Source organism: Bos indicus x Bos taurus, chromosome 2 (genome assembly GCF_003369695.1).
Source record: "Bos indicus x Bos taurus breed Angus x Brahman F1 hybrid chromosome 2, Bos_hybrid_MaternalHap_v2.0, whole genome shotgun sequence".
Classification (NCBI taxonomy): Eukaryota; Metazoa; Chordata; class Mammalia; order Artiodactyla; family Bovidae; genus Bos; species Bos indicus x Bos taurus.
This window is the reverse complement of record NC_040077.1, coordinates 89,842,345-90,087,114: the sequence shown is the minus strand read 5'-3', so window position 1 is coordinate 90,087,114 and position 244,770 is coordinate 89,842,345. Positions and strand designations below refer to the sequence as shown.

Sequence of the window (244,770 nt, the reverse complement as noted above, 5' to 3'; positions counted from 1 at the left end):
AAAAAGACCCTGATGCTGGGAAAGATTGAGGGCAGGAGGAGAAGGGGACAACAGAGGATAAGATGGTTGGATGGCATCACTGACTCAATGGACATGAGTTTGAGCAAACTCCAGGAGATAGTGAAGGACAGGGAAGTCTGGTGTGCTCCAGCCCATGGGGTCATAAAGAGTTGGACAAGACTTAGTAACTGAACAACAAAAACACCCAGGAGTACAACCACTGGGTTGTATGGTAGTTTTATGTTTAGTTTGTTAAGAAATTGCCAAACTCTTTTTCTAGGGTGACCATACCATTCTACACATTCCCATGACATTTTGTGTGTGTGTGTGTGTATGAAGAATCCAAATCAATTTTTTAAAATATCCCACCTATATTGTTATTTAATTTTTTCTCCTGAAAGTATCATCCACTTTGTATCTCCTGAATTTCCTATAGCCCAGAAGTTAGGGCTAGAGGTTTGGTTAGATTTAGGTTAGATTTTTGTTGCATCACATGAACCCTAAGGAAGTTGGAGTGTGCTGATGGACAGCAAGTCTCTTTGAACAGTCATTAAACACGACCCAAAATGACAGCAAACATGTCAAGGATGTTGAGCTATTGTGTGGTGAGCCCTGAAGAGTGAAAAGTGAGGATCAGGTTTTTACCTCCAAGAACTCTATTTTTTGAAATTAACAACTAATTCTAATAGTGTGAGCCCACTAATAGGAATTTGCCAAGTAGAAGCTTGGAGACAGCAGTTAATTCTGCTTTGGGGGTATGTGTATGGGGTTATAAAACTTAACTAAAGGCTAAACTCTGAGGTGACCGTTGAATAAAAGAAAACCTGATTCCATATAGAATAGACATAAGAAATGATCCTGAGGTGCTATAGAGCATTTTGGAGTCCCTTGTTTTCTGTATTAAAGAATTTTTTGTGGCCGATTAAAGAAACTCTGAACATTTCTGATTTCGTGTGTTTTAAAAGGTAAGCTGCATGAACACTGGGGCAGTGGGAAGGGTGGATAATGGTAGGCCAGGGACCCCTGCAGTAAAGCACTGCAGTCGTCTATGTGAGATACCCTAAATGAGGAGCCATAAAGAGGAACAGTCGGGTTCAAATATTTAGGATATGAATTAAAAACTGTCAAGTTTTAAGATTTTGTGGATATGACATTGCTACACGAAATGTGTTTGGAACATAGATGTCTGAGAAGGAAGATGAATGTTAATGTGTTGGGTTATGAATCTATGGGACAGTCGAGTAAAAGTATCCAAGTAGACTGTTAAAAATATAGCATCTGGAACTCAGGGGATAGTATTTGGAGGTGTATGGAGAAGAGAGAAGGTTTATGAGGGATTAAGGGGCAGGCTTGTTTAACTTATATGCAGAGTACATCATGAGAAACGCTGGACTGGAAGAAACAAGCTGGAATCAAGATTGCTGGGAGAAATAGCAATAACCTCAGATATGCAGATAACACCACCCTTATGGCAGAAAGTGAAGAGAAACTAAAAAGCCTCTTGATGAAAGTGAAAGAGGAGAGTGAAAAAGTTGGCTTAAAGCTCAACATTCAGAAAACGAAGATCATGGCATCTGGTCCCATCACTTCATGGGAAATAGGTGGGGAAACAGTGGAAACAGTGTCAGACTTTACTTTTTTGGGCTCCAAAATCAGTGTAGATGGTGACTGCAGCCATGATATTAAAAGACGCTTACTCCTTGGAAGGAAAGTTATGTCCAACCTAGATAGCATATTGAAAAGCAGAGACATTACTTTGCCAACAAAGGTCCGTCTAGTCAAGGCTATGGTTTTTCCTGTGGTCATGAATGGATGTAAGAGTTGGACTGTGAAGAAGGCTGAGTGCCGAAGAATTGATGGTTTTGAACTGTGGTGTTGGAGAAGACTCTTGAGAGTCCCTTGGACTGCAAGGAGATCCAACCAGTCCATTCTGAAGGAGATCAGCCCTGGGATTTCTTTGGAGGGAATGATGCTGAAGCTGAAACTCCAGTACTTTGCCCACCTCATTCGAAGAGTTGACTCATTGGAAAAGACTGTGATGCTGGGAGGGATTGGGGTCAGGAGGAGAAGGGGACGACAGAGGATAAGACGGCTGGATGGCATCACTGACTCGATGGACGTGAGTCTGAGTGAACTCCAGGAGTTGGTGATGGACAGGGAGGCCTGGCGTGCTGCGATTCTGGGGTCGCGAAGAGTCAGACACGACTGAGCGACTGAACTGAACTGAACTGAACTAAAAGGGCAGGCAGGAAACGAACTAAATTCAATCACCGTGCTGAGGAGCTTTGCTGTCAGCCAGCAAGCTCAGACTTCCTTCAAAGGGAGGCTGAAACGGCCTAAGCAAGGGCTTGCAGTTGAAACTAGCACAGCCCCTGTTCCAGCCTGGGGCAGAGGCCGGCCTGAATGCGCAGGTCACGTGGCGTGGGTGCGTGCACAGGAAAAGCGCGGGAAAGGTGGGGGAGAGGGCTGCGCCTGCGCAGTAGCAGGCAGTCGGTTAGTGCGCAGACCTGCCCAGCCGAGGATGGAGGGATGGAGCCGCCCCAAGACATGGAGAAGGTTTCCAACGCAGAAGATAATCACAACAGGCGGGTCCATTCCCTGTACACAGCACCGTTATTTCAGAGAAGTTCCCAAACCAACTTGGAAAACATGCAAGCGAGGGGGTCGGAATTCTCTTCTACAGCCTGGAACGTCCAGGGGCGGGACAAGCCCTCTAATCTGTCCAAAGTCGAGTCCAAGGAGGGTCCTGGGTACCGGCTGCTGAATGTAAGTGCGGGGTCTGGTGGGTGGAGTCTGTTCCCTGACCCCATAGAGGGTCAGGCAGGACCAAGGGGTCAGTGTGCCAGTGGAGGGAGGGAAACCAGCCCTCGTTTGGAGAGTGGTAGTACAAAGAAAGCTGAGCGCAGAAGAATTGATACTTTTGAACTGTGGTGTTGGAGAAGACTCTTGAGAGTCCCTTGGACTGCAAAGAGATCCAACCAGTCCGTCCTAAAGGTGATCAGTCCTGGGTGTTCATTGGAGGGGCTGATGTTGAAGCTGAAACTCCAATACTTTGGCCACCTGAATCGGAGAGCTGACTCATTTGAAAAGACGCTGATGCTGGGAAAGATTGAGGGCAGGAGGAGAAGGGGACCACAGAGGATGAGATGGTTAGATGGCACCACTGACACAATGGACATGGGTTTGGGTGGACTCCGGGAGTTGGTGATGGACAGGGAGGCCTGGTGTACTGCAGTTCATGGGATTGCAAAGAGTCGGACATGACTGAGCGACTGAACTGAACTGAACACCTGAGGAAGAGTTTTCTTGTGGGGCACTGACAGTTATTTAACTTGTCAGAGCCCCGTTTAATTACTGCCTACCCTGAAGGGTTGTCTGAAGAACTAAAAGAGGTAATAATATAAAATATTTAATGCAGTGCGAAGTAAAGCGTTAATAGATGTTAGCTGCTAACATCATCATAATCATCACTGGGAATTCATTTGTCTAAAGGGCTCAACTCCAGAAACATCAGTTAGCTCTCTTTTCAATGCCTGAGGTTCTTATACATGGCGTTGGTGTCCTGTTTTTAATTAGGTAAATTTGTATCTGAAGTGTGTGAAACTTGAGTTTAATTTCCATTTAGAGAAGGCGATGGCAACCCACTCCAGTATTCTTGCTTGGAAAATCCCATGGACGGAGGGGCCTGGTAGGCTGCAGTCCATGGGGTCGCTAAGAGTCGAACGCGACTGAGCGACTTCACTTTCATGCATTGGAGAAGGAAATGGCAACCCACTCCAGTGTTCTTGCCTGGAGAATCCCAGGGACGGGGGAACCTGGTGGGCTGCCGTCTATGGGGTTGCACAGAGTCGGACACGACTGAAGCGACTTAGCAGCAGCAGCAGCGGTGGTACTGCCAAAACTTAGAGGAAATGAAAAAGGGGAATCAAACTGAAACTCACATTTTCAAAGTCTGTTAGAGTGTTATTAGGAAATTTTTCATTCTTTGTTGTTCTTAAGTTTTTAAAAAATAGTACAGTATTTATCAGGAAACAATTCATATACATAAAGATATTGTTCTATTAGGAAACAAACAGTACACAAATTTAAGGAATTGAATTTGCCTTCTAGTTCTTGTATATCATTTTTATATTTAGATTCCTAATTTATTTGTAATGTGTGGTATGCAGTCTGGATTTAATTTATTCTTTTCCCAAATAAATGTCCCAACACCATTTCTTTAAAAAAAAAAAAAAGTCTATCTTTGCCCTAGAGTTTCGAGATGCCTCGTTTATGCATAAGATTTAAGCTTCCATATATGTTTTTTTTCTGGACTTCTATTCCATTGGTGTTTATCAATTCAAGTGCCAAGACCTTACAATTTTTTTAAGAAAAGATAAATCCTTTGTTGCAGGAATCTTTAACATGCTGAATGCCTTGTGAATATTCAAGAAGGGAATATGAAATGCAGCGTTTCCCAAGGTCAATCATATTTAGTAGGCATTTCCATATTTTTCATGACTCTACCTTGGGAAAGGTAGTTAAGACCGTACTCTTTTATTTAAAGACTTAAAGTATGTTTTGAAGTCTGGGAGGGCTGGACCCCTTCCTTTTTGTAGTTTTCTTTTCCTGTAACTTCCTGATTATTCTCACTCTTTATAAAAACTTTGTTAACTTGTTTATCTCATAATAAAAGGCTTTTAAAAAACTAAAGATTACATTACATTTGTAAATTAAGTAGAACTGACATCTTTATGATGTTGGTCTGTCCTATCCAGAGATGTTTTTCATTATTCAACTCTACTTTTGTGTCTTTCAGAAGTGTTTTAAAGTTTTCCTCTTAAGAGTTTTGCACACTTCTTGTTAAGATTATTCCTCAGGTGGGGCTTCTTCTGCTTTATATACTTCAATTATTTGTCTATATTAAGGCTATAGATGTCTGTATGTTAATTTCATGTCCTGCTTCCTTATTGAATTTTTTAAATAATTGAGTTAGTAGTATTATTAATTCTCTAGGGTTTAGATGTATTTGAAGATGATCTTGCCTCTATTTGATTTTTCTTGCCTAACTGCTTGGACTAATGCTACCAGTTAGTAACATGTTGAGTCATAGTAGAGACAGTAGACAACCTTGCCTTGTTCCTGATCTTAGTAAATGTTTCCACTATTTCTCCACCAAATAAAATATTTGAAGGTTCAAACTTCAAGTACTGGCTTAATTGCTATTTTTGTGAGTGTTTTAACAGGAAAAGTTGTTGAATTTTATCCGAGGCCATTTATTAATAAATATATATGGAAATAATTGCATAATTTTTCTCCTTATATCATAAGGAGAGATTCATTATTAGTGAGTTTCCTATTATTGAACCAACTTATTACATTCCTAGAATTAATCTCACTTGATTATTGCATATTATTTTCTTTGCGGTATTAGATTGTTTTTATTATTTAGTATCTTTGTATCAATATTTTTGTTATATTCATTTATTGGAGAAGGAAATGGCAACCCAATCCAGTATTCTTGCCTGGAGAATCGCATGAACAGAGGAGTCTGGTGGGCTACAGTCCGTGGGGTCGCATAGAGTTGGACACAAAAAGCCTCTTGATGAAAGTGAAAGAGGAGAGTGAAGAAGTTGGCTTAAAGCTCAACATTCAGAAAATGAAGATCATGGCATCTGGTCCCTTCACTTCATGGGAACTAGATGGGGAAACAGTGGAAACAGTGTCAGACTATTTTTTTGGGCTCCAAAATCAGTGTAGATGGTGATTGCAGCCATGAAATTAAAAGACGCTTACTCCTTGGAAAGAAAATTATGACCAACCTAGATAGCATATTGAAAAGCAGAGACATTACTTTGCCAACAAAGGTCCGTCTAGTCAAGGCTATGGTTTTTCCAGTGGTCATGTATGGATGCAAGAGTTGGACTGTGAAGAAAGCTGAGCACCGAAGAATTGATGCTTTTGAACTGTGGTGTTGGAGAAGACACTTGAGAGTCTCTTGGACTGCAAGGAGATCCAACCAGTCCATCCTAAAGGAGATCAGTCCTGGGTGTTCATTGGAAGGACTGATGCTGAAGCTGAAACTCCAGTACTTTGCCCACCTCATGCGAAGAGTTGACTCATTGGAAAAGACCCTGATGCTGGAGAGATTTGGGGCAGGAGGAGAAGGGGACGACAGAGGATGAGATGGCTGGATGGCATCACTGACTCGATGGACATGAGTTTGGGTGAACTCCGGGAGTTGGTGATGGACAAAGAGGCCTGGCTGCGATTCATGGGGTCACAAAGAGTCGGACACGACTGAGTGACTGAACTGAACTGAACTGAAGTACCTTCGCATTCATCTGTAATTTTCTTTATGGGTTTAGGTATCAATGCTATGCTTGCTTTGTAAAAAGAATAGGAAAGTTTTTGTTAATGGTGCTATGGGATACTTAATTTTTGAATTTGGTAGAATTCCCTGTGAAATCATCTGGGCCCGGTGCTTTTCATTGGTGATAGCTCATTGCTAGCTCTCTCTCTCTCTCTTTTTAAATAGAAAGTGGTCAGTTCAAACTGTTTACCATTAACAGCATCAATTTTGTTGAATTGTATTTCCTTGGGGGATTATACGGAGAAGGCGATGGCAACCCACTCCGGTACTCTTGCCTGGAAAAGCCCATGGACAGAGGAGCCTGGTGGGCTCCAGCCCATGGGGTCGCTAAGAGTCAGACATAACTCAGCGACTTCACTCTCACTTTTCACTTTCATGCATTAGAGAAGGAAATGGCAACCCGCTCTAGTGTTCTTGCCTGGAGAATCTCAGGGACGCGGGAGCCTGGTGGGCTGCCGTCTATGGGGTCGAACAGAGTGGGACATGACTAAAGCGACTTAGCAGCAGCAGCACGAGATATACATTATATTTAGGTTTTAAAATACATTTGGAGGTCTGCAAAGTAGTCTTTTATGGTTTTTCAAAGATCTTATTTCTTATTTGTGTCTTATCCTTGTATATTGATTAAGCTAGCTAGTGGTTTGTATATTTTGTTGGCTCTGTAGATCAATTTGGGCTTCCTAGCAGCTCAGTGGTAAAGAACCTGCCTGCCAATGCAGGAGACGTGGGTTCAATACCTGGATTGGGAAGATCCCTGGAGAAGGAAGTGGCAACCCACTCTAATAGTCTTGCTTGGAACATTCCATGGACAGAGGAGCCTGACAGGCTATAGTCCATAGGGTCTCAAAGAGTCGGACACAACTGAGCACACACACAGTCATAGATCAGTTTGAGAATTGATTTTTTAACAATATTGAATCTTTCCAGTCATAAACATGGAAGTTTTCCATTCATTTAGATCTTTAATTTCACTCAGGAACGTTTTATAGTTTTCAGTGTACTAGTCTTATATTTCTTCTTTTAATTTTACTAAGTATTTTATTATTTTGATGCTATTTCTAATGTAATTGTTTTCTTTTTATTTCCAGATTTTTCATTGCTAGTATATAGAAATGCAGTTGATTTTTATATTTTGTTCTTATAACCTAAGACCTTGCTGAACTCAGTTGTTAATTCCAGTAGTTTCTCTCTTCCTCTTGTTTTTTTGGTGGATTTTTTAGGAATTTCTGTATACAGAACGGTGTCACCTGTAAATAAAAATAGTTTTAGTTCTTTCTCTCAAATGTGGATACTTTTTCTTTCTTTTTCTTGTCTGATTGCCGTGAATAGAACCTGTAGTACGATGTTGATTAAAAATAGAGTGAACATTATTGCCTTACCAATCTTAAAGTGGAAAATATTCAGTCTTTCACCATTGAGTGTGATGTTGGAGAATTTCCCTTCTGTTCCTCGTCTGTTCAGAGTTTTTATTTAGAATACATTTTAGAACTTCCCTGGTGGTCCAATGGTTGAGACTCTGCACTCCCAATGCAGGGGGCCCAGGTTCAATCCCTGGTTGGGAAACTAGTCCTACATGCTACAACTGAGATCAAGTGCAGCCAAATAAATAAGTAAATATTTTTTTAAAAAGAATATATCTTGATTTTGTCAAATACATTTTCTGCATCTAGCTAAATTATGTCATTTTGTCCTTTATTGGACATACTAATATGACTTATTATATTAATTTTATTACATTGATTTTTCAGATTAAAAAAATCCCACTTTGTCATGGTGTATGGTTCTTTTTATTATGTTGTTGGATTTAATTTACTAACATCTTGTGGAAGATTTTTGCCTCTGTGTTTGTAAGGAATAATGATTTATTGTTTTTTCATCTTGTGATGCCTGTCTGGCTTTGGTATTAATATAATACTGACCTCATAGAATAACGTGGGATGTGTACTTTCCTCTTCTTTTTTCTTTTTCCTTGAGTTTGTTAAGGATTGTAAGTATTTGATAGAATTCACCAGTGAAACAGTTTGGGCCTAAGTTGTTTTTGTTTGGTTTGGTAGGAAGAGCTTCAATTAGTAATTTAATTTCTTTAGTTGTTGTAAGTCTTTCCAGATATTCTTATTCAATTTTGATAATATGTGCCTTGATAGACATTTTTCCATTTCATCTAAATTTCTAATTGGTTAACATAAAATTGTTTGAGGTTGTAAGTAGTTACCTTATATGTCAATAAACTTTTGCTGATGCAGTGAAGTTTAGGATTTGTGATGGAGGCCATTATCCTGGATTATCTGATGGGCCCTATGTATAATCACAAATGTCCTTATAAGAGAGAGATAGAGGGATATTTGGACACACTCAGAAGAGAAGGTAATGTGACCAGAGGTAGAGGTTGTAGTGATGTGACCACAAGCTAAGGAATGCTGCCCTGTTGTCAGAAGCTATAAGGCATAAGACTGGATTTTTCCTTAAAATTTTGGCCAAGGGAGACTGATATTAGACTTCTGGCACAACTGTGAAAAAACAAATTTTTGTTGTTTTAGGTCACCAAGTTTGTAGCAATTTGTATAGCAGCTACAAGAACTAATACAATGCTATTTCTTTATAACCCTTTTAATTTTGTAAGATCAGTGGTATACCCCTTTCTTTTTTGGTTTTGGTAATTTGTAACCTCTGTCTTTTATCTTCATCAGTATAGCTAAAGGTTTGGCAGTTTTGGTGATCTTTTCAAGAACCTACCTTTAGTTTCATTGATTTTTTTAAATCTTAATAATTTCTGTTCTAACCTTTATTTTCTTCCTCTTGCTTACTTTGAGTTGAGCTTGCTCTTATTTTTCTAAGTATGTTTAATGCTGATTTTCAGCTGAGCACTGCTTTAGGTGCACTTCATGAGTTTTGTGTTGTGTTTTCATTTTTATTCAGCTCATAATGTATTCTGACTTTTTTTCTTCTTTGGCCCAGAGTTTATTTACAAATGTTTTTAATTTCCGGGATTTGTGTATTTCCCAAATTTCCTTGTGTTCTTATAATTTATTCTGTTGAAGTAGGAGAACATTCTTTGTTTGATTTCAATTTTGCCAAATTTTATTGAAACTGGTTTTATGGGCTAGTTTATGGTACATCTTACAGAATGTCCTATGTGCAGTTAAAGATATGTATTTCGGGGGGTTTTGTTCAATATTTTGTTTGTAAGATTCATTCACGCTGTGTGTATGTGTAGTTATTCATTTTCCTTGCTTTGTAATATTCCATTGTATGAACATAACACATTATATTTATCCATTCCATTGTTAATGAATATTTGGGTTGTTTCTATTTTTTGGCTATGGTGAATAATACAGCTGTAACTGTTCTTGTATATGTCTTTTGATACACGTTTTTACATTCTGTTGAGGATATATCTAAGAATGGAATTTCTGGGTCATTATTATGTATATATTCAACCAAATACCAAATGGTTTTCAAAGAGAATATACCAATTTATATTCCCACTGGCAGTGTGTTAGAGTTCTAGATAATCTCCATCCTTCCATTTCATAGTGCCCGTCTCTTAATGGTTAGGCATCTCAGGGAAGTGTAGTGGTATCTCTTTGTGGTGTTAGCTTTCATTTCCCTGATGACTAATGAGGGTGAGTTCCCTTCCAAATGATTATGAGTGATCTTATAAACTATTTTGTGAAGTGCTTGTTCTCCATTTTTCTGTTGGATTGTCTAACTTTTTCTTACTAGTTTGTATACTTTTGTGTATACATTCTAGTTATAGGCCCTTTGTCAGTTATACTAAACATGTTGCAAAAATCTTCCAGTCAGTGTCTTATCTTTTCACTTTCCTCTGCGTATGTGTGTGTGTGTGTGTGTGTGTATGTGTGTTCTCGGTGGTGTCTGACTCTTTGTGACCCCATGGACTGCAGCTCGGCAGGCTCCTCTGTCTATGGGATTTTGCTGACAGTAACATCTATTTCTGCTTTATTGACTATGCCAAAGCCTTTGACTGTGTGGATTACAATAAACTGTGGAAAATTCTGAAAGAGATGGGAATACCAGACCACCTGACCTGCCTCTTGAGAAATTTGTATGCAGGTCAGGAAGCAACAGTTAGAACTGGACATGGAACAACAGACTGGTTCCAAATAGGAAAAGGAGTACGTCAAGGCTGTATATTGTCACCCTGTACTTCTATGCAGAGTACATCATGAGAAACGCTGGGCTGGAAGAAGCACAAGCTGGAATCAAGATTGCCAGGAGAAATATCAATAACCTCAGATATGCAGATGACACCACCCTTATGGCAGAAAGCAAAGAGGAACTAAAGAGCCTCTTGATGAAAGTGAAAGAGGAGAGTGAAAAAGTTGGCTTAAAACTCAACATTCAGAAAATGAAGATCATGGCATCTGGTCCCATCACTTCATGGCAAATAGATGGGGAAACAGTGTCAGACTTTATTTTTGGGGGTTCCAAAATCAGTGCAGATGGTGACTGCAGCCATGAAATTAAAAGACGCTTACTCCTTGGAAGAAAAGTTACGACCAACCTAGAGAGCATATTGAAAAGCAGAGACATTACTTTGCCAACAAAGGTCCGTCTAGTCAAGGCTATGGTTTTTCCAGTGGTCATGTATGGATGTGAGAGTTGGACTGTGAAGAAAGCTGAGCACTAAAGAATTGATGCTTTTGAACTGTGGTGTTGGAGAAGACTCTTGAGAGTCCCTTGGACTGCAAGGAGATCTAAACAGTCCATTCTGAAGGAGATCAGCCCTGGGATTTCTTTGGAAGGAATGATGCTAAAGCTGCAACTCCAGTACTTTGGCCACCTCATGTGAAGAGTTGACTTATTGGAAAAGACTCTGATGCTGGGAGGGATTGGGGGCAGGAGGAGAAGGGGACGACAGAGGATGAGATGGCTGGATGGCATCGCTGACTCGATGGAGATGAGTCTGAGTGAACTCTGGGAGTTGGTGATGGACAGGGGGGCCTGGCGTGCTGCGATTCATGGGGTTGCAAAGAGTCGGACACGACTGAGCGACTGAACTGAACTGAACTGAATACTGGAGTGGGTTGCCATTTCCTCCTCCAGGGATTGGAATCCGTGCTTCCTGCAACTGCTACATTGAGAGGTGGATTCTTTACCACTGCGCCACCTGGGAAGCCCCTTCACTTTCCTAACGGTGTCATTAATAAACAAAAGTTATTAAATTTAATGTGGTTTACTGTTTCAAACTTTTTCTTTGTGGTTATTGCTCTGTGTTCTGTTTTAGAAATTTACCTATATCATCTTCTAATTGTTTATATCATGAAAACGTCATGAAAATCTTCTTCTGTATCATCTTTTAATCGTTTTTCCTTTCATATTGAGATCTGCAATTCACTGTAACTGATTCTGTGTGTGTACTGTGAGGTATGTGTCAGGTTTTCTGTTCTTTTTTTCTCTTTTTTTCCCTTTTGCTCTTCATTCTTTTCTCTTCTTTCCCTTCTCTCTCTCTTTCTGCTTTTTCTTCTTTCTCTCTCTTTCTTCTGTATGGCAATTTCTACTTACTCATTTGAGAGTGTTTTTTACCTCACTATTCTTTAGTTCCATCTTTGTCACAAGTGAAGTTTGCATAAATGTTTGTTTCCAGACTCTCTAATGAGTTTATTTGGTGCATTTATCTATTGTTATGCTAAGAATTCTGGTGATGAGTCACAGTTGAAAACTATTATGGAATTCTTACCTCCATATCATATTGAAGGCAGTGGGCCTATCAGATGGAGAAGGTGTTCATTCTGAGCAGACTGTGCCGAGATGGGCATACACGTGGGAACTGGCAGCTTCAAACCTCCAGAAAGACAGATTTGGAAAGAGAGACATAGGCATCTAAATGTGACTTCTTAGCAGTATTCTCCAAATTTCTTTGACTGCACAATATTATCAGTAAAAATATGTGAATATCTTTAACCAATGTTTTTAATATTTATTTATACTTTATAAAATGTAATGCAATTTACTTTATAGATTCTACAATATACAAAAATTAAAAATTATAAATAAGCAATATTTCTAAAACTGATTTTTAATTCATTTTGTTTATTACTGGTACAGAACAATAAATATCACTATTTTTGAAAAACATGATTTAATACTTAGTGATGTAGTGGTTTGAAGGTCTGGTTTAAGGCAAATGTATTTCAGTATTAGGTTTTTAATGCTGTATATTTAGAAAAGATACCTTTAAATATTCGAAATTCCCATTGGAAGCAATGCTTTTTCGTTGAGCCTGTTAAATCACAGTACTCATTTTTCATTTCTGTCATGTTATTCAAAGTTTTTAGCTCACATGTTTTGCATAAAATGTTACTTTTCTGATTAATTAGTTCTGGTAAACTCTGGGGAGGGCTTTCATTTTTTTACATTTAAAAGGAAAAGTGGTCTCTTAAGCTGCTGGTGGGCTTCCTTGGTAGCTCAGCTGGTAAAGATCTGGAGAATCCTCATGAACAGAGAAGTCCATGCGGTCGCAAAGAGTCAGACACGATAGAGTGACTAAGCACAGCACACAGCACACAACCTGCTGAAACTCTTCATTTGTGAATTTTTTAAACAAAAGTGTTTCTAAATTTTCAAGTGTGCTCATAACACATTTGCATACACATAAAGTAACATTAGAAGGAAATATTTCCAGTAGTTTTTAAAGTGTTCTCATCTTAACGTGAGTTTATTTCAAAAAGATAGTTATTTTCTTACTCATTAAAATGTCACCACCTTACTCTGAAAGGACAGATTAAGAAGTATATATTTTAAAATATTTGCTAGTTTGTGTACTACTGACAGCCATCGAAGAAAAGTTTAGCAAGTTGAAATATTTCTTTTTGTAAAACCAAAGTGTATGATGCATCTTTATGTTTACTAACTTTTTAAAAGGGCTTTGCCATGAAATTTCTTGTGATCAATGTTTATCTATTTGCAAAGTAGACTAGATATTCTACTCAAGGTAATGTAATTGATTGACCTACTTAACTAGCAAACTCAGTACCCAAACTGTTTTTAAGAATTCCATGCACCTGTAGCTTGTACAATGAATGACAGTATCTGACCAATCGAATAAACTATTGTTTTTCCATGTATAAGATATGTGCAGAGAATGAGTAAAGATAAACTCCTTCTCAGCATTTGTTTTTCTTATAGTGAAACTGTCATTGTTTTTTTAACTTGTCTTCAACACTGGGCTGAACTTCTCAAGGGCAGGAACATTTCAAGCTGAAATCAACACAATGCCAGGCATATAATCCTGCCAGTACACTGCTACTGCTAAGTCGCTTCAGTCGTATCCGACTCTGTGCGACCCCATAGACGGCAGGCCACCAGGCTCCCCCGTCCCTGGGATTCTCCAGGCAAGAACACTGTAGTGGGTTGTCATTTCCTTCTCCAGTGCAGGAAAGTGAAAAGTGAGAGTGAAGTCGCTCAGTCGTGTCCGACTCTTAGTGACCCCATGAACTGCAGCCTACTGGGCTCCTCCATCCATGGGATTTTCCAGGCAAGAGTACTGGAGTGGGGTGCCATTGCTTTCTCCACTCCAGTACACCAATGAATGTTAATTGATGTAAGGATAGTGAGGTTGCCATTAGCACTAGGAGGGGGAGAATGCTAGGAGAAGGTAAACCTGTATGTAGGCTGGTGGGTTTTCAAGGAAAACTCTGGAATAGGGGAGAGTGGTCCAGAAAGGCCGTTGGAGACAAAGTGCAGAGCGATGTAAGTGAATGTAGAGGCTTTTAAATAGAAGTGCCAGGAGGGACTTCTGTTCAAGGTGGTGCCGAAGGCAGCAGAGAAAAAAGGCAAGTGGAATTAACTGGAATTAAAATTCTCCACAGGTTCAGGAGAAATTCTATGTGGTGTCAGAGGCTTTATGAGACTAGTCTTTAGAAGTTTTGTTCAAGGTTCTAAATAGAATTTTGGCAAAGAGTTGTTTTGCTCATGCTGCTGCCATTGAAGAGAGCTCTGCTCATATGAGGAAGGAAAAGTAAAAAAGATAATAAAGTGAGGATTGTTAAGTAAAATGCCAAATTGTTAAGGCTAAATTGAGTATTAGTATTCTAAAGAAGTTTTTCCTAATTATTTTGTAGTCATTAAGATGCATTTTCAAAGTAGACTTCCATAAGAAGATCATTAAAACATTAGAAAGTATGGTGTTCCATATTAAATACACATAGACTGTACACAGATTGATATTTTTGTAACAATACAGTAATTGTCATTCAGTTAGCTTAACTTGTGAATTAATCATATATAAAAAGCACATTAAACCACAGATGCAACAATAACAAAATGATCCAAGATATATATTAAAAAAATGTTTTCAGTACACCTCAAGTATTTGTTTTGTCCTTTAAAATGAAATTTTCAACATAACTAAGGATTTATGCATATTATATGAATTAAACAAGTGATTCTTAAAAGACACATAACAACAAAGCTTTTGGGAAATTTTTCCTTATAGATAAGATCATGTTGATTCAAGTTCAGCACTGGTTGAGAATAAATATAATTCTCCTTTTCAGGTTAGATTTAATAGACCATTTGTTCACTATTCCCCTCACCTTTCCTCTCATTCCCCTTCCCATCCCTTGCTCTTTACTTTAAAAATCTGTATTAAAATGTTTATAATTTTTAAATGCTAACCATTATGTGTAGTGACCGGAGCAGAAGAGACACAGATGTATAGAACAGTCTTTTGGACTCGGGGGGCGGGGGCGGGGGGGGATGATTTGGGAGAATGTCATTGAAACATGTATAATATCATATAAGAAACGAATCGCCAGTCCAGGTTTGATGCAGGATACAGGAAGCTTGGGGCTGGTGCACTGGGATGACCCAGAGGGATGGTATGGGGAGGGAGGTGGGAAGGGGGTTCAGGATTGGGAACATGTGTACACCCGTGGTGGATTCATGTTGATGTATGGCAAAACCAATACAATATTGTAAAGTAATTAGCCTCTAATTAAAATAAATAAATTTAATTAAAAAAATAAAATAAAAACAAAGTTAAATATCAACCCGCAGATACCAATTGATTGAATTATTCTGGATGAAATCACACAACCAAAAACCAAAAGCCATCTATTTATTAGTCCTTTCCAGGGTACCTATTATTCCAAAGGATGTAATTGCAGTCCCTGCAGTGGCTGATAACTGAAGGAATACTGGAATAATTTGCACCAGGATTACTGCTGTTTGTGAGATACAGGATCTAGTCCACATTAGATTGAGATGATCATTTTTTGTTAGCAAGGAGAACTCACTGTTCGTGCTATTATGTACTTCTCTCCTGTCTCACAATTCCATTAATGATTTTACATTTAAATGTACACATTTTGTTTCTCTGCTAACTTAATAAGCTTGGGGTAGAGATGAGTTTTCAAGTCATAGAATATATAATACTAAAATATATAGTATCTGATACTAGACACTCATAAAATACTTGTTGAATTGAAGTGATATTTTATCTAATTATATTCTTCTTTGCCTTCTAAAGTCTCAACTTATTTACATTGTAGATGCTGAGAAAAACTCTTAAAGGGTCTGAAAATAAAGCACCAGAAGTAACACATGAGGCACCGAGTTTGGTGCCATTTGGGGATGTGGTATGTATGACTAAGTCTCAATAAACCCATATAAATTATTTATTTCATATGAAGACAGTTTAATGTTTATTACATGGTATCAAAAACATGAATAGAAAATGGCTGTCTCTGATAACCATATTCATGAATTTTTCATTTTTATGAGTCAGATAAGCATTCTAATAATCACTGAAATTATAGAAAACATTCTGATTCGCAGAAAAACTGTTATCTATACTAGGGATTCCCAAGATGTTATCTTTTAACATAACATCTCACCTAATGTAAAATGTCCTCACCTAATGTAAAATGAAAATGATTCAGAGAGTGACAGCTGTATTGAAGTTAATAAATGAACCATTTTTGGCTTTTAATTCTTGTTTATTTTAGGTTTACTTTGAACAAATCTTGCCTATTTTTCTTCTGTATTTCTGTTTTATATCTGACTAGATATTGCTAATAAAAAATTTCTAATGAGAAAAACTAACAAAGTGAAACTTTAAAAAATACAGTTTGGTGATAGTAAAATGAAAGAAAAATTAACTTTAAAAAATACATTCTCTGTGTTTTTATTTTGATTGTTATAGGTCGGCTGCCTGGCCATTCATATAAGAAACTGCAAACATTTTACGCCTAAGAGTATCCTTTCTTTCGATTTAACGATCATACTATGATCGTATGTCACTGTTTCAGTTATATATTGCTGCCTTACAAAACACTCAAAGACTCAGTAGCTTAAAACATTTACCATTTTACTACCAATCATTATCTGTGCATTCACTAAGTGGTTCTTCTGCTTCACATTTTCACAGCTGGGGCTGTAGTTCAAAAGGGCTGGTATGTCCAAAAGAACTCATTTAAGTGTCTGATGCCTTAATGAGAATGCCTGAAGGACTGGACTTAGCTGAGAGGCTGGACCTTTCTACCCATGTAGTCCCAGGGTCTTGTCTTTCATCATTAATTTTTATTTTAACATATTAAAATACTATCTTGATTACTAAAGTCTCTGGTGTCCACTTAACTTTGTTCCCTGGGTAGTGCCTCTCTCACCTTGTCCTAATCTCAGCCATGGTCATGTCCATTGCATGTTAAAATAGTCACAGGACTAGGCCAGATTCAAGAGCAGAGGAAAATATTAAGTTGACTTTTTGAGGCGGGGAGTGACAAAAGATTTTGAACTATCTGTAATCCACCTCAATTATCATGTAAGTTTAAGAAAAAATATTTATCTTCTTGGATGATAGTACTAGTTTATTTCTATGCATCTCTTAAACATTGTTTAAAGAATTTATTTTTCTCGGTGACTTTAAGTAAGTTGAATGCTTATTATTGGATTATTATGGCATAAAACCAGCCTCATTATGAAGCCTTGATGGTTCTTTTTTATATAAAGTGAATTATTGAAGAGAATTCTATATAACAGAGTTTTAAAGATAAATCATAAAAACAAAACTGTTTTAATTCATGGAGTGCTATGAAAGATAAAAACACTGACCACTATAGTATATGTGAAGTAGATAGTAAAGTGAATTACAAGATAAAGTTAAATTAAAATATATTGAAATTAAAATTAGAATAAAATTAAAAATAAATTATTCTGAATTATTATATTTTTTGAATTTCCACATAATTATTAGAAAAAGTTTTCAAGTATGTGTTGTGAATGTTTGGTTACCTTAAAAATAATATATAGGAAAATTTTCAGAATAATTATAATGAAAATGTGAGGATAAAAACATAAGTAATCTAATGAAGAATCAACCGTCTTTTCCTGATTGTGCCTACCACCAGTGGGCAAAAGTACTATTTTAAAATGCTTTCTTTACTGTTTAATATGCTCTATAACTTCTTTCTTTATTTTATTGAGTCTTAGGTTTTGGCCTGAATTGTTTAATGGGTTAATTTTACAATGTGTTACTGTCAATTACAATAAAATTTGCTTCCTAAATATGTATTTTCAGTCATTTCCCAGCATTACAGTAATTTGTTCATTCGCATCTCTATTAACAATGTGGTGAAATGTACAAAAACTTGTAGCTTGCTATCCCAAAACACTGAAAAGGACATTATGATTACATTTGATGAAGTGAAGTATTTTTCTGTACAGGTAATGTTAAATTTCTATTCTAGAAAAAATAATGTATTCTTTATAATTTGAAATATTCTACACTAATGTGTTTTTTCCTCAGGGGATAGGAAAAAAACAAAAGCAGTGTTCTTTTATTTGGTATTTTACAGTATTTATTTCTATATTATGGGCTATATTGATGTTTTTGCAGCTTACTGTAAAATATATAATTGTGGTCTTCTCTGAGAGCTTGTTGGTGGTGATTCTCAGTGTTATCACACATGCATGCATTCTTCTCTATCTCACTCTTCCCCTCCCATCTGCCCTCTTCCACCTGTCTTAGTCAGGGTTGGCTATTATAGCAAATTACCACAGACTGGATGGCTTAAAAAACAGACGTTTATTTCTTGCTTTTCTGGAAGGTAGGAAGTTCCTTCAGTTGCTCAGTCATGTCCAACTCTTTGTGACCCCATGAATCGAAGCATGCCAGGCCTCCCTGTCCATCACCAACTCCCGGAGTTTACCCAAACTCATGTCCTTCGAGTCGGTGATGCCACCAGCCATCTCATCTTCTGTCGTCCCCTTCTCCTCCTGACCCCAATCCCTCCCAGCATCAGGGTCTTTTCCAATGAGTCAACTCTTTGCATGAGGTGGCCAAAGTATTGGAGTTGCAGCTTTAGCATCAGTCCTTCCAATGAACACCCAGGACTGATCTCCTTTAGGATGGACTGGTTAGATCTCCTTGCAGTCCAAGGGACTCTCAAGAGTCTTCTCCGACACCACAGTTCAAAAGCATCAATTCTTTGGTACTCAGCTTTCTTCACAGTCCAACTCTCACATCCATACATGACCACTGGAAAAACCATAGCCTTGACTAGACGGACCTTTGTTGGCAAAGTAATGTCTCTGCTTTTCAATATGCTATCTAGGTTGGTCATAACTTTCTTTCCAAGGAGTAAGCATCTTTTAATTTCATGGCTGCAGTCACCATCTGCACTGATTTTGGAACCCAAAAAAATAAAGTCTGACACTGTTTCCCCATCTATTTCCCATGAAGTGATGGGACCAGATGCCATGATCTTCCTTTTCTGAATGTTGAGCTTTAAGCCAACTTTTTCACTCTCCTCTTTCACTTTCATCAAGAGGCTTTTGAGTTCCTCTTCACTTTCTGCCATAAGGGTGGTGTCATCTGCATATCTGAGGTTATTGATATTTCTCCTGGCAATCTTGATTCCAGCTTGTGCTTCCTCCAGCCCAGCATTTCTCATGATGTACTCTGCATAGAAGTTAAATAAGCAGGGTGACAATATACAGCCTTGACGTACTCCTTTTCCTATTTGGAACCATTCTGTTGTTCCATGTCCAGTTCTAACTGTTGCTTCCTGACCTGCATACACATTTCTCAAGAGGCAGGTCAGGTGGTCTGGTATTCCCATCTCTTTCAGAATTTTCCACAGTTTATTGTGATCCACACAGTCAAAGGCTTTGGCATAGTCAGTAAAGCAGAAATAGATGTTTTTCTGGAACTCTGTTGCTTTTTCCATGATCCAGTGGATGTTGGAAATTTGATCTCTGGTTCCTCTGCTTTTTCTAAATCCAGCTTGAACATCTGGATGTTCACGGTTCATGTATTGTTTAAGCCTGGCTTGGAGAATTTTGAGCATTACTTTACTAGTGTGTGAGATGAGTGCAATTGTGTGGTAGTTTGAACATTCTTTGGCATTGCCTTTCTTTGGGATTGGAATGAAAACTGACCTTTTCCAGTCCTGTGGCCACTGCTGAGTTTTCCAAATTTGCTGGCATATTGAGTGCAGCACTTTCACAGCATCATCTTTCAGGATTTGAAATAGCTCAACTGAGATTCCATCACCTCCACTAGCTTTGTTCGTAGTGATGCTTTCTAAGGCCCACTTGACTTCACATTCCAGGGTGTCTGGCTCCTTAGAAGGACACTAATCAGAATTTACAAGGGCTCCAATTCTCATGACCTAGTTACCTCCCAAACACCCCATGAACAAATACCATTGCATTGGAGATTTAGGCTACAACATGACTTTTGAGAGGACCCAAACGTTCAGGCCATAGCACACCTTTTTTTTCATCTCTTTTTCCTTTACCTCTCTGCTTTCTTCTTATATAGACTCTCTCATTCCTTTTGCACAGATTAGCTTATTTAGTCTTTATAACAACCCTTTGCTATACTCTTATATATATTCTTATTGTCTTATATATACTCTTTGTTTTGCAGATAAAGAAATAGGTACTGTAAGGTTTAAAGAAATTTCTTAAGGTCATAGAACTAGTAATTGGTGGAGCTGAGAATACAGTCAGTCTGGCTTCAACCGACTTCATTATACCATCTCACACCAGGGCTTGCTCTGCTGAGTTTACTTCTGTTTACAGTTAAACTTCCTAGAATCCTAAATGTATCTCAGAGTTGTCTTTAAAATGAGAGATACTATTTGATTTAGCTTCAGGATTCCTTGATTAGTCCAACTGTTTCCTGATAGTTTTATTACATCTGTTGAATTTTAGTGAAATCCTAAAATATTTTCTCTGTGTCATATATATGTATATATGTGTGTGTGTGTGTGTTTGTGTACATATGTGTGTGTGTATATATATATATTTCAAACTTCATTTTGCCTAAATGTTGAGTATTGAAAATACTTATTTAAACGTGTTTAAAAAAGCATTATTTTCCTAAATGCAATCCATATTATTTCTTTTACTTTGCAAATAATTTTCCTATGCTTTTTTGCCAAGTTTTCAGGAATTTTGTAGATATATGTTCGTTTAAATAAAACCTGCAAATAATACTGGAAAAAATATAAATTAATAGGGTGCTTATTTTCATTAGATAATCAAAATAATTTTCCTATGTTTATTTTAATAGGAGGTATTAGTTTGATTAGTATAAGAAGAGAGTTTTAGTGGAACTCTAATGGAAAGTTTTGGAATTATCTAGTAATATTAACATAGAAAATTGGACAAGCAAACAAAGAAATGTGAACAAAAAAGCAAAACATTAATTCCAGGGAAATTAAAAAAATTATACAGGACTAGAAACATAATCATTGTAAGTGTATTATTAAATCCTAAAAATAGTTACATATACATAATAAAAACACTAAGTATTAGTCTAACAAAAATGTATGAAATATATTGGAGGACTAGTGGGAAAAGAAATGTGAAAGTTGTGGGACGAGGCTACTGACAGCTAATATTTTTCTTCCACAATAAGCAGTCAATAGATTGTATCTAAATGACCCAGTGTTCATAGTAGCATTATTTATAGTGCCAAGATATGGATGCAACCTAAGTGTCCATCAAAAGATAAATGGAAAAAGAAGGTATAATACATATGTATACACAACAGAATACTACTCAGCCATAAAAAGAATGAAATTTTACCATTTGCAGCAAAATGGATGGACTTGGAGGGCATTATGCCAAGTGAAATAAGTCAGAAAGAGAGACAAATTCTGTATTATATCACTTATATGTGGCATCTAAAATATACAACAGATTAGTGAATATAAGAAAAACAAAGATTCACAGATATAGAGAAGACAAAAATAATGGCTACCTGTGGGGAGATGGAAGGAGGAGGAGCAAAACAGGGATGGAAGATTAAGAGGTACCAACTATTAGGTATAAAGTAAGCTACATGGATATATTTTACACATGGAGAAGATAGCAGATATTTTATAGAACTATAAGTGGAGTACAGCCTTTAAAAACCATGAATCACTATGTTGTACACCTGTACTTTATATATTGCACATCTGAGACTTCCTGGAGGTCCAGTGGTTAAAAATACACCTGCCAGTGCAGGATCAAACATGGGTTTGATCCCCGGTCTGAGAAGATCCTACATGCTCATGTAGCAACTGAGCCCATGTACCACAACCGTTGGAGCCCGCACACCTAGAGCCCCTGCTCTGCAGAGAAGCCACCGCAGCAAGAGGCCCTCACACTACAACTAGAGAGTAACCCACACTCTCCTCAACTAGAGAATGCCCTCACGCAGCAGTGAAGACCCAGCCAAAATAAATACGTAAATATGCCCTGCTGTTTGCAGCAACATGGATGCATTTTGAGGGCATTATGCTAAGTGAAATAAGTCAGGGAAAGACAAGCACTGTGTGATCATTTATATGTGCAGTCCAAAAAAATGAGGAAATTCCATGATGGTCCAGTGGTTAGAACCCTGTGCTTTCACTGCCCAGGGTGTGGATTCAATCTCTGATCAGGGAACTAAGATCTTACAAGCTATGTAGCACAGCCAGAAAAAAAAAACGGGAAATGAACTCATAGAGAACTGATTGATGGTTGCTAGAGGTGGGGTTTGGGGGTGAGCAAAATGAATGAAAGTAATCAAAAGGTGCAAACTTCCAGTTATAAGATGAGTAAATCCTTGGGATCTAATGAATAGGATGGTGACTATAGTTAACAGTACGTGTGCTCAGTCACTCAGTTGTGTCCAACTCTTTGCAACCCCATGGCTCTGTAAGTCACCAGTCTCCTCTGTCCATGGTACTTGAAATGGGTGTTTCAAAAAATGGATGCTTCAAAAAATATATTTTATGGGTGTTTTTATTCAGAAATTATGTCTGAAATTCAGACTGAAAATTTATTGTTTCTTTTCATATGTATTTTGTGTTAAGGTTCCCAGACGTCAAGATGATGAGAAGAATAATATTCGCTTAGAACTAATGCAACATGACAATACAAAAAAGTATCTTCTCTTGTTAGGGAGTGTTCAGGTACATCTTTATGAAGTAATTCAGGTATGTATCAAATCATTTTTTCACCTTGGTATCACATTGTCCAGTTGGTGTTTGTTTTCAAGATTTATCTGTACTTAATGGACTTCTTTTGCTTATTTTCTGTCTTAGGTGCTTAGTAAATTCGTGTGCAGTAAACAATATTTCCCTCTGGCTCAAAAAAAAGAGTTAGTTTGTAACAGCATAATGTTTTTTTAATTTTATTTCCTGGAGGGCAATAAGTAAGTGCAGGTTGTTCAGTTGTGTCCAACTCTTTGTGACCCCATGGACTGTAGCCTGCCAGTCTCTTATGTCCTTGGGGATTCTCCAGGCAAAAATACTGGAATGGGTAGCCATTTCTTTCTCCAGGGGATCTTCCCCACCCAGGGATCAAACCTGGGTCTCAGGCATTGCAGGCAAATTCTTTACCATCTGAGCCACCAGGGAAGCCCCGAAGGGTAATGATACAACCTAAAAGACTAAGCATGCTTTTTGTTTGTTTTATTTTGTTTTCTTACATGTCTCAAAACAAGACTCAGACCACAAACTCTCTTAACTGTCAGTTCCAGTTTCAGTTCAGTTCTTTTTTTTCCTAATTTATTTATTTTTTACTGAAGGATAATTACTTTACAGAATTTTTTTGTTTTCTGTCAAACCTCAATATGAATCAGCCATAGGTATACATACATCCCCTTCCTCTTGAACCTCTCTCCCATCTCCCTGCCCATCCCATCCCTCTAGGTTGATACAGAGCCCCTGTTTGAGTTTCCTGAGCCATACAGCAAATTCCTGTGGCTATCTATTTTACATATGGTAATGCAAGTTTCCATCTTACTCTTTTCATACATCTCACCCTCTCCTCCCCTCTCCCCGTAAGTCTATTCTCTATGTTTGTTTCTCCATTCCTGCTCTGTAAGTAAGTTCTTCAGTCCCATTTTTCTAGATTCCATATATATGCATTAGAATACAACACTTATTTTTCTCTTTCTGATTTACTTCACTCTGTATAATAGGTTCTAGGTTCATCCACCTTATTAGGAACTAATGCAAAAGTGTTTCTTTTTAATATTCCATTATGTATATGTACCCCAACTTCTTTATCTATTCATCTGTGGATGGACATCTAGGTTGCTTCCATGTTCTAGCCATTGTAAATAGTGCTGCAGTGAACAGTGGGATACATGTGTCTTTTTCAATTTTGGTTTCCTCAGGGTATATGCCTAGGAGTGGGATTGCTGGGTCATATGGTGGTTTTATTCCTAGTTTTTTAAGGAATCTCCATACCATCTTCCATAGTGGCTGTATCAATTTATATTCCCACCAACAGTGCAAGAGTGTTCCCTTTTCTCCACACCCTCTCCGGCATTTATGGTTTGTAGACTTTATGGTGATGGCCATTCTGACCACTGTGAGGTGATATCTCATTGTAGTTTTGATTTGCATTTCTCTAATAATGAGCAATGTTGAACATCTTTTCATGTGTTTGTTAGCCATCTGTATGTCTTTGGAAAATGTCTGTTTAGATCTTTTTCCCACTTTTTGATTGGGTTGTTTGTTTTTCTGCTATTGAGTTGTATGAGCTGCTTGTATATTTTGGAAATTAATCTTTTGTCAGTTGTTTCATTTGCTATTATTTTCTCCCATTCTGAGGGTTGTTTTTTAAGCTTGCTTATAGTTTCCTTTGCCATGTAAAAGCTTTTAAATTTAATCAGGTCCCACTTGTTTACTTTTGTTTTTATTTCCATTACTCTAGGAGGTGGGTCATAGAGGATCTTGCTTTGATTTATGTCTTCGAGTGTTCTGCCTATGTTTTCCTCTAAGAGTTTTATAGTTTCTGGTCTTACATTTAGATCTTTAATCCATTTTGAGTTCATCTTTGTGTATGGTGTTAAGAAGTAATCTAATTTCATTCTTATACATGTAGCTGTCCAATTTTCCCAGCACCACTTATTGAAGAGGCTGTCTTTGCCCCATTATATATTCTTGCCTCCTTTGTCAAAAATAAGGTATCCATAGGTGCATGGGCTTATTTCTGGGCTTTCTATCTTGTTCCATTGGTCTATATTTTTGTTTTTGTGCCAGTACCATACTGTCTTGTTGACTGTAGCTTTGTAGTATAATCTGAAGTCAGGAACATTGATTCCTCCAGCTCTATTCTTCCTCAAGACTGCTTTGGCTATTTGGGGTCTTTTGTATTTCCCTATGAATTGTGAAATTTTTTGTTCTAGTTCTGTGAAAAATGTCATTGACAATTTGATAGGGATTGCATTGAATTTGTAGATTGCATATGGTAGTATAGTCATTTTCACAATATTGATTCTTCCTACCCAGGAACATGGAGTATCTCTCCATCTGTTTATGTCATCTTTGATTTCTTTCATCAGTGTCTTATAACTCTCTGTGTACAGTTCTTTTGTCTCCTTAAGTAAGTTTATTCCTAGATATTTAATTCTTTTTGTTACAGTGGTAAATGGGATTGATTACTTAATTTCTCTTTCTGATTTTTCATTGTTGGTATATAAAAATGCAAGTGATTTCTGTGTATTGATTTTGTATCTTGCAACTTTGCTAAATTCAGTGATTAGCTCTAGTAATTTTCTGATAGTATCTTTAGGGTTTTCTATGTACAGTATCATGTCATCTGTAAACAGTGACAGATTTACTTCTTCTTTTCTGATCTGGATTCCTTTTATTTCTTTTTCTTCTCTGATTTCTGTAGCTAGGACTTCCAGAACTATGTTGAGTAATAGTGGTGAAAGTGGACACCCTTGTCTTGTTCCTGATCTTAGGGGGAATGCTTTCAGTTTTTCAACATCGAGAATAATGTTTGCTGTAGGCTTATCATATATGGCCTTTACTGTGTTGAGGTAGATTCCTTCTTGTGCCCAGTTTTTGAAGAGTTTTAATCATAAATGGGTGCTGAATTGTGTCAAAGCCTTTTTCTGCATCTATTGAGATTATCATATGGTTTTTATCTTTCAATTTGTTAATATGGTGTCTCCCATTGATTGATTCATGTATATTGAAGAATCCTTGCATCCCTGGAATAAACCCAACTTGATCATGGTATATGGGCTTTTTGATGTGTTGCTGAATTCTATTTGCTAAGATTTTGTTGAGGATTTTTGCATCTATGTTCATCAGTGATATTGGCCTGTAGTTTTCTTTTTTTGTATTGTCTTTCTCTGGTTTTGGTATCAGGATGATGGTGGCCTTGTAGAATGACTTTAGAAGTGTTCCTTTCTCTGCAATTTTTTGAAAGAGTTTTAGAAGAATAGGCAATAGCTGTTCTCTAAATGTTTGATAGAATTCTCCTGTGAAGCCATCTGGTTCTGGGCTTTTGTTTTTTGTGAGATTTTTGATCACAGCTTCAATTTCAGTGCTTGTAATGGGTTATTCATAATTTCTATTTCTTCCTGGTTCACTCTTGGAGGAATGATCTTTTCTAAGAATCTGTCCATTGCTTCCAGGTTATCCATTTTATTGCCATATACTTGTTCACAATCAGTCAGTTCAGTTCAGTTGCTCAGTCGTATCTGACTCTTTGAGACCCCGTGAACTGCAGCATGCCAGACCTCCCTATCCATCACCAACTCCCAGAGTCCACCCCCGCCATGTCCATTGAGTCGGTGTTTGCATCCAGCCATCTCATCCTCTGTCATCCCCTTCTCCCACCTTCAATCTTTCCCAGCATCAGGGTCTTTTCCAATGATTCAGCTCAGATGTCTGAAGTATTAGTTTCAGCTTCAGCATCAGTCCTACCAATGAATATTCAGGACTGATTTCCTTTAGAATGGACTGGTTGTATCTCCTTGCAGTCCAAGGGACTCTCAAAAGTCTTCTCCAATACCACAGTTCAAAAGCATCAGTTCTTTGGCACTCAGCTTTCTTTATAGTTCAACTCTCACATCCATACGTGACCACTGGAAAAACCATAGCCTTGACTAGACGGATTTTTGTTGGCAAAGTATTGTCTCTGCTTTTCAATGTGCTATCTAGGTTGGTTATGACTTTCTTTCCAAGGAGTAAGCGTCTTTTAATTTCATGGCTGCAGTCACCATCTGCAGTGATTTTGGAGCCCAAAAAAATAAAGTCAGCTACCGTTTGCAATGTTTCCCCATCTATTTGCCTTGAAGTGATGGGACCAGATGCCATGATCTTCGTTTTCTGAATGTTGAGCTTTAAGCCAACTTTTTCACTCTCCACTTTCACCTTCATCAAGAGGCTTTTGAGTTCCTCTTCGCTTTCTGCCATAAGGGTGGTGTCATCTGCATATCTGAGGTCATTGATATTTCTCCTGGAAATCTTGATTCCAGCTTGTGCTTTTTCCAGCCCAGCATTTCTCATGATGTACTCTGCCTATAAGTTAAATAAGCAGGGTGACAATATACAGCCTTGACGTACCCCTTTTCCTATTTGGAACCAGTCTGTTGTTCCATGTCCAGTTCTAACTGTTGCTTCCTGACCTGCATATAGGTTTCTCGAGAGGCAGGTCAGGTGGTCTGGTATTCCCATCTCTTTCAGAATTTTCCACAGTTTCTTGTGATCCACACAGTCAAAGGCTTTGGTGTAGTCAATAAAGCAGAAATAGATGTTTTTCTGGAACTCTCTTGCTTTTTCCATGATCCAGTAGCTGTTGGCAATTTGGTCTCTGGTTCCTCTAAGCCTTTTCTAAAACCAGCTTGAATATCTGGAAGTTCATGGTTCACGTATTCCTGAAGCCTGGCTTGGAGAATTTTGAGCATTACTTAGTAGTGAGATGAGTGCAATTGTGCAGTAGTTTGAGCATTCTTTGGCATTGCCTTTCTTTGGGATTGGAATGAAAACTGACCTTTTCCAGTCCTGTGGCCACTGCTGAGTTTTCCAAATTTGCTGGCATATTGAGTGCAGCACTTTCACAGCATCATCTTTCAGGATTTGAAATAGCTCAACTGGAATTCCATCACCTCCACTAGCTTTGTCATAGTGATGCTTCCTAAGGCCCACCTGACTTCACATTCTAGGATGTCTGTCTCTAGGTGAGTGATCACACCATCATGATTATCTGGGTCATGAAGATCTTTTTTGTACAGTTCTTCTGTGCATTCTTGCCACCTCTTCTTAATATCTTCTGCTTCTGTTAGGTCCATACCATTTCTGTCCTTTATTGAGCCCATCTTTGCATGAAACGTTCCCTTGGTATCTCTAATTTTCTTGAAGAGATCTCTAGTCTTTCCCATTCTATTGTTTTCCTCTCTTGCATTGATTGCTGAGGAAGGCTTTCTTACCTCTCCTTGCTATTCTTTGGAACTCTGCATTCAAATGGGCATATCTTTCCTTTTCTCTTTTGCTTTTCACTTCCTTTCTTTTCACAGCTATTTGTAAGGCCTCCTCAGACAGCCATTTTGCTTTTTTGCATTTCTTTTTCTTGGGGATGGTCTTGATTCCTATCTCCTGTACAATGTCACGAACCTCCATCCATAGTTCATCAGGCACTCTATCAGATCTAGTCCCTTAAATCTATTTCTCACTTCCACTGTATAATCATAAGGGATTTGATTTAGGTCATACCCTAATGGTCTAGTGGTTTTCCCTACTTTCTTCAATTTAAGTCTGAATTTGGCAATAAGGAGTTCATGATCTGAGCCACAGTCAGTTCCCAGTCTTGTTTTTGCTGACTGTATAGAGCTTCTCCATCTTTGGCTGCAAAGAATATAATTAATCTGATTTTCGGTGTCAACCATCTGGTGATGTCCATATGTAGAGTCTTCTCTTGTGTTGTTGGAAGAGGGTGTTTGCTATGACTAGTTCGTCTCTTGGCAGAACTCTATTAGCCTTTGCCCTGCTTCATTTTGTACTCAAAGGCCAAATTTTCCTGTTACTTCAGGTGTTTCTTGACTTCCTACTTCTGCATTCCAGTCCCCTGTAATGAAAAGGACATCTTTTTTGGGGGTTAGTTAGAAGAACTTGTAGGTCTTCATAGAACTGTTCAACTTAAGCTTCTTCAGCATTACTGGTCAGGACATAGACTTGGATTACCATGATATTGAATGGTTTGCCTCGGAAACGAACAGAGATCATGCTGTCGTTATTGAGATTGCATCCAAGTACTGCATTTCGGACTCTTGTTGACTATGATGGCTACTCCATTTCTTCTAAGGGATTCCTGCCCACAGTAGTAGATATAATGGTCATCTGAGAATGTCAGTGTTCACTCTTATCATCTCCTGTTTGACCACTTCCAATTTGCCTTGATTCATGGACCTAACATCCCAGGGTCCTATGCAGTATTGCTCTTTACAGCATCGATCCTTGCTTCTATCACCAGTCCCATCCACAACTGGCTGTTTTTGATTTGGCTCCGTCCCTTCATTCTTTCTGGAGTTATTTCTCCACTGATCTCCAGTAGCATATTGGACACCTACCGACCTGGGGAGTTCATCTTTCAGTGTCCTATCTTTTTGCCTTTTTCATACTGTTCATGGGGTTCTCAAGGCAAGAATACTCAAGTGGTTTGCCATTCCCTTCTCCAGTGGACCACATTCTGTCAGACCTCTCCACCATGACCCACCCGTCTTGCGTGGCCCCACAGGGCATGGCTTAGTTTAATTGAGTTAAACAAGGCTGTGGTCCTTTTGATCAGATTGGCTACTTGTCTGTGATTGTGGTTTCAGTCTCTCTGCCCTCTGATGCCCTTTCTCAGTGCCTACCATCTTACTTGGTTTTCTCTTACCTTGGACATGGGGTATCTCTTCACGGCTGCTCCAGCAAAGCACAGCCACTGCTCCTTACTGTTCACAATAGTCTCTTATAATCCTTTGCATTTCTGCATTGTCTGTTGTAACCTCTCCTTTTTCATTTCTGATTTTGTTGATTTGATGTTTCTCTCTTTTTTTCTTGGTGAGTCTGGCTAAGGGTTTGTCAATTTTATCTTCTCAAATAACCAGCTTTTAGTCTTATTATGCTTTACTATTGTTTGAACTCCTTATTGCCATATTCAGACTGAAATTGAAGAAAGTGGAGAAAACCACTAGACCATTCAGGTATGAGCTAAATCAAATCCCTTATGACTATACAGTGGAAGTGAGAAATAGATTTAAGGGACTAGATCTGATAGACAGAGTGCCTGATGAACTATGTATGAGTGTAACATACTGGTTTGTCAAGTCGGTTCTGAGCCTTTAGGCGGAACCGACTTGAAGACAGAGTCTGGGGTAAATACATAGCACGTTAACATAGCTTAGGACAAACATTTCCATAAGAAAAATGCATTGGTTAGCTCAAGGTTTGAGAAAAGTTAAGTTCAGGTGGAACCAGATATCACTATGGCAGCATAGAATTTTAAGAGAAACCTCTTTTTAAATTTGTATAGAGAAGGGGAAAAAACGTAACACTAGTTTGTTTCTTCCTGTCGCTTATGAGAGAGAGAAAAAATGTCTGACACTTGCAGCCTATTTCCTCCGTTTGGAGACTCCTGGCCTTCCTGCCTGTTATCCTCTCAATACCAAAGGTTTCCTTGGGTAAAAAGACCCCAACAGTCCCCAAGAGATGAGAGAAGCACTCAGTTCTGTCATGAGTCAGCCTATCATATAGATCCATGTTTTCCCCTCAAAAGTAGTGTAGGCCTGGCGGTTCCTCCAAGTAGAAGTAGTAGGAGCATTTTTCTTTAAAATATAAATGTAAATATTAACACTTATTTCTGATACAACCTGGAAGTTTTATTTTCTTCCAAACATTCATTATTTTTATATTTTAGCTATTAGATCATATATGCATTAAAAATCATTACCTGATTTTTTTTAAATTTATGAAATGATTTAGATAATTTACAAGTGACACCATGACTATATCAGTAATTCTATATTTAATAATTTTCTTGTTTCTTTTTCTAGAAAGGGTGCTTTACTGGAGAACTCCAAGTGTTGAATAAAAATACAGTAAGAACTTTACTGAAACTTCCAAAGCCTTGTGTGCACATTTCGTGTAACTTTGCTCTGATGTTGTTTTTATTCTTTTGTTACACTTCCAGTCACTGTTTGAGTTAATGTAAACATATTAAAGAGAAAGTATAATATTTGCTCAAAAAAATCTTCATCTCTACTTAAAAAAAAAATGCTGCTATCTTACTGCTAAATGGTGAACACAAAAATTAGAAATCATTGGGTAAGAGAGTAAAATGCCTCTTGTTGCTGCTTTGACTGTATAGCCTCAGGATCCCCACTTGCTGAATTGAGGAAGAATTATTTTCCTCCTTGAGCAGTCTCTAAATTGGTGTTTACAGTTCTTACTGAATTTCTTTTTAAGTACTTAAAAATTATCTTGATTAATTGATCATCTACTCTCAGAGGCTTCTCCTTACAAAAGCCAAATTGAGGACAAGGAATGTTAAAGAAAAAATGAAGAACATTTGAGGTCATAACCTCTGATTCCCTCCTTCATTTCACATATGAGCAAGCTGAGGTTCAGAGAGATGAAATCACTTTTTCTAAATAAAAAATGTATCTTAAAATGAAAGTAGAGATGGGAAAAGTGTGAATAAATACTTAAAACATATATACATGGCTATGAATACATATGTATGTATATAGCTCAGCATAATTGTTAGCAATTTTAAATTGATATTTTTCCTATCTTAATCATATAATATTCCTTAAGTTTTCTTTTAACATTTCCAGAACACCATAGATTGCTACATAGGAATTACTTCTGTAAAATATTTTTAATGAAGAGATTCATGCTTTGGTTTTTCTAATTTAAAGATTTGTGAAGTAAAAATATCACTTGCTGTAACTCTCCATTCAAATATCTTTCTGATCAAATAATAAAATAAATTTGGCACATTTAGTTTATCTGCAGGGTGGAGGTGGAATTTATGTTCTCCTATGGAAACTTTGGTTATGGATTTTCACATCAGGTTAGTTTCCCTCTTTTAAAAATAATTCTATTGCAGCTCTTTAGTCATATAATCCTCCTGAGCCTCTTCCCTTTCCAGTTTGATAATGTTCTTTAAAATAAATCTTTTTAAAAAGAATGATATTTTTCTCTAGTCTAAAGAAAAATGAAACCTCACCATTGTTTGTTTATACATTTTTAAAATGATATTTTATTCAGGATGTCTTTATTTTAAAACTTTTGTGTGTTAGTGTATGTGTACAAATATACTTAAGTGATTGAAAACAAAATTAAATATTCAAGAAATGAGTGTATTTTTATATCTAAAAAAATCATTAAAATGGAGTCATTTATGTTATTCAGATATATTGTGCTCTAATCACATAGAGTCCTTTCTCACCATAATTGTTTCAGTGTCAACTCTTCTTGATTAATCAAGAAAGTAATATGCCCAAAGAAGATATCTTTCTAGCTTAAGCCTACCTCCTTAAATTTACTTTGTATATCCAAAGTTGCAGTGAAGATTTTTATACATTAACATTTATCCTTTTCTTTCATTTTGTCCTTAGGCTGGATTCCTATAGTGGAAATTATTGTCAGTAATGACCTTTTGAAGGAATTGGTCTAGAAAAATCTACCCAATAATCTACCAACATATATTCTTATTAAATATTTGAAAGAACTATTGATATCTCTGGGTATTGTCACAGCTTTGGGGCATTTATAAATCCAGTCTCATTAGTACTTCTGTTGTATAGAAGAAAGGACCCCTATCAGATCAGATCAGATCAGATCAGTCACTCAGTCGTGTCTGACTCTCTGCGACCCCATGAATCGCAGCACGCCAGGCCTCCCTGTCCATCACCAACTCCCGGAGTTCACCGAGACTCACGTCCATCGAGTCAGTGATGCCATCCAGCCATCTCATCTTCTGTCGTCCCCTTCTCCTCCTGCCCCCAATCCCTCCCAGCATCACAGTCTTTTCCAGTGAGTCAACTCTTCGCATGAGGTGGTCAAAGTACTGGAGTTTCCGCTTTAGCATCAGTCCTTCCAAAGAAATCCCAGGGCTGATCTCCTTCAGAATGGACTGGTTGGATCTCCTTGCAGTCCAAGGGACTCTCAAGAGTCTTCTCCAACACCACAGTTCAAAAGCATCAATTCTTTAGTGCTCAGCTTTCTTCACAGTCCAACTCTCACATCCATACATGACCACAGGAAAAACCATAGCCTTGACTAGACGGACCTTTGTTGGCAAAGTAATGTCTCTGCTTTTGAATATGCTATCTAGGTTGGTCATAACTCTCCTTCCAAGGAGCAAGCGTCTTTTAATTTCATGGTTGCAGTCACCATCTGTAGTGATTTTGGAGCCCAGAAAAATAAAGTCTGACACTATTTCCACTGTTTCCCCATCTATTTCCATGAAGTGGTGGGACCGGATGCCATGATCTTCGTTTTCTGAATGTTGAGCTTTAAGCCAACTTTTTCACTCTCCTCTTTCACTTTCATCAAGAGGCTTTTGAGTTCCTCTTCACTTTCTGCCATAAGGGTGGTGTCATCTGCATATCTGAGGTTATTGATATTTCTCCCGGCAATCTTGATTCCAGTTTGTTTTTCTTCCAGTCCAGCGTTTCTCATGATGTACTCTGCATATAAGTTAAATAAGCAGGGTGACAATATACAGCCTTGACGTACTCCTTTTCCTGTTTGGAACCAGTGTGTTCCATGTCCAGTTCTAACTGTTGCTTCCTGACCTGCATACAAATTTCTCAAGAGGCAGATCAGGTGGTCTGGGGACCCCTATACTTACATATACTCTTTAATTTTCAGCTTTTACTACTTTTTATACTCTTGGTTTTTTAAATTAAGAATTTAGAGTCAGTAGATCAGTCTTATTAAATAAGTCTACTGCTGGTTAACTCAGAAATCCCTATAAATGCATTTTAAAATTTTACCTATGGTATATCATAATTTTTTAAATAACATTTTGGATCACAAATATGTAATGATGAAAGCCGTTAGACACGAGCTTTTTTTCTTTTCTCCTTTGATTTTTCTTCTGTTCATTCTGCCTATTTTCTTATCATGAATTGGGCCTTATAGGGATCCTTAATTGTTTAGTCCTTTTGTTACAGTCACAGTTCATGAGCACTAATTTCTGAGGTAGGTGTTGTGTGAATATAACATGTAACAATCCCAGAGATAGATCCTTTTCAAATAAACTGGGCAGGTTTTGCATTTTATTTAGGTGGATTCTACTAAAAACTAGGAACGAAGGCATTATAAGGAAAAGAGTGGGAAGTTTAATAAAAGTTCTACTTGATTTTATGTCTGTGAACTTTCCAGTTACATATTCCCTACTTACCTGTTATGGTAATGCATAATGAGTACTTGCACTGGGGAAATGAAGTTGCATTCAAACCCTGGCTCTTGTGCCTATTGGGTAGCCCTTGAACAAATTACTGATTGTTAGTATTACCTGTGAAATAGAGATACTTATCTACCTCATAGAATTATTGAGAGGATTAAAGAATATTGAAGATGTAAAATTCTTGGCAGATACTTAGTGCTCAAAGTTAATTCTTTCTTTCTCTCTTAATTAATTACATCCTTTTATATGTATGGGCTTCCCTTGTGGCTCAGCTGGTAAGGAATCTGCCTGCAATGCGGGAGACCTGGGTTTGATCCCTGGGTTGGGAACATCCCTTGGAGAAGGGAAAGGCTACCCACTCCAGTATTCTGGCCTGGAGAATTCCATGGACTGTATACTCAGTGCTCAATGTTAATTCTTTCTTCCTCTCTTAATTCATTTCCTCCTCATTTCATTATATAATTATGTGTGTGTATATATATGTATATGTATATGTATATATATATATATATATATATATATATATATATCATATAAGTCCAGGAAATAGTCATATTAGGATGAACTGAAATTGTGACTAAACAGTGTTAATATGTACTTATTATTTTCTTCAGTTAAAACCACTTCAGAAAATTATTAAGCCATCTATGTTTATGGATATTGCACCACCTCCAGAAAGAACAGACCCTGTGACGTAAGTATTAAAGTCTTATTAACAGTCATTTAAAACATGTAATCCATTTGGTGGAACATCTTGATTGTCTTAAGACATGTCCAGAATGAGCTAGTCTCCAAGGTAAAGAAAGCAGTGAATTGTTTTGCCTCAGGTGGAAGATATTTTGAGTTTCTGGATGTAGCCCTGGAGAGAGTAGTTGAGGAGGTCTGGAGATAAGAAAAAGAAGAGAAGGGTTGCCAACTTTGTGGCTAAAGGAGGGAAAGGAGTGGAAGCCTAATGAGGAAGTTGGCCAGTGCGATATTCCTTTTGCAGAAAGAGGTGAGGAACTTTTAAGATCAAGGTGCCTAATAGTTGCATTTTCTGTTCTGCAGTATGGTAGCATTACGCCCATTTTCACACACTCCGTTTGTTACTTTTAAACTTTCAGGAAAAAGCTTATGGTCAAAAAATGCCATTAGTAAGCCAAAAAGTAACTTAAAATATAGTATGTAAATTAGCCTTGAAATTTCAACAGTAAAGAAAGATCAAAGAAAAATGAGCACCTGAGAGAGATATTTAATCTATGGTGCTATGTAAGAATAAGGAATAGAAAATACTTGAAATGGGATTGAGGAAATTAGGTATAGAATAGGAAATTATATTCTGAAGAGCTGATTGTTCTGTCAACACTGAGCATTATCATTAAAAATAAATTTTGTCCATTTGATATTGGTGATTTGTTGAAATGGTAAAGTTTAATGTTTTTCTTATGTTTATTGATTGTTATTTCATACCCATCCATTGATTCAATAGACACTTATTGAATGTTTGCTGTACCCCAGGTTTAATGCAAAGGTAGCATGTAAAAAATAGGGTAATATGAATGAGATGGAGCCCTCCTAGAGATAAACATGAGGTCTGTGGGACACAGCCAGGGAGCTTCCTATACTTTTTAGGGGAGTTAGGAGGAAAGTATGAAGTAAGGATCCACAAAAGAAAAAGCGCTGGATGTAAGACTTGAAAAATGAGTAGTGGTGCACCAGGCTGATTTTGTAAGGGTGAGGAGACACATTCCCTAAAGAGGGCACATGAACAAATGGCGGGAGCCATAAGAGGCTATGTTATGATGGAGAACAGTGAGTGGTTAGTTGTGGGTTGCAAAGTACACAGGAATAAGGAGGGGAGCAGTAGGAGATGAGCTGGAGCAGCAGTCAGGGCAAGACGTAGCAGTCAAGAGGTCAGGCTCTAGAACCGGACTATGTGGGCTCTCCCATGTACTAGCTGTGCAACCTTGAGCAAGTTACTTTGGCTCTTTGTGCTTCATCTATTGAATGGAATAAAAATAACAACTACTCAGTTGAGTTATTGTAATGTTAAATAAGTTGGAACATGGTAGCAAATAACAAAATTCTCAGTTGTTAACTACTTACTGAAGTAATAAATGTTTTATCATCACCATCATCATCATTGTAAGTTTATACTTCTCAAATGTGAGTAAATGTTACTGTTTTGAGTCCTCCCACATGTGGCAGTGCAACACAAAGGCACTGGAAAATATGGTGCATCTTTCTGGAGTATTACTTTGCTCAAAGATTTTGAAAGGGAAATGTTATCTTAAAATTAACATCTATATATTATATAGTAGAATTTAAAAGTCACATAAATTTTCTTTTTTTTTTAAGGTTCTTTTTTTTAAATTTTATTTTATTTTTAAACTTTACAATATTGTATTGGTTTTGCCAAATGTCGAAATGAATCCGCCACAGGTAGAATGATTCCAAGAAATGATGTGGTTTGTGTCTGATTGCATTAAGCTACACTTCCAGATATCTTCACTGTCCTCTACCCACAGGAGTTCTTTATTGGGAAAATTTGGAAATACTTCAGATGTAGAGCCGTTGAAGAATTTTAAGTGAGGGAGTCAATAGGATTGAATATAGACAGAATTAGTTTAGTATTGGAGATCAAGGACTGGAGGAAGCTATTGCAGTAGTCTACTTGAGAGGTACTGACAGTCTGAATGAAGGCAATGGCTAGATGGGTATACAGTTAATTCTGTGTGTCAGCTTGACTGGGCCATGGGGTTCCCAGATATTTGGTCAAACATTATTCTGGATGTTTTTGTAAGAGTGTTTTGAATGAGATTAACATTTAAATCAGTAGACTGAGTAAAGCAGATTGCCCTCATTGGGTAGGCTTCATCCAGTCAGTTGAAAGCCTGAATAGAACAAAGAAATCTGACCTTTCCTTTCTTCGAGTAGGAGAGAATTCCTCCTTCCTAATAATGGCCTTTGACTGAAATGTTGGCTTTTTCCTGCCTTTGGACTTGAATGGAAACATCAGATCTTCCTGGATCTGGAGTCTGAACCTCTCGCTCTCTTTCTCCCCCCACCCTCCCTCCCCCACCCCCTGCCTTCTCCCAGCTTACTTGTTTTGTTTCTCTGAATGCCTCTCACTAATACAGATTCTGATACTGAGAGTGGCTTGAGAGAAACAGAAGATTAAGGATGAGTTTTCTGAATTGGTTCTGAATTTTCTGAAGTTAGCTCTCTAAACTGATTAGATTTAAAGACTCTAGTGACTCCATTTCTAGTGGTAAAGAGACACTGATACTCCTCAGCATGACCTGGCAATAGTGATGTGAAAAATATCACCATTGGATATCCTTAATCAACAATTTATAAGCAAAGATATGAGTGACTATATATTTGATACTTTCAAACATTTTTGTCAAACTAGTGAACATAATGAGTTTGCTCAAGGATTCAAATTACCAGCTGAAGCCTTGTATAAATGACCTGAAATCTTCCATGTGTGTTCTGAAGGAGACCCTGATCTCCTGTAGCCATAATACTAAGATTACTAAGAATCAAAGGCAGAATTTCATCTTGCAGCTGTCTGAATTACAAGGCAAATTGAGCTCCCAGCTTCACAAGGTGTCAACTTTTAAAGTGAGATTATTGATTGGGACTAATTTGGCCACCTCATGCGAAGAGTTGACTCATTGGAAAAGACTCTGATGCTAGGAGGGATTGGGGGCAGGAGGAGAAGGGGACGGCAGAGGATGAGATGGCTAGATGGCATTACTGACTCGATGGACGTGAGTCTGAGTGAACTCTGGGAGTTGGTGATGGACAGGGAGGCTTGGCATGCTACGATTCATTGGGTCGCAAAGAGTCAGACACTACTGACTTGACTGAACTGAAGTGGAACTTTCAAGTTAGAATGGGAAAATAGGAGAAAATCTTGATGAAACTGGGGACACCGAGCCCATAAATTCTGATATACCTCCTTTGCCAGTGACCTCTCTATCCATAGCAAAGTGAAAGTGGGCTTTCTGCCTCCATCTCAGAAGATTAACTCTGTATTGCTTGAGGAAATAGTAACCTCCTCTTCTGAGGCAGTTGCCATGCAAGATGATGTTGATTCTCAAGACTCACCCTCACAACCCCTCTTTGCTTTTAGGCTTATAACTAGATGCAAGTCCCAGCAAGCTCCTAAAGGTGAGGTTCAAAGTGTGACCCTCGAGGAAGTGCATTACACTCTAAAAAGAACTGCCTGAGTTTTCTCATTTATGTATACAAAAATCCAGGGGATGTGTAGGGGTAAGGATATTTAAGGTATTAGATATAATGGTGACAGGACCATTAAGTTGGGTCATATAAAAAATTTGCTGACATGAGCTAACTAAGTAGAGATTCTCTGTTTAATTTGCAGCTTGAGGGGTTACATAGAACTCTTTACAGTGTGTTGGTTACTGAAACATGAACCAAAAGATAACCCACTATGAGTGAATTGAAAAACCAGACCTAGTTTAGTTTAATGTAGAGGAAGGGATTCAGAGGTTTAGGGAGATTATAGTGCTAAAGAAAAGTCAAAAGTGTTCACTTTTCACTTTCATGCGTTGGAGAAGGAAATGGCAACCCATTCCAGTGTTCTTGCCAGGAGAATCCCAGGGATTGGGGAGCCTGGTGGGCTGCCGTCTATGGGGTCGCACAGAGTCAGACACGACTGATGTGACTTAGCAGTATTAGAGAGGATTTGTCATTTAAGACCTACTTATTCTGAGAGACTGCATGCAGAAGGCACACTGATTTTTATGAAGCTGAGAAAAAAGTTTGTGAGGGAATCCCCACCCTTGAAGATCCCTGTGATTGTTCTTCTCCGAGTAGACCTTGCAGTGGGAACTGCAGTCACTGGAATGGAAAACCTAAATGAATTGGGAGGAATTGGATCCTAGAGTCACAAGGTAAGTGTGGGTACTGTGCTGGACAGCAGAGTCGAAGCAGCAAACAGAGTAGTCTGACTCATGCAGAGCCATGGCATTGGATCATGATATTGCTGGAAACCAGAATACAGGAAGTCTACTAAATTATTGCTTGATCTGTATTAGCATTGAAGTTCTAGATCAAGTGAACAAAAGTAACCTAAATCATAAAAGATGATACCGTGAAAATGCCATACCCAATATGCCAGCAAATTTGGAAAACTCTGCAGTGGCCTCAGGACTGGAAAAGGTCAGTTTTCATTCCAATCCCAAAGAAAGGCAATGCCAAAGAATGTTCAAATTGCTGCACAATTGCCCTCATCTCACACACTAGCAAAGTAATGTTCAAAATTCTCTATGCTAGGCTTCAACAATATGTGAACCAAGAACTTCCAGATGTTCAAGGTGGATTTAGAAAAGGCAGAAGAACCAAAGATCAAATTGCCAACATCCATTGGATCATACAAAAAGCAAGAGAATTCCAGAAAAACACCTGCTTCATTTAAAGCCTTTGACTGTGTGGATCACAACAAACTGTGGGAAATTATTCAAGAGATGGGAATACCAGACCACCTTACCTGCCTCCTGACAAACCTGTGTGCAGGCCAAGAAGCAACAGTTAAGAACCAGACATAGAACAACGGACTGGTTCCAAATTGGGAAAAGAGTACGTCAAGCCTGTATATTGTCACCCTGCTTATTTAACTTATATGCAGAGTACGTCATGAGAAATGCCGGGCTGGATAAAGCACAAGCTGGAATCAATATTGCCAGGAGAAATATCAGTAACCTCAGATATGCAGATGACACCACCCTTATGGCAGAAAGTGAAGAGGAACTAAAGAGCTTCTTGATGAAAGTGAAAGAGGAGAGTGAAAAAGCTGGCTTAAAACTCAGCATTCAAAAAATGAAGATCATGGCATCCGGTCCCATCACTTCATGGCAAATAGATGGGGAAACAATGGAGACTGAGAGAATTTATTTTCTTGGGCTCCAAAATCTCTGCAGATGGTGACTGCAGTCATGAAATTAAAAGACGCTTGCTCCTTGGAAGAAAAGCTATGACCAACCTAGACAGCATATTAAAAAGCAGAGACATCACTTTGCCCACAAATGTCCAGCTAGTCAAAGCTATGGTTTTTCAGTAGTCATGTATGAATGTGAGAGTTGGACCATAAAGAAAGCTGAGTGCCGAAGAATTTATGCTTTTGAACTATGGTATTGGAGAAGACTCTTGAGAGTCTCTTGGACTGCAAGGAGATCAATCTAGTCAATCCTAGAGGAAATCAATTCTGAATGTTCATTAGAAGGACTGATGCTGAAGCTGTAGCCCCAGTACTTTGGCCACCTGATGTGAAGAACTGACTCCTTGGAAAAGACCCTGATGCTGGGAAAGGTTGAAGGCAGGAGACGGGGACAACAGAGGACAAGATTGTTGAATGGCATCACTGACTCAATGGACATGAATTTGAGCAAGCTCTGGGAGATGATGAAGGACACGGAGGCTTGGCATGTTGCAGTCCATGGGGTCGCAAAGAGTCAGACACAACTGAGCAGCTGAACAACAACAAAACGTCGCTGTTGTCTGCCACTTAGAAGAGGGGCTTAGGGAGATCAGGTGGTCAAGGAAGTTTTAACTCTGATTCATCTCACAGGGGACCCAGTTGGTCCCCAAATCCATCCTGTAGTTATTTCCTCAGTTCCAGAATGCATAAATCAGAGAAGGCAATGGCACCCCACTCCAGTACTCTTGCCTAGAAAATCCCATGGATGGAGGAGTAGGCTGCAGTCCTTGGGGTCACGAAGAGTTGGACACGACTGAGCAACTTCACTCTCACTTTTCGCTTTCATGCATTGGAGAAGGAAATGGCAAACCCCTCCAGTGTTCTTGCCTGGAGAATCCCAGGGACGGGGGAGCCTGGTGGGCTGCCATCTATGGGGTCGCACAGAGTCAGACACGACTGAAGTGACTTAGCAGCAGCAGCAGCAGCAGAATGCATAAATAGACATATTCAGCAGTTGATGAATACCTCCCTTGACCTGTGGAATGAGGGATGTTACAGTGGGAAAGACCAAATGGTAGTCACTAGAGGTTCCAATGGTAAAACAAAAGTAATACCATATTACTGGAGGGATGGCAGAGATTTGTGCCACCACAGGGATTTGAAAGATGCAGAAGATGCAGAGATGGTGGTTCCCATCACATCCCCGTTCAACTCACTTATCTTGCCTGTGCTGAAACAGATGTATCTTGGAGAATGACAGTAGATGATTGTAAGCTTAACCAGGTGGTGACTCCAAATGCAACTGCTGTACCAGATGTGGTTTTATTGCTTGAGTAAATTAACACGTCTTCAGTACCTGGCCTGCCACTCTTGATTTAGCAAATACTTTTTTTCTCCACGTTTGCTAATAAAGACCATCCATAACAGTTTTCTTTCCACAGGCAAGACCAGTAGTACACCTTCTCTGTCCTACCTCAGAGATATATCTCTTCCCAACTCTATAATTTAGTAAACAGGACTCTTGATTACTTTCTCTTATATAAGATACACACTGTCCCTTCCAGTGATGACATGCTGATTTGACCTAGTGAGCAGCACTACTGTAGACCTATTGGTAAGATATTTGCATGTTAGAAGATGGGAAATGTCTAATAAAATTCGAGGGCTTTCTACCTCAATGTAAGTCTGATAAAATTTGAGGACTTTCTACCTCCCTGGTGGCTCAGATGGTAAAAAAAAATCTGCCTGCAATGCAGGAGACCTGGGTTCAGTCTGTGGGTTGGAAAGATCCCCTGGAGAAGGGTGTGGCTACCCACTCCAGTATTCTTGCCTGGAGAATTCCATGGACAGAGGAGCCTGGTGGGCTACAAGTCCATGGGGTTGCAAAGAGTTGAACATGACTGAGCGACTCTGACACTTTTTTACTACTTACATGAAATTTTAGGGATCCAGACATGTGGCTTGTTAAGATATTCCTGCTGAGGTGAAGGGTAAGTTATTGTGTCTGGGCTCTCCTACAACCAAAAAAGAGACATACCACCTAGTGGGATTCTTGAGTTTTGGAGACAACATATTCCTCTGGGTATGCTGCTCTGGCCAATTTACTCAGGAACCTGGGAAAAAATTTTATGTGTATATGTATATATATATATATATATAATTTTTTATTCTCTCATTTCCTTATCATGTAACATAACGTGTATTCACTTTATATCATAATATTTAAGTATTGTAACCTTATGTCATAGTTATTTAAGTTTCAGGATATTAATCAGAGTAAACATCACCCAAGGACTTTACATACTCTTACAAGGAAGGAGCTAGTGAGATTTTGGCTGTATGTATGAAGGAGAGTTGTATCATGTAAGGTGAATTATGACCTTTTTATTTTCTCATTTGTAAATAAAGCATGCTGTAAGGAGATGTGTATGGGTGCCAAGTTGACAGGGGGATGAACTTATGATGGTTAATTTTTTGTGTCCACTTAACTGGGCCATGACATAAAGATTTGAACCTAGAGATAAGAAGAGAAATCTGGGCTCAAATGCTTTCTACATCTCCTTAGAACTTCAGATCCTTCTCTCCTTTCTCATCTTTGCTACCCATAATCTTATATAGTTGCTGCTGCTGCTGCTAAGTCGCTTCAGTCGTGTCCGACTCTGTGTGACCCCATAGACGGCAGCCCACCAGGCTCCCCCTTCCCTGGGATTCTCCAGGCAAGAACACTGGAGGGGGTTGCCATTTCCTTCTCCAATGCATGAAAGTGAAAAGTGAAAGTGAAGTCGCTCAGTCATGTCTGACTCTTAGCGACCCCATGGACCGCAGCCTACCAGGCTCCTCCGTCCATGGGATTTTCCAGGCAAGAGTACTGGAGTGGGGTGCCATTGCCTTCTCTGAAATCTTAGTAGTAGAAGTACTCAAAAGGCCACTCTCTGAGTATTTCTGACTTCCTCTTTCCTAGCTCTGTTCTCTAGCGGTCCAGTGTGGATATGTGAGCTTACAGTTTAAAAGAGAGAGTGATTCAAAAGTAATAGCTAACATTGATTTTAGAAGTGTACTTTTGTATAATTTTAATATTTAACTTTATTGCCATTTTCCAGAAATGTTATTATACCACAGCCAATAGCATATCCAGCATTCTTATCCCCAGACCTGAATGTTACTGTTGGGGTGCCAGCTACATCCCAGTCCAACCAGCCATCTGTCGTGCAACTTGAAAAACTTCAGCAACAACCCCGGGAAAGGTAAAAAACCAAACCATAACAAAACAAAATTTTCATCTTATTTATGTATTATGTATACATTAATTTTTTCCTTTGAGACAAGGGCTTGCTGTTGGTCTGGAAAACTTCATCATGGTGATATTTCATGTGCCCAGAGGTTATTCCAGAGTTTTGCTTTAGCATATTTAAGAGTTTGTGGTAAACAGTCAATGACATGGGAAGAAAAGGGGTGAGAATTCATTATAAAGGAGAAAGTACAATATTTGCTCTGCCTCTTCACTCAACAATATATTTTATAGGTCTCTTACGGTCTTTTCTATATTTCCTATCTTTTTTTCTCTATGGTTTAGATATTTTCTTCTGACCTATCTTATAATCATTGAATCTTTGTTCTTTATCTGTTGTTAAGCCAACTGAATTCTTCATTTCAGTTATTTCCTTTTCAGTTATGGAATTTTCATAATTTATTTCATAGTGCAACTTTTCTGCCAAAATCCTCAATCTTATCTTTTAGTTCTTTAAACATAATAATTATTGTTATTTCCAAGTTCATCCCTGATAACTTGATTATTTGGATTTCCTAAAAGTCTATTTCTGTCGTTGGTTTATCTACTCATAGTTTTTAGTCATATTTTCTGTTCTCACATGTCTAGTTGTTTTTATCAAGTGCCAAACATTGTATTTGAAAATCTGTAGAACTACTTTGAGGATCTTGGTTATACATTTTTTACAGATAGTATATAAATACATTTGCATCTGGTTGCCAGCTATCCTAGGAACACTAAGCAATCCTAGGTCATCTTAATTCAGTTGAGACTGAAGTGATTTGGGCTTTCATTCCTGTGAACATTAGTCTTTTTATGGTTTACTATAGATAGCTGGTGAGAAGTTGCTATAAAGCACAGAGAGCCCAGCCTGGCACTCTGTGATGACCTAGAGTGGTTGGATAGAGGGAGGGGAGGGAGGCCCAAGAGGGAGCAGATATATGTATAATTATGGCTGATTTGTGTTGTTGTATGGCAGAAATCAACACAGCATTTTAAAGTGATTTTCCTCTAATTAAAAAATATTAATAAAAAAGAATGACACTAATGTGAGGCAACCAGGGTACAATATTTAAGGAGGCATTTATTCTTGAGGAAGAACCCTAAGGGTCCCAACTGAAAACCTGGGTGTTTACCATGGCTTCTCATCCTTAGCAGGGTCTGAACTCTGGTTTTCCCTCGTTCTTACATATTTATCTCAGAGCTCTTAACTCTTCATCACCACAAATACCTTGAAGGAAAATGGCTCCAAATTATGGGCTCAAAGTCTCCAGACTTCTTTTCTGTCTGGAATCGTGGATCTGAAAATCCTTGCTGCCTTTATAACTGACAGATGCTTCCAAACAAAAAATTTTTTAATATTTTGTCCAGTTTTTTCCAGTTGTTCAGTGAGATGGTTTGTCTGAAATAACCTATTCCATCATTGCCAGAAATAGAACTCTTGAATATTTTAAAAATAATGTTTATGTGTATGCATAGTTTACTAGACTTATAAATTAATTCATAAACATTGAGTCGAGTCATCAAGAAACCCCTTTTTCCCCTAGTCATATGTTTTATTCATTTAATAACATTTGTGCATGCATGCTCGATTGCTTCAGTTGTGTCTGACTCTCCAAACCTATGGACTGCAGCCTTCCAAGCTCCTCTGTCCGCGGGATTCTGCAGGCAGAAATACTGGAGTGAGTTGCCAGGGGTTCTTCCCCACTCAGGGATCAAACCTGCATCTCTTACGTCTCCTGCATGTAGGTGGATTCTTTACCACTTGTACCATCTGGGAAGCCCTCAATAAAGTTTATTTATTTATAATTTTTATTGGAATATGGTTGATTTACAATTCTAAATTGTAAACTGATTGTCAACAAAAGTCCATCTAGTCAAGGCTATGGTTTTTCCAGTAGGCATTTATGGATGTGAGAGTTGGACTATAAAGAAAGCTGAGTGCCGAAGAATTGATGCTTTTGAACTGTGGTGTTGGAGAAGACTCTTGAGAGTCCCTCGGACTGCAAGGAGATCCAACCAGTCCCTCCTAAAGGAGATCAGTCCTGGGTGTTGATTGGAAGGGCTGATGTTGAAGCTGAAACTCCAGTACTTTGGCCACCTGATGCGAAGAGCTGACTCATTGGAAAAGACCTTGATGCTGGGAAGGATTGAGGACAGGAGGAGAGGGTGACGACAGAGGATGAGATGGTTGGATGGCATCACCGACTCAATGGACGTGGGTTTGGGTAGACTCCAGCAGTTGGTGATGGACAGGGAGGCCTGGCATGCTGCAGTTCATGGGGTTGCAAAGAGTCGGAACAACTGAGTGACTGAACTAAACTGAACTGATTTACAATGTCTTGTTAGTAAACAAGAAATTTTTGTCTCTTGTTATGGTCTTGGCTGATTTATTTGGTTGTCCATTTTATTCTTTTAGCACTTTGAGTGTATGATTATCACTTTCTTCTGGCCTACAAAGTTTCTGCTAAAAGATTTGTTCATAGTCTTATGGTGGCTTCTTTGTACATAGCAAATTGTTTTTCTCTTGCTGCTTTTAAGATTCTCTCCTTGTCTTTCTTTTTTAGCAACTTAATTTTAATGTGTCTCAGTGTGAGTCTTTTGGATTACTTTTTTTGGAACCATCTGGACTCCCTTGATCTGGTGTCTGTTTCTTTCCTCTGGTTAGGAAAGTTTTCAGTTATTATTTCTTTGAGTAAGCACCTGTCCCTTTCTTTCTCTCTCCTTCTAGTTCCCCTGTAATAAATATATTGGTCTACTTGATGGTGTATCATAAGTTCCTTAAGCTATCTTCTCTCTTTTTCATTCTTTTCTCCTTCTCTGACTGGATGAATTTCATTGCTTTGTCTTCACATTCACTGATCCTTTCTTCTGAATCATCTGGTTTGCTCTTGATCTCTCTGTTGAATTTTTGTTCAGTTATTGTATTCTTCAGCTCTGTGATTTCTGTTTGATCCTTTCTAGTATTTTCTGCCTCTATGTGAAATTCTCACTTTGCTCATGAATTTTTCTTCTGACCTTGATAACATCTTTATGAGCGTTATTTTGATTTCTTTATCAGGCAAGTCACTTATCTCTGTTTCATTTATGTCTGTTTCTAGAGTTTTATGTTGTTCTTTTGTTTGGAACTTATGTTTCTGGAGTTTTATTCTTTTGTTTAGGACTTACTCCTCTTTACTTCATTTTCCTAACTCTCCATGTTGGTTCCTGAACATCGGATAAAACAACCACCTCTGTTAGTTTTGGTATTGTGGTCTCATGTAGGAAATGAACCTCATCAGCCTAGTCCAAGTTCTCGGTTGTCCCTTACACCTTTGTGACTGTCCCAGTCACCTTCTTTGTTTTTAGTGACCCTCCCAAGACTTGAGGGTGTGTCAAGACTTGTCAGTGTCCCAAACGGGAGGACTTCAGTCAGCACCTACATTCAGGCTGATTGGAAGGCTGAACCCCCAGGTAGATGCTGGAAAAGTATGTAGTTAGAACCCTTCCAAGGAGAAACTGGTAAGACTTTTTTTTTCCTGTTCTCTCTATGCTGGATCTGTGTGTATATGCACAGGGTTGGTAGCTCCTGTACCCATTAAGAACTTCTTCTTTGTGTGCTGTAGTCCTGTGGACCAGAAAATGCAAACCCTGTTGACTATGACATCAGGCAATCTGGGGACCTGTACCTCCAATGGCAGCCACAAAATCTGGGTGCCAATTGTGTGTACAAGCTCTTTCCTTGGAGATACTGGTGATCTGGATCAGGCTAGGAGAGAAGGGAGATATGGAGTCTGCTGGCTTCCCTTGTTTCCTGCTGCTGCTGCTGCTAAGTCACTTCAGTCATGTCCGACTCTGTGCGATCCCATAGATGGAACCCAACCAGGCTCCCCCCATCCCTGGGATTCTCCAGGCAAGAGTACTGGAGTGGGTTGCCATTTCTTTCTCCAATGCATGAAAGTGAAAAGTGAAAGTGAAGTCGCTCAGCCGTATCCGACTCTTAGTGACCCCATGGACTGCAGCCTACCAGGCTCTGCCGCCCATGGGATTTTCCAGGCAAGAGTACTGGAGTGGGGTGCCATTGCCTTCTCCTAGAAGCATGCTAAATTAGAGGCCTGACCCTCAAGCAGCAGCTTTTACAGAATTCAAGTAGGCTTTTCTTGGGGAAGGACTGGGAGATGAACAAATTTGCCTAAACTGTGCTGAGCCTTGGGCAAACAGGTATGGCCAGCCCTTAGTGAACCCATTAAGAACTATTTATTTATTTTTTAACCTTGGGTGTCTCCTGGTCACAAGGTAGGTGTGACCTAGCAAGGTGTTTTCAGGGCCTGTCTTTAAAGTGGCAGTCTTGACGTTGGAGCACTAGATGTAGAGTCCAAACTTTTCTGTCCTCAAGTAGATTCCTTCCCAATTGTATGGCATTATGCCAGGGTTAGGTTTATGGTGAAAGTGTGTCTCAGCCTCTCTTACCCATTTTGTTGTGAATTTTCTTTCATTTGTCCAGTGTTTCAGAGTTGCTCAGCTATTTCTAGATTTCTTTCAGCAGGATTTCTATTTCTGGATTTCTTTCCTGTATAGCTGTAGATTAGGTGTATCTTTGGGAGGAGATGAATGAGTTCAGAGGCTTTTTCACCATCTTGGACAGAAATGCACAAATTTCTTCAATTCTTGGCTTAGTAAAACACAACTGGATCATCATAACAGCTTCTCCACTCAGAGTGGCTCCCTGAGGTCCATCTGCTGAACCTCAACTTGTTTGGATTCCAGTGACGTGGATGGCTGTTGCTCTGTCTTCTCTTGAATGGTAGTACCACCCAACCCCCTTCCTTCTAGAAGAATGGGTCCCCCTCTGCTCACTGACTCCCAAATATCTTTATTGTGTATTTCGGCAATCTAAGAATGTTATTTTGCTCTGTATTATCTTCTTCTTATAACTATTGGATTGGCCAAAAAGTTCCTCTGTTTTCTTTTTATGTAAAAATAAGAGGCATATTTTTCATTTTTACCAAGAAGTTTATTGAACAATGTATTCACCATTTTGTTCTACTACCTTCTCCTACTTTTTACACAACTTCATAATTCCATCTTCCCAACTCTTTTATCTTTTTGAGCAAAGAACTGTTCCAAGTGCCTTTTACAGTCTTATAGGGAATTGAAATTTTTTCCATTAAGAGAATTTTGTAAACTGAAATAAATGGACATTCAAAGGTGTGATGTTTGGTGAATACAGAGGATGAACCAGAACTTCTCAGCCAAGCCATGACAGTTTTTTCCTTGTCATCAAAGAAACATGTGGTCTTGCATTATCCTGATGGAAGATTATGTGATTCTATTGACTAATTCTAAATGCTTTCTGTTGAGTGCTGCCATCAGTTGATCTAATTGGAGAGGTACTTATTGAAATTCATCATTTGGTTTTCCAAAAGGAGCTCATAATAGGGGACATCCTTCCAAACCCACCATATACAAAACATCACCTTCTTTGAATGAAGACTGGCCTTTGGTGGTTGGTGATGGTTCATTTTGCTTGCCCCATGATCTTTTTTCTATTCCTTATTATTATGAAGTATTGACTTTTCATTGCCCATCACAGTTTGTTTTAAAAATAGAATGTTTTTGATGTGTTTTAAGTAGGGAATTGTGTGTGGAAATACAGTCTAGGATTTTTTCACTTAACTTATGTGGAATCCAAACGTCAAAATGATGAACATAACCAAACGTATGGATTTTCAGTGCTTGATTTGGATGTTTTGAGTACGTCAGCTACCTCCCACATGATATAATGTTGATTAATTTATGTCTTGATTTGATTACTATTAACTCCAACTGGTCTACCCAACTGTGGAGCATCATGGGCAAGAAATCTCTAACATGAAATATCTCTAACCGCTGTTGACATGTTCAATCAGTCACAGCACCTTCTCCATACACTGCACAAATCTTTGTGTTTCCATTGTGTTTTTACCTTTCTTGAAATAATGAAGCAGAATATGCTGAAAATGTTGCTTCTTTTTTTCTGTCCTCAATAACACAAAAGTTCACCAATTTTGATAATTGTTTAAATGCATACTTATATGGCAACTGTCACAATACAGTCTAACAAAATTGTTTTGAGTGAAGGTAACCACTAAGTTAGAGATACCAAGGGAACATTTCATGCAAAGATGGGCTCGATAAAGGACAGAAATGGTATGGACCTAACAGAAGCAGAAGATATTAAGAAGAGGTGGCAAGAATACACAGAAGAACTGTACAAAAAAGATCTTCATGACCCAGATAATCATGATGGTATGGTCACTGACCCAGAGCCAGATATCCTGGAATGTGAAGTTAAGTGGGCCTTAGAAAGCATCACTATGAACAAAGCTAGTGGAGGTGATGGAATTCCAATTGAGCTATTTCAAATTCTGAAAGATGATGCTGCACTCAATATGCCAGCAAATTTGGAAAACTCAGCAGTGGCCACAGGACTAGAAAAGGTCAGTTTTCATTCCAATCCCAAAGAAATGCAATGCCAAAGAATGCTCAAACTACCACACAATTGCACTCATCTCACACGCTAGTAAAGTAACGCTCAAAATTCTCCAAGCCAGGCTTCAGGAATACGTGAACCGTGAACTTCCAGACGTTCAAGCTGGTTTTAGAAAAGGCAGAGGAACCAGAAACCAAATTGCCAACATCCACTGGATCATGGAAAAAGCAAGAGAGTTCCAGAAAAACATCTATTTCTGCTTTATTGACTACACCAAAGCCTTTGACTGTGTGGATGACAATAAACTGTGGAAAATTCTGAAAGAGATGGGAATACCAGACCACCTGATCTGCCTCTTGAGAAATTTGTATGCAGGTCAGGAAGCAACAGTTAGAACTGGACATGGAACAACAGACTGGTTCCAAATAGGAAAAGGAGTACGTCAAGCCTGTATATTGTCACCCTGCTTATTTGACTTATATGCAGAGCACATCATGAGAAACGCTGGGCTGGAAGAAGCACAAGCTGGAATCAAGATTGCTGGGAGAAATATCAATAATCTCAGATATGCAGATGACACCACCCTTATGGCAGAAAGTGAAGAGGAACTAAAAAGCCTCTTGATGAAGGTGAAAGTGGAGAGTGAAAAAGTTCGCTTAAAACTCAACATTCGGAAAATGAAGATCATGGCATCTGGTCCCATCACTTCATGGGAAATAGATGGGGAAACAGTGGAAATAGTGTCAAACTTTATTTTTCTGGGCTCCAAAATCACTACAGATGGTGACTGCAGCCATGAAATTAAAAGACGCTTACTCCTTTGAAGGAAAGTTATGACCAACCTAGAAAGCATATTGAAAAGCAGAGGCATTACTTTGCCAACAAAGGCTCGTCTCGTCAAGGCTATGGTTTTTCCTGTGGTCATGTATGGATGTGAGAGTTGGACTGTGAAGAAAGCTGAGCACTAAAGAATTGATGGTTTTGAACTGTGGTGTTGGAGAAGACTCTTGAGAGTCCCTTGGACTGCAAGGAGATCCAACCAGTCCATTCTGAAGGAGGTCAGCCCCGGGATTTCTTTGGAAGGAATGATGCTAAAGCTGAAACTCCAGTACTTTGGCCACCTCATTCGAAGAGTTGACTCGTTGGAAAAGACTGATGCTGGGAGGGACTGGGGGCAGGAGAAGGGGACGACAGAGGATGAGATGGCTGGATGGCATCACTGACTCGATGGACATGAGTCTGGGTGAACTCCAGGAGTTGGTGATGGACAGGGAGGCCTGGCATGCTGCAATTCATGGGGTCGCAAAGAGTCGGACACGACTGAGCGACTGAACTGAACCATTAAGTGCTGCTTGAGCCATCTTATGGAAAAAAACGAACAAACCTTTTGGTCAACCCAATACCTCGGCCCTGGTAATTCTCTATTGCTTATCTTATATGAAATTAATTTTCCTGAATTTTTTGTAGAAGACTTGGTTTAGAAAACTCTTCTAGTTTCACAGAGCTCCCACTTCTGAAGTTTTTATTTGGTGTTTAAAAATACAATGGGGCTTCCCTGATGGTTCAGATGGTAAAGAATCTGCCTACATTGCAGGAAACCCAGGTTTCTGCAGGCCCTGTCTCAAAGCAGAGACCAAGCTGGTCAGTTTTGATTATTCTCAGTAGTTAGACTACTCCAGTCCTCTTGGTTCTTATCGTGAATCCTTGGCACTCAGCTATGTACTCACTAATGGAAATGAACAAAACCCTCCCAGTTTCAACTGGCTGTGCTTTCTTGTGACTTATTCTCAGACTGGCTGGCTGTGCTTTCTTGTGACTGCCTGTTGGTTGTTTGGGGATGACTTATTCTCACATTCATTAGATTCCCCGGTTACACCTGTTGCTTTCCGCCATATATTCACTAATACCATGAAGGTCTTATGTGTATGGGGTTAATAGGAAAACCTTGTCACATGATTGTGTTGTAAATGTTGCCAGTAAGTTTTGGGGTATGCTAGCCAGATACTGTGAGTTTTTATGTAGATATTTGGGAAGATTCAAAAACTATACTGTCACTACTTCTATCATCATCTTGGAATTTTCCTTGTTTTACAAAACTTTTATATTCATAATACTTTATTGTGGTATCATTTGGGGGGGTTTATTTAAACAATCATCTATAGGTAATAACGGCTGTTTCTTTGTTCCCAGTCCTTAATCCGTAACTTTGTCTTCTTGTCATTCTGTGCTGGCTAGAAGCTCCAGTTAACGTCTGTTATAAATAGTGGATATCTTTATTTTGTTTAGGATCTTTCATGGCAAAGCTCATAGCATTAGAAAGCCAAACACATTATGTAGTTTTTTTTTGCTGATGTTTTATACCAAATAAATTATTTCCTTCTCTTCCTCGTTTTCTGTGAGTTTTTTTATTTTAATCATAAATGGCCATGGGATTTTGCCAAATTATTTTTCTCTTTCAATCAGCTAAATTGTATGTAAATTATATGTTTTATTGTTAATGTCAAAATAGCCCTATATTCCTGGAATAAAGCCAACTTGTTCATAGTATATTATCTTTTCCTTATACCACTAGATTTTTTTGTACTAAAATTGTATTTTATTTGTAAGATTTGCATCTATATTTGTGAGTGAGATTAAACTAATTTTCCTTTTTTGTAATGTCCTTGTTATGCTTTATTATCAAGATCAGTGTCCTCATGAAATAAATTGAGAAACATTTCCTCTTTTCTATTTAATTCTTGTCAATTATATATTTAGATTATGAAAATATTTTGAAATTTCTTGGATTAGAAACAAAATTCTTCTCTTTTTTATTTTATTACTGAAGATATATATGTACTGAATAATTTAAAAAATATGTATATATTGTTTACATAATGAAACCAATATATATAGAATAATTTCTAAAATATATGTGTATATAACTTAAAAATAATAAGACCATTGGCTAGATATTTACAATATAGGGTTAAGAAATACAACATTACCAATATTATAATGTGTTTTATGTACCCTTATAAGATTACATCCCTCTCCAGGAAACTACTACTCTGAATTTTACTGTAATCATTCTTTTTCCTTTGTGTCCTTAAGCAATATATTGTTGATTTTTTCTTTAAGAACTTTATATAAATGTATCATACTGTATATGTTGTTCTTTGATTCATACCATATATATTCTTCTGTCACTTTTTAAGTCTGTGACTGATTTCTTTCTTTAGGCTGGAAAAAATGAAAAAAGAATATAGACATCTAAGTACATGGGCAGAAAAAGCTAGCTATTTAGAAGGACTTCTTACCCCAGGATTAGAACATAAAGAACCTAAGGTAATTAACATAATACATTGTTTCCTATATAGATTTTTATTTTAAAATTATGATAGCTAAAAATAATGGTCAAAAGCCTGTTCTTTATGTCTGTGTCTCCTTTGCTGCCTTGTACTCACAGATGGAAAGAACAGACTTTGGAATCAGTGGGAGGAGGAGAGGGTGAGATGACTTGATGGAAGAACATTGAGACACATACATTACTATATGTAAAGCAGATAACTAGTGCATGAAGCAGGGCACCCAAAGCCAGTGCTCTGTGACAACGTCGAGGGATAGTGTAGGGAGGGAGGGAGGAAGTGAGTTCAGGATGGCGGGGACACAAGTATACCAAGGCTGATTCATATTGATTTGTGATTTGGCAAAACCATCACAATATTGTAAAGTAATTCTTCTCCAATTAATTCTTCCAATTCTTCTCCTCCTGCCCTCAATCTTTCCCAGCATCAAGATCTTTTCCAATGAGTGGGCTCTTTGCATGAGGTGGCCAAAGTGTTGTAGCTTCAGCTTCAGCATCAATCCTTCCAATGAATATTCAGGGTTGATTTCTTTTAGGATTGACTGATTTGATCTCCTTGCTGAGAGTCTCCAAGGGACTCTCAGGAGTCTTCTCCAACACCACAGTTCAAAAGCATCACTTCTTTGGTACTCAGCTTTCTTTGTGGTCCAGCTCTCACACCCATACATGACTACTGGAAAAAACCATAGCTTTGACTATACAGACCTTGGTTGGCAAAGTAATGTCTCTGCTTTTTTAATATGCTTTTTAATATGCTGTCTAGATGTAGATATAGCTTTTCTTCCAAGGAGCAAATGTCTTTTAATGTCATGGCTGCAGTCACCATCTGCAGTGATTTTGGAGCCCAAGAAAATAAAATCTCTCACTGTTTCCATTGTATCTCCATCCATTTGCCATGAAGTGATGGGACTGGATGCCATGATCTTTGTTTTTTGAATGTTGAGTTTTAAGCCAGCTTTTTCACTCTCCTCTCTCACTTTCATCAACAGGCTCTTTCTTTAGTTCCTTGTCACTTTCTGCCATAAGAGTGGTATCATCTGCATATCTGAGATTATTGATATTTTTCCTGGCAATCTTGATTCCACCTTGTGCTTCATCCAGCCTAGCATTTCACATGATGTACTCTGCATATAAGTTAAATAAGCAGGGTGACAATATACAGCCTTGACGTACTCCTTTTCCTGTTTGGAACCAGTCTGTTCCATGTCCAGTTCTAACTGTTGCTTCCTGACCTGCATACAAATTTCTCAAGAGGCAAGTCAGGTGGTCTGGTATTCCCATCTCTTTAAGAATATTCCACAGTTTGTTGTAATCCACACAGTCACAGGCTTTAGCACAGTCAATGGAGCAGATGTTTTTCTTTAGAATTCTCTTATTTTTTCTATGATCCAGTGTATGTTGGCAATTTGATCTCTGGATCCAGCTTTTACATCTGGAACTTAGTTCACACACTGCTGCAGCCTAGCTTAAAGGATTTTGAGCATAGTTTCTGTACTTTCATATTCTGATAATGTGACATTCAGTAAATATTGATTACTTATAAGGTTTAGTTTTTAACAGCTTTGTTGAGGTATAATTCAGATACTATACCATTCACCCATTTAAGAGTACCATTCAGTGACACTAGGTATATTCATACAGTTGTGCATCCATTGTTGTAATAAATTTGAGAATATTACCATTACCCATAAAAGAAACCCCAAACCTCTTGGCCTATAACCTCCAAACCCTGCATGCCCCACAAGCCCTAAACAATAACTAATCTACTTTATGTCTCTATAGATTTGCTTGTTGTAGATATTTCATACAAATGGAATCATACAATATATGGTCCTTTGTGACTTACTTCTTTCACTTAGTATAGTGTTTTCAAGGTTTATCCCTATTGTAGCATGTATCAGTACTTCATTTCATTGCCAAATATCTCATTGTATGGATATACCTCATTTTTTATCCACTCATTAGTTAATGGACATTCGGTTGTTTTCACTTTTTAGCTATTATGTATAATGCTGCTATGAACAGTCATGTGCAGCTTTTTGTGTAAATGTATGTTTTTAATTCTTTTGTGTATATACTTAGTGCAATTGCTAAATTGTATCATAATTCTGTGTAACTTTTTCAGAAACTGACAAACTTTTCCACAGCAGCTGCATAATTTTACATTTAACCAGCAATGTATGAGGGTCCATGTTTTCTACAAAACTTGTTGTTTTTTTAAAAAAATTTAATTATAGCCATCCTGGTGGGTTTGAAGTAGTATCTCATTGTAGTTTTCATTTGCATTGCTTTATTGACCCATGATGAGGACAACTTTTCATGTGAATACTGGCCATTTATATATCTTCTCTGAATAAATTTTTATTTATATCTTTGGTTATTTTTTTAATTTAGCTATTTGTATTTTTATTGTTGAGTTGTAAGTGTTATTATATATTTTGGATACTAGACCCTTATCAGATAGATAAGTAAGGCTTAATATTTAGAAGTACAATCTAATATATACATTTTGATCTGGCTGTAAAGGATTCATGGGGATTTCAGTGAATAAATAAAATGTTAACTAAAATCACAGCCTTTAAATGGTAATAAAACATATTTAAAAAAACATATTCATGTTTTTCAAAGCCTCTGAGATAATTGGGCAGGATTGTGCTATGATAAGATGAATCAGTTAGCATTTGCTAATACAGAATTTGTATTTTAGGGAAATTGGGAGACTTTTTGGTTAAGGGACTTTGGACTTTGGGTTGTCATTGAAAAGTCAGTATTTTATTAGAGCCAGTGGTCACCCCACCTTATAATTCTTAAAATTTTTTAAAGTCCATATCACTTTGCAGTTGATAGACTATAAATTCCAGTAAACAACTGATCTGTTTCCTGGGGATATCCTCTTACAACCCCTGAAATTAAACATTATGTCATTTGTCTTGTAATCTTTTTCTCTCATGCATTCAGCATTCAGAAACCCTATCAATTCTTGGATCTTCTCTCCCTGGAACATCAGCTCCTAGCCAGGGTGTTAGTACTATTTCTCACAAATTTTGGTTTTCTCACAAACCCGTATTCTTCTTGTCTTCTATAATTTTTTTAAAGTGTTAAAAGAAGTTATGAAGGCAGAGAAAAGTGTTTTAGCTCTTTAAACATTTCTCCAATATGTTTTCTTTTCATTTTTTCCTTCTAGGAAAGTAATATCAATGAGATACCAGAAAGCCAATTGGAAGAGAGACCTACAGATACTGTAACATCAGGTTATATAACTAACTTACTTTTGTATTTATTATTAAGATAATTAAAACAGGGTGGTTATATTACAAAAAGCAAACCAGTAACCTGCTTTAAGTAGATTTCATTTTTTCTTAGGGAATAAAAATACATTTCATTATAGTCTTGGTATATAGTATTTATTTTGTAACACTCCAAAGAAAAGAATTAGACCCAATAAAGAACTATTTTTATTTTTGATACTCCTTTCCTCCTTTAAGGACAAGAAAAAAGTTAAATCTTATCTATAGTCTATGAAAAGGTATGTTGTTAAACATTGTTAACTGTAGACCTATTGATTTCTTTTATGTGGAGGGTGTGTATGTGTGTGTAAGAGAAAGGGAAAAGGGAAAAAGTTGAACAGGAAATAAAGTTAGCATTAAATCTGAGAACTTCATACAAATTATCAGTGCATGTGTGCATGCTAAGTCGCTTCAGTCGTGCCCGACCCTGTGGGACCCCATGGACTGCAGCCCACCAGGCTTCTCTGTCCATGGGATTCTCTAAGCAAGAACACTGGAGTAGATTGCCATTTCCTTCTCTACAAATTATCAGTAACATATTTAATTAATAAAAGATACTGTTCATGCAGCTTTAAGAAAAATCTATTAAAAGATTCACTTAGTAAATTAAAATAGATGCATAATACTCTATCTTCAAAATCTTGGATTCTGCTGATATGGATTAATGATTTATTGTTATAAGTTTTTGCCACAGGTTATTTATCTAATTCTACTTCTCCAGCTACCTCAGCCTTTGGTATATTCATTTCCTAACCTCTGAGGATCAACCAGCCTAGCAGAGCTATTTCATCTCTAATCTGCCCTTTAACTGAAACATTCAAGTTTTAGGTTGTAGCAGAATCACAGCTTCCCTCTTTAATACCACTGTTGAATATTGGAGGTAAACCTTTCTCACTCACTAGTGGTTGCTAGCTTTATTTTTCCTTAATTTTTTTCAATTATCCTAGGAGTTTATTTCAGATCCCATTGGATCCTCTGGTGACTTCTTTCCTTTTGGCATTCCAATAGCTTCCTGTAGTTACAGCTAAGTGATTTACTGATCACTATGTTCCAGGCATGTTACTTGGATTATATAAATCCGTCCTCACAGCAGTCAACTGAGGATGCTATTATTATTTATCCACATTTTCACAGATGAGAAAACTGAGGATCAAGTCAGTGAGAGGTCACATAGCCATTAATTTGAACCTTGTCTGTTTGATCCAAGAGCTCAAGCTTTTAGCCACATTGCTGCACACGTTTGTATACTTGTACCATTCCTATAAGATAAACTGTCTCTAATCTGATTTACTTGTGAGAAAACCAAGGCTCAGAAAAATGATCTGACAGTAGTCATGCAGCTAATAGTGACCTTAATAAATTCTGTTTTTATTAGACTTAGGCATTCCATTTTATCTCTGTATTTAATCCCTTTCCCCTTTTAGACTTTTTTTCTTTGCTAAATACGTATTGTTTATATTTCTAAAGTGAAAGTGTTAGTCACTCAGTCGTGTCCGACTCTTTGTGACCCCATAGACTGTAATCCACCAAGCTCCCCATGTCCATGGAATTCTCTAGGCAAGAATACTGGAGCGGGTTGCCATTTCCTTCTCCAGGGGATCTTCCCAACCCAGGAATTGAATCTGGGTCTCCCGCATTGCAGGTAGACTCTTTACTGACTGAGTCACCAGGGAAGGCCAATATATTTCTTCCCTGGTGGCTCAGATGGTAAAGCATCTGCCTACAATGTGGAGACCCAGGTTCGATCCCTGGGTTGGGAAGATCCTCTGGAGAAGGAAATGACAACCCACTCCAGTACTCTTGCCTGGAAAATCCCATGGACAGAGGAGCGTTGTAGGCTACAGTCCATGGGGTCGCAAAGAGTCGGACACAACTGAGCGACTTCACTTTCACTTTCAGGAAGATTTTGTAAGTGCTTCAGTTAGCCTCTGTTGAGAGGTCTTAGTTTTTTGGTTATATACAGCCTTATTCTAATCTCTTTTTCCAAACCAACCTTATCACTGACCATCTGGGATTTATTTTATTTCCTCTTGATTTTTACCAAGATATACTCAGTTTTCATTCCAATCCCAAAGAAAGGCAATCCAAAAGAATGTTTATACTACCGCACAATTATACTCATTTCACATGGTAGCAAAGTAATGCTCAAAATTCTCCAAGCTAGTCTTCAACAGTATGTGAACCGAGAACTTTCAGATGTTCAAGCTGGATTTAGAAAAGGCAGAAGAACTAGAGATCAAATTGCCAACATCCATTGGATCATAGAAAAACAAGAGAATTTCAGGAAAATATCTACTTCTGCTTCCTTGACTACGCTAAAGCCTTTGACTGTGTGGATCACAACAAACTGTGGAAAATTATTCAAGAGATGGGAATAACAGACCACCTTACCTGCCTCCTGAGAAACCTGTATGCAGGTCAAGAAGCAACAGTTAGTGCAGATGACAGATGTGCAGATGACATCACCCTCATGGCAGAAAGCAAAGAACTAAAGAGCCTCTTGATGAAAGTGAAAGAGGAGAGTGAAAAAGCTGACTTAAAACCGAACATTCAAAAAACAAAGATCATGGCATCTGGTCCCATCACTTCATGGCAAATGGATGGGGAAACAACGGAAAGAATGAGAGACTTTATTTTCTTGGGCTCCAAAATCACTGCAGATGGTGACTGCAGCCATGAAATTAAAAGACGCTTGCTCCTTGGAAGAAAAGCTATAACATACCTAGATAGCATACTAAATAGCAGAGATATTATTTTACTGACAAAGATCCATCTAGTCAAAGCTATGTATTTTCCAGTAGTCACGTATGGATGTGAGAGTTGGACCATAAAAAAGGCTGAGCACCAAAAGAATTGATGCTTTTGAACTGTGGTGTCAGAGAAAAGGCTTCTCCGACTTTGAATTATGGTGTCGTTTCTCAAGGAGATCAAACCAATCAATATTAAAGGATCAGATCAGATCAATCGCTCAGTCGTGTCCGACTCTCTGTGACCCCATGAATCGCAGCACGCCAGGCTCCTTGTCCATCATCAACTCCCGGAGTTCACTCAGACTCACGTCCATTGAGTCAATGATGCCATCCAGCCATCTCATCCTCTGTCGTCCCCTTCTCCTCCTGCCCCCAATCCCTCCCAGCATCACAGTCTTTTCCAATGAGTCAACTCTTCGCATGAGGTGGCCAAAGTACTGGAGTTGCAGCTTAAGCATCATTCCCTCCAAAGAAATCCCAGGGCTGATCTCCTTCAGAATGGACTGGTTGGATCTCCTTGCAGTCCAAGGGACTCTCAAGAGTCTTCTCCAACACCACAGTTCAAAAGCATCAATTCTTCGGCACTCAGCCTTCTTCACAGTCCAAATCTCACATCCATACATGACCACAGGAAAAACCATAGCCTTGACTAGATGAACCTTTGTTGGCAAAGTAATGTCTCTGCTTTTGAATATGCTGTCTAGGTTGGTCATAAGGGAGATGACCAAATACCAGTTGAAGAGTCAATATATGAGAGATGGTGAAGGACTGGGAAGCCTGGCAGGCTGCAGTCCATGGGTTTGCAAATCACTGGACATGACTGAGTGACTGAACAACCAATATTATATGCCTGTTTCAGTGTCTTATATTGATGTATCTGAAGTGTTATCATATTATACTTTTTCACTTTATACTTATTCATTTACTCCTCCATCTTCCTAGAGATTCATCAGCCTGTTTTTATAACTATGTAGTGTCTATGTTTGAATAGCTGCTTTGATTTAAATTGCACTTATTCTTGGTGAGAAAAATTGTAATGATATTTTATTAATGCATAATGTTTATTATTTTATATATAATAAAATACTTCTATAAATTTCTTAACAGGTATCTCTCTTATAAAGGAGGAAGCTGAGACTATTCCAAGTGAGGTAAGGAAACTTGAAAGAGAACCTCTAATAGTTACTGTTTTATAAAGGGGTGAAATATTTGTAAACAGAAAATATTTATAGATGGAAGGAAAAAAGCACTCAAGAAGTTATTTAGGTCTTCATGGTTATTTCTGATAAGCAATATTTGTACAGTTACGTGATTCATTTAAGTTAAATTATACTGTTAAAGGGGAAGTTTCAGCATTAAATTGTAACATTTTAAAGTATATATGACTATAGGGGACAAAAGGTGTTTACGAACCAAAGTGGGGGAAACAAGTTAAAAAAAAATCATGAAGTTCTACATCTCAGATATGGATGCCACAGACCTAACTATATTCTGTACTTTTCCTCTGTAACTATATACTCTCTGTAATATGCAATCTCCATAATAGTTGTCTATATTTTATAATATATTTCACATAATATTATTTACTTTTTAGCTAATTTTACATAAAGTATCAATTCCAAAAGCCAGTGGACCCCTATGGAAATCAATAAAATATAAAAGGTTCTTTTGTACTACTTGACAAATAGGATTTAATGATTTCTATCTATTCTTGGGTCACTGGGTCCCCAAATACTAGTTGAAGAGTCAATATACACTGTTTTCCATAGTCCAAGAAGAGACAAAAAAGGCAATATAGGGAACTTTTCATACACCTAATTTACTTAACAGACTTTTATCCTTTCTTTTATGATACTATTACTTGTAATATTTTACTATTAAAATTTCTTTTATTATATAATTGTGTTTTTATGATACTGTTCTTTGTATTATTTTGCTATTAATATTTCTTTTGTTATGATATATTGGTGATAGTATAGTAACAGTAAAATATCAGACACCTCTATTTTCCTTCTTTGAGATGTTGCTGATTTATAAAATATGAATATATGAGAACTACTGCTTTATAATGCAGTATGATCATTTTTATGGATAATCTCTGTAGTCCATGGCGCAGGCAAGTAGAGAATTTCTCAACTCTTAAGGAATGTAATAATTTACAAATATTGATGGTAACTTTTATGATAAAGGATAGAAGTACAAATGATTTTAAATCCAGTTTAGTTTGTTTTAAAGAATTTAATTGGCAATGATTAATTGGTAGCTGTCTTATTGATATATTTTCTAGTTACTGGATAATGATGATAAGAAAGGCCTAAGTCTACCAACTTTGAACCAGTCAAGTAAAGATGATTCAAGTGTTGTTGCTCCTAAAACTGACATGCCATCAAAGGAAACAGATACTCCATTGTCCACTATTCCTAGGCTGTCAATAACAGAAGAGAACCAAATACCACCTTTAGAGGAACACCAGCAAGAAGCCATGCCAGTGAAAAAAATGAAAAATCTCTTCTTTCTACCAGAAGAAAAATTAAAAGATAGATACCCAAGCCTTTTGAAAACTGACTTACATCCATCAGAGGTAAAGTTGAAAAATATCCATATGAATCCAAGTAGAATAAAAAGGAGGAACTTGGATTTATCTCCAACAGAAATTCAGTGGCAAAGCAAAAGTCTAAGCTTAGCTTGAAAGAAGAACACAAGCTTAGTTTCCCCAGATTCAAAATCAAAAGGTAGCTTTCAAGGCAGGGATGCAAAGAAAGACTTTGAATAAAGGTATCTGCCATCATATTAGAAGTATAAGACTAGGAAAAACAAAAATTCATTAATAAAAATTAAATACAAATAAATTGGAAATGCATTCAGATGTCTCCAAGTAGAAGTGTGTCTAAGTATATTAAATATTCCTACCATACTTAGAATCATCAAGTAAAGGAGAAAAAGCCCCTGAAGGAAAACTGATGTGAGAAACCAGTAATATAAACCAACCTCATCAGTTCAGTTCAGTTCAGTTCAGTTGCTCGGTTGTGTCTGACTCTTTGCGACCCCATGGACTGTATCATGCCAGGCTTCCCTGTCCATCACCAACTCCCGGAGCTTGCTCAGACTCATGTCCATCAAGTCGGTGATGCCATCCAACCATCTCATCCTCTGTCATCCCCTTCTCCTCCTTCCTTCAATCTTTCTCAGAATCAGGGTCTTTTCCAGTAAGTCAGTTCTTCACATCAGGTGGCCAAAGAATTGGAGCTTCAGCTTCAGCATCAGTTCTTCCAATGAATATTCAGGACTGATTTCCTTTAGGATGGACTGGTTGGATCTCCTTGTTGTCCAAGGGAGTCTCAAGAGTCTTCTCTAACACCACAGTTCAAAAGCATCAATTCTTTGGCACTTAGCATTCTTTATGGGTCTGACTTTCACATCCATATGTGACTACTGGAAAATCCATAGCTTTGACTAGACAGACCTTTGTCAGTAAAGTAATGTCTCTGCTTTTTAATATTCTGTCTAAGTTGATCATAGCTTTTCTTCCAAGGAGCAAACATCTTTTAATTTCATGGCTGCAGTCACCATCTGCAGTGATTTTGAAGCCCAGGAAAATAAAGTCTGTCACTGTTTCTATTGTTTTCTCATCCATTTGTCTTGAATTGATGGGACCGGATGCCATGATCTTTGTTTTTTGAATGTTGAGTTTTAAGCCAGCTTTTTCACTCTCCTTTTTCCCTTTCATCAAGAAGCTCTTTAGTTCTTCTTCGCTTTCTCACATGAGGGTGGTGTCATCTGCATATTTGAGGTTATTGCTATTTCTCCCAGCAATCTTGATTCCAGTTTGTGCTTCATCCAGCCTGGCATTTCACATGATGTACTCTGCATAGAAGTTAAATAAGCAGGGTGACAATATACAGCCTTGATGTACTCCTTTCTCAATTTGGAGCCAGTCTGCTGTTCCATGTTCAGTTCTAACTGTTGCTTCTTGACCTGCATACAGATTTCTCAGGAGGCAGGTAAGACAGTCTGGTGTTCCTGTCTCTTTAAGAATTTTCCTGTTTTTAAAATTTTAAATTTATTTATTTTAATTGGAGGCTAATTAATTTACAATACTGTATTGGTTCTGCCACACATCAGCATCAATCCGCCACGGGCATACACATGTTCCCCATCCTGAACCCCCCTCCCACCTTCCTCCCCGTACCATCCCTCCGGGTCATCCCAGTGCACCAACCCCAAGGATCCTGTATCGAACCTGGACTGGCAATTTGTTTCTTATATGATATTATACATGTTTACACTTGTTTACATGTTTACAGTGTAAGTTTTCCTATAGATATTTTCTGAATAACATGTTGATACTCTTGGACTATTAATTTTATCAATGTGAAATCTTATGGTACTTTTCTCTCTTTTTCTTTTGTTTTCTATAAACTTTATTGAGGTATTACTATAATAATTTCCTAATTATGATTTTACTAATTATACCTTATTAATTTCTCTTATTTTCCTAGGGATGCTGTTGTTGTTGTTGTTCAGTCGCGCAGTCACGTCCAACTCTTTGCAGCCTCATGGACTGCAGCATGCCAGGCCTTCCTGTCCCTCACCATCTCCTGGAGTTTGCTCAAGTTCACATTCATTGCATCAGTGATGCCGTCCAGCCATCTCATCCCTTGATACCCTCTTCTCCTTCTGTCCTCAATCTTTCCCAGCATCAGGGACTTTTCCAATGAGTCTGTTTGCCTCAGATGACCAAAATACTGGAGCTTCAGCATCCTTCCAGTGAATATTCAGGGTTGATCTCCCTTAAGATTGACTGGTTTGATCTTGCTGTCCAGGGGACTTTCAGGAGTCTTCTCCAGCACCACAGTCCAAAGGCATCAGTTCTTTGTCATTCTGCCTTCTTTACAGTCCAGCTCTCACAACCGTACATGACCACTGTGAAGACCATAGCCTTCACTAAACAGACCTTTGTCAGCAGAGTAATGTCTCTGCTTTTCAGTACACTGTCTAGGTTTGTCATATCTTTCCTGCCAAGAAGCAGCCGTCTTCTGATTTCATGATTGCAATCACTGTCCACAGTGATTTTGGAGCCCAAGAAGAGGAAATCTGTCACTACTTCCACCCTCCCCCACCCCAATTTGCCATGAAGTAATGGGGCCAGATGCCATGATCTTAGTTTTTTTTTAATATTTAGTCTTAAGCCGGCTCTTTCACTCTCCTCCTTCACCCTAATTAAGAGGTTCTTTAGTTCCTCTTCCTCTTCCTTTGCTGCCAGAGTAGTACTAGTGATTAGAGTGGTATCATCTGCATATCTGAGGTTGTTGTTTCTCCCACCTGTCTTGATTCCAACGTGTAACTCATCCAGCCCGGCATTTCTCATGATGCACTAAACATATAGGTTAAACAAATAGGGTGACAGCAGACAACCCTGTCATAACTCCTTTCCTGATCTTGAGCCACTCAGTTGTTCCATACAGTGTTCTAACTGTTGTTTTCTGACCCGCATACAGTTTTCTCAGGGAGACAGGTAAGATGGTCTGGTATTCCCATCTCTCTAAGGGCTTTGCACAGTTTGTCATGATCCACAAACAGGTAGCTTAAAACAACAGAAATTTATTGTCCCACAGTTACGGAGACTACAAGTTTGAAACAAAGGTGTCAGCAAGGTCTGGCTCTCTCTGAACCCTGTAGGGGAGAATGCTTCCTTGGTGCTTCTAGCTTCTGGTATTGGCCAGTAATCTTTAGTATTCCTTGGCTTATAACCATATACTGCCACTCTGCCTCTGTCATCACATGGTCATCTTCTCCTTGTGTGTGTCTCTCTTTTATGAAGATATCAGAAATGTTCAATTAAGGTTCCAGCCTATTTCGATAGGACCTCATCTTAATTTATTGTATTTGCAATAACTCTATTTTTAAGTAAGGGTACATTCTGAGCTATTGGGACTTTGAACTTTTTTGAGGGACTTTGTGTCTCAAGTCTTTTTTAGAGACAAAGTCAACCCATAACATTTACATACCATGAAATGTACCCAATTTTATATGGACAGTTCAATGAGTTTTGATAATGTGTATTTCACTATATGAAGATCTAGAATATTTTCATCATTACACCATTAAATATGAGAATGTTTTCCTCCAGGTTTACTGAGATTTCATTAACAAACAAAATTGTATATATTTAACATGTATACAGGCTTCCCTGGTGGCTCAGATGGTAAAGAATCTGCCTGCAATGAGGGAGATCTGCGTTTGATCCCTGTGTTGGGAAGATCCCCTGGAAGAGGGCATGGCAACCCACTCCATTATTCTTGCCTGGAGAATCCCCATGGACAGAGGAGGATGGTGGGTTACCGTCCAAGGGGTCCAAAAATTTGGACATGACTAAGCAACTAAGCACAGCACAACGTGGATACAGTGTGATGATTTGATATAAGGATACCTTGTGAAATAATTATCATCATCAGGTTAATTAATATATCCATCACCTTCCAGAGTTACCTGCATGTGTGTGTAGTGAGAAAACTTAAGATTTACTCTTTTGGCAAATGCCAAGTATAAAATGCAATATTACTGTTAATAACTATAGTAACTATGCTGTATGCAGAACTTATGTGCTATACTCTAGAACGTTTTCCATCTTATAACTACTGTCTTGAACCCTTTGACCAGCATTTCCCTATCCCTTAGCCCCTAGCTGCTGGTAACTACCATTCTACTTTCTGTTTCTACCAGTTTGGCCTTTTTTTTTTTTTTTTTTAAGATTTAACTACAAATGAGATCTACAGTATTTTTCTCTATCTGACTTATTTCACTTAACGTAATGCCTTCAGATTTCATCCATGTTGTCACAAGTGGCATTATATCCTTACTTTTCACAGCTGAATAATATTATTTTGAGATAGATACCACATCTTCACCCATTCATCTTTCTATAGACATGTAGGTAGTTTCCATACCTTGGCTATTGTGAATAATGCTGCAATGAACATTAAAGTGCAGATATTTCTTTGATATATTGTTATAAATTCTGGTATATGCCCAGCAGTGGGAATGCTGGATCATATAACTCTACTTTTAATTTCTTGAGGAACATCCATACTGTTTTTCATAGTTGCTAAGTCACTTCAGTCGTGTCCGACTCTGTGCGACCCCATAGATGGCAGCCCACCAGGCTCCGCTGTCCCTGGGATTCTCCAGGCAAGAACACTGGAATGGATTGCCATTTCCTTCTCCAGTGCATGAAACTGAAAAGTGAAAGTGAAGTCACTCAGTCGTGTCCAACTCTGAGCAACCCCATGGACCGCAGCCTACCAGGCTCTTCCGTCCATGGGATTTTCCAGGCAAGAGTACTGGAGTGGGGTGCCATTGCCTTCTCCGGTTTTTCATAGTACTTGTTACCAATTTACATTCTTAGCAACATTGCATAAGGAATCCCTTTTCTTTACCTCCTTGAAAAGTGTCTGAACTCTTGTCTTTTTAATAAGAGACAGTCTAACAGTTATGATTGTGGTTTTCAGTCTGTCTGCCCTCTGATGGAGAAGGATAAGAGGCTTATGGAAGATTCCTGATGGGAGAGACTGACTGAGGGGGAAACTGAGTCTTGTTTTGATGGGCAGGGACATGCTCATTAAATCTTTAATCCAATTTTCTGTTGATGGATGGAGCTGTGTTCCCTCCCTGCTATTTACCTGGGGCCAAACTATGGTGGCCCCACAGTGTGAAAAGATATAAGCATCTGAATGCAGAGTTCCAAAGAATAGCAAGAAGAGATAGGAAAGCCTTCCTCAGCGATCAGTGCAAAGAAATAGAGGAAAACAACAGAATGGGAAAGACTAGGGATCTCTTCAAGAAAATCAGAGATACCAAGGGAATGTTTCATGCAAAGGTGGGCTCGATAAAGGACAGAAATGGTATGGACCTAACAGAAGCAGAAGATATTAAGGAGAGGTGGCAAGAATATACAGAAGAACTGTACAAAAAAGATCTTCATGACCCAGATAATCACCATAGTGTGATCATGCACCTAGAGCCAGACATCCTGGAATGTGAAGTCAAGTGGGCCTTAGAAATCATCACTACGAACAAAGCTAGTGGAGGTGATGGAATTCCAGTTGAGCTACTTCAAATCCTGAAAGATGATGCTGTGAAAGTGCTGCACTCAATATGCCAGCAAGTTTGGAAAACTCAGCAGTGGCCACAGGAATGGAAAAGGTCAGTTTTCATTCCAATCCCAAAGAAAGGCAATGGCAAAGAATGTTCAAACTACTGCACAATTGCACTCATCTCACATGCTAGTAAAGTAATGCTCAAAATTCTCCAAGCCAGGCTTCAGGAATACGTGAACCGTGAACTTCCAGTTGTTCAAGCTGGTTTTAGAAAAGGCAGAGGAACCAGAGATCAAATTGCCAACATCTGCTGGATCATGAAAAAAGAAAGAGAGTTCCAGAAAAACATCCATTTCTGCTTTATTGACTATACCAAAGCCTTTGACTGTGTGCATCACAAGAAACTGTGGAAAATTCTGAAAGAGATGGGAATACCAGACCACCTGACCTGCCTTTTGAGAAACGTATATGCAGGTCAGGAAGCAACAGTTAGAACTGGACATGGAACAACAGACTGGTTCCAAATAGGAAAAGGAGTACGTCAAACCTGTATATTGTCACCCTGCTTATTTAACTTATATGCAGAGTACATCATGAGAAACGCTGGGCTAGAAGAAGCCCAAGCTGGAATCAAGATTGCCGGGAGAAATATCAACAACCTCAGATATGCTTTTGACACCACCCTTATGGTAGAAAGTGAAGAGGAACTAAAAAGCCTCTTGATCAAAGTGAAAGTGGAGAGTGAAAAAGTTGGCTTAAAGCTCAACATTCAGAAAATGAAGATCATGGCATCTGTTCCCATCACTTCATGGGAAATAGATGGGGAAACAGTGGAAACAGTGTCAGACTTTACTTTTTTGGGCTCCAAAATCACTGCAGATGGTGACTGCAGCCATGAAATTAAAAGACGCTTACTCCTTGGAAGGAAAGTTATGACCAACCTAGAGAGCATATTGAAAAGCAGAGACATCACTTTGCCAACAAAGGTCCGTCTAGTCAAGGCTATGGTTTTTCCTGTGGTCATGTATGGATGTGAGAGTTGGACTGTGAAGAAAGCTGAGTGCCGAAGAATTGATGGTTTTGAAGTGTGGTGTTGGAGAAGACTCTTGAGAGTCCCTTGGACTGCAAGGAGATCCAACCAGTCCATTCTGAAGGAGATCAGCCCTGGGATTTTTTTTGGAAGGAATGATGCTGAAGCTGCAACTCCAGTACTTTGGCCACCTCATGCGAAGAGTTGACTCATTGGAAAAGACTGTGATGCTGGGAGGGATTGGGGGCAGGAGGAGAAGGGGACGACAGAAGATGAGATGGCTGGATGGCATCACTGACTCGATGGACGTGAGTCTGAGTGAACTCCGGGAGTTGGTGATGGACAAGGAGGCATGGTGTGCTGCGATTCATGGGGTCGCAAAGAGTCGCACACGATTAAGCAACTGAACTGAACTGAACTGAACTGAAACTATGGTGGAGGTAATGAAGATAATGGCAACCTCCTTCGAAAGAGCCCATGCATGTCCTGCTACACTCAATGCCCCCAACCCTGCAGCAGGCCACTACCAACCCATCCCTCCACTAGAGACTCCTAGACCCTCACAGGCAGTCTGGGTCAGTCTCTAGTGAGGTCACTGCTCCTTTCTCCTGGGTCCTGGTGCACACAAGGTTCTGTTTGTGCCCTTCAAGAGTCTATTTCCCAGTCCTGTGTAAGTTCTGGTAGCTCTATGGTGGGGTTAATGGCGACCTCCTCCAAAAGGGCTTATGCCATACCCAAATCTGCTGCACCCAGATCCTCTGTCCCTGTGGCAGTCCACTGCTGACCCACACCTCCACAGGAGATGCTCAGACATAGTTCTCTCTGTCTCTGTGGGGTCCCTGGATCCTGATGTGCACAAGTCTATATGCAGGTCAGGAAGCAACAGTTAGAACTGGACATGGAACAACAGACTGGTTCCAAATAGGAAAAGGAGTACATCAAGGCTGTATATTGTCACCCTGCTTATTTGACTTATATGGAGAGTATATCATGAGAAACGCTGGGCTGGAGGAAGCACAAGCTGGAATCAAGTTTGCCAGGAGAAATAGCAATAAACTCAGATATGCAGATGACACTACCCTTATGGCAGAAAGCAAAGAACTAAAGAGCCTCTTGATGAAAGTGAAAGAGGAGAGTGAAAAAGTTGGCTTAAAGCTCAACTTTCAGAAAACAAAAATCATGGCATCTGGTCCCATCACTTCATGGCAAATAGATGGGGAAACAGTAGAAACAGTGGCAGACTTTATTTTGGGGGGCTCCAAAAGCACTGCAGACAGTGACTGCAGCTATGACATTAAAAAATGCTTACTCCTTGGAAGGAAAGTTATGACCAACCTAGATAGCATATTAAAAAGCAGAGACATTACTTTGCCAACAAAGGTCCATCTAGTCAAGGCTTTGGTTTTTCCAGTGGTCTAGTATGGATGTGAGAGTTGGACTGTAAAGAAAGCTGAGCGCTGAAGAATTGATACTTTTGAACTGTGGTGTTGGAGAAACTCCTGAGAGTCCCTTGGATTGCAAGGAGATCAAACCAGTCCATCCTAAAGGGAATCAGGCCTGAATAATCATTGGAAGGACTGATGTTGAAGCTGAAACTCCTATACTTTGGCCACCGGATGTGAAGAACTGATTCCTTGGAAAAGACCCTGATGCTGGGAAAGATTGAAGGCATGAGGAGAAGGGGACAACAGAGGATGAGATGGTTGGGTGGCACCACTGACTCAATGGACATGAGTTTGAGTAAACTCTGGGAATTGGTTATGGACAGGGAGGCCTAGCATGCTGCAGTCCATGGCGTCACAGAGAGTTGGACACAACTGAGCGACTGAACTAAACCGAACTGAACAGTTATGAGGTGATCTTGTGGTTTTGATTTGCATTTCCTTGATGATTTGTAATTGGTGAGTAATTGGAGTACTTTTTCATATTGGAGCATGAAATTAGTAATTGGAGCACTCCCCTGTTGACTGTGGATGTTTTCTTTTAAAGAATGTCTATTCAGGTCCTTTGCCCCCTTTTATTTTTTTTTATTAATGTATATTTTATTGAAGTATAGTTGACTAGCAATGTTTCAGATGTACAGCAAGGTGATTCAGTTTTATACACATACACATGTATATATTATATATATGTATATATATTATATATATATTACACACACATATATATTATTTTTCATATTATTTTCCATTATAGCTTATTACAAGATACTGACTATAGTTCCCTGTGATACACAGTAAACCTCTGTTGCTTGTTGCATATCTAATTTTTTAAATTACAAATCTAGCATTCTATTCATACCAAACAAGTGGAATCAAAATGTCATAAATTTTTTAGTTAGACAAAAGTTGATAAGTTTTCTAAAACATATATATATTGTACACACTATATATATATATATATATGCAAAAGCTTTTCTAACACACTTGATAAAGCCTTGATAAAGAACATCAAAAAGAAAAAGAAGAGATGGAGAGTTGGAAAACAAACTAAATGAAATGGGGGCACTGAATATGAAATAGAAAAAGTGAAACAAACTGGATAAAAGTAAAAGATCATCATATAGTCCAGTGGTTTTTAAACATGGCTGCTCATTAGAAACACATCTGGAGCTTTGGAGAGAAAAGGCAATAGCTACTGAATTCTCTTAACTTTTGCTTGTCTGGAAAAATTTTGATTTCTCCCTCAAATCTGAATGAGAGTCCTGCTGGGTAGAGTATTCTTGGTTGTAAGTTTCTTCCTTTTCATCACTTTAAATATATCATGTCATTTCCTTCTGGCTTGAGTTTTCTGTTGAGAAATCAGTTGATAACCTGATGAGAGTTTCCTTGTATGTTGTTGTTTTTCTCTTGTTGCTTTTAATACTTTTATTTGTGTCTTTAATTTTTGTCAGTTTGATTGCTATGTGTCTCCATGTGTTCCTCCTTGAAATTTTCCTGCCTAGAACTCTCTGTGCTTTCTGTACTTGGTTGAGTATGTCCTTTCTCATGTTAGGGAAGTTTTCAGCTATTATCTCTTCAAATATTTTCTCAGGTCCTCTCTTTCTTTTCCTTCTGGGACCCCTATAATGCAAATATTGGTGCATTTAATGTTGTCCCAGAGGTCTCTTGGGCTGTCTTCATTTCTTTTCAATCTTTTTTCTATTTTCTGTTCTACAGCAGTGATTTCCACCTTTCTGTCCTCCAGATCATTTATCCATTCTTCTGCCTCAGTTATTCTGCATTTATTCCTTCTTGTGTATTATTCATCCATGTTTGTTCTTTAGTTCTTCTGGTTCAGTTCAGTTCAGTTCAGTTGCTCAGTTGTGTCCATTTCTTTGCAACCTTGTGAACCGCAGCACACCAGGCCTCCCTGTCCATCACCAACTCCTGGGGTCCACCCAAACCCATGTCCATTGAGTTGGTGATGCCATCCAACCATCACATCCTCTGTCATCCCTTTCTCCTCCTGCCCTCAATCTTTCCCAGCATCAGGGTCTTTTCAAATGAGTCAGCTCTTCGCATCAGGTGGCCAAAGTATTGGAGTTTCAGTTTCAACATCAGTCCTTCCAATGAACACCCAGGACTCATCTCCTTTAGAATGGACTGGTTGGATCTCCTTGCAGTCCAAGGGACTCTCAAGAGTCTTCTCTAACACCACAGTTCAAAAGCAGGTCTGTAGTAAACATTTTTTGCATCTTCTCCATTGTTTTCCTGAGATCCTGGATCATCTTCACTATCATTGTTCTCAGTTCTTTTTCTGGAAGGTTGCCTATTTCTACTTCATTTAGTTGTTTTTTTCTAGGATTTTATCTTTTCCCTTCATCTGAGACATAACTGTCTGCTTTTTCATCCTGAAAAGACCCTCATGCAGGATCAAGATTGAAGGCAGGAGAAAGGGATGACAGAGGATGAGATGGTTGGATGGCATCACTGACTCAATGGACATGAGTTTGAGCAAGCTCCAGGAGATGGTGAAGGACAGGGAAGCCTCGCATGCTGCAGTCCATGGGATCACAAAGAATAGGACATGACTGAGCGACTGAACAACAACAGCAATATCCTGATTAAGTTTTCCGTAATGTGGTTTTTGTTCTAGCCACTGTGGGATTGTGGTTTTTGGCTAAGAGGCTTTTGTAAGCATCCCAATGGGAGGGACTGGTGGTGGGGAAAATTGGGTCTTGCTCTGGTTGGCAGGGCCAATCTTGTTAGTTGTTTGGCCTGGGGCAACCCAGCCATGGGGTTTACTGGCTCTCTGGTAGGGTTAATGGTGACCTCCAAGAGGGCTTACACCAAAGGGGACTTTCCAGGACTGCTCCTGCCAGTGCCACTGTCCCTGGCGTGAGCCCCTGCCAATTCACACCTGTACAGGAGACCTTCCAACACTAGCAGGTTTTGGTTCAGTCTCCTGTGGGGTCACTGGTTCTTTCCTCTGGGTCTTGGTGCACACAACATTTTGTTTGTGCCCTCCAAGGTTGGAGTCTCAGTTTTTCCCCAGTCCTTTGGAAGTCCTGTAATCAAATCCTGCTGGCCTTTAAGTTCAGATTCTCTGGGGATTCCCAGTTCTTTTTGTTGGATCCCCAGCCTGAGAAGCCTGACGTAGGGTTCAGAACTTTTAAAATAGTGAGAGAACTTTTTTGCTATTCTTTAGTTTGTGGGCCACCCACTTGGTGGGTATGGGATTTGATTTTATCATGATTGTGCCCCTCCTACCATCTCATTGTGGCTTCTTCTTTGTCTTTGGATGTGAGATATCTTTTTTTTGGTGGGTTCCAGCATTCTCCTGTCAATGTTCAACAGCCAGTTGCAGTTTTGGTGCTTTCTCAGGAGGAGAGGCACATGTGTCCTTCTGCCCCACCATTTTCCTTTGCTCCTTTTAAAAATCTGGTTATTTGTTTGTTTGCTATTGAGTTGTATAAGTTCTTTATACAGTTTGACTATTAGCCCCTTTAGAGATGTATGGTTTACAAATATTTTCTCCCATTACTAGATTGCCTTTTCATTTGTTGACTGTTTCCCTACTGTGCAGAAGCTTTCAGTTTAACTTAGCCTCACTTGTTTATTTTTTATTTTATTACCTTTGCTTCTGGTGTCATATTTAAAAAAAATATTGCCAAGATCAATTCAAGGAGTTTTTTTCCCTAAGTTTTCTTTTAGGAGTGTTATATTTTCAAATCTTATATTTTAACCTTTAATCCATTTTGAGCTAATTTTTTGTGAGTGATATCAGATAGGTGTTCAGTTTTATCCTTTTGCATGGAGATATCCAGTTTTCCCAACTCCATTTATTGAGGAGACTATACTTTACCCAGTGAGACTTTGTGGCTATCCTATCAAATAGTAGTTGGCCAGATACGTGGCAGTTTATTTCTGGGCTGTCTATTCTGTTTTATTGGTCTGTTTTTATGCCAGTACCATACTGTTTTGCTTACAAAATAGCTTTGTAATACAGTTCAAAATCAGAAATTGTGAGACTTCCAACTTTATTTTTCTTTTTCAAGATTGCTTTGGCTGTTCAGGGTCCTTTGGAGTTCATACATTATTTTAGGACTTTTTTAAAAATGTTTTTCTGAAAAATGTCATTGGAATGTACAGGGATTTAATTGACTCTATAGATCACTTTGGTTAGTTGGACATTTTAGCCATAGTGATTTTTCAATCCATGAACATTAGCTATCTTTCCATTTATTTGTGTCTTTGTCCGTTTCTTTCTATCAGTGTCTTACAGTTTTCAGTGTAAAGGTCTTTCACCTCCTTGATTAAATTTATTCAAAAGTATTTTATTTTTGATACCACAGATTGGTGGGTGCCAGAGGTGCATTTTGGGAGGTGGGTCAAATGGGTAAAGGTGGTCAGAAGTACAAACTTCCCAGTTATAAGACAAATAAGTCCTTGGTTTGTGATGTATACTGTGGTTAACAATACAGTGAGTATATTCGAAAGTTGCAGAGCATAAATCTTAAAAGTTCTCATCACGGGAAAAAAATTATAAATGTATGGTGATGGATGTAAACTAAAATTATGTAATCATTCTATAATATATACATATATAAAACCATTATGTATATTAAAACTAATACAGTGTTGTACACCAGCATGTAGGAAATATTAGAAGTTACAAGCCAGAAGTATGATAATGATGGCTTTTGTATTTACCTACATAGATACCTTTTCCAGAGTTCTTTGTTAATTGAGTCATTGTCTAGTGTCTTTTCCTTTTATCCTGAGAGACTCCGTTATCATTTCCTGTAACAAAGAAATAATAGTGACAAACTCCTCTAACTTTTGTTGATCCAGGAATGTCTTAATTCTTCATTTTTGAAGGATGGTTTTGCTTGTTATGTAATTCTTGGTTGATGATCTTTTTCTCTCCACTCTCTACTGATGTGGTTTGTTGACGAGAAATTAGCTGTTAATTTTGCAGCCAAAAACTGAAGAGTTTTTATACATGATGAGTCACTTTTTTCCTTGCTGCTTTCAAGTTCCCTCTCTGTCTTTTCAAAGTTTTATTGGGTCTTGGTGTATATATGTCTTTGAGTTTATCCTTGAAATGTGTTGAGCTTCTTGGATGTGTAGATTCATGACTTTTACTAAATTTGGGAAATATTTGGCCATTATTTCTTCAAATATTCTCCCTGACTCTCTCTCTCTCTCCTTCCTTGACTCCCATGTTTATGTTGGTACATTTGACTGTGGTTCCCAGGGTCCTTTAGGTTCTGTTCATTTTTTCATTCTTTTTTTCTTCCTTCTCTTCAGGTTCAACAATTTTATTGTCCTATCTTCAATTCAATGATTCCTTCTTCTATCTGCTCAATATGCTGTTGAACTTCTCAAGAGTTTTCCATTTCAGTTATTGTACTTTCGGATCCAGAATTTGTATTTGGTTCCTTTTTATAATTTCTATCTCTTTATTTACATTTTGTTGATATTTTTTTATTGATTTCCTTTAGTTGTTTGCCCATGGTTTCCTTTTGCTCTTTGAGCATATTTAAGAAAGTTCATTTTAAAATCTTTGTCTATTAAGTCCAATATCTGGGCTTCTTCACAGGACATTTATATTAAATTTTTTCCTATGAATGGGCCATAATTTCCTATACTTTAGTATGCTATGTTATTTTTGTTGAAAATTGAGCATTTTAAATATTATAGTGTAACTGGAAATTCTCCTCTGTCTCTAGGGTATTGATGATTGGTTTTTGGCTGCTCTATGTCTTCTTGCTGTGTGTGGGCTTTCTCTAGTTGCAGCGAACAGAGGCTACTTTCTAGTTGCAACATGCAGGCTTCTTATTGCAGTGGCTTCTCTTGTCACAAAGCACATGCTCTATGGCACATGGGCTTCAGTAATTGTGGCACTCAGGCTCAGTAGTTGTGGCACATGAGCTTACTTGCTCCACAGCATGTGGAATCTTCCCAGAGCAGGGATAGAACCCATGTCCCCTGCATTGACAGGCAGACTTTCTCTGCCTGCAACACTGTACCACCAGAGAAGTCCTGTTTTTTTTTTTATTTTTGAGGGCTGTGGTCACATGTTTCTTTAATGACCATTCGAATGATTTTTTTTTCAAAGACTATATTCCTTGTCATTTGTGGTCAGTCATCAAAGTCTTTCTTCCATTATCTCAGCATCCAGTTAATGACCTGACTGATTTCTTAAAACACCAAAATTTAACTGCCCTTTTTTTTCATTAACCAATCCCTGGTTGCTTTAAGTTTTGTATTAAATTATGAAGTTTTAATTAGTTGATCTTTCAACCTTTTGACAGTTTATTATATTTGTTTCAGTGAAGGGACTTATTCTTTGAGCAATCTACCATTTTCTATGATATCACTTTTGCATTCTCTTCTAATATATGCTTTATTTTATGCTAATCCTATGAGTTGACTCATTGGAAAAGACCCTGATGCTGGGAGGGATGGCAGGAGGAGAAGGGGACAGCAGAGGATGAGATGGCTGGATGGCATCACCAACTCGATGCACAGGAGTTTGGGTGAACTCCGGGAGTTGGTGATGGATAGGGAGGCCTGGTCTGCTGCGATTCATGGCATTGCAAAGAGTTGGACATGACTGAGCAACTGAACTGAACTGATTTTTATTTAAGTTACTGTTTTTGTTTCCTGGGGCTTAGGGGAATAAAAAGAGGTCAATAATATACAAAGTACTATCATGTACTTTTTGTGATGTTTGCCATTTCCTGCCTCAATAAACTATTATTACTGTGTTTCAAGTTCTCTCACTACCTCCATTGTACTGGTTAAATTATCAATGAATTATTTTGTTTATTTAAGATAAAGCCAAATGGTAACACTAGATCCCATTTTATTATTATTTATAGCTATCAATAATGCTGAGTTTAAAAATTATATTAATACTTATTTTTTCTATTCACCTTCTCTGGTCTGTTTTTACTTCAGAGTTCACCTTACTGTTGCACAAAGGAAAATTTAAATAGACCTTGTAGTTTAGGTAAGTTATTATTTGTATATATACTTGTAATTTTCAAATATTTAGTGAAATTGAGAACATAAACTCATGTAAAACAATTATTATCAAGAATTTTCATCAAAATATTAACTACACATGATGTTTGTGATTACTGACATGAAAAAACTATGGAATTACAGTATTAGTGGGAAATCAAGCAAAGCAAAATACAAGTGGCTGAAAGATCCTAGATAATATTTATTTTACATGCATTATAATATTGCTAAGCCATTTATTACATTTATCTGTGTTTACAAACATTCTGGCTATGTGTAGATATACCTAATGAAGTTTTTCTAATTCAACGAATTGTTCTGTGATATCATCATGAAGACATACTTGACATATCAGTAAACGCAAAGGTAATAATCAAAATTGCACTCACCTCACACGCTAGTAAAGTAGTGCTTAAAATTCTCCAAGCCAGGCTTCAGCAATACATGAACCATGAACTTCCAGATGTTCAAGCTGGTTTTAGAAAAGGCAGAGGAACCAGAGATCAGATTGCCAACATCTGCTGGATCATCGAAAAAGCAAGAGAGTTCCAGAAAAACATCTATTTCTGCTTTATTGACTATGCCAAAGCCTTTGACTGTGTGCATCACAAGAAACTGTGGAAAACTCTGAAAGAGATGAGTGCATACCAGACTACCTGACCTGCCTCTTGAGAAACCTGTATGCAGGTCAGGAAGCAACAGTTAGAACTGGACATGGAACAACAGACTGGTTCCAAATAGGAAAAGGAGTTTGTCAAGGCTGTATATTGTCACCCTGCTTATTTAACTTATATGCAGAGTACCTCATGAGAAATGCTGGGCTGGAGGAAGCAAAATCTGGAATCAAGATTGCTGGGAGAAATATCAGTAACCTCAGATATGCAGATGACACCACCCTTATGGCAGAAAGTGAAGAAGAACTAAGAAGCCTCTTGATGAAGGTGAAAGTGGAGAGTGAAAAAGTTGGCTTAAAGCTCATTCAGAAAACTAAGATCATAGCATCTGGTCCCATCACTTCATGGCAAATAGATGGGGAAACAGTGGAAACAGTGGCTGACTTTATTTTTCTGGGCTCCAAAATCACTGCAGATGGTGATTGCAGCCGTGAAATTAAAAGACGCTTACTCCTTGGAAGGAAAGTTATGACCAACCTAGACAGCATATTCAAAAGCAGAGACATTACTTTGGCAACAGAGGTCCATCTAGTCAAGGCTATGGTTTTTCCAGTGGTCATGTATGGATGTGAGAGTTGGACTATAAAGAAAGCTGAGCGCTGAAGAATTGATGCTTTTGATCTGTGGTATTGGAGAAAACTCTTGAGAGTCCCTTGGACTGCAAGGAAATCCAACCAGATCCAGATCCAACTAAAGGAGATGAGTCCTGAGTATTCACTGGAAGGACTGATGTTGAAGCTGAAACTGCAATACTTTGGCTACCTGATGTGTAGAGCCAACTCACTGGTTAAGACCCTGATGCTGGGAAAGATTGAGAAGGCAAGAGGAGAAAGGGACAGAGGGTGAGATGGTTGGATGGCATCATCGGCTCGATAGACATGGGTTTGGGTGGACTCTGGAGTTGGTGATGGACAGGGAGGCCTGGCGTGCTGCAGTTCATGGGGTCGCAAAGAGTTGGACATGACTAAATGACTGAACTGAACTGAATAATCAAAATATTTAACAACTAGTACAGCATAAGCATGGAACAACTAGATTAGATAATGTTGTTGGATCAAAGTTCTGGAAGTCCCTTGCTGTGCCATATTGAGGTTCAAGGAAATGGGAAATTCCTATACTTTGGCCACCTGATGTGAAGAACTGACTCATTGAAAAATACTGATACTGGGAAAGATTGAAGGCAAAAGGAGAGAGGGTGGCAGAGAATGAAATGGTTAGATAACATCACTGACTCAATAGACATGAATTTGAGCAAACTCCGGGAGATAGTGGAAAACAGAGGAGCCTGGTGTGCTGCAGTTCATGAGGTCACAAAGAGTCAGACACAACTTGGCAACTGAGCAACAATAACAACAGAAATGTTTTAATATTTAACAATCGGGACAGTTATATGACTGTGTAATAACTGAATATCTATCCAGAGGAGACTGTAGAAATGTAATTAAAATGAAGAGAGAATAAGAATATAGCTCAAACACTTGACAGAAGATGAGCAAGCAAGAACATTTTTTTTGTAACATGAAAGCATCCTTGAGTTGTAGAGAGTGTTCTCCAACTAGGAACTTATGGAGAAATAGAAGATGAAAAATGTATTTAAAAAAAGACAGGGAAAATACCAGATGAAATTGTGATTAAGAAGTATAATTTTAGAAGAAAGTTTCTGAAGTGGAAATTTGACTTACCTCAGTAGTTGATGTGGTGAAATGAAAATTATTACAAATTAATGTTTTAGCCATATATTTTGTATTTATCCATATGAATACATATGTATATGTATATATGTTCTACACAATAATAACAATTCTAAGAACATATATTGTGGTACAGGAAACTATTTGACAACATAGTATGTCAGTGTCTGGAATACTTTAAATGTCAGGAAAATTTTATAGTACACTTAAATTATTATTTATCCTAGAAGAAAAAGTGACCATTTGGAATAATATTCAGGAGTAATAAAACATCCTGGAAGATTAGGATATTTGGAAACCCATAATGTGATTCCTCCAGAACTTTCTTTCTAATATCCTTTGGAATATTCTAATCATAAAATAACTTTTGGAGTAAATCTGATATAACAGCAAAGCAAGCTCCTTATTTTATTATTAATACTTCCAACTATTTCTTCAAAGGGAGAATTATATAATTAACCTAATTTTTCTATGGATACATTATATAAAATAAAATGCTATAGTAAAGAGTTTATTTAGTAAGTTTCACGTAGCACTCTTGCTAATAAATTCCTTGCATGATCATTACCTTTAAGCAAATTAGAGACATATACTAGCCCAGTTCCTTTGCGGCTGCTTTCATTGATACCCTCTGGCTACTGATATGTATGTACATATATTTAAGCATACTACCACAATTCACTGAAGAACGTGATTGTTCCACTCCATGCTTTTATGAGCTCTTTATGTTTATTATGTAAGAATCTTCTCTAGTGTCATGAATTGAGGAAATACAGACCTATTCATGAAACGTATCTAGAATGTAGGGTGTGTCTCCACACAGCTTTGCAGAATTGGGTATGTATAGCAAATGTATGATGGAAGATCACCCAAATGACTGCCAGAGGATAGGCTAAAATGAGGCTCCAAGAAGGATTAGTAAAAGTGTTCTCTTAAACATTGTCAAGCACATATGGGGAGAAGATGATGGCACTTTTCCACTCCAGTACTCTCCTGGAAAATGCCATGGATGGAGGAGCCTGGTAGGCTGCAGTCCATGGGGTCGCTAAGAGTCAGACACGACTGAGCGACTTCACTTTCACTTTTCACTTTTCAATTTCATGCATTAGAGAAGGAAATGGCAACCCACTCCAGTGTTCTTGCCTGGAGTATCCCAGGGACGGGGGAGCCTGGTGGGCTGCCATCTATAGGGTCGCACAGAGTTGGACACAACTGAAGCGACTTAGCAGTAGCAGCAGCAGCAAGCACATATGTGATAAGGTGCATGACAGCCACAAAATATTCAGAATCACCTGGAGTACAGTGATTTTTTTTTTAATTTTTACTTCATTTTTTGAACTGGCATTAAGAGCCAGAAAAGTAGAAGTATTCAATATATTGACTACAATGTGATTAAAAGACAGTCTTTTATGTACATAAAGTACAGTGCAAGTACAGTGCATATTGACATTTAACTTTAATAACTTAATGTATGCATTTTAACAATACTATTCAAATTAGTAGAGTTACTAATGACAAACCTAAGGGTGCAGTGTGTCAGGGGTTAGAATAGAATGAGTAATGGTCAGTTTTCATTATAGTCCCAAAGAAGGGCAGTGCTAGAGAATGTTCAAACCGCTGTACAATTGTGCTCATTTTACATGTTAGTAAGGTTATGCTCAAAATCCTTCAAGCTAGGCTTCAGGAGTACATGAACTGAGAAATTCCAGGTGTATAAATGGGATTTTAAAAAGGCAGAGGAACCAGAGATCAAATTGCCAATGTCTGCTGGATCATAGAGAAAGCAAGGGAATTCCGGAGAAACTACTTCTGCTTCATTGACTACACTAAAGCCTTTGACTCTGTAAATCACAACAAACTGGAAAATTCTTAAAGAGATGGGAATACCAGACCAGCTTACCTGTCTCCTGAGAAATCTGTATGCGGGGTCAAAAAGCAACAGTTAGAACCGGACATAGAACAACTGACTGGTTCAAAACTGGGAAAGGAGTACAACAAGGCTGTATATTGTCACCCTGTTTATTTAACTTATAAGCAGAGTACATTGTCTGAAATGCCAGACTGTATGAATCTCAACCTGGAATCAAGATTGTTGGGAGAAATATCAGCAACCTCAGATATGCAGATGATATATCACTCTAATGGCAGAAAGAGAAGAGGAACTAAAGAGCCTCTTGAGGGTGAAAGAGGAGAGTGAAAAAGCTGGCTTGAAACTCAACATTCATAAAATGAAGATCATGGCATCCAGTCCCATCACTTTCTGGCAAATAGAAGGGGAGAAAGTGGAAACAGTGACAGATTTTATTTTCTTGGGCTCCAAAATCATTGCAGAAGGTGACTGCAGCCATGAAATGAAAAGATGCTTGCTCCTTGGAAGGAAAGCTGTGACAATCTTAGATAGTATATTAAAAAGCAGAGACATCACTTTGCTGACAGAGGTGCATCTAGTCAAAACTATGGTTTTTCCTGTAGTCATGTAAGGATATGAGAGTTGGACCATAAAGAAGGCTGAGCACCGAAGAACTGATGCTTTTGAATTGTGGTGCTGAAGAAGACCCTCAACAGTCCTTTGGATTGCAGGGAGATCAAACCAGTCAATCCTAAAGGACATTACCGTTATTGGAAGGACTGATGCTGAAGCTCCAATACTTGGGCCACCTGATGCAAAGAACTGACTCATTGGAAAAGACCCTGATGCTGGGAAAGACTGAAGGCAAAAGAAGTGGGCAGCAGAGGATGAGATGGTTAGATAGCATCACCAACTAAATGGACATGGCTCTGAACAAACTCTGAGAGACAGTAAAAGATGGGGAAGTCTGATGCGGGGCAGTCTGTGTGGTTTCAAAGAGTCGGACACCACTTAGCAACTGAACAACAACAATGATGGTAAAATTAACAGCAAAACTTACATTCATTTGTGCTTATTATGTCCCAGACACAGTGCTAGATGCTTTAGCCTTTAAATGACACAACCCTGTGAGAGAGGATCGTCACCCTTTGACAGATGAGGAAACTGAGAAAGAGTGAAGCAGGATAACATGTCCAAATTTAGGTGGTTGGTTAGTTGCAGAGGCTGAGTCTAGGCAATCCGGCTTAGAGCCTGTTCCCTTAACTGTTGTACTACACAGTCACTAGAGACGTGTCTGAATAACATGTTTATCAAATGCCACAAGTGCTGACTTAATTATATTATTTTTTTCATTCTTTTTCAGATGAGTTAATGCAAGATAAAGCCTGTGGACAGAAAAATACAAATAGAAAAGGAAAATCCGTAAGCATATTGATATATCCTTTAAAACTCATTGTTAACATTTTATATTATTTTGAATTAATTAATATTTACTGTATATCCTGTCATCAAAAGGCATATACTTATATAGTATAATATATATATTCGAAAACTTAGGAATTTTTGCCTAGCTGAAAAATTTGTGACATTTTGATTCCACTTGTTTGACTTAGTCTGAATAGAATGCTAGATTTCTAATTTATGTTCACTCAAAATTTTTATATAGTTTCATGTATTTTGGCATCTGATATTACTACTAAAAGACTAGAAAGTTTATTACCTTAGTGCTTTTCTTTTAAAAAAAATTTTGAGGCTTGAAATTTCAATCCAATTCTGAGCATGGCATTGAAACATGTAAAATATCATGTATGAAACTAGATGCCAGTCCAGGTTCAATGCACGATACTGGATGCTTGGGGCTAGTGCACTGGGATGACCCAGAGGGATGGTATGGGGAGGGAGGAGGGAGGAGGGTTCAGGATGGGGAACACATGTATACCTGTGGCGGATTCATTTTGATATTTGGCAAAACTAATACAATTATGTAAAGTTTAAAAATAAAATAAAAAAAAAAAAGAAATACTATGTTGTGTAAAAAACAAAACAAAACAGGAAATTAACATGTGATACAGTACTATTAATGGGCTTCACTGGTGGTTCAGCAGTAAAGAATCTGCCTGCAATGCAGGAGACACAGGAGACCAGGTTCTATCCCTGGGTTGGAAAGATCCCCTGGAGGAGGGCATGGTAACCCAGTCCAATTTTTTTGCCTGGAGATTCCCATGGAAAGAGGAGCCTGGCAGGCTACAGCTCATAGGGTTGCAAAGAGTCAGACACGTCTGAAGCAACTGAACACACACACACACAGTATTATTAAATAAAGTACAGATTATGTTCAAATCTCACAAAATGTTATGCTACTGTCCATTATTTGTTTTCATACTTTATTCAGGACTCCACATTGTATTTAGTTGCACTGAGCAGCTTCAGCTCTGTGCAACAAAACCTGGTAAATTCTCTTTTCATCTTTATTCTGTTAAGATATTTTCCTATTTTCCTTTTTATGGCTTCTTAGATACATCCATCATTTAAAAGTGGACATTTAATTTTCAAATATATGGGGTTTTTAAAGTATCTTTGATATTAATTTCTAATTTTAATGTTAATTCCTCATTTATATGCTTTCTTCTCTGCAATCAACTTCTGTGGTCTTTTAGTCTTCTAAATTTATTGAGGCTTTCATTGGCTAAGTAAAGGTCTTTCTTGGTAAATGTCACATTGCTCTTGAAAATATATGTGTTATTTTCAAATATCTTTTGATATTGATTTCTAACATAATTCCACCGTGTTAAGAGAACATGATTTCTAACATAATTCCACTGTGATAAGAGAACAGACTCTGTATGATTTCAATATCTTTAAACTATGAAATTTTTGCACCTTATTTTATGTCCTTGGATATATTCCAGTGTCTCCTAATTTTTAGTCTATGGTAACTTGAACAGAATATGTATCCTATTTTATGAAAATTGTATACATCTTAATTATGTTTAAAAAATAAAATAAATACCTCTAAATAGAGGATTATTAGGCAGAGAAATGGAAAAGTATATAATACCATGGTAACCATAGGATTAACTAGATAAAAGGCTCACTAAATTAATCAAGATACTAACACAATCATCTCAGGAAGAATTGAGTACAGACAATAGAAAAAGTGTTCATTTATATGAATAGTTGCATTTAATTCATTATATTAAAAGTTCCTTCCACCTAAATAACCTAAAGGTTACTTATATCTCATGGAAAGACTTTAGCATTCTATTAGTAAAATATTTTCATTAAAGCTGTCTATTGGTGAAAATCATTCAAATAAAAAAAGAAAGCATATACTTTATCACTATGAATTTATTACCTTGTCATAAGTAAAGTTACTTATATTATTTGTCATGGTTTTATTATAAACTTATAAATTATTATAAAGCAATATAAATAAATATAACATTAATTTTAACAAGTTATACTATTTAATTCTGCCTCTCCCAAATTGTTTTAATAGGCAACTCACAGTAGCACCAGGAGAGCATAGACCATCTCTGCCCAGCTACCTACATAGTTTCAGTTCACTTCAGTTCAGTTCCGTCGCTCAGTCATGTCAAACTCTTTGCGACTCCATGAATTGCAGCACGCCAGGCCTCCCTGTCCATCACCAACTCCCGGAGTTCACTCAGACTCACGTCTGTTGAGTTGGTGATGCCATTCAGCCATCTCATCCTCTGTCATCCCCTTCTCCTCCTGCCCCCAATCCCTCTCAGCATCACAGTCTTTTCCAATAAGTCAACTCTTCGCATGAGGTGGCCAGAGTACTAGAGTTTCAGCTTTAGCATCTTTCCTTCCAAAGAAATCCCAGGGCTGATCTCCTTCAGAATGGACTGGTTGGATCTCCTTGCAGTCCAAGGGACTCTCAAGAGTCTTCTCCAACACCACAGTTCAAAAGCATCAATTCTTCGGTGCTCAGTGTTCTTCACAGTCCAACTCTCACATCCATACATGACCATTGGAAAAACCATAGCCTTGACTAGACGGACCTTTGTTGGCAAAGTAATGTCTCTGCTTTTGAATATGCTGTCTAGGTTGGTCGTAACTTTCCTTCCAAGGAGTAAGCGTCTTTTAATTTCATGGCTGCAGTCACCATCTGCAGTGATTTTGGAGCCCCAAAAAATAAAGTCTGACACTGTTTTCACTGTTCCCCATCTATTTCCCATGAAGTGATGGGACCAGATGCCATGCTCTTCGTTTTCTGAATGTTGAGTTTTAAGCCAACTTTTTCACTGTCCATTTTCACTTTCATCAAGAGGCTTTTTAGTTCCTCTTCACTTTCTACCATAAGGGTGGTGTCATCTGCCTATCTGAGGTTATTGATATTTCTCCCGGCAATCTTGATTCCAGCTTGTGCTTCTTCCAGTCCAGCGTTTCTCATGATGTACTCTGCATAGAAGTTAAATAAGCAGGGTGACAATATACAGCCTTGACGTACTCCTTTTCCTATTTGGAACCAGTCTATTTGTTCCATGTCCAGTTCTAACTGTTGCTTCCTGACCTGCATACAGGTTTCTCAAGAGGCAGGTCAGGTGGTCTGGTATTCCCATCTCTTTCAGAATTTTCCACAGTTTCTTGTGATCCACACAGTCAAAGGCTTTGGCATAGTCAATAAAGCAGAAATAGATGTTTTTCTGGACAGGTGTAGATCCAGATTAATTTCTATTATATATTTCTTCCAGTAGGAAAGGACAAGAGAAACAAGCTCTACTTTACAAAAGTGTCTTAAAATCTATTAATGATATAATCTTATTTAATTTAATTATTTTATAAATGTACTACCCAAAATCAGAATTTTTTAGGGATCTGCATAAAACTTAACCCTTTATAACTGTGGTTCAACTCCTCTCCCTAATTAAATGTTTATAACTGACATCTTAATACTCATTGGCCCAATTCTTCTAGCTGTGGCATTTGTCATATTAATTGAAGAAAAAGTTTTAGGTCTCACATAACTTCAAAAAGGACCAAACATTATTGGACCATATGGTGTAATATATCCCGTTGCCAATGCAATCAAACTGTTCGTTAAAGAACCACTATGACCAGCTATTTAATACATCATCTATCTCCATGTTTATTATTGTACCATCTTAACTCTAACCTTAGCCTTAGCCATATGAATCCCTCTACCTATACGTTATCCTCTCATCAACAAAAATCTAGGGGTATTCTTACTAGCTGTGTCAAGCCTAGCCATCTATTCTATTCTGTGAGGTGGATGAGCTTATTATTCAAAATATGCTCTAATTGGATCCCTAGGAGCAGTAGCACAAACAGTTTCATGTGAAGTAACACTAGAAATTATCCTCTTATCAGTCCTTTTAGTAAATAGATTTTACCCTCTCAACTTGCATCACAACACAAAAACATCTATGATTAATTTTTACATCATGACCTCTAGCCATAATATAATTTATTTCAGAATAAATTGTATTTATTCTGCAGAAACTAATTGATTCCCTTTGGTCTAACAGAAGAAGAATTAGAACTTTTATCTGCCTTTAACATAGAATATGTAGCAGGCTCATTTATTATATTTTTCCTATCAGAATATGCCAACATCCATCATAATAAACATTTCACAACAGTCCTATTTCTAGGAGCATTCTATGATCCCGTACACCAGAACTATAAACAATGAATTTTATTATCAAAACACTACTATTAACACCCACGATTCTCAACACCCAACTCATACATGTACTTTGAAAAAATTTTCTATAACTAACACTAACCTTGTGTATATGAGACGTTTCACTACTGAACATAACATCAAACATCCCTCTACAAACATAAGAAATATGTCTGATAAAAGAGTCACTTTGACAGAGTAAATAATAGAAGTTTAAATTATTTTATTTCTAGAATTATAGGAATTGAACCTAACCTTAAGAATTCAAAATTCTTCATACCACTACATTTCACTATATTTTATAGTAAAGTCAACTGAATAAGCTATTGGACCCATACCTTGAAAATGTTGGTTTATATCCTTCCTTTACCAATAAATCCCATTATCTTTATCATTATCTTAATAACCATTATTTCAGGGACTGTAATTGTAATAACTAGTTCATACTGAGTACTTATTTGAACTGGATTCGAAATATATTAGCTATCATCCCTATTCTAATAAAAAACTTTAACCCATGAGCCATAGAAGTATCAACTCAATATTTCTTAACACAGGCCATCAGATCAATATTATTTATAAATAGCCTACCATATTCTGGTCAATGAACCACTGTAAACATTTTTAATCCAACATCATCAATAATCATAACAATAGCTCTAGTTATAAATTAGGACTATCTCCCTTCCACTTCTGAGTACTTAAAGTCACACAGGACATTTCACTAACAGCAGGCTTAATTCTAGTAATAAAACCAAAACTTGCACCGTTATCCACATTATACCAAATTACACCATCCATTAACCTAAACTTACTACTGATCATATCCACACTATCAATCATAATTGAAAGACGAAGTAGACTGAATAAAACCCAACTACAAAGTATCATAGCTTATTCATCACTCACTCACATAGGATGAATAACAGCTATCATATAATCTGACTCTAACAATCCTAAACCTACTAATTTACATTATAGTAACACTCACTATATTCACATTACTCATTCACAGCTCAGCCACCACTGCATTCATTATCACACACATGAAACAAAATACCCATCATTACAAGTCTTATCCTCACCATTCTATTACCAGTAGAAGGCATCCTGCCACTATCAGAATTCATATCCCAATGAGTAATTATTCAAGAAATAACAAAAATAAGCACTTTATGTTACCTACACTATTAGCCACCGTAGCACTTCTTAACCTGCATTTCTACATACAACTTACATATTCTACATCACTAACCATATTTCCATCAGTCAATAACATAAAAGTAAAATGACCATTTGAATATATAAAACAAACAACTTTTCTACCAATAATAGCTGTAATATCTATATTACTTTTACCCCTTACACCAGTCCTTTCAGTACTGGAATAGGAATTTAGGTTAATACAGACCAAGAGCCTTCAAAGCTATGCTGCTGCTGCTGCTGCTAAGTCGCTTCAGTCGTGTCTGACTGTGTGTGACCCCATAGACAGAAGCCCACCAGGCTCCCCCATCCCTGGGATTCTCCAGGCAAGAACACTGGAGTGGGTTGCCATTTCCTTCTCCAATGCATGAAAGTGAAAAGTGAAAGTGAAGTGCTCAGTCGTGTCTGACTCTTAGCGACCCCATGGACTGCAGCCTACCAGGCTCCTCCATCCATGGGATTTTCCAGGCAAGAGTTCTGGAGTGGGGTGCCATTGCACGTATAATTTCCTTAATTCCTGTGCAATAAGAATTGCAAAGCTCTATCCTACATCAATTGAATGCAAATCAAACACTTTAGTTAAGCTAAATCCTCATGAGATTAGTGGGATTATGTACCCACAAAATTGTAGTAAACAGCTAAATACTCTTGGGGTTTCCTTGGTGGCTCAGTTGCAAAGAATCTGCCTGCTAATGTAGGAGACGTGGGTTTGATCCCTGGGTTGGGAAGATCCCCTGGAATAGGAAATGGCAACCTGTTCCAGTATTCTTGCCTGAAAAATTCTGTGAACAGAGGGGCCTGGCAGGCTATAGTCCATGGGGTTATAAAAGAGTTGGCCACAAGTTAGCAACTAAACAACAATAAAATACTCTAATCAACTGGCTTCTGTCTACTTCTGCCACTGGGGAGAAAAAAGGCAGGAAAAGCTCCAGCAGAATTGAGGCTGTTTCTTTGAATTTGCAGTTCAGTATGTTTAATTCGCCACAGGACTTCACAATGAGAGGACTCAACCTCTGTCTTTAAATTTCCATCTAATGCTTACTCAGCCGTTTTTGCCTGTGTTCATAAACCACTGATTATTCTCAACCAATCATAAAGAAATCGGCTACCTGTATTTATTATTTGGTGCCTGGGCTGGAACAGTGGGTACTGCCAAAACCTACTAATTAGTGCTGAATTAAGTCAACCTAGAGCATTACTTGGGGATGATCAGATTTGCAATGTAATTTTAACAGCCCACGCATTTGTAATAATTTTCTTCATTATATATGATATACTTCATAGGTATCTCCTGGAGAAGGAAATGGCAACCCACTCCAGTATTCTTGCATGGAGAATTCCATAGACAGAGGAGCCTGGTGGGCTACAGTCTATGGGGTTGCAAAGAGTTGGACACGACTAAGCGACTAACACACACACACACGCACACACACACTTCATAGGTATATCATCTATACCTGTGACAATAGGAGGCTTTGGAAACTGGTTAGTTCCACTGATAATTGGATCACCCAATATAGCCTTCCCTCATATGAACACCATATGCTTCTGACTACTTCCACCCTCTTTCTTACTCTTGTTTGCAGCTGGTGCAGGTACAGGCTGACCTGTATACCCATCTCTAGTCGAACACCTTGCTCACGCAGGAGTTTCAATTGATCTTACCTTTTTCTTCCTTTATATTTAGCAGGTGTTTCCTACAATTCCAGGTGCTATTAATTTTATTACCACAATTATGAACATAAAAGCACTCACTATACCTCAATACCAAACATTATTATTTGTGTGATCTCTCCTAATTATAGCTGTATACTATTATTATCATTGCCAACACTAGCACTGGAATTATCATACTATAAACAGACCAAAATCTAAAAACAACCTTTTCTGACCCTGCAGAAGGAAGAGACCTCATTCTTTATCAATATCTGTTCTGATTTTTTGGTCACCCTGAAGTTTATATTCTTATCTTACCTGGATTTGGAATAATCTCACATATTGTAACTTATTATTGAGGAAAACAGAGCCTTTGAGGCATAGTATATGGTATATGGGCATATTATGAGCTATGATATCTCTTAGGGTTTATCGTATGAGCCAGTCATATGTTTATTGTTGTTGTTGTATGCTCAGTCTTGTCCGACTCTTTGCAACCCCATGGACTGCAGCATGCCAGGCTTCCGTGTCCTTCACCATCTCTCAGAGCTTGCTCAAACTATGTCCATTGTGTCAGTGATGCCATCCAACCATCTTCTCCTCTGTCCTCCCCTTCTCCTGCTTTCAATGTTTTCTAGCATCAGGGTCTTTTCTAACAAGTCGGCTCTTCACATTAGGTGGCCAGAGTAATTGGAGCTGCAGCTTCAGTATCAGTTCTTACAAAGAATATTCCAAGGGACTCTCAAGAGTCATATGTTTATAGTAGGCATAGATGTTGATACATGTGCATATTTTACATCAGCTACTATAATTATTGTTATTCCTGTAGGAGTACGAGTATTTAGTATTCCAACTAAATAGGAGTGAAGTCACTCAGTTGTATCCGATTCTTTGTGACCCCATGGACTGTAGCCTACCAGGCTCCTCCATCCATGGGATTCTCCAGGCAAGAATACTGGAGTGGGTTGCCATTTCCTTCTCCAGGAGATCTTTCTGACCCAGGGATTGAACCTGGGTCTCCCACATTGTAGGCAGACGCTTTATAGTCTGAACTACCAGGGAAGTCTGCAAGTATTTAGCTGACTGGCAACTCTTCACAGGGGTAATATGAGATGATCCCCTGCTATATTATAAGCCTCAGGCTTTACTCTCCTTTTTATAATAGGTAGTTTAATAGGAATTGCTTTAGCCAACTCGTCCCTAGAAACCACTCTTCATGATACATATTAGGTAGTTGCACATTTCCGTTGTGTCCTATCAATAGAAGTGGTATTCACCATTATAGGAGGCTTCAGACATTGATTCCCACACACTTAACTCAGCATGAGCAAAAATTCATTTTGTAATTATATTTGTAGGCATAAATATAACTTTTTTCCCATAACACTTCCTTGGTCTATCTGGAATATCACAACAATATTCCTACTATCCCGATATATACACAACATGAAATACTATTTCATCAATAGGCTCATTCATTTCACTAACAGCAGTGATACTTAGAATTTTTATAATCTGAGAAGCATTTGTATAAAAATGAGAGAGCTAACTACTGCAAACTTAGAATGATTACATAGATGTCTACCATATCACACATTTGAGGAACCCACTTATATTAGTTTAAAATAACTAAGAAAGGAAGGAACAAGCCCTCTTTTACTGGTTTCAAGCCAACACCATTATGTCTTTCTCAATAAATGTGATATTAGTAAAATATACATAACTTTGTCAAAGTTGTAGGTGAAATCGTATATACCTCTATGGCATATCCTTTCCAACGAGACTTTCAAGATGCAGTGTCACCTGTTATAGAGGAACTTCTGCACTTCCATGATCACATGTTAATAATCATATTTTTAATTAGCTCCTTAGTCCTATGTATTATTTCACTCATGTTAACAACTAAGCTAATACATACAGGCACAATAAATACACAAGAAGTGGAAAAAGTTTGAACAATCTTAGCGGCCATCATCCTAATTTTAATTCCCTTGCCATCACTATGAATTCTTTATATGATAGATAAAATAAATAATCCCTCTATGACTATAAAAACTATAGGACACCAATGATATTGAAGTTACGAATACACAGACTGTGAAGACTTTCATATATGATTCATACATCAGATCTAAAACCAGGAGAGCTGCAATTATTAGAAATAGATAACCAAGTAGTACTATCCATAGAGATAACAATCTAAATATTAATTTCCTCCAAAGATGTTTTGCACTGTTGAGCTGTTCCTTCTTTCAGCCTAAAAACAGATGCTACTCCAGGATGTGTAAAACAAGCAACCTTAGATTATGAACAATGCTCTAAAATTTGTGGATCAAATCACAGTGTCATGACTGTTGTCCTTGAATTAGTTCCACTGAGATACTTTGAGAAATGATCTTCATCAATATTATAAATTCATTAAAAAACTAATTTACCTTTTAAGTTAAAGACTGGGTGTTAACTCTCTCCTTAATGATATGCCACAACTAGACACATCATCATGGTTTATTTCTATTTTTTTATTTCTTTTTTTTAATTTATTTATTTTAATTGGAGGCTACTTACTTTACAATATTGTAGTGGTTTTGCCATACATCTATTTTATAAAAAATTCTAGTCCTAATCATTATATTCCAACTAAAATTTTAAAAATATACTTCAAACCCAGAAATAAAAATATACTAAAATGCAAAAACAACTCACCCTTGAGAAGCAAAATGAATGAAAATTTATTTGTCTCTTTCATTAACCCAACAATAATAACTTCTTATTGTTGTATTAATCATTATATTCTCAAGTATTTTATTCCCCACAGCTAACTGACTAATCAACACTGCATGGTTTTATTCAACAATGATTAGTCCAACTTACATTGAAACAAATAATAGCTATTCACAACCACAAAGAACAGACCTGAACACTAATATGTATATCATTAGTATATGTATATATACATATGTAATATGTATTACATATAACACTAATATATGTATATGTATAATATGTATAACACTAATATGTATATCAGTTATCCTTATATTTATTGTTTATTGGATCAACAGATATATTAGGACTCATATCACATTCATTTACACACGCTATACAACTGTCAATAAGTTTAGATATAGCAGTCCCTCTGTGAGCAGGAAATGTAACTACTGATTTCTGCCATAAAACCAAAATTTTATGGCAGAATTTTGGCAGATTTTATGGCAAAACCCAAAAACTTCTGCCATTTTTTACTGCAAGGAACACCAGTTCCTCTTTTATTCAACCAATAGGCTTTGCTGTATGATTAACATTATAGTAGGTCATCTATTAATTCACTTAATTGGGGGAACAACTCTAGCACTACCAAATATTAGTAACACCACAGCCTTCATAATATTTAAGTAGAAAAGGAAAGATATACCCATCTGAATGCAAAGTTCCAAAGAATAGCAAGAAGAAATAAGAAAGCCTTCTTAAGTGAACGTTGCAGAGAAATAGAGGAAAACAATAGAATGGGAAAGACTAGAGATCTCTTCAAGAAAATGAAAGATACCAAGGGAATATTTCATGCAAAGATGGGCACAATAGGACAGAAATGATATGGACCTAACAGAAGCAGAAGGTATTAAGAAGTGGCAAGAATACACAGAGGAACTGTACAAAAAAAGGTCTTAATGACCTGGATAACCACGATGGTATGATCACTCACCTAGAGCCAGATATCTTGGAGTGTGAAGTCAAGTGGGCCTTAGGAAATATCACTATTAACAAAGCTAGTGGAGGTGATGGAATTTCAGCTGAGCTATTTCAAATCCTAACAGATGATGCTGTGAAAGTGCTGCATTCAGTATGTCAATGAATTTGGAAAACTCAGCAGTGACCATAGGACTGGAAAAGGTCAGTTTTCATTCCAATTCCAAAGAATGACAATGCCAAAGAATGTTCAAACTACTGCACAGTTGCACTCATTTTAAAAGCTAGCAAGGTAATGCTCAAAATCCTTCAAGCTAGGCTTCAACAGTACATGAACTGAGGACTTCCAGGTGTACAAGCTGGATTTAGGAAAGGTAAAGGAACCAGAGATCAAATTGGCAACATCCATTGGATCATTGAAAAAACAAGAGAATTCCAGAAAAACTTCTACTTCTGCTTCATTGATTATGTCAAAGTCTTTGTGTGGATTACAACAAACTGTGGAAAATTCTTCAAGAGATGGGAATACCAGACCACCACCTTACCTGCCTCCTGAGAAACCTGTGTGCAGGTCAAGAAGTAATGGTTAGAACTGGACATGAAACAACAAACTGGTTCAAAATTGGGAAAGAAGTACGTCAAGGCTGTATATTGTCATCCTGCTTATTTAACTTATATGCAGAGTACATCATGTGAAATGCTGGGCTGGATGAAGCACAAGCTGGAATCAAGATTGCTGGGAGAAATATCAATAACCTCAGATATGCAGATGACATCACTCTTATGGCAGAAAGTGAAGAGGAACTAAAGAACTTCTTGATGAAAGTGAAAGAGGATAGTAAAAAAGCTGAATTAAAAGTCAAATATTCAAAAAACAAAAATCATGGCATCTGGTCCCATCACTTCCTGACAAATAGATGGGGAAACAATGGAAACAGTGATAGACTTTATTTTCTTGGGTTTCAAAATCACTGCAGATGGTGACTGCGGCCATGAAACTAAAAGATGCTTCGTCCTTGGAAGAAAAGCTATGACAGACCTAGACAGTGTATTAAGAAGCAGAGACATCACTTTGCCAGCAGGTCTGTATAGTCAGTGCTATCATTTTTTCAGTAGTCATGTATGGATATGAGAGTTGGACCATAAAGAAGGCTGAGTGCTGAAGAATTGATGTTTTCACACAGTGGTGTTGGAGAAGACACTTGAGAGTCCCTCGGACAGCAAGGAGATCAAACCAGTCAATCCTAAAGGAAATCAACCCTGAATATTCATTGACATGACTGATGCTAAAGCTGAAGCCCCAATATTTTGGCCACCTGATGTGAAGAGCCAACTCACTGGAAAAAAACCCTGATGCTGGGAAAGATTGAGGGGAGGAGGAGAACAGGGCAACAGAGGATGAGATGGTTGGATGGCATCATCAACTCACTGGACATGAGTTTGAGCAAACTCCAAGAGATAGTGAAGGACAGGGAAAGCTGGTGTGCTGCAGCCCATGGGCCCACAAAGAGTCAGATACAACTGAGTGACTGAACAACAGCAACAACAACGACAACAGTCCTTGTTTTACTTACTGTCTTTGAATTTGCCATTGCCCTAATTCAAGCTTATGTATTCACCTTTCTAGTAAGTCTTTACTTACATGACAACACACAGTGAGCCTCCAAACCCATATCACATAGTAAGTCCCAGCTCTGACCCCTTACAGGAGCTCTCTCAGTGCTTCTAATAACCACAGGCTTAGTGACTTGGTGTCACTTTAATTCAGTAATATCACCATCATTAGGCCTATTAACTGACACCTTAACAGTATAACAGTTGTCCAAGAAAGCACTTTCTAAGCTACCATAGACCAGTTGTTCAAAAAGGACTTCAGTATGAAATAATCTTATTTTTATTTCAGAAGTCCTCTTTTTTTACTGGCCTTTTCTGAGCCTTCTATCACTCAGGTCTTGTTCCTACACCTGAATTACGTGGATGTTGACCACCAACAGGTATCCATCCTCTAAATTCACTAGAAGTGTAGCTCCTTATTGCCTCTGTCTTCTTAGCTTCTGGAGAATCCATTATCTGAGCCTAACACAGCCTTATAGAAGGGAACCAAAAACATACTCCAAGCTTTTTTAAAAAGACAATAAGCAAAATTAAAATGTCATCAATTTGAGTCAGTAGTGGAGTGGAAATGATAGAGGACAGAAGTAGTGAGCTTGAAAAAATATCAGTAGAATTTGCCAATCTGAACAAAAGAATGAAGATAAACTGAAAAAAAAAAAACAAACGGAATTTCTGGGATCTGTAGAACAATAGCAATATGACAATATGAGTTGTCAATATTGTCAATAACAATATTGATACTCATTAGAATCCTAGTAGAAGAGGAGAGAGGAAGAGAAGGAGGAGAAAGAGAAGAAGGCCAAGGAGAAATTATTCAAATAAATATTGGCTGAAAATACCCCAGCATTGGTGGAAAACATAAACCTGTGGATTAAAGAAGCTGAGCAAAGCCCAAAGAGGGTAAACCCAAAGAAATTCAAGGCACACAACCATTATACTTCTAAAAATTGAAGAAAAAATGTCTTGAAAGCAGCTAGAGGAAAACAGTGAAATCTATAGGGAATAGAAACATACCATGGAATATCTATTTGAATGATAGTGATTTTCTCATTTGAAATCATGGAAACCAGAGGATGTGGCACAATATTTTTCAAGTATGAAAAGAAAAGAACTGGCAACTGTAAATTCTATACCCAGCAATAATTCAGGAGTGATGGGGCAAAGAAGATATTCTTAGACAAAGGAAAACTAAGAGAATTTGTTGCTAGCAAACATACCCCTACTGAATATCTAAAGGAAATTTTTTAAAAAGAAAGAAAATGATAACAGAAAAAGGCTTGGAGCTATAGAAAGAAAGAAACAGCAGAATGGGCAAATATTATAGCCTATTCTAATTCTAACTAATTCTAACTAGAATTCTAACTAATTCTAGAGTTGGACACGACTGAGCGACTTCACTTTCACTTTTCACTTTCATGCATTGGAGAAGGAAATGGCAACCCACTCCAGTGTTCTTGCCTGGAGAATCCCAGGGACAGGGGAGCCTGGTGGGCTGCCGTCTATGGGGTCGCACAGAGTCGGACACGACTGAAGTGACTTAGCAGCAGCAGCAGCAGCATTCTAATTCTCATGGGTTTTTAAATAGTATGTAATCATTAAATCAAAGATTATAACACCACCTCCTGACCAAAATAATCTGCAGATGTGAAATGCAAGTAGGGGAGATACATAGGACAATTATTTTTTAAAAGTTGGGATGATTAAAATGCCTAAATGGAAGTAAGATTTCTATACTTCACTCAAAGAGGTAAAATATCAATACCAGTAGATTGAAATAAGTGAATATGTTATAATACCTAGCACAACCACTAAGAAAACTGTTAAAAAAAACCTAAAAAACTATAAATCAATGTGGAATCCTAAAAAATATTCAAATAACCCACAATGAGGTAAGAAAAGAGGAAAAAGAATGAGAAATAGAGGAAACAAACAGGAAAAAAATAACTAAATGGCAGACTGGTGTCCCAACATGTCAATAATAACTGATGTAGAAATTTAGTAAATGATAAATGGTCTAAATGCACCATTTAAAAGACATGGTTGGGAGAGAGCAGCCAAGATGGCAGAGTAGAAGGACCCTAAGCTTACCAGCTCTCATGAGTATACCAGTCAAAATAATCTGCAGAATAATCATCATTGAAAAAGATTGAAACCTACCAGAAAATAACCTTCTACAGCTAAAGACATAAGGGCAGAACCACAATGAGACTGGTAGGGGAAGCAGACTCTGGATATAATCAAATCCCATATCCTTAGGTGGGTGATCCACAAACTAGAGATAATTATATTACAAAAGTTCTCCCCAGGAGAGTTCTGAGCCCCATGTTAGGACCTCAAGCCCAGGGTCTGGAACCAAGGAGAGGAACCCCCATAGCATTTGGCTTTGGAGGTCAGTGGGGCTTGATTGCCTGAAGCGCCACAGGGTTAGGGAATAGAGACTGCCTTCTTAAAGGGTGCACACAAAATCTCACACACACTAAGAATAAGGGCAAAAGCAGTAATTTGGGACAAGGCTGGGCCAGACCTACCTGCTGGTCTTAGAGGGTCTCCTGGGGAGGAAGGGGGCAGCTGTGGCCCACCGCAGAGATATAGACACTGGCAGTGGATATATCTGGAGAAGGCAATGGCACCCCACTCCAGTACTCGTGCCTGGAAAATCCCATGGATGGAGGAGGCTGGCTGGTGGGCTGCAGTCCATGGGGTCGCTAAGAGTCGGACATGACTGAGCGACTTCACTTTCCCTTTTCACTTTCATGCATTGGAGAAGGAAATGGCAACCCACTCCAGTATTCTTGCCTGGAGAATCCCAGGGATGGAGGAGCCTGGTGGGCTGCTGTCTATGGGATCGCACAGAGTCGGACACGATTGAAGCGACTTAGCAGCAGCAGCAGCAGTGGATATATCAGAGAACATTCATTTGCATGAGTTTTCCAGGCTGACATTTCAGCACCATGATCTGGCCTCACCCAATAGACCACAGGCTTCAGTGCTGTGATGTCTCAGGCCAAACAACAAACTGGATAGGGACACAGCCCTTCCCATCCACAGACAGGCAGCCTAAAGATTTCCTGAACCCAAAGCTGCCTCTAGACATGCCCTGAGACATGACCCTGCCCACTAGGGAACAAGACCCAGCTCCACCAGAGAACAGTCACCAGCCCTTCTTGCCAGGAAACCTGTACAAGTCTCTAGACAAGCCTCACCCACCAGGAGGCAGACATTAGAAGCACAAAAACTGCAGTCCTGCAGACATAACATATTCATGAATTGGAAAACTCAACATAGTAAAGATGTCAGTTCTCCCCAGATTGACTTTTAGATTTAATGTAATTTTTATCTAAATACCAGCTCTTTGTAAATATAGAGAAAACCGTTCTAAAATTTATATAGAAAGCACAGGTCCTAGAGTAGCTAAAGTCATCTTTAAAAAGAAGAAAATGGGAAGAATCACTTTTCCCATATTAAGGCCTACTAGCTATAGTAAACCCACTCCAGTACTCTCGCTTGGAAAATCCCATGGACGGAGGGGCCTGGTAGGCTGCAGTCCATGGGATTGTGAAGAGTCGGACACGACTGAGTGACTTCACTTTCACTTTTCACTTTCATGCACTGGAGAAGGAAATGGCAACCCACTCCAGTGTTCTTGCCTGGAGAATCCCAGGGACAGCGGAGCCTGGTGGGCTGCCATCTATGGGGTCGCACAGAGTCGGACACGACTGATGCGACTTAGCAGCAGCAGCAGCTGTAGTAATTAAGCTACAGTAGTCAAGAGTAAAGATAGTGTGGTATTAGAAGAGAGACACAAAGATCAGTGGAACAGAATAGACATCCCTGAAATGTACACAAAAGTACACCCAACTGATTTTCAACAGTGATGCAAAAGCAATTTAATGGAGGAATGATAGCCTTTTCAAGAAGTAGTGCTGAATCTATTGGGACATCCATGGGCAAACCAAACCAAACCTTGTCCTAAGTCTCTTACCTAAGATAAAAAACAGTAATAAAATTAAGTGCTGGTGAGATGTGGAGAAATTGCTGATGGGAATTTAAAATTTTATAACCACTCCTGAAAACATTTTGGCAGTTTCTCAAAAACACTAACTATGCAACCTCCATGTAACCCAACAATTATACTCTTAGGCATTTATCCTAGAAAAATTGTCTTAAAATCACACACACACAAACACCCTGAACAAAATGTTCATAGAGCCTTATTAATATTAGTAGCCAAAAAGTGGAGACAATACAAATATTCTTTAATTGGTGAATGGCTAAACAAACTGTGCTACCTCTATGCCATGGAATAATACTCAACAATTCAAAGGAACATTGACACATACAACAACCTGGATGAAATTCCAGAGAATTATGCTGAGTGAAAAAAAAGCCAATCTTCAAATATTATACACTATATGGATTCTTTTATATGACATTCTTGAAATTATAAAAATACAGAACAGGTTAGTGGTTGCCAGGCCTTACTTAACGAGGAGATGGAGGCAGGAAAGAAATGGCTGTGACTATAAAAGGACATTAGGGATCCTTGTGAAAATATTCTACATCTTAACTGTATAATGTTAATATCCTGACCGATATTGACATTATACAGTTTTTCAAGATGTTACTATTGAGGGAACCTGGATGAAAGGTACATGGTCTCCCTGTGTTATTTCTTACAACTGTGTGAATCTACAATTATTTCAAAATAAAGTTTAATGTTTAAAAGGAAAAAACTTACCTTAAGTATTTTTCTTTAAGGTGATAGTCACACCTGTGTATGAGAGATAAAACTAAATTAAGTTAAACAAGATAAATTCAGTGGGTAACCTGTAAAACATAGGTTATATAAAATCAACAGACTTAGAAAGTTGAAAGAATCTATCACCTAAGGCAACAGGATTGTTTATTGAAAACTGGAGTTCTAGAACAAATTCCTTAAAGTCTAAGCTAATTGCTTCATCAACAAGTCACAAAATCTTCAGAATTCTATGGTAAAATAAACTTTGAAGTTTGAAGTTCAAAGAAGAGTTTTTTATGAACCAAGGTAGACAGTGTGTTAAAGAAATGCTGTATTTTGAGACAAACTTCTGGAATGCTAATCTGAACTGGAAAGGACTGACATCTCTTTCAATTCACAGCTGATTCAGGTGACAGTCTTTCAATAGTTCCTTCACATTTTTAGAGTCCCTTCCTAAATTAAGATTTTTAAAATATAGCAAAATAAGTTTCTCTCTAAACCCTGACAGTGACAGAATGTGAAATCATTTCCCCAAAGGTCAGGATTCAAGAAAGGTAGGGGCAGGGAGGAGGGCATTTACCTACCAATGAAAGGCAGTGTTTGGTGAGGTAAGAGAATTAGGAAACTAGGATATGGGGAAAAGAGCTTGGATTTTATAGGAATAAATACCTAGATTCAAATCCAAATTCTTCTACTACCATGGTCAAATAACCTTAGGCAATTTACATCTGAGTTTCAGTTTTCACCTGCAAAATGATTATACTATCAAATATTTCAAAGAATTTAAAGGACGTGGAACATAATAGTCGTTTACTAAATGGTATACATTATTTTTTCACTTGTACAAGTATATGATAGGATAAATATGAGAAGCAGAATTGTTGGATCAAAGTGAATAAGCATATTTACTTTTGATAGATACTGCAAGATTATCCTTTAATCCAGATTTACTTATTTGCATTTGTATCCAAAAGGTAGGAAAATATCCATTATCTCACAGCCTGGTCATTTTTGTTTTTGTTAATTTGATGCACAAAGATGATATTCCATTGATATTTTAATTTGCATAGTCCTGAAAATTAATGAGTGAACAGTTTTCATGTGTTTATTACCCAGTTGTATTTCTATTATTTGACTGTTTATAATCTCTGCTCATGTTTACAAATTGGGTTGTGTGTGTGCTTATTTATGTGTGAAAATGCTTTTTATTTTTGAATAACAACACTTTGTTATCTGTGCTGTTTGTTATTTACATTTGTTTTTACTTCTTCACGGTCCTTATAGAAATTTGAAATGTTTATGTAGTCAAATCTGGCAGCTTTTCCTTTATGGCTATTAGTTTACATCTTGTTTAGAATATCCTTCCCGTCTCCAAAATTATGTCAGCATTTTCTTAGATGTTTTTCTATGTATACTTTCTATATTTAATCCATCTATATTTGATGTTTTTGGTATGAGGTAAGGGTCTATTGATAATTTTGCTGAAATGGATAGATAGTTGTCTCAGTGCTATTTATTAATTGTCCATATGGTTAACAGATTTTTGTCTTGTCAGTAACCCTTCTTGAGGATATCCTCTCTGCCCAACTCTAATTGTGGGTATATTTGGCAAACTTGACACTACACCTCTGTGGCAACAAGGATGACCATGTAATTTGATATAAAAATATTTAGAGGTACTTCCCTGGTGGGGTCTTCCAGCCCAGAGATTGAACCCATATCTTTTGCATCTCTTGCATTGGCAGGTGGATTCCTTACCACTCTGCCATCTGGGAAGCCCAATGGTTAAATGCATACTGACTTCCACAGTGGCTGCACCAATTTACATTGGTTTGTTTCCCTCATTTTGTTTTCCCCTTTATTGAGGTATTATTGACACAACATATGTAAGTGTGAGGTATACAGTGCGATAATTTGATACGTGTATATATTGCAAAATGTTTACCACATTAAGTTTAGCACCTCCATCCCCTCATATATTTACCTTCATGTGTATGGTGATAACATTTAAAATTTACTCTTTTAACAACTTTCAGATATATAGTACAGTAATGCTAATTGTAGTCACCATACCGAACATTAGACCCAAGAACTTATTATTCATCTTATAGCAGAGAGTTTGTACCATTTGACTAGTTAGAATCCACATGTAAGTGAGAACATATATATCTGTCTTTCTCTATGACTTATTTCACTTAGTATAATGCCTTCCAGGTCCATGCATGCAAACCAATAGTTTCTTACTTTTTTATCCATTCATTTGTCAATGGACACGTAAGTTATTTTCATGTCTTGACTAATGTGAATAAACCTGCAGTGAATGTGGAGTGCAGATATCTCTTCAAGATAGTGTTTTCATTTCCTTCACATACAGGCCCAGAAGTGGGATTGATGGATCATATGGCAACTATAACCCATGTGTGTCTGTGTGTGTATGTGCCCAGTCACTGAGTGATGTGTGACTCTCTACGACCCCATGGACTGTAGCCCACCAGGGTCCTCTGTCCATGGAATTTGCTAGGCATGAAAATGAGCATTTGCCATTTCCTACTCCAGGGGATTTCTCAGCCCAGAGGTTGATCCCATGTCTCTTGCTTCTCCTGCTTTGGCAGGCAGATACTTGACCATTGTGCCACCTGGGAAGCCCAATAGTTAAACCCATACTGACTTCCATAATGGCTGCACCAATTTACATTTCCACCAACAGTGCACAGGGTTCTTTTTTCTCCACAGTCTGCTGCTGCTGCTGCTGCTAAGTCGCTTCAGTCGTGTCCGACTCTGTGCGATCCCATAGACGGCAGCCCACCAGGCTCCCCTGCCCCTGGGATTCTCCAGGCAAGAACACTGGAGTGGGTTGCCGTTTCCTTCTCCATTGCATGAAAGTGAAAGGTGAAAGTGAAGCTTCTCAGTCGTGTCTGATTCTATCGACCCCATGGACTGCAGCTTACCAGGCTCCTCCATCCATGGGATTTTCCAGGCAAAAGTACTGGAGTGGGGTGCCATTGCCTTCTCCATCTCCACAGTCTAACCAACACTTATTGTCCCCCATTGTTAACATCTTATATTACCATAGTACGTTTGCCAAAACTTAAGAAACCAACATCAGTACATTACTAATAACCCACATCCAGATTTTATTTGGGTCTCACTATTTTTTCCATTAACGTTCTATTTCTGTTCCAGGTTTCAGTACAGAGCACCACATTATATTTAGTTGTCATGTCTTCCCTGACTCCTTGGGTCTACAACAGTTTCTCTGCTTTTCTTTGATTTTGTTTCTTTTTATGACTTCAAAAATCTTGATGAGCTCTGGCCAAGTACCCTGTATAATGTCCCCCTATATGTGCCCATCTAATCATGATCAAGAGGCAGGACAGGTGGTCTGGTATTCACATTTCTTGAAGAATTTGCAACAGTTTATTGTGATACACACAGTCAAAGGCTTTGGCATAATCAATAAAGCAGAAATGTTTTTCTGGAACTCTCTTGCTTTTTCGATGATCCTGCAGATGTTGGCAATTTGATCTCTGGTTGCTCTGCCTTTTCTAAAACCAGCTTGAACATCTGGAAGTTCACAGTTCACATATTGCTGAAGCCTGACTTGGAGAATTTTGAGCATTAGTTTACTAGCGTGTGAGATGAGTGCAATTGTGCAGTAATTTGAGCATTCTTTGGCATTGCCTTTCTTTGGGATTGGAATGAAAACTGACGTTTTGCAGTCCTGTGGCCAGGAAGCAACAGTTAGAACTGGACATGGAACAACAGACTGGTTCCAAATTGGAAAAGGAGTACATCAAGGCTGTATATTGTCACCCTGCTTATTTAACTTCTATGCAGAGTACATCATGAGAAACGCTGGGCTGGAAGAAGCACAAGCTGGAATCAAGATTGCTGGGAGAAATATCAATAACCTCAGATATGCAGATGACACCACCCTTATGGCAGAAAGTGAAGAGGAACTAAAAAGCCTCTTGATGAAGGTGAAAGAGGAGAGTGAAAAAGTTGGCTTAAAACTCAACATTCAGAAAATGAAGATCATGGCATCTGGTCCCATCACTTCATGGGAAATAGATGGGGAAACAGTGGAAACAGTGTCAGACTCGATTTTTTTAGGCTCCAAAATCACTGCAGATGGCGACTGCAGCCATGAAATTAAAAGACGCTTACTCCTTGGAAGGAAATTTATAACCAACCTAGATAGCGTATTAAAAAGCAGAGACATTGTTTTGCCAACAAAGATCCATCTAGTTAAGGCTATGGTTTTTCCAGTGGTCATGTATGGATGTGAGAGTTGGACTGTGAAGAAAGCTGAGTGCCGAAGAATTGATGCTTTTGAAGTGTGGTGTTGGAGAAGACTCTTGAGAGTCCCTTGGACTGCAAGGAGATCCAACCAGTCCATTCTAAGGGAGATCAGTCCTTGGTGTTCATTGGAAGGACTGATGCTAAAGCTGAAACTCCAATACTTTGGCCACCTCATGTGAAGAGTTGACTCATTGGAAAAGACTCTGTTGCCGGGAAGGATTGGGGGCAGGAGGAGTAGGGAACGACAGAGGATGAGATGGCTGGATGGCATCACCAACTTGATGGACATGAGTTTGAGTAAACTCCAGGAGTTGGTGATGGACAGGGAGGCCTGGCGTGCTGTGATTCATGGGGTCGCAAAGAGTTGGACATGATAGAGTGACTGAACTAACCGAATCATGAACAGATTCATGAGTTTTTGCAGAAAATGATGATATGTCCTTCTCAGCACATCGCATCAGGATTCATGATATGGTAGTGATATTTGCCTTCACTACCTATTTAGGTCTTTTTTGTTTGTTTATTATCATTTTTTAAATTTTAATTGGAGGCTGATTACTTTACAACATTGTGGTGGTTTTCGCCATACATTCACATGAATCAGCTATGGGTGTACATGTGTTCCTCATCCCGACCTTCCCTCCCCATCCCATCCCTCAGGGTCATCCCAGTGCACCAGCCCTGAGCACCCTGCTTCATGCATTGAACCTGGCCTGGCTATCTATTTCACATATGATAATATATGTTTCAATGCTGTTCTCTCAAATCATCCCACTCTCGCCTTCTCCCACACAGTCCAAAAGACTGTTCTATACATCTGTTTCTCTTTTGCTGTCTCACATATAGGGTCATCATTACCATCTTTCTAAATTCCATATATATGCGTTAATATACTGTATTGGTATTTTTCTTTCTGACTTACTTCACTCTGTATAATACGCTCCAGTTTTATCCACTTCATTAGAACTGATTCAAATGCATTCTTTTTAATAGCTGAGTAATATTCCATTGTGTATATGTGCCTTTCTGATCCATTCATCTGCAGATGGACATCTAGATTGCTTCCATGTCCTGGCTATTGTAAAGAGTGCTGTGATGAACATTGGGGTACACGTGTCTCTTTCAATTCTGGTTTCCTAGGCGTGTATGGCCAGCAGTGGGATTGCTGGGTTGTATGGCAGTTCTATTTCCAGTTTTTTAAGGAATCTCCACACTGTTCTCCATAGTGGCTGTACTAGTTTGCATTCCCACCAACAGTGTAAGAGGGTTTCCTTTTCTCCACACCCTCTCCAGCATTTATTGCTTGTAGACTTTTTGATAGCAGCCATTCTGACCAGCGTGAGATGGTACCTCATTGTGGTTTTGATTTCCATTTCTCTGATAATGAGTGATATTGAGCATCTTTTCATGTGTTTGTTAGCCATTTGTATGTCTTCTTTGGAGAAATGTCTGTTTAGTTCTTTGGCCCATTTTTTGATTGGGTTTTTTATTTTTCTGGAATTCAGCTGCAGGAGTTGCTTGTATATTTTTGAGATTAATTCTTTGTCAGTTGCTTCATTTGCTATTGTTTTCTCCCATTCTGAAGGGTGTATTTTCACCTTGTTTATAGTTCCCTTCGTTGTGCAAAAGCTTTTAAGTTTAATTAGGTGTAATTTGTTTATTTTTGGTTTTATTTCCATTACTCTGGGAGGTGGGTCATAGAGAATCCTGCTGTGATTTATGTCAGAGAGTGTTTTGCCTATGTTTTCCTCTAGGAGTTTTATAGTTTCTGGTCTTATGTTTAGATCTTTAATCCATTTTGAGTTTATTTTCGTATATGGTGTTAGAAAGTGTTCTAGTTTCATCCTTTTACAAGTGGTTGACCAGTTTTCCAGCACCACTTGTTAAAGAGATTGTCTTTTCTCCATTGTATATTCTTGCCTCCTTTGTCAAAGATAAGGTGTCCATAGGTGCATGGATTTATTTCCGGGCTTTCTATTTTGTTGCATTGATCTATGTTTCTGTCTTTGTGCCAGTACCATACTGTCTTGATGACTGTCGCTTTGTAGCATAGCCTGAAGTCAGGCAGGTTGGTTCCTCCAGTTCCATTCTTCTTTCTCAAGATTGCTTTGGCTTCGAGGTTTTTTGTAATTCCATACAAATTGTGAAATTATTTGTTCTGATTCTCTGAAAAATACAGTTGGTAGCTTGATGGGGATTGCGTTGACGCTATAGATTGCTTTGGGTAGTATACTCATTTTCACTATATTGATTCTTCCGATCCATATACATGGTATATTTCTCCATCTATTTGTGTCATCTTGGATTTCTTTCACCAGTGTTTTATAGTATTCTATATATAGGTCTTTTGTTTCTTTAGGTAGATTTATTCCTAAGTATTTTATTCTTTTTGTTGCAGTGGTGAATGGAATTGTTTCCTTAATTTCTCTTTCTGTTTTCTCATTGTTAGTCTATAGGAATGCAAGGGATTTCTGTGTGTTGATTTTATATCCTGCAAGTTTACTGTATTCATTGATTAGCTCTAGTAATTTTCTGGTGGAGTCTTTAGGGTTTTCTATGTAAAGTATCATGTCATCTCTAAACAGTGAGAGTTTTACTTCTTTTCCAATCTGAATTTCTTTTATTTCTTTTTCTGCTCTGATTACTGTGGCCAAAACGAACAAGATTATTTTGAATTGTAGAGGTGAGAGTGGGCATCCTTGCCTGACTTTAGGGGAAATGTTTTCAACTTTTCACCATTGAGGATAAATTTGCTGTGGGTTTGTCATAGATAGCTTTTATTATGTTGAGGTATGTTCCTTCTCTGTTGCTTTCTGGAGGGTTTTATCATAAATCGTTGTTGAATTTTTTCAAAGGCTTTCTCTGCATCTATTGAGATAATCATATGGTTTTTATCTTTTAATTTGCTAATGTGGTGCTGCAAGAGGGCATCAGAGGGCAGACACACTGAAACCATAATCACAGAAAACTAGTCAATCTAATCACACTAGGACCACAGCCTTGTCTAACTCAGTTAGACAAATAAACTAAGCCATGCCCTGTGGGGCCACCCAAGATGGGCAGGTCATGGTGGTGAGGTCTGACAGAACCTGGTCCACTGGAGAAGGGAATGGCAAACCACTTCAGTATTCCTGCCTTGAGAACCCCATGAACAGTATGAAAAGGCAAAATGATAGGATACTGAAAGAGAAATTCCCCAGGTCAGTAGGTGCCCAATATGCTACTGGAGATCAGTGGAGAAATAACTCCAGAAAGAATGAAGGGATGGAGCCAAAGCAAAAACAATACCCAGCTGTGGATATGACTGGGGACAGAAGCAAGGTCTGATGCCATAAAGAGCAATATTGCGTAGGGACCTGGAATGTCAGGTCCATCAATCAAGGCAAATTGGAAGTGGTCAAACAGGAGATGGCAAGAGTGAACGTTGACATTCTAGGAATCAGCGAAATAAAATGGACTGGAATGGGTGAATTTAACTCAGATGACCATTATATCTACTACTGTGGGCAGGAATCCCTTAGAAGAAATGGAGTAGCCATCATAGTCAACAAAAGAGTCCGAAATGCAGTACTTGGATGCAATCTAAAAAACGACAGAATGATCTCTGTTCGTTTCCAAGGCAAACTATTCAATATCACAGTAATCCAAGTCTATGCCCCAACCAGTAATGCTGAAGAAGCTGAAGTTGAACGGTTCTATGAAGACCTACAAGACCTTTTAGAACTAAAACCCCCAAAAGTTGTCCTTTTCATTATAGGGGACTGGAATGCAAAAGTAGGAAGTCAAGAAACACCTGGAGTAACAAGCAAATTTGGCCTTAGAATACAGAGTGAAGCATGGCAAATGCTAAGAGAGTTTTGCCAAGAAAACGCAGTGGTCATAGCAAACACCCTCTTCCAACAACACAAGAGAAGACTCTACACATGGACATCACCAGATGGTCAACACTGAAATCAGATTGATTATATTCTTTGCAGCCAAAGGTGGAGAAGCTCTATATAGTCAACAAAAACAAGACCAGGAGCTGACTGTGGCTCAGATCATGAACTCCTTATTGCCAAATTGAGACTTAAATTGAAGAAAGTAGGGAAAACCACTAGACCATTCAGGTATGATCTAAATCAAATCCCACATGACTACACAGTGGAAGTGAGAAATACATTTAAGTGACTAGATCTGATAGATAGAGTGCCTGATGAACTGTCGACTGAGGTTCATGACATTGTACAGGAGACAGGGATCAAGACCATCCCCATGGAAAAGAAATGCAAAAAAGCAAAATGGCTGTCTGGGAGCCTTACAAATAGCTGTGAAAAGAAGAGAAGCAAAAAGCAAAGGAGAAAAGGAAACATATAAGCATCTGAATGTAGAGTTCCAAAGAATAGCAAGAAGAGATAAGAAAGCCTTCCTCAGCAATCAATGCAAAGAAATAGAGGAAAACAACAGAATGGGAAAGACTAGAGATCTCTTCAAGAAAATTAGAGATACCAAGGGAACATTTCATGCAAAGATGGGCTCGATAAAAGACAGAAATGGAATGGACCTAACAGAAGCAGAAGGTATTAAGAAGAGGTGGCAAGAATACACCGAAGAACTGTACAAAAAAGATCTTCACGACCAAGATAATCACGATGGTATGATCACTCACCTAGAGCCAGACATCCTGGAATGTGAAGTCAAGTGGGCCTTAGAAAGCATCACTACGAACAAAGCTAGTGGAGGTGAGGGAATTCCAGTTGAGCTATTTCAAATCCTGAAAGATGATGCTGTGAAAGAGCTACAGTCAATATGCCAGCACATTTTGAAAACTCAGCAGTGGCCACAGGACTGGAAAAGGTCAGTTTTCATTCCAATCCCAAAGAAAGGCAATACCAAAGAATGCTCAAACTACCGCATAATTGCACTCATCTCACACGCTAGTAAAGTAACGCTCAAAATTCTCCAAGCCAGGCTTCAGCAATACGTGAACCGTGAACTTCCTGATGTTCAAGCTGGTTTTAGGAAAGGCAGAGGAACCAGAGATCAAATTGCCAACATCCGCTGGATCATCGAAAAAGCAAGAGAATTCCAGAAAAACATCTATTTCTGCTTTATTGACTATGCCAAAGCCTTTGACTGTGCGGATCACAATAAACTGTGGAAAATTCTTCAAGAGATGGAAATACCAGACCACCTGATCTGCCTCTTGAGAAATTTGTATGCAGGTCAGGAAGCAACAGTTAGAACTGGACATGGAACAACAGACTGGTTCCAAATAGGAAAAGGAGTACGTCAAGCCTGTATATTGTCACCCTGCTTATTTAACTTCTATGCAGAGTACATCATGAGAAACGCTGGGCTGGAAGAAGCACAAGCTGGAATCAAGATTGCCGGGAGTAATATCAATAACCTCAGATATGCAGATGACACCACCCTTATGGCAGAAAGTGAAGAGGAACTAAAAAGCCTCTTGATGAAAGTGAAAGAGGAGAGTGAAAAAGTTGGCTTAAAGCTCAACATTCATAAAACAAAGATCATGGCATCCGGTCCCATCACTTCATGGGAAATATATTGGGAAACTGTGGAAACAGTATCAGACTTTATTTTTTTAGGCTCCAAAATCACTGCAGATGGTGACTGCAGCCATGAAATTAAAAGGAAGAGATTACTACTTAGAAGAAAAGTTATGACCAACCTAGATAGAATATTGAAAAGCAGAGACATTACTTTGCCAACAAAGGTCCATCTAGTCAAGGCTATGGTTTTTCCAGTGGTCATGTACGGATGCGAGAGTTGGACTGTCAAGAAAGCTGAGCGCTGAAGAATTGATGCTTTGAACATCAATTTGAGAGTTCCTGGACTGCAAGGAGATCCACCCAGTCCATCCTAAAGGAGATCAGTCCTGGGTGTTCATTGGAAGGACTGATGTTGAAGCTGAAACTCCAATACTTTGGCCACCTGACACAAAGAGCTGACTCATTGGAAAAGACCCTGATGCTGGGAAGGATTGAGGGCAGGAAGAGAAGGGGACAACAGAGGATAAGATGTTTGGATGGCATCACCGACTCAATGGACATGGGTTTGGGTGGACTCCAGGAGTTGGTGATGGACAGGGAGGCCTGGCGTGCTGCAGTTCATGGGGTCACAAAGAGTTGGACATTACTGAGCAACTGAACTGAACTGACCTTGCATCCCTGGGATAAAGCCCACTTGGTCATGATATATGATCTTTTAAATATGTTGTTGGATTCTATTTGCTAGAATTTGGTTAAGGGTTTTTGCATCTATGTTCATCAGTGATATTGATCTGTAGTTTTCTTTTTTTGTGGAATCTTTGTCTGGTTTTGGTATTAGGGTGATGGTGGCCTCATAGAATGAATTTGGAAGTTTACCTTCCTCTGCAATTTTCTGGAAGAGTTTGAGTAGGATAGGTGTTAGCTCTTCTCTAAATTTTTGGGTGACTTCATCTGTGAAGCCATCTGGTCCTGGGCTTTTCCTTGATGGAAGATTTCTGATTATGGTTTCAGTTTCTGGGCTTGTGATGGGTCTGTTAAGGTTTTCTATTTCTTCCTGGTTCAGTTTTGGGAAGTTATACTTTTCTAAGATTTTGTCCATTTCTTCCAAGTTGTCCATTTTATTGGCATATAGTTGCTGATAGTAGTCTCTTATGATCTTTTGTATTTCTGTGTTGTCTGTTGTGATCTCTCCATTTTCATTTCTAATTTTGTTAATTTGATTCTTCTCCCTTTGTTTCTTGATGAGTCTGGCTAATGGTTTGTCAATTTTATATATCTTCTTGAAGAACCAGCTTTTAGCTTTGTTGATTTTTGCTATGGTCTCTTTTACTTGTTTTGCCTTTATTTCTGCCCTAATTTTTGTGATTTCTTTCCTTCTACTCTCCCTGGGGTTCTTCATTTCTTCCTTTTCTAGTTGCTTTACGTGTAGAATTAGGTTATTTATTTGATTTCTCTCCTGTTTATTGAGGTAGGCTTGTATTGCTATGAACCTTCTCCTTAGCACTGCTTTTACTGAATCCCATAGGTTTTGGGTTGTTGTGTTTTCATTTTCATATGTTTCTATGCATATTTTGATCTCTTTTTTGATTTCTTCTGTGATTTGTTGGTTATTCAGAAGTGTGTTGTTTACCCTTCATATGTTTGTATTTTTAATAGTTTTTTTTCCCCTGTATTTGACATCTAATCTTACTGCATTGTGATCAGAAAAGATGCTTGAGATGATTTCAATTTTTTACAATTTAGCAAGGCTAGATTTGTGGCCCAGGATGTGATCTATCCTGGAGAAGATTCCGTATGCACTTGTGAAAAAGGTGAAATTCATTGTTTTAGGGTGAAATGTCCTATAGATATCAATTAGGTCTAACTGGTCCATTGTATCATTTAAAGTTTGTGTTTCCTTGCTAATTTTCTGTTTAGTTGATCTATCCATAGGTGTGAGTGGGGTATTAAAATCTCCCACTATTATTGTGTTACTGTTAATTTCCCCTTTCGTATTTGTTAGCATTTGCCTTACATATTGCCGTGCTCCTATGTTGGGTGCATATATATATTTATAATTGTTATATCTTCTTCTTGGATTGATCCTTTGATCATTATGTAGTGTTCTTCTTGTCTCTTTTCATGGCCTTTATTTCAAAGTCTATTTTATCTGATATGTGTATCGCTACTCCTGCTTTCTTTTGGTATCCATTTGCGTGAAATATCTTTATCCAGCCCTTCACTTTCAGTCTGTATGTGTCCCTAGGTTTGAGATGGGTCTTTTGTAGACAACATATATAAAAGTCTCGTTTTTGTATCCATTTAGCCAGTCTCTGTCTTTTGGTTGAGGCATTCAACCCAGTTACATTTAAGGTAATTATTGATAAGTATGATACCGTTGCCATTTACTTTGTTGTTTTGGGTTCGAGTTTATAAACCTTTTCTGTTTCCTGTCTAGAGAAGATCCTTTAGCATTTGTTGAAGAGCTGGTTTGGTGGTGCTGAATTCTCTGAGCTTTTGCTTGTCTTAAAGCTTTTGATTTCTCCTTCATATTTGAATGAGATCCTTGCTGGGTACAGTAATCTGGGCTGTAGGTTTTTCTCTTTCATCACTTTAAGTATGTCCTGCCATTCCCTCCTGGCCTGAAGAGTTTCTATTGGAAGATCAGCTGTTATCCTTATGGGGATCCCCTTGTGTGTTATTTGTTGTTTTTTCCCTTGCTGCTTTTAATATTTGTTCTTTGTGTTTGATCTTCATTAATTTGATTAATATGTGTCTTGGGGTGTTTTGCCTTGGCTTGCTCCTGTTTGGGACTCCCTGGGTTTCTTGGTTTTGGGTGGCTATTTACTTCCCCATTTTAGGGAAGTTTTCAACTATTATCTCCTCAAGTATTTTCTCATGGCCTTTCTTTTTGCCTTCTTCTTCTGGGACTCCTATGATTCGAATGTTGGGGCATTTAATATTGTCCCAGAGGTCTCTGAGGTTGTCCTCATTTCTTTTAATTCTTTTTTCTTTTTTCCTCTCTGCTTCATTTATTTCCACCATTCTGTCTTCCACCTCACTTATCATATCTTCTGCCTCAGTTATTCTACTGTTGGTTCCCTCCAGAGTGCTTTTGATCTCAGTTATTGCATTATTCATTATTGATTGAGTCTTTTTTATTTCTTGTAGGTCCTTGTTAAACTTTTCTTGCATTTTCTCAATCCTTGTCTCCAGACTATTTATCTGCAACCCCATTTTGTTTTCAAGATTTGGAATCATTTTTACTATCATTATTCTGAATTCTTTTTCAGTTAGACTCCCTATCTCCTCCTCTTTTGTTTGGATTGGTGGGCTTTTATCATGTTCCTTTACCTGCTGAATATTTCTCTGCCTTTTCATCTTGTTTAGGTTGCTGTGTTTGGGGTGGTCAGAATTTCCGTATGCTTGAAGTTTGTGGTTCCTCTTTATTCTGGAGGTTCCTCCCTGCGGATGGTGTTGGACGAGTGACTTGTCAAGGTTTCCTGGTTAGGGAAGCTTGCATGGGTGTTCTGGTGGGTGGAGCTGGATCTCTTTTCTCTGGAGTGCAATGAAGTGTCCAGTAGTGAGTTTTGAGGTGTCTATGGGTTTGGTGTGACTTTTGGCTGCCTGTATTTTTGTGCTCATGGTTATGTTCCTGTTTTGTTGGAGAATTAGCTTGGTATGTCTGCTCTGAAACTTGTTGGCTCTTGGGTGGAGCTTGGTTTCAGTGTAGGTATGGAAGCTTTTGGATGAGCTTTTGTCGATTAATAGTCCCTGGAGTCAGGAGTTTTCTGGTGTTCTCAAGGTTTGGATTTAGGCCTCCTGCCTCTGGCTTTCCATCTTATTCTTATAGTAGCCTCAAGACGTCTCCATCCATACAGCTCTGATGATAAAACATCTAGGTTAATGGTGAAAAAGCTTCTCCACAGTGAGGGACACCCAGAGAGGTTCACAGAGTTACATGAAGAAGAGAAGAGGGAGGAGGGAGATAGAGGTGACCAGGAAGAGAAGAGAGGGAATCAAAAGGGAAGAGAGCAGTCTAGCCAGTAATAAATTCCCTATTTGCTCTCCACACTCTGGAACACTCAGAGAGGTTCATGGAGTTCCATAGAGAAGCGAAGAGGGAGGAAGGAGATGTGACCAGGAGGAGAGAAGGGGGAGTCAAAAGGAGAGAGACCAGTCTAGCCTGTGATCAGTTCCCTAAGTTTTCTCCATAGCCCAGAACACCCAAAGAGATTAATAGAGTTAATAGTTAAGCAGAGAAGAGAAGGGGGAGGGAGGAGATAGAGGTGACCTGGGGGAGAAAAAAGGAGAGTCAAAAGGGGAGAGAGCAATCAAGCCAGTAATTACACTCCTAAGTAAAAATGTGTACTGAAGATTGGATTCTTAAAGGTATAGAATTGATAACAAATACCAAAAAGCAAAGATTAAAAATCTAGAGTAGAGGTTAGACTCTCAAAAATACAATATTAAAATATAAAAAAACAAAATCGCAAAAGTTATATATAAAAAATATGAAATTTGCTTTAAAAATAGCATCTTTTTTTCAAGGTAATAGAAGGTTTTAAAAATGAAAATTAAAGGAGTAATAAAGAACTTAAAAATAAAAAAAATTTTTTTTAATTAATGATAATAGTAAAATATATCTAGGAATTACTCTGGAGCTGTTGAGGGCAGTGTGTGGTCAGTTCAGTTTCAGATAGTTCTTTGTTCGACCTTACACTTCTTCTCAAGGTCTGTAGGTCCCTTCCAATGCCAGTGCTAACTATAGGGTTTTAAGCTGTTGCACCTGTCACTTCCAAAGCCATTCCCTCTTCTTTATTTTGGCTTTGTTTGCAAGTCTCTTCAGTATCTAATGTCCACCCTCACACAAGAGTGCGAAAGTGGTCATTTATTTACCCTCACTTGTTCAATTGTGCTGCGGGGAAGGAGGAATGCTGCAAACAAATATCACTGGCGTGTGTGGGGAGTGCTCGCAGTGTCTGGGCCACACTGGGTTTGCACCTGCTCACAGCGTGTGTGCTTTCCCGGTCTACACTGCTCAGGCTCCAGATTGCTCTGCGGGGGAACTGCCTAAGGCGAGCCCTGGGCTGCGTACACTTCCCAGATCTACGCCGCTCAGGTTCAGGTTCTCAGGTACTCCACAAAGGCACAGACTCAGTTGGGCCTGCGTTTTGTGCCCTTCCCAGGTCGGAGCAGCTCAGGCAACCAGGTGCTTGGCAAGCACACTCTTCCCAGCTGGGTGGTGCATCTTATCATCTCTCAGTCCCAGCTGCTCAGTTTCCTGGGTGTGCAGCCGGAGTGCTGTCTCAGGTGTGCTGTGTGTCTCTTCTGGGGTGCTAATCTCTGGCTGTGACCCTCCTGATGGATGTCAACCGTCCAGGACCCCAGGAAGACTTGTTAGCAACTGGGAGCCTGCTCACAGTTTGGTAGAGGATGCCATCTCTGGGGCCGAGTTTGCCCCTTTCCTTCTGGCTCTGGCTGTCACCTGCCTGCCTCCCAGCCTCCGGTGGGGGATGGGCCGTCCGCAGCCGGCTAACTCTCCTTTGGTATTCGCTCAGTCCTTTGTTCTGTAAGCCGGCCGGCAATGCCTTGCTGCTGCTGCTGCTGAGGTCGCTTCAGTCGTGTCCAACTCTGTGCGACCCCGTAGACGGCAGCCCACCAGGCTCCCCCATCCCTGGGATTCTCCAGGTAAGAACACTGGAGTGGGTTGCCATTTCTTTCTCCAATGCATGAAAGTGAAAGTGAAGTCGCTCTGTCGTGTCCGACTCTTCGCGACCCCATGGACTGCAGCCTACCAGGCTCCTCCGCCCATGGAATTTTCTAGGCAAGAGTACTGGAGTGGGGTGTCATCGCCTTCTCCGGCAGTGCCTTAGGTTAGAGCTTTTCGCAGGAAAGTTCTCTCTCTCTTTCCTCTTCTTTTTTTTTTTCCTCTCTGGCTATCCCACGGTTTGGGTTGCTATCTCACGTTAGCTCCATCAGATTGCCCTGAGGGCATTCAGGCCCAGTCCTTACCTTAAGCAATGCAGCCGGGGCCTCCCTGTTCAGCCCCCACTTGGTGGTGGTGGACGTGAGCATCTGGGCTACTTCTCCACTGGGAGTTGCAGTTAGGCCTGTTATCTGTGGGTTTTATTATTTTATTTTTTCCTCCTGGTTATGTTGCCCTCTGAGATTCCAAAACTCCCCACAGACCCGCCAGTGAGAGGGTTTCCTGGTGTTTGGAAACTTCTCCTCTTTTAAGACTCCTCCCCCCCCCCAGACGGGTCTCCATCCCTAACTCTTTTGTCTCTCTTTTTATCTTTTGTCCTACCTCCTTTTAAAGACAATGCCTTTCTGGGTGCCTGGTGTCCTCTGCCAGTGTTCAGAAGTTGTTTTGTGGTATTTGCTCAGTGTTCAAATGATCTTTTGATGAATTTGTGGGGGAGAAAGTGGTCTCCCCATCCTATTCCTCTGCCATCTTAGGACCGCCTGCCCCCCACCCCCTACCTCGTTTAGGTCTTGATTGCCAGGTTTCTCTACGGTGCAGTTACTGTTTTTTTTTGCTTTCACTGCTTGGATTTTTTGAAGTAAGTCCCTAACTCTAGCCTACTTTCAAGGGTGTATTTTTCATGAGTATAGCTATATATATATATAATTATAATCTATGGTATTATGTATTTTGTTGTATTAATTTTTCAAGCTTTGGCCATTGGGACTTTCAGTGTGTCCTGTGTCCCAATGACATGCCCCTATCCTTTTATTTTTTGAGCATTTTCATAGTTTTTAGTGCTCTATGATGTTCCAGGCTCATACTGAATTTTTCTTACCCAGTCATGTCAATAGTTTCTACATAAAGTCCTGGTTATTTTACTAGAGAATATTTGTAAATCAAGCTCTGGGCACTGAGTGTACTTATTGCTACAAGTGTTTACTTTCTTCATATTTGTTATTTTTCCAGTTTCCTTCTATTATTGATTTCTAGCTTCATTCCATTGTGGATGAATAGACTCAGTATGTGTGGAAGTTGTTGAATCAGTTAAGAATTATAAACAAAAATTTAGAAACACTGCTTTAAATAGTAGTGCAGTGGTTTTTGTGATGTCATCCTGGACCCACGTGTCCTTTCTTTCTGGAATCTATTGTCAGCATATGCATGTTAGTATAGAGTAACACTAAATGAACTCTGTACTTCTAGGAATCATGATGTGTTCCAGGCAGGAAGAAGAAAGGAATAATGGTTGACTAAGTACCTGTCAGCTCAGTCTGCCTCTGTTTTAAGATATACTCTTAGAAGCATCTTCCAACAGTTTTCAGCTATATGTAGTTGGCCAGAACCTTGTTACATGGCCACTTCTGTCTTTTAAAGGAGGCTGGAAGATGTAGCTTTTTGAGTAAGGGACATTTTTGCTCCTAAAATATTGAGGTTCTTGAAATAATATGTATTTTGGGAAAGTAACTCTCAGTCTGTGTCACAGGGAGCAAGAGACTAGTTAAGAGACTCTTGTTGGAAAGAGATGATGGTGACTTGTGCTGCAGGGGTAGTAGGTGGTGGTAGGATATTATTGGATATTTAATATATTTTGAAGGCAGTAGGCATAGGACTTAATGCTGGCTTACATATGAAGAGGACGAAAGAAAGGTTGAGACAGGTTTCTGGTCTAACAGTTCAGTAGAGGTGGCACCATTACCTGAGATGAGGAAAAATAGAGAAAAGCCAAGGTTTTGTGTGTGTGTGTGTGTGTGTGTGTGTGTGTGTGTGTGTGTGTTTTGAGGGAAGTGGGGAGCAGGGAGGTAATCTAGAATCCTATTATGTATACATTAAATTTGACGTGCCTATTATACAGGACTGCAAGGAGATCCAACCAGTCCATTCTAAAGGAGATCAGCCCCGGGTATTCTTTGGAAGGAATGATGCTAAAGCTGAAACGCCAGTACTTTGGCCACCTCATGCAAAGAGTTGACTCATTGGAAAAGACTCTGATGCTGGGAGGGATTGGGGGCAGGAGGAGAAGGGGACGACGGAGGATGAGATGGTTGGATGGCATCACTGACTCGATGGACGTGAGTTTGAGTGAACTCCGGGAGATGGTGATGGACATGGAGGCCTGGCCTGCTGCGATTCATGGGGTCGCAAAGAGTCGGACACGACTGAGCAACTGAACTGAACTGATTATATAGCTATGTGGAAATCAATGCCCTTCTAAATATTTCTGAGGATACTATTTTGAATCTTTCCAAGGGTCATTCTCCCCCTGCATTCCTCAGAAATAGCTCTATTTACTCTGGGGTTAGCTCTGTTTATTCTTATTGATCTTTCACTTACATATACTGATTTTCCTCACATATCTGATGAGTTTTGTTGGTTTGTTTTATGTTTGTGAATGAAGGAGTATGTTGGCTGTATAGGCATGCTCTGTGTGACAGGCAAGCTTCCCTGGAGGGTATTTGGGGAAATAGAGTCAGATTTCATTTTCTTGGGCTCCAAAATCACTGCGGACAGTGACTGCAGCCACTAAAATACACTTGGTTCTTGGAAGAAAAACTATGACAAACCTAGACAGTGTATTATAAAGCAGAAACATCACTTTGCTGGTCCATATAGTCAAAGCTATGCTTTTTCCCGTAGTCATGTACGGATGTGAGAGTTGGACCATAAAGATGCCTGAGAGCCAGAGAATTGATGTTTTCGAGCTGTGGTGCTGGAGAAGACTCTTGAGAGTCCCTTGGACAACATGGAGATCAAACCAGTCAATCCTTAAGGAAATCAATCCTGAAATTCATTGGAAGGACTGGTGCTGAAGCTGAAACACAAATACTTTGGCTACCTGATGTTAAGAACTGACTCACTGGAAAAGACCCTGATGATGGGAAAATATTGAAGGGAGAAGGAGAAGGGGGTAACAGAGGATGAGATGGGTAGATGGTATTACTGACTCAACATGAATTTGAGCAAACTCAGATAGTGAAGGACAGGGAAGCCTGGGGTGCTGCAGTTCCTGGGGTCACAAAGAGTTGGACATTGACTTAGGGACTGAATAACAACTGTCCTGGATTTTTTTAACTCACAAAAGTATTGGATGTTCATCTAATCAATAATATAGAGTTAACAGTAAAATTTAATAGTGTCATCATCTTACCTTTTGTCCAGATTTTTCTCCCTTGAGAAAACAACGTTAACATTTTGTATCCTTTCATATATTTTTCCATGCTTATATATTAGGGGGGAGCTTTAATTTTTTTTTCCTACTACTTATTCTTCCACTTCCTTGTCAGATATATTTCATTTAACTTTAATTTTTCTACTAAATTGACTTAAAGCAACAAACTTTCAAATGTTAGAATTTAAACTTTTAAAGAGAGATTTTGGAAAGTTCAAGGAAAAATAAAATGAGCAAAAGAACAGATGTGGAAAAGAATGAGATGTATTTGTAGAGTTCCAAATTAAGACACGTTTTTCTGGAGGAGAGAAACTGTAGTGGGGAATTCTGAGATACTTGGAGAAATCATTTAAAGTCAGTGTCTAACGGTAGTTAATAACATAACATGGGAAACTGCTGAAGATATAAGAATAAAGTCATGTTATGACTGCTTAATATTAACGAATACTTAAACCAAAAGCATTTCTTATGAAAGCGTCATTCATTGAATTATTTTAACTGACTTGATATATAATGAAGCAGCTACAGACTAAAGGAAACAGTGTAGAGAAAAGTGCTTTATAATACTAAGTGTTCTGCAAAGAGATAGTATCATTAATGAGTTGGAGGTATACATGCATCTTATGATATTTTCAAAGCGCCATTGTCTTTCACTGCAGTTTTCATTGTGTGGTAGTAGGCATGTCGGATGAAAATTTAGAATGCCTAGGATTTAATCTGGTAACTTAGGGCAAAACTTCAACTGCAGGTTCTTGTGTAAAACAAAGAGTAGGTCTTGATTATCTCTGAAGCGTCTTCTGGGCTTCCCAGGTGGTGCTAGTGGTTGAGAATCTGCCTACCAGTGGGTTCAGTCTCTGGGTTGGGAAGATCCCCTGGAGTGGGAAATGACACCCTACTCCAGTATTCTAGCCTGGAAACTTCCATGGGCATAGGAGCCTGGCAGGCTACAGAGCAGGGGGCCACAAAGAGTTGGACGTGACTGAGCACACACATATACAAAGTGTCTTCCATCTGCAAAAATTCAGTGTTTCTGTAATTTTCCTGAACACCTCGATTTAGCATAAAGTGTTTCCTTAGGCAGTAGTTACCCATTTAACAATTACAGGTTGAGAGTCATTGAAATTGTTGTCTCACTATAATATCAGATGCCACTTATTATCTAAAGTGTTTCACAACCTTTTAAAACTAGATTAAATTTGTTTTAACAGTTCTGTTTTCTTTTCTACTTTTGTTTCTGCTTAAAGTTGCTGAGCATTATTTTGGTTTTACAGATTCGATAGAGTATTGTAGTGTCAGGGAAGTGAAGATTATTATATATGTCTGATATAAACTTCTTTTGATTATTAGCAAATTACAGTAGTTATGAGGAAAATATTTCTTTAGTTTTTAAAATGTTTACTATCTTTAATAACTATTGAATGAGTAAAATTATCTTGGGAAGTATCCTTTCATTACAAGCAGTCTAAAATTAAAACTTCTCTTTTTATAAGGTGGTTTTCTCACCAAAAGAATACATTTCACCATGTTTCAAACCAGAATATACAGAATTCAAACCAGCATATCAGGTGAGTCCTGAGTTTTCTTATCCCAATAGCAATTATACTTAATAATAGGTTTCTCTAATACTTTGTGTAATTCAGTGGTTCCAAAACCAGACTACCCATTGGAAGCACTCACCTATCTTTACAAAAATACGCATTCCCAGGTCCCACCTCTGACCTAATAAATCTGAATTTGGAAATGGAGCCTGGAATTTGTATTTTTTTTAAAAAAAAAAACAAGGATTCTGATGCTGTTGCCTGGGTATCAATTAACATTTGAAAACCATATGAACTAAACAAATACTAGGTTGATTATTTCACATTTTGCCTTTTAAATTGAATAATGGGAGTATGAACAAAAAGTTTGAATAAGAGACTTCATTTTGAAAGGCTACTTCAATAATAGAATAGCCTAATCTCAGAGCTACAAAATTGCCTGTAACTATTACACTGACATTTCGCTGTACTTTGGAACTTTGTGTACTGTTTTCTACAGTTTCTGAGGGAGGCATATATATTTATCAAACAGCAAGATTCTACTGTAACATACTAAGGACATCATTGTTTAAATTCTCAAATGATCTATGCTCCCAAATCAATCTTTAGAGAATACTTTTAATGGAATATCTATTACTTGCCTTGCATTTTAAAAAAGTTACCCCCATTGCTACTAAAATATTTATATGGATAGGACTTAGATTATGATGTTAGCTTTTGTCTAAGCAAATTCAGCTAACACTGGAAATGGAGTTCTTAAAGAAAAACTATTGATGAGTGCCTTTTAAGTGTTCAAAATCTTTCAGATAGCAAAAAGCTCTTGAACACAACATAGTATAAGAATTAGGAATTTGAAAAATTTGCACTATGATTCTCATTATTATTCCAACTTTAAATATTTTAAAATAATTAAAGTTGGTTTTCTCTTGGTAAAAAGGTAGGAAGATGAATAAATTGGAAGATTGCTCACAGAAAATTAAGTAGAAATTTTATTATAAATTTCAAATGTTTCAGAATTTCTTACCTTTTTTAAATATTATAATTCCAGAAATTCAACATCAAGAATGGTTTTGATCCTTTTCTAAGGAATATAAACAACAAAATGTCAGTTCAAAAAAGGAAAGACCAAGATATGCTCAAATGTAGAAATATTTTAAGTGCAGAGATTATAGAGCATGAAGATCAAGACCCTCCTTACCCAACACATTCAAAAACTTCAAGACCTGCTAGTAAAACCTGGCCCCATAATCTTGACATCATTTCAATAAAGGCTTTAGACACTAAGAATAATTTAGCTGGTGATGTTGGTATCACCACAGTAAAGACTTCACACCCTATGAATAATGTGGCCCATGATCCAGGTATCATCACAATAAAGACTCTAGACACTAAGAATAATTTAGCTCATCATTCTAGTATCACCACAATAAAGACTTTAGACGCTAAGAATATGTTACAAGAAAAACTACCACATGTTTCTTTACCAAACTTTGAGGGAGACTCATCAGTGACTGGAAAAGTAAATGTACATAAATGTCGCCTCTCAAAATCATTAAGTCTTACTTCCCACATAGAAAATTTAAAACAATCAATGGTGCTCAAGTCAATTTTAAGTAAAAATCTGCAAGACCTTTCAGATAGATTATTTTCTACACCAGGTATTTCTATGGACCCTGAAGCAAGAAAGAAAAGTTACAGTTCTCCACTTCTGGTTATCCATGATGAACAACCAAGTAGTTTAGAAGATAAAGTATTTGAAAAAAGTCAAGATTTAAGTAACTGGCATTCAGAAGGAGGCATTTTAAATTCAAAGTCTCTTTTAAGTCAAATAATTAAAAATATTCCCCCAGATTCACTTTCAGAAGGCAGACCAGGAAATTCTCCTGAGGCAGAAGAGGAACCTGTCTCTGAAAAACACTTACAGCCTGGTGAGATAGATTTTCCAACTAAAAAAAAGAGTAGTTTCAAAAAGAAACATTCAAAAAGTGAAATATCTAGCTCCAAACCAGATTTGAATAGCCTTGTATATGATTATGTTATAAAGCAAATATTCACTGCACCGATCTTCTCAGAGTTGGCAAAAGGAGTGAAAGAAGCGAGTGAAACACAGATAGACTCACAGAGGCAGTTACCCACAGCTTGGGAGAGTTCGCTCTCTTCCAGTGTTCTAGTTCCCCACTATGAAGAAAGCAATAATGAAATAGAATTTCCACCAGCCAATTCTGTTATAAGCCAGATAATACAGGCATTTCCTGTAGATACTCTTTTAGAATCAGGGATAATCAAAGTGATAGAATTAGATCAAGAATACCAGAAAGGTTTTTTGCTGGATACAGAGACAGCTTTTGCTGAAGAAAAGCCAAAGGATTCCACAGAGGAGTATTCAGAAATCAGAGGCAAAGCAGAACCTCTTTCAGACCAGAATTCAGCCATCATTCACCAAGAAACCACTTCTTCTTTTAAAAGAGTTGAATTCATAGACAAAGGCCAAAATACATCCCCACATGATTCAAAATACCAGTCGACACCAGATAAAAAATCAGATTTGCCAAGTAATAATGGTCAGAGACTTGATAGAGAAGAAAATGATACAAGTTCTACTTTAGAAAACTTATGTACCTCATTAACAGGTAAACTTAATGACTCTGATGTAATAATGTTAAAATCTTTTTTGAAAAACATATTTAACTTTTTTTTCAAATATAATCAATCTGAAAACAGACCACCAGAAAAAGAATTAGAAAGACTAATTCAACATCCTTTTCAAAATAAGACAGAAGACCTTGAAGAAATCGAAGAAAATTTTGATACAGCAGACAAATTGGACAGAAAACCTGTTTTGAATCCAAAGCTGCGTATATTTCTAGAAGAACTCTCAGAGTCAGAAATAAAAAATTTAAAATCTGAATTAAGTAAACATGTCCAGCATTACCTTGTAGAAAAGCTTTCAGAATCAGGACATATCACCAAAGAAGACTTACCAAAAATCTATCAAAATCTGTATTTGATGAATGAGAAAGTAGAACCAAAAGGACAAAATATTTTTCTGGAGAAATATTCAGAAACTGTAAAAGAAATCATGTCTTTTGTAAATAATTTTAATCATCATTTCATAGATAAACATTTGGAAATAAAACTAAGATCTTTTTTAAATGAAGTTCTCCAAAACTATTTCCTGAAAAACCTTTCAGACAACAGTTTATTTAAAGAGACAGAATCTGACCCTATGTGCTCAAAAGTATCTTCTCTAAGAGCTCAAAGTGCCTCAGTATCTTTCCAGGAGTTAGGACAAGATACTTCAAGCAGGAGTTTTGGCAGTAGACTTGAAATAAACATGAAATATCCCTTAAGTAAATCTCTACAAAGCTATCTTATAGCTTTATCAGAAAATGAAATTTTAGATCTAAAAGCTGATTTAAGCAAACACCTCCAGAGCCTTTTTATAGAAAAACTGTCAAAATCAGGACTAATCACAGAAAGGCAATTAAAGGGGATAAGCCAGCACATAAATTTGGTTAATTTTAGTTCCACACCACTAAAATGTATAAAGCCAGATTTGTCTTTAAGAGATGAAAATCAGTTTGTGGCGGAGCATTCAGACAAGCAAAATAAATATTCAAAAATTGCTCAGAAAACCACTTTACAAAAAGCTCCTGAGGAAAGACTTGTAGAAACAGAGTTGACCAAAAAGGAAGAAAAAGAAGTTTTTTCCTTAGAAAATATTAAAGAAAACCCACCAATAATTCAGGAACAGAAAAGACATTCTCAAGAAGCTAAAATACTGAGATCAATTAAAGTAAAACCCTGTTCCAACAAAAACACTCAGGTGATTCCACTAAATAAGTCTTCAGAAAGACTTATAGATACAGTGCCTAAGAAAAAAAAGAAAGAACATGGTTTCATGCAGTTTCCTCATGAAGAAAATTTTGAATTTAAAACAGAGAGTCAAGACCAACATAATTGGAATGGTAAATCAAAAATAACTCAATCAAAGGCTTGCTTTGAAAAGACACTAAAAATGAAGTCTCTTGACAAAAAGGATCACTGTAACACCTATAAGTTGATGGTACAGGAAAAACCTGAAGCAGTATTGTCACCATATCAAAGAATTCCTAATTGCAAGATGCCAAATGGAGATGAGGAATATGTAAACAAATTCACTTTTCCTTCCAGGAGAAATAATCATCTAACTTGCCTCAATTCAGAGGCTGGAGAGAAATCAAAGTTAGAAGACCAGTATTGTCAGAGATTGAAAGGAAATAACAACAATAATAAAAAACAACATTTAGAAATATTTACACATTACAAAGAAGAAATACAAACCCTTTACACCAAACCAAATGAACTTTGCAACGAAAAATATGCCTGGGTGCCTGAATCACAGTTGCTTAAAATTTTAATAGCTGAGAAAAACTCAAAACCATCTCTCTTCCCGGAAGTACTAAAGAGAGAAAATCTAAAGCCCAAGGTCCGAAAAGAAAGAGATCGTGTCAGCAAACAAAAAAAGTCATTTAACAAGATAGATAGTGTATTACCAACTACACCGCCCAGCACAGGAATCCATCTAAGAAAATCTGTTCCAAGGACATTGCTTCATTGGACTGCAAGAAGAACTACACATGTAATAATATTTTTCTAAGTCTTTTATTTCTTTATTTGGCAAAGTTCTTTAGATAACGTAGAGTGTATGTGTCTTCATGCAAGTATGTGTGTAACCTTAATTGCCCTAAAATATACAGACCTCCAAATTTAAAAAAATTTTGACATTCAAATATCACCTTGCCTCATTCAAAAGGTAGTCAGAAAATCAAGGGACTGTTAACATACTTAGTGCCTTTGTATAAAATAGATAAAAGGGACCCCCCACCCCAGATCATGAATTAGAAAAAAGTACTCTTTCCTCCAGGCCGACTCCAGGCTGACACAGCCTGCACAGGGTACACAGTTAGTTATGTGTACGGAAGGCTAGCTGTTTCAGCCCTGACTGACCCCTCAGCCGGGGGCTGTTATGCAGCCACACCCCGTGCAACTACGGGCAGTGGCTGTATACTACAGAAAGGCTGGGACTGTCTTTTCATGCAGATATAAGTATATAGTCTTTTTTCAGATCACTTAATTTTCTTTGTTTTTAAAACAAATATGAAGCTCCTATTACATGCCAGTTATTCTTCTAAGCCTTAGAAATATGCAGAATTTAGTCTCTTGAATTATGAATTACAGTTTAAATTTAGCTTCTACTCTTTTCTTTTTTCCATCACCACCCCTCTGCCTTGTTGAAAAACATGAGAATTCAAATCTATTTTTGATACTAACATAAAACAATTAGGAAGGTACCTCTGCTACCCGACTTTATACAAACAATTCAAAAGCAGAGTTAAAATCTAGAATGGAAGGGACTTATTTTAATTTTATGGAACATTGCTCTTCTCTGTTAGTATATATAAATAGGCATGACCCACAGTTGGGAAAACACAAATTCTAAAATGACATAATATTGATCATTTGACGTGCAGAACTATCTTTGAATGAGAAAATAGAAAGCAAATTATTAGCTTTAGTAAATAGTAAGGCAAATCAGTCACAGGGTAAATATTATCAACATAGCTTATTCTCTCAACTTTGGATTTCTCTTTTCTAAATTCAGTAATTTAATGAGTGTGGTGTGTGCATGTACAGGAAAAAGGAAGTAAAAGATGTTCATAGTTTTTGGAGAGGGAAGACTTTCTGAAGCTCCTTCAGATAAGTGGAATCTTTAATATCACTTTTCCAAACAAAATAAGAAATTATGTTTATGTTTGTGTTAGGTTGCCCTAATTCTTCTTAGTCCTGCCTAAATTCTTTTAACTTGCCAGCTGTATTAATCTACTCCCACCTTCTCACCAGATCAAAGTAGGCTTATGGGGTGGCCATTCCCTTGGGGCCCAAGGTTTTAAGTGACAAACTGCTCAAACTGCAAAGTTTACGCTAATCTGAGAAATGGCTGATAACTTCATACCCTCCTATGGGTACTTATAGATTATATTTTTAATGTGGTCATATTATACAGATTTGAAAAAAAAAAGGAAAACAAAGACCATAATCCCACCACCCTAAAATAACCATCATTTAAAAAAATTTATTATGGCATATTTCCTTCCAGTTGCTTTCTTAAATGTAAAATTTGTTTAGTCTCAGAATGTCCACAAAAATTTTTAATATTTTAAACTCAATGGACATCAGTTTGAGCAAACTCTGGGAGATAGTGAAGGACAGGGAAGCCTGTCATGCTGCAGTCATGGGGTTGCAAAGAGCCAGACACGACTTAGCCACTGAATAACAACAAAAATCACAATAAACATAACCATATAGATGCTGAGCTCTGCATGTGTGTGTTGGATATATCAAAGAAGGTGTTAATTTTTAAAGAATGTTTAGATGATTTAAAAAGTGAAATGAGTTCATAATTTATATTTGGGGTTGGGGAAGAGCTAAATTAGAGGAGAATTAGGGCTGGCTTTGCCTGAGTCTGACTCCTGAAGACCCCTTAAGATTTCTGGTTTCCAGCTTCATATCTTGCATCTTTTGAAACAACAGATTCTTTGAAACAATAAGATTATTTTAAGTATGGTTTCTATGGTATCTGATGGCAGGCGTTGAATGTAGGGTCTGAATTTAGGGACCATCTATAAAACATTTGAATGCTCTCATTCTTTGTTAATATTATAAACTTTAGTCCTTGTAAATCTAAAATGCACTTTTAAGAAATCTAACTCACCAACCTGATCTTTTATTTTAATGTTTAGGATTGTTCGGATAGATTTGAGGAATTACATGTGACTTCATTTAAGCATCTTGAAAATGCAAAATCAAGAGCAAGGCTTTTAGAAAAGAGCCCAGATGATAGCCATAATCAGTTCAAACGCTTTGCAAGACCATATACTGCTCCAGAGGTTAACAAAAGAGGAGAAAGCTACACTGGAAAATTTACAAGTCCTCGAATGGTTTCAGCAGGCTTAGTTCATATAAATGATTCAATCCCAGAGTATGAAATCCATAAAATGCGGCCAAAAAAAAAAATTAAAAGAGAATATTGAAAAATGTTTGCTCATTTGTGATATTATCCAAATGTTAAACAGTTCAGAATGATATGTGAGGCCAAAAGAATAGCATTTCTCCAATTAGCAAAATGGTTTGGAGATCAGTCCTTTTTGTGTGATAGGAATCAGTAACCAAATTTCATCTTGTTAGAACCATTTTGTTTTAATTAAAATGAAAAAGAAACACTTTTGATGTAAATGTGTTTTTGTTTGTGAACCTTAGGGAACAAACTCAGAAATATGTATTCATTAGTAAAGTTTTATTTCCCAGCTTTCCCCCTTTCCACTATTCTCTTATTTCCCAAATCTTTGCTATGCTCTAAATTATCCCTGACCACCCAGTTTCAGGGTCTCTATTTGAAGTTATGTATGTTTAGCCTTTGGTATGAATATACTTTAACTCTTGAGCTCTAGATTCAATAGTATGCAACTCCCTGGGCCTGTAGAACATCTATTAATTTCAATATCATCTGATACTACAGCTTTTAACACTATAAAGATAATAAAAAAACAGGTTTAATAGTACTAAGACCTGAGGCATCTAATACACTGGAGTGACTTTCTAACTTTGACTATGAAACAGCCTCTTTAATAACACAGAACTCAGGAAGAAACTGTATAAAAAAAAGAAACTGCATTACAGTATCTAGCTAATCAGCATAGGATTTAAACCAAGAGATTGGTTCTATTCTTACCAAATACAATATCTGAATATTGTTAAACTTTGGTTTACTCTTGAAAAGTAAGAATTTCAATTTATAGAATTTTTGTCAGTTTCCATTTTCTACCATAAATCATAAAGTCTATGGAGTTCAAATAGAATTCAAATAGATGGAAAACATTAATTCCTGATCACTCATTTAATAGCATAATCAAAGTAGTAATTTTGGGAGGGAGACCAAGAATTTCTAGCAATTCTCAAAGTTGCCGGCGCATGTATCAATGAGTATGACTTGGAAAGCACAAATACCCTTGGATCTTCCAAGTAGAAGGAACATAGGGAATTGGTTTCATGGGTAATGGAAAACAGGGCTAAGAAACTAAAAGGGATGATGTGGCGATCCAGAGATTAGCAAGAGGAGAAAATACCACCCCTCAGGACATCAGGAAGAAGTGGTGTGACCCAAGTCCTAAAGCCAGAAGTCAAAGAAGATACAACCAGTGAGAGACACAACAAGAAACTGGGGAGTGGGGCAAGGAGTGAGAATTGTTCTCTCTCCTTCTGCCCTCTGAAAGTGTTAGTCGCTCAGTCATGTTCAACTCTTTGCGACCCCATGGGCTGTAGCCTCGTCCATGGAGTTCTTCAGGCAAGAATACTGGAGTGGGTTGCCGTTCCCTTCTCCAGGGAATCTTCCCAACCCAGGGATTGAACCTGGATGTCCCGCTTTGCAGGCAGATTCTTTACCGTCTGAGCCATCAGGGAAGTCCTGGAAACTGGGAGAGTGAGGGAGCATGGGATGTTTAATTTCCAGTGAGGCAGAGCAGAGGAAGCATGGAGAAATGTATTTGACAGCTAAGAGGCAACTAAACAACACTTATGGAAAAAACCATTGATCTAGCTTGCAGTAAGGCCTTCCCTGGTAGCTCAGCTGGTAGAGTCTGCCTGCAGTACAGGAGACCCTGGTTTGACTCTTGGGTTGGGAAGATCCCCTGAAGAAGGGATAGATTACCCACTCCAATATTCCTGGGCTTCCCTGATGGCTCAGGTGGTAAAGAATCCACGTGCAGTGCAGGAGAGCTGGGTTGGGAAGATCCCCTGGAAAAGGGAAAGGCTATGCACTCCAGGATTCTTGGCTGCAGAATTCCATAGACAAGGAGCCTGGCAGGTTACAGTCCATATGCTCGCAGAGTTGGACATGACTGAGTGACTTTCACTACTACTAGCTTGCAGTAAAGGAGGAAATAACTTACTAGATGGAAATCTCAAATCACTTTGCCTCATTAAACTTTTAATGGCAATACTGTGACACAGTCAAAAATCTCCTACCATGGAAATAAACTTTTTTCAAGTCTTTTTAAAAATCAGCAAAAGCAGAAGACCCATGCCCTTTATTCAAAGAATCCCTTAAATATTTATTAAATGTCTAATGCCAAACATTTTGCTAAACACTATATACTCGTGAATAAGACAATGTTCTCAAGACATCCTCAGTATACTGGGGACATAAACACAGAATTAGAGTCACAAGTGTTGTTGGGGAAAGTACTGTAGAAACTCATGGAGGGACATTTTGGCCAAAGTGGCTAGGCTAGTTTGGATCCTTCAGAAAGCAGATACCAAGATGAGATCAGTCACATATGGTAAGCAGAATAATAACTGCCCCCACCCCCACCCCCAGTCAACAACATATCTACAACCTAATCCCAGGAACCTGTGACCATGTTACCTTACATGGCAAAAGGTACTCTGAAGCTGTGATTAATGATCTGGAGATAGAGAGGCTATTCTGGATAATCTGAATTGGCCTGACATAATCAAAAGGGTTTTTAAGACAGAAGCAGCAGGGTCAGTCAGAGAAAGACAGAGGTGCGATCACTGAAACAGAAATGAAGTAATGCTGGCCTGTGAAGCAAAGGAAGGCTGGAAGTTTCTAGAAGCTGGAAAAGGCAGCAAGTTCTCGAGAGCTCGCAGAAGGAATGTAGCCCTGCCAAATCATTTTACAATTCTGACCTCCAGAACTGTAAGATAATAAACTTGTGGTTGTTTGAAGTCACTAAATTTGTGTTAATTTGTTATAACAGTGATGAAAAAAAAACTGATACAGCATTCCAGGATCCTCAGGAACAAAATTTAAGGCATTCACTCTCAGAGGGAGGCTGTTAATTACCATATCTACTTCTTTTGTTGTTCAGTCACGTCCAAGTCTTTTCGACCCCATGGACTGCAGCATGCCAGGTTCCCTGTCCTTCACTATCTCCCAGAGTTTGCTCAGACTCACATCCATTGAGTCAGCGATGCCATCCAACCATTTCATCTCCTGTCGCCTCCTTCTCCTCGGGCCCTTAATCTTGCCCAGCATCAGGGTCTCTTCTAATGAGTCAGTTCTTCACATCAGGTGAGCAAAGTACTGGAGCTTCAGCTTCAGTATCAGCCCTTCCAGTGAATATTCAGGGTTGATTCCCTTTAGAATTGACTAGTTTAATCTCCTTGTAGTCCAAGGAACTCTCCAAAGTCTTCCCCAGCACCACATTTTGAAAGCAAAAATTCTTTGGTGCTCAGCCTTCCTTATGGTCCAACTATCACATCCATACATGACTACTAGAAAAACCATAGCTTTAACTGGTTATGGGATGTTTAATTTTTTTGTTTTTGTTTTGTTTTTTTTTTAAAGTTAACCATTTTTATTTTAAAAATTCTTTTCTTTTTAATGGGTGTACATGTGTTCCCCATCCTGAACCCCCCTCCCACCTCTCTCCCCATCCCATCCCTCAGGGTCATCCCAGTGGACAAGCCCTGAGCAACCTGTCCCATGCATTGAACCTGGACTGGCGATCTGTTTCACATATGATAATATACATGTTTCAATGCTATTCTCCCAAATCATTAACTTAAAAAAGTTAACAGTTTTTAAAAAATTTGTTTTAATTGGGATATAATGGCTTTACAATATTGTGTTAGTTTCTGCTGCACAACAACGTGAATCAGCTGTAAGTATCCGTATGCCCCCTCCCTCCTGGTCCTCCCTCCCACCCCATGCCCCATCCCACCCCTCTAGGTCATCGCAGAGCACTGAGCTGAGCTCCCTGTGTTACATAGCAGCTTCCCACTAGCTAGCTATTTTACACATGGTAGTGTACGTATGTCAGTGATAACTCAATTCGTCCTACCCTCTCCTTTCCCACCATGTGTCCACAAGTCCATTTTCTATGCCTGCATCTCTTTTTCTGCCCTGCAAATAGGTTCATCACCATTTTTCTAGATTCCACATATATATATGCATTAATATACAATATTTTTCTTTTTCTGACTTACTTCATTCTGTACGACAGATTCTAGGGTCATACACATCACTGTAACTGACCAAATCTCATTCAATTTCATTCCTTTTTTGTTCCTTTTAAGCTCTGTGATGACCTAGAGGAGTAGAATGTGGAACTGGGGTGGGAGGGAGGAGGTTATATACACACACACATATATAGCTGATTCACACTATTGTACAGCAGAAACTAACACAACATTGTAAAGCAATTATCCTCCAATGAAAAAAAATACCTTACAAATACACAGAAAACCTACAGTTACCAAAGGGTTAAGTAGGTGGAGGGATAAATCAGACGTTTGGGATTAACAGATACACACTACTATATATAAGTAAACAATAAGGATCTACTGTATAGCACAGGGAACTATAGTCAATATCTTTTAGTCTATACTAGAAAAGAATCTGAAGAGAACATGAGAGAGAGACATACATATATCACTTTGCTATACACCTAAAACTAACACATTGTAAGTCAACTATATTTACTACTTAAAAAAAAAAAAAAATCCACTGGCTTTGTTTCTCTGGAGAACCCTAATATAGTGGAACTGAGAGGCACTGTACCTTGGCCTCCAGTCACCTTTTGCAGTACACATATTGACTCTCCACACAGATTTTGGAGAATTTCCTCTATGGTTCCTCTTGCTGAGGGGAATTTAGGAGGTTAGTGAGATGAACTATAGCTCCCCGACCCCCAACTACAGCCCCACCTCAAAGCCTCAGTTGGTACTTGTCTCGTCTCTCTCTACTTTGGCAAGTCTTGGAGGCTTCTTGATGGAGTAACCCAAACATCCTTGAGGGAGACTGGCCAATAAACATGAAAAGATTTGTGTTTTTAACTATTAATTTGTATATTATTTATCTCATTAGTATCAAGTCTTAAAGCAATCATTTAAAAATAATTTTTAATGTAATGTCAAGTGTGTGCAAGTAAAATCTGCTAATTGAGGTAAACCCAACTTATCACAGTCCAAAATACATATTCCCTTTAAGACAGCATAGCCCCTTTGGCTAATAAGGTAAAACCTCAAGTTCTCTATGTCTTTATATGTTGTACCCCCTACAGGAGCAAGAATAATCATATAAAGGGCTGGAAGATCTGCTTCCACTGAATCAAATACCAAGTTGTCCCCAGTTCAAGAGGTTATATATCTATTTCTCTGAGAAAGAGCTTTCCTTGGCAAAACAAATTATAATCTATGTTTTAGCTCTGTCAAACCACACAAAATTATTAAGTATAAACTCAATTCAATAAATCTTTATTGAGCTCCCATGGAGTGCATGAATTTAGGATCTATAATTTATATAAGTAGAAAACTGTTACTTTAGCCCCTTTAAAAAAAAAACAAATTACAACTTCTGTGTGTATTTCAAGTGAATCATTTAATGTGAGTGAGGCTCAGTTTGACATTACCAGAAATATTAACAGAAGAAAGTGGGAAAGTATAAGCATTTTCCCTTCTATCAGAAAAGGGTTTGACGCCAGGATAAAACCCTGTTGTTTTAACAATGGCTGATCAAAAAGGCTAGGATCTGGAAGTAAAAAATGTACTTAGAAGCACTGTCCTCTGTGGGCTCATTCCCCTGAGGGCAGCAAAATTCTGAAAAATTTAACTGGCTCAAAAATCATACTGAGAGATCAAAAAGAACAGTTAGTCACAGCTTGGGGAAGAGTATTTTTTTCATGTCATCTGTCATCTACAGATGATACTAAATGTAGTTAGAGTAATAATTCCAAAGTTTCCCTGGAGTTGTCAGAGCACTCTGAGCTAACCAAACGGGCTATAAACTCCTGCTCCTTTGAACAGAGTGGTTTCAAATGATACATTCTCCAGTGCACCAACTGTATTTTCAAGTATAATTCTAGTATTTGTACCTAGCAATACAGAAGAAAAAGCAGCAGGGAGAAAGTGTCAAGTATATAGGACATAAAAGGATCCGGCAGCCCTAGAATTCCCAGTTTGAGTCTTTTTCATCAGGAAAATCACATTCTGGCTCAGTCCACGGTGATGCTGGAGACAGTGATATTGATGGCTTGTGACAAGGAGGAGGCAACAGTGAAAGTATTGAACTCTGGTTTTCTTCTTTCATCTGTTAAATAAACTCAAAATAAGGTTGAAGGCACATAAATTCAATACATTAACTTTTAAAAAATAATAACTTTTAAAGAAGTCATGTTATAAGTGTTTAAATTGTTTTAGGTATTTTCATTTAAACATGCCTTTGATTCTGATCATCTGAAAACAAGAAGTAGTACTAACCAAATAAACTGATTTTTATCAGAATTATTTTCCCCCTCCATCATTTCTAGCCAATATAGAAAAATACCTCTAAATTAATCAAAATATAAACTTAGAATAAAGTAACATGTGATGATATTCCATTTGTTTTATTTTAGAAAGTCTACAAAAATGTTTTGTTTTAATTTTACCTTGTAAGAAAGTTATTAAGAATCTCAGTAACCAAACTGTCCCATTAAGCTAACAAAATGATGTGACTGTAATAGTACTAAAAAACATCTAGACAACAAAGATAAATTAGCTCACCTGTTTGAAGAAAACATGGGACAGTAAGCTGCTTGCTGATGGCCTGAAATTTTTTTTAAAAAAATTATAAAAAAAGAACCTATTAGAATGTAGATATTTTGGTTTAAACTGTTAGAACATAAGTTTAAAGCTATAAAACTCAATATACAAAAATCGAAAGGAAAAAGGATGTATGTAAAGAGGTCCAATTCTTAGCTTCAACCTTGACTAATTAATTCTAGAGATTGTCTTCAACTACTCCATGATTTTCCTCATAGCTCAGTTGGTAAAAAATCCGCCTGCAATGCAGGAGAGCCCGGTTCGATTCCCGGGTTGGGAAGATCCGCTGGAGAAGGGATAGGCTGCCCACTCCATAGTCTACCCACTCCAGTATTCCTGGGCTTCCCTTGTGGCTCAGCTGGTAAAGAATCCACCTGCAATGTGGGAGACCTGGGTTCGATCCCTGGGTTAGGAAGATCTCCTGGAGAAGGGAAAGGCTATCCTCTCCAGTATTCTGGTCTGGAGAATTCCATGGACTGTATAGTCCATGGTGTCAAAGAGTTGGACACGACTGAGTGACCTTTACTTTCACTCCATGACTTAACATTTATTAGGCACTAACTAATTGTAACAAATTATCCTAGGCATTAAGGAGCTTAAAAAAAAAATTGACACCTTATTTCTAAAATATTAATGCTAATAGTTATCTATGATAATAATTACTTTAATACCAGCAACTAACACTCTTGTACTGCTTGGAAGTTTCTAAAATGGCTTAACATAAGCATAGTAACTCATGTCCAGAAACATTAACTGATTTTTGTAAGGGGATTCGGTTAGGAAATGATACAGTGGGGACTCAAGCCCAAGTATTGACTTCAAACCTAGTATTCTTCCCATTTCTTCACTGTCTCTACTTGCTTTAGGCAGTGGTATTTTCTGGATTAGTCTATAGTTTTTTGGAAAAAAGACTGATAGAAGATTTGAACTTGGCATGAAGCAAATATCACAAAAACTTTTATGAAACACGGATGTTTTATGCTATTTAGATCTGACCGGTATTACCTTTTCTCAGGATCCTGTTGCAAACAGAGCTGTACCAAGCTGAGGAAGGCAGGAGAGAATGTTTTTGAGGAGGGTGTTTGCAATCTGTCACTATTTACGGTGCGAGTTCCACTGGAGACATGTACACTTTCTCCAATCCCAGAGTCTACACCTGATCGTGAATTTTTCATTCTGGATTCTGACTGAGGAAAAATACTGGCATCCAATGGACTGTAGGGAGGACCTTTCAGTTTCTGTAATAACATCTAAAAGAAGAAAATTTTCCTTCAACCTTTTTCAGGCAAAATATTAAAACAATAACAATGACAGTAAGGATCCTAAGAGTTTAAAAGATGTTTAAAAGAAATTATCTAGAACATAAGGGATCTCGTGAAGGGAAAGTAGTTCAGGAATTTTGGCAGCACTTACCTGTGTCCTGTGCATGTCTTGGAAAGGAACCTGCCCACTGGCCAATTCACAGGCTGTAATCCCAACGCTGTAAATATCTGACTTTACATTATATCCATGTAAATCCTATAGAACAATTAATTTGAAGTCCTTTAGTGTAAATACCCTTTAAAAAGTTATATACATATGCTTTTTTTTTGATAAAGGATGGTGATTAATAATGGAAAAAACTCGTGAGAAATCAAGATACACCTAATATTTGATATACATTTTAAAATTCCTAACAATAATTTTGATAAGAAAGAATAAAAAAAGTCTTGCAGTAGGCCTTTCATCAGTCTGAATGTAAGGGCACAATTGTCCTTTTGTCAAACTCAGAAGACACTCAAGACGCATAGACAACCCAATGCAATGGCCACACCTGACCTGTCTCAGTAGTTCTGGACTCAGCCACGGCTGCACTGATGTGCTGAACTGTGGGAAATCATACACAGCCCTATGCCTCTGTCCGTGCTTAACCAAACTATGCAGGTGGAACAGGCCAGAGAGGGTCACTAGGCCATCACCAGAAATGAGGATATGGCTGGCTTTAATACTCCTAGAACAAAAAGAAACAATCCTAAATACTAAGAAATTGGCCAAGAAAGAAAGAATAGAAATATGGTCAGAATAAATTCATGTATTCCCTTGGAAATTAAATACTCTTTATAAAATAATATTTAAAGCACGAAGTTATAATTTAAAGTTAAATGCAATATTATCCAATAAAAGATAGCCTCTGATGGTATTAACAAAATTTATAAAGACATGCCTAATATAAAAATTTCCTTTGTCAAATATAGAAGAGCCTTGTTTTTCATTTGAAACATGGAAAATTGGAAACTAATAGAGCAGGATGGCCAATAGTCTGGTAAAGTATAATAAAAGCTTGATTAATTAGAATACTATCTGTTAGAAATCTTCAGTTAACCAGAATGCTGCTAAGAAATAATAAACAGTAAGAAAAAAAGCTTTAAGGAGGTAAAATAATAAGAAAACAAGCTTATTTAAAAGTAACTTAATTAAAAAGGAAAAAAATTTCCCAAGTATCTCAGAGCAGCACTGTTTTCAACATTCAGCCGATCACTTCTGTACCTACAGTTTGGCAACTAGAGAACTGGTATTTAGTATGATAATCTCAATGTGCTACATACAAAAACACTTAAGAAATCAAAGGTTTAGTTACAACCTGTATACAATATAAACATGACATAAAGCTGAAAAGCAGGTAAAGCAGCTCTTTATTTGCTTAAGAAAAAAACAAAACACAAGAGCTAACTAGGATCCCACTCCCCACAGCTTATAGTTGAAACAGGCAGGTTCTTGTATCCCTCATCACTGAGACATGAGCTCACTGGAGAGCAGGCATTTCACCCCAGTGCTGAGCAAAGCACTTGGCACAGAGGAGGTGGGCTGAACATTTCTGGTGAATGAACCAAAAAATGTAAGCATCTACTTTAACTACTGGTCCCTTCCTCCCCCAATATTCATTTGCAAATTTCCTATCCTCCATTTTAACACTCAACTGTTTCTTCCTAAAAGCTCCCTAAAATATTTCTTCCTCTCAAATTCTTTCATTTTGTAAAGTACAAATAAGTACATACCTGTGAATACAGCCATTTTGATGCAGATAGTTCAACCCTCTCACTGCTCCAAAGAGAATGTTCCTTATTAAAGTTTCACTCATTCCTTCAGGAAAGTAAGTCCTCAAGAGTTGACTTGCTGAACCTGAAAGAGACCCCTGAAATCCTCAGATGAACACTAAAAGTGACTTTGTTTCTATGTTTTAAATGTTCTTATCAACAATCAACACATACACTCATGCTACATTTTAGAGTCTAACCATTTTCCTATGCAAAGGTAATTTCCCTTCAAGAATCTTTAAAAAGACTTTTCTAATGACATGCTAGAGATTAGGACAGTGAATAATGCTCAATATTAGTGAAAAAATACATACTGTGTGAGAATATATATATTTTTAAACCCACAGGCAATCCATAAAAGCATTCTAAAAAAAATCAAACCTCTAAAATCCATTTATTTATTCGACACACCTACTGATCACTACTTTATGCTAGGTATTTTATGAGTACCTGGGGACACCAAAAGGAAAAATACATACATGATCCTGCCCTTGAGAAGCTCAAATCCAGAGAAGGAAGACAGATACACAGATGTTTACAATGCAGTTAAATTAGTTTACAAATGCAGAGAAACAAAGACAGGGATGGTGTACACAAATAGGAAAACTACATCTACTTGAAGAAAAATAGCAGCTCTCCATTGACAGAGAAAGGAAACTGAAGGGAAAAAAGACAGTTTGTTCAAAGGCATGGATTTCTTGGAGAAATCAGAGGTGGTTTCACTGATCATGAGAGCCATTCTACCTTTTTTTCTGAAGACTAAATTCAACATGAACCAGATATAGAAATATATCATGAAATCTAAAATTGGCCAGGTTTATAAATTAAAAGTAGTAAACCATAAATCTAAGATCACACTCATCCTTAAAATTACATCATCCAGGCTAAACCATGAGTTATTTTACCTAAAATGAGTTTTCTTACCATAGGCCATAAAAGGAGAAATAACCCAAAGCCAGCTGCCAACAGTGAAAACAGTCCAGTAAGTTGTAATATTGGGATGCCGGAAAAAGTGGGATAGAATCACTGCTTTCTAGTATAGACACACAAGAGACAAGACATTTAAAAACAATGGTTTTTCCTTCATAATGAAGATAACAGCAGTGGCAGCTTACTAGTACTAATAATGGAGTTTTTTAGTACTAAGCACTGTTCTTGTACTGTCACGTCTTTCAATCTCACAACCACTACACAGAGTATGTGGCATTGTAATTCCCATTTTATAGAAGAGAATATTTAAAAACAAGATAGAAAATTTGTTCAAGAGCACATAATTAATGAAAGTAGGACAGTCTGACTCCAGAGGTCATATTCAATAACTGTTCTGTGTTCTTATGATAGAAACATTTAAAAAATACATTAAAACATGAAGATAAAAGTCCCTTCTAACACTAAATGATAGAACCACTGTTAATATTTCAGTATAATTTCTTCCAATCTTTTTCTGCTCAATGTACATGTGCACAAATATGTTAAATACATTAAAAATTGAGATAATATAAAAATGAAATCCTTTCTCTTTTATATCAAAAATGATTAGTGACAATGGAAATAGTATTATAATATTCCTGAAATGCAATCTGTTAAAATTTATCAATTCAGAAGCTAATTTAACTTAGCCGTATGAAAAAGAAACTGTTTGCTTTTGTTTTTTTCTATTTTCCTATTATTTGTGACTGGACTGATGAGGAATATTTAAATTAATTTCAGACCAGTGTTTCAAATATGACATTCATTTGAAGGAACTTAGAGTAGACACCAAAGTTTGAATTTATTTGTTTTTATGTTTATTAAAAGAAATGAATCTACCTTTTTCTAACAGAAGTACTAATTTGTGAAAAAGAAAAGTTCTTACAAATGTATCTCCTCAAATAGACATTAAATTAGATGTATCTTTTTTTTTTTTGTATTGTTACCTGTAAAGCTTTTAGGCGTTCTTCAGTGCAGTTTTCCAGATTTGTAATTTTTATAGTGACCAGTGTTCCTGTAGGAGTATGCCGTGCAAGATGGACAGAAGTCAAGTTGTCAAATCCCCTTCCTAAAATCAGACGTAAAACTCATGTTAAAAACCAAAGAGAGAAACTGATAACCTGGACTTTATCAAAATTAACTTTTGCTCTTCAAGAAAACACTGATAAGAAAATGGGAAGGCAAGCCACTGACTCAAAGTATTAACAATATTTGTATCTGATAGGACTCACATCCAGGGTACCACATAAAGAACTCCTACAGCTCTATAATAAATGACAAACATCCCAATTAAAAATTATGCAGAAGATTAAACAGGCAAGCCAAAAAGTAGAAAAGAAATGGCCAATAAGCACATGAAAAGATGTTCAAGATAGAGGAGCACAAATTAAACACAGTATAACATTATATACCTATTGTAATGGCTAATACTGTGACTTGATAAACAAGTTGTGACATACTTCAACAACAGAATGTTACTCAGCAATCCCCTGCTCCAAGTCCCCGGCAACCACTGATATAATTTGTTTGTTATGTAAATAGTATCATAAGGAGTACAGTTTTTTAGGGTCTGGCTTCTTTCACTTATCATAATGCTTTTAAGATTCATCCATGTTTTAGTAATTTCTTTCTATTGCAGAGTAATAATAGGACTTCCCTGTAGCTCAAACAGTAAATAATCTGCCTGCAATGCAGGAGACCAGGGTTCAATCCCTGGGTTGGGAAGTTCCTCTGGAGAAGGGAATGGCAATCTACTCCAATATTCAGATGGTAAAAGAATCTGCCTGCAGTGTGGAGACCCAGATTCGATCCCTGGATCTGGAAGATCCCCTTGAGAAGGAAATGGCAACCCATTCCAGTATTCTTGCCTGGAAAATCCCAGGGACAGAGGTGCCTGGCAGAGTAATAATCCATCAAATGTACATACCACAATTTATTTATCTGTTCATAAGTTGATAAGGTACTTGGGTTGTTTTCAGTCTTTGGTGACTATAGAAATAAAATTGCCAAAAACATTCTTTAAGTAGACACATGTTTTCATTTTTCTCTGGCAAATACCTTCAAGCGGGATTGCTGGGTCATGTATTTAGCCTTATAAGAAGTTGTGAAAATGTTTTTGAAAGTGGCTGAACCACTTTGCATTCCCACAAGCGATGTGTACGAACTGCAGTTGCTTGACATACTTACCAGCATTTGTTGCTGTTAGTTTTTAAACTAAAAACATCTAGAACGGTAATCTATTAACAGACATCTAATAAATATTAGTTTCCTCCCTCTCTCCACAGTCACCAAATTCTGCCACTTTTACTGTTGAAGTGAAGTTAATCTGAGGTTCATCCCTTTCTCCCCAGTATCAGCACCACTTGCCCAAGTCCTGTCCTTATTCTCTGGATAGACTGACTTCCTCACCTGCCCTACATTCTGAACCAGCACATGCACCAAAATCACTGATGGAGCCACTTCAAAAGCCTGTGCCAAGGTCCCATTCACCAGAAATTTTGATTCAGTAGGTCTGATGGGATTCATACACTGCAATTTTTAAAAAGACTCAGGTGATGAGGATGATACTTCTGGTTTTAAACCAGTGATCTTCTCTGTCTTTCAGGTTATTGCCTGGAACTGCTGCCAGTTGTCCTAAATTTAACATTTTATCAAAAGAAAGGTACTACAGTGCAGCAGCTGAGAGCTTAGACCTTACAAGGACAAAAGTCTGCTTTCAAATTACTTAAATTCTCAGAGTCTCAGTATCTTCATCTATTAAATGGGAGGAGTAAATGAGCGAGATGGAAAAAATTCATACAAAATGTTCAGCCTAATGCCTACTGGATGCTATTATTATCATCATCACAATTCCACAATGTCTCTTTAGCACAAAGTGTGAACCTCTATACACCCCATATAAGGTCTTCCACAATATGTTCCAAACCTCCTTTTTCAGATGTATCCATTTATTTTTCAGATTTCTCTCCTTACTGCCTATGTTCTCTTTGTTCCTGAATCTAGGCACAGAGCAACCACGTTGATAGTCCTTCCTCAGTCACCTACTGGAGTATTTTTTAAATCTTTTTTTATTGACATCATCTGAAAGTCCTTTTTAATTTGGGGAGCATTTTCTACCAGTGCTATTTTACTGTATAAAAAGTAAAATCCTTATTCTTTGTCACCTTGACCCTAGCAGGTGAGGGTCAATGATCTAAGCTTAGTCAACTGGAGGATGAAGTAAGTGACAAAGGAAGCAGGGGCAGTCAGAATTCACTTAAAACTTATCTAAAATCCCATTTTTAGTAGAAATTTTTTTCATTTAAGTGTGGAACTCCCCAGTGGGGTCCAGTGTCTGGTGGTAAAAGCACCTACTCATGTACATTAGCGAGGCTGCTCTTATGCTGTGACCCTTCTTGTGGTTTTAGCCACAGAGCTTCTCTTGGCTTTTTCCAAGTATATTTTTCTAGCCAATGATTCTGTGAGTTAGCAAAATTGCTCAAAAAATTCCTTCTTTGATTCTGTTGTTTGAACAAAACCCCTGACTAGAATATTTAGTAAACTTTTCCTCATACTTCAGGATCCAGCCCCTTTTTTGCCATCTTCCTTGACTCCTAGGAGAGTCACGATGAACAGTTGGATGCTCCATCTTCTCTGTTCCCATAACGCTTAGCATAGCTCTACTACAGTACTTTCCCGTACATAAGACAAAGCTGTCTTTCATGTTTATCTTCCCAGAGAGGATGTGAACTCCTCAAGTGTTTTACATGGCTTTATATCCCTGGCACCTAACACAGTACCTTTTTGCAGTGCTTAACAGATGTTTCTGAATAGTCAAAACAAATTTTCACATGTATAAGACTATAAATGATAACTCAGCCTGTTCCAAACCTAACTGAAAAAAGTTTCTACTACAAATGGAATTTTAGGTAAGGTTTTAAGTTAGAAGAAAGTAATTTGGTTAAAGGACTGTGACTGAAAAGATTCACATGATTTGATTTAATTCAGACAAATGATGAGAGGTTTCCTACAATAAAGGTACAAATACTTATTCAGTGTCCTCCTCCTCTACAAGTACTTCAGTGAAAAAGTAAAAATTCTAGAAGGTAATCTTGAAAAAAATCTGGCTACTGTTTTAGGACAAATAAAATTAATAGATCCATTTGATTGACACAATTAACATTTAGTTCTATGATGTGGGTAACAACAGAAAAAGACTGCTAACAAAATAATCATTTGTCATCAATTTCATTTCTAACAATGATGAGTCAAATAATTGCACTGTATAATTATTACCTATTTCCACTTGGAGTTCATAGTGAGAAACATTGGTGGAACAGATCACTTCACTGGCTCTAGTGGACGAAGGCCGCAAGGAAAGGGTTGGCTCATCAACCTGCATTGTTTTGAAAACATGAAAACAAAATAGGTATAAACTTTTTTGGTGCCCCAACTGAGTCCCTTACTCCAGTATAAAATACTGATATTGTCTTTTCAAACACATAAGTGCTTATTAGGAAGGTATTGAAAGGTGGCTTGAGAGACTATTTTAAGATCCAAAAAGTATTCACAATAGCTAACAAGTTATGCCTATCAGCCTGTGAAGTAGGGTAGGGCTAGAGAAGCAGATTTACAGGTAGTGAAGAACACTTTTCAGCTCAATTTTCAGGAAGCATTGTCAGGAGCTGCTAAGAATGGCTGTTGAGCCCTTGGGGTATCTAACAAATATATCAAGGGAAGAGATGAAAATATATGCAAATAGATGAAAAATATTCTATTCTGCTGTTCTTGCTTCAAGTGGTTGCCAGTTACAATCATTACACATTCAGCTATTCTGCTCAACTAGTGGAGATGTTAACAGTTAAGGAACAATTTCCACACTGTGGCTTATTAAAAGAAGCTGAAGAAGTTTTTCACAAGATGAGATGAATCAGAAGGGAGGTCAGAAAGAAAAATAAACCTCAAGAGATGGGAGAAAAGAATAGGGTATAGAAATCCTGAGTTAATGACCTACTACTGTGGCCTTTCACAGGGTACTATGGAGTCAAGAGTCCTAAGTCTGCACCAGATCCCAGGGGCAGTAAAATAACATACATGCAGGAGAAAGAAGTGACCAGCACCACTGGTGTCATATGATAGCCACGAGGATTTCCAAGACACTTAGTAGCCTTTACAGGCACCAGTAGGTGGCAGGAATCTTGTCATTACCTCCAAGGTAAAATGAATGAAGAGGCAGTTAGAAATAACATTACTATGTACTAGGAATTCTGCTAACCACTTTTTACATTTGATTCTACATGTTCCCTAAACTTTTAAGAGAGCAGAATATAATTATAAGATCCTGGCAAAGGTGAATAAAGGTGAATAGTCTTCAAGAGGGATAAAAGACTGTAAAAAAGAAATTCTACCATATGACTGGAAATAATCCCAATGAAGAAAGAAATCTAAAAAAACCAATTCAATTTCTTTAGAATAGTAGTCTTATTAAACTCAGATTTAAAGAACACTATAAGAGAGAGAATGAAGAGCATATAGCAATTTTTAAAAAATTCAAAGTGATAAGCTGTAAGTCTGTCAGGAAGGCTAGAGCACAGAATGAATTGAGACTTACAGTTCACTGCTAGAAAAAATATGGCATCAGATTATCAGATGATGGGTTGAAATCAGGCTAATAAACCTCTATTTTGCATCCATCAACTCCATTAGGGAACAGTCTTCTTTAAACTAAAGATGCACTTAATTTGTAATTAAGTAGCTGAAGACCAAAACAGATTGTTTTAAATAGCTTAAACCTCCAGATCAAATATCCTATTACATCTAGAATATTAAGTCTGCAAATACAGTAGAACTCAGGTGAGAAACCAGAATGGAAACAGTCAAACATTAACTCAATTTTGAGAAAAGGGAAAAATTATAAAGGGGAAAGCTTGATGCTGTTGCCCAGTAAGGTCTGGTATCAAATTACTACATAGACAGTTATGGACACTTAAGAAAACAACATTAGCAGTCACAAGAAGACAAAATAGGTTTACTAAGAGTAAATCATTTTGAACCTCAGCACTCTTTTTGATTTGATAACTAATTAGAGAATTAAAAGCAAAAATCATAGCAGTGTCCTTGTCCTTCTCAAACTTTTTAAATAATTTTCTAAAAATTCAAAAGACTTGGCTAATGAATAGTCTAGAAAAAAGTGATGAAAACAATACCATTTATAATAGCATCAAAAAGAATAAAGTACTTAGAAATTAACTTAACCAAAGCAGTGAAAGGCCTGTACAATGGAAACTACAAAATGCTGCCGAAAGAAATTAAAGAAGACATTATTGAATGGAAACACACCTCATGTTCAAAGACTGTAAGATTTAATATTATGAAAATGCAAAGCATCTCAAATAGCAAAAACACCTTGAAAAAATAATTGGAAGACTCACTCTTCCTGATTTCAAAATCTACTAGAAGCTACAGTACTTAAAACAATGCAGTACTGACAGAAAAGACAGACATATAGGGCAACAGAACAGAGAACTCAGAAATCAAACCTCATGTATATAGTCAAATGACTTTGACAAGTGTGCCAACACATTTAATAGGGCTAGGTCACTATTTTCAACAAATAGTACTAAGAACACTGGACATCCAGCTGCAAAAGAATGGATCTGGACCGTACTTAACAAAAACTAACTCAAGGTGGATCGAGAAGATATTTGCAGGTCACATTTCTGATAAGATGTTAATCAGAATACAAATTGAACTAAAACTCAAAACAAAATAAAACCCACCAACAACCCAATTCAAAAATGGGCAAAGAACCTGAATAGACATTTCTCCAAGAACACATGTATATGGTCAATAAACACATGAAAAGGTGTTCAACATCACTAATCATTCAGCTCAGTTGCTCAGTCATGTCCGACTCTTTTGCGACCCCATGAACTGCAGCACGCCAGGCCTCCCTGTCCATCACCAACTCCTGGAGTCCACCCAAACCCATGTCCATTGAGTCGGTGCTGCCATCCAACCATCTCATCCTCTGTTGTCCCCTTCTCCTCCTGCCCTGAATTTTTCCCAGCATCTGGTCTTTTCCGGTGAGTCAGCACTTCGCATCAGGTGGCCAAAGTATTGGAGTTTCAGCTTCAACATCAGTCCTTCCAATGAACACCCAGGACTGATCTCCTTTAGGATGAACTGGTTGGATCTCCTTGCAGTCCAAGGGACTCTCAAGAGTCTTCTCCAACACCACAGTTCAAAAGCATCAATTCTTCGGTGCTTGGCTTTCTTTAGTCCAACTCTCACATTCATACATGACCACTGGAAAAACCATAGCCTTGACAAGATGGACCTTTGTTGGCAAAGTAATGTCTCTGCTTTTAAATATGCTATCTAGGTTGGTCATAACTTTCCTTCCCAAGGAGTAAGCGTCTTTTAATTCCATGGCTGCAATCAACATCTGCAGTGATTTTGGAGCCCAGAAAAATAAAGTCAGCCACTGTTTCCACTGTTTCCCCATCTATTTCCCATGAAGTGATGGGACCAGATGCCATGATCTTCATTTTCTGAATGTTGAGTTTTAAGCCAACTTTTTCACTCTCCTCTTTCACCTTCATTAAGAGGCTCTTTAGTTCTTCACTTTCTGCCATAAGGGTGGTGTCATCTGCATATCTGAGGTTATTGATATTTCTCCCGGCAATCTTGATTCCAGCTTGTGCTTTCTCCTGCCCAGTGTTTCTCATGATGTACTCTGCATATAAGTTAAATAAGCAGGGTGACAATACACAGCTTTAACATACTCCTTTTCCTATTTGGAACCAGTCTGTTGTTCCATGTCCAGTTTTTTTCCAGAAAAACATTTATTTCTTTACTGACTATGCCAAACTTTTTTTTTTTTTTTTAACTTTACCATATTGTATTGGTTTTGCCATACATTGCCATGAATCCGCCACAGGGACACAGGTGCTCCCCATCCTGAACCCCTCTTCCACCTCGCTCCCCATACCATCCCTCTGGGTCATCCCAGTGCACCAGTCCCAAGCACCCTGTATCATGCATCGAACCTGGACTGGTGATTCATTTCACATATGATAATATACATGTTTCAATGCCATTCTCCCAAATCAAACCACCCTCGCTCTCTCCCACAGAGTCCAAAAGACTGTTCTATACATCTGTGTCTCTTTTGCTGTCTCGCATACAGGGTTATTGTTACCATCTTTCTAAATTCCATATATATGTATTAGTATACCGTATTGGTGTTTTTCTTTCTGGCTTACTACACTCTGTATAATAGGCTCCAGTTTCATCCACCTCATTAGAACTGATTCAAATGTATTTTTTTAATGGCTGAGTAATACTCCATTGTGTATATGTACCATAGTTTTCTTATCCATTCATCTGCTGATGGACATCTAGGTTGCTTCCATGTCCTGGCTATTATAAACAGTGCTGCGATGAACATTGGGGTACATGTGTCTCTTTCAATTCTGGTTTCCTCGGTGTGGGATTGCTGGGTCATATGGCAGTTCTATTTCCAGGTTTTTAAGGAATCTCCACACTGTTCTCCATAGTGGCTGTACTAGTTTGCATTCCCACCAACAGTGTAAGAGGGTTCCATTTTTTCCAGCATTTATTGTTTGTAGACCTTTGGATAGCAGCCATTCTGACTGGCGTGAAATGATATTTCATTGTGGTTTTAATTTGGATTTCTCTGATAAAGAGTGATGTTAAGCATTTTTTCATGTGTTTGTTAGCCATCTGTATGTCTTCTTTGGAGAAATGTCTGTTTAGTTCTTTGGCCCATTTTTTTGATTGGGTCGTTTATTTTTCTGGAATTCAGCTGCAGGAGTTGCTTGTATATTTTTGAGATTAATTCTTTGTCAGTTGCTTCATTTGCCATTATTTTCTCCCATTTTGAAGGCTGTCTTTTCACCTTGCTTATAGTTTCCTTTGTTGTGCAGAAGCTTTTTAATTTTAATTAGGTCCCATTTGTTTATTTTTGCTTTTATTTCCAATATTCTGGGAGGTGGGTCATAGAGGATCCTGCTGTGATTTATGTCAGAGAGTCTTTTGCCTATGTTCTTCTCTAGGAGTTTTATAGTTTCTGGTCTTATGTATAGATCTTTAATCCATTTTGAGTTTATTTTTGTGTATAGTGTTAGAAAGTGTTCTAGTTTCATTCTTTTAAAAGTTGTTGACCAGTTTTCCCAGCACCACTTGTTAAAGAGATTGTCTTTTCTCCATTGTATATTCTTGCCTCCTTTGTCAAAGATAAGGTGTCCATAGGTGCGTGGATTTATCTCTGGGCTTTCTATTTTCTTGCATTGATCTATATTTCTGTCTTTGTGCCAGTACCATACTGTCTTGATGACTGTGACTTTGTAGTAGAGCCTGAAGTCAGGCAGGTTGATTCCTCCAGTTCCATTCTTCTTTCTCAAGATTGCTTTGGCTATTTCAGGTTTTTTGTATTTCCATACAAATTGTGAAATTATCTGTTCTAGCTCTGTAAAAAATACCGTTGGTAGCTTGATAGGGATTACATTGAATCTATAGATTGCTTTGGGTAGTATACTCATTTTCACTATATTGATTCTTCTGATCCATCAACACGGTATATTTCTCCATCTATTAGTGTCCTCTTTGATTTCTTTCACCAGTGTTTTATAGTTTTCTATATATAGGTCTTTTGTTTCTTTAGGTAGATATATTCCTAAGTATTTTATTCTTTTCATTGCAATGGTGAATGGAATTGTTTCCTTAATTTCTCTATTTTCTCATTATTAGTGTATAGGACGGAAAAGGCAATGGCACCCCACTCCAGTACTCTTGCCTAGAAAATCCATGGATGGAGGAGCCTGGTAGGCTGCAGTCCACAGGGTCACTAGGAGTCGGACACGACTGAGCGACTTCACCTTCACTTTTCTCTTTCATGCACTGGAGAAGGAAATGGCAACCCACTCCAGTGTTCTTGCCTGGAGAATCCCAGGGACAGCAGAGCCTGGTGGGCTGCCATCTATGGGGTTGCACAGAGTCGGACACGACTGAAGCGACTTAGCAGCAGCAGCAGCAGTGTATAGGAATGCAAGGGATTTCTGTGTGTTGATTTCATATTCTGCAACTTTACTATATTCATTGATTAGCTCTAGTGATTTTCTGGTGGAGTCTTTAGGGTTTTCTATGTAGAGGATCATGTCATCTGCAAACACTGAGAGTTTTACTTCTTCTTTTCCAATTTGGATTCTTTTTATTTCTTTTTCTGCTCGGATTGCTGTGGCCAAAACTTCCAAAACTATGTTGAATAGTAGTGGTGAGAGTGTGCACCCTTGTTTGTTCCTGACTTTAGGGGAAATGCTTTCAATTTTTCACCATTGAGGATAATGTTTGCTGTGGGTTTGTCATATATAGCTTTTATTATGTTGAGGTATGTTCCTTCTATTCCTGCTTTCTGGAGGGTTTTTATCATAAATGGGTGTTGAATTTTGTAAAAGGCTTTCTCTGCATCTATTGAGATAATCATATGGCTTTTATTTTTTAATTTGTTAATGTGGTATATTACATTGATTGATTTGTCAATATTGAAGAATCCTTGCATCCCTGGGATAAAGCCTACATGGTCATGATGTACGATCTTTTTAATGTGTTGTTGGATTCTGATTGCTAGAATTTTGTTAAGGATTTTTGCATTTATGCTCACCAGTGATATTGGCCTATAGTTTTCTTTTTTTGTGGCATCTTTGTCAGGTTTTGGTATTAGGGTGATAGTGGCCTCATGAATGAGTTTGAAAGTTTACCTTCCTCTGCAATTTTCTGGAAGAGTTTGATTAGGATAGGTGTTAGCTCTTCTCTAAATTTTTGGTAGAATTCAGCTGTGAAGCCGTCTGGTCCTGGGCTTTTGTTTCCTGGAAGAGTTCTGATTACAGTTTCAATTTCCATGCTTGAGATGGGTCTGTTAAGATTTTCTTTCTTCCTGGTTCAGTTTTGGAAAGTTGTACTTTTCCAAGAATTTGTCCATTTCTTCCAAGTTGTCCATTTTATTGGCATATAATTGTTGATAGTAGTCTCTTATGAGCCTTTGTATTTCTGTGTTGTCTGTTGTGATCTCTCCATTTTCATTTCTAATTTTATTGATTTGATTTTTCTCCCTTTGTTTCTTGATGAGTCTGGCTAATGGTTTGTCAATTTTATTTATCCTCTGAAAGAACCAGCTTTTGGCTTTGTTGATTTTTGCTATGGTCTCTTTTCTTCTTTTGCATTTATTTCTGCCCTAATTTTAAAGATTTCTTTCCTTCTACTAACCCTGGGGTTCTTTGTTTCTTCCTTTTCTAGTTGCTTTAGGTGTAGAGTTAGGTTATTCATTTGACTTTTTTCTTGTTTCTTGAGGTATGCCTGTATTGCTATGAACCTTCCCCTTAGCACTGCTTTTACAGTATCCCACAGGTTTTGGGTTGTTTTCATTTTCATTCGTTTCTATGCATACTTTGATTTCTTTTTTGATTTCTTCTGTGATTTGTTGGTTATTCAGCAGCATGTTGTTCAGCCTCCATATGTTGGAATATTTAAATAGTTTTTCTCCTGTAATTGAGATCTAATCTTACTGCATTGTGGTCAGAAAACATGCTTGGAATGATTTCAATTTTGTTGAATTTACGAAGGCTAGATTTATGGCCCAGGATGTGATCTATCCTGGAGAAGTTTCCGTGTGCACTTGAGAAAAAGGTGAAATTCATTGTTTTGGGGTGAAATGTCTTATAGATATTAATTAGGTCTAACTGGTCTATTGTATCCTTTAAAGTTTGTGTTTCCTTGTTAATTTTCTGTTTGGTTGATATATCCATAGGTGTGAGTGGGGTATCAAAGTCTCCCACCATTATTGTGTTATTGTTAATTTCCCCTTTCATACTTGTTAGCATTTGTCTTACATATTGCGCTGCTCCTATGTTGGGTGCATGTATATTTATAATTGTTATATCTTCCTCTTGGATTGATCCTTTGATCATTATGTAGTGCTCTTCTTCGTCTCTTTTCAAGCCTTTGTTTTAAAGTCTATTTTATCTGATATGAGTATTGCTACTCTTGCTTTTTTTTGGTCTCTATTTGCATGGAATATCTTTTTCCAGCCCTTCACTTTCAGTCTGTATGTGTCCCTTGTTTTGACGTGGGTCTCTCAAGACCCCTATATACAGACAACATATATCAGTTCAGTTCAATTCAGTTGCTCAGTCGTGTCCGACTCTTTGCGACCCCATGAATCGCAGCACGCCAGGCCTCCCTGTCCATCACCAACTCCCAGAGTTCACTCAGACTCACGTCCATCAAGTCAGTGATGCCATCCAACCATCTCATCCTCTGTCATCCCCTTCTCCTCCTGCCCCCAATCCCTCCCAGCATCAGAGTCTTTTCCAATGAGTCAACTCTTCGCATGAGGTGGCCAAAGTACTGGAGTTTCAGCTTCAGCATCAGTCCTTCCAAAGAAATCCCAGGGCTGATCTCCTTCAGAATGGACTGGTTGGATCTCCTTGCAGTCCAAGGGACTCTCAAGAGTCTTCTCCAACACCACAGTTCAAAAGCATCAATTCTTCGGTGCTCAGCTTTCTTCACAGTCTAACTCTCACATTCATACATGACCACTGGAAAAACCATAGGCTTGACTAGATGGATCTTTGTTGGCAAAGTAATGTTTCTGCTTTTCAATATGCTATCTAGGTTGGTCATAACTTTTCTTCCAAGGATTAAGCGTCTTTTAATTTCATGGCTGCAGTCACCATCTGCAGTGATTTTGGAGCCCAAAAAAATAAAGTCTGACATTGTCTCCCCATCAATTTCCCATGAAGTGATGGGACGAGATGCCATGATCTTCATTTTCTGAATGTTGAGCTTTAAGCCAACTTTTTCACTCTCCAATTTCACTTCTTCAAGAGGCTCTTTAGTTCCTCTTCACTTTCTGCCATAAGGGTGGTGTCATCTGCATATCTGAGGTTGTTGATATTTCTCCCGGCAATCTTGATTCCAGCTTGTGCTTCTTCCAGCCCAGCATTTCTCATGAGGTACTCTGCATATAAGTTAAATAATCAGGGTGACAATATACAGCCTTGACGAACTCCTTTTCCTATTTGGAATCATTCTGTTGTTCCATGTCCAGTTCTAACTGTTGCTTCCTGACCTGCATATAGGTTTCTCAAGAGGCACGTCAGGCGGTCTGGTATTCCCATCTCTTTCAGAATTTTCCACAGTTTCTTGTGATCCACACAGTCAAAGGCTTTGGCATAGTCAATAAAGCAGAAATAGATGTTTTTCTGGAACTCTCTTGCTTTTTCAATGATCCAGCAGATGTTGGCAATTTGATCTCTGGTTGCACTGCCTTTTCTAAAACCAGCTTGAACATCTGGAAGTTCACGGTTCACATATTGCTGAAGCCTGGCTTGGAGAATTTTGAGCATTACTTTACTAGCGTGTGAGATGAGTGCAATTGTGTGGTAGTTTGAGCATTCAAACTACTTTGGCATTGCCTTTCTTTGGGATTGGAATGAAAACTGACCTTTTCCATTCCTGTGGCCACTGCTGAATTTTCCAAATTTGCTGGCATATTGAGTTCAGCACTTTCACAGCATCATCTTTCAGGATTTGGAATAGCTCAACTGGAATTCCATCACCTCATATGGACCGCTATATATGTCTTGTTTTTGTATCCATTCAGCCAGTCTTTGTCTTTTGGTTGGGGCATTCAACCCATTTACATTTAAGGTAATTATTGATAAGTATGATCCCATTGCCATTTACTTTATTGTTTTGGGTTTGAGTTTATACACCCTTTTTGTGTTTCCTGTCTAGAGAAAATCCTTTAGCATTTGTTGGAGAGCTACTTTACTTTGGTGGTGCTGAATTCTCTGAGCTTTTGCTTGTCTGTAAAGCTTTTGATTTCTCCTTCATATTTGAATGAGATCCTTGCTGGGTACAGTAATCTGGGCTGTAGGTTATTTACTTTCATCACTTTAAGTATGTCCTGCCATTCCCTCCTGGCCTGAAGAGTTTCTATTGAAAGATCAGCTGTTATCCTTATGGGAATCCCCTTGTGTGTTATTTGTTGTTTTTCCCTTGCTGCTTTTAATATTTGTTCTTTGTGTCTGATCTTTGTTAATTTGATTAATATGTGTCTTGGGGTGTTTTGCCTTGGCTTTCTCCTGTTTGCGATTCTCTGGGTTTCTTGGACTTGGGCGATTATTTCCTTCCCCATTTCAGGGATATTTTCAACTATTATCTCCTGAAGTATTTTCTTATGGTCTTTCTTTTTGTCTTCTTCTTCTGGTACCTCTATGATACAAATGTTGGGGTATTTAACATTGTCCCAGAGGTCTCTGAGGTTGTCCTCATTTCTTTTAATTCGTTTTTCTTTTTTCCTCTCTGTTTCATTTATTTCTACCATTCTATCTTCTATCTCACTTATCCTATCTTCTGCCTCCGTTATTCTACTGGTGGTTCCCTCCAGAGTGTTTTTGAATTCATTTATTGCATTATTCATTATACATTGACTCTTTTTTATTTCTTCTAGGTCCTTGTTAAAACTTTCTTGCATCTTCTCAATCCTTGTCTCTAGGCAATTTATCTGTAACTCTGTTTTGTTTTCAAGATTTTGGATCATTTTCACTATCATTATTCAGAATTCTTTATCAGGTAGATTCCCTATCTCTTCCTTTGGTTTGGTGGGCATTTATCCTGTTCCTTTACCTGCTGGGTATTTCTCTGCCTCTTCATCTTGTTTATATTGCTGTGTTTGGGGTGGCCTTTCTGTATTCTGGAAGTTTGTGGAGTTCTCTTTATTGTGGAGTTTCCTTGCTGTGGGTGGGGTTGGATGGGTGGCTTGTCAAGATTTCCCGGTTAGGGAAGCTTGTGTGGGTGTTCTGGTGGGTGCAGCTGGATTTCTTCTCTCTGGAGTGCAATGAAGTGTCCAGTAATGAGTTATGAGATGTCAGTGGGTTTGGAGTGACTTTGCGGAGCCTTTATCCTGAAGCTCAGGGCTATGTCCCCATGTTGCTGGAGAATCTGTGTGGTATGTCTTGCTCTGGAACTTGTTGGCCCTTGGGTGGTGCTTGGTTTCAGTGTAGGTATGGAGGTGTTTGATGAGGTCCTATCAATTAATGTTCCCTGGAGTCAGGAGTTCTCTGGTGTTCTCAGGATTTGGACTTAAGCCTCCTGCTTCTGGTTTTCAGTCTTATTCTTACAGTAGCCTCAAGACTTCTCCATCTGTCACTTCCAAGGCGGTTCCCTCTGTTTTAGCTTCTTCTGTTTGCTGGTCTCTTCAGTGTCTAATTTCCGCCCTGACACAAGGGGGCGGTGGTGGACACTTTTTTAGGCTCCCTTGTTCAGTCGTGCTGTGGGAAGGGAGGAACACTGCAAACAAATAACACTGGCATGTGCTTGCAGTGTCTCAGCCACACTGGGTTTGCCCCCGCTCATGGCGTGTGTGCTTTCCCTGTCTACACTGCTTAGGCTCTAGGTTGCTCTGCTGGGAAACTGTCTGAGGCCGGCCCTGGGTTGTATGCACTTCCCAGGTGTAAGCCGCTCAGGTTCAGGTGCTCAGGTACTCCTCAAAGGCACAGACTCAGTTGGGCCTGCGTTTTGTGCCCTTCCCACGTCCGAGCAGCTCAGGTGACCAGGTGTTTGGCGAGCATGGTTGCTGCGACTTATCGCCTCCCCCATCCCTGCCGCTTGGTTTTCTGGGTGTACAACCGGTGCACCTTCTCAGGCAATTCGACCATCCAGAATCCCAAGAAGTCTTGGTTAGCAACGAAGCCTGCTTGCAGTTTGGTAGATGATGCCTCTCTGTGGCCGCAATTGCCCCCTTCTGGCTCTGGCTGCCCTCACCTGCCTGTCTCCAGTGGGGGATGGGCCGGTCTGCAGCCGGCTAGCTCTGCTCAGTCCTTTGTTGTGTGAGAGGGCCTGGTAGTGTCTTAGGTTAGGGCTTTTCATGGGATAGCTATCCCACAGTCTGGTTTGTTATCTCAAGTTACTTCCCTCAGATTGCCCTCGGGGCATTCAGGCCCAGTCCTTACTCTAAGCAATGCAGCCGGCACTTCCCTGCCCAGCCCCCACTTGCTAGTGGTGGATGCAGGCATCTGAGCTGCTTCTGTGCTGGGAGTTACCGTTGGGCACGGAATCTGTGGGTTTTAATTATTTGTTTATTTTTCCTCCCGGTTATGTTGCCCTCTGAGGTCCCAAGGCTCTCCACAGGAAACACAGTGAGAGTGTTTCCTGGTGTCTGGAAACTTCTCTCTTTTTTTAAGACTTCCTTCCTGGAACGGATCTCCATCCCTACCTCTTTTGTCTCTCTTTTTATCTTTTATATTTTTTCCTACCTCCTTTCAAAGACAATGTTGTTCCATGTTCAGTTCTAACTGTTGCTTCCTGACCTGAATATAGGTTTCTCAAGAGGCAGGTCAGGTGATCTGGTATTCCCATCTCTTTCAGAATTTCCCACAGTTTATTAGGCAAATATAAATCAAAACTACCATGAGATACCAACTCCCATCCTTTACAATGGCTGTTATCAAAAAGCAGAAAATACTGAGTTTTGGAGAGAATGTAGAGAAACTGGAACTCTTATGGGTGGGAAGGTAAAATGGTACAGCTACTGTGGAAAACAGTATGGTGGCTCCTCAATAAATTTAAATAGAATTACCATATGATCCAGCAATTTCACTTCTGGGTATGTACCTAAAAGAACTGAAATTACAATCTCAAAGAGATTTGTATACTGATGTTCATAGAAGCACCATTCTTCACAATAGCTGCAATGTGGAAGCAACCCGTTTTCAACAGCAAATAAATGAAGAAGCAAAATATAGTGTACACATATAATGAAGAAGTATTCAACCTTAAAGATTAAGGAAATTCTGCAATATGCTGCAATACCAATGAACCTTGTGGATATTATGCTAACTGAAAATTCTCAGTCAGAAAATAATAAATACAGTACTTATACTGGTACTTAGAGTAGTCAAATATCAGAGACAGAAAGTAGAATTGTGGTTTCCAAGAGGTGGGGAGTTATGGAGATGAAGAGCAGTGATGCTTGTACAATATTATGAATTATTTGATGCCACTGAACTATATACTTAAAAATGGTTAAGATGGTAAATTTTATGTTGTTTGTATCCTACCACAATATTTCCCCTACTTCTCGCCCCTGCTGGGGGGGAAAAAAAAAGCAGCACTTGTGGAAGTTTCCTGAATTCTAGGCCTCTCTCTTGGTAACAGCAAAGAGCCAACAACAGATACTTTACTTTCTAAACTCTACCTCAGTCTGAAGGGTAATACTTGAATGAAAACTAGGACTGGATACTGTATTCTATTGTACAAAAGGGTATGTAACTAGAAGACTTAAAAGTAAGTAAAAAGTGAAATGACAAAAATGATGACAACTGAAGATAAGATCAGGATAAATTTATAAACAAAACTAACTAAGATTACTCTATTTTGTAGGACTAAGGTATTTGCAAGGCAGGTTCTATTTTATAGAAATAATTATAAAATAAAGATTTAGAGATTAAAGGTGGAAGATCCCAGAGAAAAATTTATTTATCAGCATGTTTCTTTAAATATTATTTAATGTTATTACCCAGGGATGATAAAGAAGACAGGATGCCTATTTTGGGGGGCTCATGTGGAGAGACATATGCATCAATCATTCTGAGATTAATATAGTAAATGCCTTTTTATGAGGATGTCTAAGATTTGCAGGAGCATAACAGAATTAAAGATACAAGAGCAAAGGCTTCAGATGTGATGTTTGAGCCAACTCTTTAAGCAAGAGGAAGAATTTTAGAGGCAGAAAATCGAGAAGGGTATTTCAAGCAGAAATAAAAGTATGTGCTAAGACTCAGTAGTAATAAATGAAACTCAGAAATCAGACATATTCCACACCATTAAAAGTCCTTATACCACATTAAGAAATTTAGGCTCTATCCAATAGGATTTAGGAAATCAATGGCAATTTTAAAGCTGGAAAGTGGCACAAACAGGCCTGTTCAGGTAACTGTTGAATACTGACCTAAGTGAGAGATCATAAGAGGTTATACGTATGACTAGGAAACTACAAGCAATGAGTTTACCTACAATAGTCCAGGTGAGAGATGATGAGATTTGAGTAGTAACAGTGATCAGGTGAAGGAGGGGATGGACTCATGGGCATTTCAGAGACTTGGTATATAACTAGATGTGAGGGCAAAGGAAGAGGCAGTGTGAGGATAACTACAAAGTTCCCAGTGAGGGTGATTTAGCAGATGGATTTTCATTTGCCAAAGCTGGAAATTCAATAGGTCAGTGAGGTCTGAGAGAAGATTAAGGTTTTACTCAATTTGCTATAGAGATAGCTTTGAAAACTCTAGCCAGAGGTATTCTATAGACATATCTGATACTCAAGAAAGAGTCAAAGTTGCAGGTAAAAATTTGAGAATCATCAGTCCTGCCTGATGACCGGGTCCCCTATCAACCTGAAGGATAACCTTAGGTACCTCTGGACAATCTGAAATATGAGCAACTGAAACCACAGGAGCCTGTGAGACTGCTCAGGGAGAGTCTGTTTAGGCAGAAGAGCAGAGATCAATTATAGACTTCTGGAGAACAGCTTAAGTAGAGGAAGAAAAAAGAATAAGAAGAAAAGAAAAAGAGGTAAAGGAGACCAAGAATTATGTTCTATAAAATGGCATTACAGGAGGCAGAAGAAGAACATTTGTACTCAACCATTTTCTTACCAAATTTTGATGCGTACTGGTTTCAGACTGTTTTTCAGGTCTGAGTGATTCAACTTGTGTTCGTGAAGTGCAGAAACAATCCTGTAAAGTCAGAAATATATTAAATAAGTGAAAAATCAAAAATACTGTAAGGGTGGCACATGGATACAAAAAAGTTTGTTGACTAGAGTGAGGAACAGAGAGAAAGGGCAACATGCAGGAGCCTGAACTGGAGCCAGGATTCATATGGGGGGAGAAGGGAAAAGCAGCTGGGTATGCAGAAGACAAACTTCATATCTGCTTTGGTGTTACTTGGTGCTATCTCTGACTCTTGCTCTCTACCCTGGAGGTAATATCAATTCATTCTTACTGCAGGTGCTAGTATTTAACTTTTTCATCATCTTTGCAGTTTTCTTCTGAGTATTTAGCTAGAGATTATTTCGTTGTACTCATATCATTTTATCTTGATCCTCAGATTTTTTCCCTCAGGTGTAGGAACCATGTTTATCTATATTTAAACCACATATATTTGGAACCAATGTTGTTTTATAAAGTGATAAAGATTTCTAACCAACTCAAATCAAATTAAGAGACTTAGTTCCATTATCACAATTTACATTTTCCTGTATTTTAACTCAAGGTTCCATTATCACATACTGTCAATAAAGAAATGTAACACCTAAACATACTAGCAATGTGAAGCTGATGTTACATTATTTAGGAAGAAAATATGCCCCGCAAAAAGTATAAACAAGCTATATGAAAGAGATTTTTAATTAATGTCAAGCATCTCATGAACATTCATTTTTATATGAACATTAATGTATAATTGGGCCCCTGGTGGCTCAGACAGTAAAGAATATGCCTGTAATACGGGAGACTTGGGTTTGATTCCTGGGTCCTGAAGATCCCTTGCAGTGGGGAAAGGCTACCCACTCCAGTATTCTTGCTTGGAGAATTCCATGCACAGAGGAGCCTGGTGGGCTACAGTCCATGCAGTCACAAAGAGTCAGACACGAGTGACTGAGTCAGACTGAGTGACTGAGTCAGAGTCAGATTGAGTGACTAACACTTTCACTTTTCACTACTAAAGTATAACATCAACTGAGTCTTTAAGATAAATCCATCCATGTCTACTTAATGGTTTTAGTCACTTACTTAATCAAACTTCCTTTCTCTAAAAATATGCCATAATTTCTCACTAATCAAACTAATAATTTTCCCAGTTAGCCTAAATTACTGATTAAATTTAATTCCTATAGTATGTATATGTTATCAATCTTACTACAATACTCTTAAATAGATCCCTACCATTTTATGTAAAATTTTCCCCTGAACAACAGGATCTAAGAGTGTCTAGATAGCTGTAGAATCATTTCCTTTGCAAATTTCTATTGGTTTGTGTAGGGTGAAAAAATTTATAATAAAACAGTTTTTGAAGATACTATTGTTGTTCATATAAAAAATAATCACCAGTTAGGTCATTTATATGTAATTTGGTACTTAAATATATTTTCCAACATTTACCCTGAATCTTTCACAATAGTCACTAATACTTTGTGTGAAAAGGGGTTAACATAGCAGACCTAAAACTGCTCTCTTGGAAAGGCCTGATTACAAGGCTGACACTTGGCTGGTATCTAGCAACTCGGATTTTGGGAGGGTTCCCACCATTCCTTAATAAGAATGGATCATGGTGCCTAAACTGTTTGTGCAAACAACATGGTTTATGCTGAACACCTGCTTTTTTTCTACGAGTGTGGAATTTTGTTACTTGCTGCTCCTTTGAAAACACTATTTCCTACCTGTCAAACAGACAGTAAACTTTGAACAGGGAAGAATCCTTCATTAACTTTATCTGAGTTGCACAAATATCTCATTGAGGAGAAAGCATGAAGGTTTTGATTCAAAAGAGTCTAAATATTTCATCATTGCAAGAAGAATATAAACTAAAATTATCAACAAACTGAACAAATATAAATGACCCACTATCAAATTCTGTTTTTCCCCAAAAATCCATAATTGTGAAATAATAGATTAAATAAGATGTCTTTCCCCCCAAATTTGGAAACCTGGGCAACCACATAGCCCTTTGAATCTCAGGATTTTCATCTATCAAATGCCCCTTTACATCTCATCCAACCTACAAACTGACATAAATTGTTAAATCTTAGATAATCCTTTAGAGCAGAAACTATGGTCCATGAATCAAATCTGACCCACCACCTGTTTAAGTGTGTAAAGTTTTACAGAAACACAGATACCTTTATTTGCATTTAACTCATATTGCCTATGGCTGCTTTGATAACAGAAGAGTAATTTAATGGAGATCATACCTGGCCCTATATAGATATATAGGGTATATAGATATATAGATACTAACTTGGTTTTTGTTTACACGAAGTCCATAGTATCTAGTCTAGATTAAGCAGTTTTAGGACTTTCATTGTGTCTTATATAGAATATAATACTTTATTTTAATATTTAAATTATTAAAGCAGTGATCTATATATAGGGTATATAGATATATAGATCATACCTGGCCCTATATATACCTGGCCCACAAATCCTACCTGGCTCTCTAAAGAAAAAGTTTGCAGATCCTGCTTTAGAAAAATGAGGTAATATTTCACCTCAATGTATTTTCCAGATATATAAAGCTCCCCTTTTAGGTAGATAAACTTTACTTTAAACACAAAGTGAATGCATTCTATATTTTCCAAATAACCTACAATATAGTCTAACTTCATAGTTCTGGCTCTCAGATTTGGCAACTGATGGAGTGAATTGGCAGATATGAGTTTGATCCTTGCCTCTAATTCTTTGCAATCTTAGGCCAAACTCTAAATGAGGATTATACCACCTGCCCTGACAATCACTAACAATTTTGAAGACTAAGAGAGATATAATATATTAAAGTATTTGAAAATTACATATGCACCCACCACTTTTTAAAAGATTACTGCTTTAATAATTTAAATATTCAAATAAAGTATTATATTTTATATGACACAATGAAGGTCCTAAAACTACTTAATCTAGACTAGATATCATGGACTTCATATAAACAAAACCCAAGTTAGTATCTATATATCATATTATACATTGATCTAAATGTATCTTGTCTTGCTAAGTCAAGGGGCTTATTTTTCATACTATTTTGCTTACCTTTAGTCAAATGGAAATTTGTAAAAAGGGATTTCTGAAAGATTTAAAGAATAAGGCTGGATGGAAGAGGAATACGTAAGGATAGTAAATGTATGAGAAAAAGTGTGTATGGGACAAAGGAATAGAGGGAGTATATCAGAAAAGTATAGGAGAAGCTCTTTTTTAAAGAGACAAAAACTCAGTGAGAATTTAACTTATGTTTAAAGACCAGAAGTCATTCAGATCAAAATAACATCTCAGAGCGTAAGAACATTGCATCAGAGTACTCTTCTCTTATGGCTTTACACTAATATCATATCTAACTACTCTGTTGATACAAAATTAGATTCACATTTATAAAAACTTACCAAAAGAGACATTGAATCGCTTTAGTTCACAGAAAGTAACAAAAATCCATCTATTCCAAAGAAGATTTCTGCTTTAATCTTCAAGACAGTGAAATATCCTAGTATAAAAAACAGAAGCAAAATAACATATTTACATAACAATTCCTTAAAGATCTAGTTGCCAAAACCCACCACTATTTGGGCAGCTGTTCTCTGACACAAGGACTACTGACATTTCTGAAAGGTGTTCTTAAAGAGCATTTCTGTTTACCGAACGCCATTTCGGATCTGATATCACAAGAGATATCAGATATTACCCACTCCAGTATTCTTGAGCATCTCTGGTGGCCCAGCTGGTAAAGAATCCACCAGCAATGCAGGAGACCTGGGTTCAATCCCTGGGTTGGGAAGATCCCCTGGAGAAGGGAAAGGCTACCCACTACAGTACTCTGGCCTGGAGAATTCCATGGACTATATAGTCCATGGGATCGCAAAGAGCCTGACGTGACTGAGCGACTTTCCCTTTCACAGATTTCCATCACAAAGGCAAAGTGCAGTTGAAAGGAGGTTCTGAATATTTCCAAAGCCTTGATTACCTGCATCTGTTCTTCCTTATCTGTACTATTTCTTTCAAAGAACCCTAAGCAAAATGTAAAAACAATACAAAAAGGCAATTTTGGACCTACTTTTACTACAAATGATGCCCAAGAATTTCCAATGGTTCTACTTATAAGCAAACTCTGAATCTTCCAAAGCTTCCTTATCAGTTTGTTACCTATTAAATCATTTAGGGTCACTGATCAGCAAATTTGGGAAAGAATCAGGATTAGTAACAGACTTGGAATTAATAACATTTTCTTCTTGCCATATGTTTACAAAATTTTTTTTTCAGTTTTAATGTGAAAATATTTTCTGTAGGTTGAATTTTTTTAACTTATGATTCTTAGTTCTCATTTCCATTCTTCTTGGAATTTATTGACAAATACGAAAATATACTGATTATTATACAAATAATTCCTGTCCACTTTCACTGATGGCATATTAATCTCAATAGTTTATGAAGACTCCAACAGATGCAGAGGTTTAAAATAGTAACTTACTACATTTACATTCAGGAAGCTACAAAAGCACTGCCAAAATTCCCATATCTTTCTGCTTAAAAAGGGTGGCAATGTTCTAAATTTCCTAGTGCGAGGTATTCCCTTACACCTACCCAATTTCTCTTTCACCTAAACTGTGACTCATTATTTCATTTTAATGAAATTCCCAAGTTTGATCAAGGCATCTGCAAACATCTGAACAAATGGCAAAGAAAAAGATTTTGTAAACCACAGAAATTATAGACCAGCATCTAATTTTACTGTTAAGGAAAGAAGTCAATTTGTTCATGATATTCACTACAGACCAAAGGTAAAGAATGGGTGTGTGTTGGGGGGGACCTGACAGGGTTTGATTATTTTTGTCTCCTGCCATTCATTATCATAAAAATAAGGCACTGATGTTTGCTGTGTTACAAAAGGGATAATGCAATACCTGCCTTGCCCACTTTCCAGGTGGTTCAGATCAAAAGAATTGCTTCATCTGAAAGTGCTTAGAATTACCAAATACTGTATCCATATAAGAGCTTAAGAAGATGCTCTGAAAGGTACACTCAGTTATTACTGGTGGCAGTACCAAATGGTAGGGCTCATTTGGAAAGCAAGTTGGCAATGTTTTGATAACTATGAAAACATTGATACCTTTTGATCCTATAAAATCCTCACTTCTAGTAATCTAAAAAAAATCCAAGTAAATGAAGAAACCATTCACATGCAGAAAGTAATTACACTGCTATCTGAAACAATCAAGTATTCTTACCATAGTGTTTAATGAATGGCTGTCATGGGTCAGGTGCTGTGTTGGGCACTGGGGACACTCAGCAGTGACCCAGGCAAACAAGGTCCAGGCCACTTGCAGCATACATTCCCACAAACCAAGATTAGAGATGTGGTGATTAACTGAATTTCCTAGTTCTCATGATTGTTTCCTGCTTTTTCCACATAATAATAGTAAGTTCTTTCTTAAACAAAAAAAAATTTTAACTACATTATCTGCTACTGCTGCTGCTAAGTCACTTCAGTCGTGTCTGACTCTGTGCGACCCCATAGACGGCAGCCCACCAGGCTCCCCCTTCCCTTGGATTCTCCAGGCAAGAACACTGGAGTGGGTTGCCATTTCCTTCTCCAATGCACGAAGGTGAAAAGTGAAAGTGAAGTCGCTCAGTCCTGTCTGACCCTCAGCAACCCCATGGACTGCAGCCTTCAAGGCTCCCCCGTGCATGGGATTTTCCAGGCAAGAGTACAGGAGTGGGTTGCCATTGCCTTCTCCAACTACATTATCTATTTTTTCAGGAAAACTTACAAGAAACTGACACAATCTGTGAAAACTGTTAGTACTAAAGGGGTTGCCCCTGTGCGGGGCTTAATCCCTGATGATTTTGCTTTAGATGTGACAGACTATTAAGAGATAATTTTATAAGACATTTTGAGCTCAAGGCAGCAGTTGTCCCCGGTAAGGGCGGGGGGAGGGGGCAAATTTGCTGTTATAATTTTCTCCTGCATGCTTTCACTAGGTATGAATATCTTTTTGAAAAAATTCATAGTTGAGACTTGTATTTCTGAATGTATTCACATGTACATCACTGTGATCGCTCATACTTGTATCTAAAAAGCTAATCAGGAAAAAGCTTTGTAAATAAATTTATTCTAGGTGATTCAGATCAAATGAATTACTTCATCTGAATGAAGAATGAATGAAGAATGGTTCCTCTGAAAACTTTAATCTGAAAGGTTAACACTTTCTGGAACAATCAGAATGCGCAAATTACAGAACTCGGGTTTTGAGTTAATTTAAGCATCCTACAGAGGCCCTTGTTACCGGGAATGTAAAAAAGCCCGATTTAAATCTTTGTGGAGCCTTAAAATTACTGTACTTTTCAAAGCGATGTTGGGAACCCATAAAATCTTAACTATAGCGACGCACAACTCGGTAGAATTTTCCAAACTTAGCATCGTGACTCAAGCTTTCAAAAAATATTTACTAAGCGCCTACTGTGGGCCAGGCTCTTTGCTACGTACGCGCTGTCACAAATTCCAATCCCGTTTTGAGGGAAAAGGTGCTTGACACAACAAATCCACAAGGGAAAAACACAACCCTGAACTTAACTAACGAGGAGAAAACACAGCTTGCATTCAATTATATAAAAGCTTCCTTGCGAGTCCTGCTTTAGGGGACTTTGTAGCGAACTCGCAGAAGGTGGCATACGGAGCCGGGCCGGAGGGCGTCTCGGGTTTGGAAACGCCACGCGTGGGTGAGTGCGGCCAAAAGTGAGAGCAGGGATAGGGGTGCCAGGACCCGGGAGAGCACCACGGGCGGCCGGACCCGCGCACCTGGCGCCGCCGACCCCAGCAAGCGCAGCCTACCCACACGCAGGTGCTCTCCGCCACGCGGCCCGGGACGCCGGGCAGAACCGGAGCTGCGCGGGGCGCAGGGGCCGCTGTTCATGAGAAGCCGGACCCCCGCCACGGCTCCGCCAGCCGCCCGGGCTCCGGCTGGAGGTATGACGGCGAGTTCTAGCCTCGAGCTTCCCGATGTGCGCGCGGACTAAGCCGCTCTCCCTCACTTCGCGATCGGCCCCTAGCCCTTCCCCTCCCTGCCCGGCCTCCCCTCATTACCCTGGCGGCGGCCACGGCCAGCGGTTCTCCTCAGGCGGTCAGCGGTGCGGGCCCTGGGCGCCCGGCCCGCCCAGGGGCAAAGCGAGAGCGCAAGGCCCGCTCCCAGCGCGGGCCGCGGAGCCAAGGGGGCGGTGCGACCCAGACTGGGGCTGTGGGCCTGGAACTCTGCCCCAAACCCCCGCAGCCCACCGGGACTGGACTCGCCCCACCCCGGCCCCAGGGTCACTGCCCCGCCTCCCGCCTCCCGCTTCAGGGCTAGCAGGGAGGGGCGTGGCCTTCGAGTTAAGGGGCGTGGCCGAGATGAAACTACAATTCCCAGCAGGTCGTGCGCTGGCGCCGTGCAGGCTGCTGGGAGAATGGGTCTCCTCCTCTCTTCCCCGATTGTGTGGGGGCTGTCATTGACCTGGCGTCGCTGCAAAACCGAAGTCGCTGAATGATGATGTTGTGAAGTTGCCCGCCCGTCCCTGCCACGCCCAGGTAGTTTTTGGCAGCGGCGGCCGCGCAGGCTGCTGCTCTCCAGCTGCCGCTTCGTTGGAGACTTTTCCCTGAGGGAGCTTGGGCGTTGGACAGAGGACGCCAGGTCATTCCTGTGAGTAACCTTTCCGTTTACGACCCGAACTTGCCCTTGCCATCTTCCCTTGAAGGCGGAGGAGCTTCCCCGCCCCGCGCTTCTCCGGGTTCTCGGAGGTCACGCGCGGACTCCGGAATTGGGGTACCAGAGGACTGGGTCCTCCCCTTGTCTCAGCCCCGCGATGGGAAGCGGGTGGTTTCCCAAGTGTAAGTGCTAAGTGATGGGCATTAGGCTCTGGCCTCGGGGTTCACACCAGCTGCACCTTTCAGGATTGGCAGCATCCCGTCCTATGCCGGACAGCACCCACCTGGTGCCCCATCGTTGAGCGATGAGCCGCTTTAGTGTCTGGATGTTAAATCTCAAGCCTTGGTTGCCATCTGTGATGTGAGACGAGAGGGTGTGGAAAAGAGCTCTTTCTGTGTTGAGTTGGGCTTTTCTTGCGATTGATTTTGAGCCAGACACCGCACGTCTTTTAAAAGAAAGACGCTTGCCTTCAGTTTGAAGCGTATAATGGATATTAACCGACGTCCTTTTAGTACCAGAGTAAAGGTAGTCTCCTAAACACTTAAAAGATTTCTAGGTTATTATAATTGTCGTGAACTCAGTTACTTGCCCAAGGACCTTTTACTGAAGCCTGCAGTTTCTGCGTCGAAAACTAACTTTTCACTGGAAATTCATCAAGCGATAATGGACTATAGGGTAAAAAAGGAAATGAATTCTTCCAGTTTTGTTTTATCTATTTCAGTGATTTTTTTCCCCTGGCCTTCTAATCTTTGCTATAGAATTGGAAGTCTGAGCTACAGTGATCTCCAGATAGCATGTTACTGCTGGTGTGGTGATACTTGGGAAGAAATTGTGAAAGACACTGGTGAGGAGAATGGGCAGGGATGAAGACACTTGTTTATCTCGGCCGTTATCCCAGCTTTCTGTTGTTTTATCTTCTAATCAGGCAGGTTTCTTTTTTTGTTGACTTCTGTCTATGTGACGGAGAAGGCAATGGCACCCCACTAAAGTACTCTTGCCTGAAAAATCCCATGGATGGAGGAGCCTGGTAGGCTGCAGTCCATGGGGTCGCTAAGAGTCGGACACGACTGAGCGACTTCACTTTCACTTTTCACTTTCATGCATTGGAGAAGGACATGGCAATCCACTCCAGTGTTCTTGCCTGGAGAATCCCAGGGACAGGGAAGCCTGGTGGCTTGCCATCTATGGGGTTGCACAGAGTCGGACACAACTGAAGCGACTTAGCAGCAGCAGCAGCAGTCTGTGTGAAGGGGAGACCTGTTGACAGCTCTTGGGGAAGATTCCAGGGTGTTTCCGGAACTTGGAAGTCCCACCTACCTTCTTCACCTCACCCAGCTGACCAGAGGAGCCTCTTCCATCCCACACCCCCTACCCCCTGACTTGAGGCTCTGCAGTTTGGGGAGAGTTTTTCCTGATGAGACTATGTCCTTGCAGACTTTCTGTTTGATGTTCCCTCCTCTCCCTGAAAGTCTGGATTTCTTGCTGCAGAGTGAGCAGGATGATCGGGTCTCAATTTCTGGAGGAGATGTGGAGGCGGGGGCTCTAGCTGGAAGGCTGCCTGGGTGGCTGGGGAAAGCACTGGCCAGCTTTCTGTTTTTAAAATTAAGTCATTTTCAGTAAGCCTCAGACACTCAGCAAATACATACTACGTGAAAGATGGTTTTAAGATATTTTACAGGTGTTTATTCATATGATTACAGGTGTGAGAAAGACAAACATTTGATTACTCTCAATCAGCCAGGCATATCAGTTATAAGCTCTCCATACATTTGATCGATTAATCACTATTGGGCCTTCCCTGGTGGCTCAGATGGTAAAGAATCTGCCTGCAATGCAGGAGACCTGGGTTTGATTCCTGGATCAGGAAGAATTCCCCTGGAGAAGGGAATGGATACTCACTCCAGTATTCTTGCCTGGAGAGTTCCATGAACAGAGGAGCCTGGCAGGTTACAGTCCATGGGGTCACTGTGTGGCTAGGTACCTCCCAGTCAGCCAGGCATCTCAGTTATGAGCTCTATGTGCATTTGATCAGTTAATCACTATAATAACCCCCTTGCATAATCTAAGGCTCTAAAACTGTGCTTATGTAACAAGTGGAGATTCATACCTAGATCTGCCTTACTTCAAAGTTATAGGTCAGATAACTTTTACCTATTGCTGACCTTAAAGGTTGGATGATTAAAAAGCATTTTCCAGCATTATTTTCTAATACTAGTTCCTACTACATACCTTGAATATCTAGAATAAGAGATGGACCCCGCTTTAGTACTTGTGAACCAGGTGTTCTCTCTGCTTGCAATGCCTGTCCTTCACAGAGCTTTTCATTAAGACCCTAAGAGCCCATTACAAATCCACCTGTTTACTTAGGTAAGCCATGATGGGATTGGCCTTTCTAGTTCAAAGGTTTAGTGGTTCTGAAATTGAAAATTTGAGCCAAGAAGTAGTATTCTCTACTACAAATGATTAACATCCATAGTCACAGAGAGTAGAAAAACTTGATAAGATTTTTACTTCAATACTCAGGATGTTTAAACACCAAAATAAGGAATGAGACACATGAAAATTTATTATTTAATGTTTATTTTGATCTTTACTTATATTATCCATAACAGTTTTTGAACCTCTTTAGTTACTATCCTATGTGGTTGGTAAGAAGTCTGAGGCATTTAAGTAATATTCACATTTAAAATAACTTTATAATTGAAGGAAGTAAATTACTCATGATATCCAGCCATTTTTGTTTAGATCTTAAGTGATCATATAATAGTAAACATCCCCACATTAGCAGTGAGAAATGTTTATTTAGATAAGCAACTGAAGCAGAGGGGAAGTTAACATACCCAAGGTCATTCAGCTACTAAGTGGGGAAATTGGGTCTCAAACCCAGGCAATCCCAGAATCTGTACTCTGATGTTTAGCGAGCATCTACTATGTACCACCAGCTTCCCTGGTGGCTCAGATGGTAAAGCATTCTGCCTACAATGCAGGAGACCCAGGTTCAATCCCTGGGTTGGGAAGATCTCCTGGAGAAGGAGATGGCATCCCAGTCGGGTGTTCTTGTCTGGAAAATCCCATGGACAGAAGAGCCTGGTAGGCTACAGTCCACGGGGTCGCAAAGAGTTGGACATGACTGAGCAACTTCACTCACTCACTATCTACCAACCCTAAAAAATGGATGCTTATATTATAATTAAGTCATTTATCTTTATAAGTACCTTATGTAGAATTGAAGATCAACATTTAATGACTTGTTTAAAATCATGCTGCTGCTGCTGCTAAGTTGCTTCAGTTGTGTCCGACTCTGTGTGACCCCATAGATGGCAGCCTACCAGTCTCCCCCGTCCCTGGGATTTTCCAGGCAAGAACACTGGAGTGGGTTGCCATTGCCTTCTCCAGTTTAAAATCATAGGTGCATATTAGAACCAGGATTTGAACTCATGCTTGCCTTTATTCAAAGCTCATATTCTTTCTTCTGTGTTCCCTAAATAATCAAATCTTTAATAAATCTCTTCAATGGGATAGATACTGTGCTAAGTGCTAGAGATTTATTCTCTGCTCTTAAGGAATACAATCTGAAGAAGGAAAGAGACAATTGGGATAGTGTGTTTATGAGTGAGCAGCACACAGAAGTACTGTGGGAACACAGAGACAGGGCAATGAAATCTGCCTGGATAGGAAGACTTGGGCCAATCTTGGAAAAACAAATAGGAATTAGCCTGACCAAAGAAAAGAAGGCCTTATTGTGGGCTCAGTTGTGTTTCTCCAAAATTTGTAAATTGAAGCCCTAGACCCCATAACCTCAGAATATGACTATATTTAGAGATAGGGCCTTTGAAGAGGTAACTAAGTTAAAATGAGACCTTTAGGGTATAATTCATTCTGACTGGTATCTTTATAAAAGAGGAACTTTGGACACAAAAGAGACATTGAGAACATGTGCACATAGAAAAAAGACCATGTGAGGATACTTCGAGAAGGCAGCCATATGTAAGCCTCGGGAGAAGCCAGTCTTGCTGGTACTTTGATCTTGGACTTCTAGCCTCCAGAACTGTGAGCAAATAAACTTCTGTTGTTTAAGCTACCTAGCCTGTGCTTGTGCTTAGTTGCTGAGTCGTGTCTGACTCTTTGTGACCCTGTGGACTATATAGCCCGCCAGGCCCTTCTGTCCATGGGATTTTTCAGGCAAGAATACTGGAGTGCGTTGCTATTTCCTCCACCAAGGAATCTGGCTGATGCAGGGGTCAAACCCACATCTCCTGCTTTGCAGGTGGATTCTTTATCCATCGGTATTTTGTTATGGTGGTCCTAGCAAACGAATGGAGAGATGTTCTAGCAGAGGAATGACATACAAAAAGTCTTTGAGGTGTGGCCAGGTGATTAGGTTTCATGGTAAAAAGTGTTGAGAGATGATTCTGAAGACGAGGCAGGGGCCATTTTGGATAATGTGTATGAGACTCTAAGGATTTTAAACTTTATCCTAAGGGAGGTAGAATGGAGGGGATTTGCAGCAGTGGGAAAACATTAGGTCTGCATTTTAGAAAGATACTCTGTGAGCATGGAAGGATAAAGAGGGTAAGACTGGAGGCAAGAAGATCAATTGGGTGTCTTATTGTCACAGGAAGCTGAACTAAATATTTTCTCAGAATGTTGAAACGTCAAACTAAATTGTTTGACATAACAAGACCGTTGTTAATATAAGGAAGATTTAAAAGGGCACAGCTAACCCTTAGGGCCGGAGAAGGCAATGGCACCCCACTCCAGTACTCTCGCCTGGAAAATCCCATGGCTGGAGTCCATGGGGTCGCTAAGAGTCGGACACGACTGAGCGACTTCACTTTCACTTTTCATTTTCATGCATTGGAGAAGGAAATGGCAACCCACTCCAGTGTTCTTGCCTGGAGAATCCCAGGGACAGGGGGGCCTGGTGGGCTGCCGCCTATGGGGTCTCACAGAGTTGGACACGACTGACGCGACTTAGCAGCAGCAACCCTTAGGGCATACATAGATTTAAGAAGAATCTGTATATACCTATTTTGTACCTAAAGACTGGCTTTGCTTTTGACATTTTGCTTTCTGTAAATAAAGCTTCACTCACCTATCACAGAATATTTAGTATTTTTCCACTGTATTTAATAGACAGTTTTATAGTACTTATTCTATTCTAAGCCAACTCCTCTGACAGCTTTATGAAATATCTACTCTTGCTGTGGTGGTTTAGTCGCTAAGTCGTGTCCGACCCTTGCAACCCTACAGACTGTAGCCCACCAGACTTCTTGTCCTTGGGATTTCCCAGGCAAGAATGCTGGAGTGGGTTGGCATTTCTTTCTCCAGGATCTACTTTTATTGTCTCTACATTATGCATAAAGATATTGAAGCACAGAGAGACTAAGTAACTTGCCCATGGTCGCATAGCTAATAAATGGCAGCATTAAGATTCAAACTCAAACAGGCTGTCTTCAGAGTCTGTGCTTTTAGCTGTATATAATTGCCATATATTATTTATCAAGATCTTTACTGTTGCCATGTATCATTTATTAAGATCTTCAATTACGTATGAAAGGAGGAGGAAATAAATTGGGTGTGTCTGCCATGGAGATTACAGTTTGTCAGAAGAAATAAGGAACAAGTGTAAGCTTTTTGAAAAGAGTGTTTTAGAGGAAAATGAAGAGTATTGGGAGGCAATGCTTGCTCTGAGTTGGGGCTTCTGGGAGAGCTAGATAGGAAAAGTAGCATTGACCTCGGATGTGAATAATGTCTAGACTTTGGATACATAGAATGGGGAGAGGATGTTAAAGAAGACATAGCATGAACAAAGTCATTGGTTTGGGAATTTCCTGGTGTGTCTAGGGAACTAGTAAATATAGTCCTTTGTTTTGGCTGGAATATATTATGTGGTTGGAAAAGCCAGTCTGGGGGATGGGAGGCAGAAAACAGCAAATGTCTGAGAAAGAGAACTCTAGGGAGTGAGGGGCAAGGAAAATTGTATAGGTTTTTAAACCAAATGATTGAGGTGTATATTAGAAGTAATAATCTTTTAGGAGAGGATAAAGTTCATCTAATCTCTACTTAACAGTTAAGTCTTATTTTACCATTTCACAAATTGCACACATCCTTCTTACTGCTTCTGTATACATAGTTTATGCCTTTATTACAATAATTCAGGCATAATAATAAAATTTCTTAAATGTTCTGTCTCTAATCTCTCCATTCCTGAAATTTATCCTGTATTCTGACTCCAAATTTATTTTTCAAATGTCATTTTCCACTTAGAAACTTGTTCCCCCTCCTACATTGTTGGTGGGAATGTAAATTGGTGCAATCACTGTGGACAGCAGTATGGAAATCCCACAGAAAACTAAAAATAGAATTACCATATGATCCAGCAATCTCACTTCTGGGCATACATCTGGACAAAGTTATAATTCAAAAAGATACAAGCACCCCTGTGTTCATAGCAGCACTATTCACAATAGCCAAGGCGTGGAAACAACCATGTCCATTGACAGGTGAATGGGTAAAGAAGATATGATGTATACATGCAGTGGAATACTACTCAGCCATAAAAAATAATGAAATAATACTATTTGCAGCAACATGATGAAACTAGAGATTGTCCTATTAAGTCAGAAAGACAAGTACCATATGATATCACTTATATCTGGATTCAACACAAATGAAACTATCTATGAAACAGAAATAGAATCAAGGACATAGAGAATAGACTGGTAGTTGCCAAGGCGGAGGGAGGTGGGAAGGGGTTGGATTAGGAGTTTGGAATTAACAGATGCAAACTGATATATATATAAAATGGATAAACAGCAAGGGTCCTACTGTATAGAATAGGGAATTATATTCAGTATCCTGTGATAAACCATAGCAGAAAAGAATATGAAAAAGAATATACATATATGTATGATTGAGTCACTTTGCTGTATAGCAGTAATTAACATTGTAATTCAACTGTACTTCAATAAAAAATAAGTTTAAAAAAAAAGAGTTAGAACACAAATGTGACCAACTGACCAAACAATATTGTTTCATAGTAGGAAAAAAAAAAGTTTTAATAGAAAAAAAGAAAAAAGAAAGAAACTTGTTCCCTGAGGGATCAAGTTCACCCTTCCTAATCTGAACTAGTCTAATTTAAAACTCCAAGTACCTTCTTCATAATCATTCCCACTTCAGTTGGTCTTCACACTGCTGCCAAATTGGCTCTGTCTGCTGTTTGCAATGGCACCCCACTCCAGTACTCTTGCCTGGAAAATCCCATGGGTGGAGGAGCCTGGTAGGCTGCAGTCCATGGGGTCTCGAAGAGTCAGACATGACTGAGCGACTTCACTTTCACTTTTCACTTTCATGCATTGGAGAAGGAAATGGCAACCCACTCCAGTGTTCTTGCCTGGAGAATCCCAGGGACAGAGGAGCCTGGTGGGCTGCCGTCTATGGGGTCGCACAGAGTCAGACACGACTGCCGTGACTTAGCATGCATGCTGTTTGCTTTGGGGCCTCTTTTTCTTTAACCTTTGCCTACCAGACACTGCCATTCTTGGTACTGAAATCTTTCCATCCTTGAGGAATCCTGTGTTCCTTGAGTAGCACTGTACTAAATGTTACTCCTGTGTGAAGCCAGGCCACTTCAGCTAGAAAAGAACTCACCCCACTCACTATCTACACAGCAGCTCTGTTCCAATACTCATTAAATACTTATTTCTTATCTAGTGGTGTTATCTTATATTCTCAGATTTCTTAGATCATCAAATCTTAGATCTAATCTAGATCATGGAGCTCATTAGAACTCTTCATTAGAGTTCTTAGATCTTTATCTTCCCTTTAAGAGGGAAGATATTACTTTTTATCTCTTTTCAGTACTTGTAGTTTAATTCAAGAAGCATTTATTGAAAGCAGCTTGTTGACCAGTTGTTAATAGTGATCATTTTATTAAAATTTCTTTTATAACTGTCTTCTTAATATGTAATGTTCTGACTTTATTGTTGCTTTATTACTGACTCACATAACCTTGGGGACATTCTGATTAATTACACTCTGTATTATGGCTTATTCATGCTGGAAAATGAGCATACAAAGTCTACCCGTAGTATAGAAGTGGAACTAATTCATGCTGTAAAGATCACTGAGGTCTTTGAAGCTTATCCATATATCTCTGTCAGCTTGCCAAACTGCGAGTTCTTTTTCTTTAGAAAGCTTTCTGACAAGTCATGAAGAATGAAGGAATAGTTCAAATAAAATAGAGTCTAATTTAAGAGTGTTACACTATGTTGTATAACAATGAAGTTGATAGTTACACATGTTAGTGGTGAAAGAATTCACCCACCAGGTTCAGTTAATAGTTCATTTCAACAACAAATACTTATTGAGTTGCTTGAGCTCCTGCTATTATATATCCATTCTGGTCAGCAAGTGAGAGGAAAGGGAGAAGATAGCACCTTTCTCCTTCCTGTTTGGAAGAGGACTTCCAGAATGTAAATTGGAATACATGTTGTGAAAGAAACATTAAATGCAAAGTTAGAAAATAAAGGTGGTAGGGGAGTCTACTTCAGATCAGGTGAACTGGTAAAAGCAGTTAACATACAAGAGGGAAGAGTATTCTGGGTACGGTGAACAGTTGCAAAGGCACAAGATAGGAGACAGTGTGATGAGGAAGTGGAAGGAAATGACAGAAGGCCTGTGGCTGAGTATGAGCGAGGAGGAGAGTGGTGCAAGATGAGGGAAGAGTAGTAGTCAGGGGCCAGGTGGGGCTGGACCTTGGCGATCTGAAGTGTGAATTTTATTCTGTATATTATGGACATCCTTGAATTTTTTTTAAAGGAGTTTAATTTTTAAAGCTTTATTCTTTTGGAGAATACAGAGGAGATTAAGAATAGAGTCTGTTAGGTTTTTCATATTCTAAGAGATGATGATGGCTTGAATTAGGATGGTGGAAGAGAGGATGAAGAGAAGTGGGTGCAGTTGTATTATACTACACAGGGATTGATAATGGATTGAATGCAGCAAGGTGAGAGAAAGGAGGTATCTTTGGTTCCGTGGGTCAGTTCATGGATCATGATCAGCTGTGAGAAATGTGAGTGGCGCTCAGGAAGAAGTCTGGTCTGTTTGGGAGTTATTAACATGAAAGAGGTGGTTTAATCTGTGGTGTTGAATGGTTTGTACAAAGATACATGAAAAAAAAAAATGAGAAAATGGTCAAAACTGGAACTCTGGGGAATACCAACATTTAAGGATCAAAAGGAGGAAGCTGGGTGATCCAGTGGAGGCATTTGAGAAAGAGCATTCATTGTAAAATCATAGGCTCCATGAGAGCCACAGGAGGAAAGTTCAAGGAGGGAGTGGTCAGTAATAGTGAATCAGAAGTAACCCAAGATAACACCTAAGAAGGTAGATTAGATTGGTTAGCAGAGATGATTGGCAACTGAAGTCACTAGGGCTTCGCTGGTGGCTCAGATGGTAAAGCGTCTGCCTGCAATGTGGTAGACCTGGGTTTGATTCCTGGGTCAGGAAGATCCCCTGGAGAAAGAAATGGCAATCCACTCCAGCACTCTTGCCTGGAAAATCCCATGGACGGAGGAGCCTGATAGGCTACAGTCCATGGGGTCGCAAAGAGTCGGACACGACTGAGAGACTTCACTTCACTATTGGCAACTGAAGGGAAACTGGTTTCAGGAAAGATCAGACTATAGTGGGGTTGAGGTAACAGTGAGAGATGAGGGGAAGAACATGAGAGTGAATGCTCTGTGAAGAAACTTGGCTGAGGACAGAGGGCAGCAGCTAGAAGGGACCTCAGAGTCTTGGGGAAGGGAGATTTTCAAATTTTTATTTTATCTGTTTTTAATAAAATGGAAGACTTGGGACATGATAATAGGCCATGGAAGAAGGTGAAGCTAATGGAGTATACAGATAACCAGCAGAGCAGTTTAGGCAGGAGTAGAGACTTGTACATTTCATTATTTTTTAACGGGTTGAAATGAAGGAAATGATGAAAAATAAGTTTCTTTCCCCCTTTTGTCTTTCAGCCATGCAGTTCCTCTTCTTAGAGGTTTGCTAATTTGCACTGCCATCAACAAGTGTGTAGATTTATGATTGGCATTGTGCTTGTACTAAATTCTCAGAGTTTGGAGAGACAGCTACTATAGGTTATGTGGGTTTATTGGTGGGAGGAATGAGAGAGAGATGGAGCATAGATAGGGGTTTAGAGAAGACTGAGAAGATATGATATGGAATTGTTATTTAACAGGATAACAGAGGGCATATTTATGGTGTGATGCCTGTAGCTGAAGAACCTGCAACAGCCTCTCCCCACAAGGTTCTGTGATCTTTTCAGAACTTAACTTCTTTACAATTAAAATGTATGTCAGCTTCGAAAATGGATTTCTCAAAAACCCATCACTTGTGGAAAGTAAGTCCGTGTTTGGGTTCTGAGTGCCAAAACGCTGCCTGCAGCTCTTAATTGCTTTCAGTCACAGTCTTCCATTCCACGCCGCACCGTGTTGTGTGGTGCTTTGGGGTTATTCAGCCAGTGATATAAATCAAAACAAAGGGAAGCTTGTTGGCTAAGAAAGAACAGTCTCTGTCTGAAGGAAAGGAAGAGACTGGAAACCAACTACAGTGTCTCTGAGATGGCACTACTTACTGTTCCTAAAGCACATAATTTAACAACCTAAAAAAAAAAAATTTCCTTTCAACCATTCTCCTCTTTTTAGCTAGTACTAGGCTAAAGCACTGAGTGTGACTTTGTTTTATTTTTAGTCACAAAATTGAAAGATTACAAATGAGACTTATATTAGTAGCTAAGTTTTTAAAGAAGATGGTCATTTCTTATTTGATACAGAACTCATTTTAAATGCGTTCATAAACAGCTGCAAATGCTATTTGTGGAAAACATGATAAAACTAAGCAATGAGTCAAAGGTTCAGGTTTAGCTTTCTGACAAAACTGACAACTCATTCTTTTTAGTTATTACAAGGAAAGTGGGTACTGTGTTATTGCTATGAAGATGATAAATCATCCGTTTACCAGCAAACTCTTATACAGAGTTTTTCATAAAGCAAATATAGTGTTTTCTTTCAAATATTGAATCTTAGCTTGATTTTGCTTTCCCGAGCAATTCATTTAGTTGATGTTGGATTGAAATGTACCAATAATCAATTTCATTCATTCAATTACATCTTTAATTCAGTGTGTTGACATTTTTAATCATTAAATTATAGTTGGGCATGTACTGCAAGTCTACTGTGTGTCAGTTTGGTTTGGGGCATACAAAAGTAAAATACCTTCATTCAAGGAGCTTGTAGTATAGTCAGGAAAGAATTGAGCATGTAGTCTGCTGGGGGTATCCAAGTGGGGCAGTCAGTAAATACTGATTAAGGAGCAAAATCACAATACAGATTTTATAAGATTTCCTGAACCATTTTCTCCTTGTTTACACTGTATGTCTCTAGAGTGATTCATAGTAAACTTCTCACAAAAGAGACGGACCTATGCTTTTCAGAGGAGACAGTAAAGATTAAAGACAGAACGTATTCATAGCCAGCCTAGAGAAAAGAACACCAGGTTGAAAAAAGCACTTGGCAACAGTGTCAAAGGAAGAGAAGCCAGCCAGCTAAATCCCTAGTGCTAGAGGGGTGAAAAAAGAGGTGCTTAAAGAGTGAGCCAAGGGTCAAAAAACAGGTCCTAGGGTTCAGTCTCAAGCAGAACTTTCTGGGTTCTCTGATAACCTGGTTATCTGGTTTCTCAGCCAACAGCAGGTTAGAAAGGGAGAGGCACACTGGCAGCAAAGGTTGATAGCCTCCCAGTGAGGGAGAAAAGAAAATTAAAAGTGGACTTCATAGCTCAAAAAAATTAGCCACTTGAGACCATTTAGCATAGGGAGAAAGAAGTCTTTAAAAGCTCATAATCCTGGAGCATATCACCATGTGTGTGCGTGCTAAGTCGCTTCAGTCATATCCAACTCTTTGTGACCCTATGGGCTGTAGCCCGCTGGGCTCCTCTGTCCATGGGATTCTCCAGGCAAGATATTGGAGAAGGTTGACATGCCGTCCTCCAGAGGATCGTCCCAACCCAGGAATCAAACCCGCATCTCTCATATCTCCTGCATTGGCAAGCGGGTTCTTTGCCACCACTGTCACTTGGGAAGCCCACATATCACCACAGTCACCATAAATTGCTGGTCATAGTTATGCCCCTGCATCATCAAATTCTTTTTATTCTGTTCTAATCTAAAGACTTTTCTCCCTGCCCATTGCAGTTTGTTGGACCTTTCTTATTACTATGTATTAACTTTAGGGGGAAAACATCTTACTATCAATATTTCTAAGAGAAGAAAATGAGGGTGGTGTGGGAGAGTTCGATACAAGGTTCCCCTGATATCAGAAAGTAGAGCACTCGTGTGAAACCTTTTAGAAAGCTGGAGTAAAGTGAAGCAGTTACCTTAGGACACATCTTACTCACAGATGCACAGAATAAGTCAGGATGAAGCACAGATGGTCACAAACACAGTTCAAAGCCATAGTGGATGATGAGATGCTGAATGTAGATCCCTGGGAAGGAGCTGGACGGTGCCTCGCTCACTGCCTGGGATGCCCACTGCCTCTGTAACGATTCTCAGGAAAACAAATGCCTTTTTTCATAAAAGCAAAATCCTCTTTGATTTTTTTTTTTTGTTTGTGAATACAGGTACTTATGTAGGTCCTTCATAAAAGCAAAGTGATGTAAAGTCAACTTTCAAGAAGCAGAGGATACAGATATTAAAGGTTTTGTGGTTTTTTTGCCATACTGCTGTCAAACCCATCTCTAGGGGATGTTTTCACCTTCAGTGTGACTGATGGGTTTAACTGATAAAGCCCTACGTATATGCTCACATTTCTTACAGAAACCCAGGAGAGGCCTATGCAGAGCTTTGTAAATCGGGCTAAGGAAGCCTTCAGTTTTCAAATGGTCTCAGTCTTCTATTTCTCATGTGGCTCCATTTTCTCCCTACTGCAGATTGCAAGGATGTGGAGAAGGCAATGGCAACCCACTCCAGTACTCTTGCCTGGAAAATCCCATGGACAGAGAAGCCTGGTAGGCTGCAGTTCATGGTGTCACGAAAAGTCAGACATGACTGAGTGACTTCACTTTCACTTTTCACTTTCATGCATTGGAGAAGGAAGTGGCAATCCCCTCCAGTGTTCTTGCCTGGAGAATCCCGGGGACATCGGAGCCTGGTGGGCTGCTGTCTCTGGGGTTGCACAGGGTCGGACACTACTGAAGCGACTTAGCAGCAGCAGCAGCAACTTGACTACAGATTGATTCATTCATTTAATAGATGTTTATTGAATGCCTGCCATTTGCAAGATATTAAGATAGAGGTGTACTTAATTTTTTGGAATAAGGATTTCTTTTGATCTATAGTCCATGTACTATCTTTAGCAGCTCAGAATAAGAAACAGAAGTATTCCCAATTTATGGTAATATGTTACCATATGGTAATATGGTAATATGTGTTCTTTTCTTGATTGTAGACTCGCCCATTTAAAGGCAAAATCAGTCTCATATTTGGAGTTGTCTTGTTAAAAAAATCATGATAGACTTGGAAACAAAGGTCATTTTGCTTCATTGTAAATACACTCAACTTTGGGATCGGATGACTCATTTCTAAAAGCAAATGTAAACCAACACTGTGGTGAATTTATGATGTTGATTATAAGTTGATATTTAGAAGTCCAGTTTAAAGCTAAGAAATGCCAATTTGGACTGAAAATAGGGCCTTCAGGACCAGTTACTGTATAATTAGAAGTTAAGTCCTTGAAGCAGATGCAATTTCCGAGGAGATAAAGGAGAGGAGGGTTTTTTTCATGATAAAATCCTGAGGCACTTGGAATATTAGCTATTAAAGATAGATAGAGGAAGAGAATACCTGAATTTCCTCAGCCATCTAGTTACTGTATGCATCAAACTCAGAATCTAATGGTCTATCTGTGTTGCAGATAGCCAATAGTCAGTTCAGTTCAGTTCAGTTCAGTCGCTCAGTCGTGTCTGACTCTTCACGACCCCATGAATCGCAGCACGCCAGGCCTCCCTGTCTATCACCAACTCCCAGAGTTCACTCAGACTCACGCCAATAGTCAACTCCCCCCAAAAAAGTACTTGTTCTTATTTGATTCCTGAATTTCACAGCAAATCAAAATCACCCACCACATGTCAGTTCACCCTCAAAAGGTAATCTTATCTCAAAGTCCTGGAGTTGACCATAACAACTGATTTAGAAAATAATGAGTGTTATGTCTAAACTCATTATGTTTTGTTATGTCATTATATATTATGTTATGTCCATAATATAATTTGAATGTCTCTTGTGCAGTAGAATTATATTATTGAAATGGTTACTTGTCTTAGATATGCAGAATTCTAGAATTATATATGTTTGTAAATATGTTTATGATACATATTCTACCCTGACCATCACTCACCCCTATTTTAAGTTATACCGTATTCCTGGTTAAGTAAGCTTGCGTGTCCTGGTGCCATTGATTACTTCATTGATCTGAAGAGCTGTCTTGCCTAGGGTTTTTCTTGTGTCAGCTTTTGAAAACTTTTTACTTCAAAAGGCTTTAAGTAGTTAAGTTTAAAATAACTGAAGGATTTAGGATCATCTTAAAGCCACCAAAAGCAAATTTATATCTTATTGTCAGAGGAGACAGAAATGAGGACACAAAAGAATCTTAAAAAGAGTGGATATGTATGTATATGTATAACTGATTCACTTTGCTGTACACCTGAAACTAACACAATATTGTAAATCAACTATACTCCAGTAAAAATCTTTAAAAAAGAAATGACATAGATTTTTTAACCTCTCCTTGAATTTCTGTGTTTAAAGTTTGAATTTACCTCATTGCTCTATGAAAGTCTGTTTCAAGGTGTCTTCTTGGCTGTTTGATTTGAAGATAAGTCTGGAAGAGCAGATTATACAGGAATATTCTTAAGTTGCCAGCATGATTATATCTATTCCGTTTATTTCTTAACCTTATATGAAATGTTTGTAGATTTTCAGGTGATGGTATCTTTGGATTTATTCTGCTACTTAAATTTTACCAGTCAATCTTGAAAGACAGTGCTTTCTGATTTGTTAGGGAAGGATTTATTTGGTTCTGCAAGTATCGTACATATTTTGGTCCCCACAGAATCTATTATATAAAATAAAATGCCTCTGCTTGAGGTATTTCCCCTCATTTTTGGTTAAGAGAACAGGAAAACCACAAGCTCTATCATGCCATTTACTCTGCATTATCCATCTTTGAAGACCTATAATTGTTTTTTTTATCATTTTTAGCCATTACTTTAGTCAAAAGGTCTTTCCTGGTGGCTCAAACGGTAAAGAGTCTGCCTGCAGTGCAGGAGACCTGGGTTTGATCCCTGGGTTGGAAAGATCCCCTGGAGAAGGGAATGGCTACCCAGTCAAGTATTCTTGCCTCTCCATGGACAGAGGAGCCTGGCGGACTACAGCCCATGGAGGCATAGAATCGGACAGAACTGAGCGACTAACGCTTTCACTTAGTCAAAAGGGCATAATTTTCTGTAAAAAAAAAAAAAAAAAAAAAGATTTAAAATATGGTAGCTCTAATGACTTTATTAATATCCTAGAATATAAATTCCTGACAGCAACTGCTCTTGTGAATGAATATTTTAATATATCTGTACCCAAATGTCATCTGAGTGTCCAGACAGACCCTTTAAGAACTAAGCAGTTGGCTCAAGAGCCTTCAGTTTTATGTTATGAAGAAGCCTAAACTTTCGCTAAGATTTCTGCAGATTCTAGTGTTCTGTGACCTCTGAGTTACTGCCATCTGGATGGGACTTCTTTCCCTTCCCTTCTCTCTCCCCTCCAGCGGAGGGAAAAGTATATAGTTGTTTCCCTGGGCTCATGCAGAGCCACTTTGCCTTCCTTTGTTGCTACAAGGCCTTACCTTCCACCGTAAGTGCATTTTGCATGTGTTTTCCCAAACAAAAAGCATTTCTTTCCTAAGAGGAGCTCTGCTGTTGTATATTAAAATGATGAAATGTGTGCCTTATTAGGTTTAATTTGATAATAATAATCCTTCCAGTAGCTTATTTTCTCCATTTATAAAACTTTACAAAATTTCAGTAATTCATATCAAACTTAGTCTCCACTGTTTACAGAAGTTATAAGAAAACCTATCTTGAAAAGACTTTTGCAGTGTTAGAATTGATTATGTAACCTTGTGTAGTTCTTTTGCCGGGTGGTTCAAAGATGGTGCGCTCTTAGATAGAGTTTCAGATAGAGGTTAAGTATCAAGTTGCTCTTTCTCTTAGAGAAGAAAATCACTAAATTTTGTGAATGTGAACAGTCTACCCTTTTGAGGTATGCATTTAGTAATTTTGAGCTATTCATTAGATGGTAAGTAGGTTTGTTTAACAAATATAAACTTATTATATGCCACTTTTAAACTCTTGTCATCTTTGAACTTTTAGCATTTTTCCCTTAAAAATTTTTTTTTACCAGATAACCAAACACCTGAAGATGTCAACATCAAGGCTTAATCTCACTTTGTATTTTTTAACTACTTTTTTAGTTGAAATCTAGTTATACTGCTTTAGAGCAGCTAGATAGTAATAGAAAAGTAACATGGCCTTTTAAGAAATTGTCAGGAACTGTGCCCCACATAGTTTACATCGCAGAGATTGCTAGTTCTGCATATACTCTCTCCAGCAAGTGTTTTCATGTCCAGGTACATGTTCAGACATTAAGGACTGAAGAGATGCAATAGTAATGATACGATAAGTAGTCTGTCTAAACAACAGTAGGATTTCATCGGTTTTTAAAATTTTTTCCCTTGTATCTCCATACCTTGCTCCAAATTCTCCCACTCTCTTCTCAACCAGGCAAGCATTTTGATGTTTATAATGCAGAAAACATTAATTTATGTGAATTGCATTGTGGCATCTCTCATTTTGCTTCCTGCTTTATTCACTCAGCACTGTATTTTTAGTGCTGTGTTACTCCATGGTGTGTATCCACATTTAACCTATTAGTCTCCAGGGAGCAGGCCCTTACCTTATTATCACAAATAGCAAGGCAAGAAACAATCTGACACCTGTCTTTTTATGTGCTAATATGAGAATCTGTTCAAGATAGATATACCCAGGAGCAGAACTGCTGGATTGAAGGGTATGTGTGTACTTAATTTGACAGCATAGTTTCTAGGGGTCTTCTGAATGGCTGTATTAGTCTGCATTCTCACCAAGGGCTTTTTATTTGGGTAAATTTTTATAGAATTAGAAGAGTTCCTCTAAGGCCAGTAATTAGTGACAAGAAAGGATTACCTTAGGTAAGAATAACGGTTAATAACTCCTGAATTATTGCTAGGTGGCACTCCCAGATAGATATAGAGAGATATAGAGCAATGAGATACGAACCATGCTTTCTTTAAAAGCATGTTCTTCTTGAGAGCCAGGGCTGCTGACCATGTGGAGAGGATCTGAGTCCTGTTTCTTTTAAGTCTGTGTGCCATGACCAGGTACCATGAAATGGCGTGATTTGTATTTTATAATTCTACCTCCTTATCTATTTAGCTTTTACATTTTGTTAAACACATAACTAATGCTTACTGTGTACCAAATACTACTGTATATGCTTTATAAATATTAACTCATTTAATCCACATAAAATAGGTCCTATTATTGCTCCTATTTTATAAATGAGAAAACTGAGGCACAGAAAGACTGTTTTAATATTACCAATTGGTGATTGTGGATAATTAATGAAAAGCCTATAAAAATAAATGGGGTATGTAATTTATTTCATAATCCATTATAAATATAAAGGTTTTATTTAACTTTTCTGACTTTAACTTTTGAACACCAGTGTGTGTAACTCATTGAAATGCCAAATGGAAAAAGGAAGCACATTTACTAACATGTTTAATATTATACTTCCAAAAATTAGAAAATAAAATCCAATGGTAATGATAATCTTTATTAGATGGCATAGTTATTCAAACCAGGGGGGTGGGGAAGGGGTTCGAGAGAGGGGACATACGTATGTTAATGGCTGATTCGCGCTGTTGTATGGCAGAAACCAACACAACATTGTAAAGCAGTTATCCTCCAATTAAAAATAAATTTTTTAAAAAAACTTGAAAAAAAAGATGCCAGCACACCTGGGTGTATGAATTTTCCAGATAGGTAAAACTTATTTAAACACCATAAAATATTATTTCTTAACATTTTCTTTTAAATCCTGCTTTCCTAACTTCTTGAAGAGTAGGCATGAGAGCATGATTTAACATTTTCCTCATGATTGGGATCATATTTTAATAATTGTCATTGTACTTTGATGAGGATGTAGGTGTCAAACATGAAACAGAAGGCTTCTAATAATGACTAGACCTGGCTTTCTTAAAAAAGTCCCTAATGTTTTTTTTCTTTTGGATTATTTGTCTAATTTTGTAAAAGGTACTATATGGAATATACAACCACAGTTGTATAATATGCCTGCTGTAAAATTAATCATTGACTCACAGATGGTTCCTTGCCTGGAAAATCTTCTTCAGTGTTGCTGTGGTGGTTTTCAGTCAGTTCAGTCGCTCAGTCATGTCTGACTCTTTGCAACCCCATGGACTGCAGCACGCCAAGCCTCCCTGTCCATCACCAACTCCCGGAGCTTGCTCCAACTCGTGTCCATCGAGTTGGTGATGCCATCCAACCATGGTGGTTTTAGCTCTTAGTGATTTGATGACCCTGATGAATCAGATACATATTAGCAGTCACCCATTCTCTTGCTATTTACTGTTTGTTGAGGAAGGATAGAGAAACAGTATCCCTTTCTACTGCCATAGTTCAGACTGGATTATTGAAACATAAATTCATTATCTTTGCAGACAGGACAGTAGACTAATTTTTTCTTCAAACCTTCTTCAATATTTGGCTTGAAACCAAATGTCACGCATAAGCGACATCTAAAATTACGTCTCTCCAATCACTTCTGGGCCTTTTGGCTAAGATCAAGTGGAAAACTACATCTCTAAATGTATAGGACAGAAAGTCCTGTCCTTGCATGGTAGATTTTCTTTCTTATAAATCCTCTGAAACACAAGCTTGTCTGCTTAAAACCTGTAACTTCTGAAAGTTTCTGGATAGGGGCAATGGATGCTACAGATCAAGTTCAGCTCCATGGATGCTACGGATCAAGTTCAGCTCCGCCGATCACCAGTAGATGAAATGATTTCCAACTCAGCCATTGTTATTTATAGCATGTTTATTTTATATGTGTATACTTTTGAGGTATCTTGTAAATATTATAAAGCCCCGTTTTGTCTCTGAAAGCAGTACTGGTGATAGATGGATCACCATGAAAATACAAGTTGTGTAAAAAACTGAAAGTGAAAAAATTACGCATGTTAAATTTATGACTGGGTAACAAAAATGATTATTAAGGACAGTCCCAGGATGTGCCAGTACCTTTGACAGGCAGCCAAAGGTGAAGAGATATGAATGTCTAAAATGGGATGCCTGTTTAGTCAAAGTCTAATTCAGGTTAAAGTTGAAGTTCAAGAACTTGAAGGCTGGGTATGATGAGTGAAAGTGGTTCTGTGGAAACTTATCAAACACCACAGATGGCACCGTGGGATCATGGCCATTTCTAATCTGCAGGTGAAACTCTAGTGTGGATTCCTTAGCTGCCAGAGGTTCCCTCCCTTCTGTTGGTGGAGATTGTGGAAGGGAGGGGTTGCCTGCCTCAGTAAATGTTCATTGTAAACAAAACAGGACACTTTTTTTTTTAATGCCAGAAATATACCAGCTCAGAGGAAATGTGGACCCCAAAAACCTAAATCTCCCTCATAGTTTTGGACTTTTAGACTAATGGATTTCACAGCCTTTTGGAATTCATCCTGTTTGTAAGTAGAGCTGCCTCTCTGTATTTTATACTCTGGAAACCCTACTGGTCATCAAATTGAATGACACACAAAAAAGGGGTCAAGATTTTGCTGGGACCACATAGCTCCTGGGGTGAGCTCTACAGCTGCTGGTAGCATAGGTGTGCTGGAGGTGGTGTACTGGAGGCGGTGTACTGTGGCTCACCCGTGCAGCTGGCCCTGGCGTCGTGTGTGGTCTCTGCCTTTGTGAGATCTGTTGCTCACTATCCAGGGTGGATTTCAGAGGTACACCCCTCCGCCGCCACCCCTTTTTCAGCTTTTAGCACAGAAACCTTCCTGTAGACTTTTTTGTAGTTTAGTATCTGACTTTAAAATTATTGTGGGGTTTTTCAGTAAGTTTTATCTTTTGATGTAGCCAGAAAATTAATGAGTCTCTTGAAAGTCTGTTGTTTAATGTAGGAACATGGTACGTTTATTTTATGTTTGAAATTGTACAGTTTATCTTTGGTCTGGATTAAGGTTCTCACTGCCTACCAGAGCTGCTGCTGGAATTAGTGATTGTCACTGTTCCCATTTCTGCAGGCAGATCAGCAGCCAGCATGTATTTTAAATTAATCCCCAAAGTATTATTTGTACAATAAAAATTTTAAGTATATTTTTTCAATTTAAATATTTGTCACATCATTATAGTTACTGTAATTATAGGCTCTGCACTCTTGTCCAAGTGAAGTGTCCCTGAATTGTTTTAGCCTATCCTGTAAAGCTGTTTTGGCCAGAGTATCCTGTTTTAAGGAAGTAGCAAGATTTTTTTTTTTTTTTAATGGCACAGGACCTATATTTAGGCCCTCACTGTTGACCATTTAGTTTCCATGGCTAAGCTAAACTAAGTCATCCGCCTGTTGTATTCTGCCAGCAGTATTTATATCAATGACATGTTTTGTTTGTTCTTTTTATGTCTCATTGTTATTAAAATAAGTCACTGGGCCAGTTTAGTTTATTTTCTCCTAAATGTGCGAGAATTACAAAAGCTGGCTTCTTGTTAAATAATGCATGCTTGGTTGATTGTTTTATGAAGAAAAGTGGTGAAGTTGTTCCTAAAAAGAATGAATATAGATCCAGCATAGCAAGTAGAAAGTACTCAAGGAAGTGTGTGTGTGTGAACTAGGAAAGGCACTGGATATGTACTGTTTGTGCTTGCCAGAGTTTAGTTTTGACTGCATTTAGGACTGTGACGCTGCAGACTTTCTATTTATGCATCACGAGGTAGAGAGAAAATGATAAAGGGCACTAAACTAGCATCACTCATTCAGAGGACAGGAAGTAAATGTGACTTCTTAGTTGCAAGAAGATATCATAAAGCAATCAACCGTAGGCTTTACAGTGTGTACAGCTTTCTGTAGTCTTGAATAATTATAATGATAAAGATAAAATAGTATTATTTGATGGTGATAGAAATAATAATAACTAATATTTGCATAGCATTTACTGTATTCTGAGGTATTGTTCTAAGAGCTTTACATGTAGTAACTCATGGAATTTCCCAGTGACCATCTGAGGCAGGTTCTTCTATTATCCTCTTGTAACTCACTTAATCTCCATAAAGGAGACATGTTATTAAGGCCACTTACAAATGAAGAAACGAGGTTAAGTAACTTGTCCAAGGTCATGCAATATTAGTAGAACTGGGGTTCAGAATCCATGTTCTTAACCTCTGTGACAGGCTCAATAATGGCCCTCCAGGATACCTAGACCTTAGTCTCCTGGAACCTGTGAATATTACCTGATACAGCCAAAGGGATTTTGCAGAAAGGACCACATTGAGGATTTTGAGAGGGGGAGATTATTTTGGCTAATCCAGTTGGGCCTTAAATAAAAGTATGAGTGTCCATAAGAGGGAGATAGCAGAAGATTTGGCAGAAGACGGTGATGTGACAGGGGAAGCAGAGAGAGAGAGAGATCCGGAGATACTGGCTTTGAAGATGGAAGAAAGGCCCCTGAGCCAAGGACTGCAGCTCTAGAAGCTGGACAAGACAGGAGAGGAATTTCCCCCTAGAGCCGAAAGAGGAAGCATAGCTCTGCCAATACCTTGGTTTTTGGTTTTGATCCACTGAAAGTTTTTCATCCCTTGAGGTCCAGAACTGTAAGATAATAAATTGGTGTTGTTTTAAGCCACTGAAATTTGTGGTGATTCATTAGAACAGCAATAGGAAGCTAATGCCACTAGTTACAGTTAAGCTTTTATGGTCAGCAGCCCTTCCCCAGAATCCATGAAGGAATCAGTTCCGTAATAATCTCCTTCAGTGGTCCTGCTTTATGGCACTTGTTGCTTTATTGCTTAATCTTTATCTCTTTCTAAATGAAGATTTTTCAGTGGTAATCTTTAGACTACATCTAATACATAAAGTAGCCATTCTGAGCTCAGAGTTGACTGTTGGGTCAGAAACCTTAGAAATATTAAGAAGACATCATTTTTTTCTTCAGGGCCAAGTTAAAGGGGGTAGCTGGAGGGGATGAGTGTCACATTTCAGTGTCCACTGTACATCTTTACCGAGTTAGGAATTTCTGTTATTCATTTTGGTGCTTATCATACTTGACCCTCCCTGTAAAGAATAATTGATTATTACTTCTGCCTCAACAATTATAAACTGGGAAGTAATGTGCTCAGAATCAGAAAACCAGTAAATGAGATAAAATTCAGGCTTGTCTAATGCCAAGGTGCATACATTGTCCTATATTGCTATATATATATATATATATCCTATATGTCAGAATTGCTGCTGCTGCTAAGTCACTTCAGTTGTGTCCGACTCTGTACGACCCCACAGACGGCAGCCGACCAGGCTCCACCGTCCCTGGGATTCTCCAGGCAAGAACACTGGAGTGGGTTGCCATTTCCTTCTCCAATGCATGAAAGTGAAAAGTGAAAGTGAAGCCACTCAGTAAGTGTCCGACTCTTTGTGACCCCATGGACTGCAGCCTACCAGGCTTCTCCATCCATGGGATTTTCCAGGCAAGAGTACTGGAGGGGGTGCCATTGCCTTCTCCGGTCAGAATTGCTAGTCTAAACTAATCCTAGGGAGGAGTTCAGATCCTAGACCAGGGCACAGCCAATGGGTTTCCTTAGTCCTAAAGAGTCATAAGGAAGAACATACTGCTTCCAGATCACCCCTGACCTGGTGCACAGTGTGTAGGTTGGTCAGGTTCCTGAACTGCCCTGGAGACCTAGATTCTTCCTGCATGACTCTGGAGATGGACTTAGTTCTGTGTTCACCTGGGTTTCTCTATTCTTGTATATGACAGTTAAGCCCAAATCATTAACAAAACCTCTGAAACTAATTTAAAAGCAATTCTCTAGACTAAAGATGGATACCAGCATCCACAGTGAACACCCACATACAGTTTTTTGTGTTCCTGTGTGCTATAGTAAACATAAAAAACAAAAATGGGAATCATAACAAAAATATGAGATTAAACCAGCCAGTGTATAACAGAGTAGCAAGCAGAAGATCCCGAAGTTATCAGTAGATTTCCACAGTGGTCTTTGATTACAGTATGATTAAGGACCACAATTTTGTTTAAGAACCCATTTGGACCATATGAAAGGCATTTGCTTTTATTCCTTTTCATCCTCCTCCTCCTCATCCTGCCTCTCTTCTTTCTCTTTCTTCCTTCTTTCACTTTCCCTTCCCTCTCCACTTCACAAGCAATTTGTAACTTGCTGCTGGTGCTGCTGCTGCTAAGTCGCTTCAGTCATGTCCGACTCTGTGCGACCCCATAGATGGCAGCCCACCAGGCTCCCCCGTCCCTGGGATTCTCCAGGCAAGAACACTGGAGTGGGTTGCCATTTCCGTCTCCAATGCATGAAAGTGAAAAGTGAAAGTGAAGTTGCTCAGTCGTGTCTGACTCTTCGCGACCCCATGGACTGCAGCCTACCAGGCTTCTCCATCCATGGGATTTTCTAGGCAAGAGTACTGGAGTGGGGTGCCATCACCTTCTCCGAATTTGTAACTTATGGACTTTTAAAAAATATTTTATTAGAACTTGAAAATAACTTTTAAATATACTAGTAGGTATAGAAAATAGAAGTCTGTTCCTTACTGAAATTCTTTAGAGATAGTGATCTAATTATAAGTATACCTAAATGTAGGTGGTTCCCTATTTCAGAATTTTGAACTAGGAAACTATTGATATATACAGATGGTTATTTGATGTCTGAATTATTTTACTACTAGATCAGGAGTCTGAAATCTTTTTCTATAAAAGGTCAGATAGTAAATATTTTAGGCTTTGGCTGACTATAAGGTTTTCATCACAGTTACTAAGCTCTGCCATCGTAGCATGAAAGCAACCAGTTGACGACACATAAGGGAGCGTGGCTCTGCTCCAGTAAAACTTCACTCATAGAAACTGAAATTTGAATTTCACATATTTGTTACACATCCATGAAACATTTTAACTTTGATTTTTTTTCTTTCCCCCAACAGTTTAAAAATGTGAAACCTGTTCTTGGCTCACAGGTTACAGAGAACAGGTGGCAGGTCAAATTCAGTCAGTACATTTGCTGACTCTGAACTAATGACCTATTAGACAGTAGCATGTTTATTCTTATATTTGCATTACCATTCTATTTTTAAGAATATAGCACTGGAGTATTATAATTTGAAAGAACTTGATAAAAATTACATGTGCTGTAAGGACTTACATAACATGTGATTTTCAGTTGCCAGCTCAACGGTTATCGATTCTTTGTGGACAGAACTCTTAGTTGAGATTCTGTTCAGGCTCCTGGCGGTCGAGTTCTTCAGGGAAGGTGCTTTCTTCTTCCCTTCAACTTCAGGGGGTGGGTGTAGGCAAATCTTAATTGGTTTGATCCCATTTTAGTTCCATTGCCCTTGCAGTGGTTAATTTGGAAATGACAGCTTGGACAGTAAGATAGCACATGGGGAAGAATTTAATTGCATGCAATAGACTGAGTTTGGATAGGAAAATGAGTTTTTGACAACTGGAATTAAAATTAAAGTACCTAATAAATACTTTCAGCTTTACTTCATGTTGCACTGGCTTGTACAGATTACTATATTGACAAACATATTTCAAGAAAATAATTGTTTATATAAGATGGAATTTTAAAAATTTATTAGTTTTCTGAATTCAAGTATAGGAAATTTTTTCTTATACCAACATAAAATTATAAACTTCTCTGGTAAAGACTGTTGTTTATTATGTTTTTTTCCTTATACATTTTTTATCCATTTATGAAGTATAAAAACAGCAACCCTATGCCAATAACCACAGAGGTTTTTTTAAATTTTACTTGTCCATGATAATCGGAAAGCCTGGATATTACAAACCTCAGTGTATGCTCACTATGCTCCATTCTTTTTCGTGATTACTTACAGCCTGGCTTTGGGCCTAACCTCTTGGTTGGACTGCTTTCTAGATCATTACTATTGATTTTATGGTCTCTGTATACCCCCTTTTAAAAACCAGATACCTTTTTTGACATTTCTGTGTGTTTAACTCTTTTGCCCATTCTATCTCGGAAATTCTCTTTCCTAGTATTTGCTGGGATTGTGTCTCTGCAGTACCTTAGTGACCATTTTCAGTCTCCTCTACTGCTTGTATTTTGGTCTTCTCTATTTCTTGGTGGTGACTCTTGTTAAAAAAAAAAACAACACAGTGTTTATGATGCCTGTAAATAGTAGGCATGAGAACGATTTAGCCATAAATAGAAGCTGCATGTTGCTAAGTAGACACTATTTAGTAGAGGTTGTCTTTTGATATAAAGCTAGGGTTAAAATTAATATTAAACAGTTTTTTAATTGGCAACAATTAGGTTTTTTTTAAGTACACACATGTATTTAATGCACTGTATTGTTTTGTGTTCCTCTGTAAACTGTTTCTTTATGAATGTTTTGATTCCAGTTGTGTGTGTATTTTTTTTTTTTAAAGAAAGTACTATATGAGCATCCTTATGCCTACATCTTGGCATACTCTGTGAGTATATCCATCGTATAAATTCTTACTGGTAAAATTGTTAAATTATGGTGTATATGCATTGAAAAGTGTAGTAGGCATTGCTGAATAGCCTTTCTGAAAGCTTGTATCAGTTTGCACTTTTATCAACAGTATGAGTACCACTTTTTCCATATCCCCTCCAACAACAAACATAATGTTTGTTGATCTAATGGATGAAAAATATTTTCTTTACATTTTAATTTATTTTAATTATAAGTAAGGTTGAGCATCTTTTATATCAGTAATTTTCAACTGGGAGCAATTTATCCCTGTGCCCAGGGGACATTTGATACTGTCTGGAATTGAGGGGGCGGGGTGGGGGGGCTGTTAAAACTGGAAGCAGGTCTGGGAAGAGGATTCTTCTATCATGCTGCTAAACATCCTACAATGCACACAGCGAAGTATTATCCAGCCCTAAATAGCAGTAGCACCAAGGTTGAGAAACTCTGCTTAATATTATTCCATTTCCTCTTCTTTTTTGATTTATTATCTGTAATTCTTAAGTTATTGTTTGCTTTAGAGTTTATATATACATTTTTTTAGTTCAGCTTTGAGTAGTAGTTTACTATTTCCTGTATGGTATAAACACCTTGCTATAGTAAATTTCCATTTTTCTCTTCCTGGCCTTTGTGCTATTGTTTTAATACATTTTACTTCTATATATGTTATAGACCCCACTGTATATTATTATTATTTTACTTTAAACAGTAGATTACATTTTTTAAACAGCTTTAATGAATTATATTTACATTCTGTGTGTATGCGTGCTCAGTCACGTCTGACTCTTTGTGACCCCGTGGACTGTAGCCCACCAGGCTCCTCTGTCCATGGGATTCTCCAGGCAAGAATACTGGAGTGGGTTGCCATTTCCTTCTCCAGGGGATCTTCCCAACCCAGGGACTGAACCCGTGTCTCTGGTGTCTCCTGCATTGGCAGGCAGATTCTTTACCACTGGCACTACCTGGGAGCCCCTATAATTTACATTAGATTGCACATATTTCAAATATACAATTTGATAAGTTTTGACATGTATGTACTTGTGAAACCATCACCATCAAAATAATGAACATATTTATCATCCTCTAAACTTTTCTCCTGTCCCTTGGTAATCCCTCCCTAGCCCCAGGCAACCAGTGATCTGCTTTCTGTCACTGTAGGTAGGTTTACATTTTTTTGATTTTATATAAATGGAATCATAAATTATGTACCTTTTTTGTCTGGCGTCTTTCATCCAGCATAATTATTTTGAGATTTATCCACGTGGTGTGTGTATCATTAGGGAAACATTCTTAATGACATATATTCCAGGTAATTGAATTGCTGTTATTAACAAGCATGCTGAATTCTAAAGTCACTTGATGTGTTCTTTGTTTTAGGTCATGACCATCCAAGGTGTGATAATCACATGAGAGGACTCTGCTCCAGATGTCATTTGACTCATCAAACAAAAATCTATTTAAAAGCAAATATCCCTTTGACCAGAACCTTTCTTTATTCAATGGCTTGATGGATTTCCTTTACTCTGATTCAAACCAAAGCTATCCTTCTCAACCAAAACAAAAAAGGATCTTGCATGAGTCAATCCCAGGATGCCACTTTTACAGCACCAATGGGTGAAGAAAACCTCATGAATATCAATCACAGAGACTCAGAGAGCATCACTGGTGAGTCCAGTTTAATAAATGAAGTGCTCTTGCCTACAGGACAAAATGCATTTAAGACCCGCCATGATGAAACTCAGCCTCTCTCTCCAGCCTTGTCTTCTCAGAGACCACTGAATTAATCTCTCCTTCCTCAGGTCTCCTGTCACAGTCGTCCCCAACCACAACTGGTTTCATGGAAGACAGTTTTTCCACGGATTGGGGCAGGGGTAGGGGCTGGTTTCAGGATGATTCAAGCATGTTAAATTTATTGTGCACTTTATTTCTATTAATATTACATCAGCTCCTCCTCAGATCTTTAGACATTAGATCCCAGAGGTTGGGGACCCCTCTTACTGCATTATCAAAATCTGCCTTGGATGTTGTTCCTTGTCTATGTCTGACTCCCTATATCTGTGAGCCCTGACCAGTAGAAACTGCGTCATACTCATCTCCCTTATCTTATCTTCCTATTCCCATCTTCCTATCTCCGAAAAGACAGAGTTGCTATCTATGCCCTGCAGTCACTTAACATCAGTATCTGGCACATAAAGCTCTCAGGACATATAAGTTTGCAAAACAGGTACAACCCTGTAAGTCCTCATCTGCAGGACTAAATTTTAAAAACTCTGTATACCCAACTTTTTTTCTACACTTTGGTTCTAAAACTCATTGGTCCATAAAACCTGACCTGTCCAGTTATTTCTAGATTTATCCCACTTTGTTTGAATGTTTGTTTGCTGAAAAATGTATTATTGTGTTTAAATATGGAATACTGCTACAAAACTAGTTGGAGGTATATAACATACAGTAAATGCACAGGACTACTTTTCTAAAACTCCATAAAATTCTGAAACACATCTAAATCTGTAGGGTTTTTTCTCTGTTTTTATTCACCAGTACTGAGATATGTATATTAAGATGCACCCATTTTAAGTGTAGAGTTTGGTTTTGACAAATATGTACACTCATGTAACCACCAGTACAATCAAGTTGTAAGATATTTTTATTATCCCCCCAAAGTTCCCTCATACCCAGATCTCTCCACCCCTCAACTGCTAACTCCAGTCAATGTGCTTTTTGTTACTATGATAACAGAAAAAATTTGCTCGTTCTGGAAGGTCATATAAATTAATCTGTCTTTTGTGTCTGGATTTTTTATGCAGCAAAGTGCTTTTGAGATTTATCAACATTATGGTGTGTGTCAGCAGTTCATTTGTTTTTATTGCCAAGTTACAACTACTAAACGCTGCTGTTATAGCAGTAAAGATGTCATAGATGATACATAAAAGAACATATATAGTTGTTTCAATAAAACTTAATTTATAAAGCCAAGCAGAGGCAATAGGCTAGAGTTGGCTTCTGGGCCATAGTTTCCTGACCTCTTCACAACATAACACTTGGTAGCATCAGTGTTTTTATTTTAACCATTCTAGTAGGTGTGTCTGGTATCTCTACGTGGTTTCAGTTTCTTTTTCCCTGAAGACTAATGATTTTCAGTCTCTTCTTGTGCTTATTGGCTATTTCTAGGTACTTGGAGTTTTCTATTTAAATCATTTGCTCACTTTTATATTTGTCCTACTATTGAATTATAAATGTTCTTTATATATTCTATGTAAATTCTTTGTTAGGTAAAGGGGTACAAATATTTTCTTCCAGACTGTGATTTGCCTTTTCATCTACTTAATGGTGTCCTTTGAAGAGCAAAAGTTTAAAATTTTGGTGGAGCCCAGTTTATCAAGTTTTGCTTTTATAGTTCATATTTTTTGTGTCATTTCTAAGAAATCTTTGCATAGTTCAGAATCACAAAGATATCTCTTCAGTTTTACCTTTAAGAGTTTTACAGTTTTTGCTTTTACGTTAAGGTCAACTGTCCATTTTATAATTAATTTTGAATATATAATCAAGTTAGGGTCCAGATTTTTTCCCCCAGTTAAATGTTTAATTGTTCCTGCACCATTTGTTGAAAACATTGTCTTTTATGCTGTTGAATTACTTTGGTAACTTCATTGAAAAATCATTTGATTTTTATATGTGTGGGTCTGTTTCTGAACTCTCCATTCTGTTTCTTTAATCCCCAAGTCTATCTTTACATAAATACTACAATGTTTTGATTACTATAACTCTATAGTAAATCATTTTATTACTATTTTTAATTTGTTTTTTTCTTTCTTTTTACTTAAACTTTTATACAAATGATCCAATGCTAATTGTTATTTTTTGGAATTTAAGAAGTTATTAACAAATGAACAGACAACACAGTGTTTGTACAATCTGGATTTTAAAAGCATTAATTTGGATTGGTCCTGTACAGAAATCTATAGTAAATCTTGAAATCAGGTAGTATACATTCTCCAACTTTGCTCTTCTTTTTAAAAACTTATTTTGGCCGTTCTTGACCTCTCACATTTCTATATAAAATTTAAAACCAGTGTGTCAGTTTCAGCCAAAAAAGAGTGATGGAATTTTGAATGGCATGATACACACTTGATAGAAAATTGACATCTTAAGACTGTTAAGTCATCTAATCCATGAACATGATATATCCCTCCATTTATTTAGGTCTTCTTTAATTTCTCTAAATAGTACTTGCAATTTTTGTTACACAGGTCTTCCACATACTTTGTTAAATTTAATCCTACTTTTTTTTTTTCCTGCTACAATAAATAACATTGCTTATTCAATTTTATTTTCCAGGTGTTATTACTAGTATATAGAAATGAAATTTATATATTGACTTTGTATTCTGCAACTTTGCTTAACTTAGTTTTATTAACTTTGTCTACATAAGTCAATAGTGCTCTGGATTTTCTCCTTAGTCTTTTTTCATTTGAGATAGTTACCATTGCTGTGCCTTCAAGTCTACTTTTCTTTTCTTCTGGAGAGTGTCTAATATGTTAATGCTATCCAGTGAATTTTTAATTTCAATATTGTACTCTAGTTCTGGGGGGCTTCCCTGGTGGCTCAGACGGTAAAGCGTATGCCTACAATGCAGGAGACCTGGGTTCAGTCTCTGGGTTGGGAAGATCTCTTGGAGAAAGAAATGGCAACCCACTCCAGTATTCTTGCCTGGAAAATCCCATGGACGGAGGAACCTGGTAGGCTACAGTCCATGGGGTCGCAAAGAGTCGGACACGACTGAGTGACTTCACTTTCTTTCACTCTAGTTCTATTTGAATTTTAGAAGTATACTTTTGTTTCTCTTTTCATCAAATTTAAGTTTTCCTCTTAAATCTTTGAGCATATTTATAATGGCTTTTTAAAAATTTCTCTTTACTAATTTTATCATTTTTGTCATTACTGGGCTTGTTTCTGTTGATTTATTTTCCAACTGGTAATGGGTTACAAATTGCTTATTCTTTGCATTTCTAGTAACTTGTTATCATATATTTTCAATGTTACATTGATGTTTGAATTTCGTTGTCTTATTTGGAAAACTGTTATTTTGGCAGGTCCTTAAATTATTTGCTGATAAGATCAGTTCTTTTGGGTCTTTTTTTTAATCTTTGCTATCTGAGTTTGTAGATCACAAGACCATATTCCATTGTGCTTTATTCTAGCATTAATTTAATTCTACTACTAGCAGGCACAACCCTTCTAGGATCTTTTGATTGTCTCAACTTTTCATTTTCTTGGGCTCCAGAATCACTGTGGACAGTAACTGCAGCCATGAAATTAAAAGATGCTTGCTCCTTGGAAGAAAAGCTGTAGCAAACATAGGCAGCATATTAAAAAAGCAGAGACATTACCTTGCTGACAAAGGTCCATCTAGTCAAAGCTATGGTTTTTCCACTAGTCATGAATGGATGTGAGAGTTGGACCATAAAGAAGGCTGAGCACCGAGGAATTGATGCTTTTGGACTGTGGTGTTGGAGAAGACTCTGGAGAGTTCCTTGGACTGCAAGGAGATCAAACCAGTCCATCCTAAAGAAAATCATTCCTGAATATTCATTGGAAGACTGATGCTGAAGCGCCAATACTTTGGCCACCTGATGTGAAGAGCTGACTCATTGGAAAAGACCCTGATGCTTAAAAAGACTGAAGGTGAGAGGAGAAGGGGACGACAGAGGATGAGATGGTTGGATGGCATCATCGACTCAAAGGACACGAATTTGAGCAAACTCTGGGAGATGGTGAAGGACAGGGAAGCCTGGCATGCTGCTCCATGGGGTTGCAAAGAGCTGGACATGATTGAGCGACTGAACAACAACACTGTTCATTAGGTTTTTACACTCTGTCTAGATGAAATTCAAGCCTTTCTTAGCTTTGCATAGGAGAGTAACATAAGAAAGATATGAAGATGTGGAGGAAAATATGAATGTAATGAGAACAGATCACTTCGAGGCCGAAAAACAAGAGGAGACCTTGAATCTAAATGAGGCAGTGTGGCTAGAAAGACGTGAACACAAGAAAAGAACATTTGGAGGATAAAAATTTTAGGATTGGACAATTAGGAAATCACTAAATAGTACATTATCAGAAATGCAGAAGCAAATAGGAGGTGCTAGTCTGAAGGATATTATTCAAATCTATTAAACCATGACTGTATACTCATTTTGGAAGTAGGCAACTGGTAGTCTTGAATTTTCACAGAATTTCATTAATGCTTATTAAAATGTATATGGAATAGTAGTTATTTTAATGAATATTAATTTTGTTCATCACTTGCATTATACCCTTGAGTGTTTAAGAGTTTGTTTTTAGCTCTGCATGTATTTATAGTCAACTTCTCTTCCTGCACATATATTAATAATAATAATATGTATGTCATATATTCATGGCAGGAAAAAAATGTGAATAGTCACCTAGAATTCATAGTAATGTTATTTGGATGTATTTTTGGAGTTCTTATTTAACGATCTGCTAAGCGTTGAGAGGAGCTTCTTCAGACACACATTTAAGGTTTTAAATGTACCTCATATCTGTGATTGTGTACCTCATGTTTTGGTTATGAAGCCACTGCTTGTCTTTCTATATGGATAGGATTTTCTAATATGGTCAGCCTCTTCATATTTGATTAATGTCAGCCTCCTCATTTTTGAATTAAAGTCAAGTAGTTGAAATTTACTTTTTTAAGGTACATTTTCTAAAAATAAATTTTGTTGTTCTTTGCCAGAGTTAGAACATGTTTCTCTGTGCCACCCACAAAGGAAATACCCGATGTCTTTAAAAAATGAGAGGGTTGAGATGACATCCTGTATTTTCTGTATTTTAAGCCCTAGTATTTTAAGCATATTAAAAAGGGTAACTTTTTTTTGTAAACTGCTAAATTAGGAAGGTGTTAAATGATGAGCAGCATTTGGAATAAGAAGCCAGGAGCAAACACATAAAGATAGAGAAGCCCAAGTGTGTTCAGAGAAGCATATGCAGGGACAGTTAGAGACGTGCAGGTGAGAGTAGTGATGTAAAAGATATTCAAGACTTTAAATGTATCACATCTTTAAAGTAAAAGTGATTAAGTACTTATTCTAGTACCAATGTTGGACACTGTGCTGGAATGTTAACATTACTGTTTAACATTTAACCAGTAAATATTAATTTTTTTATATATAGCTTCTGGGAGAATATAGTAAAATGTAACTTTTCCATATTTTGAAGAATCCTTCCACAGAGGTCAAATTCTATTATTGAAGAACGTATCATTTTATTCCTTTTGAACTCACTATTTTCTGCTGGTTGTCTTGTTGCCTTTTTTCCCTCAAATGTTATGAGTTATTTGAGATCACATGTCTTTTAAGCGGCACTAAATAGATTGATAAGGAGGAAATAAATTTTAAACCTAAAGCCATAGTTATATTCCCTAAGCAATATAGAATATAATTAAAAGTCATGGTATTATTTTTACTGTGGAAGTTCTTATAGTAAAGAAACCTAGAGAAAGACCAACTGGAATTCCAGGATACAGCAATAAAAATCATTGGCGACATGATCTTGACTAATGTTTCTTAATTGTCTTAGTTTCACAGAACGAGTTTCACTGATTTTTCTCTGTAGCCTAGTAAATTGGAATATATTGGATTCATTTACATGGAATCTTCTCCTCAGATGTCTGCTCCAATGAAGATGTCCCTGAAGTTGAGCTTGTGAGCCTGCTAGAAGAACAACTACCCCAGTATAAGCTCAGAGTGGACTCTCTATTTCTTTATGAAAACCAAGATTGGACTCAATCTCCACACCAGCAGCAACATGCATCTGACACCCTCTCTCCAGTACTTGCTGAAGAGACTTTCCGTTATATGAGTGAGTATTTGAATTTATCCATTGAACTAAAGATCATGAGTGTCTTGTTGACTTTTACAATATTTGACAATCCTAAATGTTGTTTAGTTTGTACCTACTTTAATTCAAACTGCTTTAACAACATGAAGAGATGACTCTAATTGTGTTGTGTCTGAACGCAGAAAGTTTATCATTTTTAAGACTCTGAGTGTCCAGGGTTGCGAGCATACCCAGAGGTTTCCATTTCTCTCCTCTTTTCCTTCATACTTTCCTCAGACTGAGTAGAAAGGGAAATTTTTTTTTAAAAAAGTAGTGAACGTGTTTCAAATTTTAATATCCCTTTATATTTGTTATCTTAATAATTTAATATTTAGTCTGTTAAACTGACATAGTCACAGGAACTTGTCAAGTCATTAAGAAACATAGTTCCTGGATACATAAGTAGTTTTAATAATGCCAAGGAGAAATACATGCACACTATATAGTCATCTTCATTATTTATGTAAGGATTCAGAGAGAATATTTCAGTGAGAAACTAAGTCAGATATGTCCTAAACATAGATTTGTTTTATCCCACACTCTTAAAAAATGACAAAATTAAATAGAACACTCTTTAAACTTTAAAATATAGAGATTTTTTGTTGTTGTTGTTTTTGACCTTATTCCAAAAATCTGCCTTCAGGCCGAGCTTACCTTTTTTTAATGCATTCACTATAAAGATGTTGTATGCATAATAGCTATTAGAATACATAGTGAGTCTCTGAGTTCAATATTGATATATTTATAAAACTATTTTCATTTGAATTAGATATGAGATTGCATCAGCTCCTAGATATTTGCCTAGTGAGTGCTTCCATGTTTTTAAAGATTCTAGCTGGATAATGTTGTGAAATCCTCATTTTCATAGTAATCATTAACTTTTAATGGTACTTTCCTACAACCAGGTTACTTACTGCTCAGAAAAAAGAATTTTAAACTTTGTTTACACTTGAATTAGGAACTCAAATAAAACTGTTTCTGTACAGTTTATTCTTTTAAGTAGCTGAATATTAGGTCTCTTAAGGTTTTCTTAACTTTCTAGTTTGAGAAATTACTTACTTGAGATTTCTGGAAAATACTTTTTAAAAGGAACATTTTTAGATTCCATTTTCTTTTGTGCCATGAGTTTTTAGATTTGTGAGAAAATTTCAAACTGAACTTTCATCGGGATAAATTTAGTTTGTCATTGTTTTCATAAAGTCGTACAGAAAGTGCCCTTAGTTTACATGTTCTTTGTTCTATACATCACTGGAGGGGGCAGGGAGGGGAGACTAGCTAGAAAGATGTTTTAGGTTATGATTTAATGGAGTTGCTGTTAGGATGAATTTTACATAAAAAGACTAGAAAATAAAAGGTAAACAGATTCTAAAATACTTGGTTTAAAGGTAAACAAGAGTGTAATTAAAACTAGAGATTAATAGGATGTTACAAGATCCATACTTCCAGGATCTGGAAAACTGTCCTATTCCTTTCATCTAATGGTACTATTTTCATGTCAACAATTTGAAAATTAAACTACATATGATTTACTAAGATCATGAAGCAAATAATTAGGATTATCATTGGTTCACTAATACTTTTTCTGTGTAACTGCATGCTTAGTTGCTAAGTCATACCCAACTCCCTGCAATCCCATGGACTGTAGCCCACCAGGCTTCTCTGTCCGTGGGATTTTCCAGAGTAGGTTGCCATTTTCTCCTTCAGGGGATCTTCCCAACCCAGGAATTGAACCTGTGTTTCCTGCATCTCCTGCATTGGCAGGCAGATTCTTTTTAATCACTGAACCACCTGGGAAGCCTACTTTTTCTCTATATTGTACTTTAATTTCACTGTTATTTTAAAGTTATCAATTCTTTGGGTTAACAGTTCACACAAATATAAATAGACTTCATTATGAATTCCTATCTTATGAATGTAAAAGATAAATGATTTACTTTATTTAGCAAATTGACCAAGGTCTCAAAAAGCATGATACAAACCATTCTCTCACCTTTTTCCACTGTTTTCTGTCCCCCTGAGATGTCAAGATTTTTTGGTTTTGAATATTTACTATAGACACTGGCAAGTGATCCTAGGGTTCAGCTCCCTGGTTCTGTTTCAGCCCCTTCATGTCCCTAGTTCCCTCACATGGCAATAGACACGTGCTCATTAAAATGAATTATGACAACTAATAAAAAGAGGTGCCAAGCAGAGGCACTTTCTTTCTTAGTTCACACAAAGAAGTTCAAAGCACCATAAGAAAATAATGAAATTTGGAAGGAAATGGGAAAGTTTTGTGATAGGAACCTGTCTCACATGAATAAAAGGATCCTGGTTGTTCTCTGAAGCCCCTTCCAAACCAGAAAGAGTTTGCTTTCATGTGTTTTAAAAGTAAACAATGGATGGGTCCAGAAAAATAATTCCCTCCTAGTCCCTGCCATGGGCTTCCCTGGTGGCTAAGTGGTAAAGAATCCACGTGCGATGCAGGAGACACAGGAGATGCATGTTGGATCCCTTGGTTGGAAAGATCCCCTGGAGGAGGACATGGCAACTCACTCCAGTATTCGTGCCTGAAGAACCCATGGACAGAGAAGCCCGGTGGGCTACAGTCCATGGGATAACAAACAGTCGGACATGATTGAAGTGACGGACACACATACAGTCCCTGCCATACACACACAGTTTAAGATACTCAAAGAAGGTTTCGCTTGCAGGGTTTTCTAATTTTATTAAGAGAGGCCCACAGTGACATGTAGGACAAGCAGTGCAATCAGATCACACCATGACAGAAAGTACCATTTGTTCATGTGAAGGCTCAAAGTAGAAACCTGATCTGCTTTTCAGGGTATTTTTTATTTGGGAATAAAAGATCACCTTACCACTTCCTAATGCATAAGGAAAGGGGGGGGGGGTGGTTATATAAGTATATTTAAGGCATAAATGTCACTTGGTACTTGTTAAAAACACAGATCCTGTGTCCCCATCCCAGATCTACTAATTCAGAAACTCTGGGGGTGGGGCCTAGTCTGTTTAAATTAAATAAGTCCTCCTGCTGGTGCTGATGCACACAGATTTGAGAACCAGTGATCTGAAGCATTGTCACCAAAACTGGCCACTTCATAGTGACGTTAAATGGAGAAGTTGAGAAACGAAGGAGGGTACAGAATTTTGCAGAGAAGTACAGTTTTAGAGATTATTACTTCTGGTTGATAGTTATACTTTTCCTCTGCCCTTGAAATTCATTAACCTTTACCTGCAGGAAGGAAATATAACAGGTAATTCTCAGGAAGCAATAATCATAAGTCTAGTCATAGAGGTGAGCGGATTTATAATTCCTTTTGACCAGTTCCATGGAAGAATTAAGTCATTTGCCCTAAGACATCTATTGTAGAATGAGTTACCTTATCACTTATACATCATGTCCTATCTAGGTATTATTAGTGAGAAAATTGTTTCTCAAATCATTATCTATGGGGCTTAATTCTCTCCTGGAACCCCATTGAGAAAGGCTGTCCTAGATGGAACATATGATCAGCCTCCTTTTTGTTCCATCTCAGTTCTTTTGAAGGCAGTTTTTTGTATTGCAGAAATGTTCTCTGTATTATAGTAGCAAAAAACACTTCTCTGGAGTTAAAACCTCAAAACCTGTCTGTAGTTACCAGGAGCTATTTCAGCTTTTACTCTGTCATGCAGGAACTGTTTGTGTTTCATTTTGTTTTGTTTTGTTTTTCATGTGGAAGAATTGGAGAGTGATGAAAGATCAGAAATCTTTTAAAAATTAAATAATTGCAGTAAAAACTCTAGACCTTGAAAAAGGACATTTGAGAGAACTATTCAGGCACCATCTTATGTAAATAACAGGGATATCAAAATGGGTCAACATTGGCATTTCCCGTCCTGAAAATGATTGGGTGGAGTTGGTGTAAAACTATGTGTTATAAAGTAAGAATTAGTGAAAAAAAAGAATTAGTGACAAAAAAACCATCTCCCCCATGTTTTTTCAGGAACACTGGACATTAATTAACAACCTTCATAAACCAAAGGTGTTCTATAAAAATGTTTATCATCTCTCTGATGAATAATTCTTTCTTAGACTGGAACAAGCACAGAGCATTGGTAATTTCTGTACCATTTTGCATTTTTATTTTAACCTCTGAGAACTGAAGGGAAAGTAGAATTTGATAGGATTAATTATAATAAAGTCAGTCTGTTTGGCCCTGCATTCATGGTTACAGAATTAAAGTGAGGAATTAGTCTATTGCTTTGAAAATGTTTAATCACCATGCCTAAATGCCAAGAGAACACTTAAGAGCCTTGCCCTGAGTGCTTTTGGAATCATTCCAAGCAGCCTATCTTTATCAGGAGTATTGTGTTAACAAAAAGAAGACAGAACTGATTAGGCTGCAGAGAAGAATCCTTTGTGTTCCTTTATCAGTTGAGCAACTCTGTGCAGTTGAGGTAGCCCAGCCATTGGGCTTGGTGGTCTACAGACTAAACAAACTGGAGAATTCTGGTTGCATTATCTAACTTTTTTGTCATAATAAATACTTAACCATTTGAAAATTCATTTTTCCCTTTTGGAGCCTTTTAAGAAGAGCTGCTGATTTCGGTGTTGACCATCTGGTGATGTCCATGTGTAGAGTCTTCCTTGAGTTATTGAAAGAGGGTGTTTGCTATGACCAGTGCGTTCTCTTGGACGAATTCTATTAGCCTTTGCCCTGCTTCATTCTGTACCCCAAAGCCAAATTTGCCTGTTACTCCAGGTGTTTCTTGACTTCCTATTTTGGCATTCCAGTCCCCTGTAATGAAAAGGACATCTTTTTGGGATGTTAGTTCTAGAAGATCTTGTAGGTCTTCATAGAACCATTGAGCTTCTTCAGCGTTACTGGTTGGGGCATAGACTTGGATTACTGTCATATTGAATGGTTTGCCTTGGAAACGAACAGAGCTCATTCTGTCGCTTTTGAGATTGCATCCAAGTACTTCATTTCAGACTCTTTTGTTGACTATGATGGCTACTCCATTTCTTCTAAGGGATTCCTGCCCATAGTAGTAGATATAATAGTCATCTGAGTTAAATTCACCCACTCCAGTCCACTTTAGTTTGCTGATTCCTAGAATGTCGATGTTCACTCTTGCCATCTCCTGTTTGACCACTTCCAATTTGCCTTGATTCATGGACCTAACATTCTGGGTTCCTATACAATATTGCTCTTAACAGCATCAGACCTTGCTTCTATCACCAGTCCCATCCACAACTGGGTGTTGTTTTTGCTTTGGCTCCATCCCTTCATTCTTTCTGGAGTTATTTCTCCACTGATCTCCAGTAGCATATTGGGCACCTACCGACCTGGGGAGTTCATCTTTCAGTGTCCTATCTTTTTGCCTTTTCATACTGTCCATGGGGTTCTCAAGGCAAGAATACTGAAGTGGTTTGCCATTCCCTTCTCCAGTGGACCACATTCTGTCAGAAACAGTGGCTGAGTTTATTTTTGGGGGCTCTAATTTCACTGCAGATGATGATTGCAGCCGTGAAATTAAAAGACACTTACTCCGTGGAAGGAAAGTTATGACCAACCTAGACAGAATATTAAAAAGCAGAGACATTACTTTGTCCATAAAGGTCTGTCTAGTCAAGGCTATGGTTTTTCCAGTAGTCATGTATGGATGTGAGAGTCAGACTATAAAGAAAGCTGAGCACCGAAGAATTGATACTTTTGAACTGTGGTGTTTTAGAGTCCCTTGGACTGCAAGGAGATCCAACCAGTCCATCCTAAAGCAGATCAGTCCTGGGTGTTCATTGGAAGGACTGATGTTGAAGCTGAAACTCCAATACTTTGGCCACCTGACGTGAAGAGCTGACTCATTTGAAAAGACCCTGATGCTGGGAAAGATTGAGGGCAGGAGAAGAAGGGGACAACAGAAGATGAGATGGTTGGATGGTATCACTGACTCAATGGACATGGGTTTGGGTAGACTCCAACAGTTGGTGATGGACAGCGAGGCCTGGCGTGCTGCGGTTCACGGGGTCACAAAGAGTCAGACACGACTGAGTGACTGAACTGAACTAAGAGCTGCTATTTTTTTATTGCAAAGATAACATTTGTTCTTCATTGAAAATTAGCAAAAAGCTGACAAGAAAACAACAAATCAACTATAATCCATACTCAGAGATCATCACTATTAACATTTTGATGTATGTTCTTTCAACCTCTCTTGTGTATAGATATGTATAGATATGCTGCTAAGTCACTTCAGTCGTGTCCGACTCTGTGCAACCCCATAGACGGCAGCCCACCAGGCTCCCCCGTCCCTGGGATTCTCCAGGCAAGAACACTGGAGTGGGTTGCCATTTCCTTCTCCAATACATGAAAGTGAAAAGTGAAAGTGAAGTCGCTCAGTCGTGTCTGACTCTTAGCAACGCCATGGACTGCAGCCCACCAGGCTCCTCCGTCCATGGGATTTTCCAGGCAAGAGTACTGGAGTGGGGTGCCATTGCCTTCTCTGATGTATAGATATACTCACACCTTAAAAACAAAATCAGGACCTATGTTGTTTTATAACTTGTGTTCACAGATAAGTACTCTAATATTTCATCAGATAAGAGCCTTTTGATCTTGGTGGTACTATGGTAGAAAAAGCAACATGGTGTAAAGAGCCCATCATTGAGAATGAGCAGCCCCAAGCTTTTTCTTAGGACTTAGGACTTAGGTGGAAGCTGCTATCACCTCCTTATTATATCTTGGCTTTGCCACTAATAGTTTGCTTTGCCATCTTAGACATGTCACATAATTCCTCTCAGTCAGGTTTCCTCATATAAGAAAATTAGATCATTAAAGGAGATATCTTCTTAAGGTTCAGCTTGAAATTATCAGACTATGACAGATGGTTAGCATTTATAGGAAATATATTTTAGTTTCTCCTCACTAAAACGTATTTTATTCCAGACATTTATATAATTCCTGGGTCCTTCATTTTCAAGTCCCCTTTTATCATGTGTGACTTGTATCTCATAATGTTATTACATTCTTAATTTACAGGTTTTACTTCAAATTAAAATTTCCACTTCATCTTCAACTCTTGTCAGTCATATAATATAAGCCATATCTTGCAGTTTTTAAATTAGTTGTATAAAAACTGTCTTTAACTGAGTTTCCAGGATTCCTGGTTCTTACTTTGAGTGTTAATCCTGGCTCAGTGGTTCTCATCCCTAGCTTCACATTATAACATCTGGCGTGTTTTCCTTACTACTGTGCCCTGGGGTCCCTCCAAATGAACTCAGTTAGAATCTGGAGTTGAGACTCACTGCACTGTGTTACATTTGTCTTTTCAAACATTGGCTAGTTTTTTGTAGTTTAGAGTGTAGTTATATTGACTTGAATTCCCCACCCCCCCCATTATTGAGACCGGAAGTAGAAGAGACCACACACTGTATGTATCTGCCTTAATTTTTAATCTTTGTTCCTGAGCTATGCTACCAAGTTAAACTGTGAAAATTCCTTAGGCCCAAAAGCCTATTTCTTTTATCCCTGTGTGGTTAAAGTACAGAGCCATTTTATCTACTTGTAAATAAAAATTCTTTTGTAATAAAAATGTTTCTAGTTTTTTTTGTTTTTGTTGCTGTTGTTAGTTTTCAGTTTAAAATTTTTCCAGCAATCTCTTAACACTGACAATCCAGCACTTTGTTTTACTTTTAACTAGAACTAAGACTGTCATTAATAATTTGCTCTGGGTAATGGCTATTTTCATTTTGAGCAGTGAAGCTGGGAAGAAAAATTAAAGGCTCAGATTAAAGTAAAACCTGTCTACTGGTGTCTTTTGAGCAATCTTAAGTGTTAAGATGGGTCCAAGGAACTAAAGATAACTTAACTCATAGTTTCTGCTGCCAAGTCAGTGCATTGTTTACAGAGAATTTTAAATTGAGGCTGTTTCATACATACCAGTTGTGTTTAAAGAGTATAGCTATGAATAGTTATATGATACTTAGCAGTTTATTTGGAGAAGGCGATGGCACCCCACTCCAGTACTCTTGCCTGGAAAATCCCATGGACGGAGGAGCCTGGTGGGCTGCAGTCCCTGGGGTCGAGAAGAGTCAGACACAACTGAGCTACTTCCCTTTCACTTTTCACTTTCATGCATTGGAGAAGGAAATGGCAACCCACTCCAATGTTCTTGCCTGGAGAATCTCAGGGACGGAGGAGCCTGGTGGGCTGCCGTCTATGGGGTCACACAGTCGGACATGACTGACGTGACTTAGCAGCAGCAGCAGCAGTTTATTAAATAGTACTTAGTAAATTATCATATTTGAACCTCCTAATGGCCTTGTGAGATGCTGTCACCTCCATATTATAAATATGAATCTGAATCTCAGAAGGGATAAGTGACTTGTTCAAGTTCACTCAAATACATGAATTCAGCTTGTCTGCTTCAAATCTCTGCTTTTTCACATTTCACGGCAAACAAATTATAAAATCAGTCTAAATCAAACCCAAGTCTGTTTCATTAATGCTCTTCAAAGTCAAAAGTTCCTCTCTTATTATGCATCATTGGCTTTAAAAAGGTATTGCTTATTGTGCTTGTACAATCATTAGGGTCCTATCTGTTCTTTTCTTTGGAGCTAAATTAGTCAAGTGCAATTCTTGAATTTGGAGTGTCAGAAATAATGGATTTGAGTAATACAAGGAATATAATAATATACAATTCATTTTATAGCACGGGCCTACCTACGATGAAGTTTATTATAAAGAAAAAGAATTTTAAAACTAAAAAGGGTTATGATTCACAATAAAACTACAAAAAGTCCTGCAAGTCCTATTCCTTATTTATTGATACTAGCTCACATGATAGCTAATCACAGATGTTCAAAATAATCACAACAGAATTCTAATTAATTTCCTTTATACATTCAGTTCAGTCACTCAGTCATGTCCGACTTTGCAACCTCATGGACAGCAGCATGCCAGGCTTCCCTGCCCATCACCAACTACTGGAGCTTGCTCAAACTCATGTCCATCAAGTCGGTGATGCCATCCAACCATCACATCCTCTGTCCCCTTCTCCTCCTGCCTTGAATCTTTCCCAGCATCAGGGTCTTTTCCAAGTAGTCAGTTCTTCACATCAGGTGGCCAAAGTATTGGAGTTTCAGCTTCAGCATCAGTCCTTCCAATGAATATTAGGACTGATTTCCTTTAGGATTGACTGGTTTGATTTCCTTGCAGTCCAAGGGACTCTCAAGAGTCTTCTCCAACACCACAGTTCAGTTCTTCGGCACTCAGCTTTCTTTATGGTCCAACTTGCACATTCATACATGAGTACTGGAAAAACCATAACTTTAACTAGATGGACCTATGTCAGCAAAGTAATGTCTCTGCTTTTAAATATTCTGTCTATGTTGGTCATAGCTTTTCTTCCAAGGAGCAAGTGTCTTTTAATTCCATGGCTGCCATCACCATCTGCAGTGATTTTGGAGCCCAAGAAAATAAAGTCTGTCACTGTTTCCATTGTTTCCCCATCTATTTGCTGAAGAGATGGGGCCAGATGCCATGATCTTAGTTTTTTTAATAACTCCTCACAAACTCACCCCTCAATAACTTTAGACTAGGGTATAAAATGATTCAGTTAATTCTCTGGCCTATATCTTCTAACATGAGTGAGACAAAATTCCAGTCTTACCACAGAAAGAGAAGATAGTCAGGAGGTGACTACCCTGTGACCAGTTGATACTTTCTTAATTCATTGTATGATATACATTTTGTTTGTAGTAATTGGTCTGTCCTGACTGTCTAACGTGTGAACTATCTACTTTCTTTTTCTTTTTTCACCTGTATTTTTATTCTAAATAACTTTTTGTAAAAGCCTGAGTTGTTTGTTGTGTTGTTATCTTTCAATTCTTATGAATATTTAAAACTTTGTGTTATTTCTATATCCTATAAACAGTTGTTTTAACTATCTTAGTTCTAGGCACAGACAGGGTGGAGCAGATGACCAAAACTTACAATGACATCGACATGGTTACACATCTCCTGGCAGAGGTAGGAATGTGTCCTTTTTCTCCAGTACGAAAAGTAAACCTTGAAGATCGTTTAGAAGCTATTAAATTTGCATATCATAAGTTTAAAGATAGAGTTGCTGTATCCTAACTAATAGGATGATCAATAAATCTCACTTAATATAAGGAAATACTCTCTTGCATTTATAACTACGGTGGTCATCCATTTGACCACATATTTTAAACACCATTTGTGTATCAGGCCCTGTATTCGTTTGTATATCTGGGCATTAAAATGGGCCTTGATGCTTTCTAGGACATTACTTTTAATGATTGCAGGATTTCTAAACTACTACTTAATTTTGTTTGTACTCAAGACATGTATTTGGTGTTTTAACAGAGGGATCGTGATCTGGAGCTAGCTGCTCGAATTGGACAAGCTCTCTTAAAGAGGAACCATGCATTGTCTGAGCAGAATGAAACCCTGGAGGAGCAACTGGGACAAGCCTTTGATCAAGTATATCTTGGATCAAGTATTTGCAGCATGAAACAGTTAGATTTGGGAAATGGAGAATTTATTTTCCTGGTGTCCCTGAAATGATGACAATAGGTAGACAGATAATACCAGCACATGTTAACTGTTGGTATCCATTGAACTAACCAGTAGAGAAATGAAATGTTAATGTACAGAGGAGTACTCATGTGACTCTACCTTGGTCAATATAAAGTCTATATTGAGTACCTACCGTACTTGTGGCATCCTGTTTAGATTCTAATGGCTTCCCTGATAGCTCAGGTGGTAAAGAATCTGCCTGCAATGCAGGACACCCTGGTTCAATTCCTGGGTCAGGAAGACCCACTGGACAAGGGATAAGCTACCTATTCCAGTATTTGGGGGCTTCCTTTGTGGCTCAATGGTAAAGAATCCACCTGCAATGCAAGAGACCTGGGTTCGATCCCTGCGTTGAGAAGATCCCCTGTAGAAGGGAAAGGCTACCAACTCCAGTATTCTGCCCTGGAGAATTCCATGGACTGTATAGACCATTGGGTTGCAAATTCTAACACTTTATTCTTATTCCTTTGTGTAGACTTTTTGTATTATCTTAGTATTTTAAAATATACCCCAAAGTAATAGATACCCAAAGAAAGTATCTTTTTTCAAAAACCCAAACAAGAAAAGGAAAAAATTTTTAACTTGTTATCTAGTTTCATTTATATTTTATATAAAGATATCGTGTTTAGTAACAGTCAAGCCTTTGAGTTTAAAGTACTAATTCCCTAGAATTAAAGTTGGTAAGTCATATAGAGTCACACAGCTTAGATGCGGTCCTAAGATGATGGAGGAATAGGACAGGGAGACCACTTTATGCCCCACAAATTCATCAAAAGAACATTTGAACGCTGAGTAAACTCCACAAAACAACTTCTGAATGCCGTCAGAGGACATCAGGCACCCCAAAAAGCAGCCCATTGTCTTCAAAAGGAGGTAGGAAAAAATATAAAAGATAAAAAGAGAGACAAAAGAGGTTAGGGACGGAGATCCATCCCGGGAAGGGAGTCTTAAAAAAGACAGAAGTTTCCAAACACCAGGAAACACTCTCACTGGTGAGTCTGTGGCGAGCCTTGGAACCTCAGAGGGCAACATAACCAGGAGGAAAAAATAAATAAATAATTAAAACCCACAGATTCTGTGCCCAACGATAACTCCCCCAGCAGAGAAGCAGCAGAGATGCCCACATCGGCCACTAGCAAGCGGTGGCTGGGCAGGGAGGTGTGGGCTGCATTGCTTAGAGTAAGGACCAGGCCTGAATGTCCTGAGGACAATCTGAGGGAACTAACTTGAGAGCAAACCAGACTGTGGGATAGGTACCCTGCGAAAAGCCCTAACCTAAGACACCTCCAGGCCCGCTCACAGAACAAAGAACTGACTAGAGCTACGCGAAAAGCCCTAACCTAAGACACTAATAGGCCCACTCACAGAACAAAGAACTGACTAGAGCTACGCGAAAAGCCCTAACCTAAGACACTAGTAGGCCCACTCCCAGAACAAAAGACTGAGCAGAGCTAGCTGGCTGCAGACCGACTCATCCCCCACTAGAGACAAGCAGGCGAGGGCAGCCAGAGCCGGAAGGGGGCAATCGCGGCCCCAGAGAGGCACCCTTTACCAAACTGTAAGCAGGCTTCATTGCTAACCAAGACTTCTTGGGATTCTGGACGGTTGACATCCACCTGAGAAGGTGCACCAGTTGTACACCCAGAAAGCCGAGTGGGAGGGACGGGGGAGGTGATAAGTCACAGCAACCGTGCTCGCCAAACACCTGGTCACCTGAGCTGCTCGGACGTGGGAAGGGCACAAAACGCAGGCCCAACCTAGTCTGTGCATTTGAGGAGTACCCGAGTACCTGAACCTGAGCGGCTTAGACCTGGGAAGTGCATACAACCCAGGGCTGGCCGCAGCAGTTTCCGGCAGAGCAACCTAGAGCCTAAGCAGTGTAGACAGGGAAAGTACACACGCCATGAGCGGGGGCAAACCCAGTGTGGCTGAGACACTGCAAGCACATGCCAGTGTTATTTGTTTGCAGTGTTCCTCCCTTCCCACAGCACGACTGAACAAGGGAGCCTAAAAAAGTGTCCACCACCGCCCCCTTGTGTCAGGGCGGAAATTAGACACTGAAGAGACCAGCAAACAGAAGAAGCTAAAACAGAGGGAACCGCCTTGGAAGTAACAGATGGAGAAGCCTTGAGGCTGCTGTAAGAATAAGACTGAAAACCAGAAGCAGGAGGCTTAAGTCCAAATCCTGAGAACACCAGAGAACTCCTGACTCCAGGGAACATTAATTGATAGGAGCTCATCAAACACCTCCACACCTACACTGAAACCAAGCACCACCCACGGGCCAACAAGTTCCAGAGCAAGACATACCACACAAATTCTCCAGCAACACGGTGACATAGCCCTGAGCTTCAATATACAGGCTGCCCAAAGTCACTCCAAACCCACTGACATCTCATAACTCATTACTGGACACTTCATTGCACTCCAGAGAGAAGAAATACAGCTCCACCCATCAGAACACCAACACAAGCTTTCCTAACCAGGAAATCTTAACAAGCCACCCACAGGGAGGAAACTCCACAATAAATAAACTCCACAAACTGCCAGAACACAGAAAGGCCACCCCAAACACAGCAATATAAATAAGATGAAGAGGCAGAGAAATACCCAGCAGGTAAAGGAATAGGTTAAATGCCCACCAAACCAAACAAAAGGAAGAGAGAGGGAATCTACCTGATAAAGAATTTTGAATAATGATAGTGAAAATGATCCAAAATCTTGAAAACAAAATGGAGTTACAGTTAAATAGCCTGGAGACAAGGATTGAGAAGATGCAAGAAAGGTTTAACAAGGACCTAGAAGAAATAAAAAAGAGTCAATATATAATGAATAATGCAATAAATGAGTTCAAAAACACTCTGGAGGGAACCAACAGTAGAATAACAGAGGTAGAAGATACAATGGTAGAAATAAATGAAACAGAAAGGAAAAAAGAAAAACGAATTAAAAGAAATGAGGACAATCTCTGAGACCTCTGGGACAAGGTTAAGTGCCCCAACATTTGAATTTTAGGAGTCCCAGAAGAAGACAAAAAAAAAGACCATGAGAAAATACTTGAGGAAATAGTAGTTGAAAACTTCCCTAAAATGGGGAAGGAAATAATCGCCCAAGTCCAAGAAACCCAGAGAATCCAAAACAGGATAAACCCAAGGCAAAACACCCCAAGACACATATTAATCAAATTAACAAAGATCAGACACAAAGAACAAATATTAAAAGCAGCAAGGGAAAAACAACAAATAACACACAACGGGATTCCCATAAGGATAACAGCTGATCTTTCAATAGAAACTCTTCAGGCCAGGAGGGAATGGCAGGACATACTTAAAGTGATGAAAGAAAATAACCTAGAGCCCAGATTACTGTACCCAGCAAGGATCTCATTCAAATATGAAGGAGAAATCAAAAGCTTTACAGACAAGCAAAAGCTCAAAGAATTCAGCACCACCAAACCAACTCTAAAGGATCTTCTTTAGACAGGAAACACAGAAAGGGTGTATAAAGTCAAACCCAAAGCAATAAAGTAAATGGCAATGGGATCATACTTATCAATAACTACCTTAAATGTAAATGGGTTGAATGCCCCAACCAAAAGACAAAGACTGGCTGAATGGATACAAAAACAAGACCCCTATGTATGTTGTCTAGAAAAGACTCACCTTGAAACAAGGGACACATACAGACTGAAAGTGAAGGGCTGGAAAAAGATATTCCACGCAAATAGAGACCAAAAGAAAGCAGGAGTAGCAATATTCATATCAGATAAAATAGACTTTAAAACAAAGGCTGTGAAAAGAGACAAAGAAGGACACTACATAATGATCAAAGGATCAATCCAAGAAGAAGATACAGCAATTATAAATCTATATGCACCCAACATAGGAGCAGCGCAATATGTAAGACAAATGCTAACAAGTATGAAAGGGGAAGTTAACAATAACACAATAATAGTGGGAGACTTTAATACCCCACTCACACCTATGGATAGATCAACTAAACAGAAAATTAACAAGGAAACACAAACTTTAAAGGACGATAGACCAATTAGACCTAATTGATATCTATAGGCATTTCACCCCAAAACAGTGAATTTCACCTTTTTCTCAAGCTCACATGGAACCTTATCCAGGATAGATCACATTCTGGGCCATAAATTTAGCCTTGGTAAATTCAAAAAAATTGAAATCATTCCAAGCATCTTTTCTGATCACAATGCAGTAAGATTAGATCTAAACTACAGGAGAAAAACTATTAAAGATTCCAACATATGGAGGCTGAACAACATGCTGCTGAATAACCTACAAAACACAGTAGAAATCAAAAAAGAAATCAAAATATGCATAGAAATGAATGAAAATGAAAACACAACAACCCAAAACCTGTGGGACACTGTAAAAGCAGTGCTAAGGGGAAGGTTCGTAGCAATACAGGCATACCTCAAGAAACAAGAAAAAAGTCAAATGAATAACCTAACTCTACACCTAAAGCAACTAGAAAAGGAAGAAATGAAGAACCCTAGGTTTAGTAGAAAGAAAGAAATCTTTAAAATTAAGACAGAAATAAATGCAAAAGAAACAAAAGAGACCATAGCAAAAGTCAACAAAGCCAAAAGCTGGTTCTTTGAAAGGATAAATAAAATTGACAAACTATTAGCCAGACTCATCAAGAAACACAGGGAGAAAAATCAAATCAATAAAATTAGAAATGAAAATGGAGAGATCACAACAGACAACACAGAAATACAAAGGATCATAAGAGACTACAATCAGCGATTATATGCCAATAAAATGGACAACTTGGAAGAAATGGACAAATTCTTGGAAAAGTACAACTTTCCAAAACTGAACCAGGAAGAAAGAAAATCTTAACAGACCCATCTCAAGCATGGAAATTGAAACTGTAATCAGAACTCTTCCAGCAAACAAAAGCGCAGGACCAGACGGCTTCACAGCTGAATTCTACCAAAAATTTAGAGAAGAGCTAACACCTATTCTAATCAAGCTCTTCCAGAAAATTGCAGAGGAAGGTAAACTTCCAAACTCATTCTATGAGGCCACCATCACCCTAATACCAAAACCTGACAAACATGCCACAAAAAAAGAAAACTACAGGCCAATATCACTGATGAACATAGATGCAAAAATCCTTAACAAAATTCTAGCAATCAGAATCCAACAACACATTAAAAAGATCATACATCATGACCAAGTGGGCTTTATCCCAGGGATGCAAGGATTCTTCAATATCTGCAAATCAATCAACGTAATACACCACATTAACAAATTGAAAAATAAAAGCCATATGATTATCTCAATAGTTGCAGAGAAAGCCTTTGACAAAATTCAACACCCATTTATGATAAAAAAAAAAAAAACCCTCCAGAAAGCAGGAATAGAAGGAACATACTTCAACATAATAAAAGCTATATATGATAAACCCACAGCAAACATTATCCTCAGTGGTGAAAAACTGAAAACATTTCCCCTAAAGTCAGGAACAAGACAAGAGTGCCCTCTCTCACCACTACTATTCAACATAGTTTTGGAAGTTTTGACCACAGCAATCAGAGCAGAAAAAGAAATAAAAGGAATCCAAGTTGGAAAAGAAGTAAAAATCTCAGTGTTTGCAGATGACATGATCCTCTACATAGAAAACCCTAAAGACTCCACCAGAAAATTACTAGAGCTAATCAATGAATATAGTAAAGTTGCAGGATATAAAATCAACACACAGAAATCCCTTGCATTCCTATACACTAATAATGAGAAAATAGAAAGAGAAATTAAGGAAACAATTCCATTCACCATTGCAATGAAAAGAATAAAATACTTAGGAATATATCTACCTAAAGAAACAAAAGACCTATATATAGAAAACTATAAAACACTGGTGAAAGAAATCAAAGAGGACACTAATAGATGGAGAAATATACCATATTGATGGATTGGAAGAATCAATATAGTGAAAATGAATATACTACCCAAAGTGATCTATAGATTCAGTGCAATCCTTATCAAGCTAGCAACGGTATTTTTCACAGAGCTAGAACAGATAATTTCACAATTTGTATGGAAATACAAAAAACCTCAAATAGCCAAAGCAGTCTTGAGAAAGAAGAATGGAACTGGAGAAATCAACCTGCCTGACTTCAGGCTCTACTACAAAGCTACAGTCATCAAGACAGTATGGTACTGGCACAAAGACAGAAATATAGATCAATGCAACAAAATAGAAAGCCCAGAGATAAATCCACACACCTATGGACACCTTATCTTCCACAAAGGAGGCAAGAATATACAATGGAGAAAAGACAATCTCTTTAACAAGTGGTGCTGGGAAAACTGGTCAACCACTTGTAAAAGGATGAAACTAGAACACTTTCTAACACCATACACAAAAATAAACTCAAAATGGATTAAAGATCTAAATGTAAGACCAGAAACTATAAAACTCCTAGAGGAGAACATAGGCAAAACACTCTCTGACATACATCACAGCAAGATCCTCTATGACCCATCTCCCAGAATATTGGAAATAAAAGCAAAAATAAACAGTTCAGTTCAGTTCAGCCGCTCAGTCGTGTCTGGCTCTTTGTGACCCCATGAATCGCAGCACACCAGGCCTCCCTGTCCATCACCAACTCCCGGAGTTCACCCAGACTCACGTCCATCGAGTCAGTGATGCCATCCAGCCATCTCATCCTCTGTCGTCCCCTTCTCCTCCTGCCCCCAATCCCTCCCAGCATCAGAGTCTTTTCCAATGAGTCAACTCTTTGCATGAGGTGGCCAAAAGTACTGGAGTTTCCGCTTTAGCATCATTCCTTCCAAAGAAATCCCAGGGCTGATCTCCTTCAGAATGGACTGGTTGGATCTCCTTGCAGTCCAAGGGACTCTCAGGAGTCTTCTCCAACACCACAGTTCAAAGGCATCAATTCTTCGGTGCTCAGCCTTCTTCACAGTCCAACTCTCACATCCATACATGACCATAGGAAAACCATTGCCTTGACTAGACGAACCCTTGTTGGCAAAGTAATGTCTCTGCTTTTGAATATGCTATCTAGGTTGGTCATAACTTTCCTTCCAAGGAGTAAGCGTCTTTTAATTTCATGAAATAAACAAATGGGACCTAATTCAAATTAAAAGCTTCTGCACAACAAAGGAAACTATAAGCAAGGTGAAAAGACAGCCTTCAGAATGGGAGAAAATAATAGCAAATGACGCAACTGACAAAGAATTAATCTCAAAAATATAGAAGCAACTCCTGCAGCTCAATTGCAGAAAAATAAATGACCCAATCAAAAAATGGGCCGGAGAACTAAACAGACCTTTCTCCAAAGAAGACATACAGATGGCTAACAAACACTTGAAAGATGCTCAACATCACTCATTGTCAGAGAAATGCAAATCAAAACCACAATGAGGTACCATTTCCCGCTAGTCAGAATGGCTGCGATCCAAAAGTCTATAAGCAATAAATGCTGGAGAGGGTGTGGAGAAAAGGGAACCCTCTTACACTGTTGGTGGGAATGCAAACTAGTACAGCCACTATGGAGAACAGTGTGGAGATTCCTTAAAAAACTGGAAATAGAACTGCCATACGACCCGGCAATCCCACTTCTGGGCATACACACTGAGAAAACCAGAATTGAAAGAGACACATGTACCCCACTGTTCATCGCAACACTATTTATAAAGCCAGGACATGGAAGCAACCTAAGTGTCCATCAGCAGACAAATGGATAAGAAAGCTGTGGTACATATACACAATGGAGTATTACTCAGCCATTAAAAAGAATACATTTGAATCAGTTCTAATGAGGTGATAAAACTGGAGCCTGTTATACAGAGTGAAGTAAGCCAGAAAGAAAAACACCAATACAGTATACTAATACATATATATGGAATTTAGAAAGATGGTAATGATAACCCTGTATGCAAGATAGCAAAAGAGACACAGATGTATAGAACAGTCTTTTGGACTCTGTGGGAGAGGTGGAGGGTGGGATGATTTGGGAGGATGGCATTGAAACATGTATATTATCATATGTGAAATGAATCACCAGTCCAGGTTGGATGCATGATACAGGATGCTCGGGGCTGGTACACGGTGATGACCCAGAGGGATGGGATGGGAGGGGGGTTCAGGATGGGGAACACATGTACCCCTGCAGTGGATTCATGTCAATGTATGGCAAAACCAATACAATATTTTAATAATAAAATAAATAAATAAAATGGAAATTATGGGGGAAAAATACCTTTAGAATGAGAATTTGAAATAAGGCTCTATTCTGATATTTTGAAGTTTCTTCTGTTTTGTTTTGAACTGTGAATATGTCACCTTATGTGAAATTTCCTCCTATATTCCTATTATATTGAATATGGAAATTGGCTTTTCTTTTCACCTACTATAGAAAAAACTATATTCATTGAGTTAGTGCTCTGAAATTATAGCTCAGGAAATATATGAGGCTTTTGACTCTCTTTTTAGCTCTTATTACTTTAATCAATAGAACCTAGAAGCTGATTTTATGATTTTGTTTTATGGCGAGAAACAATTGCCCCATGAATTAGAAGGTATATTACTTGTAAATAATGTAAAATAAAGACTATCTTGTAAATCAAGCCCTTTTGATGTGCAGGTTAATCAACTGCAGCATGAGCTGTCCAAGAAAGATGAGTTGCTTCGAATTGTCTCCATTGCTTCTGAAGAGAGTGAAACTGATTCCAGCTGCTCTACACCTCTTCGCTTCAATGAGTCCTTTAGCTTATCTCAAGGTTTGCTGCAATTGGACATGCTGCAGGAAAAGCTCAAGGAACTGGAAGAAGAGAATATGCTTCTTCGATCCAAGGCACAGTCACATTATTTCTCACTCTCCTTTACCTTAAAGGCTATAAGGTTTAGGTCTAGGTAGCACTGGGGTGAAATATGGCATAACTAAGGACTTGCTATTGACCTTCCATTGGGGGTGGAGTGGGTGGCAGCTAAGGCACAGGTGACTGATTACCTTCCACTGTTACTTAGAGCCCACTGAAAAATGAATAGCAAGCTGACAGGTGAAAGAGGGGAAACCACAGCATACAATATATATGTTGTGGACTTTACACAAATAGCTAAATCATTACAACCAAGGTAAGAACTGTATTGGAAAATGTTTCATGAGCTTATATAATGGGGGAGGGTCAGAGAATGGATCAAAGCAGTGCTACTTAAACAAGTGACATTTTAGTTGAGGCTGAGGATTAGCCTATCAGAGACATATGATGGAGAGCAGGGGCTGGGGGTGGTGTGCAAAGGCCCTGCAAGGAATAAGGGGGAGATACTTGTCGTGTCCTATTCCATAGTCTTTATTTTGTGATAGATAAAGCTTTATGAGTTTTTGTTTTCCTTTGCAAGTGATGAACTTTTATCTTAAATGAGTATTAAAAGTTTTCTTTAGTTAATTCTAGAAAATCATTAGAAGATATTATCACATACTGATTTTTTTTCCCTTGAAGGCTTGTCACATAAAGACAGAAACTATTACCTATGAAGAGAAAGAACAGCAGCTTGTCAGTGATTGTGTTAAAGAACTTCGTAAGTATTAATGTGTTCTGTTTTATAGCCTCTGGGTAATTCTTTCATAGTGTATCACTAACTCAGAAATTAGATCAATGATTTCAATAAAAACATGTCAAGAAACAATTTAAATAGTTACTAAAAATCTTGGAATATAACATTGAGCCCACAACTCTAAAGTTCCATTTGTATTTTTAAGAAATATCTTTGTCATCATTAAATAAAGACCTATATTTCTGCCTGTTACAGCATATTAAAATGAAAGGAACCAAAACTCTTATGTTGTTGGTGCAGAAATAGTCCTGTAGAGAATATGATTGCCAAAGTCAGGAAACTGATTAGTAGCAAAACTAGAGCTTAAATGATGGTGTAAAAGATAACATTCAGTGAGTATCTGTGTTTCTATAAAGGAACATATTTTGCTTTCATGTATTATTACCTAAATTAAAAAAAAAATAAATCAGTTGGGAAAAGATCAGCTTTACTAGAGAAAAAGTTTGAATCTCTCTGTAAGTGTATAGCCTTTGTTATATTTGTTGAGTTTGATTCTCATTTCTTTTGGGACCTTATTTATATCCCTGATGATTACTCAAAAACATAGTGTCTCAGCACTTGCAAACAAATATAATTCACCTATCTTTTTTCAGCTTTATCCTTCATAAAGAAAAAGACAGAGGCAAAATCTTTAGCTTGTTTGCCTTTATAAGTTATCTCTTTTTGGCTTCAGTGCCTCTTATTAAATTCCCAGCATTTGTCTATTTCAGAAGAACCTTCAGTTTTCTCTGTTGGGTTATTCAGGTTTATTACTTTAAATTTATGTTAAAGAAAAATCAATTCATGATAGCCCAGTGCTTGTTACAAAACAGGATTTGGCCCACAGGCCATAGTTTAATGTCCTATATTTATATTAATTAAAAGATTTTTGTTTTCCAGGTGAAACCAATGCTCAGATGTCCAGAATGACTGAAGAATTGTCTGGGAAGAGTGATGAACTGATTCGATACCAAGAAGAGATATCCTCTCTCTTGTCTCAGATTGTAGATCTTCAGCACAAACTTAAAGAAGTAGGTTCATTCATTCAACAGATGTTTGTTAAGCACTGACCTAATACTTATGCACTCTGTTAAGTGCTAAGCAAAATAAACATAGTCCCTGCCCTTTTACAGTGCTGTAGTCTTTCTGACTCCTGTTTTAGTCTTCTGTCATAAAATATCGTGAATAACTACTTTCAGATCATTATTTCTTTCCATTAAATGGAATTCTCTTTTCCTCAGAAAGTTGTGGTATGAACTACTGACTCATGCTCTTTGTCCTTTAAACACCTTGATGGATTTTGTGTTCTGCCCATTTTATTGCTATTGTTTGGCTTTTGAAAAATTAGCTTTTGCTATTCCTTTGGACTCTCCCCTGGAAAACATTCTCCAGATGTCTTAAAAAGAGAGTAACCTCTATTTTATGTGAGAAGGTTTCATATGTCTCTTTTAATATGTTGTTAGCATGTGATTGAGAAGGAAGAACTGAGACTTCACCTCCAAGCTTCCAAAGATGCCCAAAGACAATTGACGATGGAGGTAATGAGATCTTCCTTTATCTTGTGTAATATGGGAGAGAGGAATTAATAGTTTCTTTCTTCTTTGTGAATAAGAATGATTAAAGATGATTACCAGGTTTGAAATAACCACAGAAGATTAAAATGAAATTATGAGATCTACAAAATAAAGCTTTTTAAAAATTCTGTCTCTAAAACTAATAATAACATGACAACATCCTTCTTAGCAGGGAAACCTTGAGATTATAAGATTTTTTAGGAATGTATGATCGGGCAATCTCCATTTTTAATAAGCACCTCTAGCCCTAGTGATGCTGATCATCTAGTCCACATAATACATACACTTGAAGAACCTTTTGAAGTTAGAATGTACTCTGAAAATTATGTACTGTTTTAACACACTTATGTATTCTAACTATAAAAGAAAGTTTCTGAAACAAGGGAGAAGAAACTACCTGTTTTATGTCGATTGAGTACCCTGATATCTTTTTTTTTTTTTTAAGATTTTATTTATTTATTTATTTTGGCTGTGGTGAGTCTTCATTGCTGTTTACGGGCTTTTCTCTAGCTGCAGCGAGCAGGACCTACTTTCTAATTGCTGTTGCATGCTTCTCATTGTGGTTGGCTTCTCTTGTTGTGGAGCATGGGCTTCAGTAGTTGCAGCTCATGGGCTCTAGAGCTTGGGCTCAGTAGTTGTGGCACATGGGCTTAGTTGCTCCATGGCATGTGGGATCTTTTTGGACCAGGGATTGAACCCACTGTCCCCAGCACTGGCAGGTGAAGTCTTAACTGCTCGACCACCACAGAAACCTGCACCCTGACATCTTATAGACTTGATAGACTTGATCTTGTCATTTGCAAGCTTCAGAGAGATGTTTAAAAATATACATATCTAATATTGTGCTAAACTAACTTGACCATAGCTACTATACTTCCTCTATAAGTTTTTTTTTTTATATAAGAAGCATTAAATACTGAATTGACAGCTATGGTTGTCTCAGTTACTTTTCACATTTTTAGGAAATCATGTTTGTATATAATTCTGGCCAAGACACCTCTAAATCTGGCAGCTGGAAATATATATACTTTCCTTGCTTAGGCTGTTTCAGAGTCTTTGTAGAAAATTTAAATTCATGAAGTTAGTCCTCTGGATAAAATTTAAACTTATCTCAATTTTTTTTTTCCTGTTGTCACTTTGTAGTATAATAAGGTACACTAATCGCCCTCCAATCTTTCAGCTTCATGAGTTACAAGACAGGAATATGGAGTGTCTTGGAATGCTACATGAATCTCAAGAAGAAATAAAGGAACTTCGCAGTAGATCTAGCCCTGCAGCTCATCTCTACTTCTCTCAGCCATATGGAGTTTTCTCTGGGGTAAGGAACTGATAAAAATATTATGTATTTAAGGAAACTTGCTTAAGATTTGATGGTCCTTGAGAGTAACAGGGTTGTTAGTAACCCTATTACCCCTTAATACTTCAGTGTGTATGTATTAAAAAAAAAAAAAGGATCCTCTCAAGGACATTCTCCTACCTAACCACATACAACCATCAACTCCAGGATATTGACATTGATACAATACTATCACTGTCTCATCCACAGAGCCCATTTAAATTTCGCCAATTGTCCCAACAATGACCTTTGAAGGGTACATTGCATTGGGTTGTTACAGTCTGGAACAGTTCTTCTGTCTTTGTTTTGTCATTTATGACCTTTGTAGAATGTCTTCAGTTTTGATTTGTCTGTTGTTTCCCCACAATTAGATTTAGGTAATGCAATGGCACCCCACTCCAGTACTCTTGCCTGGAGAATCCCATGGATGGAGGAGCCTGGTAGGCTGCAGTCCATGGGGTCGATAAGAGTTGGACATGACTGAGCGACTTCACGTTTACTTTTCATTTTCATGCATTGGAGAAGGAAATGGCACCCCACTCCAGTGTTCCTGCCTGGAGAATCCCAGGGATGGGGGAGCCTGGTGGGCTGCTGTGTATGGGGTCGCACAGAGTCGGACACGACTGAAGCAACTTAGCAGCAGCAATGCATTTTCAGCAGAAATAATGCCATATTCTCCTCAGTGCATTGTATTGGGAGGCACACATTGTCTTTTTGTCCCATTACTGATGATGTTAATTAACTTTGATCCCTTGGTTAAGGTAATATCTGCCAGTTTTTTTTCACTGTAAGGTTAGTCATTGTTAATTAATTACTAGTTAATTGAATTAACATTACTAATTAACTTTTCAGTGATGAAAATTGTCAGATACTACTTTAACCAAGTGATCAAAATAACTATTTTGGGGTGATACTTTGATACTGTTTAAATATTATGTTCCCCATCAAGCTTTACCCACTAGTTTTAGCACCCATTAATTGGGATGTATCTGACTCAGTTATTACTATGATGGTTGCCAAATGGTGACTTTTTAATTCCATCATTTTTTTTCAGCTTTTTAAAATTGGCATTCTTTTGTCAGAACTTTTCTGTCTCATTTATTTATTCATTTGTTCATTTAGGTTATGCAGTATAGACCCATGAATTCCTATTTTAATCAGTGGATTATAAGCCATCATTACTCTTTTTTATTTTGATACTTAAATTGTCCCAGATGTGGTCAGTAGGATCTCCTTCAGGCTCTTCTTGCCCTTTCCCTGGCCCGGCCTTCAGATCAGCCATTCTCCAAGGAGCTCTGGTTATTTTTAGTGAGGAATGATACTTAGAACCAAAATCTGGGTGCTAGGTATGCCTTGCCACTAGAGTTATTATTGCTTTCAGTCCCTCTCAACAGATAGAACTAGGAAATATATGTATGTTCATATGCACCCATATAAACACATGTATATCTATCTTTCTATTCATATCTTATGTTTCTATGCATATTTAACATCATGAGTTCACACCAGTACCTCCAATTCTAGTCATTGTCAGCCCCATTGAGTCTACCATCCATGCTAATTGAATTTTCACCTTTGATCAGGGGAAGGAAAGGATTGCTGATTTTTATTTTAAACAATTTTTTATATTGTAAAAGCTTTACATGTTCATTATAGAAAAGTTAGAAACTAGAGAGGACCAAAAAGAAATGGTTAAATACTATCAAATCCTGACCTCCACAGAATCACTATTAACCTCTTGGTTTATAGCCTTTCAAACCTTTTATTTTTGTGTATCTGTATATGTAATACATTTATATATCATAATTGGCTTTTCCCATTGCTTCCTGTAAAAATATATATGATGAAAAAGTAGTCGTTTCTTAATAAAAGCTACATTTCCAGAATGTCTCTTTTCTTCCCCTGCATTTTAGCTTATGACTGTTTTCTTGTGTTTTCTTTTACTATAACACTGAAAGTATTGGATTCTGGGAATTCTATTAGATAATTGAAAGGTCGTTTATTTCTCATAACAGGCTTCTTAGTTAATCACTGTTAGTACCCTCAAACTCTTTTCTTAGGAATCCCTGGCAGCTGAGATTGAGGGGACCATGCGTAAGAAGTTGAGTTTGGATGAGGAATCTTCTCTCTTTAAACAAAAGTAAGTACAGGTCGTATGTGTTGTTACTAGACCATTGGGATGGAAATTGAAAAGCAGCTACAATCCAAAGTGACCAGTATTATGAGATTCAGTAGTATATCTACTTACTATTCAGTTCTTTCCTGATAGTGCTCCCATCTGTGAGAGCATTCTCTTGTCCTGAAATTTATTTTCTAATAATTTCTCCCAAACTTCAGAGGCTCTTCAGGGTGGCTTTGTTTTTAATGAGCTGCATTTACATGCATCTTTTCTAGAGTACTCCAATGGTAGGCAGTGGCAATAATAAACACTTCTTTTTTGACAGAGCCCAACAGAAACGGGTATTTGACACGGTCAAGGCTGCCAATGACACCCGGGGTCGCTCTGTCCCATTCCCAATTCTACTGCCCATCCCAGGCTCCAACCGCTCGAGTGTCATCATGACAGCAAAACCATTTGAATCTGGCTTAGAACCAACAGAGGGCAAAACAACCCAGAAGAGTAACTTGGAGGAAGATCCAGGGTAAGAAACATGGATTCACACAAAAATTTCAGCATTGTTCTGTGCTGTCTGAAGACAACACTGAAAGGAACTATCAGTTCGAATTCAGTAGTGATGCCTTGTATCATTATTCGTTAGACGGATCACTGGAGTGAAAGGTTTAATTAATTATATTCAAAATGGAGTTTGCATTGAACTATAAAATTCTTTACTTCTTTCTTCTCTGGTTTGGCAAAATTTGAGTCTCTGTCTTTGTGTTCAGAATCAAATTTGTTTGAATCTGCTTGGTCATTGGCAGTTATGCATAGCATTAGATGATAGTTTCTCATAACCCGTGCTCATAATTTCAGCTTTGGTGCCTTTACGATAAACAATAATCTTGAATACCTATTAAGGAAAACTAGATTGCTCTTAATTTCCTATTTGTTTAAATTGAGATTTCTGTTTCTGTTTTTTTATTAATTCAGTTCATTGAATTTTGTTTAACTAGAAATTAAAGAGAATTACTGGAAAGTCAACTGAAAGTTTTTGAAAATTAGATGTTTGGCACCTGAGAGAAGTCATTCCTAATGCAGAAGTCCATTACCCTGGGTTTTTTATTGTATTGTCTGGTCTTAGGGGTAGATTCTGCACCCATGGTAGCCTTATGTGTTGATACTACCTCATTGTACACAGTTACCTTAGGAAAAGATCTAACAAGAACATCTATGTGAATTCACACGTGGAATGCCTAAAACTTGGCTTACTACTCTTTCTTTTGGTATCAGTTGTAAGATATCTCCGATTTTTTTAATCTTGAGAAGTGAAAAACTGTGTTGCAGAACTATGAAAATACAGTATTTATGAATCTTGTTTTCTTTTAAATGTCTGCAGTATTCATAGTGGATTTTATGGCCTAAAGTAAATTTTTTCACATTTTAATATTTTTGAAATTGTTTATCTTTTGCTGTTAATGATGTGTTGTAGTATAATGAGTAGCATTTTTAATTTCTTAGTAATACATAAAATAATGATATCTCTTGCCCTCAATGGTATTATAGATTCAGTGAAACAAGATAACATTTATAGCTAAATGAATTAAGTGAAACAGAAATTTTAATAAACACAACATAATATAGCCTATCTGAAGTCATCTGAAATGATCTATAAAAATGGTACAATGTAGTATTAGAGATCTGGGTTTGTTACTATTTCTGTATTCCAGCTATCTAAGAAAAATACGTGTTTTTAAGATCAGTCTCTCGAACATTCACCATTGTGGAAAGGAGAGCTCTTTGCTGTGCTTCTGACCCTCACAGATGTAGTCAGTGAATATGATTTTCCCATAGGAACATCCAGAAGGCGGATCAACCAGGACCCTCTACAGAGAGCGATTTGGCAACAGCACTTCATCGCCTTAGTCTTCGGCGACAGAACTACTTAAGTGAGAAGCAGTTCTTTGCAGAAGAATGGCAGCGGAAGATCCAAGTTCTGGCTGACCAGAAAGAAGAGGGTAGTGGCTGTGGCACGCCCACAGAGAGCCTGGCCTCCCTCTACACCGACCAATCGGAGATCACAGACCTAAGCAGTGCCAGTTGCCTTCGAGGTTTTATGCCTGAAAAATTACAAATTGTCAAGCCCCTTGAAGGTAATAAGTGAGGGCCATTTCTAAGCGATGTTGCTTATGGTTTTGCCTTCCCCTGGAAAGGACATGTCTCTTGTAATTGTGCAGGAGCTATCTTTATTATCCCTAAATCTTCACTGTTCATGTGACCATGCACTGCAGAACTTTGTGGAAAATTAATGAAGAGATTTGCATTCTCCACGCCATCAGCTGTCAGTTCTCTTCTACAGATGTTGTTTTTATACAAATGTGGGGGAAGAGAAGTAATCTTTTCTTGTCCTTTGCTGAGGAATATCCTTGATAGTGGGGCTTTCCAGATAGCACTAGTGGAAAAGAATCCACCTGCTAGTGCAGAAGATGTAAGAGATGTGGGTTCAATCCCTGGGTTAGGAAGGCCCCCTGAAGGAGGGCACAGCAACCCACTCCAGTATTCTTGCCTGGAGAATCCCATGGACAGAGGAGCCTAGCAGGCTACAGTTTGTAGGGTTGCACAGAGTTGGGCATGACTGAAGCAACTTAGAATGCATGTACACATCCTTGATAGCAGTTTTCATGATAAGATAAATGAGATATGACAGATGAGTAAAAATAATCTAGATGGAATACTTCATCTCTACCTTTTGTTTCAAGAAAGAGTTCTTTACCCAAAGAGTGTCTTTTACTTAGAGGTATGTGTGTCTGTATTTTTCTTTTGTTCAGTTAGAAAATGTTGTTAATTTCAAGTCAGTTTCTATTCTGTCTTAAAATGGGACTTGAATTTAAAATAGATTTCTTTGTTTCATGGAATATTGACAATCTTCAAATGATCCTCTGCTATTACCATAAAAGAGTCTGCATTAGACAGAATTTTGAGTTGATAACCTAGAAGGACCTCTCAAACTCAAAGGTGTTATGTTCATTTTATTAATGGTCAGTGCAGATATTTGCAGCTATTTTTAGGATTAAATGACTCTTAGTGACAAGTAGCAACTGCATCTGGTGCAGGCACTTGGGATGATCATTAACCTGCATTTGCAGACAGAAATAGTGAGGATATGTCCTCCTTTTATCATTTCCTTAGCTTTCCTACTCTCCCTGAGATCCTGGTGAAAGGACATGAACACAGTGGAGAAGTATACAAAAAATCACTGTAATTCAAGATGCCTTCCAACATAGGAGCCTAGCTTTTGAGTTCAAAGCTCGTAAGCATAGTTCCAAAACAGAGGAATATTGATTTTTGTCACCTGGAAAAACACAGCCCCACATTGTACATATCTCTTCTCATCACTGCCTCAGCATTCTAGTTCCTATTAAGCATGTTGACTTGGCTTTTTCACCCCTGCTTTAGATGTTCTTTTTAAAGTTAACTTTTGAAATAAAAAGATGATTATTCATACCTTTAGCATCTTGTTAGTTTTCCACAGAGAACTTCAATGTACAAATTTTACCAAAATAATAAGACTGAAAAAACAGTTTTATTATTATCATTACTTTTTTACACACATAATTTTAGCTTCTTTCAAGATTTAATATTTGTGGGAAATTTAAAACCTGTTCCTTTTTTTGTTTGCATACTCAGGATCACAAACTCTGCATCAATGGCAGCAACTTGCTCAACCAAATTTAGGAACCATTCTTGACCCACGACCAGGTGTCATCACTAAAGGCTTTACCCAGTTGCCCAAGGATGCCATCTATCACCTCTCAGATTTAGAAGAAGATGAAGAGGAGGGTATCACTTTTCAGGTTCAGCAACCTCTTCAAGTGGAACAGAAAACATCAATATCCCAGCCAGTAACAGGAATCTTCCTGCCACCCATGACTTCAGCTGGTGGTCCAGTTACAGGTGAGAAGAGTATAGCTTGTAACCAGTAGTACTTTGCTTTCTGCATCACTGTATGATCAGCTGACTGCCTCTACTTAAGTCTTACTGGAGTGTACTCATCTTGAAAATAGGGTAGTAGAAATGTATAGCGTAAGTGCCCCTTCTGATTCTCTCCAGGTCTTAGCCAACCTGCATAAATAGATCAGGCAGAGAGGAGAGAGCAATTCAGTCAATGGTTCACAAACCTTTAGGACTCAGCATCTCTCTAAACTCTTTTTTTTTTTTTTCAATTGAAGGATAATTGCTTTATAGTATTGTGTTGGTTTCTACCAAAAATCAACATGTACCAGACATAGGTTAACCCATGTCTCCTCTCACTTGAACATCCCCCCTACTTCCCTCCCCATCCCATCTTTACATTCTTAAAAATCATGAAGAATTCCAGAGAGCATGTCTGTGTGGGTTGTATCTACTTATAATTTACCATATTAGAAATAAAAACTGAGAAATTATTAAAATATTTATTAACTCATTATTTTAAAATAGTTACATATTAACACAAATAATATATTTTATGAAAAACAGCTGTATTTTTTCAAGTAGTGAGAAAAATGGTTTAGTTTTATAATTTTGCAAGTCCCTAATTTACAGATTAATAGAAGATAGCAGGATTCTTGTGTCAGCATCTACATTCAGTCTATTACAATATGTTGTTTTGATTGAGAGTATGAAGAAAATACAAGCTTCCCAGTTGGCTCAGGGGGTAAAGAATCCACCTACAATGCAGGAGACACAGGAAATACGGGCTTGATCCATGAGTTGGAAAGATCCTCTAAAGGAGGGCACGGCAACCTACTCCAGTATTCTTGCCTGAAGAATCCCATGGACAGATGAGCCTAGTGGGCTGCAGTCCATAGGATTGCAGAAAGTTGGATGTGACTGAAGTGACTGAGCATGCACACTTGAAGAAAATACAGCCTTGCCATCATCAAAAAATCTGCAAATAATAAATGCTGGAGAGGATGTAGAGAAAAAGGAACCCTACACTGTTGGGACTGTAAATTGGTACAGCCACTGTGGACAGCAGTATGAAAGTTCCTTAAAAACTAAAAATAAAGCTACCATATGATCCTGCAATCCCATTCCTGGGTATGTATTTAGAGAAAACGTTAATTTGAAAAGCTACATGCACCCCAGTATCCATTGCAGCACTGTTTACAATAACCAAGATATGGAATCAACCTAAATGTCCATCAACAGATGAATGGATAAAGAAGATGTGATGCATATATATTACATAATACAACAGAATTATTCAGCCATAAAAAGAACGAAATAATGGTGTTTGCAGCAATATGGATGGACCTAGATATTATCATACTAAGGGAAGTATGCAAGACAGAGAAAGACAAATATTATATGATATTGCTTATATGTGGAATTTTTAAAAAACTAATATAAATGAACTTATATACCAAACAGAAATAGATCCACAGATGTAGGAAACAAATACATGTCTACCGAAAAAGAAAGGAGGGAGGGAGGGATAAATTTGAAGTTTGGAATTAACAGATACACACTACTACTATTATATAAAATCGATAACCAACAAGGACCTAAGGACCAAATTTACAGCACAGGGCACTATACTCAATATTTTGTAATAATCTATAAAGGAAAAGAATATAAAATAATATATGTTTATATATATAACTGAATCATTTTGCTGTATACCTGAAATACAACATTGTAAATCAATTATACCTCAATAAAATTAAAAAAAACTTAAAGTTTAAAAAAAGGAAGTACAGCCTCACACAGATATCTGGTTGGAAAAGGAAAGTGTGTTTTAATAGCCTCTTCAGATACTTGTGAATATTACACCAACACTTGATAAGGGGTAGTTTCTTTAAGGTTTATAACAATGTAAATCTAAAACTTTTCGTACTTTGTTACATTAAAATCTATTAGTCTGTTCTACACTCTGAATACATCTTTTACCCATGCACGATTTTATAACATCATGCACTGGTCATTTGGAAAATATTGGTTCACTAAGTTATGCAGATCTTCCAAATGTTGACACATTTCATTATATAATACAATAAAATCATGTAATATTACCCACCTATCTCATTGGGTAAGTCTTTTAGTACTAGGAAGCTTTCAAGCTCTCAGTGGTGGGTTCAAGTCTACCAAAACAGTCATTTTCACTTCAAAGTTCAAATTTTGTCACTGGCAGCAAATCCTTTCAGCTATTTTCTTGAAGAGACAGGCTCACTACATTTTTTTTTGAAGAAAATGTTGCCATACTGTATAATACAGGGAATTCTGCTCAGTGTTATTTGGTCTGAATAAGAGGGGAGTTTGGGGGAGAATGGATACATGTATATGTTTGGCTGAGTCCCTTTGCTGTCCACCTGAAACTCTCACATTATTAGTCGGCTATTCCTCAATATAAAATAAAAAGTTAAAAAAAAAAATGGTGCCACATATGCAAATCTGAATAACTGCAGTTTTTGTATTAATTGTTCTTTTAAGTAAAAATGCTGTTCTGTCAAAAAAGATAAAACTTAATTGCACTTGTGCCTTTCCTTCACGTAAGCATTGTATCTCTGTATGCTGCAAAGAAGTACTTAATACTTACTTCCCATTTCATCACATAGAATATTAAAAAGATTCAAGGGCCAAGATTTAATAATTTATACTGCTTCATCAGGCGCATTTTAATGTGAATTTGGCCTTTTTTTTTGCTACCATAGTTGGACAGCAGTGAGAGATGCTAGTACCACTTGGTGCTTTTGCCCTGTTTTGTGCTCAGGAGCCCACAGCTTTATTCAGTGTCACCTTTGCATCAGCAGTGCAAACGCCAGCCCAATAGGAAAGACAGACAGCATCTTAATGTTGCTGTGAAAGTAGTTCTGACCTGTAGATCCCATCAGTTCAGTTCAGTTTAGTCACTCAGTCATCTCCGACTCTTTGAGACCCCATGAATCGCAGCACGCCAGGCCTCCCTGTCCATCACCATCTCCCGGAGTTTACCCAAACTCATGTCCGTCGAGTCGGTGATGCCATCCAGCCATCTCATCCTCTTTTGTCCCCTTCTCCTCCTGCCCCCAATCCCTTCCAGCATCAGGGTCTTTTCCAATGAGTCAACTCTTCGCATGAGGTGGCCAAAGTACTGGAGTTTCAGCCTCAGCATCAGTCCTTCCAATGAACACCCAGGACTGATCTCCTTTAGGATGGACTGGTTGGATCTCCTTGCAGTCCAAGGGACTCGCAAGAGTCTTCTGCAACACCACAGTTTAAAAGCATCAATTCTTCGGTGCTCAGCTTTCTTCACAGTCCAACTCTCACATCCATACATGACCGCTGGAAAAACCATAGCCTTGACTAGATGGACCTTTGTTGGCAAAGTAATGTCTCTGCTTTTGAATATGCTATCTAAGTTGGTCATAACTTTCCTTCCAAGAAGTAAGTGTCTTTTAATTTCATGGCTGCAATCACCATCTGCAGTGATTTTGGAGCCCAAAAAAATAAAGTCAGTCACTGTTTCCCCATCTATTTCCCATGAAGTGATGGGACCAGATGCCACGATCTTAGTTTTCTGAATGTTGACTTCTAAGCCAACTTTTCCACTCTCCACTTTCACTTCATCAAGAGGCTTTTTTAGTTCCTCCTCACTTTCTGCCATAAGGGTGGTGTCGTCTGCATATCTGAGGTTATTGATATTTCTCCTGGCAATACATGGTGCACATCACACATTGAGAACCACTGGAGTAGTTTGGCTAGAAAGATTGATGACTAGTTTTTAGATGGTTTGATTTTTTTTTTTTTTCAGAATGTGTTTTTCTCTTGTTTCTAAGCTGTTTTAAATCCGTTTGATTACAATTTCAAATTATTGAAGGATTCAGCTATGTATTGATCAGTGGATACTATTACAGTGTGTATATTTCATCTCTAGATTGTGGAATTTTTGTATAAAAGATACTTGATAAATGTCATATTATTAATAATGAACTTTCTACATTATTAACCTAGTCTTTCAATTTTGTGTTTGATTCTCTAAAATTCTCCACGTCAGTTGCAACCTCAAACCCAGGCAAGTGTCTGTCCTGCACAAACTCGACATTTACATTCACCACCTGTAGGATATTACATCCCTCTGATATCACTCAGGTTACCCCCAGGTAAGAGGGGCTGGGCAGTTGGAATCCTTACTACTTTCTTCAAATATATTTTACTAAATTTCTTTTTTTAATTACTGTCTTTTTAATTCCTAGAATTTTAATGTTCTGTGATAATTTGCCTTTAGAATATAATCATTTGATGATTATAACTCTTACAAGGAGACAAAGAGCGATTATGTAGTGTCTAAATGAAGAAAGTGAGGCATAGAACTTTTGGGTGACTGGTCCGAGGATAGAGAGGTAGTAAATGACCCAACTGAGCCTATACAGAGTATTAGCCAAATGGAACAACTGGAGGAACTAGTTCTCGGTACAAGACTGCCCTCTGTTCTGATACCACCTGCTGGTTCAGGAGATTCCCAAAACCATGCTCTTGTTAGACTGATATTCTAGAAGGACTCACAGAACTCTCTGAAAGCTATCGTGCACATGGTTACTATTTATTACAGGGAAAGGTTACAGGATAAAATTAGCTGAAGGAAGAGACTCTGACAGGTCAGAGTCTGGGAGGACTCTACACATGAAGCTTCCTTAGGGTTCATTACTTTCCTGGAATTGATGTTTGACAGTCACACAGAGTACTGCCAACCAGGGAAGTTCACCTAAGCTTCAGGGTCCAGATTTTTTACTGAGCTTTCACTGTGGAAGGCATGATTGACTACCCATATAGTTATAACTCACTATAAATATAATAACTCACCCCCGGGTCCACTGACCCAAAGCTTCAACCCTGAATCACAGGGTTAGTTTTTCTGGCATGGCCAGTCCCTACAACTATAGGCTATGGCCAAGTCCACCCCAAGATCTAGCTAGTGTGGCCAGTCTCTCTCCTTCCTGAACAAACATACTTCTAGCAAACATGGCATAGATTACCTCCCAGAAGCAGAAGGCAAAGGCAGAAACCTCTGGGCAGTCCAAATCATGTATTACACAGGCTAAAACAATAAGCAATATTGCTGTAGTTTCTATCCTACCACTTCCCAAAAGAATCTACGGTAGTTTCCAGAGATACCTAGAACATTGCAGGGATAATGTTAACTAGAAGTAGAGAAGAATAATTATTAAAATAATTTTAAAATATTTAATTATTTAGAATAATTACAATATTATGAAGAAATAAGTTTCTCCTTCAAAGAGCATCTTAGATTTAATTTTGAAATATTGTATTTTCTAAAGGGTTGAAGAATTGTTAAACTGTGGGTTATCATCTTTTGGTTTATTTTGCTTTACAGAATGGATATATTAATAAAAATTTCTAAAGTTTATTTTCTTCAGTATTTAAATTTCTTTGATTTTTTAATCATAAATTTTAATTATATTTCCACAGGTGACATATTTTAGAGTTAAAATTTAAGAATAAATTTATCTAAGAGTATAGTAAACTTTTTCATATTCTGTGAAAATAAATATGTTTCAGTAAGTTAATGACTAAATTACAAATAACCAATCTTTGAAGTAACACATCAGGATTTTCATTCCTCAGATACTGATGTGTTATCTGTTCCTCTACATATGCTATGGATAACTACTGTAATTACCTTAAATGCTCACTTCGGATTACTTTTTATTCTTAAACACTCCCTCCTGCTTTTTTTTTTTTCCTTTGTAAAGCTCTGGCTTCCCTTCCTTATCCTGTGCAAGCAGTGGTAGCAGTTCATCAAACACAGCAATGAATTCTCCTGCCGTGTCCTACAGGCTCAGCGTTGGTGAATCTATCACTAACCGACGAGATTCCACCATAACCTTCAGCAGCACCGTGAGCTTGGCCAAACTTCTACAGGAGCGAGGCATCTCCGCTAAAGTGTACCACAGCCCAATTTCAGAGAACCCCCTCCTCCAGCCTCTCCCTCGAGGCCTGTCTACCCCTTCCACACCACCAAATTCACCATCTCATTCACCTTGCCCTTCTCCTTTGCCCATGGAGCCTCGAGTGCATCTCTCTGAAAATTTTTTGGCCTCCCGACCAGCAGAAACATTCCTCCAAGAGATGTATGGCCTGAGACCATCCCGAAACCCTCCTGATGTTGGCCAGTTGAAGATGAACTTAGTGGACAGGCTGAAGAGACTGGGGATAGCCAGAGTGATCAAGACCCCCGAGGCCCAGGCAAATGGAAGAAGCCAAAAAGCAGAAAATGGTCTTCAAAGACCAAACTCTGCTGTCTATTTAAATTCAGGGAGCAATTTACTGAGTGGACTGAGGAGGAATCAGAGTCTTCCAGTCATGTTGGGTAGCTTCAGCACCCCAGTTTGCACATCATCCCCCAAAATGGATATCCTGAAGGAGGACTGAAGTTCAGCAGTTGACTGATGTCTTATCAAGTTAGCACATGAAGGAAAGATTTGCACTGTTTATATGTAGTCTTGTCTGAGAGAAAAGGAATGTCGCAGAAGGGTTGTGAATGTAGAAAGGGGAGGGTGAACGAATGGAAACAGGATTAGCATGAGGTCTGTCTGATAACTTGAAAGTATAAATGAATGGGTCATGAGTATTTGGAGGCAAGGGAAAGAAAAAAGGTTGAATGTAGTCCTTCAGTTGGTTTTTCTTGTCTTGAAAATAAAAAGTGACTAGAAAATAAATCCAGTAATATTGAAACACACCAGAAATACTGAACTTCCTAGTACACTTACTTCTGGTGAGCATAAGCAAGAAGGACCTAGGTTAGGAGATGGGATAGAAGAAGGAGCAGCTTGGACCACTGCCTTTAGAAGCTGTTCCAGAAGGTTGCTGGGGTAAACTCGGTCTGTTACTGAGACAACAGTGATATGGCCTTTATGTTGGCCCCTGTTAACGTCTGGTTAAATTACACATCCATCAGAAAGTAAGCTCACTGCATTATCAAACAAGGAATTTCACCTTTTTCGTAAGATCAGAGTAGTGGAGACTCCCTTTTTGCTTTCTGTTTTCAGGACTTTGAACCCCTGGAAGCCCAAACGTCATCCACATTCCTTTTGCATTTGTGATTAATAAGTGTTCAGTTTTTTAATTTGTATTTTTATACAATATCCCCCTCAAACAGTGTAAGTTGGGGATGGGGGTAGGAAGGATTTATTTTAAGAAGGGAAGTGTGGGTACATTGGAACCAAGGAATCTCGTTTTCAGAATATTTATTCTGAATAAATGTAATGACCAAGTTGTATGAACATAGTTACATGTCTTTCAAATTTCCTTGGAGGCTGGAAAGGTTAAACCAGAAGTGCAATCAATAGGAATTTGAGAATGTTGTGTGTTTATGTCTATAAGGGTTTTTGTAAGGAAAGTTGATTGCAAGTAAACTTTTTCCAAAATATGCTATGCATGTTTTTAATGAAGAATGACATGTATTTGCACAAAAATTCTCAGGCACAGTCTAATATTATAAACTGAAGTAAAACCCAGGTGCTTGCTTTGAGATTGTTTTTTAATATAAAATAAAATTAAGACACATTTGCCTTTTTCTTAATATCTAGAATTAGAGAATGACTTTTCATTGGGAAAGTCAAAGCTTTTGTTTTTTCTCTGAGATTCTGTTTTTGTTTTTAACTATGTGAAATGGCAAAGTGAAACTCGGGGATTAGGTTTCAGCTTCCAGTGGTGTGATGCAAGGCTGTGAATTAGGAAGAAACAGACCTGTTTTTTGAGTATTGCTGACCAAGGTCTTTATCTCGGCCATGAAGTTCAGAAAGAAATGCCATCACACAAAAGGCATAATAGAGAGAAGCTAGAAGGGGGCTAGTTATTTTTGAAAAGGGGAGGCATGTTACTTGATCTTTTCAGTGTTTCATTAGCAGATTTTTTGCCCCTTTGTTCTGACTTAAAGTGCAAGGCCTTTTCTGAAGTATTCTTGATGGGAGTTTTGCTCCTGGGGCTCCCATCCGTACACCTGTTACAGACCAGAAGAGGGCCTTCTCTCTTCTCGAGCTGCTTCATGTGCTCAAAACACATATGCAGTAGTAAAACGTGTGGGTTTTCTGTGCTTTTTAAAGATCTTTTAATAAGACTTTTCTAAATAAATTTCTCAAAATTAAAAGTGAGAGTGTCCTCTCCCTGTTTTCTCCCCCTTGCTCAGTCCTTCTGAAGTCAGAAGACTGTATACATAGATGTTCAGAAAGGATTCCAGCTGGTATGTAAGTGAATGTCAGTGTCCTGAATGTGAACCAGAAGAATTCCTGATGCTTCAATGTCTAAAATATTCCCATTTTAAATGATAATATTTGAGTTTCTACTTCATAAAGTAACTCTGGGGTGCTTATTTTAGACAATTCTTTAAGCTTTTTATTTATTCTCTAAGAAAGTAATCTTCCTATTGCCAGTTGCCGAGAAACATCAGGATCTAGGAAAATGTAGGGCCAGAGAGTAGTACAAAGTGTTAAATTATCAGAGTTTATGTATATTATATAAACAGCTATAAGTTAAGCAAGATTTGGGCATGTTATGTATAATTAGTATATTTGTAAAATAACTGATGCTAAAATGATCGCTTTAGAGGCAGGGCAAGAGCGTATTCACAGCCAAATAAGCCTGTCTGATTAAAGAAAAGCAGACTTTGGTTCTTGAAAATTAAACTGATGTTGCTGTTCCACCAGAAACACAAGGATTATAAACTGATGCTTGCTTGTCTCTAGAAATGAATCCTGTTTTGAAATTGGGTTTTGTTGTTTTTGAAATTTCCATCTAAAATCATTTTTGAATACTGCCTGAGACTCTCTATTATAATGAAATAGTGTGCAAAGGATAGTAAGAACTGGAGCCTTGTAGCAAGTTCTTTCTTAATTTATCTGTTATGCTTTAGCACTGTTCACATTTTAATTTTCTTGTATCCACTGTGTAGGTACTTTAATGCCAGTTTGGAAAACGCCAATCTTTGTTTTTTCTTCTGAAGGCTCTCAATGATTATACCTCAGGTATTTCTGAGTATCCTGTTGCTAGGAGGGATACCTTCCCTGTGAATTCAGAATTAAAAGTTCTCCAGAATTATCATGATCCCAAATCTTATGTAAATAGCTTTACCCATGGGTCTTGGAAAAAAGTTAATGACCATTGTTAAAGTAGTTTTTAAAAAAAATTTTGTACTCTATGTCCTTGATTTGACCTGAATAAACAGACTTTGACAGAGGGAGGCATGTTATCGGCAGCTCACAAGAGCCTGTTCTCTAGAAAAGGTGTATTTTTATGCAGTATTCAAAGCCTGTTATTTTTTTCTGGTACTTAACTAGTACTTGTTCAAACATTGACTCTTGACATCTGGAACCAGAGCTCCTGGTGTTCAGTGGCCCACTCCTCTGATGTTGGATGCCTGCAAGCCTGTACCCTGAGCGCAGCACAGCAGAGTCGACACTGAGTGGCCGCTTTGCCTTCACAGCTATCAGGGAGTGACGTGGGGCCCTCTGTGGCTGCCGGCGAGATACTGTAGTATGATATCTGGGGCTTGACTTTGTCAAACGGCTCTTTGTGCACCTACCTTTGCTTTGTTGAATGTAAATCAGATAATAAACATGAGTATCTTCTTAAATTTTCCTTTGTCTTTCTGTGGTTTTGTCCCAGTTCTTTTCACAGATAATCCTGCATAAAGTCTTTCCTTTCTGTTATGTTGTTTTGGGTACTGAGAACAAGCTCTATTTGCCAAACCAACAATAGTCATGAGTAGTAAACAGATATCACTGTATTTTCTTAGGTTTTTAAAATAGAATAACCATATTGTTTCCTCAGCAAAGCATCAGCAACAAAAAATAAAACCTAAAGTTGTTGATATGCAGATCTTTAAGACTCAGGAAGTATGAAGCAATTCATTTCTGATGGTCCACAACTGACTACTGATACTTAACTATTTAGAAACTGTTTCCAAGAAATAAAAATTGAAAATTGTTGGATTTTAATAGAAAAGATTCTTTGATGTTCTTTTTTCTCTGTCACATTTTAACTGCTATATTTTTTTAAAGCTCACATGAGCATTTTGTGAGAAATGAGTCCCCACTTCTTTGATATATAATTTAGTGATGTTCCAAGCATCTTTGATTGTGTTTTCTTTCACAAACGATTATCAGTGCATGTGTTTGAAGTTCAAAAACCTGATGAAATAAGGCTAAAGATTTGAGGCTTTCAGCATGCTGTTGCCTTTCGTTTCTGTTTTTATTATATGTTTGAGTTATGCTAGTATTGGTTTTTCTTTTTTTCATTAGTTTTTATGAAGTAAGGCTAAAATGCCCCCCCAAATTTTTTTTTAATGAAAAAATGCTGGGCAGTTTTGCCAAAGATGCCAAAACACAACTGTCAGGCATGAAGTGCTTTATTCTTTAGGGTAAGAAAGCATGAGTGAAGCACATCAAAGGTAATGTGAGAAGTTAGAGAAAAAAGTATGCTGCTACTGCTAAGTCGCTTCCGTCATGTCTGACTCTGTGTGACCCCAGAGATGACGGCCCACCAGGCTCCCCCGTCCCTGGGATTCTCCAGGCAAGAACACTGGAGTGGGTTGCCATTTCCTTCTCCAATGCATGAAGGTGAAAAGTGAAAGTGAAGTCGCTCAGTCGTGTCCGACTCTTAGCGACCCCATGGACTGCAGCCTACCAGGCTCCTCCGTCCATGGGATTTTCCAGGCGAGAGTACTGGAGTGGGGTGCCATTGCCTTCTCCATAGAGAAAAAAGTATAAATGTCAAATATGTTAAAAAGTTTAATTCCGTTAAATTTAATTTTTTTTACCTTCTCAGCAAAATCGTTTAAAAGCAAGAATTTCACATTATATTCAAACAGTACAATGGGCCAGAAGATTACAACGTATTTTGATTTCATTTAATTCACTACCACTTTTACAGCTATTTCACCATCTCTCAAAGCAACCACAAAATTCATACAATAATGTGAACAATTCGCACCATGATTCATTTGCATTCCATCTAGATCTTTATACCTAAACATATTTACAGATAATCAGGACCCATACTGCAAAATGCTCTTCAGCCACAATATGTAGTTCCTGTCAAGTACCACTCCGATATATGAGCACCTGTGGAGTTACAAATGAAAACATGAAGCAAAAATGAATGCTCAGTGTCACTGGGAAACAGTATCTCATTATGGGTGAATCCAAGCATTCAAGCTTTCTAAGAGTTTTTGAACAAGTTCCCTTTCCTCTCACCTCACTGCTCTTGCCCTAGTCCTTTCTGCATTCCAAAGCAGGGTCTCTGACCTTAGCAGCAGAACAACCCAGAAACATTGATAGCATGTGGTCACAGGCATCTTTTGTTCTGAAGATAAAGGGCAAGAGATGGCTGAAACTGTTGCCCTGGGTCCTTGATGATGTTTATGATGAGAATGGATGTTTAGGGTTGCAGGTCCCGCTATCCCAAAACTGAGTTCAAGATCGAGTGCCCATGTGCTCTTTAACAAAGTTAGGTGTTTGAGCATACCTGTGATACACAGAGTCCTCTAAAGTCCAGGGCTCAGGACAGCGGCCTCCCTGTGTAGGTGAGAGAGTGGCACTGCGGGCTTGTGCATGATTCCTGTGGCTCCCTGGCTAGGGGCCATTCGGAAACTATTGAATGTGTCTCTGGGATTTAGCGTGGCACCTTTAATTCATCTTGAAAGACAAGGAATGATCAAAGAGAAATGAAAATAATGATGAGCTCCTTAAGAGTAATACTGACTTTTCCACACTGGGAGTATTCTCTTACAGCCACATGAATGGGAAGGAAGCTTATAAACGATCACCAGCTGATCACATTTGCCACTTCAAGAGGTCTGCAGTGTTACAGAAGATGGTGCCCATTCCCCCAACCAATGTGCAAACTAATTTTGATGATGTGTGAATTGTTAAGTCACTGTTTCTCTCATTCATTTATTCAGCTTGCTGCTGCTGCTGCTAAGTCACTTCAGTCATGTCCGACTCTGTGCGACCCCATAGATGGCAGCCCACCAAGCTTCCCCGTCCCTGGGATTCTCCAGGCAAGCACACTGGTGTAGGTTGCCATTTCCTTCTCCAATGCATGAAGGTGAAAAGTGAAAGTGAAGTCACTCAGTCGTGTCCGACTCTTAGTGACCCCATGGACTGCAGCCTACCAGGCTCCTCCAACCATGGGATTTTCCAGGCAAGAGTACTGGAGTGGGGTGCCATTGCCTTCTCCATTATTCAGCTTATACTTGGTTATACTGTTGGTATTCTAGCCTCTTTCACCTCCATTCCAAATACTAAGACAGATTGCTTTAGGGAAAGTTGCTGAGAACTTTAGTAGCTTCAATTCCCTTATGGGGTCTTTTGGAAAGAGCCTCTTAGGCAATGCCAAAGTTTCCCTAAATTCAACCAAAAAGAGAGCAGTTAACTCTTAGCTCCTAGAAGTTCTAGTTAACACTTAGCTCCTAGAAGCTTTCATTTCTGTCCCTTCTGCTGTTTTAGAGCTGTTAAAGTTGTCCTTATGTCTAAAAAAAGGAAAGGAGGGAAAAAAACACAAAGTTGTCAGTGCTGAACCTCAGACAAATGGCTGGGGTTTTCCTTACCCACTTCATTTGTGTCTTTGTTTTTAGCCACTCTCCACACGAGACCCAAATCCTGTATTTAAAGGCATAAGACAGCCTTTAAATATAAACTTTCACCCAATAAACAGACTCAAAGTAAATCTCCAATCCCCTTTTTCTCTTGGTAGTTTTTCTCCCTCCCTTTCAGCTTTTGAAGTCATCCCCACCCTATCTTGGGACTTCCTTGGTGGCTCAGATGGTAAAGAATCTACAGGCAATGTGGGAGTCCCAGGTTCGATCCCTGGGTTGGGATTATCCCCTGGAGAAGGAAATGGCAACCCACCCCAGTATTCTTGCCTGGAGAATCCCCATGGACTGAGGAGCCTGGCGGGCTACAGTCCATAGGGTCACAAAGAGTCGGACATGAATGAGCATCTAACACACACACAACACCCAGTCTGCTCATGGTACTTGGAGTCGTGGCAGCCATCATGCAACCATGAGGCTCCCCTCTGCCACACTGAGGGTGGCAGGACAGAAAAATGGAAAGAACGCAGTTCTAAAATGATATTTCTGAGTCTGCACCAACTCTGGTAGCATGACCAACAGAATTTGTATTTCATGAAATTAATGAACATCTTTGATTTAAGCCACAATCATTCACATGATAGTTGTACATATTTTAACTAATACATGGCCCACAGTTTGAGAAATGCTGTCATAAATATTGTTTCTCAGGGCTCTGTTCTAGACCCTCTTCTCTTCTTACACACACCCTTTCCCTGTATGATCTCATCCACCACCTTGGCTTAAAATATGATCTACTTTGAAGACTCCTAGTGTTTCTGGCCCAGACTCTTCTTTTGAACACCCCAAACATGTAACAAACTCTGTAACAGACCTCACCGCTTGGATGTCTTCCTGGCACCGCAGACTCAATAATCTAAGAAATCATGACCTTTTTCCCTGAACTTGTTTGTTCCTCAGACTTTCCCATCTCGATAAATGACCCCACCATCTACTCAATTGCTGGAGCTAGAGACCCAGGAATCATCACCGCCTCCTCCTTCTCCTTCAGTCACCAAGCCCTATAGTGTCCTCTTTCTCTCCATCTCCACTGCTTCTCCCTAGTTGAGGCCACTGTTGGGTCTCATTTGGCCACTGCCACAGACTCCTAACTGGTTTTCCTCCCATGGCCCCTCCAATTGTTTGTCTACACTGTAGTCAAACTTATCTTTCTAATATAGAAAGCTAGTTAAATTCTTTCTCTAGTTAAAACTATTGCCTGACTCATTAAATTAGAAAGGGATCTTTTCTATCCACTCCCAGGACATGGGGTAAGGCCCTCAACAAAAGCTTCATTGTGCTTTTATTGAATTTATTAATTGTCTGTTTCCATACTAGTCTCTAAGCTCTTTGGATCAGGGGAACTGAAGTATCTTCCACACCTCACAACAGTGCCTGGCACACAATAGATAGTAAGTACAAGATGGTGGAGTAGAAGGACATGCCCTCATCTTCTCCTGTGAGAACTCCAAAATTACAAGTTGCTGCTGAACAACCATTGACAGGAAAATGTTGGATCCCACCAAAAAAAAAAAAAGATATCCCATATCCAAGGGCAAAGGAGAAGCCTCAGCAAGATGGTAGGAGGGGCAAAATTGCATTTAGAATCAAACCCCATACCCACCAGAGACACTCAGAGGGCTTAAACAAAATCTTGTGTGCACCAGGAGACCCCATGGAGATTGAGCCAGACCTGCCTTTGAGTGTTTGAGTGTCTCCTGCAGAGGTATGGGTCAGCAGTGCCCTGCCACAAGGGCAGGGGCTCTGGGTGCGGCAGACCTGGGAATGGAATAAGCCCTCTTGGAGGAGGTCGCCATTAACTCCACCATACAGCTGACAGAATTTACACAGGACTGGAGAAATAGACTCTTGGAGGTGCATACCAGGACCCAGGAGAAAGGAGCAGTGACCCCACAAGATACTGACCCAGACTTGTCCATGAAGGTCCAGGAGTCTCCGGCAGAGGCGTGAGTCAGCAGTGGCCTGCTGCAGGATTGGGGCACTGAGTGCAGCAGTGCATGCATGGGACCTTTGGAAGGAGGTCACCATTATCTTCATTACCCCCACCATAGTTTGGCCTCAGGTCAAACAACAGGGAGGGAACAGAGCACTGCCCATCAACAGAAAATTGGATTAAAGATTCACTGAGCATGTCCTCACCCATCAGTTCAGTTCACTTCAGTTCAGTCACTCAGTTCAGTTCAGTTCAGTCGCTCAGTCGTGTCCGACTCTGCAACCCCATGAATTGCAGTACACCAGACCTCCCTGTCCATCACCAACTCCCAGAGTTTACTCAAACTCATGCCCATTGAGTCAGTGATGCCATCCAACCATCTCATCCTCTGTCATCCTCTTCTCCATCTGCCTTCGATCTTTCCCACCATCGGAATCTTTTCAAATGAGTCAGCTCTATGCATCAGGTGACCAAAGTATTGGAGTTTCAGCTTCAATATCAGTCTTTCCAGTGAATATTCAGGATTGATTTCCTTTAGGATGGACTGTTTGAATCTCCTTGCTGTCCAAGGGACTCTCAAGAGTCTTCTCCGACACCACAGTTCAAAATATCAATTCTTGGGCATTCAGCTTTCTTTATAGTCCACCTCTCACATCCATATATGACTACTGGAAAAACCATAGCCTTGACTAGATGGACCATTCTTGACAAAGTAAAGTCTCTGCTTTTTAATATGCTGTCTAGGTTGGCCATAACTTTTCTTCCAACCAGTAAGCATCTTTTAATTTCATGGCTACAGTCACCATCTGCAGTGATTTTGGAGCCCATAAAAATAGTCAGCCACTGTTTCCACTGTTTCCCCATCTGTTTGCCATGAAATGATGGGACCAGATGCCATGATCTTAGTTTTCTGAATGTTGAGCTTTAAGCCAACTTTTTCACTTTCATCAAGAGGCTCTTTAGTTTTTCTTCACTTTCTGCCATAAGGGTGGTGTCATCTGCATATCTGAGGTTATTGATATTTCTCCTGGCAATCTTGATTCCAGCTTGTTCTTCTTCCAGTACAGCATTTCTCATGATGTACTCTGCATATAAGTTAAATAAGCAGGGTGACAACATACAGCCTTGACGTACTCCTTTTCCTATTTGGAACCAGTCTGTTGTTCCATGTCCAGTTCTAACTGTTGCTTCCTGACCTGCATACAGGTTTCTCAAGAAGCAGGTCAGGTAGTCTGGTATTCCCATCTCTTTCAGAATTTTCCACAGTTTATTGTGATCCACACAGTCAAGGCTTTGGCATAGTCAATAACAGAAATAGATGTTTTTCTGGAACTCTCTTGCTTTTTTTTGATGATCCAGCAGATGTTGGTAATTTGATCTCTGGTTCCTCTGCCTGTTCTGAAACCAGTCTGAACATCTGAAAGTTCATGGCTCATGTATTGTTGAAGCCTGGCTTGGAGAATTTTGAGCATTACTTTGCTAGCCTGTGAGATGACTGCAATTGTGCAGTAGTTTGAGCATTCTTTGGCATTGCCATTCTTTGGAATTGGAATGAAAACTGACCTTTTCCAGTCCTGTGGCCACTGCTGAGTTTTCCAAATTTGCTAGCATATTGAGTGCAGCACTTTTACACCATCATCTTTTACAATTTGAAATAGCTCACCTGAAATTCCATCACCTCTCTAGTTTTTGTTCTGCCCATCAGAACAAGACCCAGTTTCCCCCTCAGTCAGTTTCTCCCATCAGGAAGCTTCCATAAGCCTCTTATCCTTATCCATCAGAGGGCAGACAGAATAAAAACCACAATCAAAGAAAACTAATCAAACTGCTCACATGGACCACAGCCTTGTCTAACCCACTGAAACTATGATCCATGTCATGTAGGGTCACCCAAGACAGACAGGTCACGATGGAGAGTTGTGACAAGACATGGTCCACTGGAGAAGGAAACGGCAAGTATTCTTGCCTTCAGAACCCCATGAATAGTACAAAAGGCAAAAAGATAGTACACTGAAAGATGAACTCCCCAGGTGGGTAGGTCCCCAATATGCTATTGGAGAAGAGTGGAGAAATAACTCAAGAAAGAATGAAGAGATGGAGTCAAAGCTAAAACAACACCCAGTTGTGGATCTGACTGGTGATGGAAATAAAGTGTGATGCTGTAAAGAAAAATATTGCATTGGAACCTGGGTGTTAGGTCCATGAATCAAGGTAAATTGGAAGCGGTCAACAGGAGAGGGCAAGAGTGAACATCAACATTTTAGAAATCAGTGAACTAAAATGGACTGGAATGGGTGAATTTAACTCAGATGACCATTATATCTACTACTGTGGGCAAGAATCCCTTAGAAGAAATGGAGTAACCCTCATAGTCCACAAAAGAGTCTGAAATGCAGTACTTGAATGCAATCTCAAAAATGACAGAATGATCTCTGTTCATTTCCAACACAAACCTTTCAGTATCACAGTAATCCAAGTCTATGCTCCAACCAGTAATGCTGAAGAAGCTGAAGTTGAACAGTTCTATGAAGACCTTCTAGAACTAACACCCAAAAGAGATGTCCTTTTCATGATAGGGGGCTGGAATGCAAAAGTAGGAAGTCAAGAGATACCAGGGAGTAACAGGAGTAAGGAGTAAGAGTCAAGGAGTAACAGGCAAATTGATCTTGGAGTACTAAACGAAGCAGGGCAAAAGCTAACAGAGTTTTGCCAAAATAACACACTGGTCAGAGCAAACACCCTCTTCTAACAATACAAGAGAAGACTACACATGCACATCACCAGATGATCAATACCAAAATCAGATTGATTATATTCTTTGTAGCCAAAGATGGAGAAGTTCTATAAAGTCAGCAAAAACAAGACCAGGAGCTGACTGTAGCTGAGATCATGCACTCCTTATGGCCAAATTCAGACTTAAATTGAAGAAAGTAGGGAAAACCACTAGACCGTGCAGGTATGACCTAAATCAAATCCCTTATGATTATACAGTAGAAGTGAGAAATAGATTCAAGGGATTAGATGTGATAGACAGAATGCCTGAATAACTATGGACAGAGGTTCATGATATTGTACAGGAAGCAGTAATCAAGACCATCCCTAAGAAAAAGAAATGCAAAAAAGCATAATAGCTGTCTGAGGAGGCCTTACAAATAGCTGAGAAAAGCTGCTGCTGCTGCTAAGTCA

The 244,770-nt window shown here is 38.4% G+C and overlaps 3 protein-coding genes across 4 annotated transcripts; 2 read left to right on the top strand and 1 right to left on the bottom strand.

The window, feature by feature from the left end:
* Positions 1–2,509: 2,509 nt before the first annotated feature.
* Positions 2,510–128,202, top strand: C2CD6 (C2 calcium dependent domain containing 6). The gene is made up of 18 exons (XM_027564380.1): positions 2,510–2,766; positions 15,868–15,954; positions 16,521–16,572; positions 17,895–18,040; positions 22,672–22,794; positions 30,642–30,686; positions 31,595–31,663; positions 34,624–34,703; positions 43,037–43,180; positions 52,876–52,981; positions 56,185–56,251; positions 60,145–60,188; positions 61,325–61,618; positions 76,554–76,605; positions 82,197–82,255; positions 119,806–119,880; positions 120,902–124,474; positions 126,636–128,202. The coding sequence occupies exons 1-18, from the start codon at positions 2,530–2,532 to the stop codon at positions 126,924–126,926; spliced, it is 5,544 nt and encodes a 1,847-aa protein (XP_027420181.1). The 5' UTR covers positions 2,510–2,529; the 3' UTR covers positions 126,927–128,202.
* A 4,070-nt stretch (positions 128,203–132,272) lies between these two features.
* On the bottom strand, positions 132,273–163,664 carry STRADB (STE20 related adaptor beta). The gene is made up of 12 exons (XM_027564364.1): positions 163,443–163,664; positions 159,751–159,848; positions 156,257–156,337; positions 141,816–141,915; positions 138,488–138,609; positions 137,496–137,604; positions 136,533–136,656; positions 135,316–135,487; positions 134,911–135,015; positions 134,503–134,747; positions 133,459–133,501; positions 132,273–133,003 (listed from the first exon to the last, which is right to left on the bottom strand). The coding sequence occupies exons 2-12, from the start codon at positions 159,760–159,762 to the stop codon at positions 132,860–132,862; spliced, it is 1,257 nt and encodes a 418-aa protein (XP_027420165.1). The 5' UTR covers positions 159,763–159,848; positions 163,443–163,664; the 3' UTR covers positions 132,273–132,859.
* A 118-nt stretch (positions 163,665–163,782) lies between these two features.
* TRAK2 (trafficking kinesin protein 2) lies at positions 163,783–236,633 on the top strand. Of its 2 annotated transcripts, none has more exons than XM_027564340.1 (16): positions 163,783–164,031; positions 191,318–191,605; positions 197,627–197,821; positions 207,773–207,849; positions 208,207–208,323; positions 217,064–217,273; positions 217,920–217,998; positions 218,914–219,044; positions 219,477–219,551; positions 220,768–220,905; positions 222,984–223,063; positions 223,368–223,565; positions 224,873–225,171; positions 226,706–226,972; positions 231,036–231,141; positions 232,753–236,633. In XM_027564340.1, the coding sequence occupies exons 2-16, from the start codon at positions 191,515–191,517 to the stop codon at positions 233,429–233,431; spliced, it is 2,742 nt and encodes a 913-aa protein (XP_027420141.1). In that variant the 5' UTR covers positions 163,783–164,031; positions 191,318–191,514; the 3' UTR covers positions 233,432–236,633. The 2 variants fall into 2 exon arrangements, with proteins under 2 accessions (XP_027420141.1, XP_027420151.1); XM_027564350.1 differs by lacking the exon at positions 163,783–164,031 and adding an exon at positions 183,833–183,944.
* Positions 236,634–244,770: the final 8,137 nt, after the last annotated feature.

Bases quoted from the DNA above. Each gene is read 5' to 3' on its own strand.
- TRAK2 (XM_027564340.1), top strand. From the start codon at position 191,515: ATGAGTCAATCCCAGGATGCCACTTTTACAGCACCAATGGGTGAAGAA. The intron at 197,822-207,772 runs GTGAGTATTTGA...TAACTATCTTAG, and splicing joins AGAGACTTTCCGTTATATGA to TTCTAGGCACAGACAGGGTG. The intron at 225,172-226,705 runs GTAATAAGTGAG...TTGCATACTCAG, and splicing joins AATTGTCAAGCCCCTTGAAG to GATCACAAACTCTGCATCAA.
- C2CD6 (XM_027564380.1), top strand. From the start codon at position 2,530: ATGGAGCCGCCCCAAGACATGGAGAAGGTTTCCAACGCAGAAGATAAT. The intron at 2,767-15,867 runs GTAAGTGCGGGG...TTTACATTGTAG, and splicing joins CTGGGTACCGGCTGCTGAAT to ATGCTGAGAAAAACTCTTAA. The intron at 119,881-120,901 runs GTGAGTCCTGAG...TTATAATTCCAG, and splicing joins AATTCAAACCAGCATATCAG to AAATTCAACATCAAGAATGG.
- STRADB (XM_027564364.1), bottom strand. The intron at 138,610-141,815 runs GTAATAATTATA...GTCTGATTTTAG, and splicing joins TGAACTCCAAGTGGAAATAG to GAAGGGGATTTGACAACTTG. The intron at 135,488-136,532 runs GTATGTACTTAT...TTTTTGTTCTAG, and splicing joins CAAAATGGCTGTATTCACAG to GAGTATTAAAGCCAGCCATA.